The sequence below is a fragment of the Triturus cristatus genome, chromosome 3_2 (assembly GCF_964204655.1).
Source record: "Triturus cristatus chromosome 3_2, aTriCri1.1, whole genome shotgun sequence".
In the NCBI taxonomy this organism is placed as follows: domain Eukaryota; kingdom Metazoa; phylum Chordata; class Amphibia; order Caudata; family Salamandridae; genus Triturus; species Triturus cristatus.
This window is the reverse complement of record NC_140584.1, coordinates 580198777-580487134: the sequence shown is the minus strand read 5'-3', so window position 1 is coordinate 580487134 and position 288358 is coordinate 580198777. Positions and strand designations below refer to the sequence as shown.

The window sequence follows — 288358 nt, the reverse complement described above, 5'->3', positions numbered from 1 at the left end:
GGAGTGAGGCAGCAGGGGTGGAAACCAGTGCTTGGAGTGGGGTCCAGAAATGCACCCTTGATGCTAGTCCCTACTGACCAAGCCCAGCCTAGTGCCCTGTGTGGAATAAAGACCAGAAAATTATCTTAAGGACCTGAACAGCCGGAACAGGCCTTAAAGGAGAAGAACAGCAAGTTCCTGACCTGTTTGGTGGAATCCTCCTGGAGACCCGACGTCGAGAAGCCTGGAGACCTGGAGCCCGAGGTGGAGAAGCGGCGCTGACAGAAGGCAGACGTCGTACCCGGAGCCGCTAGAGGTCGAGTGAGGGCGCCGACGGAGGTCGTGGAGAGACACCGGAGGTCGAGTAGAAGTCACCTGAGGTCGAGGTGAGGCGTCGACGGGGGAGTGAAGTCCGCCCTCCGGAGTCGCCGGAAACCAAGGTGAAGCGCGCAGGAGGTCGGGAGTGGAGATCGCACTCCGGAGTCGCCTGAGGTCGAGGTGAAGCGCGCAGGAGGCCGGGAGTGGAGATCGCACTCCGGAGTCGCCGGAACCCGAGGTGGAGCCGACGGAGGTCGGGAGTGGAGGTCGCACTCCGGAGACACCCGGAAGCGGGGAGACCGTGACCCTGTGACGCCGGAACACGACATCGAGCCAAGGCCGCCCAGCGACATCGATCCGGAGCCGCCTCACGGCACCGACCAGGCGTCAAGTAAAGCAGATCGACGCGACATCGAACCGAGGCCGCCCAGCGAAATCGAACCGGAACCGCCAGACGGCATCGACACGGCGTCAAGTGGAACAGATCGACACGACATCGAACCGGAGCCGTCCAGCGACGTCGACCCGGCGCCGAGCGGAGCCGATCATCGTGAAAAGGGCAGTAAGTGGTAGAAAGGGCATCTGAGGCCCTGTGGAGCCCTAAAAGACCATTCTAGGGGCTAGAGGGGTGTTAGAACCAGCCTGGGAGTGCCAGGGGTGAACTGAGACTGGTGTAGTGACCTCTGTGAGGGGTTGTGTATTGTGGGGGAGCCAGATCCATAGGTTACCCTTATTCTACCTCAGTTCAGGCCAGCCTTGACCAATCTAGGTGGGACACCCCCCATGTCATCCAAATGACCACAAGCTGACCAGACTACCTCATAAATGTGATCTGATTTGCAATTGTTATTGATTGCTTATATTATTTATTGAAGGCGTTTTATTTATGGTCTGACTGTATTTATTCCTGCAAAGTATTTATTGTCTGACAGTATTTAATTGCCCTCTGTATTTATTGCACCTATATTTATTCCGTGTTTATTTATGACCTGATCCTATTTATTGAAACCCCACCGTGGTATTATTTATTTGACCTGCTCTTTTAAGGAAAATCTTATTGTATTGTATTGTATTTATTTTCATGAAACCTGCAACTAAAAGAAAAAGATAAAGACAAGCTACTTTCTTTCATAATTTTTACGGTGTAGTGTCGTTTTTGGAACGGATGAACGCATGGTTAATGTGAGGGTGTGACGTACGCTTAGCACGGTGCCTGACCCCTGACCGCTCGAGCCAAGCTACCCTTGTGCTGGGAACCTGGTGACTGCTAACCCGGTTGCCCGGTTTCCAACAAAGGTTATATCTAACTTTAGCCTCTGCCAAACCTCTGGGGACTGTGGACTCTGTACACACTGTACCTATTTGGGAACAGTATATACAGAGCCACTTTCTCACAACCCCCGAAATTCAACTTCCTTTAAACCGATAACCTGATTTTCTCCCATTAAGTGCATTGACTGTTTTTCTGTGAAAAGTGTATGAAAATCCAAGAAACTGTGTTTTGAGAAAAAACTGTTTTACTTAACTCTAATCCAGGAAATTTCCCAGTGTGATATCTAGGCATATCACACTCAGTAGAAAAAGTAATCCTGAAAAAGTAATCCTGAAAAGTAATCAAAAATAATCCAAAAGTAATTACAACTGTATGTGCACATTTTTACAAACCTGTAAGAAAAGTCATTATTCATTTGGGCTTGCTTTTTAACAATCTGTCAAAAGTACAAACATGTTTACCTGTACCAAGTCCTGCTTGGTTCTATAAATAAAAATGCAACAAAGAAATATTTTTGATACAAACAGTTGGTCTGAGTACAGTCTTTGAGTGTTTGACATCATTTCTTGCCTGAGTGTGTACGAGTGTGTACAATAAATGCTTAACACTACCCTCTGATAAAGCCTTACTGCTCGCCCACACTCGAGAGTAAGGTGTTATCTACTTTTACCTATGTAAGCCTTTTGAGATCTACTGGACTCTGTGCACTCTATTCCTTACTTTGTTATAGTATATACAGAGCCAGCTTCCTACAAAGAGGATTCTTGAAAGCTCTGTAATTGATGCAAACCAGTTTGTAAAGGATTGTATGAACCTAACTTCTGTAACAGAATGGATTAGATTTGTGACCTTTTTCTGTTGCAGTTAATTTTTCAGCCATCCAGAGACCTGAACGACTGCCCTTGGAAAAGGCCTTCATGTTTGGCAAAATGTATCCTTGGGGACATTGCATCCGAGGCGGTGAGAATAAAACATGTAAAAGTATGACTCGCTGAAAAGTTATGTGGGACTCGGACTCACATGTTTGAAATAAAGACAAACTTCTGTTTTTTATCGCCCGTCTTTCTTAGTCTTCTTGTCATTTCATGAAAGCGCACCTTCACTCTGGAGATGGATGATCCATTTCTCCCAATAGAAAAAACGACCAAAGATTAATACAAAGACTAACTTGGAGCTATTCTTTTTTCCCCTGTTCCTTTTTCCTCAAACAAATTCGCTTTGATGTTGAAGAGTAAAAAAAATCATCGAGCTTTTGTGTCAAGTATTTTCAATTGTACTAAGGATGTTTCGCTCTCTTATACTGAAAATTATCAGCAGCCAATCAAAACCCATGAAACTGTAAAACTAGATGCCCATTGTAGGAAGCTGGCTCTGTATATATAAAGTGAGGTATAGTGTGCACAGAGTCCAGTGGAACCCCAAAGGTAGGCAGAGGTAAAATTAGATAGAACCTTACTCTCTATTTGTGGCAGTATCAGAGGACACTGTTAAGCATTTGTTGTACACACTCAGTCAGCAAATTAATTCACACACTCAAAGACTGAACTTCAGACCAATTGTTTTTGTATAAAAATATTCTTTTAGTTATTTTATTTCTAGAACCAAGCAAGCCTGGCACAGGTAAGCAATAAATACTTTACAGCAATAAATGCTGATTGTAAAACAGTTACATTGCAATTGTAAATGTACTATGGTTTGACTTACAGTATTGTTTCAGAGAAATGCAATCACTTGTAAATACAGTACATAGACTTGAATGGGATTTTCAGTAAAATAGCAGGTACGTTACTTTTGGATTACTTTTCTTACTCAGTGCTGTATGCCTGGATGCAGCACTGGGACATTTCCTGTAAACAGGTGAGTAAAAGCGTTTTTGTTAAATCGTACAATTTTAAGGAATTTCTTTAGGTTTCTAAACTCCACACAAAAACTTTTGAAGAAAAAGTGTCAATGTTATCCTATGGAGGAAAATATGGTTATTGGTTTTTAGGTAAGTATTTGGTAGTGGGAGTTGAGGTTCTTGGGTTGGACTCAGGGGTCCCCCAGGGTCAGTGATGCACTCTTGTTCCACCCTCATCTGCACTAGGGCAGCTGGGTGCAGAGTGTGGAGGCCCAATGTTATACAAGGGGGGATAGGGGGCCTCTGGTTGGTGGCTGCTGGCAAGCAGGCCACTGGGTTGTGAGAGCAAAGCTCCTGGACTTTAGCTCAGGGAAAATGGGGAAACAAATTAGCACCAAAGGTGCACCCTCAGCGGCACTAGGGCGGTCTGGTGCAGGGTTCTGTTTCGACCTCGGATGCCCTGTTGTTTCTAATGGAGATCCTCTGGTTTGCAAAAGCACTGCAGGCAGGGAGACGAAGGACTTCTGGGTGCGATCACCACTTCGAGAGGTAAGTTGGGAAGTTAGGGGTTGGTTAGGCACTGTCGGTTTGGGCACACAAGGCCGTCGGACGTTGGGTGCAGGGGTGCCTTTTGGGGTCGGATCTTCTTACCAGCTCCTGGTCGCGGTTAGGGGGGGGCCTTCTGGATTTAGGCTGCAGGCGTTGGCTGGAGGCTTGAGGCAAGTCAGGGGTCGCCAGATCTCGGTTCAGGATCGTCGGGGTGACCTCCTAGGGTGTTTGCCCACTCAAGCTGGGGCCGTGGACGGCGGGTGCAGAGTGGGGCAGATTCGGTGTCTCCGGCTGCTGCCAGAGGTTGCAGTTGAACATATCCGGTGTTCATGGGAGAAGCAGTCTTTCGAAGTGACGGCAGGCAGGTCCTCCAGAGTTTTTGAGGTTGCTGGCTGCAGGACACACCGGGATTTTGCAGGAGCAGGTTCGAGGGGGAGACAGGCCGGTAGGGCTGGGGCCAAGTTAGTGGGCGTCTACCTCTTGTTAGCTGCTGCACGGCTGTTCGGTCCTTCTTCTTCTTTGCTTCTCGTTTCTTGTCTGGATCTGAGGAAGCAAGGTTCAAGGGTGCCCCTAAATACTAGATTTAGGGGTGTTACAAGTAGTTAGAAGGCAGGGACCAATGGGTCCCTTCCCTGGGGTGGGTGCTCCCCTATTATGCCACTCTCCAGTGGGAGGGGGGCATGTGCCTGTCCCTGGTTGGCTGAGTCCCCCCATCTTCAAGATGGCGTGGACTGAGAGTTGTGCTTCACCTCGCCTCCCCCAACTGAGGGGTGGAGTTGGCAGAGGTGGGCACACCTCTCTTCCTCACTTGTTTTTCCCGTCCGTTCTCCAGCCCAAAGTGGGGGTCAGAAGCAGTGGAGACCAGCTGCTGAAAGTAGCAATTGGCCTGGGGAATCTCACAAAGGTGACAAGCCTTTGAAGCTTCCCCTTCGTGAATCCTGCCCATCCTGGGGGAGGAGGCTTAGCACCTCGTCCCAGGATGTGCATTGTTTCAGGCCCCAGAGAGCAGCAGGCTCTCAACCCAGGGGTCCAGAAACATATCTGGTGGTGGCAGCTGAAAGCAGCCACTCAGCCTGGACACTAGTGGTGGGTTAGTTTTCGGGGGGCACCTCTAAGATGCCCTCTGTGTGCATTTTTCATTAAATCTCACACTGGTATCAGTGTGGATTTAATGTACTGAGAAGTTTGATACCAAACTTCTCAGTTTTCAGTGTAGCTATTATGGTGCTTTGGAGTTTGTAATGACAAACTCCCAGCACCATATACTCTTAATGGCAGCACTGCACTTACAATGTCTAAGAATGGACTTAGACACTGTAGGGGTACAGGGCTCATGCACCTGAACCCTCACCACTGGTATAGTGCACCCAGCTAGAGGGGTGACTGATCTATGCCAGGGCAGTGAGTTGTAGGCATGGCAGACAGGGATGTGTGCCATGTCGACTCTTCACTTTGTTCTGCACCAAGACACGCAGCCTGCAAAGGCAGGGTGTGAGTGTCAGGGTACAGGACCTCTAAGGGTGGCACAATAAGTGCTGCAGTCCTTAGAGGCCTTCTCTGGACACAGTGCGCTGGGTACCTGTGGTACAATTTACCAGGGGCTGACCTGCGGCCAGAGATGCCAATTGGGTTTAGGCTTCGATGCAGTTTTATGAAAAGAACATAGGCCCTGGGTACCTGATTAGCAGGAGCCCAGGGCACACTCAGTCAAAGTACATCAGCAATTCAGGAAAAAGTGGGGGCGACCATGCAGAAAGAGGGCACTTTCTCACATCCATGTTTTGGCCCCCAGTCTTCCACCAATCACAGCCATTTCTGCACCTTCAATATGATCAGCACCATCTTGACTGCTGCTTTCTTCACCCATATGTAGTCCCAACCAGTCAAACTATGATCAACAGAGCTGCCGGCTGAATCTTGCCATTCATGACCAACTTGAAAACGCTGCAATGATGGCACCAATTTCACGTGCTTAAGTGTCGATCTCCCAAATCCAGCATACACCAGTTATGAGATCGCTCAATCCTGCTTCTAATCTGCTACAATGAAAAAAAATAGTATGTTAACACTCTCTTCAGAAGACCTATTATCACAGATAGAACATAATGCAATCACATTATCTTGTTTATAATTCTCATATTGGTAGGTAGCAGAAGAACCAAACATTAACAAAATGCATATTCTATATATATCTCAGCATGTGGGATAATGCTCACCTCTTTGTCCTTAGTAAAATTGAAAATTCTTGATGCAGCAGCTAGAATTTTATTTTTATTCTATGTCATGACCGAAGGCTCGGTTATGCTTGTTTAAAGCTTTCCCACAACAACAGAAGCCACGTCAACAATAGGTTTGTGATTAAATATATGAAAAGTAGATTCTGCTGACCAGTCAGCTGTCTTCATGATATCTCCCAATCATGAACCTAAAGAACATGTTTTGTACGCCATAGCACTTCTAACCGCATGGACTCCAAAAACAGTAACATCAATCCCAGCATCCGCCAGTAGCCATCTCAGCCACCTAGTCAAAGTGGTGGCTGACACTGGATGAAACAGCTTCTGCAGTTCATTCAACAACTGTCCTGAAAAATCCTGTCTATGACTCCTAGTAACATCTTCATATTCTTTCAGACATTGGACAACACACAGTTTGTCATTATTGGTAAAGCTAGATAATGAACAGTTTTAATATTCATTTTGGTACTTTGTGAAACACAGAATACCACTCTGTCAGGTGAAAATACCCTACCTGTAATGTCCAATGCTCTAATGTTAAAAACTCTCTTGCACAAAATCAGGCACAATAACATAGTCAATTTACCTGACAATTATAAGTCAGAAAGATCTGAATTATCAGGTAAACTATCCAACATTTTTAAAATAACATTTAGATCCTATATTTAAGAATAATGCAGCTGCAAACGATTCGAAAATCTAATCCTTCTCAACAACTTACTGACCAGCTGATGTTCACCTATCGTATGATCATCTATCTGAACTAGTCCGGCTGAGATCACAGACCAGAAATTACTAATCGTTCTTTAAGTGAGGCCGCCAGGCCCAGATCTAGAGGGTGAGCCTGGTGGGCCAGGCCCACCCAAGGAAGATCCTGGCCCACCCAAGGCCATTCAGCAGTTGAAAAGCAGGTCCACGAACCTGGGCCGACTTTCTTGCTGATGCACAGCCCGAAAGGCTGCTACAGCTTGAGTGTGACTTTTAGCAAGCCACAGAGTCAGGCTGGTCCATTGTCATGGGCAGAATGACAATGGGCTGGCAGAGGAGGCGCAGCATGGTGCATCTCCTCCCATCCCAGACCTCAGGAGGGGACTTTGAGTCCGCAGGGAGCTTCTGATGCTTTTGAGCAGCACAATTAACAAGTCTTAGGAAGGGGACATTGGCTTTAGTCCCTCGCAGCAGGCCTCAACGATCGCATAAAAAACTACAGGGGGCCTAGTGTCAGCATTCTTGGTTTAAAAACTGTGCAGTGACATACCAGATTGAGATTGGAAGTTTCATTCTAATGAAATTCCATCCGTATATGCAATGGGGGGAGTGCTGTGCACAGCGATGATCAATGGAACTTCAGAAAAAACAATAAGGATTATAATAACTTTACATGAAAGAAAATTGTGAGTGGAAATTGGTAAAAGGAAAATTCGATATTGACAATGTTGCAGTGAAAACATTAATTCACTCCCTGTAATGGAACAAAAGGAGAGGTGAGAAAGAGAGAGACAGAGACAAAAGGAAATCAGAGATAGAGAGGGGAATAGAGACACACACAGAGGGGAAGAGGAAAGAGGGAGAAATGATTGAGAGAAGAGAGGGAAAAAGGGTAAAGGGGAGGGAAATTATTATAGATTAGCACAATGAGGGAGTGAGGGGGGAAAGGAGAGTGGGAAAAAGCCACAGAAAGGGGAGAGAAGGGTAGAACAAGAGATTGGTAAAGGTAGGATAGGAAAAACAAGTAGAGAGAAGAGCAATGGCAAAGGGAGAAAAAGAATAGTGAATGACAAAACGAAGGATGGATTCAGAAGAGGGTGTTAGAAGTATTCTAGTCAATAATAATAAGGAAAGGATGAATCGAGGCCTAACACACACGTCTTAGTTCTGACGTTCCAGCCGTCTACTGCTTGATTTAGAGGTTGGCAATACTTACAGGAAGTGCCAAATCAGGAGTAGAACCTAAGAAAGGTCTAATGTGGTTCTATCCCTTCAAGAAAGGGATAGTATGGTACAGGGCTTTAAGTGGGCCGGGTCTCACCTGTGCTGAGCACCGGCAGTTTTTTAAAGGGGACCTCGAAATGGGTCTCTATCGGGCTCTGTTTTGTGCCCTGGCACAGGTGGTCCGTGTTTTTTCCGGACAGCAGGTACATCCATGGGCAGCATGCTCACACTGCTCACTTCTCGTTTGTGGGGAGGTTACAGCATAACGTCATGCCAGGTGAGAGTTGTAGGGGAAGAGAAATCCTTTAAAGAGAGTTATCTTCTCTCTGGATTTCCCTTCTCTTTTTGAAACACAGGAGCAGCAACATTGTCGTGTGTAACCAGGTCTTTAAGTGGAAGATTCTTCAATATTATATACAAGCCATAGTTGCTGCTTATTTATCTTATGCAACTAACAACTATTGAAAAAGCCAATAGTCTTGACTTGTTGTAGGTATGATGTTACTTGTTATATCACATATCTGGATGCAATGACAGAAACAGTAAAATACAAGTCGGGCGGCACACTATGCTAAGCACAGATTTTTAGCTTATGTGTGTTTAAGCCACACCCTTAATTATATTGGCCGCGCCCCGTTAAGAGACCCCCCCAGTTTTTTTATCCCACTTAAAGCCCTGGTATGGTAAAATAAATACTACCTGTGGATACTCCACTCTATCTAACAATTCCTCCAGAAATAGGTGGATTTTCCTTTACCACTCAACAATAAAACATATTTTTGATCTAATCGCTACTAAAGGTAGAACAAGCCCCCTCCACTTTTCTGAATAACCTTTGAAAGCATGCTGAACTGGAAGCACATACAAGGACAGGAATCTATTTAATGTCTACAGAGAATGTAAATATCAAAGTTTGATAAAGCAGGTAGCTGCTGACAGCAGCAACTTAGTAAATGGGACAAAACGAAATATAACATTAGATGTAGGACACAAACAAGTTCAAGGGCTAGAGGGAAATGAGGGTGACTGACATGAGAAAACACAATTGAAGAAAGGGAGAATTTTCAAGACAGGGAAAAGAACTTAAGTCAAACGCAAAGAGGCAATAGGAATTGAGAGAGTGGGGGATAAAGACATTGGAGATAGAAAAAGAACAATGTATAGAGTGTATGTGGGAGACAGGAGTGAGAAAGAGGGGAAAATTATAGACTAAGACAGAGGGAAGGAAATAAAGCAGGGGCAATGGAAATGGGGAAAATCAGGGCAACTACAGAGAGAGAGAGAGAGACAGGAAAAAAGACGGATAATGAGAGAGACTGAATAATGGGAAGGAGATAGATAATGAACGGCGTTAAAAAAGAAATAGGGGTTTGTAGAATGAGAGGAATTAGAGGAAGGGAGAGAGAATGAAGAGTTGGTATGATATATGGACAGACATACAGGAACTTAGAAAATCTAATAGATGTGGTCGGTGAGCATGTGAGAGTGCAGGTGAAATGAGAGAGTTAAAAAAGGGAGAGAGGGATAAACACTAGCATGAGGGGTGATTGGCTGTTCATGCTTGTTGGGGAATGAACGAGAGAGCAAGGGCACAGATAATATACATAAAATGAAAAGAATGGCTGTAGTTGAAGTGATTTCCTCCAGCATGTCAAGCAGATTCAGATCATGTCTATTCCCTCAGTATAAAAGTCACCAAGTACCATGCTGTGTTATACCCCCTAAGACATCACACACACAGAGTCTGTGTGGCAACCAAAAGGGTCCACTTTGGACTTGGAGGTGTACAGCCACTGAAGCCTGAAATTTAGAAGCGTGTTTCCTGATCTATGAATGGTGGGCAGAGATACTAGGAGACCTCAGGTTGATAAGGAAAGTAAGTGATCTGAAGTTAAACAATATCTTCTGGTATGTGAAATTGAGAAGAAGATTCAGCAACTTGAGGATGACATGCCCCAGGGGTCTAAGGTAGCCCGGATCTTCAATGATTAATGTCCCTGAGTAGGAACCTTTGGGCACTTGAGCGTGGCCAGGCACCACAAGTAAATGACACTGAGCAGGAACTTTATCACCCTCTGGTGAGCCAGAGCCATTGGGACAGGCAGGAGCCTTGAAGGCTTTGGAGTGAGCAGGGCTTCGGGCAACTTGGAGTAAGCCTAAACCTCAAGACCCTGAGGGTGAGCTGGAGGCTCAGGGACCTAAACTCAGCTATGCTTCTGAAGCGTATGTTCACCCCCAATGCCAACTGCAAGGATTGAGGGTGAGGGTGAGCAGGAGCTTCAGCCATCTGGTGGTGACGGTACACCTCACACATCATGCCCTTAGGATGAGCAAAGCATCAAGGAAGCTATACTGACATATAAGTTATGTGGAATCTCATGGTAAACATGATCCTCAGGGAAATGAGTATGTCCTGAATCTTCCAAGTAAGAGGGAGCAAGAGCTGCAGAGTCTGACAGGGAAGTCAGGTGACCAGATGATGAGCTGGAATCCAAAGGCACCTGAGAGAGAGCTGGAACCTTAAGGATCTGAGTCTGAGCAGGAGTCTCAGGGGGCCAGAGAGGGGAAATGAGCTTCTGGGTCCTTTTAATAAGTGGGTAGTTTAGGGACCAACTGATGGTGAGAAAGAGTCTGAAGGCCTTAGGATGAGCAGCATCTTTGGATTCTTAAGTGTGAACAGAATCCTATAGACAAGAGGATCCCCATGAACTTCTAGGGTGGTCATGTTGGTCAGGTCTAAGCAAGGATCCACAAAAATGACCAGGAGTTCTAGGACCTGATTGCAGCGAGATGATTCAGAGATTGGAGGGCGAGTAAGAGCTTAGAGGATCTAAGAGTGAGCAACTGATTCAGGGACAGATTAGTTGAAAGACGTGCGAGTGAGCTGCAGAGAAATAATCGTGTTTCCAGAAGGTGGATAATGCCAACGGTCCTAAAACATTTGAAAAGTATAATTTATCACAAATGTCTTCCCAGATTAGCTCCCTGATACTATCCAAGCAATGTTTCATAAAAGGTTGCAATCTGCAAAGGTGAGCTTTTTGCTTTTTGGCACCCGTGCCAATTTCTGGTCCTGATTCAACCCAGGGCAAAGGCTACTTTCAGACCTGGGGACAAGAGTGATGTCAGAAGGGATAGTAGCTGCTGCATGCACAAATGTACAGCATAGATATCCTGATAATCTCACTCTCTCTCTCATAGGCTCCATTTGCAACCATTTTACATCATAACACTATGAAAGCACCTTATCCGATATATTTCAGTGCCTTAAAGATAGGTTTTTTAAGGTTCATCATGCACACCCATTGTGCCCTTAACTTCTTTTTTTTTTTTACGTAAATCAAAAACATAACACAGAAATAAGATGCAAATGCATCAAAGAACAAAAAGAAACAAGCATTGGCATAGCCAATAGGTCTCGCCTTTGGGACCTTATAAGTGTTTAGCCATAGCTATTGGCACATGTGGAGGATGGTTGCACTTGAGGCAAAAGCGCACGTAAAGCATCAGGCACGCTCGTGGGTTTGTGCTATATTGATGCATGCCTCGAAGCGCTAAGCAGGTACCCTTCACAAGAGCAGCAGGGTCTGCGTGAAAAGTAAACAACTGAGGTTGGATGTCATGAGGTAATTGAGGGGGTGGGAGTGGATGACCCCAGCACTGCAGGTTGTGCTACACTGACATAGTGAGACTGCCTAATGCTCATTGTCACCAAAATATTTAGTGCCTGAGCGGTTTGTACTTATTAGCATCTTTTTAGCGCGTTAATGTATCATTCGTTAATGTATCATTTGTGGGAACTTTTAACGGATCCTCAAGCGGACAGTAAACTTGCAGAAACCCACACGCATCCCCCAGTACAGCGTGGCCTGTTGGGAGCCAAATTATTTATGTCACACTTCGTACTACATCTGTCTCTTTATGCGCACTACATATAATACGTGTGACTGTAAGCAAAATCAGTGTATCAACCTTGGAAGGATGGATGACTGGTTTGGCCTTGCCCAGATTTGAACTTGCAGCAGGTGTCAGCTGAGAGCGGTTAACTCGCTGATCCCTCTTGCCTTCTGTATGGTTTAAAGAAATGAATTAGAAGCCTTGTCAGGGGTAGTAAGCTCTATATAAATGCAAATACACTACAATACAATTAACCGCTCCCTATATGGAAAGCAGTGACTGCACCAGTGAGCCTGGTGTAGTTTTCAGGAGTGGCTGGTGATGGTGCACTCTGATTAGACCGGTGCCAGGGCGGCTATTGAACCCCCCTTCAATCCTCAGGTTTCAACACGGAAGCCGAACGGGGGATGGGTGGGGGGGTAAACTAACTCGTGGTTACTACTATCAGTAAGATGGCATTAGCCTGTAATTACCTGTGGCTGTTGGCGGGGTTCCCTGCTGGGAGAGGCAGATGTAGCGCTTACAGAAGGCACGCTGGTGACATTGCGCTATATTGATGCATCCCTCGAGGCGCTAAGGAGGTACCCATCCCAAGAGCAGCAGGGTCTGCGTGAAAAGTAAACAACTGAGGTTGGATGTCATGAGGTAATTGAGGGGGTGGGCGTGGATGACCCCAGCACTGCAGGTTGTGCTACACTGACATAGTGAGACTGCCTAATGGCAAGCAACTCCCACGAACAAACAAGCAGGAAGTGGGATAAGGGAGGGGGGTAGGGCACGTCGCGCACACTAAGGCAGAGAGAGGCACGCAGGCTGGCAAATGGTGTGCACTTTCGCGGCTGCTTTGATGTTCTCAGTGGCCGCGCGGCTCACTGAGAACATCAAAGTGGCCGCGAAAGTGATCACAAAGTGTGACAGTGCCAGGCTTTATCTTTGTGCAAGAGGCTGCCACCAAGTATTTAGAGGATGTGAACGGGTAAAGGATGCCTGAGGTCGAGGTAGGAATCCCTTGCTTAAGGACTGGTAGAGACGATATCAAAGTGAACGCTCAGAGGGACTGTGACCACATATAATTGAGATGGTGCAGAGGGAATAGGATTTGCCCACACAAGGGACATGGTTTAAGTAGTAGAGCTAACAAGAGAGGAACAGATATTGGGTAAAACGTGGCAGGGAGAGAGACAGAAATGGAAAGAGAGAGGGGAATACCAACAAAGGGAAGAAAGTGACAGTCAGTAAAGTGAAACAAGCAGGAAGTGGGATAAGGGAGGGGGGTAGGGCACGTTACGCGCACTGAGGCGGAGAGAGGCACGCAGGCTGGCAAATGGTGTGTACTTTCACGGCCGCTTTGATGTTCTCAGTGGCTCCACGGCTCACTGAGAACATCAAAGCGGCCGCGAAAGTGATCAGCAGGCTGACAAATGGTGCGCGCCTGAGCAGCGCTAAACGCGCTTGCTCAGGCGAGACCTAAAAAACGAATAAATACAGTTCAGAGATACCATATTTCCCTTACATCAATCATAACTATGAAATTAATAACAATTCATTTATTCAATTCATCTGCCCCCACAATGCTGAGGGAAGGCACATGTAGCTAGGTCTGTCAGTTCAGGTTTAAAACTGAAAAAAGTCTTCATTTGCCTGATCAATCTTGATGTACAAAGTTCCACTTTGCAAGCACCCCATCAGAGATTGAGCTGTTGGAAAATGTGTGCATCCAGTTTCCAATCGCTGAAGTCCATCAGATACCTGGAATGCCAATCTGCCACCTTATTCTGATGGGCATTAAAATATTACCGAAATGCAGTGCTGAAGGCAGAAATACCAAAATCCTTGGCAATCTCCACTAACATTCACAATTTTGTGCCACCAAACTTGTTGATATAATGGACAGCAGGAATGTTGTCCATCCTCAACAGAATACAACAGCTCTTTCTGCTTCAGGATAACGTTTTTATTGCAAAAGAGCCCTCTAGGAGCTAAAGACAATTTATGTGCAACGCTAGTTTGGCATCCTTCAAATTCAAAGTGACCATCCAGTCTCCAGCCTGAAAAAGATCTCATTACCCGTGCTTAATTTTAGCCATGCGGATTCCGGTGCTCGGCACAGGCACATCACTGTCAACACCGGCACTTATGACAGTTTACCACCCGGCATGTTAACGACGATGAGTGACACTTTCTTGCAAGCAAAATCAAGCAATGAAGACGAGGGAAACATATAGGGGCATGGCAGACAGCTCAGGATGAAGCAAATTTTAGCAGCCATAGCAAGTGAGCAACTACTATATGCCAGACTCTGAGTCAGGCACACTCACTTATTTCTGCGGCCAGCAAGCGAGCTGGAGCCACGGCAATTGGCGGGCCCCGTGGCCGCATTCACTCATGCCATGGACCAACTGACTCCTGCGGCATTTCTGGCTCAGACATGAGTTCTCAGCTGCACATACATTGCCTCAGCCACCGGCACTGCCTGGGGTCTGCTCCTCCGTTGGCAGCCCAGGTTCATAACGAGCCACGGGAAGCCAGCGGTCACGGTGGCGGGTCAGGTACTTCAGTGTTGTGGGAATCACTGGGATCAGGGTACCGCTACCCACGGTGCGATTGGCGAACTGAGCTGACATTTACCCAGCAGCTGCACTGTGCAGCAACAGCCAAAACTTTAGAAACTGTTGCCGCGGCCCACCCACTCACACCGCAGCAGGAGTGGACGGACCGGCCTATTATTAATCATGTGTCTCACAAATAACTCTCTGTGTTGCCATTGGGCACTGACACTCCATCCATCCTGACATCCGTGATTGGCATTGCTAATGCTGTGCCGGTGTCGGATGCAGAGAGTGTTACATTGTAGCAGTGTGCAGGCTGAGCTCTAATAGCTCAGCCTGAGCCCCTAAGCCTGCAGAGAGCAGCATGACCCACGTGCTGCCACTGCAGGTACAGTATGGTGCATTATAGCTGCCTCAGGCGCTTGACAGGTGAGGCGCTATATTGCGTGACTCTGCGGACCAAAACACCTAAATGCGTTAGTCTAATGCCTGGTACTTGGCAGGGCTGTGTCTCCCGCCTTAATCTGGAGGGTTAGCATGTATATTATCTTGATTGCTGAGCAGCAAAGAAAGAGGCAGTCAAGATGGTGCTGATCATGGTTGAGGGCAGAAAGGGATTGATGTAAGACTGTAGACCAAAACATGGGAAATGTGAGCACCTCTTTGTTCAGTAACACACTTACTGTTCTATATTTTCTCTTCATTCATATTAGCCCTGTAGTAGCGGGCGTTCAAGTGCCCCATTTCCATGATGAGCTGGAGTGGGGTGCTTGGGGACAAGAAGATTCCTGGCTTTGCAGAGCTGACAGAGTAAGTGAAACAATTTGTGAGCGATGGATAAAAGCTGTGTCTTGCTTCAGCACTGAAAAGCAGCAAGTGCTTGTAGATCTAAATCAGCCCTTTGAACTGGATGGGAAGAGGCCCAAGACCGACAATAGAGAGGAAGAGCAACCCTTCTCTGAACTTCGTTGGTGAAGGAAATATAGCCATGGCCACTGGAATTATTCGGCAGGAGATGGCCAAATTATGAGGCGAGACTGACTAAATTATGCTTCAAGAAAAGGCAAATAATGCGGCGTATTGTGCCACATTTCCAGATAGTATTACTTCATTATTTTGTCTGTCTACACTGTCTGGGCATAGGTTGCACCTTATTAGTACCAGTTTAACACCCAGGTATGGCAATAAGAAAAAGAAAGGTACCCAGTCAACCTTTGCAGAGGGCCCTTCACTGCACAGCAACGTGTCTCTTCACTTTTGCTAAATTTTGAACCGATTTAGCTAGAATTTGTTTTTGTTAACATCTGCAGATTATGCAGCACAAGCTGAATTATGTGGCAAATGAGGCAGATCCAGAATTATGCGAAAAACACAGTAGGTGCGCAATCGCATAATTCCAGTGGCCGTGGATGTAGCTCACAGAAGATGTCTAGCAGTCCAGGTTCATGCAGTGGTTTCCAGCATCCAAAGAGGTGGCAGAACCTGATCAGCCAGTGCACTGCTCTGTAGTCTGGTGATTTTGAGCTGCTTCTGTTGTAGCCATATAATAAGCACACACTCATTATACCTGTAGCTGTGCTGCATGACAATAGTTTTATCAAGAGAGATAAAATATAGAGGTTAGGGTGCTCTTTTTTCTGTCCGCACTAAGATACATGTGAAAAGAACAATTGATGGACTAAATTCTGAAACAACAAACTGGGGTGGTGCAGTGAGCAAAAGAACGATGGATTAAACCCAGATCTCATGACTGGGGGTGAGTGTTTGAAAAGTTTCAGCACTCCGTCTATCATCTTGTTGTGTTTGCTATGTTTGCCCTAAGTGGCCAAGGGTATGCCCAGACATGGGTCCCTTGCTCGCTGCATCACTTGATTCAAGCTAGCCTGACTGATGAGGGGTGATGCCCAAAACCAGTACCAGGATGTTTGTTTCTGGTCCAGAGAGGACCTGGCCTGGCAGTTTGGTCTGGACTGTTCCGATGAGGAGCAGGGTCAAGACTGATTTGCATATGGCTGGGTCCAAATTGGGGTGGTGTAGTGAGCAAAAGAACAATAGATTAAACCCAGATCTTTTACTGGGGATGAGTGGTTGAAACATTTCAGCACTCTGGCCATCATCTTGTTGTGTTCACACTAAGATACACTTATGCTGTTTTGAATAGGGGATCAGACTTGTATTCTTTTCAGCACGTGAGGACTACATTCTAAAGTAACATAAGCAATGTGAAACTCTTATTGCACTGAGTATTTCAATTGTCTTTATTTATGAACAGTATTTTTATAGCGTGGGTCTAGCCTCAAGGGCAGCAGAGCGCTTTGTAGAGAACAATTGAAGCAGAGAACATGTGAAATCCAGTATGTAGAGAGGATGGGAGAGAATATCGAACAATATCAACATTGCTGATCTCATCCTAGCTCAGGATCTTGACATCCTCATACTTATGGAAACTTGGCTAAAGGACTCCTCTGGTCCGATCCTTGACACACTAGTGCCCCCGAATCATAACATCATTAGGCTGGACAGAGCTGACAGACTTGGTGGTGGGGTAGCTTGTATATACCAGAATAGTCTCATTGTTAAACATCCCCACTCTGAGGCTCTCTCCACCTGTGAATACCTCTGCATTGACATCACCAGCAACAGCAGGCCAGTATGCAAGTTGCACATGTTTTACCATCCGCCGGGAGACAACCTCCCCTTTATTGAAGATGTCATGGAAATCATTTCTTCTAATGTGGGACAACATCATCCCCAAATCTTCCTAGGAGACTTCAACCTTCACTGGAATGACAGTGATCACTCTCAAAACCTTCCTTGCTGACCTCAACCTGGTTCAAATATGTGATATTCCTACACACACAGTCTTGGCTCGATCCTAGACCTTATTATAGCTAAACCAAATGCTATTCAATTGGTTTCGATTGCCCCATGTGACTGGTCTGATCATCACTATATCTCCTTCCACATCATGGAACCCTTGTCCAAGAAAAGATCACAAGACAAGAATCTGAGGCTCTGGAAACGATCTCTTCGAAACTCAAACATGGATGACCTGATTTCCTTCAGCAAGAACACCTTGTTGCCTCCTACTGATATGTCCGAAGTACAGGACATCATGGAACGTTACAACAGCTCTATATTGAGTATCTTAGACTCCGTTGTCCCCCTACAACTGAAAAGACAGTCCTCCAAAGATTCCAAACCTTGGTGCAACGATAGCTTAAATACAGAGAGACGCAATCTTAGACTTGCCGAACGTTCCTGGAGAGGATCCCCATCCACGGAACTCCTCATGCTCCTGAGAACTAGAAGAAGCTCTTACAATAAACATATAAAGAGAGCAAAATTTAACTTTTTCAGAAGCCAACTAGATAATGCCAGAAACAGAACTATCTTCCCACCCTTCCGCCATTGCAAGCGCCTTCGCAGCCAAACTGTGAAGTGTTTGCATCTTTCTTCTTTGAAAAAACTATTAAGATTGAACATGATCTACAAGCTCTACAAAGCAAACTACCTTCCCTCCTTTGCCCGACTAGCCCTACTTCCCCTCCTCCACCTCAACCTCTGCCTGCCATTGTTCCCTCATCCAAAAATATCTCCTGCTGGAGCCAACCCACTCCACTCCAGCCTCTACCTGACATAGGACTTTCATAAAAAAATAATGCCTGCTGGAGCCCATTCACTCCCTGTGATGAATGCTCTATTCTCAACTTGCTTACAACTCTTAAACCCTCTAACCACTTCAATGACCCTCTACCCTCATGCTTCTTCAAAGAGATGAAAGGGTCCTTAGTCCCCCTCTGGACCAAAATAGTTAATGCCTCCATACATCATGGTATGATTCCTGACTGTCTGAAGGCAGGACAGGTTTCGCCCATTCTCAAAAAACCCACGGCTGACCAAGAGGACCTTAACTTAATAACTTTCGTCCTATCTCTAGCATCCCCTCTCTAGCATCCCCACTCTAGCGAAGCTCCTTGAGAAATTTGTTCTTGCCCAACTATGTAACCACATTGATCAATTCCAGCTCTTAGATCAATTCCAATCGGGTTTTCGCCAGGGCCACAGTACTGAAACGGCTATTACTCATATAGTAGATGACGCCCTAAAAATGCTTGATCGAAATAAAACCTGCCTTCTAATCCTCCTGGACTTATCTTTAGCGTTTGATACAGTCAAGCATGATAACCTCCTTGACTTACTGGGACAAGGGATGGGTCTCTCTGGCCATGTTTTAAACTGGTTTGCTTCCTTCCTCAACAACAGAACGCAAAGATTTAAAGTCAATCTTATTGCCATCACCTGGGGGAAGCCTGCCGACCACGGGTGAAGCGCTGCCTGCTCGCCCTAACGCGTTAAACTTCTCGAGCCACAGAACTGCTCCTGTGCGAAAGGAGCCATTACGGGTGACACCGCCTCATCAACAACGTCAGAGACAAGTCCCAGAAGCCCTTGCGCACCACCCACACATCTTAAGGCGTTCTACACTCCCGTAGCACGGGACGGGCCCGGGCTCAGCGCGGGTCAAGGGCGGGCCCATCCTTGCCAGGAAGAGGCAGGGCAGGGCCACCCCACTTGCCTTCGCATCTAGGACTAAGTCGGCCACCGAAAGTCGCTTTGAGAGATACTGTGTACATTGGCTCATCTCATCTATTGTTTGGTTCTTTCTATTTCTTTTTAACTTTTTTTACTTTTTGTCTGGGCCTACACACGAGGTTGCCTTACTGACTCTGTGGATTTTGTTCTTACTTGACTGCTGAGGATCTTTCATTTGCTCCTGCCTCGACAGCACCATTCTTGTCTTGTTGTTGAAGGCCACAGATTCAGAGATGCATTTTGTGAAAGTACTTTAACCATTTTTGGCACTAGTGGTTACTATCTATTGAGGGAGCACTATGGGGAAAAGGAAACTATGGAGGGCGGGAGAGGTAATGGGGGACCTCGAGCAGTTAAAGGGAAGAGGGTGAAGAGGCCACCTAAACATCAGGGCAGCAATTGTGTACTCGACCAGATAGATACCCTGATTAATGAGTGCTAGGTCATTCCAGAGGGGACCCAGACCTATAGATGGACCCTTGTTAAGCCCTAGACCACACTGCCCCCCAGTTATTCCAACAATGTTTCAAAAGCAATCCCTCAAGAGGGCCCCCACAGTATCCAACAAGTCTTTATCAATTAATAAGGATACACCTCAACCTCATATTACCTCCACTGATAGTACCGGTTAAAAAATATACCTTTAGAACCAGTAATCCACTGCGTGAATAGATTTTCACCCCTTGAGGTCTTTAGTGCCGATTAAAAACGAAACTGAGGCTATACCATCCGTCCCTGGGTTGATGGGTGATCTTGTGACAAATTAAAGTCAATCACTCCCTTTCCAACTCCTTGCCATCCACTATTGGGGTTCCTCAGGGATCTGCTCTCTCCCATGCTCTTCAACCTGTTCATGGAGCCTCTAACGGTTTTACTCAATTCTGCCAACATTCATTTTCACATGTATGCCGATGACACCCTATTTTACTTGAAAATCTCTTCCCCAGATGACATCAAATCACTCAATTCTACCCTACTCAAAACTCATCACTGGCTGACTACCCAACATCTTATGCTCAACTCCTCCAAAACCGAATTCCTCTTGATAGCACCAATCAAAAAGACGGCCATCATCGCTGAGTACTTGAAACACTTAACAGCTCTCAACTGTACCCCTCACATCATTGACTCTGCTAGGTCTTTTGGAATTATACTTGACAAGTCTTTGAGCATGCAGGAACACATTAGCTCATCCACCAAAGGGGCCAACTTCCACATGAGTATTCTAAGAAAGATAAAACCCTTTCTCCCCCCGGACGACTTCAAGTCTACTGTGCAAGCTCTAGTAACCTATAGGCTAGATTATGGCTGCGCAACTTTATGTGGGCTACCCAGGTACAAGTTGGCTCTGCTCAGGGCTTCCCTGAATTCTGCGGCAAGGCTCATCACAGGTTCCAGAAGAAATAGCCACACCACGCCGGCACTGAAATACTTAAACTGGCTACCTTTGGAGCCTAGGATTCATCTCATGATTGCGTGCATGACGCACAAGGCCCTTCACTTTAACACCCCTTTGTACCTAGCCCAAAAACTGGAGCTCTCTGGCAGGAGACGATATTCTAGAAGTTCCAGCACTCTGCTTCTGAAAACTCAAAAATTCCGGAAAAAGAAAACTTATAACCAGGCGTTCTCGGGTATTGCCCCGTGAATTTGGAACTCCTTTCCTCCGCACATCAGACTGATTCCCTCTTTGGCATCTTTCAAAAAAGAAGTGAAAGCCCTTTGGATGAATGCACAAGTTTGATGGTGCTGCAGCGTGGAACATCAAATTCCCCTTCGTCACAGACCAACTACCTCAGCATCAAATTCACTCATATACATTCATTGGTGGGGCCCATAACACCAATACTTACACTCCGTTGGTCTGCTTTCCTCGGGAAATAAGCTTCCAAACGCTGACATGAAAGGAATACTTTTACCTTAGCCTAAACACATTGACTTCAAACCTAAGATATCCCTCTCATAAGGAGATGGATCATTTAGTTGTTATCTATTTTAGTGACTAAACTCATCTATCTACACATTACTTCTTTATCCTAATACTCTTCTTCAAATAATCGACACAACACATTTGTCAATTAATCAAGTATTCTTTATCTAAGAAATATTGCAAGAAACGTTAGAAATCATCATCAGCATTTCAGAGCATCATATTTACCTATTCTGGCTAAAGTCGTCCTCTAAGTCAGTCAGGTCAGGGAAGAATTTTATTCAGCAAAGTTCGGCCGCAATTCAGTCTCTCAAAGATTCAGGATAACAGCTGTCCAGCAGTGTCACGGTCCTCTCCGTCAGCATAACGTCAGGAAATCGAGTTCGTCAAAGAAGAGCAAGCCTTCGTCAGCATCAGCATAAGCATAAACATTTGTCCAATTCCCTACCTACTTTTATAATGAAAATAATGTCAAAAAGTATCAAGATCGGGGTTTAGAAAGTCCTGATTGGTCGACTTGGGGTTGTGAGGTGAAGTTCTCAGGGTGTCCAAGCAATGAACTCATCGTACTTGCTGGTTCCGGTTTTTAAATCAAGCATTGTCTTTGGTATTGGCTACGTTCCCGGAGAGTCCTTAAAGGGTACATGTTCTCCCGGGGTCAGGTCCAGGCCACTGCTGCTAGCGGTAATGCATGCGCACTTCACCCAGAACCTTGTGTTGTCAGGCCAGTCACGTTCAACGTCTCGTTCAGCCATTTTGTTTAGGCCAAAATGGTCAACTTAAGCAAAAGAAACACAAAAACGTAATTAAAACATAGAAATGGCTAATAAAATGTTATCCCCTTGCTAATACCCATCTGTGTGTGTATTTATCTAGCAGAAGCAACACTCAGAGCGGTTTATACTCACGCATTTAAAGCACAAATCACAAATACATCACCAAAGCAACATATAACATGCAATATTCTAATTTTCCTACTATTAATATGCGTACTTAAGTTAGTTTACAATTAATATAGCCATGCAAAGTGCAATTCCCACGTGTAATTCTTTTGTTAGTATAATTGATAAATGTTTCACTGCAAACCAATTAATATGATTACTATTATTCAAATTAATATAAACATGCAGAATGGGGGGGGTATACAAAATGGTGTATTACCCGCTCCAGCAATCCCTCCTTTGGTGATTATATCACCACAATTAACCAAAAAACAATTGTATCCCCTTTTACGGAGATTTTAAATTGACTTCTTGTTTCGTTCATATTTCAGTTTCCCCTGTTTCTTCTCTTTTTGCTGTTTTATACATGCTATCCTTTAACTCTTCTAGTTCTATTTCTGCGAATTCTCTTTCTTGTTTCTTATCCCTTTTCCTTAAGTTTTCTCTTTTTATTCTTTTCTGATTTTTATTCTTTCTACAACAAATACAACCTAATTTTATTATTAATACTAAGGTAATCACACATGTTAATGGAAATAATATCTTACCTATAAATGTACTACCTAATTTTACCACAAAGTCTTTACTAGCTGATATTTTCTTACCAATCTTCTCCCAGAGACCTTCACCCTCCAGTGGTACAATTTCGTCATGCAATTCTGTAATATTCTTAATATAAATTTTCAAATCTCTACTTTCATCAGGAATGTAAGTACAACAATGTTGAACTTTCAGCATTCCACAGACTCCACCCTCTTTTGCCAATAAAATATCAAGGGCAAGTCGATTTTGCATTACCATAGCACGCATGGCAACCATTTCAGTATTTACCAATAAGACTCCTCCAGCGGTGCTTGTTGACAAGCGATCCACTACTGTTGAAAGTTTTCTAATTTTGTTCGCATTCAGAGAAATTCCCACTGCTGGTATCAGTGCTCCAAAAATGTCACCCACAATCTCAGTCCAAGATTCTTCCTTACTACGTGCTAAATATTTACCTAAACTATGTACACCATCTTCTCCTCTATCCATGTGAAAAATCTTTGGAAAAACCAGGTCAACAAAACATGTGCCATACCAATGGTCTGGCAAACAATAATATGCCCTGTTCCCACAAATGAAATACAGTCCTGGAAAGACTGGATCTCTTTCACCTTTAAATCCCCATCCTCCCATGATTCGTTATGTATCATTACACTCACTATTTCCGAGAAAATAATTGTCATACGCCGTCTGATTCCTTCTTATACACAATTTCCCTTTTCTGAGGCCAATCTAAAGCCATAGTTGGACTCGTTTCTCCTTTCAAGTGTTTCTCCATTTCTACGTCCCAAACTGTTTTCTCAATTTTCCCTTCTGAAGCCTTTCTTTGCATTTTCAATCTTCTTTCTTCAACCATATCTAAAAATGTCTTCTCTTCTTTCTTTAAACTGCAAGTCAAGTTATTTCTAAATATATATTCTAAGGTTAGTTCTTTAGTCTCTAAGAAAAATTCACCTAATACCTTTGCAGGTTTTACCTTGTTTAGTTTGTTAATTGCTGGTACTTGTGAAAATATAGTATCTACATCTGAAAAATAATACTCTAATTTACCTGTTTGATAAAATAAACTAGCTATGACACTACATGTTATTCCATATGTTACAGGAAGGTGATGATAAGTCACTCCTTCAGATACAGATGCAGGTAATTGCATACATACGTAGCAATCCCTTATGTCCATTGTTTTTACATATTCATACAACAAATCTGTTATTGACCTGTCTTTATGTAAATAGTTTTTATCTATTCTAGTTGGAACTACCTTTTGAATTCTCCCTATATTAGTTATGTTATCACTATGTTCTTCTAATGTATCTACAGTAACTTTAAATGAAATTAGTAGAGCAAGAATACTCCAAAGAAGCATTAATACTCCTGTACAACAACAACACATTTTGCACCATCTTCTAAGGAAGGTACACCTACTTTTGCTACTTTCTATGTTTGCCATCTTTTCTAAAATGAGCCGTGTCTTTTGACTCAGCCTCTTCTACTTCACAACTAGTTTCTAACCCAAGGCTTCTAGGCACCTACGTGGTTCTAACAGTTTTTGTCTTTTTCAGTATTTTATTGTCTTTCCATCAGGTATAACCACCTCTGGATTTCCTTCCCTATCCGCCTCTTCTTTCACTTCAGGCAAAGCCACATATGTCCATTCCGGTGATTTATACTTCTGGTTAGGTTTTCTTGTTCTTTTGTTTTCTTTGACTACTGTTTGTTCTTCTTCTTTCGATTTCTCCTGACTCGTTACTTCATTCACCTGTTCAGCTCTTGGCGAATTTACACGTGTCAATCGATATCTCAATCTTTTTATTTTGTTTGGCCATACCTCGTCTATTGCCGCTCTTTTCAATTTACTCCCTTTATCATTCTTTTCAGTTCTCCAAGCTCTCTTTCTCAGAACTCGGCCTTCTGGTATTTCATCTTCGCTTTCCTCAGACTCTGTTCCAACTTGCTTTTTACCTTCAACGAGATCTTTTCCCACCTCTTCTTTTGTTTTCCCTACTTTTGTCCCTCCTCGAATCTCCGTCACGCAATCTTCCTGCTGACTACTTGTCCCTGCTTCTAACTGGATGTTGGAGTTCCCTACACCTCCTCGGGTGTCTTCCGCAATAATCTTTTCCTCTCTCTCTGTATCTGGCACCTGTCCATCTAAAGGTGTTATTTCGGGTGGAATTTCTCTCAATCTTTCATCTGGCACTTCCTTTTCACAGATTTCTTTTATTGTCTCTCCCCTGTCCCGTTCTTTGTTCTTTCCTTGTTCTTTCTTGGAAGAGTGTGCTCTTTGTTCTGTCTCTGAGTCTGAACTGGTATCAGAAATCTGTAACCTTCTCCTCAGGGAATTACTTCTGGGGACCAAAGTTAACCTTGGCTCTGTCGCCCTCCTTTCAGGGTTTTCTCTTTCTTTGTCTTTTGGCTCTCCGTCATCTGACTCAGTACTGGATTCTGACTCATCAAAGTACTCTTTTTCTTTACAGTCAACTGGATTTGGATTTCTCAAAGTATGACTTGCATGGATCCAGTTCTTCAATCCAGCACACTTCACAGCTGTTGTTGTAGTCAAGATGACTTGCCTTGTTTTTCCCCACCTGGGAACCAAACAGTTTCTTCTTCTGTGTAAATTTATCCTTACCCAGTCCCCTGGGCTTAGAGTATGAGCTGGCTTCTTTTCAAGAGTGGTGGCATCCGTTCCAACCTGATGAAACACAGAATGAACTGCGTCAGCCAGGCTTTTACAGTATTCCAATACCATGTCATCAGTTATTGTCATCAGCTTGTTGACTGGTATAAATACATGTCTCATGGCTCGTCCCATAAGGATCTCATGCGGACTCAAACCAGTAGTTCTGTTTGGAATTGATCTAATAGTCATGAGTACTAGAGCAAGACATCGGGCCATTTCATACCTGTGGCTAAACACATTTTCCCTATTCTGTTTTTGATAGTACCATTCATTTGTTCTACTACACCAGAAGCCTCTGGTCGGTAGGCACAATGCAGTTTTTGTCGTACATTCAATGCTTCACAAATCAGTTTTATAATCTCATTATGAAAATGTCCTCCTCCGTTTGATTCAATTGTTACTGGGAATCCAAATCTAGTTATAAATTCCTTCAACAGTAATTTTGCCACTGTCATTCCATCATTTCTTCTTGTTGGGAACGCCTCTACCCATCTAGAGAATAGGCAAACCATCACCAAAACATACCTCAACCTGTTACAAGGAGGCATCTCAATGAAATCCACTTGCATTCTAGTAAAATGTCCTCCCTCTCGACCTGTTGTTCCTAGACTCACCACTGTCTATCTTCCTGGATTGTATTGCTGACAAATTAGACATCTTTGACAAATACTTTCTGCTACAAGCCTGAACTTGGCATATATATACCAAGTTTGTTTAAAAGACCTAATCATGGCGTCTTTCCCTATATGTCCCTGTCCATGATACATCCGTGCCATGGCAGACATCATGCTATCAGGCATAACTGGTCTTCCATCTCGATAGACCCACACATGATCTTTCTCTCTTGGTGCACATCCTGCTTTTACCCACTGTTTTATTTCTTCCTCTCCTGCTTCTTCCTGCAATTGTCTTACCTCTTCCCAGGTTCCCACAGTTTTAGTAAACATTGGGAAACAAGAAATCAACTCCCTTTCCTTTGCCCGATTAATTGAATTCTGATTTCGTACACAATATTGCACCATATCATTGGCAAATTTGTTTCCAGTGGCAATATAATCACCACTGCGACTATGAGCAGCACATTTTACCACAGCCAATTGCCTAGGCAGCTGTATTGCCTCAAGCAACTTTCCAACCACTTCAGCATTCTTAATGGGAGTTCCACTTGAGGTTAGGAAACCTCTTTGCAGCCAAATTTGGCCAAAATCATGGACCACCCCGTATCCATACTGGCTATCAGTTATCACAGTCACTCTCACACTTTTCCCAATCTTACATGCTCTGGTCAGGGCAACAAGTTCAGCTACTTGGGCCGACCTTACTCCTTTCAAATAGGATGCTTCCATCACTGCTGCAACTGTACATACCGGATATGCTGCACTCAGCACTCCTTCATCTGTTCTCAAACAAGATCCATCAACAAACATGACATAATCACTTTCTGGCAAAGGTTCATCTTTTATGTCAGGTCTTGGTTTTGTACAGAAATCAAGTACATCCAAACAATCATGATCTGCTTCATCTCTTACCTCCACATGCTCTGCATCTGGCAACAATGTTGAAGGATTCACATTCACACATCTCACAAGACTCACATTTGTTGCACCCAAGATGACCTTTTCATACTTAGTCAGTCAGCTGTGCGTCGTATACTGAATACAACTCCTTGTTAAAGGAATCGCCACATCATGAGGCACAAACACTTTCACAGGATATCCCATCACAATTCCCTCACTCTGTTCCAAACTTTGACATGTAGCAGCTACTGCTTTCAGACACCCAGGTAGGGCTACAGCTACTGGGTCCAACATGGATGAAAAATACGCAATTGGTTTCCTCAGTTTTCCATGCTTCTGTACTAGAACAGAGAGTGCACATCCACTTCTCTCACTGCAATACAACTCAAACTCCTTGTCATAGTCAGGCATCCCTAATGCAGGCGCTTCACACAATCCTTCTTTCAACTTCTTGAATGCTGCCAACTCCTCTTTGTTCAAATCGATTGGATCTCTCACATCACTTCTTGTCAAACGTACCAAAGGTTTTGCAATCAATGAAAAATGTCCTATCCACTGACGACAATATCCAACCATTCCCAGAAACATTCTCACTTCTCTTTGGGTCATTGGTGGACTCATTCTTTATATCATCCTGATTCTGTCTGTGGTTATTTTCCTGTGTCCTTTCTCAATGCTGTGTCCTAAATATTGGACTTCTTTCTTACAAAATTGTAATTTCGATGGTGACACTTTTAATCCTCCATCTGCCAAATGATTCAGCAAGGCTACCGTGTCTACCTCACAAGCTTCACGAGTTTTCAATGCCACAAGTAGGTCATCGATATACTGGACTAGTACTGAATTTTCAGGCATTTATAAACTCTCCAAAGACTTTTTCAATAGCTGATTAAATATTGAGGGGCTTTCTGTAAACCCCTGTGGAATTCGGCACCACATCAAAATACGCTCGCCGAAACTAAATGCAAAAATTTGCTGACTGTCATGGTGCAATGGTGTAGGAGAGTAGGGTCTGCTATCCTATGGTCACCCCAAATTTTTGCTTTTTGCTTCACTGGTTTTTGACATATTGAGGCTGTGGGCCTGCCAATCAGACCCCCAGCCTGCTGTTCTCTCTACTAAATTAAAACTATGCACCCTAGGTGCATAACCAATTGGAAGTGGATCACCCTGTCAGCCCCTGTACCAGTGTACACTAGGTACCCAGGGCATTGGTGTACCCAAGGCCTACCAGGGGCTGCAGCATGTATTATGCCACCCCAGGCTTGGCCTAACAATTTGACACAACTGGCTGATCACTCAGCTGGGGTAAGTTGGTGTAATCACCTCTTACTTAGGTGTAGTATACCTATACCTAACCTTAAATGGGACACCTGGTAACCTATAAGTCACTCCTATGGCAGGCCTTAACAATCCTGAAGGCAGAGTGCTTGGTTCCATGTGAGATGGTGCTCTGGCATGAGCTGAGCCTGTCTGCAGTGGTCGGAACAACTTCCTTCTACTGTTTCCAGATATCGTCATACAATATACTCTTAAGTGCATTATGAACCTCGCGGTTAAATGCTATCTTTGGTTTGGCTTTATCAAAACATGTCGAGTAAGGTGTCATACGAATTGGAATACTAACCCCTCGCCAATTCTGGCGACGGGGTTAGCATTCCACCCTTCTAGAGGGACACGACATGTACAGTACCTGAAACCCGGGTAAAATCAGACATAGCCTCAGCTCCACAAAATGGATGCTGCCACCACAGACACAAGTCTGCCCTCCTGCTGCTGGGAGTCCTTCCAGCTTGGGAGGTGTGGACAAAGGGTTTCCTGCCAGGGGAGGTGCGTGCACCACCCCAGACAGGATTTTGTGTATTGGTCAGGTAGGGCTTGAAAGAAACCAGACATGCCTGTGGCTCACAAGGAGCCTCGGTGCATATGCCAGTTCAAACCGGTCCTGGGGCACACCAGTCCCGGGCCTGGGGCGAGCTGGACAAAGGATTGGGGGTGTAACCACCCCCCTTCCTGGTCCCACCCATAGGGAGGGACCTAGCAGGTAGTCCGGCCCCTAGAATCCGCTTAAAGGTAGGAGCTGTGTCCTAAGACTTCAGACATCCTGGAATCAACTTAACACTAAGAAGAAGACGGGAACTTCGACGCTCTGCTGCACAGAGGACTGAAGCCAATCTCCCCTGTGGTCAGGGAGTGACCACCTTGCTAACGCAAGCACCATCCAGCGAATCAACGTCTGCTTTGCCGCCGCCTCCCGCCGGAGCCCGAGCCCAGAGACTGACAAGACCTGGACCTCCAGACCTCTCACCGCCCGATCCACAGTCCCTGAAAAGAGGAGACCCGTGGAGGCACCGAGACACGTGGAGCCAGCCATCTTGGAACGACTACAACAAGCTGACAAGTGCAACAACCGAGGCTCCCTCCAAGTTGTGCTTTGGGATCTGAGAAGCCCAACACCCGAGCAGCATCTGCACCAAAGGTGAGCCCTCCAGCATCTCCACGATCTGCGTGGGGCCCTTCTGCATTTTGCCACTCGACGCGCCTAACCGGTTGCTGGCCCGCTGGCTAGTAGCCATCTTGGCGACGAACTCTACAAAATACACCACTGGTCTGGTTGCTCCAGACTGGCCCTTGCTCCCCTCCAAAGGAGCAGTCCTTCTGACCTTGCTGGTCAGGACCATCAGCTTATTTCATCTCCTACAACAATTGCTTTTGCCAAGGCTTGTTTGCTTCGATCAAGTCGCCGACACCGCCGACAGCGAGAGCCTGCGTGGGACAGCTCGTGAACCGACTCCTGGACGTCGTCGACCTCCAGGGACCACGTGGCTGCAGAGACAAGCTACACCTTTCTTCCTGTTTGCACCCGACATTGCCTGGTACCCACCGGGTGCCACGCTGGTCACTGGCTAGTGACTGTGAACACTGTCCCCTCTGCTTACAGGTCTTCAACATCTCCGATCCACTCTTGGATCCACTGCATCTCTCCCGGACCGACCGCCTGCAGCATCTTTGTCTTCAGGCTCCACGGAACAGATAGAAGAAACCCGACGCACTTCGAGGCCTATGCACCCGCTTCCTGTGGGTAAGGTAAAGCTGGCACACCTGTGCCCAAGTGTAGTATTACATCTCTAGTGCCTGTGTTCCAAATCTTGAGTTCCTAGTCCATCCGGAAGATCCTCTTTGCAGTAACTTTGTACTTTTTACGCACCCATTGAAACCTATGGGAGCACGCGTGTGACTATTTGCTCTGCACACGCCACCCGTGGACCTCCTGGTCACTAACTGACGTTAGCTCCTTGTAGGCCCAGCGATTCTAGAGGCCCTAGGCCTTTTCCCTTTTCTGTTCGTGGTACTTATACCACTATTTTAGTATATGGTTTGAGTGGCCACCAGGGCCTATCCATAAAGTGCAACTTCTGTGTATTCTGTGATAATCTTGTTTGACGATTTGTGCTCCTGTGCTCATAAAGAGACTAGGGGTTACTTTGAGAAATAAATACATATATATTTTGAATATATATCTGTGTGGTGTCCTTTCATTGGTATAAAAGGGGGTTGCATTTGGTAAAACAGCTGGCTTAACACGTTTCAAGAGTTTAGCCTCAAAGACTGCTTAGCCTACGCTACCACTAGGGCAGCTAGTCCGAAAAGGTTGACTTACAACCACACCATAAGGGTTGCTTGGCATGGTACAAGGTGATCACTTTAACTAGTGAGCATCATATACCAGGCCAACTTCTCACAAATGGGATGGAAAAGAAAGCATGACACAAATCAATCACTGTGTACCATTCTGCGTCGTGAGGGATCTGATATCAAATCACAGATGGATTCGGTACAATGGGACAACACGGTACAACAATTTTGTTTATCTTTCTCAGATCTTGCACTATCCTGAACTTCCCACTAGGCTTTTTCAGTCGCATTATTGGTGAATTACATGGGCTACTCATTATTTCTCTCAAAATTCCTTGTTTTATCATTTTCTCAATCACAGGAGTAACTCCTTCGATTATTTCAGGTGTCAATTTATATTGTGGGGCATTTGGGTAACATACTCCTTCTTTTACAGTTATTTTTACTGGATCTACATTCCTCATCAATCCTACGTCTTCTCCTGTAAAGTCCCAAACTTCTGCTTTTACTGATTGTTTTAATTCTTTTGGTAATTCGTCAGGGTTAAATACAGCATAGGTTCCTGTAATCTCTTTCTCTCTGTTTGCCATTGTCATTTTATACAACACATCATCATCTGGTGTTTCAAAGGCTATTCCATCTGGAGTACAAAATATAGTGCAATTCATCTTGCACAAAAAATCTCTACCTAACAGGTTCACAGGACTGGTATCGCACACTACGAATCTGTGCATTTCAGAAAATGTCCCTATACTAACTTTCACTGGTTCTGTAAGGTAAGTTTTAATCTGTCTGTTGGACACGCCAACTACTTGGATCGTTTCATCCGAGAGTGGAAGATTCTTGACATCAGCTGATCTAACTGTTGATCGAGTAGCACCAGTGTCAACTAGGAAAGTAATATTTTCATTATTAACCTTTCCATCTACAAATGGGCCTGTCTGGTCTACCTCTAGAGTTGCGCCAAGTACGCACTCTTCTTCCTCCCTTCGGCACCGTCAATATCCCTCTTCTGAGTCGCTTTCATCGCGTTGCAGCCAATACTGCGAAGCAGCGCTAGCGCGTTGCAGCTTATTTACCTGTTCTTCGTTGTGGAATCTGTTCTCCTTACTATACTTCTGGCAATTTTTGTTCTGTGGAAAAGGTGGTTTTGGCACCTGATTCTGTTGTGTTACACCCTGCTGTTGTCGTTGCTGTTGACCACTCACCTCATTCTGCACCTGTGGATTCAAGGATGGATTTTCATCGTTAGTACTTGGTGGATTCTTACACTCGGATTTCCAATGCCCTATCCTACTGCAATTTTGACACTGAAATTTCTTCTTAGCTTCCTCAATATTCCCTTTATTTTTCCCAGGATTAAATCTTTGTTTTGACCCAGCTTGTTCTGGTGATTGTGCTTCCTGTCTCTCTGCTACTTTTACTTGTGCCCATATAGCCTTCTCTTTTAGTTTTCGCTGTTTTGCTTCAATTTCATCACTGAAATATTTAGCATGCCTCAATACTTCGTCTATTTTCTTATTTTGCCAATCTACCGTATGCTGTTTTATCATTTCACTAATTTCTGGACGAAGACCATATACAAATCTGTATACGAAATGACTCAAATCCTTGTCATTCAAATTTTCATCTCCACTAAATTGTTTAAAGGATAAAATTAACCTCTCATAATAGGCATGTACTGATTCTTTGCTTTCCTGATGTGTTCTGTCAATTTTCACCCAATCTGTCTCTTTAGGGGGTACCTTGTTCTTCAAGAATGCCATAACCTGTTCATATTTCTTCATTACCTCTGGGTCTGGAGCTCCTGTCTTTGGATCCCTTGGGTATTCCTGTGTCGGCCAATCTATTACTATTTTGCATTCTGTTCATAGATCTGCTGGTACTATTATGTCAAACAAGCTATTCAGATCAATCCACAATACTTTGGATAGTTTCACAAATCTATCCACCTGTCTATACCACTCGACGGGTTTTTCACGCAGTCGAGGGAAGTCATTCGTAAATGACAAAATATCCTGTCTGGTCCATGGGACATGTACATATCCTCCTCCCGGAATCTCTCTCATAGGGCATTCTGTCACAACCTTCTCTTTTTCTCTCATAGGATAGGCTGAAAACGTTTTGTCTGAAATTTAATCTCGTTTACGATACCATCTGCTTTTCCATTTGTCCACATCTCCCCATTTTCTCAACAAAATAATCATCTCTTTAATCTGTCCTATTCATCCTGTGGTATTCATGTTTTCAATATCTTTTTCGGTGAAATCTACTCGATAGGGTTTCTGTAGGGCTTTTACCTTTTCAATATCAATACCCATTTCATTTGCCACTTCTTCTAATCTTTCATGAAGACTCTTCGCTCTCCATGTTACGCTTTTGCACAGAAATAACAACTCCTCATCTTGGTACGTTTTTAACTTCTCTGTCGGGATAGTTCCTACTATTAATTCTTCCAGTACCATTCGTAATTTAGCTACATCTATTAACTGAGATTCCTTGTCTTTCTTTTGCAAGCTTCTCAACCATTCACTCAACTCTTCTGTTGATGGTTCTACTGGCTTTTCTACATTTCCTTGTCCAAAATCTTTTTGAGTTTCTGACATTGGCTCTATCATTGTCATACGCTTTTCTGCACAGTTTTGACCTACAAATGGGTTATTTGAAAAATTTGGTTCAATCATACTCATAGTCTGTCTCCATGGATTCTCACTCTGACTCATTCTTGGTTGTTCAACCGGTTTATTACTTTTATAAGGGACTGTCAAACAATGTTCGCTGTCCTTCTGCTTGTCAAAAATAGGCATTACTGGACCTATCGTTACTGGAACAGTTACCGCTTCCAAATTCTAAGTCAATTCTCTTATTTTCTCGGTTAATTCTAGGGTCGTTTTTGCTAATTCTGCTGAATTTTCTCCATCCAATTTTCCTCCAGACTTCTTTTCTACCTCTCTAATGGAATTTTTTCTTCCCAAATCTTGGAACTCTGGTTCCGATTTTATGATTCGTACTGTTTCTTTCATTGGGGTACTTGGAGTTAATATTTCTGGTTCTGGTCGGTATGGTGGTGGATTCTTATAGAACATATCATCAAGAATATCATCCTCTGACTCATTCATTCCATACCCTCTCGATTCCACATTATGCCTCTTTTCTACACACTTTCGTCCTTCATTCTCTCCTGCAGTTCTTACGGGAAACAAACCCTCAGTCATACTCGCATTCCGCCACCTTCTCATTCAATCATCATGCGTCTCATGTCCGTATGATCTGCCAAACAGGTACCTATATCCTCTACCATTTCTCTGTCTTTCTTGATCATGCATCTCGTCTTCCCACTCTGTCAAAGCCTCGAATTGAGTCGGTCTAGGTCTCGGTTCTAAATTCATCATTTTCTCTCTCAAATTTCTCAAAACAGCCAAATTAAATGAACCATGCTCTGGAAAAGCCAACACTTCGTCCTTCTCAGTATATTTTACCCAGTTATCTAACCAAATACAAGTGTGATATCCATATTTCGTAACCATGAAGGATGCAGGGGTTTTCAGTGGAGGAAGTAACTGTCCTTCCCTAGTTTGTCCTTCTTAAACCACTTCTTAATTCTACCAAACCAAGACTTTGTCTCCTTTTCTGGTGGATCATAATACATTTTCCCTTCTTTCGTGTTTCACTAGTCTCCTTTACAACTGTACCGCTTCTCTGTCCAATCGTAGTGCGACGCACACTAATGCACCAATCCGGAACAGTTATGTCACGTTTACAATTCTCCAATCCCAGCGCGACTCTTACTAACGCACCAATCCGGAGCGTTTACGTCACCCTGTATTTCTCCACTCCTAGCGCGGCGCACACTAACGCACCAATCCGGAGCGTTTTACGTTTCTGACCGACTGTCCAATCCCAGCGCGGTCGTTCTGACGTCAGCAGCCGCTGCGGCAGCTCCTGCTCCTGTCTACCCCTCCTTTACAAATCTGCTCAGTAAGTTTTTGTTTCAATTTCTACAATTCTGTTAGTAACAACATAAAAACGCCACCATTGTCCGCTTCGCTAACCAAGGAATAGCAATAGACCTTTCTCACGAGAATTCCGTCTTTCCCGAGAGCAGTGCTTACCTACTACGGAATCTTTACTTCCGTTGATAAAGTAGCACATCCCTTTACTTCACCCTTCTAACAAGCATTAGTCAACCGTTTCTCCAGAATTAAGACACATAGTTGGAGACCCAATGCTCCTGAGAAATAAAACTAGAGTTTCACAATTAACCCGAATGCCTTTTCGTTCACGCACTTTCACACAAGAAAAGTAGTACATTCACACAGAATCCTGTCTTTCCCGAGAACAGCGAACAGTCTGTTCTACTACAGAATTATGACATACGTTAACAAAGCAGCGCTTACCTCTCCTTTGTCCTTCTAGCAAGCTCAGAGAGTACCTATTACCTTTCCAGTGATAAGCATTATCGGAATGCCAGTTGGATCCATGGTACCTAAGACCAGAATTTCACAGGTAACCTTCGCTATCATACACACTTCTCTCACACAGAAAATATCTCTAACGGCAACATATGTCTATGTCACCGAATCGAACCCAGACAATGCGTCGTGCAACTTCAGTCGTCACACGTTTCTCCTGTGTACCTACAGGATAACAACAATTCCGTCTTTCCCAAGAACAGCGCTTACCTCTGCTCTACTACGGAACCGTTACAAACTTCCGACTTCCTACATCCCAGAAGCCGTGCAAACAACATAAAACTCAACACGACTCAACATAGAGTGTTAGTACATAAACCAATATCAATAACCAATAATCAATAAGCTATTTACAAGCAATAATCACCAAACCAAAACAATTAAAACCATCATACTGCTACCAGAAAAACTGCTGCAGCGTGGAACATCAAATTCCCCTTCGTCACAGACCAAATACCTCAGCATCAAATTCACTCATATACATTCATTGGTGGGGCCCATAACACCAATACTTACACTCCGTTGGTCTGCTTTCCTAGGGAAATAAGCTTCCAAACGCTGACATGAAAGGAATACCTTTATTTTACCCTAAACATATTGACTTCAAACCTAAGATATCCGTCTCATAAGGAGATGGATCATTTAGTTGTTATCTATGATTTTAGTGACTAAACTCATCTATCTACACATTACTTCTTTATCCTAATACTCTTCTTCAAATAATCGGCACAACACATTTGTCAATTAATCAAGTATTCTTTATCTAAGAAATATTGCAAGAAACGTTAGAAATCATCATCAGCATTTCAGAGCATCATATTTACCTATTCTGGCTAAAGTCGTCCACTAAGTCAGTCAGGTCAGGGAAGAATTTTATTCAGTAAAGTTAGGCCGCAATTCAGTCTCTCAAAGATTCAGGATAACAGCTGTCCAGCAGTGTCACGGTCCTCTCCGTCAGCATAACGTCAGGAAATCGAGTTCGTCAAAGAAGAGCAAGCCTTCGTCAGCATCAGCATAAGCATAAACATTTGTCCAATTCCCTACCTACTTTTATAATGAAAATAATGTCAAAATGTATCAAGATCGGGGTTTAGAAAGTCCTGATTGGTCGACTTGGGGTTGTGAGGTGAAGTTCTCAGGGTGTCCAAGCAATGAACTCATCGTACTTGCTGGTTCCGGTTTTTAAATCAAGCATTGTCTTTGGTATTGGCTACGTTCCCGGAGCGTCCTTGAAGGGTACATGTTCTCCCGGGGTCAGGTCCAGGCCACTGCTGCTAGCGTTGACGCATGCGCACTTCACCCAGAACCTCGTGTTGTCAAGGCAGTCTCGGTCAACGTCTCGTTCAGCCATTTTGTTTAGGCCGAAATGGTCAACTTAAGCAAAAGAAACTCAAAAAAGTAATTAAAACATAGAAATGGCTAATAAAATGTTATCCCCTTGCTAATACCCATCTGTGTGTGTATTTATCTAGCAGAAGCAACACTCAGAGCGGTTTATACTCACGAAATAAAGCACAAATCACAAATACATCACCAAAGCAACATATAACATGCAATATTCTAATTTTCCTACTATTAATATGAGTACTTAAGTTAGTTTACAATTAATATAGCCATGCAAAGTGCAATTCCCATGTGTAATTCTTTTGTTGGTATAATTGATGAATGTTTCACTGTAAACCAATTAATATGATTACTATTAGTTAATTATTCAAATTAATATAAACATGCAGAATGGGGGGGGGTATACAAAATTTTGTATTACCCGCTATAGCAATGGCACCTACCTCCATTGACCATGCCCACTCCGCTGGTTTGTGCTCAACCCCGCTTTGTGTTTGTTCCATTTATATGCTACACTATTTCCGCCTGCATATTTTATTGCTCTTTTACCTTGCTTATCATTGTTGTTGTTGTTTTACCTGCAACTCTGTTTGTACTTCTGCACATCTGTAAAGCGCTGTGATACCTGCTTGGGTCACGTTCGCGCTATATAAAACTTTATAAATGAAATCAATTAATTATTTAATAATTCAATAAGGCACAGTCCTAATTGGAGCCTTTTCACTTCTTTTTGGAAGACGAAGATCTGAATTTAATCTAATTTCATCTAGGATTGAGTTCTATAATCTGGAATCTAGGCTAGAGAAATACTGTTTAGATGTTTTCAGGGATTTCCAGAATTAGATGGCATTTCTATCTCATACTCCTCCCTTCAGTCCCCTGTCAGTCGCAGTGTGTTGTGCAGGTAGGATAGTTATACAAGCAAACTTTAAATTAGTTTTTGCTTCTGTGAGTGCCAGTGAAGGTGTCTTAACATGGGAGTGATATGATCGATTTTCTGGCTTTCGTAACCATGCGCGGTTGGATGGATTTTGTGCATGGAATGTCTTTTATTACTGCCATAATAGATGGTAGGCCCCCCAAGACTGCACTCCCTGCATCACGGTGAGTTAGAACAAGGCTCGAAGCAGTTGCTCTAAAGTTCGAGTGAGGGATACATGATTTTAGCTTTCTGAGCAGGTGGAGTTAATAGGAGGAAGATTTTGTTATATTGACAAATGTGATCCTTTAGTTTGTTTTGTTGGTCTTTGATAACAGTGAGAGACATGGTATAAGGACCCATAGAGGGGAAATGCCTAGATGGGGTTGTGTTACAAACAATGTATGTACTGGGGGTGGGATACATTGCTGCTGGTGGAGAGGAGTACACATTCTGTTTTTTGGGGTTCATTTTCTGAAAGAGAGAAGAAATCCATTTGTTAATTTTTTTCTGATAAGTGTTTTTAAGTTGTCCATGCTGGCTGGATTTGAGACCCTTCCGAAAAGGTGCACGTTGTCTATATATTGTGTATGGAAATATTTCTGCCGTGCAATTATTGTGGCTAGAGGTTCCATATATATGTTAAAAAGGTAAGGTGAGGGGACAGAGAATTGTGGAGTACCACATTTAACTAGGAGTGTGGGTGATTTGAAAGAATCTAATTTCCTAAACTGAGATTTTGAGAAGAATGAGTGAAACCAGTTCAAAACCGTTTCATCTATTCCCATTCTTCATGCCGGGGCGTGAAGAAGTGGCCAGTTCTTTAGCATGTGTCAGCGACTGCTAGAGACCTAGCAGAACCAGCAGGAAAGTATGCCCTTTATCCAGGATTCTCGGAGCATCATCTAGTACCTGAATTGTGGTGCTCTCACTTCTCTGTATTTAGAACGAAATCCAGCCTGGAAGTGATAAGGAGGGTGTTGTTCCAAATATGGAATAAGAGCCTGGAGGCAGCTGCTTTCTGTATAATTTTATCCAGAAACAGAAGTCTGGTGTGTAGTCTGTGATTCTCAAGGGTGCCCTAATTAAAGATTCAACTTCATGATAAAAAGAAAAGAGCTCCATGTCAGCTTTTTAGATTTGAGGTGCCTACTTGGAGTGATGTGTTAACAATTTTAAGCACAAGAGGGGTGATGCCATTCAATCACGTTTTTAGTAGAAACACTGGTATCAGATATTTTGAGTAGAAAGAAGAGGTTGTAAAAGAAACAATTTGTGATGGTCATTTATCACTTGCAGGCATATCACAGATTGGGCACCATTTTCAGTTGTCAGAAAGTTCCTAGTGAATGGAGATTATTACCAGTAAGAAGAAGATAGCTATGTTATTTACAATGGTTGAGAACTTGGAATTTTTGTTTGAGACGTTGGACTGGCACAAGTAAATGCGAATATAAAAGCAGCACTGCTTGCTGTGTTCCATTTTGAATTCAGCCTAGAAGAGTTTGATGGAAGAGAAAGTTAGGGAGTCAATTGTGGGACAATGCCGGATGTTGTTATAAATTATTGCATTGCCTCCACCCTTTATATGGCGAATCGCAAATTAATATCTACATAAACTTGAATTAGTTGTCTTCTGGCACATAAATAGGCTAGATGAAGTCATTGGTCAAAGGCTAATGTGAAATGAATATGAATTGTGATGAACTACAAGATATGTATCTTGAACAGTGTTTACATAATAATTTACAACAATGCTGAGTTTGTCACAACTAATCACAAAAATAAGTCGTTAAGTTGAAAAACCATAAGTACATTTTTTGTGCAAGCCGTGTTTGGGTAAGTAATTCGATTGTCTATATTAAAAATGCAGTGGGGAATGAATGTTTGTTTAAAATATGTGTGTTTCTTTTGTACCTGTGGGGACCTGATGATAGTCTAATTCTTTTTGAGTTAAGGAGGGTGTGAAATGTCAACTGTGTTGTGCGGCGAGGTAATTCTTCTCAATTCATTAGGATTACTAAAGCTAACCAATCCATTATGGCTATATTTCTTGTTTTTTGATCACTTCCTTTTTCTCTATCTTAATTTCCTGTTTGTTCAGTGCATAAAGGGGCCTGCAACCGCCACTCACTCTGTCACAATCACTCCAGTAACTCTGGTTGTAGTTTCTCCCTCCTGGCTAATTGCTCCTGGAATCTTGCTTCAGTTACTGGAATCCTGCTCCATTTCTTAATTTCCAGTTCCATCTCCTAAATTCTGCTCCTGGAACCTTGCTTCATGTCTTGGAGGCCAGCTCCTGTATGTTCCATCTGGATCCAGTCTTTTATCTACTCAGGTCCAAGATTTGTGAGATTTGGGTTCCTTCACACTCATCTTCTTGGATTGTTCTACCTGCTTGGAGGTGTTTATGTCATTGGCTTTTTCCTTCAAACTATAACTTCTTGGAGGTACCACTGAGCCATGAAATAAACCATCTGCAATGTGACAGTATAACTATAGGAAGGAGTCGACCCTACCTTTGGCACATAGAAGCTTTAAGAAGGCATACAAATTGCATTCAGCTATTGACAGGTGGTGATGGCAACATCATCTTAAACCTAGTCCCATCATGGATCCTACCTGGGATTTGACTGGGACACTCCAATACGAGCACAAGAGCTCCAACAATCGGCTCAAAACAGCTGGAAAATGTTGGCCTTAGACAAACTTTGGCAACTTGGGATGTTTCAGCAATAAGTTCCTTTGTTCTTTATTTGTCTGGCGACTACACCAAGTAAAGGAGCATGTGGATTGTATATTGGTAACTTTTGCTTTTCGTCCTACTTAGTATTCTTCTAATCATTCAAAGGTCAATCCTAATTGGATGCCGGTGAAGAGCTGCCTTGGCCTGGGCTACTCCTGTAGTCGCTGCTGCCAATAATTGATTGGATGACGATGAAGCCTTTTAATTGCTTTCAAAAAGAAGTTTGAAAAGCCTGCCTGACTGTGAGTACTCTTCCAAAGAAGCACAAAGTGATGTACAACAAGGCAATCTGAATGTTCTGACCCATCTCAGAAATTTAATCACCTGGCAGCTGAAACTACCTGAGTGGAAAGAACCCAAATTCAGGCGAGGGTTAAAATAGGAGATAAAAGATGAATTAATGCTTTCTCTTTGTCCTACTTCTTTTTCTGAACTAGTGGAGATGGTACCTCTTATTGGGCATCACTTGTGAAAGCAGAGAAGTGTAAGAAGACGGTCCTGAGGGCCAGGAACTGTGATGATGGCTATTACTTTTTCACAAACAAATGAGTCCTCTTCATCTGAGGATACCGCCAACCAGCCACGGCTCGTGCAAATGATAGGTGGGGCAGTGGGGCCGGAGGGAGGGGGGGGGGGGAGTTTCGACAGACGTCGATGAAGGAGAATTGATTATTGAATTTTTTTTCCCGCGTGGTCATCTGTCGAATTTTCCCCACCGCCCTACACCTCTTACCTGAACGGGCCACGGCTGCCTCCAACAAAGAAGAGCCTATGAGAATTGGGGTGACAGCAGTGTTTTACCAGAGGAAGAAAAGGCCAAGAAAAGAAAACCAGACCTGTGTTTAGATTGGTTAGATTCTGGCCAACTGAATGCCCAATATGCTCACAGAAACCCGTGGGAAACGCAACTGCCCATGCTTTGTAAAGGGAGAAGGAATGGGTTCAATGGTTCTCCCTTATGGAGGTCTATCTTCCAAAGACTCAAGCATAACATCAGGAAACAGTAATAACTTATTCAAATTTCACTTCAAATTGAAATCAAACCTGAGATTCGTGCGTAAGTCATGTTGGACTGTGGGGCTTCTGGGATGTAATTCGGCAATGAGTGGGCCAATACGCATAATAGATTGAGGATACCAAAAAGGGTTCCTTAAGGCATGCAAATAGTAAACATTACTCCTTTTATTGGTGGCTCTGCAAAGGAAAACACTGTGCCCATACTTGTCTCTTTCGGTAACTTAAGGAAATGCTTTCCAACATAATTATCAAATACAATCTATTCATAAACTGGAATACCTATGCCATTTTCGTGTTACCCCAGTTTTGCCACGAACACAATCCAAATAATTAACTAACCTATCCGCCACTTAAATCACTTTCATATTTCACTATTCTAATTCAACACTAATACTTTATGGGTTCCAGAGTAGCGTGCTACTCACGAAAAAAGCGCTTTGACGGCTCGTCAGGGGTAGTAAGCGCTATATAAATGCAATTACAATACAATACAATTGTTTTACATCTGGGGATTACTCCCCACCTGTAGAGTTTGATTCTAATGAGAAATCTTCAATTCCAACTTGATTCCTATTCCAACTTGTTACTGATAATATTCTGATGTTTTGTCAAGCATTCTACATTCTCTTTGGCACCACATAAGACTTTTGACTGCACCATTCCTATGGGATCCCAGGCAATAATTTTAAGAACATACTCATTCCCTGAGAAGAAACAGGAAATACTGAAGGAGTACCTACAGGAAAATGTACAAAATGGACTGTTTGTCCACTTCAGTTCCCTGACTGGCGCCTCTATGTTCTTTCATCCAAGAACTTAGACCTTTCATCTTGCATTATGAAATTAACAGGGTAAACTTTAAGGATCGTTATCTATTTCCACTAATAAAGGATTTCCTTGAAAGTGTCTGTATGGCTAACAGTGTCACAAAACTTGACTTATACAGTATGTACCACTTCTTGCATATTTGGCAAAAAATGGAAGACAACATTCAACATTCCTTTCTGATATTTTGAATACAAAGTTATGCCTTTGGATCTGTGTTTTGCCGTGCATGCTTCCAGAGATGCATGGATCATGCCAGCAGAGGCTCCTCCGCTAAGGTGGAGGTGCGTCACCCCACTGCTCTGTGAACACTAGTTAAAGAAAACTAAAATAATAATAACTGCTGTTATTATCATTTTAGTTTTCCTTTCCTGGTGCGGGCGGGCTGGACTTCCAGAGCAGGGCAGTGGAGCAGTGGTTTGCCCACTACAAGGTGTGCAATGACGCTTTGGTTGGCCCTCTCGGGACCAGGGCTGGACTGGCCGTAGAGGGCACCGGGCGTTTCCCTGGTGGGCTGCCAGGGTGGGGGCCGTTTTGGCCCCTTGGGAGGCCATTTTTGTTACAGGGACGTTTTTGCAGAATAGCTGCAATATCAGCCCTGTAACAAAATCTGCCGAAACCGGCCCTGGCAAACAGTTCTGCCATCCCCCCAACCCCTCGGGGGGGGAGGGGGGGACGAGCACTTTCCCAGTGCCGTTTTTGGTTCCCAGTCCGGCCCTGCTCAGGACGGCCAAACCGTCATACGCACTTTGAATGTTCTGCGCCCAGGCGGCATTACATCCTGGGTGCAGAACATGCCCCAGGCTCCCATTCCTTACCTGAGTGCCGATCCCCGGCGCTCAGACCAATCACAGCACAGCATTGCAGCATTGTGATTGGCTAAGGGAGTCAGGAGCCTGGGTGCTTCTGTTCCTACTTCCAGGAGCGAGAGGCGGCAGCGGAGAGCGGGCCGAGAGGGGGCGGTCAGGTGGTCGGCCTGTATGTAAGCACTTTTTTGTTGTTTTTTTGTTTCATTTACAACCCTTCCCATCCCCCCTCCACTTGATCATGCCTTTGCCAATAATCTTATTTCATTATGTTGTAGGTCTGTAGGATATCTGAACAGCAAACGTCTCTTCTCAAAGTCTGTGGAAGAACATTGATCTGATGTGTCATCAGTTTTGTGAAAAAAACATGCAATAGTCAACTTTGTTTGCAAGGATATCTATAAACTCTTAAAAATATCTGCGCAATCCTGGACCAGCCAACCTCCCCTAATAAAAAACTTCCCAGTGTTTCTTGAGGCCTTTCTCCTTTCTTCCATCAGTTTATTGTCACTTTTTCTCAATTCACATACAAAATCACTTGAATAATTAGAAAACACAATTTTGAAAAGGGTTTTTTCTACGACTCAATGGCTGAACAAGCCTTTTAAGGCCTCGGGAAAGTGTTTACTCGAGCTCCAAATCTTCGCCACTTTGGTCCTCTTAAACATTTATGTTGGAAGCTGATGCTTCAGAAATGGCAATATGAGCTATATGGCCTCAAAAACCAGAGGATGATGGACTACAACATTCAATTACCTATTTATCCTAAACCCTAAAGCCCTGTGAAAGGAATTGCTCATTTATAGAAAGTGTATTGTTGGCAGTAAAGACATCTTCTGCAGAGTGGAGCCATTTACTAGTAGGAACTTTTGAACCTTTTAAAGTACAACAATTAATCGAAATAGGCATGGACTTTAAAATGTACTTTGTTGCAGTAGTTGTCAAACCCACTGGGCATATTTCTTTTCACAATACTACTTCTACATCATACATTTACCAGTGGGCAAAAGCACTCTTGCAGATGCCTCGTTCCCCTGACATCCAGAGCCTTCCAAACCTGTAGTGCAGCATTTAATTGACTGTCGCTGGTATTCTTGAAGTGAGGGAAAGGTCTCAATCTCAGCATTGTCATCAATGTGAAGACCAGAACCTGAACTATGACTGATCCCACACCATCCCCAAACTTCATGCACACAGAGGGAAACCCCCTTCAAGGAGAGCACCCTCAGTTCACTTGATGGCTTGGCCTGCAGGGAGGCAGTCTCCTATAGAAAATGTATCAGAGTAATGGGAAGAAACAAACTCAGCAGCAAAAAAAGGAACTTAAATATCCACACCAATTCACCGTAAAATGTAATCGTTTTATAAGACAAATACAATTTAAATTGTGATCAGAAGATACATAAAAATACAAATAGTCCACTTAGGGAATCATTAGCTAAAAATGGATTCCCTCACACTGGCATCATCCAAAACAAGCATTGGCAAAGAAGAAAAGTCCTGCCTTTGAAAGGCATAAGCCACATTTTTTATTTTACCAATGCTTTTTGCCGATGCTGACTAGCATAAAAAATAATAAAAGTCAAAATAGCCAGCCCAGCACAATGACATATACACATGTATGCATCATGATGCGTTGGATATTTTTTTTTACCGCATGGAAAAAGAAAAAGATAGATCTGTTCCATTCTGTTGGCTGTAGAATGAAACAAGCCGCGGCGGCTCCTGCGCTAAGGTGGAGGAGCGTCGCCGCTCTGCGAGCAGTTTAAAAATGATAATAACTAATGTTATTATCATTTTAGTTTTACTTCCTGCCTAGGTGTGGGGTGGATTGAGCTGGGCTGGCCAGAGCAGGGGCCCGGTGGAGGAGTGTGAAGCACAGTTTAAAGTGAGCAGGACGGTTTGGCCGCCCCTCCTAGGCCCGCCAAACCGTCCTACGCACTTTGCATGTTCCCCACTAGGCTGCATTACACAGCCTGGTTGGGAACCTGCAAAGCCTCCCTTTTCTCATCTGAGCGCCGAACCTTGATGCTCAGACCAATCACAACGCGCAATTGCAGTGTTGTTACTGGCCAGGGGATTCTGGGAAGCTATGTGCTACCTGTTGTGGCGTGGAGAAGACGACGGAGGAAAGGCGAGGGCACCAAGGTAAGTCATTTTATTTTATTTTGTATCCCCCCCTCCGTACCCCCCTTTTCCCCCGCCCCAACAACCCCGTTCAGTAGCAGCCCCTACTGCATACAAGTCTTCTGATCAAAAAGGTAATAGAAAAGCTATGTTCCCGGGGAGGAACAAACAGAAACAGAGAAAAGCAAGCCACTGAATATAAAGAAAATAATTGCGACTGAGAAAAAAGCTAACCAATGAAAGCAAGGGGTTGTCCCAAAGCCTCCTCTGTTCTACTAAACCCAATATGGATTTCGACAGTGAACCAATAAAAATGTCTGTTGGTGAAGCTTGAAAAGTCTACTATCACGTGTCCAGCAGAAAGCAGCAGTGCACCAAGAATGTTTACCAGCAGTAGCAGCTGCTACTGAACAGGGGTGGTGGGGCGGTGTGTGGGTAGGGGAATAATAAAAAAAAAAACCCAGCTTGCAGTTGAAGCAGTGGGGCGACGCTCCTCTGCCTTATCTGAGGAGCCACCTCTGTTTACCAGGTGATCTCAGCCTGTCTTCACAATAGCCCACTCAGCTGGAGATTAGCTGGGCATTATAGATGCCTCTATTTTGACACTTAGCATACACAGTGGTTAATTTGTAAATATAAAAATAAGTGCCAGGGCCATTGTCAGTAGGCGACTGCTGCTTGCACCACACTTTACCCCTGCCAGTGCTGCCAATGACGGAAAACATCCTCAAAAACGACTGCGGAACAATGAGTTCTGGAGTCACACAGGCCGAACAACGACTTGCACAACAACGACTTAGCCTGAACCACGCATTTGCGTGGTTCAGGCTAAGATGGTCTAGTGTTCGTGCAGGGCGGAGTTCAGAGGAGAGTCTGAGGGGAACAGGTAAGAGGGGTTCGTGGGTGAAGGGGGGTGTTTGGGTTAGTTTTTTGGGGGTAGGGGTTTGTGTAAGACTTTGGGGCGTGGGGGTGGTTCGGGTTAGTATTTGGGGGGGTTCGAGTTAGATTTTAGGGGATGGGAGGGGTTCAGGTTAGTATTTAGAGGGCGGGAGGGGTTCAAGTTAGTTTTAAGGGGTGGGGGTGTTTTAGTTAGTCTTTAGGGGATGGAAGGAGTTTGAGTTAGTTTTTAGGGGGAGGGAGGGGCTCGAGTTAGGTTTTAGGGGGTGGGGGTTCTTGTTAGTATTTAGGGGGAGGGAGGGGTCATGTTAGTTTTTAGGGGCTGGGAGGGTTCATGTTAGTTTTCAGGGGGTGGGTGTGGTTCGGGTTGGTATTTAGGGGGAGTTTGATTTAGTTTTTAGGGGGTGGGGGGTTCAAATTAGTTTTTAGGGGGTGGGAGGGGTTCAGGTTAGTATTTAGGGGGCGGGAGGGGTTCAAGTTAGTTTTAAGGGGTGGGGGTGTTTTAGTTAGTCTTTAGGGGATGGAAGGAGTTCGAGTTAGTTTTTAGGGGGTGGAAAGGTTCGGTTTTGTATTTAGGGGGTGGGATGGGTTCGAATTAGTTTTTAGGGGGTGGCGGGGGTTCGAGTCAGTATTTAGGGGTGGGAGGGGTTCGAGTTAATTTTTAGGGGTGGGGTGTTCAGAGTAGTTTGTAAGGGGTGGGGGGATTTGATGTAGTTTGTAGGGGTAGTTTAAAGGGGTAGTTTTTAGAGGGTGGGAAGAGGTTGATTTGAATGAAGTGGTTGATTCGTTTTATATGTTAATTGCATATTTTTCGTGGTACAGTAAGTCGTGGTAAAATAATTTGTGGTTTGGCTTTGGTCATTGTTTAGCCTTCGTGGTTCAGGCACTCGTGATTTAGGAGGTAGTTGTTTAGTCACACATCCGCCAATAACAGTACCAACACAGCTAATAGCCATTGTACTGTAACAAGTGTGAAAATTCACACTGTAGCAGGCTCCTAAAGGTATAAGAATGACTTGGATGGCATATATTAGTCATTTTTGTTGTAAATTGAATTTTGTTTTTTATTTTTTTTATCTGTTTATTAAACATGCTCATCATATAGTACAGAATCCGAAAGCACAAAGTAGGAACATGAATATGAAATGATGTGACTAATACATCCGTAGTTTGTCATGCCTCGCTCTCATGGTACAGTTGATAAATACAAAACAGTAGAACTGGACATATCAGTATATAACAGTGTCATATTTCCCATTCACTCCCATAGCACCCCAGCTAAGACTGTGCTTCTTGAAGCTCTCCCCTATATTTCGGCCATAGACCCCACATCCTCTCCCACTTCTTAGGGCAACATCTGCTGTGGTAGATCACCTCCTCTGGCCTCTGAGACCAATATAAGTCCTTCTCCCACTCCACAACCGACGGTGGGAGCAGGGCTCCCCCACCGCCTCGCGATATTGCGCTTAGCCACTCCTACTGCCAGGGGCAACCACAATTTGCTATGTCTGGGCCAGTCCTCCTCCCCCTGGATCAGCAGGAGCAGCCACCGCATATCCATCAGCACGTTGACCGAGAGGGTTCCTGACATCACAGCAATCTCTCCCTGCCAAAACTCCTGAATAATCGAGCATTCCTATAGAATATGATAGAACGAGCCCCTCTGCTCGCATCCTTTGTGCACTGTTGCATGTCTATTGCCCCAATTATATACAGCTGTGTACGCGGGTAGTATGCCCGATGTAAGACCTTAAGTAAGCTATATCATTAGTGGGCGGGACCAGCGACCATGATGGCTGCTTGGAGCTGAAGCTTCGTGGTGAACCTGTGTGCACATATCCGGAGCGGCGATCCGCCGCATTCAATACTCACTTGCAGAACGGATCCTGAAACCGGAATGCCTGCAGCCACCATAGGAGTTGTTTCCGCTGTTCTGGGCCATCGGAGGACCGAGTAATGTGCCGAGAAGTTCTCGAGCACCTGCGACTCAAACTGGCGCCCGCAGTGCGCTGAGCCTGCACCCAGAGGATGTGAGACGGGAGATGTAGCACCGTTGGAACCTGCGCTGGACATCTGTTGCGCCCCCCCCCGCTCTTATCCTGTAGCATAGCCCTGCCGCTCAGCTCCCTCTGAGTAGGAGAACTGCTTTCGCGGAAGACCTGCTTCCCTCAGCAACGGTACGGAGCGGCCGGAGGGGAGGGGCCTGCGTACTATGATTGTTGCCGAGGCTGCCTGAGGGACAGGGACATCGGTGGGATACCCGGGGGCCCCCAGAGTGGGTCGCGTTTCCTGCGAACTTCCCCTTCACCCGGCAGCTGCTCTATGAATAACAGCTGAGAGAGTCCAAAGGGCATGCAGCTCGCGGACGAGTGCGCAACAGGGACTGAGACGGAAGAGCCCCCGGTCTGGGAGACCCTTCTACAGTGAGTGCCTTTCTCTTCCAGCCTGACTCCCTAAAATGGCCCCCATAAGTATGCCCTTCTCCAAAGCACTCCTACTCCCCTTGTTGGGGATGGATCCAGCTTTTTTGCCCTGGAGTCTCAGAGATCCTTCTGAGAGAGTCCACAGTGACAATGGGAGTCACACATATTGGAGGACTGAGATTGATCCCCTTACCACTGGGAACTATCCCCTACCCTGCTGGACGTCGGACACTGTGTTCACGCTGGATTTTCTACCCCCTCCCCCACCTCTTCGCCTCCTTCATTCTTCTGAGTGTGCCCGTGAACAAAGCACTCCTCTCCCCTTGTTGGGGAGGGATCCAGCATCTATGCGACCCCGCTGAGAGATTCCACCGCGACAAGGGAATCACACAAAATGGAGGACTGGGAATGATCCCTTTACCGCGGGAAGCCGTCTCCCACCCAGCCGGACGTCAGACACAGTTACTTCCTCGTCTCCACGCTGTGTCTCCTACACCCTCCCCCACCTCTTCCCTTCTTCATTCTTTGCCTACCTCCCCAATTCCTTTCCACTCTACCCTGAATTTCTCTCCTCCTACCTGCTTTGTATATCCTTATGCCTATGCTCCGCTTAATCTCCCTCCCCGTTACCCTTTTACAATACCCCCTTACCCTTCTACACGCCTTGAACCAACGGATGTAACCTGTTACTGATGCACCTTCTGTAACAATGTTCAACTTGTAACCTAAGTAACTCTCCTCATGTAAAGCGCTCTGATATCTCTGGGTCTAGCCAGCGCTATATAAAACTCAAGTAAATAAATAAATAAATAAATATCAGTTGAAATCGGGCTCAGATTGCAATGTCTCGAGGACCCTGAAGTGCCTCCACCCCATCCTCAGCCTCCAAGCCACCCAGATCGTCTTTCCAGGCTGTCCGCAAGGCATCCAGTGGATCTGTGGAGTTGTTCAGCAACGTTTGGTAAATCATTGACACTCCTGTATGTGGGATGGGATCAGCAAGAAAACAATCCTCCAAGGAGGAGGAATCTGGTAACGTTGTCCCCTCCTGAAATTGCACTCGGAGAGCATGCCCAAGTTCGTAGTATTGAAGTGTTTGGGTGGCTGCTAGATAATATTCTTGCCCCAATGTGTCATGGGTAATAAAAGCCCCATCTCTCCACACATCTCCCAGATGTTCAATTTCTATCATTGCCCAGCATGAGAACCCTTGCAGGTTGGATACCTCTTCCAAGCGATCAATATGCCAGAGGGTGGGTCATGGCCATCAGTCTATTCCGCCCTCCCAGATAGGTCTCGGCCCCAGACCAGCACTCAACAACAATGGCCGTGTGTATTGGGAGGCCTTTTCTCTTCAGACGGGGATAGAGGATAGTGTCATAATTAGTCAAATGCATCGCATCTCTGTCAACCCTGTAGGCCTGTTCCTCCCACTTTGAGTAGATTCAGTCATTGATCACTACCAATTACGAGCCACAATCATATTTTTTAACATCTGGGATTGCCAAGCCCCCGTCATATACTCCCCTCTGTATTTTGTGCACCGTAATACGCGGCGTAACACCCTGCACAATAACATTTGGAGAACTTGTTCAATTTGCTTAGGAAACCTGGTGGAATGGAGTAGGGTGTATTCTGTAGGACGTATAAAAAGTGTGGCAAGGACATCATTGTATACAGGGCCGTCCTACCCATCAGGGATAAGGGGAGGGTGCACCAGTGCGCCATGCCAGTCCGCAGCCAGTCCAATCAAGGGCTACGATTACGCCTCAGGAACAGCTGCTGGTCCCGGGTCACAAAGATCTTAAGGTATTTAAAGCCTACCTTTTCAAATGGGGCCGCACAACTCGTTGGGAGTTTCAGGGGAGGACCTTATAGGGTAAACACCACCGACTTAGCCCAATTAATTCTATAACCTGAATAGCTGCTGAAGAGTTAAAACATGTAAAGAATTCCAGCTATCGAAGGATAGGGCCTAGAGAAGTGTAACAGTATATCATCGGCGTAGCTGGATATTCGTTCCTCCAAGAAGCCCGATGATGGGATCCCTGATATTAGTGGATCCTCCCGGATCCAGGATGCAAACGGTTGCAGCGCCAGGGGAATATCAGGGGTGACAGTGAGCATCCCTGCCGGGTGCCCCTTCCTAACAGGAAAGACCTAAACGTATTTTGGATTGTTCAAGGACTGTTGCTGTGCTCATTTGAAAATTAGACAGAGAGAGCCAACATGTTGTGGACTGTTGTAAGTGCCGGTGTTGACATTTAAGTGCCGGTGTCAATCACTGGTAACCACCAGCTCAAATTAAACACTGCTTAACGTCAGTGAAAACTAGCAACAATGTCTCAACCGGATTCAATAAAGAAGGCAAATACACATGTATGTACACGACATTACAGAAAGGAAAAAAGGAGACTCCTGGTAGTTTGTTCAAAAGTGCTCATGGCATCATATATTTGAAATAGCAGTTCATACAAACCAGTTATATCAGCACTGTGAGCATAAATTGCAAAGGCAACCCAAAGAAACTTGGTGCACGTTGTGCTCATGGCACAATAAGTGACTGTGCAAGTGACAAGTGAAAAAAACAGTGAGAGGGCAGGGTGACAAAGTGATAAAAAAATGTATCTACAAGAATAATTGGTTCAACACGAAAGGTTATTTTCAGTGATTGATCATGGTTTAAAACAATTTTAGGAACGAAAGTTGAATGTGCGCCGTGAGTTGCGCTGGTAAATTCGTCGACGGCGTTTTGATCCTATTTATTCAGGATTAACTTCAGAAACGGGTTGCCAATTTAAAGGTGCTGTGGGTCTAGAGTAGGGGTGGGCGGAATTTGTGAAATTAACTTTCGCAAATTATCGCGAAAATGTTTAAAATTATCGCAAACAAGCAGAAATATCGCGAAAATGCGGAAGTTTTTTTCCCGCATGTTCGCGAGATTTTTTGCATGGTTGCGGGTTGCCAACTTACCCATGTGGTTGCTTGCGGGCGCGGCCATCTTGTTTTGAGTTGTCTCGCGGTGCATGATCGCGCGACGCATGACGTCACTGCGGGCGCGAACTGTCGCGAGACAGCGCAAATGGCTAAAAACAATACATCTCATGGAGAACGCGACCGGATCAAGACAACTTGTCAGCGAACGCAGGGATTCAGGTAAGGCGATCGCGCGCGCGCGAGAATGTATTATTTTACAGCGCGAGCAAGAAACAAATTATCGCCAAGCTGCGGAAACCGGAAATTTTGACATTTTCGCGCTCTCCGCGGAATGCGAAAATGTCAAATTATTGCAATTTCCGCGAACTGAACGAAATTTTCGCCCAGGCCTAGTCTAGAGGCGCGGTGGACAAAGGTTTGACCAGAGGTGGGTCAAGATACCGGCGTCAATGATAGGATCCGTGGGTATGGTGCACCGTAGAGAAGCGTCTGCGTGAGACCAAGGATAGGGTAGGAGTGTCCCAATGACCTCCCAGTGTAGTACTGAAGAAGGCGAGTTGCAGGGTCGGGTCCCCGATCCACTGTGGCGGTCAGGAGTACAAAACGGTAATGAAGAATGATTTGAGGAGTGGAATCAATCCGGTGTAGAAAATGTGCTGGTATTAGCGCCGGGCCGCCACGTTTGTGTGCGGTTTCCACCGGTGTAACAGAGTCAGTGGCACTCTAATAGTGCCTTTGGTTCTTGAGACGTTGCACCCATTGATTGCTTCTGGACTAATCTTACAATGTTAGTCCTTTTAAGAAGAATTGTAAGATTGAGAAAAGTTAATCTTTCCCATGTGTCACGTTGCCTCACTTTGTGACGGTGCAAAGCATTATTACAACTGGACCTAATGGTCCACATTCACACAATAAAAGTACAGGATTTCAAACGGACCAAAAAAGATAGCCACACTGTTTGGTCCAGGCTGGTGATAGGATAAAAGGTAACTATCTGAGTTCTTGGATATGTCACATCTGAGAAACTGCTCATGACATTGCAGCACCATGAGCAGCAAAAGTTTGTTATCTGCTTGCAGCTTTAGCAAAGGTAGAGAACATCCAGGCACAAACATGCTAATGTGACTTTCAGGCACATAAACAGAACACAAGGGTTGCACAGGTATGTATAACAGAGGGAAAATAAGAATGAGCTACCCCAGGCAGTAGGCTAGTGCAGCCTTATGAGAAAGTGTATGATAAAACTAAACACACAGCAGTATGAGCCCAAACGAGTGACACTTTAGCACTATGCACAAATACATGCCAACACACCTAATTCAGGTGGGTGTGGTAAATAATTTAATTACCGGGACTTAATTTGATACAGAAACATAATAAAAATAGCTCAGTAAATAAGAGGCAGAATCCGTGATATTAGAGGTTCGGAATGGGCTTTATTCCAATGGACGATTCGAATCGGTTGCTCCAAGTTCCATCACCACGAAGGTTCAGGAAGTGAAGTACATACTTTATTGATAATTAATTACTTTTATACAATAGGCATTACAGTGAAGCAAATGCAAGAGGCGTAACAATTGATAGTGTAGATAAAAGATACATACGTAGCAAAAAGTAGGCGTAACTGGGTGTGACTAAAGAACGTCATCAGGTGTGATGTCATAATAGGGTGGTTCCATGAAAGAATTTCGCAATGTCAGCAGAAATACTTGGCAGAAATGCGCGCGCAGCAGCATGACGTGTAATTGACGTGCAACTAGGGGATGAAGGGGACTTGACATTTAGCTCTACATGTGGCGACAGAAGTCTGGAGAGTCAAGTCAACCTAATCCCAAATCATATCTAACATCCTATGTTTAAAGAACTATGTTATCCAAAAGAGAGGTCTTCTTAGAGTCGAATCTTATTCTATACTGACTATACTGACTATTAGTGCGTGTACAAGCGTCTAAGTGTCTACACTAGATGCGAGGGCAGAAGTCTTCCATAATAATAGGGCTATGAATTACTTGCATAAAGACAGAGAAGCCGGGCCTTTGCTCGGTAGCTGGAAGAATGTTTACTTAAACTACTAGACAGGAATGCATTGGGCAGGGAGCGGAGCAGATAATTTCGAAGGTGAAATACAGTTTTTTGGCAGGCAACAGGCTGATGTCAGGCTTCGTGAGCCGCGCAGGGAATGAGACAAAGTTCATGGTCACAGATGCAGGCTCAGACTGGAGCTTTCAGAGGCAGAAGGCAAGTAAAGCTTGATGACAGAATCAGGGCCTACTTGCCTGGACTGTAAAATGGCATAAGTGAACCATATGAAGCCGGTGGCCTTTCATACTTAGGAATGGAATATCCGGCCTATTCATGGCGGATCTGAAAGAGGACATGTTGACGGTGGACGCACATGTGTTTGCGTCTTCATAACTGGAACTGGAGGGAACATACATGTACTTGTGATTCATACATGAAACCGTTGGGGTCCAAGATAGGGGACATAACTGATCGGAAAAATCCACATTTCCACATTCCCTCCTTGTCCCCTACTTGCCCGTTAAGAGATATCAATCTTCATCAATCCGTTGATCTGTTCATATAGCATCATTTGTTCTTCTTTCTTCTTCCGGGATGAATGAAATCTTGGTGCTGGAATACACGATGTGGCACACAGACCACAGATCGCTGGTCCACATTGTAGACATAAACAGCAACTGAATAGTATGAGAAGGCCAATACCTAGGAAGGATAGGACCTTCCATCCAAAGGTAGATAATACACTCCAAAACCAACCGGACCAAGTCCAGGTGCCTGGATCCTGGTGTATCTGGCTTACAATCTTATGAAGGCGAGTTATGGCTTTATATACAGATGGCGAATTTTCTGGTATGAAAATGCAACAACTTGATCCGATGACCCTACAAGCTCCGCCCCTATCGGCCAGGATGACGTCAAGGACAAGACGATTTTGAAGCACAACAATCCGCATAGCAGACTGCTCTTCTGTTAAATTGCCTAAGGCGGAAATAGTTTCGTTCACTACTGCTTCAAGGGTTCTAGTTAATCTACGTATCAGCTTACTATTAGTAACGGTACCTATATAAGGAAAGAGACCTTTATTGAAATCCGTGTATTTTTCCCATGCTGTTTCAGTGTAATCGACTATTGGGAGATCTCTCCTTTCTCTATTGTGTACTAAATGAGTATTTCTGTGATAGTCAGGAGGAGCTAGGAAAACAGGTGGCAAAAGGAATCCGATGTAGCAGGTACCATCCCAATCTAGAGGCAAACGTACATATGCCGTCTGATCACATATGAAATAGGAATGGCGGGAAGCTCTAAATGTAGACTTGCCTTGATCACTAAATTCTACTACAATGGTGCATCTACTATGGCCCATATGTATGGAACCATTCTTTCTTACACATAATTCACCCTTTACTGGAAATATTGACATAGCGGGCAAAATTGGAGTAGCTTCGGATTCGACATTTAGGATCATAAGATTAAGCGTAAAATTACCTAATCCATACACTTCATTTTCTAGATCAGTTCCTGTTCTTTTGGATAGTCCCTCCTTGTTAGGGTAACAGACTTTAAGTAAAACTAAGTTCAAATTTCCCCCTACCCAGTTGTCTTGATAAACTGCAGAATTCGAATCTAGGGAATTAATTAAACTAAACCATGCTCCACAGGAGCCGTTGTGTGTGAACGGGTATGGAAAGAGAGGTAGAATTCCTTTATAATTCTGATAGGGAGGGAGTCGGCCACATATCCAACAATTTGTAGCATTGCTAACCTGATGGGAATGATGTAACATACTAATAAACGTGTTATTGCGCAGCGCAAATCTATAAGACAACTCAAGCGGAGGTAATTCACTAAAAGAATGTTCAGCAGTAACATTATAAACATGTCTAGAAATAGGATAATATATGTGCAACAATATACTTGCAGTAATTATTAAAAGACTTAAGAAAAACAAAATCAATAACGTCACTATACAATGACTACGCAGTGATTTACAGTACGCATGTTGTTTCAACATTTTTCGGGTTTGTTCTCTATTCAGGTCTAAGGGATACATGTCAGAGACAAATTCAACCGCTTCACCTTGGAGAGGACTTAAACAATCAAATTGCCTGACTGATTAGATCTGAGTTTTAGTTTATATTGTTCGTGATTACTCATTTCAACCAAAGGAAGTTTTGAGTCAATGGGTGAAGACACACGAGGTGTGGTATTTACATCCGATGGTAGTCCATGAAATTTCTTGATATGACTTGAATGTATCCAGCCTTTCCTGCCCTCGATCTTCACGGCTGTCCTTGTGGTGAGCAAGACCAGTTGCGGCGACTTCCACCTAGGATCCAGCTGAGTCTTTCGATCAAAATTCCTCACTAGGACCAGGTCCCCCGGAACTACGTCATGGGGTTTCACCTCAGTGTTGTCGGGAAAAGCTGCAGCTACCTGTGAACGACAAGATTGTAGTGCAGACATCAAGGAAGCCAAGTAATCTGTCAGCATATTACAGTCAATATCAGTTATTTTGCGTGGTATAGGCGTCCCCCACATATTTGGTGGTCTGCCAAAGATCACCTCATACGGGGATAGCCCTGTTCGAGAGTGTGCTACCATTCTTATGTAAAAGAGTGCAACTGGTAAGGCTACTACCCAGTCGACACCTTTCTCTCTGCATATTTTGGACAATCTGATTTTCAGGATCTGATTATGTCTTTCTACGAGACCTGCTGCCTCGGGGTGTCGGACACAGTGGAATTTCCACTGATAGCCTAACAGAAGTGAAACGTGTTTCATTCGTTCGGATGAGAACGGCTGGCCGTTATCTGAGTAGACAACACGTGGTAAACCGTACCGTGGGAAGAATTCTCGAACCAACTGTTTGGCAGTAGTCGGGGCAGTGTAATCTGAAACCGGGTATGCCTCTGTCCAACGGGAAAGAGCACAGACAACTACGAGAACATATTTGAATCCTCGACATCGTTCCATCTGGATATAATCCATCTGGAGGACTTCAAAAGGGTGATCAGGAGGCTGAAATCCACCCTGTTCTACGGGAACGCTTTTTCCTGGGTTGAACTGACAACAGATCATACAGGTACGAACTTTTTGTTTGGCTGCTGCTCGTAAATGTTTGTTGAACCAAATGTGTTGAATGCTGTCTAGCATAGCTTTTTCTCCTAGATGCGCTGGACTATGTATAGTGTTAATAATGACTTGGACCATTGAATCAGGAAGGAACCACACAGATTTTTCCTTCGTCATCCATCCTTGATCCGTTTGAATCCCTCCTAATTCAGTCCATTTCCTTATTTCGTCTGGTGTAGCATGTGTCTGTATGTCAATTACGTCAAGAGTAGGATCTTTAATCGTCATACAATGTGTTGGCGTCGGGACTATTGTCTTTGTCATGTCGGATGTTTGAGTTTGAGCAGTCTGTTTAGCTGTTCTGTCAGCTAGATCATTGCCTTGAGAAATGATATCAGTAATTTTCGTATGAGCTTTACATTTCATAATTGATATTGCAGTGGGTAGATGTATTGCATCTAATAAGGCATGAATGAGGGGTCCGTGCTGAATGTGGGCACCGTGAGAAGTTAAATAACCTCTCTCTCGCCACAGCACGCCGAAGTCATGTACAACTCCGAATGCATAACGTGAATCAGTGTATATGTTGACTTTTTTATTTGTGGCTTGAATACAGGCTTGTGTCAGAGCGATGAGCTCTGCGGCTTGAGCTGACAAGGTATTTATGCAATTTGTTTCAATGATTTCAGTGTCTGTTGTGACTGCGTAAGCGGCCACTAACTCTCCTGTACTTGTTCTCATACATGAACCATCTACATACAACGTCAGGTCTGGGTCTGACAATGGGACATCTGTCAAGTCTTGTCTGGGTTTCGTCGTGATTGTAATAACTTCAATACAATCATGAGCTAGTGGGTCTGTTCCGATTACAGGTAAAAGTGTGGCAGGATTCAATGTGTTACAACGTCTGATTTCTATATGTGGCTGAAACAATGTTAATTCATACCCTGTAAGTCGCGCTATAGTCAAGTGTTGTGTTTGCGTTCGATTCACAAGAACCTCTACTGCATGTGGTACTTGAACTGTCAATGCATGTCCTAACACTATGGCATCGCTTTGTCTGATTGCTAAAGCTGTTGCTGCCACTGATTTTAGGCATGCAGGCAAAGCCTGAGCTACGGGATCTAATGTACTAGAAAAATAAGCACATGGTTTGTGTGATCCTGCTTGTTCCTGTGTGAGTACTGACAAGGCAGTACCTTCGCGCTCCGTAACAAAGAGTGTAAACTGTTTATTGTAACATGGTGTTGCTAAAACAGGTGCTTGGCATAAGGCTTTCTTTAGGCTCTCAAAAGCTTGTGTATGTTCCTGAGTCCAAGGGAGAACAGTCGATGTGGCTGCCTCCTGTGTTGTCAATTGAATGAGTGGTTTTGCTAGAAATGCATACTGAGGGATCCACTGCCTACAATATGAAGTGAGGCCTATGAAAGCCCGCACCTCCTTTTGTGTCTTGGGTATTGGCATGTTAGCTATTAACTGAATGCGGTCGGGTGTAAGCTGCCTTCCCTCCTTGGACAGCGAGTGTCCAAGATAAACAACTCGCTGGACACAGAATTGCAGCTTAGAAGGGGACACCTTGTGCCCCTTTTCGGCCAAAAATTGTAAAACCGTCAGTGAGGCTTTTTCACATTCAGGTTCGCTTCTAGCGGTGATCAGCAGATCATCGACATATTGAAGCAAGGCAGTGTTAACTGGCATGTGGATACTGTCGAGTTCTCTTTTCAGTGCTTGGCTATAGATGCTGGGGCTTTCTGTAAATCCTTGAGGCGCGCGTGTGAATTTAAAGCTACGTCCATTTAAACTAAATCCGAACAAGTATTGGCTTTCCGGATCTATTGGGACGCTGAAAAAGGCATTCTTGAGATCAATTACAGTAAAGAATGTTGCTTCGGAGTCAATAGCTGTCAGTAATGACGAGATATCTGGGACCACAGGGAATTGTGGCACAATGCATTTGTTTAATTCGCGCAGGTCAATAACCAATCGATATACTGGCGGGGCCTTTGGATCTGTTCGTTTAAGAATCGGAATTATCGGGGAATTACATACATTGGAGTCTGTTTCCGCAACCACTCCTTGGGCAATAAGCTCGTCAATGATTTGCAGTAAAGCCACTACAGCATCTGGTGGTAACTTGTATTGTCGCATTCGTGGTAGTACCACTCCTGCCTTTAGTGTAACTCGATATGGTGTAATATTCATGCAACCAACATCAGTAGGGCCTTGTGCCCATAGATGTGTAGGTAAAGTCTGTAGTCGGGGATCCATGTCTCGAGACACATAATGACCTTTAAAATCACGTAAAAACAATCTTACTCCTTCCGGAGAACAACATATTATAGCTCCTAGAGCTTTCAGTGTCTTTATACCTAACAAGTTTTCTGGACATGATTTAGTAAGCAATAAATCTGTAGTTCGGGTCAAAGGTCCTATCGTAAGTGGAAGAGGCTGTGATACTTCATTAACAATAGGTTTTCCTGAAAAACCAAGGGAAATATTCTGTGAGCCTGAGAGGGGTGCCCCTGGAACTTCACTACGTTTTATGGTTGTTCGACTTGCCCCTGTATCAAGTAAAAATTTTCTATCTTGGCCTAATAATTCACTATGTACATAAGGTCCTTCTTGGTCTACTGGGACCTCGATAAGGGGTAAGTCAACTTCCCTCTCTAGGCTGGTTCATGCGTATCGTTGATAATCAGGATAGTCATACTGTGCGGTCTGGTACAGCTGTCGCGTCGTGGTTTGTGTGGCAGCAACAGGCAGCGCTGGTGCAGCTGGCACAAACTGTATAGACTGTTGTGGAGCTGGCATGGACTGTGCATGCTGCGGGGCTCCTTGTTCATTCTGATCCTGTCTAGGTGGCCGTGGTCTTTCTTTTGTAATACCTGTGGCGATATTACGCTTCAGAACTGGGCAATCGTGTATATAATGACCTGGTTGTTTACAATAGTTGCATGTCCCTTTTACAGGTCCTGCTGAATCACCGGAATGTGTCGTACCCTTTTTATGTCCGTCAGCTGGAACTGTCTGGGAGACTAGCATTTTCATTTTCGTGTCCTTCATGCGTCTTTGTTCATGTTCTTGTTCCTCTCTAATTCTATTGTGATGATACTGTAACATTTGTAACATTTGTGATGGGGTGTTACCTTGCCAAGTACTCTCGAATTTTAATACTCTATTCTTCACTTGGGGTAAGGAGTTTTCAACTAATTTTGTCACAAACAGATGTGGGTATGATTCGCTACTTGCTTTTATGCCACTATTTATACCAAAACATTTTTCAAATCGGGCATAGAAATCACTAGTGTCTTCATCTTGCTTTTGTTTACAGGCTGAAATTGTACCCCAGTCTTCCTTTTTCGTAGTTAATAAACGTGGCAGTACCTGTACTAGTAAACCTGGTAGTGCTTTAGTTTTATCCCCAAGCCCTGCTCCTGCAGTTCGGGCCTTTTCTTCTGCTTCTAATGCTGACCAGTCTATCTTTTGGTCTCCCACCTCCCACTCTTTTTCCTTGAGTTTTTCATAAATGCCAGCAGGCATTAATACCTTTAATATTGTCATAATGTCGGGATAGGTGTACTCTCCCATGAGTAACATGTCTTTAATTTCTCGGTGGAAACCCGCTGGGTCTTTGTCATGACTGGGTACCACTTTCTTCATTTGTAACAATTCTATTTTCGATATGGGCGTATATACAAATACACGTTTAAACTCATTGTCCTCGCCTTTTATTGGGTGTACCTCTCGTAAGGGATTCTGTCTGTCCATGTAATACGTGGTTCTTTCCTTGATGGGCAATGAGACATGTTCTGGGCATACAAAAAGAATATACTGCTTTCTTGATTCTAGTATTTCTCTAATTAACTTAGTACCTGAACCTCTCCATCTATTCGTGAGTAATTCAGTCAATATATCAGGTAAGGGACCAGGATCTGAATGTTGACTTTTATATAGTATAAGGAGTTGTTGAATCATATAAATCCCAGCCAAACGCTGTTCATCTGGGGTGAGATTCAAAAATGTGTGTGCTACTGTATCATCACCATATTTTCCGGGACTGTCAACCCAATGAACGGCTGACCTGGCTAATTCTTGTTCATCCATAGAATCGAGGAAATGATAACCCCTTCGTTCTTGGAGTAATTTGTCAGCGGCTTGGAACGAATGCTCGGGGGACCTTATATTTATTATAGGTGTTTGGAAACTCCTGTTATTATCTGGACATATCGAACGTATCGGGTCAATAAAACATCTAGTACTATTACAAGATCTTCCTCTACCTACATAGGCTATGGTGTCTGACTGTCCTGTGGGCAGTCCTGATCCTTCCTCCTCGCTTTGTTCGAACTGGTCTACCGCTAATCTCTCTTCGTGTAGGCGTTCTATTTCTTTACGGATCTTTCGGCACATGGCTATTATACAATTTTGCTTATCATGTCTCCCTTCTGATATATTCTGGCTCCATCTGGTAAGAGTTTGCATTGCTTCCGGGTCTACCCCCGGTCGGTCTTGATTTCTGATCACACAATTTATGAGGAAACGTAACAGTTGCCCCTGTATCTCCACTTTCTGGTATTCCATAGCTCTGTTAACACATTCAGAATCTCGCCCTGTTTGGACAAAATGGTATATATTATCTAGATGCACAGTCATTCCTGGTAACTTCCCTAAATACACCGTGGCTCGTCTGATACGTAATGATGCCATGATCATTTCGTCCTCTTTGCCGGGCACAGGGTCATATCTACAATCTATAAGAAGTTCCTTAAGCGTGCGGGCATTTATAAGTTTGGGGGTACGTGGATGTGCTGATTCTTGAAAGGTAAGTTTATTTACTCTGGGTGGCGTAGAAAAAATGTTGGTAGCACCTCCAGTAGCCCCATCTGGGGTATCGGGCATGAAAGGATTCGTTGAACGCGATACAGCAACTATAGGTGTGGACACAGCTATAGAAGTAGCTGTAGGAACAGATGTGGAAACAGATGTGCTTGCCGGAACTTGTGTCAGGATTTGTTGCTGTAGAGATACAGGATCTTGGCGTTGAACCTCCCTGGCGGGCGGTCTATGTGGGGCGGGGTTAGCATACTCGGGAGCTGCGTCATCTAAATATGAGGAAAGGAAAACATCTCCTGCTGTTCTAGGATGCCCTTTAGGATGCATTTTTATTGGAAACAATGGGGGTGGCAAGTCTTTTGGTATCTCCGGAGTAGCCTTAGGTAATCCCTCGGCCAGGAGGGGATACATACCATTCATAAGGGCATTTCTTTGTCTGTCTATTTGTTCTGATTTCACTCGTGTACCTTCTTCAATTAATAGATTTTCTCGGACTTTATTTGAATTCTCCTTATTTTTCTCTTCCTGTCGGAGTGCTTTTTCTGTACGTCTATGAGATTCTTTACGCCATAACTCAACGGCGTCTTTCTGTGACTGTCTGACTTTCCTTTTCCATAACTCTTCTTCTACTTTCATGATGCACTCTGCATCCCAGGTCCCAGCTGCGGGCCACCTCTGCCTTTCTGGTAATTCCTTGGTGTAGTCTACCCATAAATCAAGAAATAATATAGCGTCTAAGCCGTGTTTATGATACATGAAGTACCCTGGAGTGTCCCTAGGAGGAATGGGAACAGCTTCTTCGAGTACCCCTTTTCTAGTTGTGATCTGTCTTAATTTCGAAAAGAGCGGCATATTGAGAACTGATCTGATACTTGATTTTGAACAAACTTAATACAATAAACACAACAATGAACAGTCATTCATACCACAATATGCAGAACGTATTTAAAACATTTTAACATTTAACATTTAACTGAGCAACTATGATGATGACGATCTAAGGAAAACTTAATCACTAAACATAATACTCGGCATTAACTGAATTATTCTGAATTTATATACTTGATATACTAGATATACTGCTAAACAGTACAGATACACTGCTAAAACAGTGCAGACCGGATTTGTGTACCCAAACCCGTCTTGACCGGCACAACCTATGTGCACGTCAGAACGCCTCCCCAGTAATGGTACTCACCGGGTAGCTCGGAACGGAAGGCCTCGGAGCGGAACTGAACTGGACCGGACTGGACTCGACTCGAAAACTTCGGACACTTCGGAACTTCGGAAACCTGGTGGGCCTCTGTATACCTCGGATCTTGCTCTCTCAGCTAGGCTCTGGTCGGGATACTTCGCACTTCTCACCGCCTCGTCTGGGTGTTGATCGCAGCCTCAGTCGCCCCCGCTTGACCGGAGGGAGATACAGGAAATCCTGCTGGTACGCGTTGTTGTCCGTCCAGCTGTGGCAGGAGACCGGGCCTGCAACGCACCGCCGGCGCGTGAGATGAGAAAGTGTCCCTGTTCGGGCGCCATTCATGTGGTAAATAATTTAATTACCGGGACTTAATTTGATACAGAAACATAATAAAAATAGCTCAGTAAATAAGAGGCAGAATCCGTGATATTAGAGGTTCGGAATGGGCTTTATTCCAATGGACGATTCGAATCGGTTGCTCCAAGTTCCATCACCACGAAGGTTCAGGAAGTGAAGTACATACTTTATTGATAATTAATTACTTTTATACAATAGGCATTACAGTGAAGCAAATGCAAGAGGCGTAACAATTGATAGTGTAGATAAAAGATACATACGTAGCAAAAAGTAGGCGTAACTGGGTGTGACTAAAGAACGTCATCAGGTGTGATGTCATAATAGGGTGGTTCCATGAAAGAATTTCGCAATGTCAGCAGAAATACTTGGCAGAAATGCGCGCGCAGCAGCATGACGTGTAATTGACGTGCAACTAGGGGATGAAGGGGACTTGACATTTAGCTCTACATGTGGCGACAGAAGTCTGGAGAGTCAAGTCAACCTAATCCCAAATCATATCTAACATCCTATGTTTAAAGAACTATGTTATCCAAAAGAGAGGTCTTCTTAGAGTCGAATCTTATTCTATACTGACTATACTGACTATTAGTGCGTGTACAAGCGTCTAAGTGTCTACACTAGATGCGAGGGCAGAAGTCTTCCATAATAATAGGGCTATGAATTACTTGCATAAAGACAGAGAAGCCGGGCCTTTGCTCGGTAGCTGGAAGAATGTTTACTTAAACTACTAGACAGGAATGCATTGGGCAGGGAGCGGAGCAGATAATTTCGAAGGTGAAATACAGTTTTTTGGCAGGCAACAGGCTGATGTCAGGCTTCGTGAGCCGCGCAGGGAATGAGACAAAGTTCATGGTCACAGATGCAGGCTCAGACTGGAGCTTTCAGAGGCAGAAGGCAAGTAAAGCTTGATGACAGAATCAGGGCCTACTTGCCTGGACTGTAAAATGGCATAAGTGAACCATATGAAGCCGGTGGCCTTTCATACTTAGGAATGGAATATCCGGCCTATTCATGGCGGATCTGAAAGAGGACATGTTGACGGTGGACGCACATGTGTTTGCGTCTTCATAACTGGAACTGGAGGGAACATACATGTACTTGTGATTCATACATGAAACCGTTGGGGTCCAAGATAGGGGACATAACTGATCGGAAAAATCCACATTTCCACATGGGAGACGTGCGATTTTTAAAGAAAAGACCCCCCCTCCCCCCAAAAAAATGTATACAATTAGCTGTCTCTGCTTCCATATCAATGTAAGTCAATAGGGAAAAAAAATCCTCAATGTTTTTGTTTTAAAATATCCCTCCTTCCCTTCCTGCTTCCAAATGTTGGCATTATTGTATGCAAAAAAATCAAAAGTAGAGTGGGGCATCTGGGCCAAGAGTGATCTTTGTTCAAAAATCTGTGGGATCCTCAACAGCCATTTTCCCCCATTGGTATGTGTTTAGCCATCTGCGTAGTCATAGTTGATGGCATCATCATTGGGTCTTTTTTTTGTGATCCCAAGAGGTTTGCTGAGATCTACTAATAGTGATTTAAAATGGCCTCTTATCGTAGAATTGTTTAATAAAGGAAACAATAAGGGTAAGGTTTAAAAACAAAAGTGGATGTGAAAGTAGAACATGTAATGTATACTTAACATCATAGAAAACAATGGTCTACATGTTTCAGCCCACCTGCGCCCTTGCTGGGTTGATGGCTTTCGTCATGACCAAATCTATGGGGGAAGTAGTACCCCTTTCTTTCTTTTTATTCACATCAGGTGGAACACTGTCTCCTCGATCAAATTTGTAAACCGGTCATATTCATTCTGGCACAGTAAAAAACAATGTTCTCGGTTGTTAGTGATGCCTGTTGTCTGTGGTCCATTCTCTCCCGTCCTGAATGTTGAATTAATGTACGCAAAGCACACAGGTAAAGCTTTTCCAGACTACAGATCCACAGAGGCACAGTGATGGCACACAGAGGCAAAACAGCGATCATCAGAGCGCAGAAACACATTTAAGCACAGTAATAGAGAACAAAGACACAAAGGTGACCAGGGGCATAGCTTTGTAGGTGTGACTCAAATTTCCCAAGTAAAAAGGCAGTGGGCCACAGGGTGAATGTGTGAGGTGATCAGGTTAAGAATGGAATTTCCATGAGAAACAGAGTCAGTACTGATTTGTAATAGGTAGGCCTCTGGGTCTGATTTAGACTTAGGCAGACAGGTAGTCTGTTGCAGGGTACCCTGTCTGCCTAACTCAAGGGTCCATCTGCCTGATGTTGAGTCAAGCGGACTGCAAGTTTTACATCAATGGAGTTAAATTACTAGGGGGTTGCCAGTGGGTAGACTATTTGCAAGTATCTGTCCCATCACTTTTGGGGTATTTGAGTTGCAATAGTAAGCCTGGAAACCTGAAACCGGCACAGCTTTCCAAGCCTAATACTGTCGATGTCTGTCAGTTCTACAAAGTAGAACAATTACATCCATGCAGGGAGTACTTCTATAGTTGCTGGGTTGCTACTTTTATGGTAAACCGATCACTGATAGGCATTTTTGAAAAGAAGTGATACAACACAGTGCAGCAAGCAAAGTTGCTGCACTACATTGCATGACCTGAAGTGAGAAGAACTGTGCCATATATTCACAGAAATTGTGCAATTCTGCTCTCTCCAAATGCCGGTGCGCTGTGGGCAGGCCTAGTGCCAATGAAGACACCCATGCGCCATAGTTCAATGGTGTCTGCGTTATGGTCAGGATAGTATTTGTGCAGGAGGGTGTGCCTTCCCGCACAAAAACTTTCCTTGGAGGCGTCTTCCTCTTTGTAACACACATGCAAAAAGGAAATAATGAGGAGAAATTAAGATATTTCTCGTTGATACATCACCCTTAGGCAGGCAGGCCGTTTTGGCACACACCCATGTTTACACCTCTTTGTAAACATGAATTTGCATTAAAATCTGTGGGTGGGTGCATGGGAACGCCCAAGCACCACCCACGGAACACCTACCTGATGGAAAGTAACGGAAGGCAACCCAATGCTCTGCATTATGTTACTTTTTCTTACCAAGTCACTAAACTGACATTTGTGTGGCTTTGTAAACACAAAAAAGGATTTTGTGTCAGGACTGTGTCAAAAAAGTGAGGCAAATCTGACATAAAATCTTTGTAACTCTGGTTCTAAGTATATTTACATTCCTGACCCATAACATGGACAAGTTAAACCTCATATTCAGGACGACAGACATAGACCCGACTCGGGCCTCCAGACCTAATTACCAAGCCTAGAATGTCTTTATTTCGGGGGTGTCACGCCCCAAACAACCCCAAGGTACCAACATAAGCACTGTGATGGCTCACAGGCTTAGTGTCTCAAGGGCACATTGATGCAAACAGAGGGACGATGATGTTGCAGGCAGTCACCCTGAAGCACTGAACGTTACACATCCACCCGGTGACCGAGTACAAGGATGGTATATTTAGGCCCAGCGACAGCACACTGTGACAGTGACACCGGAGCACAGAGGAGGCACAGAAAGCACAACGACTGCACAGGGTGCCCGAGACACCATGATGGGGAAAAAAGACTATCGGGCACAATCCGCTCACACAAATCTTTGACCTTGCTGAAAGATTATGTTGCCCTCCTCCAATCCTGGCCCTTGAAGAGGAGGATGATGGATATTTCCAACGCATGGGGTAGGGGTATCCCAGAGCTGAGCAAGGCTGAAGGGCACAGTGCACTAAACTAATGGGCAAGTAAAATGCCAAGTATTTAAAAACGTGTTGAGTTTTTGAATTCATGATGATTTTCTTCACTTCAATCTGCAGCAGAAGATTCTTTCAAGCCGCAGATGTACAAAAGGCCAACTGCGATTCCCTGCGCTCGAATTTTTGGAAACTTCAAAAGATGTGCAGATAACAGAGGTGATGAGATGGGGCATGTCTATGAAAGAGTTGTTGTAAAATGGCGGTCCAGTCGAAAAAAATACACTATGACAAATGGGTGCATAATAAGTACTAGTTTACAAGCAAGGAAACAGTGTTGCTGATATCACCTTTATTGTTCGGCCCAATGATCAGTCCGGTGCTGTTCACATATCTGTAAAGCAAAAATCCAAAGGCCAGATCAATGCAACATAAACGTTAAACAATGATGGTGCAAGTGAAGGACCCTGAGGGACCTCACATGTAAGATTCTTCTGATCATATTGGTAAGGTCCATGAGAAACTTCCTCCATTTCCTGGGTAAGGAGGAGGTGCTCCCCCGCCCCCTACCCCAACCACATAGAGTCGCTGAATGAGGATGTTGTGGGAGAGAGTCGAAGTGGCATCTGGGTCTAAAAGGATCTTAGGAGATGGCCATCCTCCATACTCGGTCACCTCGCAGTCCCCAAGAGGTGCAGGTACAACAGGCACAGTTATATGAACTAGATTAAAGTAAGCGTTGGCTGGATTCAGTATAGGGTGACCAACTGGCATGGGTGCAATTTCAGGGCAGTGAGTGTAAAAATTCAAGACAAAGGGTCAAAATTCAGGACAAAAATTCAGGACAAAAGGTCAAAATTCAGGACAAAAATTTGGGACAAAACATATGTTTTACAGACATATCAGAGGAGGTCACACAATTGTACATAAGTAAGTATATAGACAACCAAAATAAGTACAAGTCAAAATAAGTTTATATTAGGTTGAGACAATCGTGCACTTCACAGTCTTTCAGTATGCGCACAGCTTTGCAAAGCGACATCAGACCCATCCTGCAATCAAGATTTGTACTAATGTAACAATCAACATTAAATCATGTTTTTTTATTCTTATCTTTAAATCTTACTTTTAAATGTACAGTGAAAACGATGTTCCAGTCCCATGACATTAAGAAGTACTCCGCTGAATAACACATTGTATTCATGTTTACTCAGAATTCTTTTACCTAGCACCTTATATTTATCAAGGGATAATATTTTCAGGGACATCAGAAACTGAACTGAATACTATTGTTAAAGTGGTTATCACTTCTACCCTTCACAAGTACCCACCTTGACAGTGTGGTAAATCACCTATAGATGGAGGCCTTGTACAAATGACTGCTCTGCCTCCACCCATTGTTTTATTTTTATTTTCTCCAGCATGGCTCCAAGACAAAAGCAGAATGCCTTGCCCTAGTCTGATGCAGAAGCAGGAACACCACATGCTGTCACTACAATAGGGCCCATTGTCATTCTATATGTGATAATCGGCCGCAGTCTACGAATGACCATGGGCCAGTCCAGAGTCTTTGCAAGGTCCGGGAGGGGTTGCTGACGGCAGCCTCAGTCTGCAGATTAAAGTGCGAGAGGCGACGAGTGAAAACTTTTGAACTCATTGGGCCTTTCACAGGGGAACAGTCAACCTTCATGAAATGCCCCAAATTACGGACGCCTTACAGACATCATACTAAAATAACGGACAGCCTGTGAAATTTACGGACGGTTGGTCACCCTAATTCAGTATGTTATTGCTTTCAAAACGGTGGAAAGCTGTAAATTCACAGCTCTTTCTCCTGCTTTGGTGGTAAAAGGGAGCAAGGATGTAGGCCGGAAGCCAGGATGAGGGGTCCTATGCTAGGTTTCTGTAAGAGGGGAAGTGCAGTGGCTTCCTTCCGCACCGAAGCATAGCGCCTCAAGCTAAGGATGGGTCGCATCATACTTGCTAGCCCTGGGATAGCCGCCCTCTCGCAGGTTTAGTTAGAGGGTCAGGTTGCAGGCAGGAATGTCAAGCAAGCAGCAGAGCACATGCTGGTGGTGCCTTGGGTGGGAATGTGTCACTGCTGCGCATGACAAGAATGAGTCTGGGGTGGGGGACGCCCTTTCAAACAAGTCTTTATTACAGATAAATACACAGAAAGGCATTTCCAATATTAATCACTTTCCAAATACAATGTAAACATCAGAAGACAAATCTAATGTGTAGGCGAGCAGCAGACTCCTGAAGGAGAGGAACAGGAACTAGGGGCGAGAGCAGCGCGTTTGCAGGTGAATTGCAGAAGGGGTCAGGGGTCAAGGGTTAGAATGGCAAGGGATAGGTGGACAGGTAGAGAGAAAGAAGGACATAGGCTATTCAGACAAGAATAGAGGAGGTGGTGAGGCGGGTAGGGGTTGAAGGGCCGGGGTTAGATGGAAGGGCTGGGGAAGGGGTAAGGTTGAGGGTGCTGCATAGAGATGTAGAGCAGAAGGGCAGAGGGTTTAGCAGGCAGGCAGGTGGGGGAGTGGGCATGCAGGAGGAAGAGGGGGACAGTTTTGGCGTACAGGAGAAGACCGAACATTCAATCTCTGTGTGTCACTGATTTACAGCAGAGAAGCTGATATGTTAAAACAGCTCTGATACGCACACAAATACTCGCCACAAACACACGTTTGATAAACGAACTTCAAAGTACTTCAAAAAGGCAAAAAATGTGATTAGGACCGGTCCTTGCAGTGCACTCGAACTTCATAAAAAAAGGTTCCGTCAGAGTTTAACATCACTATGAAGATCTGTCCAGTCACCATAGTGTGGGTAAAACACATACATTAGGCATGTACACTTGCAGGCTTGCACACATACGGGTGTGAATACAGTCTTGCCGGTGTGCACACACATATGCACATACTCGTACCTGAGTCACAGGTGTATGCCTGACCATAAACAAAGACATGAACGTTCACCTGCAGGCAGCGGCGGCTCCTCCGCTATGGCGGATGGCGTCGCACTCCCTGCCAGCTGCCTCAAAATGCCAGGAAAGGAAAATTAAAACGATAATAAACATGTTTTATTATCGTTTTTTTCCTTTCCGGACGTATCTTTGGGGGCGGGCCATGGGGATGACAGGATGCAGGAGTAGTGATAAGTGCACTGTAATCTGTGTGCATGACAGTTTGGCCGGTGGTCTCATACCGGCCAAACCGTCACGCGCACTGAAGCTGTCTCCTACCCGAGCTGCGTTGCGGCTTGGAGACAGCAGGCACAGGCTTCCAGTCTCACTGGGAGCATAATTTCAGAGCGCTCAGGCCAATCCCGACGCTGCTTCCAGCAGCATGAGAGCAGTGTCAGGATTGGCTGCAGTCGAGACTGGGAGCTGTGCCTGGAGCAGAAGAGGGGGAGCGGCCAGCTGCAGATAAGTTATTTTTTTCATTTTGTAGTTTGTCGTCCGTCGTCGATTGTCCCTCTCCCCCACCACTCTTTGACAACACCAGCCGCTACTGCCTTCAGGTCTACATATACGCACACATAATGGCATGCTCTCTTCCCGCACACACATATAGCCATGTTAACCAAGAAAAACACCAGCAGGAAACCCTTACAGACAGGCAAAAATACAAGGAAAGATACCCACTTGACAGACATAACATATAAATACCCACAGGCATACTTACAACTTTGAATAATACCCCTGTACATGAAGCCAGAACATCCTTTTTGGATGGACCTGCCATTTCAAAAGGATTAATCGATCCTGAAGCTGCACACAGCACAGAGATGAGACATGCTGTGAGAGCGCATCACACACTTCGCTCATGGCACAAAGCTCCTTGCACTCTGTTCATGGGCTCCAAGCTCATCGCACTCTCAGTGAATGCCTGGCTTCACACTTGTTTGCTCCTTTGCCTCAAAGTTCTTCTCACTGTATCAGAGGGCTCAAATCTCCTCCCACCATCTGACCATGAGCTCTGGGTTCTCAGATTATCCTTATCTGGGACCCAAGCTCCTCATACTGCTAATGGGCCTCGAAGGACCTCACATCGCATGCTCTCCCAGCACCTTGAGACCCTCACAGGTGATACAGCAGCGCTATACAAATCCTGATTGATTGATATTGTCTTTCCATGGGCCCGAGCTCTATACACTCACTGTTCATGGGCCTCTAGCTCCTTTCCATATCTGCCCATTGGAACACATCTTTGCACTCTCCCTGTCCACAGAGCCAAAGCTCCCTTATTCTTTGTGCAAGGACCACAGGCTCACCACATTGTCTCTCGGTGTCCCCAGAGCTCCTTTTTGTTTCTGCCGAAGGCTCTGAGGTTCTTAATATTACTGTTTGCCCATGGTCTCAGAATTCCTTTTAGTCTCTGCCCATAGGGCTGAGGCTCCTTAGTCTGCCCATCCCTAGATCCACAGCTCCATTCCTCTAGGGCCCTGGGCTTATCACACTGAGGCCATGGTTTCCGAGCTCCCTCCCTCTCTGTGCAAGGGCTACATGCAGGGCCGGCCCAAAATCAGATTGACTGGGAAAGAGCTCTGGGCAGCACAAAAATGTTGTATTTGTTGGGGGGGGCAGGGTGGGTCATTGCAATGTGACGGCAGGAGGTGTGACAAAGATGGAAAGACGGCAGGGGTTGATGGGGTGCCAGCAATTATGCTGAGGTAAATTAAGGGCTGATTACAAAGTCTTTAACGGGACCCGATTGAGACCAAGTAGGAGAGATGAGCTGCTGTTTGCATGACATTAAGTTAAGCAGCTTCCTGCTGTGCCCCTCTGAATAGTGACGCCCCGGGCCTAGGCCAAGCTCGCCCATGCCTAATGGCGGACCTGGCCACAGGCTGAACACATCGTCTGCCAATGGTGTGAGAGCTCCTTTCAGTCTCTGCTCATGGGACCGAGGATTCTCATTCTGCCTGTGTGTCCTTGGGTCCAAAACTCCTGTCCCCTCTGTCCAAGGGCCCCAGGCTTGTCACACCATCTTATCATGGGCCTCAAGCTCCTCTGACCGCCTGCCCCTGGGCCTCAGGCTCCCCACACTGTCTGTCCTTGCACCCTGGCTTTTCACATTCTCGGTCCACGAGCCCTACACTTTTATGCACTTCTGACAAAAATATAGTACGAAGAATAAATGATGGTAGAGTGAGGACAATAAAACTGCAGGGAGAGGACTTAATTCCACTGCATGCTCATTATATGCATAGTCCGTGTTGGCTATAAGTAATTTTGAGCCCTTCAGCATCCACTGCACATACACACAGTGCTTGTCTGTGGCTTTTACCCTGACAGACAGATATTGATCAATCTATTGTGGCCACTGCGTGACACTGCTTTGAAGGAATGGTTGAGAGTGAGACCTCCCACATAGGAACTTGGTGACTATCACAGTGCGACCTGGCCTTTTTTAAGCTTCACTGTATTAATATGTAAATAATTCATAGGTTGAGGAGTGTTGGGCATTTCTCGAACAATGCACATAGTTCAGATGTTATGTATGTCCCATCTTAATTGCCTCATCCCTCCGAAATGAAAAAGTAAATACGTTTCTCATCTGCATTATTAGTAGGGAGGCTCTTCGCATATAATGAAAGTGCAGGAGCCTTTCTCCTTTGGAATAATAAAGCGGTGCTTTTTTTTTGTTGTTGCATATTTATATAGCGCGAACTCGACCCGAAGGTATTGGAGCGCTTTACACAGCACCGTATATTACATTACACATTCAGGCACCGGGAGATTAAGTGATTTGCCCAAAACCACAGGATGTGGACGCAACCTCGAGGCTCGAACTCTGGTTCCCAGCATCAAAGTCGGCAGCGTAGCCGATGGACCACATCCTCTCCTCAAGAAATTGCCGAGTCATGCTACCCTTCTTAACCACCCTCTTAGTGAAAGACTATGGGCTGTTCTCCTCTGGGATAGTGTGGGTGGCTTCACATGTAATTTCCCCGTAGGGAAAGTGCAAAGAGTGTCCAGTGAAATAAAAGTGCGTGTGCTTTTGTCCTCTGTGTGGGGGCTCCCCGCCGATAATTAAAGTGCTTGGTTTTTTTTCACTCCGAAATAAAAAAAAATTGAGAACTCGGAATGTCACCGCCCCAATGAACATTCGGTATTTCCTATTAGAGTGCATGTGCAGTTTTTTGCCGTTTTTGTAAGGGTCCAAGTGCTTTTCGCCTCCGTAAATACAGTGGGGGTGCCTTTACTATCAAAAGCTTCGCCCTTGCAACAAAGAGCATGGTACTACTAACCTACGACCACCTCATTATGAAAGTTTGGGCACTCTTCTGCTGTAATAAAAAATCTAGCGCTCTTCCATGCCCCGCTCTTCCTTCTATAAGGAAGGTGCAGCTGCCAGAATCCCGCTGCGACCCAATTACAAGGAATCCAAAAGAGGTGAAGGACTCTTACAAATATAACAGACAGTTTCCCATCAAGTGTGTGTTTGACGCCGCAGGCGGCAGAGCACGGCATGGGGTTATAGGCTGGTGCACAGGGATAACAAAAAGTGAGCGCGAGCCGCTTTCATACCCCTGGTGTAGTCACTGTGCGCAGTCGGCCTGGTATGCTTGCCCAATGACAAACTCTCGCGGGTCGACACTGCCCTCTCGTTTCACTGAAGGGAACTGCAATCCTGATTTTTTTTCACAGGTATAAATCTCTCCACGTCGCTAGGACGTCCTGGATGAGACTGAGTTCTTTGAAACAGGGCCCTTCAGTTCCTTTGGATGCACTGGACTGCTGGGTGCTGAACTATTAACTCTACTGAAAGGAAAAGAGTAAGCGGTGTCTACCCTTTGGTAATGCACATTTATGTGAACGTAATTGTAGTGATTGTCCGATCAGCAGTCTAGTGTTCCAGCATGTTGTAAGACACACTGAACACCCACCCAACACAGGTGTCACCAGTCAGGGGACCCTGGAAATAAAAGGGGCCAAGCGCACGTGCTCTGGGCCAGTTATCCAACTATACTACCTGTGTCTGCGTCCAACATATATCTAGTATGCGGGCCTAAGGCCCAAATACTACATTAGCGACGAGCGGGCGAATCCCGGGTGTGCAACCGCCTTTTGGAAGGTGGTGAGGGGGAGAGCTGCCCGTGCGAGGGGCACCCCCTGTGAATCAGCGAGAGATGGCTAATCCCCTGCGGGGCATGTGTAGAGCCCAGGCGTGAAGACAGTGACCGGGAGCCAACCCCGCACCGCTGCGAAGACCCGCGGGGCGTGCAACATGCCCCGGGGTGAAGGCGAGAAAGTTGGGTGCCCACCCCGACCCCGTAGTACCTGCCGCTGACTGCACCAACGACCAAGCACCGGATGCGCCGCGCTGTCTGGGGGCTTGCAAAAGTGCCCTCGGGGTGTGAAGAAAGCCGAGCGGGTGCACACCCCGTGTCAGAAGAGCCGCAGACTGCCACGGCAGGCGAAGAGGACCGCGGGGCGTGTGAGGTGCCCGAGGGGAAGGTGAGGCGATCGGGAGCCCACGCCGCTCCTGACGTGCCTGCGTTAAATGCGGCCCCCCTGCAAAGAAACGCTGTGGGCGTGTGAAGAGCCCAGGGGGTCAAAGAGCCAAGCGGAGCCCACCCGCGTCGAAGAGAGGCCCAGCCAGGCCGACGGTGAGCGACTGTGGGGCGTGGAAAGGAAGCCAATGAGCAGTAGCAGGCATCTGCCATTGACCCGCCGAGGCCCCTATTGAAGTGTAACCTACCTGCAACTAAAAGGGGAACAGTGTCCCGCAACCACGCTGTCCAGTGATTGCTCCTGCCCCCCCACCCTGCGCAGCATGTGAACAATAGGAGGCCGCTTCGGCGGGGGTGAGAAGGGGAAAGAAAGACAGGTTGTGTCCGCCAGAGAGCCTGCAGTCTCCGGCGCCTAACCCCCGCGCAGCCCGTGCTGAGAGAGGACCTGCGGCGAGGGGCGGAGTGGACGAAATGGCGGTAGACGACCAGCGCCGCCGGGAATAAGCGAGGAAAGGCGGAGTGGCCATGAAAGTTCAGAGAAAGGCCCGCAGCGTGTGTAGAGCTGCGGAGGCCTGTCGGAGCAGTGCCGAAATGAAATCAGCCCAGGCGGCCCTCAATGACATTGGCTGTCAGCCATAAGTAAATAAAGCGGAGCCCACCCGCAGCGACACGAGTCCCCCACACAGCCTGGAAGGGGAGAAAGGACTGTGGCCGAGAAGCGCACGCAGGAGACCTAGGCGGACTGTGAAAAAAAAATTCAACAGAGGAAAAGGACAGCAAGGTGAGGCCTGCAGCGTGAGTGAAACTGCTCTGGCCGACCGGAACACTGCAGGCAGGGAAAATAGTAGCAGCGGTGAAGCGCCCCAGACGTGGGTGTGCACAAGCGCAAGACTTTGGCAACCGGTCAGCATAAGAAGGAAAGTCAAATACAAGCACTCACCACGAGTTTGACTGCCCTCCTTCCCTCTGCTCCAACGATGATCGTACACAGGGCAAAGGAAGAACACCATGGAACCGAGTGAGGTTCCAGGAAACGAAAGGAACCATCGTAGACTGCCTCAGAAACCCTGCAGTGCCATCTAGTGGCCATCTAGCGCCACTGCGCCCACACACATAAAAGATGTTAGCAACACTGGGATTGTGTGGCAACATGAGACAAACAGACAGTCAGTGAATAGGGGACTGCACTTAACTAGATTCGACCCCCATAGTGCTCACTAGGAGTCTACCCTTTTTAACAGTGTACAGTGCTGAGTAACAGAGGCAGCATGACCTGCCACGTAGAGGAAGTGGACCTGCAGCCCAGTTAGGCTGTTGGTGACCCACGGAGAGGGGTTTAACCAGCGGAAAGCCACCCTGCTGGCAGGTGGCTGCTTCCAAAGAAAGTGACAAAGCACAAGAGAGCACCAGGAGTGTGAGGCCACAGCACAGGGGCAACTGTGGCTAGCCAAAGCAGATGAGGACAGCGACCTGAGACCCCAAGAAGAAAAGAAGGGCGCAGTCACTAGCGCGCACAAGGAGTGACCAGGAGCAGGTCGACGGAGCGGTGGCGCAGACCACCAGAAGCACGGAACGGAGCCGAGGCCGAGAGAGAGCGCAGCGGTACCTAGTGGCCACAGGTTGTCGCTGCAGCAGTAGGAAGGTGAAGGAGCACCACCAGACAAACGAACGGGGGATGTAAGAACTCAGCACCAGACAAATGCGAAGACGCCGACCAGCCAGATGGTCGCAAGGAAGACGCCGACCAGCCAGATGGTTGCAAGGAAGACGCCGACTTGCCAGTTGGTCGCAAAGGGAGAAGCTGACCAACCAGATGGTCGCAAGGAAGAAGCCGACCAACCAGATGGTCGCAAGGAAGATGCCGACCAGCCAGATGGTCGCAAGGAAGAAGCAGACCAGCCAGATGGTCGCAAGGAGGATGCCGACCTACAAGAGGTCAGAGAGCACACTGACCTGTCAAGAGGTCAGAGTGGGAGTGAAGAGGAAGACCGAGGGGACGTCGATGAAGAGGACCCCAGGAGAGGTCCGCGAAGAGGACCAGAAACAGACGGACGAGAGGTCCAACAACATCACTTTGAAACCAGAAGTAATCATGAGAAAGAAGGTCGCGACGAACGGTCCAGTCACAGAGTGAAAGGAAGACAGTGTCCTAGTGCTGGGACAAGACCAGAGGGAAACGTGTAGAGTGCACGCTACACGGAGAAGCCTGGTGAGGACGAGCAAGAAGGCGAGAAGACCGGACCGCGTCGCAAAGGAAGGAAAAGAAAGACAGATCCTGAGTGGCAAGACGCCATGACGAAGGAAGAAAAGGAGAGGAGAAGAGTAAAGAGGTGTGTGTGACAGACCAACACAACACACACCGGAAGGGGAACACCCGAAGAGGAAAGGAGAAGAGCAAAGAGGTGTGCGTGACAGATCAACACAACACCCACCGGAAGGAGAACACCCGAAGAGGAAAGTGAGAAGGTGCATGGACATCCGAACACAGTACCTGGAAAACATCAGCACCACTGGGAGTACACGTCTATGTGCAAACCCGAAGGTCACCCGGGGACGACAGAGGCGAGCAGGCCGGTCCGTTGGTAACAACCACCTCTGGGATGGAACGGACATAGGACCGTGGATATCCAAGGGGCAGAGGCCTCAGGGACACCGGTGGCACCATCATTCCATCTACACTTTTCACTGACGGCAGTACAGGAAGAAGGAGACTGTAAAGCACACTTCCATGGCGCAAGTCCAAACGAGCACATCCACAGAGCACCCGGGCATCGTGCCAAGGAGACAGAGTGGTCCCGGCTGCAAGGATACCATTGCCGGCAGTTGACCATCAGCGAAGAGACTACGTGGAAGTCATCATCACTGACTTATATTTTGTTTGTAATTTGTGTTCTCTCCCACAGGTTCGGACTTCTTTGTTTTTTACCTTTATTTAAGTTTGGGAGGGATGTAGTGATCGTCCGATCAGCAGTCTAGTGTTCCAGCATGTTGTAAGACACACTGAACACCCACCCACCACAGGTGTCACCAGTCAGGTGACCCTGTCAATAAAAGGGGCCGAGCGCACGTGCTCTGGGCCAGTTATCCAACTATACTACCTGTGTCTGCGTCCATCATTTATCTAGTATGCGGGCCTAGGGCCCAAATACTACAGTAATCTATTTTAATTAGCTTCTATGTGTCTTAGGATTTTTCAATTAAAGAAATATCATATACGTATGTACACGCACACAACATACATACATGCATATATTACCACTTGCCCCTTTTTAACCTCCTAGTCCATTGCTTGTTTTCAACCGGAATATGCCCCCCGCTCTAATTCCATATCACCTGAAAGACCCATAGGCCTTTATGGCGGGAACTACTGTTTACATTTCAGGGGAGAGTGGGGCTGCAGCTGAAGCCGTGGATCAGAAGGAAACCGGAAACAGCTGAAGCCAGCACACGTGAGGGGCGCACAGAGAGGCTTCTCGAGTGACCCCTGGAGTGAGAAGAAGGAGAAAGCGAGGGAGTCAGAGAAAGCGAGGTAGCGAGAGACATGGGGAGAGAGACCGGTGGGGTGGGCGTAGAAAGGCAGCGGCATATGGAGAAGGGGACAAGCAGACGAGGCAGAGGAAGGGGAGCGTGACAGAGAAAGGGGTGCGAAGGAGCAGAGGAAGAGAAGAGAAAATACCATGTAACTAAAGTGCCACCCAGGACCCTCCGTCAGATGACGTCCACAGGAGACACTTCAGTGCTAGAATCACATTTCTGTGGGCGACGTAATCGTCAGGAACACAGTCAGGAAACATATAACAACGACAGAGCCACATTTCGAGGGCGACGTTTTTGTCAGGAACACATTATCATGACAAGCTGCAATAGGAGGTGCCCAGTCCTATGAGACACACCTGTGACAGGATCACATGATTCTATGAGACACACCTGTGACAGGATCACATGATTCTATGAGACACACCTGTGACAGGATCACATGATTCTATGAGACACACCAGTGACAGGAGCACATGATTCTATGAGACACGCCAGTGACAGGAGCACATTCCTATGAGACACACCTGTGACAGGATCACATGATTCTATGAGACACACCAGTGACAGGAGCACATGATTGTATGAGACACACCAGTGACAGGAGAACATTCCTATGAGACAACCCATTGACAGGATCACATCCCGATGAGACACACCGGTGACAGGGTCACACCTCCATGCTGCACATGCAACAGGACCGTATTGCTCTGAACTGCGCCGATGGCAGGGTCACATTGCGATTGCCGCAAGGCACCCTTTTCATGTAACAACCTCTTAGCCTAAATTGTAGGATTTCGGTACGATAAAGTTAGAGATACATTCAGCAGCATGTTCTAATCTAGTCAGGAGACAGGCCCGGGTCTATCAGCAGAGGACGGTTTACAGACCGTCGGCTAAGCACACTGCACTCAGACTCGAGACAGGTCTAGAGACAGTCCCTGTCTTGCCAGATAAGCACACTGCCCCCAACCCGAGACAGGCCCAGTCCAACCAGTCAAGCGTTGTTGCAGACTACGACAGGCTGTCTGGCCGTTTCAGGACGGTGATCCAGACAGAAACAGAATCAGTACAGCTGAGAAGGGTCTCTCAAACTGGGTCACACTGGCTTTAGAAGGGAGCCCAGGCTAGAGACACACCCTCTCAACTGACCGGTGAAAGTGCCAACACACTACAGCTTCACAGGGGCAGAGTCCCTCCGGCTGAGGAAGGTGTCTTAGACTGGACACCCTCCCAGTCTGGCCATGTGTGACTACTGTCAGGAACTAGAGACATTCCTGGACCCGATGCCTGGAGGAAGGGTCAACCCTTCATGGGCTGAGGAAGACACCCCTGGTTGAAGGTAGGCCCATTCTTGCTGGGTGAGGAGCAGGTCTCCAAAAATAGGGGTAGCCACACGAGCTCAGCAGAGGAACACAGTTTAGAGACAGGCCCAGTCCATCCACCCGAGAAAGATCGGAAGATATCACCGCTCAGTCGGCCAGCTGAGGGCGGTGTCCGAGACCGTAAACAGGCCCATTCACGCTGGCTGAGGGTGGCCTCATTTCTCAGTCTTTGGGGCCTGGTCTTCAGTAGGACGCTTGTGTTTCTGGGCGATGCCATATGGGACATGGGCTGCAATGGTGCCCATTTGCTGCGCCCCTTCCACGTGAAACATCTGGTCATCAAAGAAGATGTGCGGACGGATCTTCTTCAGGAGAGGCCCTTTTGGGGCTCCTGCCAAGAAAAGCGCCTCGTCAGTCTCCAGTCCCCAGCTTCGGAGGGTCTTCAGCGCTCGGGCTCCGGAGCTGGCAGCGCTACGGGCAGTGACGAGATAGGTCCGGATGGGGCAGTCCAGTCTCTGCCCCTTGGCATAGAACTTCTTCTGCAACTTTCCCAGCGATTCCAGGAATCCTTTCAAAGGCCCCTAAAAGTAAAAAAAAAAATAGAGTGAGAGCAACACATTCAACAACTACCGCAAACCACTCCAATCAATGCAATTTTCTTGGGAAAAACCCCTTGCAAGCAGCGTGCTTTATTATATCAGAGAGCGATTGTATTTTGTTTGCGCCATTTAGCACTCTAGTGTTAGGAGTCCAAGGCTAGGTGGAGTGTCCTAGGTGGTTTTAATACAGCTCCTGGCTATGTATTCACCAGGCAGCCTTTTCATTCTGTCCTCCATTTCTTATCTCACCTTCTTTTAACTGCTGCCATTTTCGGCCTATTCTGTGTCATGTGTCTCCTGCCCAGGCGGAGAGAGTCTGGCAGTTGTGATTGATGCTAGAGTCAAGTATCTACTTGACCGACGGCTGAGGCACCGTAGCCACAAATAGCCTCTGAGAAATGTGCTAACCGAGAAAGAATCCGCTCCTTCCCAGGCCTGGGCCTCTGCCAGAAGTGAATGGTTTAGTTGACATAGAGGGAACTGTGAGGAAAACTTTAAGGAAACGACAAAAGGTGATAGCCAATCAGAATAGCAATAATGAAAATGATTATAGTTTCATGATTCCTCCACCTGTTTAGCAATATACCTACAGTGCTCCCTAAGTCCCTTTTTAGGTCTCGCCTACGCAGCGCGCAAACACTGGATTGGAGTGACCTCTTGCAATCACTCCGTACTTTTTGGGAAACTCGTGCATGTACTGCACTGTTTCCAATGAGCACTCGTGCATGTACGGCGTTTACATTGCGGGAGCGAGAAGCGGCGCCATCTGTTTGCAATTATCGCGGCCGCCACTGCTCGCTACCACAAGGTAAGCGCTGTACATGGACTGAACCTCAAAGCCACGCCCCGTTCCCAACTTTGGCGTTTCCGGCCCGCTCCACTCAAACCCCCTTGAGTGGTGCCATTAGCGTCTAGAGGCATCTAGACCCCTCCACTCCTTTTGTTACTGTGGCCACAGTGCCCTCCTTATCCACGTGGCAAAGCAAACTTCTGTGAGTATCTCCGTGTTGTGACAACAAGCTCACCTTGGCCCGAGGCTCCCGTAGTGTACAGCGCTTTGGTGCCCCGAGGGACCTGGTTTGCGCTATACAAAAATGAGATTAACAGACTTGCTCTCTTTTTACCAAGATTTCCATAATTTATGATAATAATATTCCCCCGTAGCTTCACTGTTGTGATAAACCGTCTCATTTATTCGGCTTTATTAATCTGTGGTTGAGAAAACAACAAGCTGTAAAACCTTCTGCCGTAAAGCGGCCGCAGAACACTTCAGCAGTGAGCTCTGCCCTCCGTGTACATCTGACCCACAACGTCAGGCAGAGGCCCCACCCACATGCGCCTCTAGACACTCAGCTGGGATGAACTGGAAAGCCGAATTCGAGGGGACAATAACTGACGTCAGAAACAATGGCCCGGCGACCACTGCATGGTTCGATAAGGCACCAGATCCTGGGAGCTTTCTGGAGGCGCCCCCAGCTCCGCCTCTCATAATTAAGATTACTGAGGCTGGGAGGTGAGACAGTGCACCAGCGCCAACTTCTCACCCCAAAACTACCAGTAGAAGAAGCAGTGCACCCCCACGTCGCTTTTACAGCATTCTTCAAACCACGCCTTTTACCTAATAGGTCTACAACGACGTGAAACACTGTTCTGAAAAGACACTTTGGATTAACGTTTTTAGGGGGTTGTGGGGTGAACTGAGTGTTTTGGCCCCCTTTTTTCTCAATTATGTGCTGGGAAAGCTTAAGGTAGACCACCTCTCCTGTTTCTCACACCATTATACTTTAAGTCTCACAAACCAACACTTTTCTTTGAATTCCATGCACAACTACACCGTTCCCCACAGAAACACACAAAGACATGGATAATACTTCACCCACTCCACCTACCCAGAATCACCCCTAACTCCCACAAAACCGCCCTAACACCCAGCCCAGAGCGGGTAGCCTACAGTTTCCCCCTACTGCCCTACATTCTGCTTTGAAGCACGGGCCTGTTTTAGTGGGACGCAAGTGTACCGGGGAACGCCTGCCAAAACACATGGTGCAAAACTGCACAGATGATACAGAGATGTTGCACACTGCAACTCTATGGAAAACATCTGCGAATGGGCAGGAAGCCCCAGAGGACAGGGTAAAAACAGGCAGCAAACTATTTGTTGTCCCACCCACAGTTCTGCCTCATTTCCCCATTGGCTGAGCCTCTCCTGCCGATGCAATGACAGGAGGCCGCAGGAGAACTGAGAGCTTGTCGTTTCTCAGGATACATTACTTAGCTGGCAGGATTAGTGCCCAAACTTCTGAAAGTTAGCCCCAAGCAAGGAAGAATTAGAAAGCAAGAAACAGAAAGTGAGTGTGTGTCTTAAGTAACCCCACGTTTTTATGTCTCGCCTACAGAGCGCATGCACTGTGCTATGAGACCTAATGTTTACAAATCAGTGGGCTTACAATCAACCCACAGCCTACCATTAGTTGTTTCGGTTGTCACTCATTTGAAATCTTTAAATTGATTAGCTCCTGTGGACTTCCCTTCCTTTCTAGTGTTAGCTCCTCTCTGGACCACCTGTGTTCTTACTCAACTGCTCTATCTCGTCCTTTTGCAAGACACTATTTTTTACATTTTTTTATAAGAGTTTGGGTATTATTCCTAGGCGTGCAATGTGCTTTCTCACTTTTAACATTGGTATACAGCTCCTTTTTAGATCGAGCCTGGGCAGCGCATGCGCTGCTCTGCGAGGCATGCTGTATTCAGGTAGGGACATGAAGCTCCACCCGATCTCCGGCCATATTATTTTATTGGCTTGTGTCATTGTCCACTGTAAACTATGGCTGTTCATTGGTCAAAAGGCTTAGTAGTCTCTCCTTAGTACAGTCTTGTCTCATTTTGAAACCTCCCATGGAGACACCGCCTGTTAAGTGTGTTGTTACCCGGCAGGCTTTAATTACAGCCTCCAAGAACTATTTTCTTAAATAGCTTTGTCCTGCCTGCTCAAGACATGCTCTCTCCATACGCTTTTTAAAACAAGCATTGGCATAGCCAATAGGTCTCGCTTTTGGGACCTTATAAGTGTTTAGTTATCCAGCACAATATCCTTGGTGCAACAACATCAACTGCTGCATGGCTAAACACTCCCAAAGGCGAGACCTATTGGCCATGCCAATGCTGGTTTAAAATGCTGCGAACACAAATGACCATGCTGGAATGGGCGGGCAAACAGCTTGGCATTGGGTGGGACACTATGGTTAGGCCATATGCGCAGGGAGGTTTCGGAGCAGCAGATTTGTATCTCTACTACCTGTGTGCCCAAGTGCAATGTGTGCACATTTGGTACTATACCCAGGTACACACGCCACATTTAGCAGTAGAAGCAGGGGACGCACATCCCACTGCATTTAGATATATCCTGACATATAAGTGTACGGATGTCCCCCAAACAGAAATTAACACCATCCATTGTACAACATTGGGCTGGAGAGCTCTAGGGGGTAGAGACCACAAACTCCCACTCTATGCTCCTATGCTTCCACTAGGGCATCACCCAACCCTTTCTGTGACACAAGAGGCCGGGGTGTTCACTCTATTCAAACAAGTGGGGATCAAGACGATGGGGATATATACCCAAGGGGGAAGTTCCTGGACCCGACAGACCTGACCTATATAAAAAACGCAACACCACTTTTCACATTCGGATACCATTGGCTATGATCCGCCATTAAGGATCTCTTTTCTATGTTGCCGGAGGAACCCGCTGCACTTAATGCTCTGCAGACACTACTTGCTAGTACCTCCCACAGACACCTGGTCACTAGACTATGTGACGCAGCACAGGGGGACAGACCGACACAACCAAACCAGGTGCTGGAGCACTGGAACTCTTCACTGGATTCACCTTTGATGTAGGAGGGATGGGGTTTCTGCTGCACACTAATGCAAATGTCTAATTGAAATCCCTGCACCATCCATTCAAGGGGCATATTATCAAGCCAGGCGATAAAATTATCGCCGCTTTAGCGGCAGAAAACTGCCGCTAAAACGGCGATAATGGGCTTGATAATATGCTTTATGGAATTCCAAACGAAGCTCAGGTTAGATGTCCTTCACATCTAACATGGGCTTCAAGTGGAATTCCATAGAGCATATTATCAAGCCCATTATTGCCGTTTTAGCGGCAGTTTTCTGCCGCTAAAGCGGCGATAAATTTATCGCCTGGCTTGATAATATGCCCCTAAGTACCTACAACAAATGTACTATGCTCCGTCCCGACTGCTCAGGTATGGGCTAAGGGATGATGCGAGGTGCATCAGATGTGGGAGGGCATATGTGGATTTCCTGCACCTGGCTTGGGACTGTAGTCCGATTCAGGAGTACTGGCAAAGGGTGGTGCGGGACCAGCACTCCGTGGTATCATACTTAACAGACTGCACTCCCCAGATGTGCTTATTGTTTGGTTACAAAAAAAACAGCCATCAGATCGCAAGTTCACTGTGGTGGCACTACTACTAGCCAAAAGGAGAGTAGCCATGCACCAGGGAAAGCACTCTGCACCCAAACACAAACACTGGCTGCTGGATATGGTGCGGAACTAACTTGGGAGATATACGCAGAGGAGATGCCAATGTCCTCGCTGGAAAACCCTAGTATTCTGCCTCCTGATGAGTAGCCTGATGGCGTGGTTGAGAAGGTGGGAGCCTCGAATATGTATGTGATATAGGGTACTTGAGTCATATATGTATGTGATATGCGGCACTTGAGTCATATATGTATGTGATATGCGGTACTTGAGTCATAATGTGTGTACTAGATATGCAGATATGTGTGTCTGGGAGAGGCCAATCAAATAGAGGCTGGGAAGTATTTTGCAACTTTGGTTTCTACTGAACTCCCACTGCCTCCTCTACAGTATAGAATCCCAGTAGCAGAGAGCTCCACACTCAGTGAACCAAGGCAGGTACCTGAGCCAAAGGTTTGTTCTCGTACGCCTTCTCATGTTCAAAAAACACGTCCAGCCCATGCTCCTTCACTATCTTTTCAGACTCGTCCGAGAAGAGCACAGCATCTCCGTCGAAGGCGACGCGCAGCTGGTTCTCGAACACTGCCACGTCTTGGTTGGGACTAAAGATGGTCGCAGCTGCAATTCCTGTAACATAAATACTAGCATTACTATTCATGATTTATGTTGTGTGTAGGAGACCTCACAGCTCTGTGACCACCCTCCACTCCTAATAGAAGCAATGAATTCTTTAACATTTAGAAAGGTGTAATTGCTGTGCCCAGAGACAGAAATCTTCGAACCCCAGGAGAACATCTGCCTTCCAGTGATACAAGAAAATCCCAACCCGAACTTCCACCTCAGACATACCTCCCCTTAAGCAGTATTCTCTCCCTGAACGCCCGCTCAATCCCCGCAGTATCCTGGAGTTCCCAATCCTTGTCAGTCACTTCACCTCACATATAACTTTACTGCAGCAGTAACCCCCGTGAGAATGATTCCCAAACTCACCACTACCTCTGCGAATCATACCTCCACCCCAGCAGAACCCACTATGAAGATGGCCTCCAAGAGTGGCTGAATGAGCTCTACCTCCACCATTCCAGTGCACACTCTGATAATGGGCACCAATCCCAGCCGTGCCTCCATGAGTTATACCTTCATTCCACCAGCACACACTGTGAAAATTACCTCCAAAGCCACCTGTACCTCCATGACCACAACAGCACCCTGCCAGCACACACAATAAAAATAAGCCCCAAACCCAGCGATAGCCCCAAGATGTATACACCCATACTACCAAAATAGTGACACTGGCCCCAAATCCCAGCCGTGCCTCCATGAGTTATACCTTCACCCCACGGGCACACACTGTGGAAATTACCTTCAAAGCCACCTGTACCTCCATGAGCCACAACAGCACCCTGTCAGCTCACACAATAAAAATGAGCCCCAAACCCAGCGATAGCCCCAAGATGTATACACCCATGCTGCCAAAATAGTGACACTGGCCCCAAATCCCAGCCGTGCCTCCATGAGTTATACCTTCACCCCACGGGCACACACTGTGGAAATTACCTTCAAAGCCACCTGTACCTCCATGAGCCACAACAGCACCCTGTCAGCTCACACAATAAAAATGAGCCCCAAACCCAGCGATAGCCCCAAGATGTATACACCCATGCTGCCAAAATAGTGACACTGGCCCCAAATCCCAGCCGTGCCTCCATGAGTTATACCTTCACCCCACGGGCACACACTGTGGAAATTACCTTCAAAGCCACCTGTACCTCCATGAGCCACAACACCACCCTGTCAGCACACACAATAAAGATGAGCTCCAAACCCAGCGATAGCCCCAAGATTTATACACCCATACTTCCAAAATAGTGAAACTGGCCCCCAATCCAAGCCGTGCCTCCATGAGTTATACCTTCACCCCTCGGGCACATACTGTGGAAATTACCTTCAAAGCCACCTGTATCTCCATGAGCCACAACAGCACCCTGTCAGCTCACACACTAAAAATGAGCCCCAAACCCAGCGATAGCCCCAAGATTTATACAGCCATACTACCAAAATAATGAAACTGGCCCCAAATCCCAGCCGTGCCTCCATGAGTTATACCTTCACCCCACGGGCACACAGAGTGGAAATTACCTTCAAAGCCACCTGTACCTTCATGAGCCACAACACCACCCTGTCAGCACACACAATAAAAATGAGCCCCAAACCCAGCGATAGCCCCAAGATGTATGCACCCATGCTGCCAAAATAATGAAACTGGCCCCAAATCCCAGCCGTGCCTCCATGAGTTTTACCTTCACCCCATGGGCACACAGAGTGGAAATTACCTTCAAAGCCACCTGTACCTCCATGAGCCACAACACCACCCTGTCAGCACACACAATAAAAATGAGCCCCAAACCCAGCGATAGCCCCAAGATGTATACACCCATGCTGCCAAAATAGTGACACTGGCCCCAAATCCCAGCCGTGCCTCCATGAGTTATACCTTCACCCCACGGGCACACAGAGTGGAAATTACCTTCAAAGCCACCTGTACCTCCATGAGCCAAAACACCACCCTGTCAGCACACACAATAAAAATGAGCCCCAAACCCAGCGATAGACCCAAGATGTATACACCCATACTACCAAAATAATGAAACTGGCCCCAAATCCCAGCCGTGCCTCCATGAGTTATATGCTCACCACAGAAATCTGAATGCTAAAGATTAAAGTCAATCACAGTGGTGCCTCAATGTTCACACCTCAACACCAGCAGTGTCCACTGAGGTGAATGACAACACTACCTCCTAAACATAATCAAAGCAGAAAGTGCAGTGGGATAAAGAGAATGCCATCCCAGCAAGGCCTCCTTCAAGGCCCCCATTCTCTCATTCCCTTCAGGGACCCCAAGCATACCTCCTTTGGTTCAAGCAGTGGCTCTAGAATCCCTTTCATTCCAATAATGCAGTCACATATGGGCACCACAGGGTCATGTACACTGTTATTGTTCTTTGATATTTATACCGCATGTAGTCAGCCATTATTATAGTATTACAATAGATTCGGTAGTTAGGGGAAGTGAATTAATAGGAACCCCAGCATTACTGACTTAGAAACACACCAAACTCCTCTCCAATGAAGTATTAGGCGCTGGGCTATAAGCCACCGAAAACTGATCTTTGGGAAATAAGGAAACCCATGACCAAAATCCATGTCCTTCACCCCTTACCAAAAGGACTATTACCATCATTTTGCATTATGTTTGTCACCATTGGTGCTCTTATTCTGATGTGACACCCTCCACCTGCTCTCTCTGACCGTGCTAACACACTTGGGAGGTTCACATTTGTTTTTTTCCACCTTCTAAAATTCATGGTTAGGATTCTCTTTGCATTATTTACATTTATGGTTTCTTGGTTGTAATGTGGGGATTTCGACCTAATGCCCCTTCATATCAGTCTGCACTTACCGGTGGATCAACCATGCCATGCCTCATTCCCAGGCTGAATATCCATGTTCCCCACACGCCCTAATAAGAGTCTCCGTCAGCCCCACACACCTAGGAGGACCCTCCATGCCTCTCTTGACCCCAGTGGAATTTCCATGTACACCCCACTCCCAAACGTCTCTATGATCTATACTCCGAAGCAGATCTTTCGAGCACCTCTCCCCTCCCGGGTAGACCCTGGCTGTGCCCATTACTCCCTGGACATCTTCGGCGGCACCTTCTCATGCCCAGAAGGCAGCCAACGCCTCGTGCGGGCTTACCTTGTTCGATGGCTTCCTGCACTTTCTCAGAGTCGGAGGAGAGGTAGAGGTCGGTGTGGTAGGCTTTCAGATAGTCAGTTGGACTGTTCCCGCCTGTCATGCAGAAGCGCTCAATGAACAGATCTGCAGAGGAAGAGGGGTGCACATACTTGGTTAACAGAACATTCAGGGGGATTCTGGAAGAAACAATCTAATTTGGCTTTGAGGGACACATTCATGCAACCACAGTCTGCGCTCAAGAGAGCGGCACTCCACTGGCAGCCAGGGGTGGGCTCGCCAGATACTCTCAGAGGGGGCAGGGTTGAAAAATTCTGTCAGGGGGTGGGGGAGACTTCAGGGCACTATAATCTCAGGATGGGCTCCAGGCCATTGTCAGCCTGGGGGCTGCAGGGCATGGTTAGCTGGGGGGGACCAACGGGCACTGTAAGCAGGGTACACCAGGACAATAATGTACCAAGCACTGTCCTATTTCTGGTAAGTGTTCCCCTTTTGTTACACAACCGTATGTATGCCATATAGACTTCCTTTATGTCCCACATTCTTATATCTTATAAGCAACGACTCTTTTAATGTCTGCAATAAACAAAACATTTGTTCTCACAATCAACATGCTTTATTTGTGTTCCAATATATTGAATTTCCTTCCGCGTGGCTATTCTAAATTAAATCTTTCATTTTAAAACAAGATACATCAATTCCCCCAACCCCCAATGCATTTTGGTCGTGCCAGATGCTCATCTTCAGGTGGCAATCTCTTTATCTCCTGAAACTAGGAAAAACATTGTGCTTTATGACACCAGGCATTCTACAATGAGAAGTGACATGTCCATAAGCAGGCAGCCAGTCACATGCCCCTAATGCAATCAAGATAACACGTTTACTGCGCTGAAATATCATAGAATCTTATAAAGGCAGTTAATCACACAAAAACATATAATCAAATTACAATTTGTTTAAAGACAAGAGAAGACACCCTCTGACAAAGATCAAAGAGGCGAGAGTCGAGGGGCCCTCCCCGTGGATGAAAGCCCTATCGTGCGTGCTCGGTTAAAGTTAAGATAACGGAGACAGTGGGTGGGTGTCATCCTAAAGGGACTAAGATTAGTTATTTTACGTTAATAGAGTTACTTGAACAGGCTTTGAGTGCATTCGGTGCATAGCTGTTAATGGTTGTCTTGCTATGGACATGTTACTTCTAGTTGTAAAATATGTTGCTTAATAGAGCACATTATTTTTTATGGTTTCAGGAGATTAAAAGATTTACCCCTGATGAAGGGCACATGGCACGCCCGAAATTCATTTGGAATCAGGTAAATTAATGCATTTTATTTTAAAGTGAAAGATTTAGCTTGTAATACTGCAACAAATGAATTTTAACTTATCAGGACACAAATAAACCATACTAATTGACAGAGAAAAGGACTGATTAATTGCAAATACTGAAAGAGTAATTGTTCATAAGGATGTGGGATATGAAGGAAGTCTGCATGAAATACAGACAGTAAAGCAACACAAGAATTGGCAAAGCCAAAAGGTCTCATCTATGCAAGAGCTATTGCCTTTGCCTCTGTGTTTTAGCCATGTTGCACACCAGCGTAGCTGCTGTTCGCCATGGCTAAAAGTTAGTGGCATACAAGAGAGTGGTGTGGAGTCGACTGGCATAGAGTGGCATATAGTGGAGGGGTGGTGGAGTGGAGTGCCTTCGAGTGGCGTAGAGTGTCAAAGAGTGTCGTAGAGTTGAGTGTTGTAGAGTAGAGTAGAGAGGAGTGGCCTAGAGCGGAGTGGTTTGAAGAACAGTGGTCCAGAGAGGAGTCGAGTGAAGAGACATACAGTAGAGGGGCATAGAGTGGAGTAAAGTGTCGTAGAGAGGACGGGGTACAGAGTGGAATAGAGTGTGGTGGCACAGAATGGAGCAGAGTGTCAAAGACTGGAGGGGAGTAGAGTGGAAGGGAGTAGAGTGGAAGGGAGTAGAGTGGAGTGGTATAGAGTGGAGTAAAGCGAAGTGGCATATAGCGGAGTAGATTTTGTATAGTGGAGTACATTGGCGTAGAGTGAAGTGGAGTGTTGTAGAGTGGAGTGTCGTAGAGGGGATTGTTGTAGAGTGGATTATTGTAGAGTTGCATGGCATGGAGTGGAGTGGCGTAGAGTGCTGTGGAAGGTCGTAGAGTGAAGGGTTGCAGAGTGGAGGGTCGTAGAGTGTCATGGAGTGGAGTGGTATAGAGTAAAGTGGAGTGGCATTAAGTGGCTTAGAGCGGATGGGTATGGAGAGATGTGGAGTGGCGTAGAGCTGCATAGAGAGGAGGGCACAGAGTGAAGTGTCGTAGAGTGAAGTGGCTACAATGGAGTTTCGTAGAGTGAAGTGACATAGACTGTCACAGGGGAGAGGATGTAGCCATACGGCTACCGCGGTCCACCTCAAAGCTGGAGAACCGGGTTCGAGTCTCGGCAACGAGGCTCAACATCCTGTGATTCTGGCCAAATCACTTAATATTCCTGTTCCTAACAAAAATGAATGTGTCCTTCTGTAATGAAACTGGTGCTCATGTAAATCGCTCTGATACCCGATATCTCGGGTATAGTTTGCGCTATATAAAACTCTTAAAAAAAGAGTGGAGTAGAGTTATGTAGAGTAGAGTGGATTGGAGTAGAGTGTCATAGAGTGGGGTACCATGAAGTGAAGTAGAATAGAGTAGAGTGTAGTAGAGTGTTGTGGCGTGGAGAGTAGTAGGATGGAGTGGTGTAGAGTGGAATAGATTGACCTAGAGTGAATTGGCATACAATGGCTTAGAGTCGTGTAGAGTGGCATGGCATAGAGTGGAATAGAGTGGCGTAGAGTGTCGAAGAGTGGTGTGTCATAGAGAGGAGTGCCATAGAGTGGACTGGCGTAGAGTGGAGTGGGATAGAGTGGAGTGGCATGGAGTGGCACAGAGTGGAGAGGAGTGGAGTAGCATGGCGTAGAGTGGAATGGAGTAGAGTAGTGTAGAGTGGCATAGAGTGGAATGGAGGAGAGTGGTGTAGAGTGGAGTAGAGTAGAGTGGCGTAGAGTGGATTGGTGTGGTGTAGTGTAGATGGGGGTAGAGTGTCGTAAAGTGTCATAGAGTACAGCTTTGTAGAGTGGAGGGGCGTAGAGTGGAGTATAGTGTCTTAGAATGGAGTATGCATGGTGGAGTAGCGCACTGCCATTACAGACAACACATTTTCAATTGAAATGACCATTACATTTGCACAGACATACAGTTTTACTGATAAAACTATACAGCACTGAAACGATAATGTGTGGAAATGGAATCACCACTTGTACTGATTTGTTTTCATTGGATTAACATTTTTATTTCCACAACACTTCAGAATTGCCAAAAAAGGTGCTTCATTTGTGCTTTCCTAATTCTGATATACTCTGAAATATATGTATAGTTTATTTACTGCCATCTAAATGTTGTTGTTTGCTATAACAAAATAACACCCTACAGCCTTTTCTACAGCACCCCCCCAGTACATATCAAGATTGTCACATATATACTCTCACAGTGAAGTCAGAGAAAAATAAATAAACACCAAGCTCCCTCAGAGGACATAGCCTGACATTTGACCTCATTCTTTGAATGCACAGAAAATGTGACAAGATAAGAACAAAATGTAAAGACCTGCTTACAGAAAGCGACCACATGTGGAAGAATACAATGAGTGAGTCAGAGAGATGGTAAACAGGCTATATTCCACGGAAGGGACATAGACATTCTGGACAGCCTAAAACAAATAAAGCCAGCAAATAGAAAGCAAGCAAATGTGAGTTACAAACCACAAAGCCAATGGTAAGAAATGGGTGGAATGCATTCCAAGGAATCTTTCTAAATGTCCCAAGGAAGTCTTTGAAAAACAGACGACTGTGCTATCTGGTAGGTTTCTACCTAAAATGGGAGACACTTACCAGAACTGGGACAGTGTTTTTTGTATTTCTGTTTGTGCCCAGTGATCAGTGGGACTCACCCTCAGTTCCAGACACTTATCCCACAAACATTGAAGCAAATTACAAAGCGATATGGGCTTTGGAAAGAGGAAAAGAGAGAGTGCTGACGGGCCAACACTTACTCTTTAGACAACAGGACAGAGTCAGCGGGGGAACTAGGAACAGACAGATAGTGGCTGCAGGGCACTTTAATGTGGAGGCAGGAGCTGAAAGTCCCCACAGGACTCTGTTGGGGAGGGGAGCTTGGAGGGAGGCACAGGACACTGTCATTTGGGAACCCTGCAGGCATCTCACTGTCAGTGAGGGAATGCTGCGGACAGTGCCATTTACCAGACTGCATGACGCAGACAGCAGGGTTGCTGTGGAAAAAACAAAGATTGGCAAAGCTAATAGGTCTCGGCTATGGGTGTGCAACTGACTTTGTCAATCAGGTGGGGGTGGTGAACTGGAGGGCGGTTGTGGGTGGAGAGCAGGACGGTAAATAATAAGCGATATGAAGTGGCCAGCGCCAGCAGCATCATAGTGCTTTTTTTTTTGTCTGTAGGGAGTTGGGGGAAGAAACAGATGGGGATGGGTGGGGTTGTGGAGAGGAAACAATGACAGGGTGGGTGGGGAGGAGAAGAAACAGTGATGGGGTAGGGGGGAGCAGAAACAGGGACAGGGTGGGTAGATGGAGAAGAAACAAGGACCATAGATGAAACAGGGACGTGATAAAATGGATGGGGTGGGGGTGTAAGTGAAAAGAAGCAAGATGAACAGGGGCTGGAGGGAGGGAAAGGAAGCAACATGGACGGTGGAGGGGTATTAGTCAAAAGAAGCAACATGGAAGCGGTGGGTGGGAGGTTAAAGAAGCAACATGAACGGGGTCAGGGGGAAGTGGCAACAAGGACGAGGGCTGTGGGGATGTAAAAGAAGCAACATAAAAAGGGGTGGGAGGAGGGAAAAGTAGCAAAATGGGGAGGTGTGAGCAAAAAGCACATGCAGTGGTGTTTGAGAAGCAGCTATGAGAGATCGCCTGAAAACACAAGCACTTATATGGAGTGCATGAACACAAAAAAAGTTGCTACAAAAACGAGCTGAAGAAAGAAACAAGTACTTGGTCCATGTTCCATGGGGGGGCAAGCACAAGAAGGACATGGCGCAGGCATGCCGTGACAAACAGGAATGAAGCAAATGAGAGCGACTCAAAAGCTGACCAATGGTAAGCTATGGGCAGGATATAAAGGCAAGGTATGTAAACAAAATGTCTTGCAGAGACCCTGAAATGTTAAGCTTCTGAGCATTACATACATCTACACTAAGCAACGTGATAGCTTACAAGATACACACTTGTTTTCAAAGTCAGATAAGCAACAACCTCCCCCCCACACTTGTGGTGTTCGAGCTTTAAAATATACACACCACTGATCATTTACTCCTACCCTTCCTTGAAGGCCTGGGAGGAAGTCTGCTGCAAGCTTCCAGTTTCTGTTGGCTGTGCAATCTGAATATCAATGCGAGGCATCCTCTGATTGGTTACTGATTTTCCTCGAGCACTGAGTCTTTGGAGCTGGTGCCTCCTAATATCTTGGAACTCACGAGGAGGCTGAACAGCACCAACGGATGTGCCAGGGAAAGGACAATTTGCCACTTTTCTCCGCGAGGCGACCAAGACTAAGCCAAGAACTGGAAGACAGGGCTGAAGCTACTGGTCCATCACTTTTAGGAAGAGGTGCTGGGCTGCTTAGAGAGCAGAAGATTTCCTCTGACTGTGAGAAGGCCAAGTTGAGATCCATTTGGCATAGATCGACCTGAAAAGAGCGCCTGTCCTGGAGTCCCAGCGTCTGCAGCCAGTCTATACAAACCCGCAAGTGAAGCATCCTCATGACAAGATGTTGGGATTGTGCCACAGAAACAGAAGGACTGCGCCTGCTGCTGAGCCTGCTATGTCCCGTGACTATCCTTCCTTTATACCTATGTTGTAGCCCACTAATGTACACAAAGGCATGTGACCTAATGGAAAACCTTCTGAGGTCACTTAACCTTTTGGACACGCGTGTCCATCATTCTCGATGGGGATGCTGAGGTTTCCACCTTGTACATTATGTTTTAACTTTCTGTGTAAGAAATGTCTAAGGCCTCAAAGTCTGGATACATCCCTAGGTGTCATCCATAAGTTATTGCCCTGTTTTCCACCGCCACTAGGGACCCTGAATTGCAACCAGGACCAGATGTAGCCTCTTCTGATCCTCGGAACTACTGCATGTATCCCCATCACTGGCACCCAAAACCACAATCGTCAATAAGATGCAATCTAAAGTCGGCTCAGTAATACTGGAAATCTTCTCACGATTGTGAAATTCTCAAGTAATTTTCAACAATCTTTCCAGTCCAAATGCTGCTCAGCAAGTGCTAGAAATCCTTGAATGCACGTTTTATGCTTTTTGGCAAATTTCATAAGGGAGTATTCATACCTTTTCTGGGCCAAGGTGCCAGTTTGCTGCTGCTTTAGCCAATTATGATTTAACTCGTCAAGGGTATATAGCCATGTGCCATTTATTTAGCCCAGCTGCTAGCCCGAAAGAATTCCGGCACTTTTAAAGTTACATATTTTCAGCCTAATACCGTTAAGGTATGGAGAGAGGAGCATTGCTTCACACAGTTCTTGTGAACGCCTCAAGTAATTTTCAATATTTTTAGCAGTCAAATTACTTCTAAATTAGTCCGGCAAATTATGCACATGGTGTTCTTCTTGACATTATTCAGAGAAGACAATTCATATATTTTCGGAGTGAGGGTGCCAGTGTCCTTTTCCATCGAGTACCCAGATATTATAGCCACCCACCCCCTCCCCGTGTCTTGTACTGATGGGAGATGTGGAATATGATTACCCCGAACTGAGTGCGCCGTGCCCAATTACCAAACCTGCTGCAACCTCCCGCTCGCCATTTTACCTCCGGAGAGTCACTGGTGCATAGAGAGTAGCTGCGGGCAGGAGCGCCCTCTCTACTAGTGACAGCAACCAGCACATCTACTGCCAGTAACCTCTGACTGCCCAAGCGCGGGGAAACTCTCACACAGTCTCACGGCCACAATCATGTGTTGCTCCCCAGGACTCTTCAGTGGAGCCTGCAAAATAAATGACTTGCACCGGACAAATATTTTGCATGTGTGTACGTCGAGTGCAGGAACAGCGGGAACTTTGTTGTGCTGCCTGCAAGGGATTAGCTAGAAAAATAGAATATGCCCCTCTTTAAACAACGCCCCAAATATCTCTGAGCCAAGAGGTGAGGCAAACAAGTCCAGCAGTGTTCAGGAGATTGCTCCTCCTGAGGGAATTCTGAATATCTTCAATGTCTTCCTTCTCTCCATCCCTATTTCAATCTTTTGTTCTTCCTTCCCTCATCTTTCTTTTGGTCTTTTTCTCATCTTCCTTTTAATCCTTTTTTCATACTTTCTGTACTTTTTCCCATCGATCCACTCAGTCATCCACCCATCTATCTGTCGTCCATCTATCCTTCTTTCTTTTCCAGTGATCCATCCAGCCTTTCTTCTCTCCATCTTTATTTCATCCATCATTCCTTCTGTCCATCCTCTTTGTCCTTTTGCTTCTTTCCCTTCCCATCCATCCCTCCGTCCGCCCATCCATCCATCTTAGCTTCCTACTTTTCAACCATCACTCTTTTCTTTCTATCCATCTCTCCCTTCACACAGCTGCGACCCCTGGCTTGTTCCGTGCGCCCCCGGGCCTCAAAATCAGTGCCAGGAACACACGAGCAACTCCTCCTTATACATTTTTTTGTCAACGGTTTTTATTATACTAATACTGAATAACGTTATATTATTCACTGTTAGTGTAATAAAAAAAATTAGAGTACAGTTAGCCGGAATATGACCCTCCCTGACAGAGATAAGTAAAACATGCTTTAGAATGTATGTTGTATGTATGTGTGCAGGTGACGGTGTGCTTATGTGAGAGAGAGCGTGCGTATGCGTGATTGTGTGTGTTTGTGTAAGCATGTATGCGTGAGTGAATATAAAGGTCAAATGGCAAATGATGTCACTTCCCCTGACCGTTTGCTGAACTGACGTTCATGTGTAAGCTGTAGGGAACTGTAACCTCAGGCCCCAATGAGCACTGTCATCTGCAGAACGGCTTTAGGACGCTGCCAATTAAGGTGGAACTTGTCACCTATGGGCAGGAGGACGGCCATGGGTCAAGACGCTTGCAATGGGGGTCAGTACTGATTCAGAGAGGGCTGCAGGCTGCCTAAGGGCAGCACAGCACTGTGCAGAGGTTATAGGACACTCTCATCCGCGAAGGGTTGGTGAATACAGAAAGCTGGGGAGTTTCATGACATTGCTAGAAGTTACTGGGAGACACCGCTCTCCAGGGCCTGCAGCACAGCGTCAGTGTCGGCAGGACACATTTAACTAGGGTTGTAGGACACTGTAAATTCACAGATTTTGAGCATTTTGGGTATTTTTTCTTAGGGCTGTACCCAGAGTTATGTGGCTGGTGTGAACATCACAACCAAGCACGATAACACATAGCATAGTTCAGAAGAGTGCCTGAATGCCAGTGTTCTCTCTGATACTGCCGGGAACCCCAAAAACAGCCGCGGTCCGTGCAGGTAACAGCGGTGGGGCCGCGTTGGAGGGGATTTCGAGGGACGATGCAGAGGGAAAACTAATTATTTATTTAATTTTCCCTTGGCATCGTCCCTCGAAATACCCCCCAACGCGGCCCCTCTGCCCCACTGCTGTTACCTGCATGGACCACGGCTGCCTAAAAACCTGTGTCTCTCAAAACCACACCAAACCCGGTTTAACTCTACCTCGAGGGAGGGGCCATACCACATCCGGGAGAGGATTGATTCCATTATCAAGCAGGGGCGGCTGGTGACATTTGAAAATGGTGAGGCGTAAAATGATTGGCATACTGCACCGTTGCAAGCGAGCGTAGCGAGCGTGCCAGAACCTCCATAAATGGTGCATTTTCAAGCAAATTTGAGAAAGCAGGAAGGTTAATAAAGCAATTGTGAAAGTGCAGTTATTACATTAATAAAGCGATGTCATATAACATAGATAGCTGCTTATTCAGTATAACCACAGAGCTCCATAACAGACTTCGAGATACAATGCATTTCTGAGTACCTCACTCACAGATGTTTTTTATTTAACAAACAACTAAACATTGAATCATACATGTGTAAATAGGTCTATAGTAAATCTTGAGACAAAATAAGAATTACAAGGTGTAGGAATCAAGTCTGCCATCCTACTAGAACGTAAACTGAGGGATTTTATACATACTGATACTGTAGTGGTTGGCTTTCATAATTAGGTTCTTCCCAAACGACCTCTATTACCAACATTAAGATAATGGCGGACTGGGGAAGAACATTTTGATCTATACCGTTCAACTCTCGTTTCACAGGTCTCTGAGACTAGGATTGTTACTTATAAACAAAGGATCTGAAACCATAACCCACTGACCTAGTTATGATCTGCAAGGTACTTCTTTACAGCGGGCATATTCACCCTCTGCACTGTGATGAGTCAAACTGTCTCTAGAGAGGTCCTCTCCAGTAAACATGAATCACCAGTTATCTTGTCATTTGTATTGTCACTAAAACGGCTGGAAACGGGAGGAATGCTACAGCCGGTGCTTCTGAACCACACCCCCAGGTCTGTGCCAGGTGAAGCTACACCAGTTTCGCTGCCCTAAAGCTGGCTCTGCTAAAAAGCAACACAATTAAATCTCGATTTGGAGCAAACTATTGTGCCTACGTTCTCTTATAAAGTCACATGTACTTATATCTTTTAAACATTTTACATTGTTCTAATTGGAGGGTGACTTCTTACCCACCATAAGCAATCGCCGCCACCGTTGTCCGGGTGGATCCCCAGTCGCTAAGTTAACCTGAGCTCAACTCCCCCCTGGTAGCTGGGGTAAAGACCCGACCGGCTTAACTTGGGAGAGGGGGAAGGAGAGGGGGAAGGGGTGAGGGAGAGGTAGAGGGGAAGCTGAAATGGAGAGGTGAAGCAGAAAGGCAGAGGGGAAGGAAAAGGGGGTTCAGAGGGAGAGAGGTGGAGGGAGAGGGGAAAGGGCGAGGGCGAGGAAAAGGAAGAGGGAGGGTGAGAGGGAGAGGGGAAGAGAGAGGGTGAGGGAATGGAAGAGGGTGAGGGTGAGGCAGAGGGGAAGGGAAGGGAGAGGGAAAAGGTGAGGGTGAGGGAAAGGGAAGGGAGAGGGGAAGGGAGAGGGTGAGGATGAAGGGGAGGGAGAGTAAGAGGGCAAGGGTGAGGATGAGGGAGTTAGAGGGGAAGGTGGAGGGGGATGGGAGATTGCAAGGTGGTGGGTCGAGGGAGAGGGGAACGAGGAGGGTGAGGGTACATGGTGGGGGTAGAGAGGGAAGGGGAAGAGAGGGTAGGGGAAGGGTGAGGGTAAGGGAAGGGCGAGGGGGAAAAAGGGAGGAGGGAGGAGGGGGTGAGGGGAAGAAGGGAGAGGGAAGAGAAGGGAAGGGGAGATAGAGCATGGAGGCGAGAAGGGATGGAAGATGAGGAGGGAGAGGTGAGAAGGGAAGGGTAGGGGAGAAGATCGGGAAGAAAAGGAAGAGGGATGGAAGCGAAGGGAACGGAACGGATGTTGGTCAGAAGTGAAGGAAGAGAAGGGAAGGAAAATTGAGTTTGAAGCCAGTTTCAAGTCAATTTCAAGTTTGGTTTCAGTTTGGTTTCAAGTTCGTGTAGTGTCGCGGTCTAGTTGACGCGCGCACTACGTAAGGACGGCGATGTGCGTAGCGGCCATACTGGACGCTACTGCGCATGCGCGGGAATAGCGTGTTGTGAGAGACGGCGTTCGGAGCGTGTTGCCCGGCGCTCTCTCGGGAAAGAGATCCAAATGTTAATAAAGGCATCTACCTACCTACCAGAGCCTCCAGCAAGTTATTGGGGAATAGCAGCTAGTAGCCAGAGCACCTAGCATCATTACAGTGGCGACGAGACTGGGCTGGTGAGAACCCTGCGTGGAACAGGAGGAAGGTGCCCCCAACTTGCTTCAGAGAGGAGTGTCCACTAAGAGGGACGTCACCCCACGCGGTAAGAGGACCGAGGGGGTCGAGGACAGACGCCTACGCACCGGGAGAGCGCGGCAGAGGCAGATAGACACCAGAAATTGGCACGTGGGCAGTAAAGGAGCCGGCCACGAGGTAGAGGAACAGCGCAGGCAGACCGCGGAACGACAGAGGAGACCCTGGCGGAATCGGGGGACGACGGCGCAGCCAGCTCGAACGCAGTCCCAGGTACCCGAAGAAGGGGAGCGAGAACAGACGCGCCAGGTAGCCCAAGGAAACAAGCGGAAGCCAAAATGAGCGCACAGTCGTCAACTTTAACAACGCCGATCCCGTTCCTACCACGCCCGGGAGAACCCCTAATGAAGTGGGAAGACTGGAGGGAGTACTTCAAAAACTACCTAGAAGCGCTGGAAGATGAGAACGAGGAGGCATTCTCCAGTGCCAGGAGGAAGAGGATACTCCTACACAACCTGGGACCAGAAGGAATACGGGTGTTTCAAAACCTCACAACGGGCGTCAGACAGGTAGGGGACACAGACGTATTCTCCCACGCCATAGAAGACTTGGACAACCACTATCGGCCTGCAGTGTGCACCTCTATTGACCGCTATAACTTCCAGCAGAGGAAGCAAGAAGCGGGGGAATCCATTGATGAATACGTGGCGGCGCTGCGTAAACTTGCGATGACGTGCAAGTATGGAGGGTTACAGGACGAATTCATCAAGGACCAGATCGTGATGCATACGACAAGCAAGTCGGTGCAAGATAAACTGTGGGCGAGTGGGGATGCGACGCTGAATGAGGTGATCGCCATAGTGAAACGAGCGGAACTGACCAAACGCTGCGCGGAGGCGGCAAAGAGAGACCCGGCCCCCAGACTCACGGTCAGTAAGGTGGATGATGCGGACCAGCACGGACAGGGTAAAACAGCGACGGGGGAGTACAGAGGAGCGCCCAAAGGGAAGGCAAAACCTGGACAGACATGGAAGCAAGAAAAGAGTGAAGCAATGAGGTGCTACAGATGCGGAAGCTCGAGCCACGCAGCGCACGACAAACGGTGCCCCGCATTCAGAGCCAAGTGTGCGTTCTGCGGCCTAGTAGGCCATTACGAGAAAGTATGCCGAAGGAAAGGGAGACAGCATGCGGTGAAATTTGTGGCGCAGGACGCGGGGGAAGAAGCAGAAGGCCGGGAAGATGACGATGAAGTCCTGTGTGTAGAGGACCAGGTGCTGGGCATCGATGGGAGAAGAACGCGCAAACCCCAGTGCGACATGATCATTGGAGGAGTAAGCATCACCATCGTGGCGGATTCAGGGTCTCCCTACACGATTGTTCAAAGATCGGTGTGGAACGAGAGGTTCAGACCCAAGTGGGGTGCACAGCTAGAACCCCCCGACATTCGACCGGTCACCTACACAGGGGATCCGATCCCGATGGTGGGGTTCAAGAAGCTGTTGTTCCAGTTCAAAGAGCGGAGCGCCCTCTGCAAACTGTACGTCGCTGAGAAGGGACCGTCAGTCCTGGGCTGGATGGACCAAGGAGAGTTGGGCGTTCAGCTGAACCCAGGAGGGGACACCCAGGTGATGGTGACCCTGGACGGAGAGGAGTCGACGGCGGAGAAATGGCGGAGTGGACACCCGAAGGTTTTCGGCGGGAAGATCGGGAAACTAGAGAAGTTCTCCCACAAAATCGTCCTTAAAGAAAACGCCCGTCCGGTAGCGCACAAAGTAAGGAATATACCAATTGCGGTGAGAGAGGCGGTCCAACAGGAACTCCACCGACTGGAAGACGGGGGAATCATCGAGCCCATCGACAGCGCGGAGTGGTTGGCGCCTCTGGTAGTGGCCATGAAACCGTCAGGCAAGGTGCGTCTATGTGTGGACCTCAGAGAGTTAAACAAGTGCATTGTGGTAGAAAAGTTCCCCTTACCACGCATAGAGGAAATGTTGGCCCGCACGAAAGGCGTAAAATGGTTCTCCACCATCGACCTGCAATCGGCATACCACCAGGTAGTGCTGCATTCGACAAGCAAAAAACTGACATCGTTCATCACGCCGTTTGGCTGCTACCAATTCTGCCGCATGCCCTTCGGTCTTGCCTCGGCAGCTGCGGTGTTCCAGAAGCTGATGGCCCGCCTATTCAAGGACATCGAGGGTGTGCAGTACTTCCAGGATGACATCCTAGTGATGGGGACAGAGCTGGAAGACCATGATGAGAAGCTGTCGGCGGTATTGAAGATCCTGGAGGAGAACGGCCTGACGGCAGAGTGGGAGAAATGTCACTTCGGGATGACATCAGTCACGTACCTGGGGCATGAGATAGGAGCGCAGGGGATAACACCGAAGAAAGGGAACGTGAAGGCCATCTGCGAAGCACCTCCGCCCACCTCCAAGGAAGAAGTACGGTCATTTCTAGGGATGGCGGAGTACTATAGCAAGTTCGTCCACCACTTCGCCACAAAAACCCACCACATGAGGCAACTCACGAGGGACAAGACGGCGTTTGTATGGACTGAAGAGACGCAGGAGGAGTTTGACAAGGTGAAACAGGAAATCAGTGGAGCGATCCCGCTGCAGGGGTACGATCCCCAGGGACGGTCCATATTGATGACGGACGCGAGTGAAAAAGGGCTAGGAGCGGTGCTCATGCAAGAAAGACCAGAAGGAGGGACGGAGACGATCAGCTTCGCGTCCAGGACGTTGACGGCGGCGGAACAAAAGTTCAGTGTGATCGAGAAAGAGATGCTGGCGGTGGTATGGGCCATGGCGAAGTACCGTCAGTTCCTGTGGGGTACTAGATTTCAAGTGAAGACGGATCACAAGCCCCTAGTGAAGGTGTTGACATCGGATGGTCATGCCAGCGCCACACCCCGGATCGCGAAAATGACGCTGAAACTCCTGGAGTACCGGTACAACGTGGAGTACATCCCGGGCTCAAGAAACAAGATAGCGGACTACCTCAGCAGGGCGTCCGCGATGGACAGTGCCTCCAGTGGCATGGAAGACGACGACGAGATGGTAGCCCTGACAGACGACCCGGAAAAAGCCATCAGCAGGCAGGAGTGGAAAAACGCGTATGAGGCGGATGACGATATGGACGACATCAAGTTGTACATTGTACGAGGGTGGCCAGAAAGGAGAAGACAAAGACCCAAAGTCCGGCAGTTCTACGAGGTCAGAGAAGAGCTGTCGGTGGGAAACGACGGGGTGTTTGTCTACAGAGGCGACAGAGTGGTACCACCGGAGAACATAGTACCTGCCCTGCTAGCCATACTACATGAGGGTCACCTGGGAATCGTGAAGACAAAGGCCAGGACTAAACAAACGTACTGGTGGCCAGGAATGGAAATGCACGTAGAGAGGCACGTGAGAGACTGTGTGCAGTGCCAGGGTGCGGACAAGATACTGAAGCCTATGAGACCACCCTTAGGGAAGTTCACGAACCCCAGTAACCCATGGGAAGAGGTAGCAGTGGACATATTAGGGCCGATACTAGACGATCAGGGGATCCCCAAATACCTCTGTGCGTTAGTAGACAAGTACTCGAAATGGCCAGAAGTAAGTACTCGAAATGGCCAGAAGTGCACATCAGCGAGATCATGGACACGGAGGAGATACTGCGCTTCCTCAAGGCGGTGTTCCTCAGGGAAGGCATACCCAGGATCATAATCAGCGACAATGGCCCCCAGTTCACCTCTGACAAGTGGGTCACGTTTGCAAACAGGAATGGCATACTACTTAGACACACTTCGATATATCACCCGACCAGCAATGGACAAGTAGAAAGGTTCAACAGGGTGCTTATGGGCTCCATACAAGCGGCCATCACGAGGGGCAAAGACTGGGAGAAAGAAGTGCAAAGCACGATATGGGCGTACCGTATCACCCCCACCGGTACGGGGTACAGCCCCTTCCAGATCTTACGATGAAGACAACCCTTCACCAGAGACAATGTTGCGTGGCAGGAGAAGACCATCACCAGCAAATGGTCTCCGGCGGTGGTGCAACACAACCTGGAGAAGGCACAACGCATCTATACGGAACACTACAACCGCCACAAGAGGGTGAAGGAGACGGCGTTGGAAAAAGGGGAGTGGGTCAGAGTGAAGCTGGCAGTCCTGAAGCGGAAGGGAGAAAGCAAGTACTCCCCACCCCTAAGAGTAGAAGAAGTGTACGACCGGGCAGCGTTGCTCAGTGACGGAAACGTGTGGTCACATGATCGCATGGCCAAGTGCAACAAAATCATACAATGGCCCCGAGAGGACGCGGAGGGGGAAACCCCGACGGAAGGGCCGACAAGGGACACAGACACGTCCGAAAGAGAGCGCGGAGAGAACATGAGCGGAGAGCAGGAGAGAGAGAGAGACACACCAGGCGGATGGTCCCTGGGGGAAACGACCCAGGAAGATGGTGAGAAAAAAGAGAGAGAGGGCCAGGGCACTCCGAAAGGAACCGACGGAGGCCCGGTCGCAGAGGGAGGCCGAGAAGGACATTCCACTCCGGTAAGACACACCCGGGTGGGGAGAGCAGTGGGAGACCATCCAGGTTTAGAGACTATGAAATGGACTGACCACATGGTCGGGGATATTGTGTTGTGTGGTATGAAAAGGGGGAGATATGTAGTGTCGCGGTCTAGTTGACGCGCGCACTACGTAAGGACGGCGATGTGCGTAGCGGCCATACTGGACACTACTGCGCATGCGCGGGAGTAGCGTGTTGTGAGAGACGGCGTTCGGAGCGTGTTGCCCGGCGCTCTCTCGGGAAAGAGATCCAAATGTTAATAAAGGCATCTACCTACCTACCAGAGCCTCCAGCAAGTTATTGGGGAATAGCAGCTAGTAGCCAGAGCACCTAGCATCATTACAGTTCGGTTTTCAGTTCAGTTTTCGTTTGGTTTATATACTCGCCGTGTCCCTGTAGACTCATCCCCACCCACTTCTTTTTTGGAGCCTGATAGGCCCCTGCTGCTTCCGCCTCTCGCGGGCCTCCGCTCCAGCCGCCAGCAGTGGTCCTCTCTGTCCGGTGCTCATGAGTGCAGTCCTGCGGCTGCCTGGTTACCAGCCTTTTATATCAAGGACACGTCACAATAGAGACTTTTCAACATGCAATCATACATCACCGGTTTATGGGCGATGACAGGTGCTGCATTGTAAGGGGGGGCAGGCGAGACATGGTTTTAATTCAATGTCTTGTAAAAAAGCAAAAACCTATTTAGTCACAACAATTATCCTGCGAAAAGCTCAAAAAGACGACCCCTATCCTACTCGACATTCTTCCCCATCAGTGGCCTCTGCTTGTCTCTGCTGCGGCGGAGGCCTCCCCTCTGCACTTGGCGCGGACCTCGTGACATCACATTGGAGGGCCCGGCCTGTCACAGGTGTTCCATTCACAGGATTCTGCAGCTGGTGCCAGCGCGAACCTCGTGACATCAAATTGGAGGCCCTGGCCTGTCATAGGTGTTCCATTCACAGGATTCGGCAGCTGGTGCTAGCGCGGACTTCGTGACATCACATTGGAGGGCCTGGCTGGCCCAGTCGCTAAGTTAACCTGAGCTCAACTCCCCCCTGGTAGCTGGGGTAAAGACTCGACCGGCTGAACTTGGGGAAGACTGGGGAACAACATGAACTTTATAAAAAGTTTGCGGGACTCGGTCGGGAGTTAAAGCAAAAACACAGCAACAATACATAGATTACCTGCTACATGAGCGGAGGAGACACAATCGCCAGTCAGTCACAATTAGATAACAGCAGAGCTGGGCATCCGATTCCGAGGTAACAAGTAGGGCTTCAATCACTCACTACTGGCGGCAAAAACGTGAGGGAGTCATCGACGTCGAGTCGGCCTGCTGCTGCGCTGCGAGCCTCAGCCTGGACGTCACGTCACCACCCGAAAATGACCAATCACTGCATGGCTTCACATGAAGTCACACAGTGATTGGCCATACGTAAGTGCGGCTGCGGCAGTGCCACCACCCCGCGGCACCCAATAAATGGATTGCCTCATTTTGCCTGCCCTTCTGTGCGGTGGACCAGCCAATCCTGGCGCTGCATGCAGCGCCAGGATTGGCTAGGGGGGCACAGTTACTCTTCGCCCATAATGAGACCCAGGGGCTGCTGTATGAAGCAGCACCCCCTTGGGTCCCTGACTCCCTCATAATGGGAAGATTGTTGCGCGCATGTTCGGGCTGGTCCTAGCCCAAAAATGCACATGCGCACTGTCTCTACTGCTGCAGGCAGCTGAGTCTGGACTGTCACTCAGCTGCTGCAGCCCATCCCCTGCCCCGCCCCCTGGCTTCAGCAGCACATTTTCAGTCGGGCGTGTCCCGGTACTACTAGGTACCGGGACACGCGTATAATAATTTATTCAGCGAGATTGCGGGTCATTGCGCTTGAGTGACGGTGCGTCCATGTGGCTTAGTGGGGCTACGCCCCAACACCCCAATGGACGCACTGCGCCTGTTATCAAGCCACAGTTTTGCACCTCCCAGCGATGCACCCCTCCCACAAGCCCTAGCAGGGGATGTACATAGTCACCAATTTCCCTTCGAGTCCACATCTGCAATCCTCACCTCCTTATCCCAGACCCAGCTGTACACAGATTTCTACACTCAATCACTATCATGGCCACCTACTCTGACCTACTCTTAGGATAGTGACAGTAATCTCAGCGATTAAAACCGGCCCCTTGTCCTATCATGCCTTTGAAACTCCCCCAGCTGTCGGTCACTGTCTCTTAGTGGGTTTGCTATTATTTTTCAGGCGGTTGTAAGTTTGGAGGTCGAGCACCAAAATGCCAGGGGCAGCGGAAGTAACATCACACCCTCGGACCCCCAGATGACTGTAGGGTTCAGCCCCAACACCCTCAGCCCCACACCCGCCTTCTATTTCTGGCTGAGGGACGGGCAGGAAGTGAAACCTACAGAGTGTAAACATGGCTGTTAGTCCTCTGGTTACCTTCTGTTAGTGCGCTCACAACATGCAACTTGCGGCATCCCCACTGAAACAACTCCCAAGGAGATAGACAACTTCACTGAGGTTTAACCAAGGGCGTTGCCTTTTCTTCCTCTAGTCACATCGCATTAGCGAGAAATGATAACCATAGTTAAGAATACATTACTGTTATGAGAATACAGTAAGATCGGACAAAGACATTATTATGAGAATACAGGACATAAAAATCAGCAAAACAGCTCAACAATTGTGCGAGCAATAAAACAGTTGTCTCCACCCATTACAGCCAACACTTCAGAATGCACTTGTAAGATCAGACCAAGTGGGTGGGTGGGTGGGTGGTTGTTAACTGTAGTATGCTGGCTGAGACGCAGTGGAGTGAAAAAGAGGCCGATTACTTGCCTCGTGATCCTTTAAATGGTGTCCGGGCTCTCCCAGATGACGTCACTGGCAACCCTTTCCACTTCCTAGTGAAACAGACAAGGGACTCCTGTTTTGGCTCCTGCCCGTGGAGTGACTATTTGGGGGGGGGGGGGGGGCTTTGTGCCTGGTCATTCTCTCGCTGAGTGTAGAAAATAAACTGCAGGAGGTCTCAGAGAGAAAGACAAGGGTAGTACCTACTACTTACCTTTGGAAGCTTGAGGCTGATGCCAACCATTTCACAGAATGCTCTCAATGGGCTAATACCACAATGGCCTCAGCCGTCAGCCACAGCCAGGTGGAGAGTCTGGGAGCAGTTTTAATACTTTGGACGCCTAGGGAAGTCACCTTCTGCTGGAGGAGTTAAAAGGCCTGGCATGTCCATCCCAGTGGAAAGCTGCTCCCTCGAACACTTATGTCATGTGGATGTGGTTGTGTGTGCACCTGGCAACCCCAGCTCTCTCTCCATACAGTCCTCTAATACTCCAGGCGCAGTGCTGTTTGGAGAGGAAGAGGGGGAGCAGGATTAATATGCATGCAGGCAATAGGAGAGAATAGAGGGGGGCACATTTACCGTTTCCCATTGTCTCTCTCCGACAGGCCCTGATGTTTTTATTGGTCGCTCCTTTAATCCACTGATCTCTCATTCTCTCTCCTGATGCCTTTTCCCTATACCATGTCCACTTCGTACCTCTGTCCGATTCCATGATCCCCTTTTCTTCCTTCCTTTCCTTCTCTCTCTCCTGCCCCCTTCTTTGTTCTCTTTTGCCCCATCCTTCCCTCCCTCCAGTTTGTTTTCCCATGTACGCTCCTTACCTCCCTGTTTCCCTCTCCAATGTAACCTACCTTCCTTAGCACTGCTCCCTCCTTCCGTCTCGCCAGGTCCCACCTTCCTTCTCACCTGCTCCATCCTTTCCTCAATTCTACACCCCCTACATCTCCTCTTCTGCTCTACTCTTCCCTCTAACCTACGCGCTCCATCTCCTTCGCCGTCTCCTGTTCCCTTATTCCCTCTTTCATCTTACCCTCGCCACTGGCCTTCCTCCCATCTCCCTTAATCGCTCATTCAGTTGTGCCTGCTTCAGCCTTCTCTCTCCCCAGCTCTCCTGTGTACCCTCTTTTACTCCCACTTTTACTCTCTATGGCACCATCTTTCACTGGCTACAGTTCCCTCCTTCCATCTCCTGATGCCTCCTTCCCACTTTCCTTCTTCCCTCTCCCTTACTCTCTCCTCCATTCTCTTCTGCTCCTTTCTTTTAGGTAGGTGGAGAGGCATTCGCCACGCCAATACGAGTGAGTACAGAACCCTAAGGACACATCTGGCATCTACCGGGGTAAGACTTTTTAACGCTATCGGTTTACTATTTACCCTCCAGGTCGTGATCGAGCGCCACGCTCTGTAACATTTCCGAATGACCTAGACCAACGTAAAACAAGTGAGTGATTAATTTGGGAATTATAAAAAGGATCTGTTTGTGTGGACACAATTCAACAAGCAGACTTCGCTGTCCAAATAAGTGGTACATTGTCACACCCTAGCACGGGTATAACAATATGGGCACTTTAGGTATGAATGGTAAATGAAATATTTCCTAGCGAAAAGTAACAGAGCTCTTTGGGTATTCACGCACTGTTTCGTTAGCACTTTAATGAAAGTACCCACGTTTACATATTAAGTGTTGGGTGTTTTGGTGGTGTCACTCATGCGTTTCTAGCGCGCATAACTTGAATTACACGAGGGTGAATGTGGAAATATGAAGAGAAAATTAAATAACTATAACTCGCTAATACTGAACGATGTTTTACCAATTTAAAAAAAAACAAAAAAACATGTGTTTGTCCTATGTTTTGTTCTGTCTCCCCCTTTCTTTCAGGTCGGTCCAACAAACAAGGTAGAATCTTGCCTTGTGGAGTACAGCAGGACTGGTTACGTGAACTATATGCACTCATTGAAGAACCAGTCTCTCAGTAGTGTAAGATACAATTTGCTACCTGTCCTGATGAATTTAAAATAGACCCCTTGTGGGGCTGTATGAGGCAAGAAACATGTTGACCACACAACTTTACAACACAAATGCTCTATAGGACAATTGCATCTCACATGAGCTACACGGATTTTATGTAGGTTAGTGAGCCCCACCGATAAAGTTTGGTAAACCCCAGCATCACTAAACCTATTTTAACCACCCCTTTCCTTACACTACTTATCACAGCCCACATACCCTCATTCACCTAACAGCTTTATTATAAAAAGATCTCTGGCAAAGAGCCCCTTCGCAGGTGCCCGTCTAACATTGCAGCGCCGCCCGGACGAGAAGCACGCCTGGATGATGAAGCATGATACCTCTCGGGGTGTGTGAGGGTACTTACTTCAATTGGAGGCTATTCCAATGACCTGACATCCTTTCCCTGTCATAGGAACTGCAAAGCCTTGCATTCAAATACAACATGGAGGGCAGGTGATCCCAACCCCTACTGCATTGTGGGGCACAGTTGGAAATGCTACCTTACTCCACTCTGCTCTGCTGTGGCAGTGATTGTTCACTGCTGGATAAGATGGCAGTCACAAGTTGAACACCGACGAGGGGTGGAAGCCTAATGATGGGGGAAGCAACAATAAAAAGAAGGGGGAGGGGTGGGTATATGTGGGAGCAAGGTCAGTGCGGAGGGAGGGGGATGGCAGAAACAAGAAACACGACACAAGGAAGAATTTAAACAAGCACAGACAAACACAAGCAGGATCGAAGAAAAAAATTGTCCCCCAAAACAACACACAAACACAGAAGCATTAAGATCCAAGTAATTGGGTGGTGCTCTGTGGGAGGAAACAAAAAACAAAAAGAAGGGACATAAAGGAAGGACTAACCACTCGCAAGCAAGCATTTTTGAACAACAATCAAAGGGACTAATAAAGGCAATGGGCGGGGTGTGAGCTCACAGAGTGTATACAGCATGTCTCAAAGAGACAGAGCATGCGCTGCCTAGGCTTAATCTGAAAATCCATTGTAGGACAACACACAGGATCTCCTTCTGAACAGGAGTACCATCCATATTTCACAAATTGAAGCTCCTACATCAATCCCACATTTTTTAGACGGTCATTAAATACCCACTTTTTCTCCATGCCCAGCTGAACCAGGCTCTGCTTACAATGGAACTGTGGATTTGAAAGAAGCAAGGAAATTCATCAGATACATTGAAAGGCCACAGGCAAGCAAAGGTCTACGTAGCCATGTTGAGAACACTACTTCCTAATCAGATGAGGTGCAATGCATATCTCACTGTTAAACCCTACATTTAGCCACTAATCCCATCACCAAAATAAAAAAGGTTTGTTGGAAACAATCCTATTGGACTTTTCGTTTTCATGATCCGGCAGCCTGGTACTTACTGTGGTGGTTAATGGTGTTTATCAGCCGAACGCCCACCTGGGCGTGGTTGTTGGTCATGAGCACAATGTCGAAGAGATCCTCACTGGTTGGGTAGAGCTCCCTCAGACGAGCATTGACCGTTTCCAAAGCCTGAAACAAAGAGAAAGAATTGTTACTTCCATTGCTGACCAATGTATGCGGCTTCCACTAACCCAGATATAGCCACATGGAAGACACCTGAGCCAAGCTTGCAGCAGCTGTTAATGAAAGTGCTCAGGTGCCAGCAGAAGAGTCTAATGGGGCCGGTCAGCAATGGATGGTGAGTAATGTGCTGGAGAAGGACACCCTTATTGTAGTGTGCCACTGCCAGGCTGAAGGAGGTGGAGATTGTGGGTGGGAGGGGGATCCTGGGATATAGAAGTAGTGGAGGTGCCCTACTTGAAACAGTTGGCACAATGTTGTTTTATTGCCAGATCTGATAAAACTGAATTGCGTGGGGTGCTGTAAAGTGTGAGAGGTGGTGGGTGGCCAGGTGACAGATTGATATTGCATAGTCTCACTATCAGGCCTGATCAAGCAACAGGAGGGAAACCTTCCAAATAATGATAGGTGAATGATGCCCAGCTGGCACAGCCCATTTCACATTTTTTCACTACTGTAGCATCCTCACCAGCCCCGAGAGCGTGCAAACGAATACACCACACATGGCGCGCTGGATTGTATGTCTTTATTCCTCAGCATACAATCACACACTGCACTCTCATTACATCATAACCATTAATACCCACACCCTAACACCTCTAACCAAGTTATGTAATTCCTTGTTGAGTCCACCCAGAACCGCAAGGGTCCTAGCGCACTTAGGGCCAGATGTACGACCATTCACTTTAGCAAGTTGCAAATTGCGCCGAATTGCGAGTCTCAATTTGCAACTCGCTAAAGTGAATGTACAACAGTGTCTCAGACACTGTTTGTAATTCCCAATGGGGTCGCAAATTGCATGCCTCATCAATATTCATGAGGCAAGCGAAATTTGCGACCCCATTGGGAATGGCTAGCACTCCCAGGGAGGATGGCCTGCTGGGGTCAGCAGACCACCGTGTCTGTGACTGCTTTTTAAATAAAGCAGTTTTTTAGGTCTCGCCTGAGACAGCGCTTTAGCGCTGCTCTGGCGAGACTTATAGTAAGCGAGTTTTGGAAGTGCAAACAGTGGCTTTCAGGCCTCCAAATACAGTGCATGTGCGCCGTCCGGGCGCGCGCACCATTTGGAGGCCTGAAAGCACTCGTTTGCTTTCACTTTCGCGGCCCCTTTGATGTCCTCAGTGAGCCGCACGGCCACTGAGGACATCAAAGTGCACACCATTTGCCACCCCTTCCTGCTTGTTATTGTTTCCTTTGATCCCTATCTTTCCCTTTCTCAATCTCACCCTCTCCCTGCCTTTTACAACTGCGGCCGCACCACTGTGCCCGCCCCCATTCCCCCCTCCCACTCCCTCCTCGTCAACTTCAGTGCGCGCTTGTCTTCCATACCTGCCCTTCCATTCTCCACTTCCTATTTTCGGTTTTCTCCTCTCCCTCCCCATTGGCCTCGCAAGCTCACCTTTACTTCCAAACCTCCCACATAACTTTCATTCCGCCCCTTTCGCTGGCCTGCCTAGCTTTGATTTCCAGTGGAGAATGCTCTAGCAACTGAGGAGCCTGCCGGGGGTCACTCACTCCACCTCCAGCCAGTGGTTTGCGTCCTCCCTGGGCTCGCTTTCTCTCTGTGTCAGCCTGGGCCGCTCCCTCCCTCCAGCCTCCTCCCCCTTCGTCTCGCCGTGCTTCCACCCCCCCTTTCCCCCCCTTTCTGAATGAAAGGAAATTCAAGGCGTGTACAAGTCTGTGATGACAAGCGAGTGTGAAACTTTGGTGGAGATTAATTTAAAAACTGAACGGAGATTGGGTGGGGGGAGGAGTGGGTTTATTTACTGAACTGACATGAAACCGAGGTCGGTTATGGGCGACTTGCTGTGTGTCACTAAAAGCGTCACGGCGCCTTGATTGTTGAACGAAACAGATGGGAGCCATAGAAATCCTGTCACCTCAAACCCTAATTAATCGGAGGCAACGGTTCGACCTAAAGGTGAAAAGATGACGTATGCCACACACAGGAGTCGTTCGCGATTTGTATTGTCAGACTGAGAAGGAGCGCGAAAGCGCAACGATTTCTCCTTCTCCTAAGCAGCCGGTGCTTCCTGAAGTGGTACAGGTAATTGCAAGACAGCCATCGAAGGGCATTTCGTTGTGGCAATACACAATATAATGATGAACGCTTACCATTAGCAAAGAAGAGGCTGGAAATGAGGACAAAATAAAACAAGCATTTGCAATGCATTAGGTCTCGCATTTACGCGAGTTTGAGTTATTGACATTGCAAATAACAATGCCTATTGGCATTGTCATTTACAATGCCAATAGCTTTAACTCGTGTAACTGCGAGACCTATTGCATTGCAAATGCTTGTTTACAATGCAGCCCGTTTTCCTTAAAGGAAAATAGGATGCATTTAAAAAAGAAAAATGAAACTTTTCAGTTTCATTTTTTAAGGGCAGGCAATGGTCTCTGGGAGCACTGCCTGCTCTTAAAAATATTTTCGCACTCTCTCACAAGGGGGAAGGAGGCCCCAGTCCCGTTTGTGAATGGTTTACCACCTACTTGAATTGAACCTATGGTAAGAGCAAGCCTCATAGGTAGCGAAAAAACACACAGGTATTCTTCATTACCTGGGAGCAATTGCGCTAGTGTGCCTGCAAATGGCAGGTTGGACATAGTCTGTAGCACCAGGGGTGTAAGTGCACCTGCCCAAGTCTGCAACGGCAGACTGGACACGGGTTTAACTAAACAGGTGTCAGTGCACACGCATCAGCCTGCGACTGCAGGCGGTACCCGCGATCACGGGTGCCATCGTTGCGGGTGAGGACTTATGGCGGCCTGCAATGGAAGGCTGCTCATGAGTTTAATCATGACAGATGCCAGTGCGCACACACTGGTCGGCAATGAAGGACCGGCCCATGTGTCAGAACATTGAGTTAGTGCCAGTTCCCAATGCAGGTAGGAAGGGCGCTCGCACTTTCCCACTGTATTTACAGTGGAAAAGTGCCTGGAGGCCACACAAGAGAATCAGCAAAATGAAGTTAGAAATAGCAAAAGATTTAGGGATATGCTACCTGACTAGTATCAGGCCCAACAGCCTGGTTTAACTTGATTCCCTGCATCGATGCTCATTAAATAACCCATTTGATGGTACTCATGAATCGTTCTACATCACCAATAGCTTTGGGCCACAGAGGTGTGCTCTTTTGATGCTTGACATTTAGTCTGACTAGAAATTCATTTAATTCTTTGCTATTAAATGGTAAACCATTGTCAGATTTGAGAATGGCAGGGATACCCCACGCTGCAAAGATGTTATCCAGCTGCTCGATGACCTTGTCATGTGTAGTGGACTATAACTCCTCTACTAAAGGAAAACGTGAATACTCATCGATGACTACCATGAGATGATGTCCATTTTCTAAAGGCCCAAAGAAATCAACTACAATTCCTTCCCACACATGTGTAGGAAGGTCAGACATTGTCAATGGATGCTGTGTTACTTTGGTAGGAAGACAGTTGCAGAGATGGTACTACGCTCTCACATCTAGGTGCGGGAACCAAACTCGGTCTCTTAATGCTCTTTTGGTGGCTACAATGCCATGATGTCTTTTATGGGATAGTTCAATGACTTGCTGTCTTAGGCGCTCATGTATGATGATTTGTGAGCCTCTCAATACAACACCTTCCTTATTAACGGATAGCTCATCCTGTACATTTTTGGAATTTTTGAAATTCAACTTCATCAGCAAACTGTTGAGCATGCATCTTCCACGACTGAGCTGAAACTATACCTTTAAGGATAAGCATGTTCTTATCAGCAGTAGCAGCGATTATCTCTTCAATGGATAGGGCTGCTGGCATGCTGGACCTCACAATGAAGTTAATGTACTCCTCAGCCATTTTGGATGTCGAACGGTGCAAAAGTAATCAGCCTTGTTCTGATATTTACCTGGATTTTGTACAATTGCATAGTCATACTCTTGCAGTCACAATCCCCACCTCTCAATACGAGGGGGCATCTTGGCTTTCGGGTTTCCAAAAATAGTGAGCTGCACTTGGTGATCTGTAATGATAGTGAAATGCTTTCTGTATAGAAATACATGAAAATGTTCCCAGGCCCACACTACAGTCCACACTACACTACAGCCAGACTCTCCTTCTCCGACTGAGACTCTCATTCTCCGAATGCACGTTCTTAGAATGGCATAGACCACAATGTGTCTCTGAGCATTCGCAGACCAATATGTTGAGCAAGGATTGCACCCAGCCCCACCAGGCTCACATCAACTGTGATCTCAGTATGCAAACTGAGGTCAAAATAGGCCGCCTCAGTTGTATTTTCAATCAGGTTTTAGTCTTCTGAAGCTTTGATCATATTCAGTAGACCACTGGAATGGAGCATCTCATTTTGTCAAGTCTCTCAATGTGACAATCTCAGTAGCAAAGTCACAAATGTACCTTGAGCAATAACTGGCCATGCCTACGAAGGATTGCAGCATGGTGACATCTTGTGGGGGGCAGGAAGCTGATAGTGCTTGAACTTTATTTGGGTCAGGATTCATTCCCTCATCACAGAATATGTGCCCAAATAATTTGAGTTTGGTCTTGTGAAACTCACACTTTGCTGCATCAGCAAGTAACTGCCACACTTGCATAAGAGCCTTGTCATGCACATTTTTTGTTGCCCCAAATACCAGTGTCATCACAGTAATTAAAAGCATGCATGACAGGTTGAAATATTCACTTTATAACATTCTAAAATATTTCCGCAGCTAAAGACAATCCAAAGCTCAACTTTTTGTATCTGAACAAACCAACATGAGTAGAAAAAGTAGTGATGTACCTGCAGTTCTCTACCAACTCGAGTTGAAGATATCCCTTGTTCAGGGCAAAATGGAAGAAGATTTTGGCACCGTTTAGTTGCATAATCATGTCTGCTATGTGTGGACCAGGATGCCTTTCTCTCCCGATTTCTTTGTTAGCCTGGCGCATGTCAACACAGATGCGCACTGCACCTCCAATGTCCTTTTTTGGCACCACCACTTTGAGTGAAACCGATGGCGTAGGATCAGTGGAGCGCTCAATGTTGTCATGTTTCAACAGCATTGCTAGTTCTTTCTCAACAGCTTCTTGCAAGTGTAAAATGACTCTGCGGTTCCGCTGGGCAACATGGCGAATGTCCTCATTGATGTGAAGTCGCACTTTCATTGTCTTGAGCATGCCTAGGCCATGAAATAAATACAGAAACTGACTCACAACTTCAGATTGAGTGTGGAGGTTGTAATTAAGAGATATCAATCCCATGTCAGAAGCAATGGCAAAACTGAGTAGACATGCACTGGACAAGGCTCCTTGAAGAAGGTGAATTAGCACCTGCACTGATACTGTTTTGTGTCTCATTGTTGCTATGAATAATCCTCGACTCTACAACTGTTTAGAAGCAGCCCACGTGTATACTTTTGGGTTTGATGAATTGAGGCATGGCACAGAAGATAGGCTGTTGGACTTTTCAACCGGCATGATGTTAATCGTCTTACTACTGTCTATCATAAAGGTATTGGTGCAACCGTTGACCTTTATTGTAATCTTGGGGCAATGTCTAAATGAATTCTGTTGGTTTGTGTGGTGGTTCCCCCTTTTTAGTAATTTTTTTTATTTTATAGTTTTATATAGTGCAAACTAGACCCGAAGGTATCAGAGTGCTTTACATTAATTTGTGTTAGGCACAGGGAGTTTAAGTGATTTGCCCAGAATCACAGGATGTTGAGCGTCCCTGCCGAGGCTCGAACCTGGTTCCCCAGATTCGAGGTTGACTGGTCTAGCCATTGGGCCACATCCCTCGCCCTATCCTTTGTTCTTCTTTGCAAGTAGCCAAACCTACAGGTGCCTGTTGTTTCTTGATCGATGGCAACATTACACATCCTTCTTCTTCACTGACGCTCAATAATGACGTTGACGAGCCTTTGTAGGAGGAACTTGACGACGATCGACTTTGTCTGGTTTCTAGTTGCCATAACTGATGTTGCTTTTTGGCTTTACGGGCTTGGTGAGAATGCTTCTGGAACCTTCTAGCATCCATTTTCTCTTCTTACTGTGACATAGATCATTTCTCTTTTGCTTTGCAAACCATTATGAAGTGGTTTTCTTTACCGCAGCCTTTGCACATTTGTCCTATGGCGGACCTTTGCCTTCACGAGAAAATGAAAACCCACATTGGAAAGACAATTTTTTCTTCTTTGTAGACGTCGACTTGCATGCATCTACCTTCTACTTGTGTTTGCTTTTCATGACCAATGCTGATTCATTTCTTGCTGTTCCAGCTTCAACATCAGCGACTCGTTGATCTGCTCTTTCCTTGGCTCCTACAGCCATTAGTAATTTCTCTAAGCTGAGCATCTCTCTCAACATGCATCTTCTGAAAGAGTCTGAAAGTCAGCCATCGATGACTCTGAGACGTATAGCTTCTTCATCAATAAATGCACTAAACTTGTAGTGTTTGATAAGCCCATCAAGTCTTTCAACAAACTCATCCATCGTTTCTCTAGCTTGCAGTCTTTGATTGAAAATGTACCTTCCTTAGTCGACATTTGGCATTGGATTGAACTTAGCTTTGAACGCTTCCTTGATTTGTCATTATGATACTGCATTAGCTTGTGATAGTTTCCTTATCACTTCTTTCACTCATTCACCAGCAAGGTTCTTTACACATTTTTTTTTTTTTGTCCTCATCTGCCACACAGGTTTCAATATGCAATCTTGTGGGTTTACACACATTGTGCTGCCTCAGTTACTATAACTGGTTGGGGCAGTAATGGAACGAGAAGCTCACCCCTCAGCAACAATGTTTCAACTAGCAATGATCACTAATATATAACCAAACAAGGATTGCTAGAATCCAGCCAAGGTACTAATCATAGCACCAAGAAAAAGGTTCTTTACACATTTAATTATGTTCTTATCAGCTATTTTTTCTGGGGCATCTATTAAGTCATCAAACTTCTCAATCCATGCAGTCTACCAGGCGCCAATATTCTGGTTCTTAGCTGAGGCTAATAGCGGCGATAATTTCAGAAACACAGCTGCATTGTAGTTTGCGCTCTTTTTTGCAGCTACTGAAAAATGTCACTATTCTGAAGGCCTTTCGGTGCACTGGATGCCACTTACTGCTGTGTAAGTATTAGAGGCTCAACCGGGCCCGGTCATAATGCCCAATTTAAGGTCATGTGGTACTTCCCTCGCTCTTGCTGGTAATGTTAACATTATGATGTGCCGCAATATCTCTTCTTTTGGCCTTACCAGGGGTTTTCTACCAAGCTTTTCGAATGTGCTGCTCCTCAGGGCCTTCAAATTATTTGAGGGCCGTATATGGGCTAGAGCGGGGCTTTGACTCCACATACACCAATGTCAGACTGCTTCTCATCAACTTTGGCGGATGTGGCATGCTCAAGCATGTAAATTCTTTCGGGTCACAGATCCCATCCTCGTTGCCAGTTGTAGCATCCTCCCCAGCCCTGGGAGCATACAGTGGTGTAACACAGGCCCCCGCAACCCCTGCTGTGTGGGGGAACCCGAAGCTCCAGGGGGGCCCCTCAGCACAATACCCTTGCTGGAGAACTCCTGATTGAGTCTGGAGGGGGCCCCTTCCTGTACATTGCAGAGGGGCCCCCTCAAGTTTCGTTACACCAGCGGGAGCAAGACAAGGAATACACCACACACAGAGCTCTGTACATCTTTATTTTTCAGCATACAATCACACACTGTACACTTATTACATCATTACCGTTAATAACCTGACCTTAACACCTGCCAGCAAGTTACGTAATTTATTGTTGAGTCTGCACTTAATCTCTCTACTCCATAACTACCTGGTGCTTGAGATTGTTGAAAGAAACCAGTTCTTACTCCAGTCTCAATGTCAAGTCTGGTGGAAGTGGAGTGCGGGGAAACTGGGAGGTGCGGGTAATGAATCAAGAGTATACATTTGGCAGAGCGTCGCACTGGCAAGTTTAGAGGAAAAACAGAACAGGGACTCCTGTGAGGTGTGATGGGATAAATTAAATTAAACAGAGCTATTCTGGGGAGCAACCTTCTCACATGGATGGGGAGGGATCTGAACAGTTTTACCTATGAGTGGATGTGTCTTAGACGCATGCCTCTGGGTAAAGAAGGCCTGCTTATGCAAGACGTGTGTGCATTGCATCCATGTGCAGGTTCTGCACAGAGACTGCATGTACAGGGTATTATGTGCAGATCCGATACATGCTGCCTCTGGATAGTTGTGTGCAGAGCCTACGGGTGTGTGGCGTGGGTGAAATGCCTGTGTGCAGGTTCAAGGACAGTGTGCGTTTCTACAGTGCATACAGTATGTGTGTGCGGGGCCGCGAGTCTTCATTTGCAATATTAATTGTTTAGCCTACATAGGCAGGGTGTGGATGCAGAGTCTGTGTGTGTGTGTGTGTGTGTTGGCCAAGAGCCTATTTGTTCAGGGTGTGAGAGCAGAAAATGTACACATATATTATGGGTGAAGAGCATGCACATAAGTGTGTGAGTGCAGAGCAGGGCAGTGCAGTGCATACTGAGTAGGCTACTTGAACAGGACATTGGAGAGAACCTATAAATGTAGACCATTTTCCTGCAGTTTATGGGTGCACAGTCTTAATAAACATTGAATACAACAATTTGCTTGGTGTGAATACAGAGACTTAGTGTGGGAGCATAGCCTTTGTAAACTGTATGTGAGTGCAGAGTCTATTTTAAGGGGTAGGTGCAAACTTGCAAGTGCAGTTTTTGGGTGCTTTGCATGCACATGCAAAGTGTATGTGGGGCCTTCATGTGCAGCTTGGAAGTGCAAAGTCTGCAAGGTGTAATTTCTAGGCCTGCATGTGCTAAGAGCGGTTTGAGAACATGTATGTGCACGATGCTAGTGCAGAGCCTATGAGTGTGCATTGGGTGGGTTCAAGGCATGTGTGCACAGTGTAAATAAATGGTATGAGTGTGAATGTAGAGTTTGCACTTGTGCATAATGAGTGCAGACCTGCATGTGTATGGTGATGGTTTAGAATCTGAATGTGTTGGGCGTGGGCAAAGAATCTTTGTGTGCTTGGCTTGTCTGTTTGCAGATTTTGCATGTACAGGAAATAGCGCAGAGCTTGCCTTTGCAAGGTGTGGTCCACATCTGGCATCTAAGATATGTGGGTGGAGCATTTGTGTGCCACATGTGCTTGCAAAGCCTGTGCACACAGGGTGCACATGCTGTGTGTTCAGGACATGGTGCAAACCCTATTTGTGGAAGGTGTAGGTGCAGATCCCTTGTGAGCAAGGTCTGGGTGCAGAGTATGTGTGGGTCAGTTGTAGGTGCAGAACCTTCATTGTAAGGTGCGTGGAAAGGACATGTACATATGAGGTGGCACATGGTACACCAGGCACTGGTGCAGAGTTGGTATGTGTGAAGTGTCGCGTCAGAGTCTACGTGAGCATGGTGTGGGTACAGCATCTGTTTGTGTTCTCTGGGTGCAGAGCCTTCATGTGCAATGTTTGAGGACATATCCTATTTGTGCAAGGTGGGGGCGTACAGCCTCTGGGTGCAGCTCCAGCGAGTGTGTGGTGTGAGTGCAGAGACAATGTGCACAGTACGTAGACACAGAGCTTGCACATGTATGAAGTGAGATGCGTGCCTGCACATGAAGGATGTGAAAGCAGAGTCTGAGCCTTCAGGGTGTAGAGCCTTTGCATGCAGGATGTGTGTACAGAGGCAGCAGTTGAAGAATATGGGCATGAACTGGTTTGCAACCTCTGTCTGATATCTCATGATCTGCGGAGACATTCCCCCCCATTCGTACTACCTCCTCACTGCCCTCTATTCTCAAATTGTCTGGCCTTAGAGACCACAGTCCAAGGATCATCATCCAAAGACACTGCATGCAGAATCTATTGTACATCTCCATATCTCAAGATCAAGCTGTTGCTCTAAGTTATCTTATATCCAAGCGTTTTAAGTCTTGTGGCTCATCTACTTCCATGACAAAGACGGCTTCACAGTTCCTTATGCCCAAGGAACCTGTATCTACATGTTTCCTAAATCCTAATGACATGCATAAATGAATGGATTCCACATATTTATGACTCACATATTTTATATTTCTAGAAGTCCAGTGTTGTCCATATTGACTACGTCATTGACTCTTATGAAGCAATAGTTTATATCTCCAAGGCCCCTATATGCTTCTTGGCTCTTATACAACTATAGTTTATATACTCTAGAACTTCACGACTTTCTGTCTCAATGGGTTCTATATCCCTGTGTTGTCTGCGGTGCATCCCTATGTCACAATATCCATGAGTGAAATATCTAGGGCTTTAATATTTGCAAGTTTCTGATATCCTTGCGAAAGTTCCCTCTGGGTTCAAGTCAGTCATGAGTGAGCTGGTCTGGACAGCCACACAGTGCAAAGAACAGACCATGTACATATTTTGAGAGTAACATAGGGTCACTCTTATTACTTCGAATTAAAGAAATAAGTGAAGCAATGAAGTCACAGTTTTTCCTCACTACTCCCAGGCTGGCCGTCTGCTTCATAGCTAGCTCTTTCTATATATCCATGTAAGACATCCAGAGCTCTTTCGGATTTGTTCTCTTTCCAAATATATTTTTGTTAATCACTGGACCACTCAACTAGTTGTTTTGTGCTGCATCTTGGCTCCAAAATCTAGTACTCAGTTCCTTTTTTAAAATATTTTTTATTTTTTATTATATCAATATAAATTGGTCATGGCAAATATGACATCAAATAATACCTTCACATTCTGAGACAACTTAACAAATGTTTCAAAAACAAAGGAGCAAAAAAGGAAGTAGGTAAACAGACGCAATAATAAAAAAGGAGAGAGAAAAAAACATCATGCAGATAAGAGAGCCAGATAAGCATTAAACAGGGGAAGCCTGGATAATATGCGAAAACCAGGTACCAGAGCAGTTTAGGTATGTAGAGTGAGGGAAAGAAGCCTAATGTACGTGGTGGAAGGGCAAAAACTCCGAAGACGTGGTCATACAATCACCCTGGGTAACTAACCCCATCACATGGGATTTTCATCCCAAAGAAAATCTCAAACTCCCAAGGGGCAACAGGACCCTCAGCGAGAGGTGAGAGCTTTATGCTATTGGTATTATGCACTGAGAAGTGGAATGAATCCACATATGAACGTGATGTGAGTGGGGGTTGCAGTGCTAGTGAAATAATAGTGCAAAAAGGAGTGTATTAAAACTAGTGACGGGACGGCCAGGAGAACTCTGTTAGACAGCGCCGTACCGATGCTAGATTAAAAGGAGTGAAGGCACCACTAATCCGATGTAATCAGTGGAGCAATGTATGAGGTAATGGTCGACATGTTTCAGCCGTGGCGCCTAACTAGGCTCGGCTTTCATCAGGACCTAGTAAGCTACTGCAAGAAAGAACGTGACAAAGGATATAGGGGACGCCCTCAAGTTGCTTGTAGGGTGCACGACTCCTCAATGATACATACATCACCTAGACAAAAAAAGGGAGACTCAGTGTGAGAATGTGGGACAATGTTGCTCAGTAAAAACAAGTGTGAAAGTATAAACTTAAAGCAAACTCCACTCACCCGTATAAACTGGGTGGAAAAAGGACCTCCACCTGGCAACCGCTCAGGAAGGAACACCGCTCTGAAAAAAAGATGTAAGACTGCTGAAGGGATAGTGGCTTACATGTCATGAGCGAGTGTAAAATATGTGAGTAGGTCATCTAAAAACGAGGGAGACTGACAAAAGCAGTATTTGCACAGAAAGCTAAACTAAGCAAAGATCATCGTTTGTCAATCGAAAGAAGCGGAGTTGGAAACGTGACCTGTGCATGGGTAATGGGTCAGAGCAAAATGAAATTGTACAAGTCTGTACAATAGTAAATCAAAGTCAACAGATATACTTTAAAAACATCGCTCGAAGGTGGAGGAGTAGTCACCTTCATAGTAATGTGAACGAAAAATGAAGCAGGGGCAGTGGGGCCCAGCGAGCAAGCGTCCTACCTCTCCGTCGGGGAACCGGGCTGGAATGAGCCTGCAGCCGGAGGTCCCGCGGGGTTGGACGGAGGCGGATAAAGTAAGAATGTGTCAGCAAAAAACGGACTAATCGCGGGACAGGTAGTTCATGCTCTCAAGAGCGAGAGCCAATGCGGAGCGCTGAGTCACCCGTATGGCAGTAACCTGGGAGATAGGAATGCAGCTGACAAGTAGAGGGTGACGCTGTCAGAAGTTCAAAGGTAGGAGCGCCACATTCAATTAGGGAGATGACGTGGTAGCGCAATAGCGCAAAGAATGCGGAAACGCACGTCTTATAGCAAAGCTAGCTGTCAAAGCGCGTGTCGCTCCGTGTTGCACAAAACGCTGAGGAGGGTGCGAACTGATGCGAGAGATCGGCTCCAACAGCGCAGGAGGTGAAAACTGCCCTGTGTTCGCCGGGAAATAAATGGCGAATAGAAGATGAAGCTGCAGGGAATAGTACATCAGCAGGGGGTGTATGTGCCGGTGTACAGAAGCCGTGCAGAGCAGATGCAAACAAAAGTATATCATGACGATAGATTTGTATAAAGGCTGGATCGAAGGTGCCCATGAAAACGGTGTGAGGAATGGGTCAGTTGGTGAGGAGGTACGAACGAGCCAAGTGTGTTATAAAGATAGCCAAGGAATATCATCGTTCAGACCCTGAACGTGTGTTTTCAACTTGAGGGCGTCCCCTATATCCTTTGTCACGTTCTTTCTTGCAGTAGCTTACTAGGTCCTGATGAAAGCCGAGCCTAGTTAGGCGCCACGGCTGAAACATGTCGACCATTACCTCATACATTGCTCCACTGATTACATCGGATTAGTGGTGCCTTCACTCCTTTTAATCTAGCATCGGTACGGCGTTGTCTAACAGAGTTCTCCTGGCCGTCCCGTCACTAGTTTTAATACACTCCTTTTTGCACTATTATTTCACTAGCACTGCAACCCCCACTCACATCACGTTCATATGTGGATTCATTCCACTTCTCAGTGCATAATACCAATAGCATAAAGCTCTCACCTCTCGCTGAGGGTCCTGTTGCCCCTTGGGAGTTTGAGATTTTCTTTGGGATGAAAATCCCATGTGATGGGGTTAGTTACCCAGGGTGATTGTATGACCACGTCTTCGGAGTTTTTGCCCTTCCACCACGTACATTAGGCTTCTTTCCCTCACTCTACATACCACCTTTTCTCTTTGCCTTTATAGACCTCAGGATTTTTCTGTGTTATAAGTACTTTGTTGGGGGATCCAATCCTGTGCGGTCTCTAAACTTGCTCCCTCTGACCCTCCGGTATCCAACCGTTTTGTAACTAGACCAGAGCAGTTTACCCTATCCAGCTAGTAATTGGAGCCCATATTTTCCTCCCCATTTTTCGTCTCCTACGCCGTTTCAGCCTATATACAGCCAATTCCATATTATATGTGACTAACAACCTAGCCCGCCAATTTATGAATGTAGGAGGATCAGGGCTAATCCACTGGGAGGTGATGCATAATCTTGCAATGGCCATTGCAATGAATACCAATCCGACCTCAGAGCTAGTCCGGGTCTTACTGCCCTGACTCCCTTCTACCCCCAGAATGATTAAATCAAATGTTAGTAATATCGGCGTGACGAGGATCTGGTTCAAGAAAAATTCGATATCCTGTAGGTATTTAGCAAGATTGGGACAAGCAAAAAACATGTGAATCGTATCAGCAGCCCATGCCCCACACCTACTGCATGAGTTACTCCGTGGGCCAGCCCATTTAGAAACCTTCCCAGGAGTATAGTATAAATCAAAAGCTGACATAAAATGTTGAGTCCTCAGCCTACCAGTTGTTAGAATCTGGTTGGCTAATTCCAAAGACGCCTCTAAGTCAATACCTTCCTTGCCAAACTTCCTCTCTCATCTGTCATTCTGAATACTCAAATCATCAGGGAGACCAGCCAGCAATGTTTGGTATATTTTCCCAATCCGGGATCTATTCCCTATTATATCGACCAGAGGTATTTTTCCCAAGTTTGCGCCCGCTCGTAGCATAATTTTACCCAAGAAACTCCTAATCTGCAAAAACTTTAAAAAGTGTCTCGTAGAGAGCCCAAACTTCTCTTGTAAATTAGTAAGCAAAGCGATTTGGCCATCGCAGCAGACATCCTCCAGAACGTTGATTCCTAACTCCCCCAGCTAAAAGTAATTTGATCTTGAAAAATTGGCGGTAGAAGCCCATGAGCCGAAAAAGGGGTATAAGCATTGATATTCAAAATACCGAACCTCCAACGTATCTTTCTCCAGATAGAATAAGCTGACTGAATGATTTTAAATTTGGTCTTTTTATAATAACTCAGCTGAAAAATAAGTAAACCCCGGCTCTGCCTGCCTGTGTCTGTACCAGATATCAGCCAATCCATGTAGTGCCCTAAAGGTCTTGCCCTTTCTTCCCTGATACGGAGAGTTGCTAAGAAGGTTGAAACTGCTATTCAGATGAATATTAAAATCGCCGCAAAGGACTAACGGAGAAGGCCGTAAAGCCAGTTCTATATTTAAAAAATTCAGGACTTCTGGATCGTCCAGGTTTGATCCATACAAAGAACAGATAGTAAACGAGATACCCTTAATTACTGCTTCCACTATTGCCCATCGTCCTAGATTGTCCTCCTTGTTTCGTTTACTAATTAATACACCATGCCTGGCCAAGATAGCTACCCCCGTGTAGTCGTACCCTGGCGGGAGCTTACAAGGATATCAGGACCCAGATCCTTTAACCGGCCACGATTGTTCCAGGGGATATGAGTTTCTTGCAGGCACAACACATCTATCTGCATATACCTAAAATAGTTTGGCTAGTAAGCCTCATTTTTCCTATCATTAACACCACAGCTATTCAGGGAGCAAATTCAGATTTTACTCTTCCTATCCGTCATCCTAATGGAATGCCAGTATTTTAGAACAATTCACACAATAATACAAAGATTTCGAGAGAATTCCCCAAGAAATTATGCTAATAAATGCTTTCCTTTCTCGATAATGACAATTGCCATGACTGTACATATAAAGTAATGATTGTGCACCCCCGCACCTCATCCCCACCCCACACCCCCAAACCCCACACCACTTCTACTAGAAGCCCTCCCACCTCCCTCCCCCGGGCCTCCCACTAAATGAGGCATGGGGACCAACGGTCCCTGGTGATGCTGAGCTAAACCTCCACCCCTTCCACTGAACTAAACCCCCCCCCCCTTAAAGTATGCACCATACTGTAAACCGAATCAGAAACTGAAAACGAAAAAGAAAGAAAAAGGCTATAGCCAGGTTATTAAACAAGAGAGGCCGTCCTCAGGGTTCAAAATGAACTGCTTAACCATCCCTGGCAGATAAAATGCAGAGCACATTCGAATCACATATCCCTTGGATGACTACAATGAGAGCATAAATTCTTTTGCTTGAATTTCAGACTGAAAATAATGCGTTTGCCCCTGAGAAACCACCTTCAATTTGGCAGGGTTAAACAAAACAACCTGAGCCCCCTTTGCCTGGAATAACGGAATTAATTGACGAAATAGCCATCTCTTTTCAATTGTCATCTGACAGAAGTCAGGCCTCACAAAGAAATCGCAACCCTTACCCGCCCTTTTCCGATCTGGTCTAGCTAGGTCATAAAGGGCCTTCCTGGCCAGAAAATTATTGAGACAGATAAGGACAGTGCTTGGTTGACTATCAGCTTGACCCCCTTTTTTGCGCTGATTGGAGGCGAATCGGTGGGCCCTCTGCAATTGCATTTTCCAGTCCCAATGTTGAAGTTCTGGGAACGCCTCCTCAAAAAGTTTGATCAAGAACTGGCGGACATGTGCGCCCTCCTTACCCTCGGGGATACCCAGAATTCACAAATTGTTCCTCCTTGACCGATTTTCAAGGTCAGTCAGTTCCCACAATGTGTCATCCTTCATGGATTTCATAGACTCAGTCAGATTTTTCTGTACGGTCAACTCGTCTTCCAGTTGAGAAATTCTGGTCTCTGCTTCCCCAATTCTTACTGCGAAATCGGAGCACGTCTTTGCAATCCTGCTTATAGAGTTGTGAAGTTTACAACACGCACCTTGAGTCCGGGAGCTCTCGGCTCTTGTCTCCTCACGATGGGCCATAATGATCTGATATATTGTAGAGAGTGTGTTTTCTTCAGGGTCATTAGAGTTGACGCTAGCCATTCCTGACAGTGTGGCCCCTTCCGGAGCCTCTTTCCTTCCAGATTTGGGGAGAAAGAGTAGTCCCAAGTCATTGAGCTAGCCGCACCCTCGGCCTGCACAGGAAGGGTAGCTTGATCTTTCAGTTTACGAACTGTTCCAGGATTTAGCAGGGACTTGTCACTCTCCTCTTCCCAATGTAAGCTGCTAGTATCCCTTTCTTCCCCAGCCCAGCCTTTACCGCAGCTGTCATCACCTGAGGAGTTAGAGTGGTCTGACAAAGAGTAAAATTTGCCAGCTACATCCTTATACCTAGATGTTGGTAGATTAGCTTCCATGCGGCCAGCCTCCCTGTCTGAGTAAATCTGATCCAATGCCACTTTTACCTGGCCATTGCTTGAAAGAACTCCATCTCCCAAAATGCACTGGCCTTGTTGTTCAATCGTTGTACCGTCTGTCACCTCCGGGGAGCCGGCTGTAGTGAGCAAACCAATTAGGTTACCAACTTCCCTGCTGCCACCAGGGAGATTGTCTGCACCCACACGATCAAGCCCTCGGTCCAATAACCCCCCAATAGTTTCTTTGCCTGCAGTCTCACCCCGGGGTAGCTCCGTCAGTTGTGCTGCAGCTTCTTGAGATATGGGGGCAGTTACAGGGGTAAGCAGAGGGGCGCCGGTTTTACAAGTAACTTTAGATCCTGCTACCGATTTGTTCTTTCCAGTTTGTGCTTTAAACAAAGCAGGAACCGTCTGCTTTCCACAGACGGAAGTGCTATTTTTTCCCTTGAGTTGTTCCCCGGAGCCCGGCAATCTGACTGGCATCTCCATGGCAGAACGACGTCCTCTGCCATCAGGATTACCTCCATCTCGGTCCGGGGTAGATTTCCCAGGATTACCAGAGCCGGCCGGCAGCTCCCGTACCTTAATGCTCTTGGTGGCTCTCTTCGGCGGCATTAGTGAAGTTGCGCCGGTGAACAGAGTGGGGGAAGCTGTCGGAGTGGAAGTCTTACAAGTCGCCAACCTACAAGGCAGCGGCACCCCCCAGAGACAGAACCACGATCGCCAGATCATCTAAGGGCGCCAAGAGTGGTAAGTTTTACAGCCCCATTCTGCTACTTGCGCCAACAATTGGAAAAGGAGAGGTTTTAGCAGGTAAGGAGTTTAGTGGTCAGCTCACTCGGCCGCTGATGCAGCTGCCATCTTGCCCCGACAAGAGAAATCAGTTCCTGGGATTCCCAAGATTTGGCATGGTATTTAATGATGCATGGCATTCTCTCCTTGCTTCAGAGTGTCTCATGCCAACTCTTAGATGCAATGCCACCGATGTTAACTCTGAATCAATCAAGGTCTCCACCTTGGCTGGATTGTGTTACTCTTATACCTTAAGCAAATCTTAGATGTACATTGTGAAGTCACTTTCACAAATTCTTGTGTCCCACTCAGTCATTATTGCAAGTTGTTCCTGAATGCGAACGTCCTCCTTCTCCCCCAAGAGTGTTGGAATTTCTTGAGCCATGTTGTGGAGATTCACTGTGCCTCCCCGGACCAGCTCATTATTCTCTTAGGATGAGCTTCTCAAGCTTCTTTGCTCTGAGATCTCACACTTTTCCCTGGAGATCCAGTACCATCTTCCTGTGAGTTGCTTAACTCAATGGCCTCTGATCCTCCTTGGAAACCCTCATTGTGGTCAGTTGTCCTCTTGGGATCATTAATCTTTGTTACTATATGATTTTCCCTCTTTTTTGGGAATTTCTTCCTTCCTGTTTGAAAATTTAGCTCCTCATCTCTCCAGGTCAACTATACCTTGCCTCCCAGCACCTCAATTTCTTTTTCCTCTGAATCCTGACTTATGTGCAGCCAGTAAGTCAGCATGATGCTGGCAACTGAACGTATGGGCTCTGTGATTTAGGGCCTTATTTATATCTCGGCGGATGGAATACTCAGTCACAAATGTAACAGATTTCCCGTCCGCCGTATTATGATCTTCATAGGATAGAAGGGGATCGTAATACGGCGGATGGGATATCCGCCTCGTTTGTGATGGAGTATTCCCCTCCATCAAGATCTAAATCAGGCCCTAAGTCCTTTGTCTGTGTGTAGGCCTCTGGGTGCCTTCCCTCTCAGCTCACCAATTAATAGGTCACGCTTCAATTTCTGCCTGCAGGAGAGCTTCCTCGTTGGACTCTTCTGGGTTTTCTGTAATGTTCCTGACCCGCATCTCCTTCTGCCCCATCACATTTTGTCTTTCTGTGCATTTCCATGCACATCACTGCTTTCCTAATGCCCGAGTTACAAAACTTTCAATAGAAAAAGTTGTTTCTTTTCCATGTTTAGACGCGCATGGTTGGATTATTTACTGTTCATGTTCATTGTCATGTCATTCCCCGTAACAGCACTTATTCCACGAGGAAGGGCACGCCTATCCAAGAGTTTTAATTTCTTATTCATACCTTACTTGTGTTCTTATGGGAATATACTTTGCTTGTGTACATATTATAGATGTATGTGGTATTTCTGAAGAGCAAACCTAGTCAAAAGGCATGAAGCACTGTACAGGGTCAAAGACAAGCAATAACATCCAGGAATGATAGCAGAGGTAGCTTGTTTGCTGGCGAATATTACATTTTAAAGAAGTGCCTCTTCAACTTTTTCCCAAATTGGAGCAACATTGGAGCAGTCCTGATGGACACACAGATGTTTTTCCATATGTGTATATATGGAAAAGACCTCTTGCCTTTCCTTTTCTCTTAGACACTTCTTAGTCTGCAGTCTGATGGTGTGCTGGGTGCAGGTGTGCCGAGAGCCACCAGAGACAGTGAGTTTGACTGAAATGTAAGTGTAGCTACTGGTCACAAGGTGTTTGTAATTGCTGCAACTGGTTTTGAAGATGGTGCAGGCAGGCAAGAGGGGGCCAACAGAATTCCATATGATATGTTCATATTTCATCTGACCCTGGATGAGTTGTAGTTCAGGATGCGGGATGCCTTAAGGAGCGCTTGTGTAGAGTATGAGAGGCCATGGAGGGGGGCATTACCACCATGCTAATGCTAAAGTACAAGGGCTTAAACACCAGTTCTGAAGTCACTTTTTTTTATTTTTATTTCTTTTTATTAAACATATACAACTTATTCAACATAGGTACAGTTCCGTCGAATCAATGACAGGGAACACAGCGATACCAAGGTGCACAAGCTTGGGAGGATGATAAGTGTTATGGTGATGGGGGACTGTCACATTCGAGGTCACCTGGTGGGGCACATATATGGCCGCGATATACATTCCAAGGAGACCAGATCTTGGATCACTTTTGGGGACAGCCCCTCGCTGCATAAACCGTCTTCTCCCTCAGCATGCAGCAGTCGAGGTCCGTCTCCCAATCCACAACTCTCGGGGACCGCGTTGCCCCCCAGTGTTGAGCGATGTTTCTTTTGGCAATCATGCAGCCCAGTGTAACCCATTGTATGGCATGTGTGTTAGGTCAGTGGGTTCCCAGATATTAAGGAGGCACCTGGGAGCTTCAGGCCTTATAGTAAGCTCCAGCACTTGGCTCATAATTTTATGAATGTCTTGCCAGTAGGCCTGTATTGGGTCGCAATGCCATATTATATGGATAAACGTACCCATCTGGGTGCATCCCCTTCTACAATATCCATCTGCTGAGCCACCCATGTGTATCAGTTGGGGCCCCGTGATGTAGATTCTGTGTAGTATTTTTAGTTGCACGAGTCGGAGGCGCGCCGGGATGGCGACAGTTTTGGGGGAGGAGACTGCAGTCTGCCAATTTTCGTCGTTCAGCTCAATACCGTCCTTCACCCATTTCTCTTGCAGAAGCGTCAGTGGGTCATCCATATTAATTATTAATAAGTTTCCTATATGTTAGGGAGATGGCTCTCTCGGGCAGATATCCGTCTAGCAGTCTGTCCTCCAGTGGTGAGTAGTCAGGTGGGGAGGTGTCTCGAGGTAGTGCTGTCTGCAATGCGTGGCGAATTTGCAAGTAGCGAAAACGCTCTGATTCCGCCATGGAGTATTGAAGTTGGAGAGAGTCAAAAGACTTGATACCATTTTTGTCCCATAGGTCTCTAATGTGTGAAATGCCAATTAGGTCCCACTTGTCAAAGCCCTTGAATTGCCCAAGTCTCCGAGTTTCTGGGAGTCCCATAGGGGCGTGGACAGGGTCAATTTGTTGGTCCAACCCAGCGAGGCAGTCGCCGTGTGCCAAATAAGGACGGAGTGCTTGGTGGGGCCAGTGAGGGGGTATCTGTTTGGCTTAGAATAAAGGGCCCTGGCAAAGGAGCCGTTAGAAAGGAGCAGTTTGTCCATACCAACCCCGGGGTCGTCAGGCCTCCCATAAGTGCTGTGGTTTATTGCCGTTAGGTGTGAGGCCCAATAGTATTTCTTTATGTCAGGTAATCCAATCCCCCCGTCGAACCAGTTGAGGGTGAGTTTTTTTAGAGCGATACGGGGTCTCCCATTCCAGAGGAGGTCTCTTTGAAGGCCCTCTATTTGTTGGAAGTAAGAATTTGGTACTGGGTCTGCCGAATTTTGTAGGACATAGAGGAGGCGGGGTAAGGAAATCATTTTGAAGAGGGCCGCTTTGCGCAGTAAGGAGAGGGGGAGCGATTTCCAGTTTGCGATGTCCTGTTTTAGGCGTTGTATCGGGGGAGCCAGATTTCGAGTGAAACGGAGAGATTGATCTAGCGAAATAAAAATGCCCAGATATTTGAAACCGTCTCAGACTATTGGTATGGGGCAATTTCAGGGTATTGGGGGGGCCTTCCCGTGTAAGACGTAAAGGAGAGATTTCTGCCAATTGATGCCAAATCCGGAGTATCTACCAAAAACTGAGAGGATGTCGAATAATGCAATAAGGGATCTTTTAGGGGATGCGAGGTATAACAGAATATCGTCTGCGTACAGGAATATTCGGTCTTCCCAGTCGGTCGACCACCGCAACCCACGGATCATTACATCCCTGCGGATCCAGGCCGCGAGGGGCTCAAGGGCTAGGGCAAACAGTAGTGGAGAGAGGGGGCACTCCTGGCGGGTCCCTCGGCTGAGTAGAAAGGAGTCGGATTTTCTATTGTTTACAACTACCTGAGCCATTGGGGCGCTGTACAGCAATCGTACCCATTGACTAAAGCCCGGCCCAAATCCTAATTTCGCGAGCACCGCGAAGAGATAGGGCCATTCAAGCGTATCAAAGGCCATTGTGGCGTCCAAAGAGACCAAAATGGCGTCCTCGCGCAAGGTCGACGCCCTGCCCAAGACCCCGTGCAGTCTGCGAAGGTTAAGGGCAGTATTTCGCCGCTGCATAATCCCTGATTGGTCAGGGAGCACCAGGCCCCCTATTACTTTGATCAGTCTATTAGCGAGCACCTTAGCCAGTATTTTGGGCTCAGCATTCAACAGAGAGATAGGCCTATAGGAGGCACAATCAGTTTTGGGATTCCCTTCTTTATGAATCGTGACGATAGTCGCGATTCGCTGGTCCAGGGGAAGCTGTCCCTGCTCAAGACTGGTTTCGAACATTGATTTCAGGTGTGGTGCAAGTCTGTCCGGGCGGAGTTTGTAGAGTTCGATCGGGATGCCATTGGGGCCTAGGGCCTTGCCCGGGCGAAGTGTTCTGATTGCGGTTGCAATCTCATCCGCTATAAGGGCGCTGTCCATAAATGCGCGGTCACTGTCAGATAGTACCGGTAAAGAAATGTCTCGTAGAAGTTCAGAGGAATCCGCTTCAGCGTATGGCGCTGCAGAGCGGTAGACTGCACGGAAGTGGACCGCGAAGTGGTCAACTATTTCTTGGAGATCCACTATGGCGGAACCTCCGGGGTTCCTTAGTTCGGGGACCAGTCGGCTAGCTTGCTCCTTTTTGTCTAGCCAGGCAATTCATTTACCGGCTTTGTCACCCCAGTCATACACCCGTCCCAGTTTACACTGTCCTAAGATCTTAGCGCGGTCGGTGACCAGCACTCTGTACTCCTCCTGCCGGAGTTGCAGAGCGTGGAGGGCCTCCGGCGAGGGGTCGGGACCGAGATCATTTTCCAGGCGATAAATGTCTTGTTCTATATCAGAGACCGCCGCTGGCTTGTCTTTTTTGGACCCCGCTATTAAGGAGAGGGCTTCACCCCGTACTACTACATTGAAGGCTTCCCACAATGTCTGCGGGGAGTCAACCGAGTGTTCATTATCCAGGAAATAATTGTCAATGGATTTAATTAGACCGGTCTGTATTTTAGGGCACTTAAGGTGCCAGGGATTGATTGGGGCTATACGTCCCACCGGGGAGTCGTCGTGGACGATGTGGGCCCAAAGAAGGGAATGGTCAGAGATGCCTCTAGCCAAGTGCTGTATCTCGTGTACGTTCGTCACCTGTGGGGCGGGGACAATGATATAGTCTAGCCGCGAATGGCTGTTATGGGCGCCTGAGTGGAAGGTGTGTTGGATCTTGTTGGGGTGGTAAGCCCTCCAGCAGTCCTCAAGTCCCATCGCTCCCAGAAAACTAGAGAAAGAGTGAGTGGTGGGTGGCAACATATGTGGGGGGTATCTGTCCAATGTACCTGATACCACTGAGTTGAAATCGCCCCCGATCACTAGATGTCCCTCTGGCAACGTCAACAGCACAGCGCTGAGGTTGGAGAATGTGGTGGCCTGCAGTCCCGGGGGGGCATAGACCGACATGAAGGTGATGGTTGTTCCCTCCCATGTGCCCGTGACACCCGCGTATCTACCTCGGTCGTCAATATGAGTGGAAGCAGGCAAAAAGGGGAATGATTTCTTTTGCATGATTCCCACCCCTCTAGAATTAGACGCAAACCCCGAGTGAGTGTGCATGGAATTTCCCCATCTGTGCATGGCTTTACATGTGTGTCCGATAAGGTGAGTTTCCTGGAGTAGGACAATATCCGGCGACAACCTCCGAATTTGTTGTAATACTATACTACGCTTGATCTTGTCCCCCAGCCCATTCACATTCCAGCTTAGGATTCTGACTTCCTTGTTACGCCGTACACCCATCTATGCTTTTACGGAGAGTGGGATTGAGACCCATTAGGAAAAGGAACTGTACCACCGTCATTGCGACAAATTCAACAAACAAAAATCGAACAAACAAAAAACCCCCTGCCCAACAACCCCCCGCCCTGCTCCCCTGCCCTTTGGGTTTAAAACTGCCCATTAACAATTTGCAGAGTGCCAGTCGCCCTAGAAAGTTCAAAGTAAGAAGGAAAAAACAATCCAGGGGGGAAAAGCAGGGAGCTCCGTGCCCACGCCCTTAGTCTATATCTATGTCACACCATAATTGTTACTTTAACGTATGTCCAACATTATGCCAATAGTCCTGTATTAGGTTGGAAACCATGGATCCCACCATTCGTCCCCCAACCCCCCGCCCCCTCACCACCCAAGTCACAAAGCAACCTGTCCTCTTCGAGGCACCCTCTCAGGTCGACGCGTTGTCATCAGGGCCACCGGCTCTCCCCGCCCCAGAGTTCTTGGTGTCCCGATACTCGATCCAGTCAGCCACGTCCTCAGGCCGATCAAAAAACCAGGCTCTCCCCTCCGCCTCGACCCGGAGGCGGGCGGGGAACAGCATCGAGTACTTTAGGCCTTTCTCTCTGAGGACTCGCTTGATAGAGAAGAATAGTCTTCGTTGTTTCTGTACTCTTTGCGTGAAGTCCGGGAAGAAAGAGATTTCTGCGTTTTCATAATGGAGGGGGGCGCCGGCCCTGGAGTTTTGGAGAATCACATCGCGGTCTCGGTAGTTGAGGACGCGGGCCAACATGGGCCGCGGGGGAGCGCCCGGTTTGGGTTGGCCGCCCGGGACCCTGTGGGCCCGCTCGATCACAAAGAATTTACTGAGTCCCTTGGGTCGCAGGTGCTTAAGGATGAGGTCCATGATAAATAGGTCGGGGGTCTGCCCTTTTGCCTTCTCTGGAACACCTATGATGCGGTGGTTGTTGCGACGGAGACGGCCTTCGTAATCGTCCAATTTAAGGTCTGTGTCATTCCGGGAGTCTTGCAGTTCTCGGACTTCCCTCTTCAGCTGAGCCACGTCGCTCACCAGGCCCGCGGTCGTGACCTCTACCTGCTTCACCTTTTCGTTAAGTTTACCCAGGTCGGCCCTGATAAGATTAACGTCGACAGCCACCGAGTCCAAAGAGGTCTTAACCCCCGTTATTGCCTCCTTGACGTCTTTAAGAGAGAGTTCCTGTTCCTCCGGTCCAGGTCCATTCCGCTCGCCACCCTCCTGTTGGTGCCCTCGCTGTGGGTCCCGAGAGACCGTGTATTTATCAAGCTCATTCGTTTGGACCATCTTTGCCGTCTTGGCGCCGGATCCCCTGGCGCGGTCCGCCATGGCGTCAGATGTCAACCAGCTTCAGGCAAGCAGCAGAGGGGGGGGGGGAGGGAGGGGGCGAGCGGACAAAACGGTGTCTACCTCTCTCCGGTTGGGGCGTCGGGACTTCGTCCGGGCTCCGCTACACCCGCGGCCCACTCAGTCAAGGCACCGCCTGCTAGGCTCACTTTGCCACTGGATTCAAGCAAGCCTGGCTGAAGACGGCTGAAATGCCAGAAACCGGTCCTAGGAAGCTTGCTCCGGTCCAGGGAAGACATGGCTTGGCAGTTCGGGCTGGACTGTTCCCATGAGGCACAGGGTCAGACTGATTTGCATATGGCCATGTCTGAACTGGGGTGGCAGAGTGGGCTAAAGAACGGTGATGGATTAAACCCAGATCAGTTGACTGGGGGTGAGCGCTTGCAATGTTCAACACTCCGTCCATCATTTCCTTTGGTTTTGCTTTGTTCGCCATAAGTTGGCAGGGTATGCTCAGACGTGAGTCCCTTGCTGACTTTGCCACTGGATTCAAGCAAGCCTGGCTGAAGACGGCTGAAATGCCAGAAACCGGTCCTAGGAAGCTTGTTTCCGGTCCAGGGAAGACATGGCTTGGCAGTTCGGGCTGGACTGTTCCCATGAGGCACAGGGTCAGACTGATTTGCATATGGCCATGTCTGAACTGGGGTGGCAGAGTGGGCTAAAGAACGGTGATGGATTAAACCCAGATCAGTTGACTGGGGGCGAGTGCTTGCAATGTTCAACACTCCGTCCATCATTTCCTTTGGTTTTGCTTTGTTCACCGCCTGCTAGGCACCAGATAGCGATCCACGCCAAGGCCGGATTCAGCACCAAAAAGGGGCTCTTCAACAAGGCCACCGTCCACTCTGGATGGGCAGGCACCAGAGATGTCACACCAGGGCCCACAGCGCCATCGCGTCCGGCTACAGTCCACTACGGTAGTCCAGGCCACTTGGCGCCATCCACTCTCCGTCCGACAAAGCGCACCCCCGATGTTCGGCCGTCCCCACGGCACACTGCGCGACCGGAGCAAGAAAGTCCCCACCGCAGGCCGCCAGGATCAAGAGTAAGTCACCTGATATAGTGCCACATTCAGGTCTGGCCCTGTCTTGAGACTGTGCTTGGTGCGGCATTACAGGACCAGGCTGCTCCTCATACTACGCATCACACGGTCTCTCCCCAGGCAGGATCGCAACCGCTCCAGCCGTCCCACAGGCCAAGATACTTCAACTGTTCCTCATGTAGGTGGGTTGTACAGCGGTGCTATATTCCGCTACTGTGACGGCACAAAACGGGTCTCTTGATCTCAGCGCTGCGCCGCGGCCGCCGTTTCAGGCCCCACGGCCGGCGCCTTCCAGGCCGATCGCGTCAGGGAGTGTTAGCAGTTCACTCAGGCTCCTCACTGGGTCGGGGGCATTACAGTCCCTCCGGGGCGGCCCGGGACTCGGCGGCACCATCCGCAGTCGTTAAGGGGGGGTGAGGGGGACCTCCCACGTCGCCGCCCGGACCGCAGCCTCAGCGGCAGGGAGGGGGATCTGTACGGATCTTCGCGCCGGTTGCAGCCGCAAATACAGGACCCGGCCCTTGGGGTATGAGCAGGCCACGATCTCGTGGAAGCCCCCACCGTCTCGCCGTCACTCCTCCACACACCGTGTCGCAGCAGAGGGGTTCCGCCGGCGATCCGACACACGGGATCGTTTCCAGGTGTTTCGGATATGCAATCAGGATAGTTAGGGGCTGAGTTGGGCTACGGAGCTCGCGCGCTACGCGGCCATCTCCAGTCCCTGCTTGGCCACGCCCCCCCTGAAGTCACTTTTTGGAAGACACGGGTTCACTTCCTTTAGAAGAGAGGGCTGGTACAAGACTGCCTTTGTATTTTTTAGCAATATGTTCCTTGAGGGTGAGGTTGGTGTTTAGGGTGAATTCAAGTGACTTGGAATTCAACTAATGTTTGAATTCGAAGCCGCCAAGAGTCATTTCATTGAGGCAGATTTGTACTGATTCTTGTTTGTCGTTCTTAACAAATACGAGCAATTCTGTTTTGGCTGGCTTCCCTTCTGTCAGACTGCGTTCATGAGGCCAAGGGGCAGGCAGGGTTTATTGGGCCACAACCGTGGGGCTTGCGGCCTTTTACCACCGCTGTCCTGGGGTCTGTCCTAGTATACCTCTGTAAACTAGGCCTTGACTTGACTCTTGACTCTCAGTAGTAGGGAGGGCAAGCAGTCACAGGCTTCTCAGGGAGGTTAGTGTGAGTGTTCATGAGGCTCAAGAATCAATACTAACTCCAAGCAGTGCAATAAGATCATTGTCCAGCCCAATACGTCTCTTTGTAGAAAAAGACAAGAACTTTATTACAGAGAAAACATCCACCTGCCTCTCATGGGTCTCACTCTCCCTGGGGTCCCCCCTGAGGTTGAGTGTTTGGGGTAGATCATGGAGTGCAGCTTGTACTCTCCCCCCCTTTGATCTTGTCTTACTACTCAGTCTTTTGTCACGTTCCTGGGGGGCAGGATCTCAAGTGAAACAGAAGCCTCAACACACTGCAGACATCTCAGGAGCTGCGTGGTATCCGGTTGAGCAGTACATCACTCAGAGAGTCCGAGCAAGAGCTGAGGCTTCTGACGGAGGCCCTCTTCTGAGTAGAAGGCTGCAGATTGCGGCTCACAGCGATGCTCCATTGGGTGCTTGGCACTTCTTCCTAAATGCAACAGCCACATGCCTGCAGATTACACTTCAACACAGCAGATGCCAGGCGCTATCTTTGGTACACAGTGCCTCACAGAGACGACCTTCCTCCTTCACGAGGTGACCCCAGAGCATCTTTTGGGTCACTTAATCTTTGGGACTGGCTCCTGCCCAAAAACACACAAAGCAGAACAGCAGACACGCAGTCCACTTGTGGGGCACATAGACCATGAGCAGGCCTTTATCTCATCTTCAGTCGGGCCTACCACATGGTCACATCATTCCAGGTGCATGGCGGCTGGGACAGGGATAAATTATTACGTTCGCACTGCCCGATCTGGCAGTACTACAGGTTCTTAAGCTCACTTGCTTAGTGAGTCACTATTGGATGGACTTTATGCCTGGGTACATTTCTGCAGTTCCATCCATCATCCGCTCCTCCTGCAGGGTTGGCACTTCATTCCCTTGCTCACAAGTAGAATATCTTGGCACCCAGGACAGTCTAGTAATTCCTCCTTCAGATCGGATTCCAGGCAATGCTCCCTCACATCTGGGGAATTGGCTGTCAGTGCGACATCAACCCATGGCTGCATAGTAATCCTGAGTACTCTGGGGTATTCCCCCCTCTGTACAATGAATAATGATGGGTCTTGAGCTCCCATCTTTCTACCGATTGTGCAGGTGCAGTATGTGTATTCCAGGTCTGCTGACTTGGTCCTAGTTTGGGTCATTTCCCCTTTTATGTATCCTGCCCAGGCTACCTTCCGTACTTGGCTTTTGTCTGCAAGAATGCTCCAAACAGCAGGACTGTCTCTAGGTTGACTGCACACCACAGAAGGACAAAGAGGTTTGAGCAAGCTACACTCAGCTACTTAGGACACTTTCTCGCAGAGATCAGAAAGAGAGATAAGAACTTGTGTCTCTTGAAATGGCTCCTTTCCCTAACAACAGATACTGCAGGGCTCACTCTGTACCCCCTGCCATATACGTAACAGCAGCTGCTGTCACAGTCATTTGTTGCCCAATGTGTCAGGAAGAGTCCTGGCATTTCTAAGAAAAGCTTGTCTCCTCTTTCCTCTCCGTAGTGTCTTCGCTCCCCCTCCCATCCGGGACATGGCAGCAATCCACATATGCTGCCTGGAGAAAGCAACAACTTCCCCATCTTGTACTCAGGTCCAGGCTGTAGGTTTTCAAAGAGGAACCCAGAGATCTGTGTCACTCGTGCACAGCACACTATCACGTTTAGCATACATGCACCCATGCAACACACAGGATGTCATGTTCAGGATTCTGGGTTCATCGTGAGCAGTGAAACTTTATAGGAATGGACCTTTAAGCCAGTATTCGTTTCTCACAGGTGAAAGCCTGTCACAATAATTTACCAACCACGGTGCACCCACGGCGTTCTACACATGAAACGCGCGACAGGGACAGTAGTCAGCTGTCACTTTGAGGGTGCAACCCTCCCAGTTCAGGACTAGGTACAGAACATATCAATAGACCATTTCCTCCTCAATGCGCACACACGATTAGTCTGCGACATGACCAATTAAAAAAAAAAATACAGTATCACAGGAATTCAGTTTAGGAGCTCAGGGCAAGGGGCAGGAATATACATCATGCAGGGAACACTCGCGTACCAATACCTTTACACTTCCTGAAAAAATCTCTGCACTGCTGGAAGGTTCCTCAAGTTGGATGCATGTCCTAGTTCACGAGAGGCTCAACATCCCTGAACTGAAGCTGGCCCCAGTGTTATTCCCCATCCTAGGCTGCTGGCCTCTTTGGAGAGGATGGCAGGAGTTGGAGGGTGAATGCCCATGGTCAGATGGAGGGTCAAGGATGAGAGTGCCAATGTCACCTGAAGCACCTTCCAATGGAGCAGGATATGATGTATCCGCAGACTCAGAAGACCAATAAGGTACTCACTGCCTAGGAAGACCAACACAGTAACTAATCAGACCCCAAATAGCTTTCTAAGAAGGACAAAATCATGATGGAATTCCAACCATGAGCCATCCCCTTGGTTGAACCCAGAACTATTGCCTGTTTCACAAGCAATGAGGAATGTTGTCCTCAAGGCCCATTTTTCAGAGGCTCACTGGTAATGCAGTGTGAACGATGCAGGAATCGAGCAGGACGGATACAAATTCAGTTGCATATCCGGACACAATAGTCTGTTGCACTTATTGGTCAGATATGAACATATGACATTGATAGAGAAAGTAGGCCAGACAATCTCCCAAAGACCCTCCATAACTGGAAACCACCATAGTCATGTCCACTATTGAAGTTTGCCAGAGGGGTGCCACTGATATTTCAAAAGGAGACCCCGAGGACCTCTTGATTGGAAAGGAGAGCAGTTAAAAAGGCAGAGTAGACATTTGCTGCTGCTGATGGAGTCCTCTCTTTCACTAAAGGAAAAGGCTACACAAAGTTTTGATTTATGAACGAGTGATGAAGTGAAGAGTGTAAATGCTCACCAAGCAACCTCTGACCAACTATGGGCATTTTCAACAGATAAGAATCCTGTGCACCAACGACATGCCATCCACACACGTAAAGATGTCTGCAGCCGTCACTTAAGCGCTAGCAGCTATTGCAAAGGCTGTCAGGTTATCCAAAGTTACATCAAAAAGAAAGTTAGCCGTAGTTTCCACATGGGCTAGTGGTTCAGAGGACTTTTCTCCCTCCTGCATTGCCAAACACAGAGATTGAGCGAGTACATCAGGAATCAAGAAACACAAGACAAAACTCACATCACCATTGGAGCTCTCCAAGCCTCGGCTTTCTTATCCACTACACCTGTGAGTGGCACTTCCTCTGTCAGAGCTGCAGTATGACCCGACAGGATCACCAAGCTGCCTTATATCCCTGCCCAAAACCCCCCCCACACACTTTTAACCTTGTTTTGTAAGGAGTCCATTCAACTACATGAGTTGCTAGGAAAACAGTGAATCTGCGATTTATTTCAGATATACTTGAAAACACCTTGAAATTGAACAGCAGAGCTTGCACCTTTGCCTTTAGAGTGTAAATCAAAACCCTGAACCCAGATCCATCTGGCAGGGTTAAGCAGGTCCAAACATAACTAACAAGGAGGAGCGCCAGGATCCAATTGTGGCCATCAACCTCTCAGAAGTGGAACAAGAAACACCTATCTGTGATGCTCCCCTTTGCCACTTTGCCATTCTTGCTGCAGTATAGCCAGCAGATAGTGGGCTGGGCACTGTGCCTGTGATATGAAGCACAAAGTCTGGTGCCCAACACCTGACCCCAGCATCACCAGGCGTCCCTGCCTTTATGGTGAGCTGCAGAGGAAGCCGAGGAGGGGGTTGCAGTTTGACACCTTCTGATGCCCTCTGCAATGTTTGCATTCTCCAGCCTTCCCCCCTCTGTAAAATGCATGTGAAGGGCTTCACCATGGGATACCTCAGATGGTGGCACAATAAACACACAGAGGCACATGTGTCATTTACCCCAATAACAAGCAGGGTCATGGGAATCAAAATATTTTTGGGACGCGGAAAGCTTTTTTCCTGAGTGCAAGCGTGCCTTGCTCTTGGAAGTTCATAAGTCGTAATTATGCTTGGAGCAAGACACACCTACTCATAGAAGATGATGCTCTGTGAATCAGGCCTGGATATTCAGTTGCAATTCAGATCTAAGACTGGAGTAAAGCACAACAACTCATACAAGCTTTGCGAATCAGGCTCTGAGAAGCTCTGTCTGTCTGCCAGCTTCCTTTCAGGCACAGCATCTTTTTTCTGCAAATGTTTATTTTGATAATGTTTTCCCTGGAGTTCTGGAATGTGTTTTGTAGCTTTGAAGGGTTTCCATTCTCTACAGCTGTAAATACAGCTCCAACTCGGATTACATTCTTCTCTCCGCAGAACACTTTGTTGTTTTCAGTGGTAATCTTACTGCAGTGTGATAGCTGGGGACCGTAACCCATCACCATCATATATACTGACCGCTCCTATAGCTCATCTCCACATATTTCTATGTATCTATATACTTACTGCCATATATTTCACAGAGGCGATAGATACTGCATAATTCTATTTAGATTGGAGTTTCCATGAGAAAAGAGTTTTTTGTTTTGCTACTAACTTTGGCACCATTGTACGAATCTTTATAAACTTTCCCGAAAATATTCCTCTATCTCAGCTTCTCCATAGAAAGTTTCGGGGTGGTGCATCAAGAAAGTGCAGGGAAAATGGGTGAGGGGCAAAATTTTGTTTTTCAAAGTCAATTCCAGTAGCAACTATAGGAAGCGATGTTGAAGAAACAGAGGAACAGAATTATACTGAATTTGGCAGAAAGTTAGAGTGTTACTCAGAAAGCCTGCTCTTTTTTATTTGCTGTAAATACATTAAGCTATTTTCGAGAAATGTGCATTTAAAGTGGTGCTTGGTGTGGACAGGAAGAGTTTAAAATTATAATGAAATCTGGGAGGGCTTTTTTCCCATCAGTCATTTCAATCCCATGTTACTGAGCAGTCTGGTTGACTAGCTGCAACATGAAGAAACTTGGGGACTGGCTCCCCGTGTCCTGAACTAAAAGTTTTGAAAACACATAAGGAGGCAGATTAGGGGGTACCAGGACCTCCTGGTTTCTTCTGGGAGGGTCCCTGAAGGACTTACCCCAGGCTGGGCAAAAAGTTAAAAAAATGTTTTCATACTGTGGGTCTTGCTGTACTTATGCGAGGCCAAGAGTGGTCTCCGTGTAGAAGAGCAGGACTCCCGCGGGATGCCATAAAGCGTGTGAAGGGAAGCTTGTGCAGTCTTGCAGTACCACGGGTGGCGCTTCAACTATGGTACGCTGGTAGTACCACGATACCACACATACATGAAATAAATACATAAATACACAAGGAAAATGTGGGATGGGAGTCAAGAATGGTTGGCCTCCCCCGGGAGGGGGAGTTTGGCCTTAAAGGGGGGGGTTGACCGCCTGCAGGGCCCGGCCTGCAGCCAACCCCCTGCGACATACACAGTAAAAATCTATGCTCAGTGGAGAAGTTGGGTAAATATGATTAAAAACTTGAAAAATTCACAGAGAAATACAAAGGTTTAAGCAATATTATAGTTAGGTATGAAAATACGATCTTACTTTATGTTAAAAAAAAGTTAGGAATTCCCTCAAGAAACCAAAGGTTAAAATGACATTGTAGTTAGATATGGCAATAATATCTTAGTTATAGTTGGGAAAGGTACCAGGATTTTAGCCTAGGTTAAAAACTAATATAAAAACTAACATCAGAAAAACAAATACATTCTAAAATTCACCAGTTATAATTGAATAGACTAACTATAACTTGCCCGCCCCGGCCATGCACTGCTTATAACCTCCCATATTACATCACTTATGACATGTTAAATTACATCATTGATGACATTACACTGATGACGCCTCAAATAACATCATTGTCATTGCCTTTTGGATCCCTCTAACTGTAGAGCAGTGCTTCCCAAACGTTTTAGAACCACAACCCAATTTTTCAAACAAACTTTTGAGACCCCACCCCCCCAGCTTTAATGGAAATGAGGCAGATACCATTTTTTAATGTCATTATTTTTTAACACAGTTTTTTTTACATTTAATATTCAAGAAAGGAATCTGCTGCCTGCAATAACGACACCTGCAGACTGGCACACGGGGTAGCTCTGTGCATTACCAAGGGAGTTGCGCTATGGCACGGTCAAGCACAGTCTGGTAGAACATAATCAGAATTTAAAGGGGCTTGTGTCACAGACAATAAAATATGGGTATAGTTTGCTTCTGACCCCTTTTTTTCGCAGAAGCTGAAATTGAGCTCCTTCAAGGGATGATACATGGATATTCCTGACCCTGAAAAACGTTATTTTTGCAGATCAATAGCCTCAGCCTGAGTTTGGGGCAGCAGCCTGAAGTCTTTATCTTGTCTGATGCAAGCACCTCTCTTCAGGGACAGGATAAAAAGACAATTTAATGTCATCACTTGCAGGCCAGTTCTGCTGGAAGGCCAGTGTTGGACCTGGCCCTTTCTGTAGGGTTATCCCCAAACTTTTTGCCTTCTTTATCCTATTTTTCTGACCCTCTTTTTGTTGGCTTTAGTATTCTGGGCACTTTACCACAGCTACCCACTGCTAAAATGCATGCATATGCTCTGTACTCTAAACTTGGTAACATTGGCTAATCCACAATTGGCTTATTTAATTTGCTTTTAAATCCCTAGTAAAGTGCATTATAGGTGCCCAGGGCTGTAAATTAAATGCTACTAGTGGGACTGCAGCACTGATTGTGCCACCCACTTAGTAACCCTTCAAACATGGCTCAGGCCTGCCATTGCAGAGCCTGCATGTGCAGTTTTAAACTGTCATTTCGACCTGGCAAGCTAAACTACTTGCAAGGCTCAAACCTCCCCTTTAATTACATATACGTCACTCCTAAAGTAGGCCCTAGGCAGCCCCAAGGGCAGGGTGCAGTGTATTTAAAATGTAGGTCATGTAAGTTGGAGTTTTAGATGTCCTAATAGTAAAAAACTGCTGAATTCATTTGTCACTACTGCAAGGCCTATCACGGCCATAGGTTAAAATGGGGATGGCCTTAAAACATCTTTTCAGTGCAACTTCCCATTGGGAGCAGATAGAAATTTGGAGTTTTGGTTTTCTCAGGACTCAGAATTTAAAAACACATATTTTGGTAAAGTTGGTTTTTAACTTGCAGGTCTGAAAATGCCACTTTTAGAAAGCTGACTTTTTCTTACTTTAACAATTCTGTGCCTCTGCCTATCTCTGAATACATGTCCGGGTTAGGGTGACAGCTGGGCTTTGTGCATTCCTCGTAGACAGTTACACAGTGGGGGCTGAGGTGTGACATTTGCATCCTGATGGCCAAACACCAAGCTGATGGGTCTTCCTGCGGTTGATCAGGAGGGAAGGCTGACACGTCCAACTGAATAGGGCTGTGCCTATCTCCAAACAAAGAGATGAATACTTCCCTGTAGTGAGTCTGGAGCCAGGGAGGGCAGGGACCTTGTGAGGATCAAAGGCCTCTTTTGTTGTTTCCCCCACGAAAGACCCATTTTGCTGTAAGTACTGGACCTCTGCTGCCCCCAAACTGGTTCACTTTGGGGTCTTGAGGAGACTCTGCAACTAAGAGGAGTTGTGCTGCCAGGTGGGACTGCCACTCTGCCACTGTTCTGCTTTGTTGGCCTGCTACAAGCTGATTGCTGTGTTGTCAGGAGGGGCTGGCACTTTGCACTGTGCACTACTGTGTTGGCATGCTGCCTCTGCAGTGAGGGAGAGGAAGGATCCTACCCTCTACATCCACTTGCACCCAAGGAACTCCAAGGGCTTGGTTTTTTTCCTGAGAGGTCTCCAGGACATCAAAGACCTTGAGCTTCAGCTCATTGTAATCTTTGCACTCCAAGTTACAGAAGTGTGCCAGGTCATCGCCAAAGAATGAGGTGTGATGCTTCATTTGAGCCCTGCACCGCCCTATCTACATAGAGCCTGCCTCCTTGTCTGCTGATGGCCCTCAACAGTGCCAGGGAGGAGCACCGTGGACTGTTGGCTCTTGCTGCCAACACCGCTGGGAGTCCTGAGCGGCGTAGGGTCCTCGCCCAGTTACCTAGCAACCTTAAGTGCTGGGCACGCACTTGCTGAAGAACAGTTTCCCCTGACAGTGCCATGCCCCAGCTCCACCTTCCCCCATCCGTCGCACAGAAGTGGGGCTCCCTGGGTTCCCATTTTTCAAAGGGTGCGAGGCCCTCCGACATTGCCATAACGGGCCATCAATCCACGTCATCACGGGAGCTGTGCCCCACCTCCAGCACCGTAAGCTCTGTGCTTAAGACTTACCGATGACCGGAGGTGCTGGCTGCAACTCAGGTTCTATGCCTGCAGCGTCCTGGGGGTCTGCACTCGTTCACAGGTGCAGCTGGGGGGGGGGAGGGGGGTGGAGTCTCTTGTGGCATTCTGGCCTCTGCTTTGCTAGTCAGGACTCTAGGGCTGAGACGGCATTGGGGAGGAACAGTCAAAGTGCCGTAAAGGCTCGAGAAGGAGCCCGATTGAATTTCATCATTGTTCAGGGACACGCTGAGTCCCGTGTTCACCCTGAACATTGTATTTTGCTGGAAAGATTACCTTGAAGCTCCATGTAGAAGTGCACAGACGCTTCCAACGCTGTAGCTAATTGTTTTTTTACACCTTGCAAGACCCCGGCCCGAGCATGCCACATTGAACCATGGCCTCAGTGCCTAAGCTGGTGACCTGTATGATTCATTTCCATATTACCGCGTGTCATGTCCTCCTGGAAAGGACATTGTTATATAAGTAGGTCAGCGGATGTGTGGAGAGTAGCTCCACATCAGTAGGCCATGTATAAAAGCTGAGAAATTAATAAAGATGAGTTAATAGCCTGATGCCTGGTGCTGTCTTTTATGCAGAGTGTTATGCTTGCCAGTGCTGTGAAGAGAAACCAATCCAGAACAGGACAACTGGCGACGAGGGTGGGATCGAAGATCACGCCTGCAGATAACGAAGGCAGGTAATATAAGAAAGTACCAGCGCTGAGGAAGCACAAATTACCTGCAGCTAGTATTATATTCTTGTCTTCTCCTTCTCCCTGCTGCTCAGCCTGTGTGTGTGATGTAATCGGAATGTTCGTGAATGCATGGTTTGAAGTGTGGTCAGTTTGAGTGAGATGGGCTGAGCAGCTGGATGCTGCTCCCGGTGGGGCCTTCTTTACCATCTATCTTATTACTAATAAACCTTCTAAATTATACCTACGGCTACTGGATTACTTACCTGCAAGAGTACTTTCTTCAATGTAACAGTGGCGACGATTCGCAAAGAACTACGCGTGCAGGAACAAGACATGAAACTAAGAACTACCATGAAGATTGCCAAATAAGTTTGAAGTTAAGACTGAAGGTCAGCTTGATACGCCCTCGATGCCCCACCGGTGTCTTTTTCAGCAGACAGCCCACAGAGGTATGTTTTGGGCGTTGGACAGTGTATGACTCGTATAGCTTTAAATCTACCTGTCTACAAACGGTTATTTTGAGTATTTTGTGAGATGGATGTTGAGGCCTGAAACCTGCTACTACGACCAATTTTCCTGATACTTTGGGAATGTTTTGAACATTGCTTCTGTCAACCGTTAAATCTGCTTTCATTTTGGATGAGCGACCTGCTTTTGACACTTTTACCTGCAAAAATGTGCTGTGTCAACTTTAAGGACATGGATTGATGATGTTACGTACTGTTTTTTCACGTAGCTTTAAATCTCTTCACTGTGATAGCAAACGTTCAGCGGTTTCGGTGACCATCTGTGCATGTTTCCTGTTTCAAGATTTTTAAAACAGTAAAGTTCGTGCCTTGAAGACATTTTTGTGTCTTGCTCAAAATGGGATCACATTTTACTGCATGTGAGTGCTACCTATGCGACGATTGGACTAAGTTGCTAATCGTGTTAGTAGTCTGTGAGTGGCTCCAGTGTCTGTGAACTCGTGTTGTACTTCTAACTGCACAAGAAGGTATCCGCCGTTGTTCAAAATAGTTTTTAACACGTGTTGAGCCATGTGTGATCCTCGGCAACAGCAACCGTATTTTCCCCATGTTATGTTTTTTTTTTTTTAAAAGGAATACCTGTGACGTTGCCGCAACTGATCTTCCGTATGCGTGCCTGCCTGCCAGCTAAAGGAACATTTCTGCTCTGTTACGTCAGGTTCTGGTTTCCCACGTTCCTGAGCACGGCTTGAGCGGATCGGGGATGGTGATTCATCGCACCGTCATCGCAGAAGAATCAGAGAACGCCTGGAGGTACACGCAACGGAAGTACACGCAACGTGATTAGGTTTCCCCTTACTTGTCCGGAAGTTACTGTGACGTGCCTCAATTTTCAAAAGAACGCTTCTAATAGAGGTTGAACTGCACGGAATCAACGGTGATTTCTCCGTGTCAAATTCTAAACAACGCTTTTGACGAGGTGGAGCTGCGCGTAATTCTATGTCAGGACAGGAGGCTCCGATTATGCTTTCTCATTTCTTTACTAGAAATGCTCAGCAGCCAATAAAACACAGTATAAGAAAAAACTACAATACCCATGAACACCAGGGTATGACGTATAACCATAGAGTCCACTGTATATATAAGGCAATATGGCAAGCACAACATCCTCTTTCTTTGCTGCTCCGCAGCCAGTTAAGTGCTTTTGTCATTATTACTGCATTCACTGTTACTTTGTTGCAGCTTTGTTTCTATGCTCTAACGCTGCCACGCTTTCATGTTTTAGCGCGCATTGTTAGGTATCACCATGGTTACCCTGTTTATGCTTCGCGCGCTGTTGTCTTGAACTTCGCTCGCCGCGCGAGTCTGTTCTGGTGCGGGGAGCGTGTGGTTCACCTCCCGTTGCCGGGCGCCTTGCGCCCGCGCCTTTAATACGTTGTGGAGAGGGAGACAGGGGCTCGGAGACTCGCGCTAGTGCAGCGAGTGCTCCGCTTTTGAAAATACTGGGCGGCCGTTACCGCGCATGCGCGGCGGCCATTTTTATTGATACCAACAGGTGTTTCTTGCCTGTCAGAACGGTCGCTACGCGCCGAGAGCCCACAGCTACAGTATTTTCCCCCTTTCACGCCCATTTTGCTAGTTTAAAGGTTTGGGCTGTATAATTATGCATAGGCTTTGCCTAGAGTGCTAGTTTTTTGGTTACAGCAAGCCCTCCCTCCACATTTGAATTTTAGTTACTTGAAGTGTTCAGTTTTACTACACTTCGGCTTGCTGTGACGTTTTTCACTCCCCCCTTGCATTGTGCCTTTGGCCATTATTGATTATTTATTTACTGTGGGCTTTGAATTCTGTTACACTTTGTGTCAGCATGGCAGAATATTATGACGAGGATGAGTATTACTATGAGGAAGATCCTTCTGGCTCTTTTGAGCAGGACTTGGTGGAAGCTCTTGATCAAGGGGTGCAGCACTCCGTGAATAAGGCGCTTGTGCGCGCAATAAATCCTCTGAAGCGACATTTGTCTCAGTATGCACAGCAACAGGGTTGGTTACCGTCCCGTGCGTCAAAGTCCCCTGTCAATCCTCACAAGTCTGATTTTCAGAGGTTGGCTAAGACGCTGTCTTCGGACACGTCCTCTCTTAAAGGGTCGGCTGGTGCCTCTTTTTCATCCTCCCATGATCCTGACGCTGATGATGCACATTCCTCTTCGTCTGAATTTGAACCTCCTCCTCGGAAAAGGGCTCGCAAAGAGCATTTTGTTGACGCTCCTTCAACTCCGCCCATTCTTACATTTGAACCTTCGGAGATTATGCATCCCCATTCCACTTCCTGGCTACCTTCACCAGCGGTGGCGGATTATGTCCAATCCCATATTCGCCAACCTTTTCCTCAAGATGCCCGAGCACGTATGAGATCTGAATGTCCCCGTCCTGATCTGGCAGACCATTTGGCCGATGCTCCGGAGGTTGATCCTACCATGGTCACCTACCTGAAGAAGTATGCAAGAGACCCTAAAAAGGGTTTGGATAGATCCTGGCGCTCCTGCCAGGATAAATTATTAGATTTATTGGGCCCACTGACAAAAATGTTAGATTTGGGTGTTCTGGCTAAAGAATCATCTGCTCTTGTTAACCCGGATGAACTCATACAATGGGCTCAGAGAGCCATATGTCAATTGGGTAATGCCAATTGTGCGCTTTCATGCGAAAGACGCCGCTCCATCCTTCTTCGCCTGGACCCCAGGCTAGCGGAGCTCTCCTCTTCTGAGGCCGGTCCCTTGGCTCAAGGGCTTTTATTTGGACAACCATTCCTCAAAGAACTTTCTAGTTTTGTGGCCACTTTCAGTGGCCTTGACAAAGCCCAGGCCTCGCTGAAGCGGGCGTTTCGGCCGGTTTTTGCAAAGGCCGGACGTCTTAGGGGACGTTCGTTCGGCCGCGGTTCCCAGCAAAATTCTCAACGAGGATTTCAGTCCCACAGTGGCGGTGGACAGTATCCTGGTTTCTCCACCCGTTCAAACTTCTATCCCTCCCGCAGGGGAAGGGGACAATTCCGGAAGGGTCGCTTCGGAGGACAGCAAGGAGGTCATCACGACTCCAATACTTCAGGTGAGAGTGATTCCTTTTTCCGATGTGGTTTTGGGGGGAAGGCTCCAGTTTTTTCTACACAATTGGCAACTAATCTCCAGCGATGCCTGGATTCTCGAAACTGTTCAGGGCTACAAAATAGAATTTTATCAGCCCATGCCTCAAACTCTCCTTCCTACCCCGTTGACCTTTTCTCTTCAGGATCAGGAGATCATCTCATCGGAGATCGTCTCTCTTCTCGCGAAAGGGGCTATTCTTCTAACTACCCGCCATCCCAGAGGGTTTGTAAATTCGGTGTTTCTAGTTCCGAAACGAGGGGGCGGTTCCCGCCTCGTTCTCAATCTAAAGGAGTTCAACGGCGGAGTGGTTTACCGACATTTCAAGATGGAAGGAATCCATCTTTTGCGAGATCTTCTCCGAGCGGGAGATTGGCTGGTTCGTCTCGATCTCAAAGACGCCTATCTGTCAGTCCCAATCTTCAAGCCTCACCGGCGTTTTTTCTTCAGTTCCAGTGGCAAGGGAACTGGTTCGAATACCAGGTTCTTCCGTTCGGCCTCTCGTCGGCCCCATGGTGCTTCACGAAGCTTCTGAAGCCTGTGGTAGAACACTTACGCGCGCGGGGTCTCCGCATGATTGTCTATCTGGACGACATCCTGATCATGGCGGATTGTCCTCACAAATTGATCCTGCATCTCGATTGGACGATCGATCTTCTCCAATCCCTAGGGTTTCTTGTGAATCCTCAGAAATCTGTCCTCATTCCTTCTCAGGTGATGGAGTTTCTAGGTTTCCAGGTCAATTCTCTAACCTGTCAACTTCTGTTGCCCTCTCAGAAGATTCGTTATATCAAACGAGAGTTGGTGTCGATTATCTCCAAACGGATTGTGTCATTGAGATCTATAGCTCGTGTAGTCGGGCTATTAGCGTCCTCAATTCAGGCGATTTTTCCAGGTCCTCTACATTACAGGGCATTACAGCGGTTGAAGATTCGTCATCTTCAGCAGGGTCTTCGCTATTCCGATCAGATTCCTCTGTCAGACGAGGCGAGATGCGAGATGCAGTGGTGGCTGGACCACATGGAGGCCTGGAATGGTCGAGCCCTGTTCGGTTCCTCTCCGGAGGTAGTGATAGAGTCAGATGCCAGCCGGTGGGGCTGGGGAGCCCGGTGCGGTCCGATTTCGACGGGGGGTCGTTGGTCCCCGCAGGAGTTGTCTCTTCACATCAATTGTCTGGAACTCCTGGCGGGTTCCTTTGCGATTCGTTGTTTCACGCCTCTTCAGGCCAATTGTTGCATTCTTCTCCGCATGGACAATGTGTCTGCGGTTCGTTATGTCAACAAGTTGGGCGGCACGAGGTCCAAACTGTTAGCGGAGATCGCCAAAGATTTTTGGCATTATTGTCTGCAAAGGAAGATCACTGTTATTGCAGAATATCTTCCGGGCCGCAACAATCTGATTGCGGATTGGCATTCACGTCACCTTCGGGATTTCAGCGATTGGAGACTTCATCCCCGCATCTTTCGTTCCCTCAGTCGGTTTTGGGGGCAGAGTCACATAGATCTCTTTGCCTCTCGCCTCAACGCGCAACTTCCCCGATTCTTCAGTTGGAGACCGGATCCGGAGGCTCTGGCCACGGACGCATTTCTCCAGACCTGGCCTGCCCAGCTGTGCTATGCCTTTCCTCCATTCATGATGATTCCGAGAGTCCTAGCTCGAACAAAGCGATTTCAATCAGAGCTGATTCTGATTGCTCCTCTGTGGAGGGCTCAGGCTTGGTTCCCAGTTCTTCTGGAAATGTGTTGTGCGGTGCCGATCCTTCTTCCCCAGAAGTGGAATCTGTTGCTGGACCCTCTAGGGAATCCGCATCCCCTAATCCAGTCAGGCTCTCTCCGTCTTCTGGCTTGGCGACTTTCGGGGACCGTTGGTCGGTCCCAGGCCTTTCAAGCGACGCTTGCAAATTTATCAGCGAGTCTTGGGCGCCCAACACTCACAAACGCTACGCAGGTTCTTGGAAACGATGGTGTGATTGGTGTGTTCAACGGGAAGCTGATCCCGCTACAGCGGATGTCTCTCTAATTATTAATTTTTTGGCGTCTCTTGCCTCTTCAGGCTTAGCTTATCGGACCGTTAACAACTTCCGTTCTGCCATTTCGGCAGGCCATTCTCCTCTTGACGGTAAACCTGCTGGGGAGCACCCTTTGATTACTAAATTGCTCAAGGGTATTCGCCTAACGACTCCCCCTTGTCCTAAATATTCTTCTTTATGGGATGTTTCCATTGTCTTGAATTTTTTGGACGCCTGGCCTTCCAACTCTTTGCTTTCCCGCAAACAGCTGTCAGCCAAACTGACCATGTTACTTTGCCTTGTCTCGTGCAGACGAGTCTCTGATGTTCGGGCCTTAGATTTGGCTGGTCGTTGTTTTACCCCTGAGGGTGTCACTTTTCGAATTTCTCGTCGTACCAAGACGAATACTTCATTGATATCCTATCCTTCTTTTCCTCTCCGTCCCAATCTTTGTGTGGTCCAATGTCTCAAAGATTATGAGGTAAGTACTGCTTCTTTACGTTCTGATTTACAGGGTCAACTGTTGATTGCTTTGCAGAAACCCTTTCGTCCTGTTACCCCGGCTACTTTAGCTCGTTGGGTGCGCTGCCTTATGTCAGAAGCAGGCATTGATGTATCTATTTTTGGGGCTCATTCTGCACGAGGAGCTATGGCTTCTAAAGCTTTTTCCTTGGGTGTGACTTTGTCTGACATTATGAAGGCCGCAGATTGGTCTTCTGATTCCATGTTTAAGGCTTTTTATTATAAACCTATTGATCATGTTGCTTCAGTAGTGGTGGATAAGCTTTGAACAAGCATAATCGGAGCCTCCTGTCCTGACATAGAATTAAAAATTTGCTAACATTCGTGACAAGAATTTTCAATTCTATTAAGGACAAGGAGGCGAGGATTATCCCACCCATTATGTTCCTTCTCATGTATTAATTTGCATTTATACAGATGTTTGCATAGGTATTATGTATCTTTTGCTGTTATATTGTTCTCTGATATTTTTTTCCCCACCCTTGTTACATTTTTTCTTAAATTGGATGTATTTTACGGCAGTCTGTCTCTTTTCAGGTTCTGACCCGAAGTGACAATTTTACTGCATCCTTTGGTTTCATCTGCATCCGATGGCGTGTGGCTACCAGAGTCCTGTCGCCCTCCAGTGATGTGCGTTCTGCCTTACAGACTCCTGCGGCCTCTGCTGGTGGTCCCTCCTGTTGGTCGTTGTGACTCTTCATCTGTTTCTTCTACTATTGGAACTGTTCTCCTCACCAAAGAAAGAGGATGTTGTGCTTGCCATATTGCCTTATATATACAGTGGACTCTATGGTTATACGTCATACCCTGGTGTTCATGGGTATTGTAGTTTTTTCTTATACTGTGTTTTATTGGCTGCTGAGCATTTCTAGTAAAGAAATGAGAAAGCATAATCCTCGCCTCCTTGTCCTTAATAGAATTGAAAATTCTTGTCACGAATGTTAGCAAATTTTTAATTGACGGTGACTTCTTTAATTATTTCAAAATTTGTGTTGCCATGTGTGAATTTTGCTGAGTCAATGGTGACTACATTTATTATTTCGATTTATTATGTTGCCAAGCTCAAGTCTATCAGCATTATCGTGACAACGGTGTCTACTTTAATTATTTTAATTCATTGTGTTGCCTTCCCTTGACATTGTTTATTGTACTGTTACCTTGGATTTGCCATTATAATTGCCTATGCATACAATTTCTACTGTCATGGGTTTTGCCATACTTAATGTGCTGTTGTCTGCAGTAGTGTACATTGCATTTTCATTTTAGCTGGTATTTGTTTTGGCATTCTGTGATTTCATTTGCTGTCCATTTCCTGCCTATTAGCTTATTTACTTATTCTTTTTGGGCATTTGAAATGTTATTATCTTTTTACATTTACTATGTGCCATGAACTCATGTGTTTTATTCAATTTGTTTGCATGCATTTTGGGGGTCTTTAAGGTGTGATATGTGTTTTGCCTAGGCGTGCGTTTAGGGGAGTCATGTACCCCGTGCGTTGGAGGTCAGATACCCTTTAAGGTGTGATATGTGTTTTGCCTAGGCGTGCGTTTCGGGGAGTCATGTACCCCGTGCGTTGGGGGTCAGATACCCTTTAAGGTGTGATATGTGTTTTGCCTAGGCATGCGTTTCGGGGAGTCATGTACCCCGTGCGTTGGGGGTCAGATACCCTTTAAGGTATGATATGTTTTGCCTAGGCGTGCGTTTCGGGGAGTCATGTACCCCGAGCGCTGGGGAGTCATCTACCCTTTAAAGTGTGTTTTGCCTTAGTATATGTTTGAAAAGTCATTTAACTTGATATGTGTTTTACCTAGGCGTGCGTTTTGGGGAGTCATGTGTCCGGTGCGTTGGGGGTCAGATACCCTTTAAAGTGTGTTATGTGTCTTGTCTAGGCGTGCGTTTCGGGGAGTCAATTCAATTTCAATTCAGCTTTATTCGGTACAAATTAATGACCATAAAAGCATACACAATCACAAAATCAAAATATACAAAATATGAACGACTTATAGCAGACATAATCATACATTTAAAAAACACTATGATTAGTTAAAACAATGATTTCATTTACACATTTAAATTTACATTTCAACAGCTAAAAACACATGCTTTTCCTAGAATTGATGCATTTGTTTAAAAAAGTAGCAGTATAAAAACAGATATCCGCAGATTGTAAGTTAAAAATCAATTTCATTGCGTGCTCAACCGTGCGTGTTCCGTATTTAACAAACATGGGTTTAAGCAGGACAATACGAAAATTAGAGTACAGCTTACAGAATAATAAAAAGTGCATTGTGCTCTGCTTGGAAATCCCGTCACATCTACAAGTTCCTAATGGATGTTTTTTCATTATCGGATGGGCCACCAAGTAGTGCACTATTCCAAATCTCAGTCTGGTTAGCACAAATTTGTGTGTCGGCCTGGTGACAAGGGTTAAATAGACAGGAAATCCATCCATAGACAAATAGCTGTTATAAAACATAACAGTGGACAAAGTACCAGCAATAACAGTTCTCTTCCTCTCAGCAAAAGCTAGGAAGACCCTTTTTAACTCAACCTTGGGGATCAATAAAACAGCGTTCGGATCAGTTACAATATTCAGGTTAAAAATATCTGAGAAACACACAATAATGTATTTAATCCAGGGTATTGCTATGGCTTTATCTAATCGCAAACAATCCTGGATAATAGACCTGGTAAAGGACTTCTCCTCATTCAACCAAATAGACCGCCAAATCATCAGAGGTCTAAGTGACAAAAGGTCAAGTAGGTAGTTCACAGATAGTTCCTGATGACATAGAGCATTAGAGGCCGATGTGGGTAAACATAAAAGTTTTTTAAGGAAAAAATTCTCTTCCAGTTGCAATTCATATGCGCAGCAATAACTCCAAATTCCTGCCCCATACAATGCAATTGATACACATCTAGCCTGATAAATTTTTATCATATCTCTGGTCCTACGATCCCCAATTTTCTGAGCAAATCTAAAAATTCCATGTGCATTTCTAGCCATTTTATTGCGTATGTTATTAAATTCATGTGTCCACTTTTTGTCACTAGAAAAAGTTATACCTAAATAACAGAATTTGTCCACTTGCTGTACTTTTGCCTTGTCAATAAAAAACCCTTTCATTGCATGTTTAGATTTTTTTGGGCCACAGATCGTAGTGTACGTTTTACTTTTATTAATAACTAATTTTTTGTCGTCAATAAAGGAGGCAAAGCTATCCATCAGTCGTTGCAACCCTATCGGAGTTCTTGACAACAACACAGCATCATCGGCGTATAATAACACCGGTACTGAAACACCATTGATCATGGGAGCATCTGCGTGTACTTCCTTTAAAATTGCATCAATACCATTTATAAATAAAATAAATAAAAGAGGAGCTAAAACACAACCCTGCCTTATACCTCGTTTTACGCTAAAGTTCGGGGTACATTCTCCCTTCCTACCAAAACGTACACATGTTTTTAATCTCTCATACATCCTGGCAAGAAAATAAATTATGCCCTCTGGCGCACCCAATTTCAACAGGGTTGACCACAAAATTGAGTGGTCAACCAGGTCGAAAGCGCTGCTTAGATCAGCAAAGCACAAGTATATAAGGCCAGGTTTGGCTTCACTATACTTCCCGACCAATAATTCTAAATTAATGCATTGATCGAGCGTACCCCTGCCTTTCCTAAAACCATATTGGCTATCTGCCAAAATACCATCCTGTTCTGCCCATTCTTCCAATCTTACCAGCATAATCCTGCTCATAACTTTTACGGAAGAATCCAGTAATGAAACTGGTCGGTAATTTTTAGCATCAGATCTGGATCCTTTTTTGTATATTGGTACAATAATAGACTCCTCCCAGGTCGGCGGAGGTTCTGTACAAACCGCGGCATTGAAAACAGCAGCCAACAAGGGGCCCCATACTTCCGGTGCTTCCTTGTACACATCACTTGGAACCCCATCCGGGCCTTGGGCCTTTCCTCCCTTACTTGCCCTAATCCCCCTTTCAACTTCTTCCACAGTGATTTCAAGTGGTAATATAGGCCATCTATATGAGCCAACATTAATATTTCTACCTGAATCAAAGATAGTTGAAAAATGGGTAATTCAACCTTCACAGGAGACATTTGCTGTTAACTCAGGTGTATTTGTCTCCTTAAGGAATGGGGAGTTGACTGTTGCCCAAAATAACGTGGCATTAGAGAGTTCCGCCGCTTGGTTAAGAGAATCCCAGGCCTGATGCTGTAGAACCATCTTCCTAGCTTTAATGGCATTTTTATATTCTAGCCTCAGATTTATTACTAGTTTTTTATCCCTAGGCCTTATTGCTAGGGCCTGCTTAAGGTTAGTCAGAGCAGCAGAACAGGTTTTATCAAACCAAACAAATCCAGGTTTTGTACCACCCCTGTTACCACTTGTGAACTTTGCGTTAATGGCATTGTTGATTCCTATAAAACTAGATAAGACCCGCTCATGATCCAATCTATTTTCTAAAATAAAAACAATGTCTGCTAAATTCTTCATAATAATGGATGCAGTCAGTTCGGATGCTTTTGCGCCTATCCACCTAAGCCTTACCCCATTAGCCCGGTGGGCTTCTAAATTTCCAACTGTGGTCCCTGTCTCTCTATCATTTTCCTCCCACAAAGTCATGGTCACAATAATACAGTTATGATCACTAGTGTCCATTATTTCCATTTCCAGTGGGGCAAAACAGTCGACAATACTAGAGGATACCAATACATGATCAATCACAGAATTAGAGCGCCAATTCCTGAATGTGGGGACAGGTGAACCATTACTGTCCCTACAGCAATCCAAAATTTCCAGGTCAAGGCACCCCATTAATGTATTCACATTTTCCCCATACATATCGTGACCAAAGTGTGGGACCTCCCATCCGGCATTATTCGTAACCCCACAGGCCTTTGTAGATAATATGGTATTATCTACATAATGAGGTATTAAAATCCCCACACCAAATAATATCAAATATTATTCAATTTATGGAATCCAAACTTAGGGTATCAATAGCATTGGCCAAATCGGTTATTATTCTGCCCCTGGTGCTATCAAAAATATTGTTATAATAATTGATCAGAAGGATGTTACGGCTTTTGCCTTCACGAATCCAGAGCATCTGTACTAGATCACCCACCGGTACATATTTTATCACCAGCATTTGTCGGTGGACCGATACAAGGGTGAGTAAGCCCCCCTTAGCTCTTCCCGGACCCTCTCCATATGCTGGTAAATTATATGAAACAAATCCCTCATAGTCAATATTACTTTTGCACCAGGTTTCCTGGAAACATAAAATATCGTACCTATTAATAAAAGTTTCCCAACCAGGGTCTCTGCTCTTAGATTTCAGACCAGCTACATTCCAGCACACCAGTCTGGAACATGTACCTATTCTGGCGGTAGTCCCAATGGCAGAACCTCGGACATTTCCCTCAACGTTGCCAACCCCACTTGTTTGGCCCATATTGCATGTATTCTCACTTCCCTCGTGAATATTCTCTGCCTCATTCTGATTAGGCGCATATCCTGAGCCCCTAGATGTTATTTCAGGTACACAGTCATACATATGCTCATCCCTATCGGGACCCTCTTCCCTTGCTAAACATATCTCCGTCTCTTGTATGCGTCAATCATTAGAGTCCAGGGAACTAAGTGCATGAAATCTATTCTGTGTGGGAATATCAAAATAAGGTTTAGAGGTGGGCGGGTAAGTAGAGATTCTAGTATTGTCCCTTCGGTTGGCATTAAGGTGATTATAAAAGTAACCTAGTGCTCGGGCGCATACATTGCCATCGGAAATTGGGAGAGATGCAGCTCTTAGGAGGACAGTAGTAACATGCTGTGGATGTTTGAAATTTATGATTACACAGTCCCGCTTTGAGCTTTTCCTAGCACTCCCTATCCAATTAACTCTCCTGGTAGTCAAAACATTATCAGAGAAATTCAATGGGAAACCACACTGTCTATTTAGCCAAGATAGACATTTATTTTTTAAGGAATCGTGGGTTTCTTGATGACCCCTATTATCAAGCGGCAGTACATTTGTTAGTACCACCACATAAGGAGCACACTCAGGTGGGAGATTAATAGCATACTTTTTGTTAGTTTCCTCCCATCCATTTATATTTTCTATGGCAGGCATAGCCTTGCTGCCTAAGTGCATGCTCCTTTGAGGTGTTATGGGGTTAACACTACCATTCCCTTTATTTCCTATGGCTTCCTTAGAAGGGTCTCCCTGTACATACTGCTTACATTGATTGCTAGTTGTGTCAGTTGCAACAGTTGTGACAGTGGATACCTCTCCTGGTTTGTCCAAGGCCTTGCTAAGCAAACCACCCAATCTAACAACCTCTTTCGTTAATTCCTCAATTTTTGATACCAGCGGATCTATAATGCCTCTAATCTTTAAACCAATAATCTCCTCTAGGTTAGTTACTATATCATCCTCTACACCAACCTTGTTAGATTTACTCATTACATTCGTTTCAAGGACTTTATCTGGTGAGGCTGCTCGTTTCCGCACACTACGCAATCCCCCCTTCTTGATAGGAAATTTCCTACATGTTCTAACTGCCCGTGCTTTCGGAGTCGGTAAACATTGTTCCACCATATCAGGACAGTCTCCTGTTCCTAACTCATTGGGGGTGGTTTGTTCAGAATCGAGCTGTCCCATCTCTACCACATCCGGAATAATAATGTTAGAATGATTGTTCGCATCCTCTATACTAGAAGCTGATGAACCCCTTACAGGGCTCTCTGATTGCGGGGTACTAATTTTCCCTAGCGACTGTCACCTTTCAGAGTTTATCTTGCTGACCTTCTGGACCAAATAATTATCCAAAGTGCGTGGCCCAGAAGGGGGCTTAGATCTCGACATATTATAAACAGGCACAGCCCCCTCTAAAGCTTACTGAATTGTTATAACGTTTACCCCGTCTACTATTTATACTATATTAAAATAAGAACACTTTAAAACAATAGCCAAGTCTTGGCAACCTACTAAATGTCACACCCGGTGCTTTATGTACCATGTATGTTCATGAACAGCGTCTCTGGCCCAGCCCAGTCTCTTCTGGCCTCTGAGGGCCACAGAGGGCCCGCCCTTTGCCCGGGCTTAGCCCGGCGCCGCCCGCGCGCGTCCCGCGACGCGGAGGGAGCCTCGCAGTTTTAAGCGCCTCCGGGCGCGCAGGAAAGCGGAAGCGGGAAGTGCCGCTAGGAACTCTGGGGGCTGTAGTCCCCCCACACGGCGGCCAGCAAGGGAGATGGCGGCGAGGGAGACCACAGCGCTTCCAATCCCCAGGTAATGCAGAGGTGCGCAGCAGAGCGTCCGCCAGCCAGGTAGGCTCCTCCGATATGCCCCCCGCTCCACCGAGGGAGCCTCGCAGTTTTAAGCGCCTCCGGGCGCGCAGGAAAGCGGAAGCGGGAAGTGCCGCTAGGAACTCTGGGGGCTGTAGTCCCCCCACACGGCGGCCAGCAAGGGAGATGGCGGCGAGGGAGACCACAGCGCTTCCAATCCCCAGGTAATGCAGAGGTGCGCAGCAGAGCGTCCGCCAGCCAGGTAGGCTCCTCCGATATGCCCCCCGCTCCACCGAGGGAGCCTCGCAGTTTTAAGCGCCTCCGGGCGCGCAGGAAAGCGGAAGCGGGAAGTGCCGCTAGGAACTCTGGGGGCTGTAGTCCCCCCACACGGCGGCCAGCAAGGGAGATGGCGGCGAGGGAGACCACAGCGCTTCCAATCCCCAGGTAATGCAGAGGTGCGCAGCAGAGCGTCCGCCAGCCAGATAGGCTCCTCCGATATGCCCCCCCTTTCGGGGAGTCATGTATGCCGTGCGTTGGGGTCAGATACCCTTAAAAGTGTGTTATGTGTTTTGTCTAGGCGTGCGTTTCAGGGAGTCGCGTACCCCGTGCGTTGGGTGTCAAGTACCCTTTAAAGTTGTGTTTTGCCTTGGCATATGTTTGAATAGTCATTTAACCTACGTGTTTTGAGGAGTCTTATACCCCATGCTGTGTGTTGCTTAGTTTAGAAATGCTGCGTTCCTGTCTTTGTTATTCTTTGGGGCACCATTTTTTTTTGTTTCGGTTTCCAGTTTATCGCTTTTTGTGCTGGTCTGGCCAACTGGCATGATTTGTGATATTTTGGGTATTGTTGGTTTGTGATGAGGGATGGTGGTTATGTGTGGTTGTGTGTGTCAGATTGAACTGTTTAATTGTATTGTCATATGATGCTTTTGCATTGGTTATTGTCGGATAAGTCGTCATGTGGGGTTTCTGCATTGAATTGTTGGATTGTATTGTCATGTGATGTTTTTGCATTGGTTATTGTCGGATGAGTTGTCATGTGAGGTTTCTGCATTGAATTGTTGGATTGTATTGTCATGTATTGTTTTTGCATTGGTTTCGTGCTAGGTGATATTGTGCCTCTTTTCATGTTTTGTGCGAGATGTGACGTCCTATCTTTCTTTTGAATTTAGTGTGAGTGGTGTTTTGTTATTTGGGCGTGATGCTATTAATCATACCATTGTTACTTATTCTCCACTGTTTGAGTTCTTACATTGTGATGTATTGCTATTTCAAAATTTTATTTATAGTCATTCATACATTCTTGTTTATGCTTATTTGAAATCCTGGCCTTGTCATCGTCAGGGCTTACTGTGTAAATTTTCTCTTGTATTCTTTTGTTTTCATTGTTTTAAAGGAGGGAGATGTGTTATATTCTTGTCTTCTCCTTCTCCCTGCTGCTCAGCCTGTGTGTGTGATGTCAACGGAATGTTCGTGAATGCATGGTTTGAAGTGTGGTCACTTTGAGTGAGATGGGCTGAGCAGCTGGATGCTGCTCCCGGTGGAGCCTTTTTTACCATCTATCTTATTACTAATAAACCTTCTAAATTATACCTACGGCTACTGGATTACTTACCTGCAAGAGTACTTTCTTCAATGTAACAGCTAGCATGCAGCATTAAAGAAAAGCAGGAATTCTCTGAACTACAAGCCATGCATGCTGCAGCTGAGTGGTGGCCATTTTGAAGTCAGGCAAGTTTAGAGACAGTCCATTGAAGTCTATGGGGTGGCCATTTTGAAGTCAGGCACCCTGAGAAAAATCCACTAAAATCAATGAGGCGGCCATATTGGAATCAGGCAATCCAAGCCTAACTCACTGAAGCCTACTGAGACAGCCATACTAAGGGCAGACACCAATCCAGGTTGGCTTTTGAAAGGAATACACATAGCTGGGGGCATCAAAACTGGAACAGCTCTACAAAGAAAATGTGATGCTGCCAGAAAGAATACAGTGATCACCTTTGAGTGAGCTTTGCCAAAATCAAAGAAAAACAACTATACGCAAGACCTCTACCGAAGAGGGCCAACAAATAATACATAAAGTATAGTAAGCAGTCCTGTGGCATTATCATACTAGCACATTCCACCATCATGTTGGAGGGAAAAGAAACACAAAAATCTAACCCCTGCATTGAAGTGCCACCCCCAGTGAGACAGACGGGCACCCAAGGTTTGGGTCCCAAATGGAACCGGTGGCTGGAGTCACTGGATGAATTTCTTGCAACAACCGGTGAGCGAAGAGACGAAAAACGTCTGCTACTACTACTTCAGCTGGTGGGGCAAGAAGGCCGACGCCTAATCAGAAAGTTTTCAACAAAGGACACAGAGACATATGAACAACTCAAAAAGACACTACGTTCCCGTTTCAACACAAAGAAAGAGGTGGATCAAGAATGCCTCATCTTCAACGCAGCACGGCAGGAACCAGGTGAATCATTAACAAATTTCATTACAAGGTTACAAAGTCTGGTACAATACTGCAATTTCAATACATTCACAAATGAGGAAGCAATTTGACTCATGGTAATTGAGGGCTGTTCAATACCAGACACGAGGCGCAAGATCCTTCAAAAGCAGCTCTCGCTAAAGGAAATCATTAGGAGGGCCAAAGCTGGAGAGCGGGCCAAAGCAAGAGAATTGCACCTCAATGCAAGAAAGGAAGACAAGAAAAATTAGATGTTTCTAATGTCAGTGAGTAAAGCCCAAGAAACCAGTAGAGCCAGAAAGAGTGAGGGCAAAGACAGACCAGAGGCAAGATATCACGATAGACAAAGTGAAATGAAATACTCAGATTCAAAAATACAAAAGGCAGTGGAGGATGGCAAACAAAAGACCGGGACATTTCGGGATTGTGACAGCCAAACTGAAATAACTTCAAGGAGTCATTCTTCCAACTTTCCAGAATATTCTGAAGAAGCATTAAGCAGGGGGACAGATCACACAAATGGAACAGACGACACCATACCCAACAAGCGTGAAGAAAAAACAAACTACAGAAGATTGGGCAATTCACACCAACTCTGGAAACCGGTATACAAACACACCGGAGCCACCCACTGTTCATCAAACTTCTTAGACTTTTCTGAAGAAGCATCAAGCAGTGGGATATATCACACACATGGCACAGACGACAGTGCGTCTAACAAGCGAGAAGAAGAACCAAACCACATAAGACTGGGCAATTCACTCAGACACCGGAAACAGGTATGCAAACGCACTCAAGACACCCATGACAATAAGAAGAAAATTGAGAGGAGACAATTAGCATCACATGAGAGGAGCAGAGACAAAATGCACTGGGGCCAAACAAAAGAAATAAACACTCAGCTATCAAATTATCCCACCGTTGCAAGAGTACATAAGACACTTGTACAGATGTACCCAAAGAAACGTCCCAAAGACAGCTCCAACTCAAGGAGCAGTTCAGCACAGGCCATCAGCTCAAGAGATACACTAGTGAGAACACACCCAAAAAATCCTTCCTCAAAAGAAATCAGCAGAAGATTCATCTGATTGAGAAAGCATGTCTGCACAATCACTCAAGTCAACAGAGACAAGATCAAGAAAACGCCAATGACGTCAATCACCCAAATGCACATTGGAATCAGAGAACGTTCTCCCCGTTCAGAGCAAAACATCACATGCCGATGACTCAGAACAATCACTTACCCCACAACGCAACAGGTCATGTCAGTTATATTCACATCAAGACATGAATAATATAACTTCTCCTCTGATGGGGACAGCTCGGCTGACTCAAAGAGCTTGCAGAATAAGAACGAATGTATGGGACATTACCCAAAAATGTTGGGAAAAGGCTATCTCATCACTCTGTAAGAAAGGCAGAAATATGTTGACAGAGACATGTCATTCTCAAGGAAAGGGGGATGAGAAAGGAACATGTCTATGCCCGGATGGTCAAAGACTTCAACATTCCCAAACGCAACTGGGAGTGTTATGTTATGTTATAAAGGATTTTATAGCACGCTCAATTACTCGAGAGTGTCCTGGCGTGTCCTCGGAGTGGGTGAGGCAAACAGAACAAGTAAATGGGTCCCAGAGCCGACCCTTGTTCTCGTGAAGCATCGAAACAACAAACACCTTTCTCAACAGAAACCCCACTCAACATCCACAGAGCTCACAAACCAATCAAGGAGCCCAAAAGATGCTCACCTCACCAACGAACACTCCCCGCAACAGACATCACCCGCAACATCTGCAGAACCACTCTCAACATTCGCAGAGCAAAGAAACCAACTATAGAGCCCAAATGATGTACTGAAGAGATTGACTGAATTTCTTTGTAATTGGGGGGGGGGGGGGGGGGGGAAGTCATGTCTTCTAAGAAAGGACGTTACTTTATAAGTAGGTCAGCAGAGCTAACAAACCAATCAAGGAGCCGAAAGGATGCTCACCTCATTAACGAACACTCCCCGCAACAGACGTCACCCTCAACATCCGCAGAACCACTCTCAACATTTGCGGAGCAACGAAACCAACTACAAAGCCCAAAGAATGCACTGAAGAGATTGACTGAATTTCTTTGTAAGTGGGAGGGAGATATCATGTCCTCCAGGAAAGGACATCGTTATATAAGTAGGTCAGCGGTCTAGCTGATCCAGACAGAAGTGAGATGCCAGGAACTTCCTGGGTGGAGACAGGAAGTTCTAGTCTTTCCCTCTCAGTACATTGAGGGAAGCAGAGAGAATAGGACTTGTGGAGAGTAGCTCCACATCAGTAGGCCATGTATAAAAGCTGAGAAATTAATAACGATGAGTTAATAGCATGATGCCAGGTGCTGTCTTTTATGCAGAGTGTTATGCTTGCCAGTGCTGGGAAGAGAAACCAATCCAGAACAGGACACTATGGAAAGAGTTGGGGGCTGAAACCTCCCAGTAAACCGTAATTTGGAAACTACTCTTGTATTTTGGCCTCTCGATTGCTGCAATGGAGACGGGTGGCGTGTCGACTACAAGGCAAAAAAAGATGAGTGCTCCTCCCCTTTCATATACAGTATTAATTAATGTGTTCATTTCGGAGTTTTCCACAATATAATAAACTCAGAAGTAGCTTGTAGTACATTTGTACAATTGTGAGTTTTATTCATAATGGAAAATTTCCTTAGTCCATTATTGTTGGAATATTCAACATAATAATAAGTGCCAGGACGTTCCACAGCTACTTCTGGAGTTATTATATTGTGGAAAACTCTGAAACGAACACATTAATTTACACAGTATATGAAAGGGTAGGAGCACTCATGTTTTCTCTACAAATCTTCACAGTGAGGCAAAGTAAGGTCCAAACCTCGAGAATGACCTTTCTGCAACTAAATGGGTGTTGCACATAACAGGAAGGGAGAGCTGGACTTTGCACCACTTCGACTCAACATTTAAAGCTTGTGCTTGATTTGCTACTCACTCCTCTCCCGCCCGAATGGTCAACATACTCGCTTTACAAAATAAATGCAACATGACACCAATGGATAGGAGAGCTCGTGTTCCCAATAATGTATGCATTATCATTATTGTCCACATGTCAGCATGATTTAAATAATGTTACAACAGATTAATATTTCCATGTCTTCACATCTCCCCATCTTAAACAAGAACATTCTCTTATAAGAATATTCTTGTTGAAGATGGGGAGATGTGAAGACATGGAAAATGTCAGTGGTTAATCTGCTGTAAAATGATTTAAATAGGACAACACATAAATCACTGGGACCTGCCAAAATCGCCTTGTGACCCATCAGTGGGTCACAACCTACAGTTTGGGAAATGCTGATGTAGAGTGCATGAGTGTGGAGAATAGTCATTGCTTGCCCATGATCACACCACATATCATGGGCAGTGTGTGATTTTCTACTGTGCAACATTCTCCCAAGGAGTTAGGATATAGACCACTCTGCGCCTGTCAGGGCAATTCCTGAACAGAGGGAGGTATCAACTTTATTCTACTAAGATGCTGTAGGAAACTGCCTTCTAATTCTCCTACGTGTCTGAAATGTTAGTCCCTTTCTCCGACTCCTCAGGCATTAAGAGGTTACAGGGCCTAGTTTACTACCAGTGCCCCAGAGGCTTGGGCTCTGTTTCATTGCTCAGTGGATGCCAAGAATTCCTATTTGGCTTTTGGCTTTCCAAGGGTTGGAGTGGTCTAGTAGCGAGCTTTTTATCAGCAGGTGATGAGGATTAGAATCTCTAGTACAGTATGTCTGTAATTGCACTCTATAAAGCCAATTTGCTAGTCACTATTATCCTATTTAAAAACTTTGAGTATGTCGAGTTGCAGCCATATGACTGGAGCTGATGTTTGCCCATGGGGCCCACCGGCACTCTTGTTTGACCACTGGTACTTATTTTTCCTCAAGAAACATTGACCACAAGCAAGAAAGGGTATAACACACAAAAGGGAAAGAAGTAGGAAGAGAAACACAGAAAAAAAGTCACAGAGGGAGAAAGTAAGAACCTGCACGAGCGAGATAGAGGGGCAGAGAGTGTCTGATATTGGATTCAAGAGGCAGGAGGTTAAATCAAGACTATGCAGCCTTGGTATTCTGTGCGCCAACATTTAACTGCACTGGCCGAGGGATTCTGAGCAGATTTTTCGGGCACCAGCATTCATTCTATTACAAACTATTCACTGGGAGCCAAGGAAGGAGAGCCCCTGCCATTCCAGCTGTTGCTAGAATGTCACAGCTGGAGTTGTCGGCCTCTTTATCCCCCTGAAATGGCTTGCTGGAATTTATCCCCAGAAAGTCTATGGTGGGGGCTGCTTTGGCAGAAAAAGAAAAGTGGAAGCTGGTCCAACAGACCATACCGGCATGACAGACTTGTCTGAACCTATGCCATTTCCGAAAACAGGCTCTCAACGTGTCGGATCATCTTTGGAAATGACAGAATTAGTGTCCTCTCCATACCCACTGCGTCAGTCAGTGGAAATGGCAATGGTTTTAGAGATGGCGGAGTTGGTAGCAGCTCTGCCATCTGGAAAATCTTGTTACCTCACACTTTTGATAGAGTTGAGAAGAACAAAGAGGTGGGTGGATGGGACACCCATCATTTTATGGCAGCTTTACCCTTACCGCTTCCCTTTAATTGTGATGCTGGGCCTTTGTTTCCAAATGAAACTGTAGAACAGTTAAAACTAAGACCTATGCAAAAAACAAGATTTTTATCAATTTTCAAGGTTGAGCTATGATAACAATCATATTTGTAGTGTTTACTCAGCCAGGAGTCGTAATGCAATTAACTTAAGTACGGTGTCATTATTGACAATGGTGGAAATGCTGTGGTGGTCCTTTTGGACTTATCCGCAACCTTTGACACTGTGAGCCACACTGTTTTGAAACAGCGCTTAGTCGAGATAGGGATTGGAGGCACAGCTCTTAATCTTTTAGGTTCCTTTCTTAGTGAGAGAGTGCAATCAGTCTCCTTTGGAGACTTTACCTCCAAATCTTTTTCCCTACCTTATGGGGTCCGAAAGGGATCCCCGTTGAGCCCCACATTGTTCAACATTTATGTGGCCCCACTTGCTAAACTGATCAGATCCTTCAGATTTACTACAATCTCCTACATGAATGACACAAAAATAGTAGTGTCAATTTCCAGTAACATAGAGGAGGTAGCTCTCCGTTTTAACAATTGCATGAGAGCTATTGTTAAATGGATGAATAGCTAGTGTCTGAAATTAAACTCTGACAAAACAGAGATGCTCCTTTTTAAGTCAGATACTTCTTTTTGGAATGCTTCTTGCTGGCCCTTGTCTCTTGGCCACGTACCCACACCGATCACAAAAGTAAAACCCTAGGAGTGTTTTTTGATTCAAAGCTCATGTTCTCTGACCAGACAAATCAGCTCACTTCCTCCTGTTTTTACCTCCTAAAGATATTGAAAAAAACATTGCCCTACATATTACAAGATCTTCAGACAACAGTTGTTGTCTCTAGTTTTGTCGAGGTTGGACTACTGCAATGCCCTATATTTGGGCATGCAGCAGGGCCTCTTGAAGAAACTCCAAGGCTACAGTTTGCGCAGTTCGTCTTCTTAAAATCAGTTCAAAGATTTAATTTGCTACTAATAGTCTGGAAGAGCTAAGAGTGGCCTTTAAAGTGCTCAGTATTGCACAGAAGGCTCTCAACTAGACAGGTCCAGAATACCTGAAGAAACATTGTTGTTGGTATTCGCTCAGAAGATGCCTCCGGTCAGCCACATCTAAAACGCTGTTGGTTCCTGAAATCAATAAAACTTCTTGGGGCGGCAGAAGTTTTGTTCATGCCACTTCTTTGATACGGAATCAAATGCATATGCACCTAAGATGCCAACCTAACCTGTGGATATTTAGAACACATCTAAAAACATGACTCTGTTCTCTACCTATGGAAAGGTCCCTTTCAGCAGTTTAGTCCTTGTAAATGTTAGCGCCAAGACGCCCTTGGGCATTGGTCGAGCTTTACAAAATTAAAATCAAATCGGTATGGCAATCTTAGACTAATAAGGATGATTGCTAAGGACTGTATGCCTTAGATCATATTCTACTATTAGCAGCTTTATAAATTCACTTGCCCCCACACCTTAGACAACAAAATTACACTGCAAGACAATATATAACAAATGTACCTCTTTGGGAAATAATATATGTGCCATTTGACCTATTTTTGTCACAGTCTTTGTTTGGTTCAACGAGTATTGCTCATTAGATATCAGCTGATACTTCTGCAATTATGTTGAACCCAACAAACCCACCATCCAACAGTGAACAAGAAATCTCAACCCAATAGAAGCTGACGTGTTGCTGTGGATATTGGATATGAAGCAATACCTTATTTGGGGAGTCTGATTTACATGCGGTACAGCATCTTGTTATGGTTACATGGATGTTACACCATATTGTTAGGGAACTATTGAAAGTTCTCTACCGGTCTCAGTTGCCATTGGTCGACATTCCAATACCTAAATGTTGGCACAAAATAAGCAGTGGTATGAACTGGTTATAGTCTGAATATTTAATTGGGGAGGTTACCTGAACGTCTGGCTGACAAGTGGGCACCTTGTTTTTGGGTTATTATTGCAGTTTTTTATTTATTGCATATATATGTATTATAGTACAAACTTAGAGTGCTCTACATGAGCAGCAGATTACATTACACAGTATTATGTTTTTTAGGCACAGGCAGAATGAGTGATATGCCTAGAAGCACAGGGTGTTCAGCCGAGGCTAGGACTCAAACATAGTTCCCCAGATCCAAAGTTGGCAGCTCTTGTGAGTTTGATCACTAAAGGCTCCTCAAATGTATGCTTCACATAAAGATATATTCAATCAAACACATCACAGAGATAGCTGACATCACATTTCCAACTGAAACATGATTAAATGACCTTGCTACTCCAATGATTGACTTACTCCTCCTGCCAGACTTCTCAATGAAATGCCTAAATGGAGAGGGGCGCAATGGAGACGTAGTAGCGATCAATCACAAACCACACAATACAAATCAACATCTTCAAGACTGAGACCTTCTCATCTTTTGAAAATATATGTGTGGATCTATCTACAATAGGCTCAAAACGAACCACATTCAATGTCTCCCCCGGGGGACCAACAACACTTCTCAGAACAAATAATAGCCCCTATAACACAAAATTTACTACTCAATACCAATAACATATTTCTCAGAGACTTCAACATACTCTGGGACGACACCAACAGCATCCTGATAAAAAAAACCTTAAAGTCTTCCTAGAAAATGACCACTTAAAATCAGTGCTTGATTTGAGACCGTAGTTTCCGGTGCTTGGCACCAGCACTTATTTGTCAACACCCACACTTATTATACCAGCCACATGGTGGTGCTGCTTGTGTGATTTATAAAAAAGCAGAACAGCAGTTGTTTTATTAACTCAATATACATTAAAGACAACTAGTACCTGCTGCCCAAGCCATTCTCATAGCTTTGGGGCCTCAATCATTCTGAATTGTCACACTTGTAGCAGTGTGATGATTAGTAGTTGTGTACGTACTGTGATGGCAGTGCTGACGGGGGCAATGGGTGGTGCAAGCTGTAGTGGCCTCCTGACTAGGGCCCTGGAACGTATGTGTTTTTACAAATTAAGCTCTGCCTAAAACAACACTGCAACAAACAGACTTACACAAAAGCAGTCACTCTAGACCTACTCATAGCAAATGGTGACTGGTTGGACCTACACATCATCCTCTTCCACTTAAACAAACACCCAATGATAAGATCTGCAGACCTAAACATTGAGTAAGAAACTCTGAAGAAATTGACACCAACAAACTAGTGAACATGAACAGCACTCATATACAACCATGAAATGACCCCCATACAGTTACCGATTTAATGGCACTCCACAACGAAACAATGTCTGACATACTCAACTAAATAGCCCGTCTATAACTCAAAAGACTGAAGAACAACGCATCATGCTCTTGGTTCAACAAAGAGATAAATGCAGATAGAAGACAGCTCAGACTGGCTGACAACAAATAGAGGCAAAATCTGTCACCGGAACATCTGACCTTCCTATGCTGTTAAAGAAACAAATATAGACAACATATATTTGGGGCAAAAGCCTTCTTCTTCTGAACACAGCTAGACAAGGCAAAAAGTGTCCTAAAGAACTCTACAAAACTATCAGACAACAAGCACCCCCCTCCATGGTCCTGATTGCAACTGCCACAGTGGTTAGCTGCAAAGACTTCCAAAAGTTTTTTGCAGACAAGAATGTGAATATTGAACTCACTCTAAGCAATTACCCCTACAATGGCTGCACCCTCAGACACTCAACCAAAGACATAAAAAACAGTGAATCCAAAATACATCTGAGCCCCCAGCCCGCAAAGTTCAACTTGCGTCTCAGCCTTCGACCTGTGAAGAACAATGCAGCATGGCAGGTATTCAAAAGCTTCACAGAAGTTGATCTCATCAATGTAATTTCAGGCCTAAACCTGAGGTCCCACACTTCTTACCCCCTACCTTCAACTCGAGTCAACAAATTCAGCTTCTCCTCACACTCCTTATTTTTAAGATGAAAATAAGCAACACCTTACTCACCCAAGGAACAATACAGACTGCCTTAAACTAGCACAAGTCACTCCGATCCTCAAAAATCAAGGAGCTGATCCTGAAGAACTGACCAACTATTGTCCACTGACCAACATATCCTTCCTATCAAAGACACTTGAGAAAGGTGTACTGTCCCAACTCACCAAGGACATAGAAGACCATGAACTTCTCAACACCTTTGCCTGGGCACACGAGACACAGTTTTTAACTGGTTTACCTGATAACTCAAACATAGATTGCATCTAGTTAAACCAAAGACTCGCAATCTAACCCATCACACATATATCCCCCAAGGATCAATTCTCTCTCTCTCACACCCTTTTTAATCTTTTCATGGATTCCCTGATATGATCCCACAACAAGCTAACCTTGCATATCACCTGTACGCAGACAAAACACAACTCTACCTAAAAATCTCTTCGCTCAGTGATATCCTTGTGGTAATGTGTAAGTTGGAAGGCTGAACATGGAATGCTGTGAAGTCACTGGGGCTCTGTGTTTCTATGTGTCAATTGCTCTAGTGCCCTTTCGTAGGAAGATGTACACTTGTTGATTAAAAACCTATTATCTCTACAACCAACTTGGCGTCATCTCTACATATCTGGCGACGATTCGGGACCACATCATCATTCTTCCTTCAAACTATAACCTACTTAGAACAGGGGCCAGGGAGCAATTCACTGTTTTCAGAAGCGCAATCTGACGATTTAATTCACTTGTAAATGAATGTACAAGGTGAGAACTTCTTTTCTCTCTCTCCACTGTGAAAGATATTCAGAGGAGACCCAATGCGAATCTGGAAAAGACTTTCTTTGATTCACATTTAAACTTAATTTTATCGTCATTTGTGCTAGTTGCCTAGCAACTGATCAAGCTTCACATCTTTCTAGCTGCCTTTCCTTTTGAAAGACAACATGCCACGTGCAGCCATTTTATGAGCTCAAGCTCCCAAAGCTTGTCAACAAAGACAAAACATACTTTAAACTCGAGTGTGAGTCTCTTCAAAAGTATGACGCACCGAGCAGTTGCTATTAGTGAACAAATCGCAAACAAAACTTTCATTGTTAAGCATAAATATCTCTAGCAGCTTCTTCCTTACCCGTTCATATGTTCAATGACATTTTGCACTCATCGTGAACACTGCGCCAGCCCTACGCGCTTCTCCGGTGAGAGATATCAGAGCTACTGCTATTCCTCAGCTCTGCTTCTTCATTCTGCACAGTGCCGTCCCGCTCTTTCCCAAGTGCAACGATAGAGAGTTGTTCTGCAACACTGCCCCCAGCGGTCCTCTACAGTACGACATATCTTGGTTCCTTTCACATGAAGCCAGTCTTAAACTTTGTCTACTCAAGTCTACACTTCAGAGATTTGCACGCTTGGTGCAAGTCTACGTTCCAGGGATTTGCATGCTTGGTTCAAGTCTATATCTGAGCAATTTGCACCCTTGGTGCAAGTTTACATTTCAGCGATTTGCACGCTTGGTGCAAAATCCACATTTCAGCCATTTGCACGCTTGGGGCAAACTCATATTTCAATGATTGGCACATTTATTCTTTCAAGTTATGTAAATGTAAATTGATACTTGTATAGCGCACTACTCACCCGCAAGGGTCTCAAGTCGCGTGTACAAATACCGCTGTGGAACCCATCCTGGCTTTCCCTGTGAGGCGTCCACTCCTGAGCACCCCCAAGGTGGAGGCCAGGCATCCTTAGCGTTGTGGGGTCCGTTGTGGAGATTAAGCAAGCTATTGCCCAGAGTTGCAGAGTGGGACTCCATGATTGGAATAGGCACCGAGGCGAGAATTATTTGGTCCGTGGAATTTTTGAGCCCAAGACCCGCCGAGGCGGGGAATTGAACCCTGGTCACGGGCTAGACCTCTGCATCAGGGTCTGCCGCTCTAATTATTGAGCCACACTTCTCAGCACTTTTCTAATTTCTTATAAAATAAGAAATTATGCAAAGCATTTCTCCACCTGCACCGTTCTTGCAAGAACCTGGTAAACCACCTCTAGAAAGGGAATTATGGATTTGTTCCCTCAAGGCCTATTTGGTAGCAATTGATGTGACAAAATTCAAACCAGAAACAAAAAAAGGCTTAATGTATTATCACGTGGGATTGAGAGTCAAAACATATTTGATCACTTAACGGAATTTGAAGATCTGGATGGGACAGAACTTGATGAATTTGACACTGCCATTGCTCAGCTTGATAAATACTTTTCCAAGACTAAAATTTTAGTAGTTTACTGGAGTGCAAAAGCCTTCAGAAAGTATAGATACATAAGTTACTGCCTTGAAAGTGTTAGCTGCAACTTGTGAATTTGAGGACTTTACATCACAACTAATCAGAGATCAATTAGTGGTAAGATGCAGCTCAAGGAAAATTCAGGAACGGCTGCTGATGTGCAAAATTTTGGGGGAAGAATCTCTTAGTAAAATGTCCATTTCAGGTGCAGTTATAAACAAGCCAGCAACTACTTAGGATAGGAAGAGAAAGAGTGTAACTAAACCTAATTTACAAACTTCCAGTCATGGAGAGTTAGTTGCTTCAGATGTGGGTCACCCAACCATGTTTTGACATTCAAATATTGCCTTGGACATGGGCAGATGTGCAAGAAATTTGGTAAATGTGGTAAAATAAGTCACTTCTTAAAGGTATGCAGACAAGGATGGTGTGTAGTTAGTGAAGAGCATGAAGTTGATGACAATGACAATGATAAGGCACACAGAGAATTGCTATTAGAAGTGAGATGTGTGAAGCAAGACAACGCATCCCTGGAAGCTGATCCAGAAATTGAGGTGTGGGTTAACGGGGATCCAGTTAAACGTTTAGTAGACACAGGAGCCCTCATCACCATTATAGATCATAGTAAATATACTAAGTTGAGGAGCAAACAACTTTTATTACCTCCAGACCTAATGACAGTAGCTTTTGAAGGCAGCAAGGTAGATTTGATAGGCTACTTTTGGTCAACTATCAAACTATTACATTCCTCCATCAAGGGGAAGGTGTATGTTGCACGTAAAGGTATTAATGTTTTAGGTTTAATTCACCAAGCAGAATTCAACCTGACTATCAGACCTGGTTCCAGTAATCCTATCACCATTGAAAAGCATAATATTAAGTGTGTCACTAATGTTGAAAATAACTGGCAGAACAAATTTCAAAAAGTTTTTAAAGAAAAGGTGGGGAAAATAACTGACTTTGTTTACTCTGTAAAAGTTATGCAAGATGTTTTACCTGTAAAACACAAATTACGCAATTTCCCTTAAGTGTTAAAAAAGAATGATCAGCTATGCTAATCAGGATGTGCGAGCAAGGTATCCTGGAGAAGGTTGAGGGCACGTTGTGGTTATCTCCTATTGTTTTGGCTAGGAAAGAAGTCAGGTGATTTCAGAATCTGTGTGGATTTGAGGAGTTTCAATGAGGCCATTTGGGTGGACAACTTTCCCCTACCCAGAATAGAAGACCTTATCACAAAGATTGAACATTCAGGTTGGTTTACCAAGTTAGATCTTAGGTCTGCCTATCACCAGGTCCAGTTAGACAAGGACTCTCGTCATCTTACTGATTTTGTCACTCCAGAGAGTACTTTCCAGTTTTGAAGGGTGTCATTTGGCATAGCGTCTGCAGCAGCAGTTATTCAGAGACTGATGTCTGAAATGTTTCATGGTTTTACACAAGTAGCAATATTTCAAGATGATATTTTAGTGTTTACAAAAAGTGAATCAGAACATGACATTGTGCTAACTAAAGCCCTGAGCATGCTTGAGTCCAGAGGTGCAACTCTGCGGAAGGATAAATGTATTTTTGAGACCAGTGAAATTGAGTATTTAGTTCGTCTTTTCTGATCAAGGAGTAAAACCAAAACCATGTCTTGTAAAAAGCATATTGGATGCGCCTGCTCCCAGAAACAAGGAACAAATGCTTTCATTTTTTAGGCCTATGTGAATTTTATGCTAAGTTTTTAAAGAATTTTGCAAACTTGACAGAGAGCTCCAGGACACTTAAAAAAATGCTGTGTTTGTGTGGTTAGACACGTGTGAACATATATTTAAAATTATCAAAAATAAAATAGTGAATGCCCCTGCTTTACAACGATTCTTTGAAGGCATAACTACTGTTGAAAAGGGTCATGAGTTCACTGTAGGTTTTGCCTCTAGAACTTTAAGACCAGCAGAAAGCAAATACTCAGTGATTGAAAAGTAACTTTTAGCATGTATATGGAGTGTGGAGAAATTCAAAGCTTATGTGTGAGGCAGACCTTTTGTATTAAAAACTGACCACTGTCCTTTAGTGAATATACTTTCCGGTAAAAGGGTTAAACGCACCATGGCTAGAATTTCCAGATTGGCAGCCAAATTACACATACCAGGTGGGAAAAACTCTTGAGCAGACTGCTTATGTAGACTTCCCATCGAGGAATCTGAGTATTTAGAATGGGAATCAGAAATCGAGGAATGTTTCATGGCGTATGTAGGAGATGTCAGCATTTGTGTGAAAAATTAGGATTGGATCATAGCCATTGAGAATGATCGTATCTTAAGTGAAGTGATTGCCTTAGTAAAATCTGGTTGACCAAAAGAGACACAGTTGTCATATGAGTTACAAATGTTCTGGAAGGTCTTAGAAGAGTTGTCCATAGCAAATGATGTTTCAGTACGTGGAGACAAGCTTGTTGCACCTTCTTGCTTTCAGCAACGAATAATAGAACTGGCACATTGCGGTCACCTGGGTTCCACCTTAACTAAAAGAAAAATCAGGGAAAGGTTCTGGTGGCCACGGATGGATGCTGAGATTGAAGAGTTTGTGTCCAATTATGTAAAGTGCAAATTGAGTGACAAAGGCCTAGTAACAAAATGACAGGTAGAGTCAGTAACGTTTTGTCCTGGAAGAGCTTAGCAGCATATTGGTGTAGACGTTTTGGGACCATATCAAATTTTACCCAATTGTATGAGATATTTCATATTAATGGTGAACCATCTCTCAAGGTGGGTTGAGCCAGTTTCTGAACCTAGCAGCAAGAAGGTGATTGAATGTTTTCAAAAAGTATTCTCCAGAGAAGGGTTACCTGAAGAGATTCTCACTGACAATGGAGTTCAGTTTACGTCCACAGAAATGTCCTCATTTCTAAATAATTGTCACATAAGACATTTGAGAACACCCCTATATCATCCTCAAAGAAACAGGAAGGTAGAACGCTTTAGCAAGGTATTAGTGGAGTGTATACAAGCCAATATTAGAAGCAACATGAATGTTGCTAAATCTATACAAGAACTAGTCTGTTCCCACCTCACTACACCTCATTCTGTGACGGGGAAGTCCCGGTTTGAGTAGATGAGGGGAAGGGAAGCTGCCACGGAATTGTGTCTCTACTGGGTTACCAAAGTAACACCAAAGCAAGGGTGTGTTGAAAGTTGGTGGAAATCTGATGAAACCAAATCCAATTTGGTCAAACTTGAAAGAGCAGTTAAAGTAAGTCCAGGCTTAAAGAAAGAGTGTAAATTGAAAGCGAGAGACTGGGTATGTGTCAAGAATCCAATTCTAGTGGGGAAATGCCTATCGAAATTTAAAGACCCTGTTCAAGTGTGTGAATTAAGAAAAAACTCTGTGAAACTGTCTGATGGGAATTGGTGGAGTATCACTCGTGTAGCTTTAATTCCTCATAATCTTGTCATGCATTGAAAAGTACAATGGGTGGCAAGATGGTCAAAGCAATGAGAAAGAATGTTCGCGCTAAAGTGGTGCCAAAGAAATGGGACTATTTTGTCACAAATTAAGTTGTTTTTAGTGCTTGATATTTCACAAGGGTTTGCCATGTTGTACACCATATTTCTTTTTTTTTATTTATTCAAGATTTTGTTTTGCTTTTCTCTTGCTTCTTTATTTTTTCTTAGGAGGGGGTTGGGATGATGGTGAAACGTGAAACAGTGAAACGTTTTGTAATTGGTTAAAAGAGCTTTTTGTTCTTTTCCTCTTTGTGTTGGATTATTCTTTGTTTTATTAAAAAGGGAGATGTGTGGTAAAGTTTAAGTTGGAAGGCTGAACCTGGAATGCTGTGAGGTCACTGGAGCTCTGTGATTCTATGTGTCAGTTGCTCCAGTGCCCTTTTGTAGTAGGATGTACTCTTGTTGATTAAATACCTATTATCCCTACAACCTGCTTAGCATCATCTCTACAATCCTTCACCTCAAAAAAACTCTTAATGAGATACTAAACTGGCTGCTTTAAAACAACTGAAACTAAACCCTATAAAGACAGAGTTCCTCCTAATTATCCAACAAGGTAACTTCCCCACCAATCCAAGAATGGATAACTCACCTTGATGCCCTCAGCTGCAGTCCCACAATCATCAATTGCACCCAATCACTCAGGATCATGTTAGACAAAAGTTTGAGCATGACAACTCACATAAACTCCACACCAAGAAATGGCATGTATAACCTTAAGGTCCGAATAGATGTCAAACTTTTCATTCCGGGGGAAGTCCTCAAAAATGCTGTACAATGCTTAGTGATTCCCAGACTAGACAATCTCTATGCAACTCTAACTGGGAGACAGAAATCCCACTTAGCCCGCATGAGCGGCACGCTGAACGCAGCATTCAGGGTCATAACAGGGGAAGGTCGATCCAAATACATCACCCCACATTAGCTACATTTGAATGGCTCCCAACTGAAGGAAGAAGCAACTTAAAGGCAGCCTGCATCACACACAAAACTCTAAACAGGTGTACATTGAAATACCTCTTAGAAAGCGTTCACGATCATTGAGGAATTGCTCCCTAAGATGATCGGACTCACTGCTACTGGAGCCACCCAGATTAAAAACAATAAAGGTCCCAAGCAGGATCCTTCTTGGGTAAGGCAGTCAGAATCTGGAACTCCCTGCTACCAAAGATAAAGACAAACCCATCTATAAAAAAAGTTTTAAAAAAAGTCAAACCACTACTTTTAAAAAGAAATCTTGGCTGCAATTGAAACGGTGTCCTCTTCTAGAATCTCATGTAAACACCAACATAACTGTACCATACCAACAGTCAACTAGACAAATACACAACCACACAAGCTAACAGTGCAATAACCATCCCAGCTGTGCATCACGTGTTCATCTCATTCACGCTACCAAATGACTTAACTACCACGGACTACAGTCTCTCTCATATCCACATGACACAACCTTCAACTGTTGGAATGTATTCACAGAACAATGTAACATGCCTATAACATGGTTTGTAACCTATCAGGCTATGTAATCCACCATTATAGGTAGAAACTATTGTTGTGTATGTAAAGCACTCTAATATCCTCGAGTCATGTTTGTGTTATTTAAGACTCTCAAAATAAATAAATTAGCAGATCCACACTTTCTCCCCTCTTTTTGGTGATACAGAGATGTTCGCCTTCATGGATTCCATCCAAGGCAACTGCAATGCAGTTCTCCGTGTCTCTTGGGCAGGCTCTCTTTCTTGATTCATCATCCATGCAAGACCTAGCTGACTGGGCTCAGGGGCTCCCCTCTCTCAATGCATAGCAGCAGCTTGTCCTCTAAGCAGAGCACAGAAGCAGGACTTCTCTGGTTTCTTATGCATGGTTCTAGCACTGAGTGAAACTGTAATAAGACGTTTAGTCAGACTCCTTCTCTAAGCAGGTACTACACAGCTCCTTACGAATTCCAAAGTGAATTCAAGGAAGTAGATCGTATCTTGTTCGGAGGGAACTTTCAGAAAACCATGAAAAGGCAAAAGTTAGGCCACTTTTCTAAGTCCTATCTGAAGCCAGGTATTGAAAGGGTGCCTCTTACCGGACACTTTTAAATTGCAGGAGAGGAGTAAGCAACAATTAGTTAGAGGGATATTCCCATTGCTGGACAATCAAAAAAGATAACGGAAACAAAGTGTGAAAAGAATGTGTACTAGGGCAACCAAAGACCAGCTATCCAGAATGGAGCTAAGCAGATGATGAGCAGACAGGTGAGGGGGCTACGCTGGCTGCCTAATCACATTAGGAGCGTACATTATTCCAGGACAAGTCTATGAAGCTAACATGAATTTCTGCATAGAAACCAAGGCAACGCTGAAACAACTATATCATCTCTGAGGTGAAGCTGGAATGGTGTTAATTTGATCTAATTATCAATGGGTTGACTTGCTTGGAAATATTTGTGAGCCATACAGTTAAATAGCTATATTTTTATGAACATCTGGAGTGTGCTTGATTTCTATTTGTGTGATAACTGTTTAGTAACTGATTCTGACACAGGTAAGAAAGTGGCCACCCAAGTTCCGGGGTCTATGGTTTGAAAAGATTGCACACTGAGAGGTCACTCACGCCACTAGAAGACTCCTATGGAAAGCCTGCTATTACTGTAAGGGCAGGGGCCGGTCTTGGGCCCTGTCGTGGGTTTGAACCCTATGATGGGTTGTGCCCTAGCGTGACCTTCTGGTCTAACTGGAAGAAAGAAACAGTTCTCACCTTGACGAAAGGGAAGGCAGCACCTGGTTTGAATGGCTCATTTTCATGCTCCAGTTGGTACTTGACATATTCCTCTAGTCCCTGCTCCCGATAAATCTTCTGCTCTTCCTCCATGCGAAAGAGGGCTCGTGAAGACACAGCGATGGTGATGGCATTCTGTGGCTTTGGCTGCAAGAGAAAAACTCAGTGAGAGACAGCGATGGTGGGGAAGAGTGGAAATAAAATGACCATGGTCGGGGTGAGGTGAAGGTCAGAGGCTCTAGAAGGAGTAAAGGGGAAGCTTGTGATCTATGCGGGTTACAGTGGAGGATGAGTGAGTTTAACAGCCATAGAGTGAGTAAGTGACAGCAGAGGTCCTCAGTTCAAAGATGGTTGAGATGGAGGCCAAATGTTCTAGGAGGGAAAGGTGGGTGTCAACTGCCCTAGGATAGGATGGGTGGCAAAGGATAATGTCTGCCCCAGGATTTGAGGACAACAACCATAAACACTTTGAGGGTAAACGTTGAAGGCCTAAGAAGTGAAGCTGTGGGCACCAACACTCATCCTATCCATACTGGGCCACATCAGAAATCTCAGTGTATCCCAGTAGCTCATCCCATGCTGCTTTTAGTTTTGTTGTAGAGAAGCTTATAGCCTCCTGTGCAAAAAGTACATTTTCGATTCCTGAATAGGGAATAATATAGTTTCTCTATTTAGAAATTGCTAAATGTTATTTGCTATGAGTCAAGTGATTTAGATAACACTTTCTCTGGATATGCCATTTAAGAATACCATGCCTCATGTATGAAGAATGCATTTGTAAAAAGGGGTCACAGTTTGTGCACAGACATTTAACAAATGCATTCATATTTTGTGAACCAACCTATGTACTGAAATATTACAGATTTTGGCTCACTACGATTGGCTCGAATCACAGTGATGATGAATTTCTCTGGTCTGAAGACCACCATTTCTGTGATTGCTTTTTATTTTTTAATGCAGCCCATTTTCCTGAGAGGAAAGTTTTACAAACATTTTTAATAAGTAAGCAGTGGTCCTGCCTACTCTTGAAAAATGTTTTTGTAAATTTTCACAAAGGTACTGGTCTCTTGAGCACTCCATACGGTTTGCAAATGTGTTACCAGCTCCTTTTGAGTTGGTGGTAAAATAAGGTTTTCCAACCAAAATCCGTTCGCAAAACATTAGTACATACCATAAAGAATCAGCATTTGGAAGTTATGCCCTTAACATGCCCCTAACTAACAACGATTTCTAATGGTTTCCTAAATCCATTAACAGATTCAGAAAACCCTTTCCGAAACGTTAAATGGGTTTAGTACATTTAAAAAAGTGTTTCAGCTTTCCCAAACCCTGTGATTTACTGAATCAGAGTGCTGGAAAGTGCCAACCCTTTGTACATGAGGCCCCAGTGCCCAATGTGGGAAAATGTGCATTGCTGGCAGAACTTCAGAGAGAAAGACATTTGGACTTGGTGAAAGCTTATGGACGGTAAACGACGTTTACAACGAAACTTTTTTTCCGCAGGCAATCACAACACGGTCGTTACAACGACTGCGTTTTGATTCCACATACCATTACTCCGCAAGTAAGAACAACGACTTGCAGAGGGGGGGGGAAGATGTTGGATTTAAAATCCAACACCTTCCCTACTGTCTGCACAGACTGGAGTTGGAATAGTAAATTGTACTATTCCAACATCCAGTGCCCCCCCACCGCAAGTCGTTGTTCCGACTTGCGGAGTAATGGTCTGCGGAATCGCAACGTGGTCGTTGTAACGACCGCTTTTTGATTCCCTGTGAAAAAAAAAGAATGCGGGATAAGGAGGCATATTCCTTATGGACAGTTGAACAGTGGAGTCAATGGATTTTAAAGAATCATTTTACACTTGACTCCTCCAAATCCAGAATACTCACCTGGTAGTCTAGACAAAAGCCTTACTCTAAATCGAATCTGGGCAGCTGCCAACCAAATCAAATGAGGTGAAGTACCTCAGTGTAATCATAGACTTTATTCTTTCACTTTAGGTTTCAATACAATGTCATTATTTTGTACATGCAAACATAGATTGGAGTAACTAAACTGCCACCTTTGGCTTTAATTCCATGTCTCCAAAGTGACAAGAGATTAATTCCACACGATTAGAATACTATGGTTAATCTTCCCATACCTAGGTCTCTATCAAAGCATACAGGCATTACTCACACTACACAGGCTGGTAATGATGCAGGTTGGTTTACAGCGACAACTAACCACATTGCATGCTTACAATGTTGAAAACAATCTGCAGTTCCAACTACAACATGACTGATATCATTCGGACGACAGAGGGCAATAGTCACGTGGACAACAGGCTCCACCGACACGGAGTATGTGCAGCACTATACATACATTAGAGTCAAGATGGATGAAGACTTAAATTAGAGCATTCATACTGGACACCACCGGTCTAGAGCTTAAATGTCACCGGTGCAATAAAAGGGTTGCAATAAAATATGGTGGATCATCCTGACCCTTAGTAGTCAAAACAAAGATAGTCCAGGTCTTGACGTATGGCTTTTCAAATTGGAATCCTGGTAAACTAGAAACACTAGAAAGTATTTTAATGAATTGTGTCAGGAAACTGTTTAACTTAAGACGTTTGTCGCTGGAATGTCGCATAAGACTCGAGTTCGGTGTCAACCCCCCCCCCCGAATACATTGGTTCACATCAATCAAATCAATTAATATATTGAGTGTACGTCGATGGGTGTAAATATACTAAAATCTATTATCAAAACTGAACTCGTTAAACAACAATTTGAGATACAATTGTCTGAACATTGCATCTCTAAGCTCCTGACTATTTACAATTTGCAGACAATTAATGAATTAACAACTATGACTAGAGCGTCACTGTAGTTGTTAATATTGCACAAATAAAATCACTATCTCGTGGACATAGAACTGTCTACAAAATAAAAATAATGATTACATCGCCAGATCATATTCTCTCAATACCGAACCTTGATAGTAATATGAACACTGGTTGCAAGAAGTCTCATCTGCGTTTCAGACTTGTATACTTTCCTCATAGGCAATTTGATGGCTCGTGGAAATCTGAGGTAAATGAATATGTAACTTGTTTTGCATTTTGATTTGCATACTTGTTGTATCTACGTGTATTGCTGCTTAGCCAGTCTGCTTGGGTATGTGAGTGGAATGATGGAATGCCTGATGACTATTGGAATGTTGGTGTGCCTGGCTGACTGGGAGGTATGACAGTTGGAGAGAGTGGGCTGAGCAGCAGAGATGCAGTTGGGCTGAGCAGCAGAGATGCAGTTCCTGGTGGGACCATATATGGACTGTACATCAACCATATACCAACCTGATCTAACTTATCTACTATGTAACTACCATCTTATAATCAACCAATAAACATCTACTTGGATCTACCACATGGATAACTTCTTTTCATTGCAACAATACTGAACAAGGAAACAATTGAATATATGTTTACCTATGTTCTGGTTTGATTGAGGCAGGAAGGAAATATTTAAAATCCATTTTACGGCGGAAGGTACGAGAACAATCTCTGAAGCATTTCTCTTCTGCTTGAAGGGCACCACACCAAAACCTGTTGAGGTTGTATTGTAAAATATTTAGACCTGGCCACTAACTTATTGGGGAGTATAAAATAGAATATTTTAAAATGGGAACAGACTTGCAATGAGGCTTTTACTGAATAAAGTGATATGATATTAGAAAATATTTCTGGAATGGTAATACAAAGCATGTAGATCACAGTATAGATTTTTAGACTTTTCATATATCGACATTATTGCATATTTATTGTGTATATTTATTGTATATGGTTTTAAAGAAAACTTAAACAATAAAAGGTATTAGGCTGGAGTCTGAGCAACTGGCCACCACCGATCATGATCGGTCAATTCCAATTATTCCGGTTTTGACTGGACCTAACCCTCAGCTTAATGATCACTCCCCTTTCCTAATGCTCGAACCTCCCTATTAAAAGCACATGGAACTCAGCTAGTCCCAAATTACCAAATTCCTCCCCAGGATCTACCCTCCACCACCGCGGACCCCACAGGCTTACACCGAGTCTCCCCAAAACCGTTCGCTTTCCTTACACACCCTCCACCTCTCGCCCAACACTCAGACTTGGCTGCGCGCCTAGATGATATTTCTCTAAAGTTGCACCTTCTCATTTCTGAGTTACAGGACCTGAAAGCTCTCGCAAATGATCTTTTCCCCGTCATCAGCTCTTTCCTCACCTCTGCAAATGTGTCCAAAGCTTCAACTAGTGATAGAAATCCCATGGACAAGCCTTTAGCCTCCTCCATCTTGAAATCCATTCCCCTGCCCAACGACCCCTGCCGCCCTAGAAGATTTGAGACCTTGCGTCCACAGATCTCCAGGACCTGCACAAATCTTACCCTACTTGGTCCAACCCCAACATGATCCCGCCGAGACAAATACAATCCATCCTTTCTAACCCGAACAGAGAACCTCCTCGCAATCTTAGAGGCAGCAATAAGGTCAACCTCACTTGTGTGAACGTCACCCAGAATCCTTCCCCCCCAATCCTCTACAACTTAAATGTGTACTTATAAATTGCAGGTCAGCCAGTAAACACGCCTCTGATGTCTTCGACCTCATCCAACACAAGGAATTAGACATTATCATCCTCACTGAAACTTGGCTAAATCCGGGTACCACTTCTATTTTAGACCTCCTAGTACCTACCACTCATGATATAATTAGGTTAGACAGAGCTCGGAAATTGGGTGGTGGCCTAGCCTGTATTCACAGGAACACACTTGATTTCTCACGTGGAGTCCTCTATGCCCTCTTCCTGTGAATATTTTTGTCTCAGCATCTCAAGTAAGAACCTTCTGATTTGCAAACTTCACCCCTTCTAACACCCCCCGGGAGACAATCTCCCCTTCATTGAGCAATTAATGGAAATCATTTCTGGCAATGTCGACTCAGCCGTGTCCCAAATCTTCCTTGGTAACTTCAACCTTCACTGGGCAAACCCCAAAGACCTTGCTGTATCTTGCCTTAAAGCTTTCTTAAATGATCAAGATCTGATTCAGCACTGTGACCAACAAATCCATAATTCTGTGTTTTATGTGAAGTACGCTTGCTCTGCTACTGTCAGTTCTGTATCTGTGATGTGTGTGTATAATCTTTATATGAGGAAAGTTTGCCCTGCTCTACCAGTGCTTTACCTGTGCAGTCTGTGTATGCAAAAAAAGCTTACGCAGGTGCTACTGGCGCGGCGTATGAGAGGCCTGCTGCAATTTGTGGTTTACACATTAAGGTAGCTTGCATTGCTGCTGTAGATGATAAGTCCATGTGCTCTATGTGAGAGATGTACACTGATACTGCCTAGATGTACCACATGAGTGCTAGGGAAACATGCACTGATGCAGTCCATGTGTCCTATGGAAGAGACGTGCACTGATACTGTCTGGATGTACCCCTTGAGTGTGAGGGAAGATTGCACTGATGCATGTCAATGTCCTCTATTTAAGAACCATGTGCTGATAGTGCCTAGCTGCACCCCTTGAGTGTAAGGGAAGCTTGCACTGATGCATGTCAATGTGCTCTATGTACGAACCGTGTGCTGATAGTGCCTAGCTGCACCCCTTGAGTGTAAGGGAAGCTTGCACTGATGCATGTCAATGTGCTCTATGTAAGAACCGTGTGCTGATAGTGCCTAGCTGTACCCCTTGAGTGTGAAGGAAGCTTACACTGATGCTCTTCAGGTGCTCTATGTAAGAGACGTGCACTGATACTGCCTAGTTGTACCCCTTGAGTGTGAGGGAAGTTTGCAGTGATGCTGTCCAGCATGTCTATGTAAGAGACATGCACTGATACTGCCTAGCTGTGCCCCTTGGGTGTGAGGGAAGCTTGTAATGATGTTGCACTGATGCTGTCCATGTGATCTGTGTAAAAGACGTGCACCGATACTGCCTAGCTGTACCCCTTGAGTGTGAGGGAAGCTTGCAGTGATGCTGTCCAGCATGTCTATGTAAGAGACATGCACTGATACTGCCTAGCTGCACCCCTTGAGTGTGAGGGAAGCTTGCACTGATGCATGTCAATGTGCTCTATGTACGAACCGTGTGCTGATAGTACCTAGCTGCACCCCTTGAGTGTAAGGGAAGCTTGCAATGATGCATGTCAATGTGCTCTATGTAAGAACCGTGTGCTGATAGTGCCTAGCTGTACCCCTTGAGTGTGAAGGAAGCTTACACTGATGCTCTTCAGGTGCTCTATGTAAGAGACGTGCACTGCTACTGCCTAGCTGTACCCCTTGAGTGTGAGGGAAGCTTGCAGTGATGCTGTCCAGCATGTCTATGTAAGAGACGTGCACCGATACTGCCTAGCTGTACCCCTTGAGTGTGAGGGAAGCTTGCGCTGATGCTGTTCATGGGCTCTATGTAAGAGACATGCACTGATACTGCCGAGATGTACCCCTTGAGTGCGGGGTAAGCTTGCACTGATACTGTTCAGGTGCTCTATATAAGAGACATGCACTGATACTGCCTAGCTGTACCACTTGAGTGTGGGGGAAGCTTGCACTGATACTGTTCAGGTGCTCTATATAAGAGACATGCACTGATACTGCCTAGCTGTTCCATTTGAGTGAGGGGGAAGCTTGCACTGATACTGTCCAGGTGCTCTATGTAAGACACATGCACTGATACTGCCTAGCTGTACCACTTGAGTGTGAGGGAAGCAGTAATACTGTCCTCGTTGAACCAGTTATGTGTGCCTGAAGGTTTCCACTGCTGTTGTCCAAGCAGTGAGCTTGTGTGTGTAAGAGGATAGGGAGTGGGGTCAGGGGCGTCACTGCTGCTTCCGTACTGCACCCATTTTGTAAGGGGGCTGGGGCTGACAGTGCAAAATTGTGCTGCGTGGATTAGGGAAGCTTGAAGGCCAGCTGCGTTTTCTGCAAATGTTCTGAGTGGAAAGAAAATGAAGCTTGCACAGCTGCGCTCAACCTATCCTGAGTGTGTGTGTGAGGGGATATTGGACTGCTGACCTCCCTACTATACTTGGTCTATCATGGGGCAGCAAACCTATACTGCAGCTACCTCTGCTGTATATGCGGTTGAGGCTTGCACTGCTGCCTCCGGTCTGTGTGCACAGGTCGCTTTCACTGCTGGTGTTCAAGATGGACCTGTTATGTGTGTGTTTGCTGGGGTTTGCATGGCAGTTGCCTTGTAGTATTTCTTCTGTCAGTATTTAAAGTTTACACTGCTGCTGCCAATGCTATACCTGTTATGTGAGGGGGAGGGTCACTGCACTCCTCATGCTAATGCTTGAAAAACCCTTGACCTTTTTCAGAAAACAAAAGCCAAAAATAACCGCTTCATCAATGCTTGTATTATGGTACATATGCTGGGTTTACGATGGAAAAATATAAAACCACAAATGCCATCATGCAATGAAAACAACAAGAAGAACAAGTTACTTGCCTCCAGTAACGCATTTTCTGGTGGATACAGTATCCACCTGTGGATTCCTCACCTTTTGAATATACCCCATGCGCAACATTCCACAGAAACATTTCTCAATAGCTCTCCAACACCAACGAGGACGTCATAATGCCATGGATCCACATGCGACTCAACGTGACATCATCGGAGCCATAAGAAGACCTCACCGGCGTACTGACATCAGTTCCCTTTATTCCGTGCCTGACGGTTTTTCCAAGCTCTCCATTTCTGGGAGATTTCTTCTACATCTGTAGGTGCAACTTTGTTCCTTATGAGAATGTCTCCAACAAGGAAGTCGGGCTTTAAACCATGTAGGGAATGTAGCGGTCAGATGTTCATCACTGACCTGCATGAAGATTCTCTCTTGTGTTCGTCATTGGACCATGACTTTGAAAGCTTGCTCGTCATGTCACCACATGAATCTGATAGCCTTGAAGGAAAAGGACGCAAAGTTGTTTAGGGCGAAAGCTAAGGGGCAGAAGAGAGGTTGTCGAAGATTGCAACCTTGTTCGGGGTCACCATCTCCTCACACTTCGAGGTCATCAAAAAGAAAACATAAGAAGAACGAGCACCGTGGGTCTCGAAATCATTCTTCTAAAGGTGGTTCACTGAGGTCAGCGTCCCAATATCCGAAGCCTCTGGAACACAGAGAGAAGTTGTCACTAATTCCATCTTCTATGATGTCTCTGGTTTCGCACCCAGCTCCAAGGCCCATGACTCCAACGGAACCGACTCTACTGGAGACGGATTTGGAGGTCCCTTCACAACATCGGGTGCCAGTGCCCTCAAACCAACCAGAGTATCCGGCGTTCATGGCTCCTGGATCTGATTCTTCCTCATTTCTGAATGCTGTGCATGGGGTATGTTCAAAAGGCAAGAATCCACAGGCCGATGTATCCATCAGAAAATATTAATTACTAACACCGGACCTGGAACAGCTTAAACCCTGTAGTTACAAAGACGATGAAGAAAGCCATCATTGTTATCATGAACAGTGTTGCATTTTATCCCACGCTTGGATTTCTGAGCCTGCTCTAATAGGAATTGTGTTTCCTTTGGCTGCCTTTGGACCTTCCTCACTGTCCATTATCCCTTTGCAGCAGTTGTTAGGGCTATTATTTCCAATTTATATAGTGCTCAGTGTGACATTGCAGCGCTTTCCGTGGCCTGAGGATAATTCGCTAAATGGTCCCGCTGTTCCTCTGATAGTTCTGTGTCCAAACAGGTTTGTTAGAAGCTGCCAATGCATGCATACTGAACCTCTGTTAGTGAGTGCTTCACATTTTAGTGCCATGTGCATCTGAAGGGTAGGCAGGAGGGCTGTACCAGGGCAGTTCACGTAGCTTTTCACTCAGTACACGTGCCCATTGCCTGACAGAGTGTGTGTATGTGAGGTGGCTAGTTCAGGCATGCTCGGTTGGGGTTCCTAGAGCCCTCTTAGTTACACATCTTTGCAGAGATGTATGTGTGATCAGAATTCTGTAAGTTCTCTGTTGTCACCTTCCCATAGAACCCTATACCATAAAAGAAACTTCAATAACCGGACGCAATATATTCCAGGTGTGGCCTTCTGGAGGAATCACGGTATTTCAGATAGTTCCTTCAGAGATGGCCTTGATCAGTGAATGCAACACTTAGACTTAAGCCCTCATCACGAGTTGAGGTATTTCAACCGGAGCCATAACTCTAGGTGAATTTCTACAAAAGTTCTGAGCGTCTGCAAGTCTGGAATTATCCAGTCCTCAGACTTAGGCTATCATTGGGGGCCCTGAGATGCCAAAGCTGTTCAGATGCTGCAGGGACATGGGCTGTAAGCAGCAGCAGTGCTGTGACACCCACCTAGCCCTGCAGCAGTTTGGGAGGAGCAAACTGTGCTCTCACTACACTGCCTCACCCCCGCCCTCCACAGGCCCTGCCTGCTTTCTCCCTAGAATCAGGGAAAACATACGGAAAGGACCCGACATCTCAGGTCTATGTGGTCAATTTCCATTCTGGAGAAAAACTCAGATTAGCCAGAATACCAGATGGGATTGGGGTTTCTGACTCGTATTCCCACCCTAAATTCTGGCCAATTCACAATGAGGACCTTAAAGGTGGACACAATGTCTCAGATGTGGCCTTCCCTTATGAGTGCTATACTTCCAGAACTACAATACTGCGGGTGCATCCTCTACCACTGGACACAATACTCCAGACATGGCCTCCATAAGTGGACACAAACCAGCACAAACCACAATAGTACGGAGGTGGCCTCAATAAGTGAACACAATAATCCATATTTCGCCTCCAGAAGTAAACAGAATGCTCCAGCTGTGGCCTTGACCAGTGAACACAATGCGTACCCCGACATTCCCTCTGTCCTTTCCAAGACCTCACTCCTGCTTCGAGGACGAAGGCGATGACCCACAGACGGTTCTTCTTGTTCGAGGTCTTTATCACCTCACTTCCAGGGGAAACATCCTTTACCACGCAACCATTACAACGCGGTATGGTTACATCGTGGTTTTGACAACGCAAGTCGTTACACCGGCTTGCACTGGAGGACGCTCTAGACTAAGGAATAGTGTGAATTACTATTCCAACACCTTTCCTACTGTACGTAGACTGGAGTTGGAATAGTAATTCACACTATTCCTAAATCCAGTGCCCTCCAACGCAAGTCGATGTAATGACTTGCGTTGTCAAGACCGCGATGTAACATACCGCGTTGTGATGGTACGCGTTGTATCATCATACATCCATTTCCAGGTATCGCCTCTCCTTTCATCAGAGCCCAGATCCGGCTAGCGTGCATTTTGGGAAGTGCGTTTTTTTGAAGTTAGCTGTGCTTCAACAAAGCTTTGCTACCTCACTAATTATACCCTTTATGTTTGCAAGGGATGTAACTAAAAAAGCATTAGTAATACCAATCTTTGTAAGAGGGATGCGAGAGTGCTGTCAGAGGTATCACAGTCCTCCTCGGTGAGGCACATGAGAACTGTCATTTTGCCCATGAGTCTGCAAGGGCTGTCAGTAGACTGAGACCGCTGGGTTATAACGAGTTTATAAATGCCTCTTGTATGTGTGACTGATACTCTGTGATGGGCCTGGGAGTGCTTCTGGTACTATGTGAAACCTAGTCGTAATAGGAATTGTTTGTCATTGGCTAAAAGCTTATCATGTTCTTTTAAAAGTGCTATAAATATATGTGAGATCTTGGTCTGTGAATTATCTTGAGTAATGGAACGGAGACATTTTAATGCTTATATGTTTGTAACTGTGTAAATTATAACTATATGTGGTTGAAAGATATGAATTGTTGTTTTAGGCTATTTAGCAAAAATGTGTCTATTTTTTATGAATTGTGTGTATATTTCTATAAGAATTCATTTCTTGGAAATAAAGTATTTTGACTTGACTATGTGAAGACCAGCCCATGAGGGGCCTGAGCATGCTGGCGCTATTGAGCATATTCCCCTTGGGTTTTCATCGAGGCCATTGCTCAAGACATGCGATCTGCTGATTTAGTGATGGACAAGTCTTAGGACCTTATTGGGAGTTTTGTTAATAAAGGACATCTGCCCTGTCTGCCACGCTTAGAGTGACCAGAGCCCGTTGGCGGGACATCAGCCCTGTTCTAGTCCATGTCCTGCATCCACCAAACTCCAAATAAGGCCCTTCTTCTTGAAACAACGCCACTGCGATAAATCATTCCTAAACTGAGCACACTTTTGAGCGTGGACAACCCTTCCCTAATGAGGCTGCTCAAAGACTGGGTGGGCATTAAAGACCAGGTTGCCATTTTTTTTTACTTTTGTGAATCCTATGACCCTTGACCTTGACCACTGGCATGCACCCCCACCTAGAACTAATACTACCATCAGTTGTCACCCAGCATCAGTTTTGCCAGTAAACAAAATCTCAGCCCCTGGACTTTGTAATGCTCTCAGGCACTGACCCTCTCCTCTGGGACTCTACCTCAGCCTTCTGATAAACAGCACTGTAACGACTGCTGCAGGTCCTCTCCCCAACTCCAAAGCCATTCCAGCTCCTCTCTGTGCGCGCAGATACTGAGCATGTGCAGCATGGTACACTTCATTCTCAGGGCACATGTGTGTTGACATCACAGACTCTCTGAACACTGGAAACTCAGACTGACATTCCCCCAGGTTTTAAAATACTATGCAACAATAGAGGACGGAAGCAGGGTGGAGGAGCTGGGATCAGATCCACTCTTAATCTATTCATACTTTCCAACCTCAAATGCACTCCCCCTGAAAGGCTTGTATGGCTCTGTTTACTCACTGCGCCTCTGGGACTACTTTCTTAACCTGCTTCTCCTACAGAAGTAGAATGGCTAAAAGAATTTCTGGACCTGGTTTGGGAAGTGGTCACACCGTCATCAAACTTCAAGGTCTTAGGACAAAAAGTGTCACTGGAAGATAAAGGAGCTGCCTGAAATTAATTCAGGACTTGGAAATTGGAAAGAAAGGACAAATAATAATGCTAGTTCCTCTCCTTCTTATCCCCAACTCCTGATTTGTTTCTTCCTTTGGTAAAGTGACAGGTAGTAGGAAGAGGATAGAAGGAGCTGGGTTGTTCCTCCCGCTCTGCAGCTGACCTAGGCAGGGGGGCACAGGGTGGAGGTCCTGCCATAGATAATGCAATAAAAATGTAGCCTGGTTTAAAGGCCACTGTCACACACCACGCATGTGTGTATATGTGAAAATATATATATATATATATATATGTGTGTGTGTGTGTGTATATGTGTATATATATATATGTGTGTGTGTATATATATATATAAATATATATATATTTATGTGTGTATATATATACAGGGCCGGACTGGCCGTAGCAGGCACCGGGCGTTTCCCCGGTGGGCCGCCAGGGTGGGGGCCGGTTTGGGCCCCCTGAGGGGCCATTTTGTTACAGGGTCGTTTTTAGCTGCAATATCGCCCCTGTAACATAATCAGCCGAAACCAGCCCTGACAAACAGCTTGGCCGCACCCTCAACCCCCCCGAGGGGCCGGCCGAGCACTTTGCCAGGGCCGTTTTTGGTTCCCAGTCCGACTATATGTATGTATATATATATATATATATATATATATATATATATATATATATTATCTACTGGCAGTCGCCAGTCGATAGTTATAGTTAGGACCGTGTTTCCATAGGAAATCTGAAAATTCTATTTTGAATAACTTTGGCGCCGGTTAACGAATCCTCGCGAAATTTTCAAAACGAATGGGGCGCTCCGCTCAGCTCCTACCCTGAAAGTCTCGGGGTGATTCGTCAAGCGGGGGTCGATAAAAAAGGGGGGTCCCAAAATGCGTTTTCCCCATGCATTTTCCCATAGGACCTTTAGTCGAAGGTACAGCCCGAACGGCTGAACAGAATTACTTGAAATTTGGCAGAGAGGTAGTCCTCAGGTCAGGGAAGTGCCTTTTGCATATATGGAGTCAATCTGTTCAGTAGTTCCTGAGAAAATTGCATTTAAAAGCACATACATATCTATAGCCGCGCACCGTGCGCGCACCCTAACGTGCGCGAGTGTAATTCTGATTGGTGGTTACATGTCAGTCAACGTTCGAATCGGTCGAAATCAGGAAGTGTCGGCCGCCATTTTGTTTGTTGTGGGTGCGAGAGTGAAAAAGAGAGGTGGCGAATGTGAAAAGGGGGCAGGGTAGAGAGTTCCTGACCCCCTAGCCTTTGTCAGGGAGTCCCTAAAGGACCCCGAAGGGTGAAAAAACATTTTTTTTTTTTTAAATCGCGGGGTGCGCGCACGGTGCGTGCACAGTGCGCGCACCGCGCGCGCACGGTGAAAAACCATTAAAAAAAAAAAAAATTAAAAAAATTTGCATTTAAAAAAACCATACAAATTCACTTAAAAAACCATAGGTTTCAGGCACGTTATAGTTAGGAATTAGCATTTAAAAAACCTTGCAAATTCACTTAAAAAACCATAGGTTTCACACATGTTATAGTTAGGTGGACATTTCACTCGTAAAAAACCAATGAAATTCCACCGTTATAGTTAGTTAAGATAGCTATAACTCACGCGACCGCCACTCTATCACAAGGATGATGTCATCAGTGATGTCATGAGTGATGCCACTGACCATGTCATGAGTGATGACATATGTGACGTCATGAGCACTGGATTGCGGGCGCGCGAGTTATAGTAATCTGAACTAACTATAACGGTGGAATTTCATTGGTTTTTTACGAGTGAAATGTCCACCTGACTATAACATGTGTGAAACCTATGGTTTTTTATGTGAATATATATATATATATATATATAAACCTGCGCACTATTATTAGCACAAAGTCAAGCCACTCCAATAAAATGAATTTATTTCAGGGAGAAAAGTGGTTGGAGTGGCTTGACTCTGCGCTATTAATAGTGCACGAGTGTCTTTTGGAATATATGATGGTGACGTCGTCTACAAGCCCCGACTCGCCTGGCAGTGGCTCCCTTCGTCACACTGCATTTGGAATATATATATATATATATATATATATATATATATATATATATATATATATATATATTTTTTTTTTATTATCTACTGGCGGTCGCCAGTAGATAGTTATAGTTACAACCTAGTTTCCATAGAAAATCTCAAAATTCTATTTTGAATAACTTTGGCGCCGGTTGACGAATCCTCGCGAAATTTTCAAAACAAATGGGGCGCTCCATTCAGCTCCTACCCTGAATGTCTCGGGGTGATTCGTCAAGCGGGTGCCGAGAAAAAGGGGGGGTCCCAAAACGCGTTTTCCCCATGCATTTTTCCATAGGACCTTTAGTCGCAGCTACAGCCCGAACGGCTGAACAGAATTACGTGAAATTTGGCAGAGAGGTAGCCATAAGGTCAAGGAAGTGCCTTTTGCAGGTCTGGTGTAAATCTGTTCAGTATTTCCTGAGAAAATAGCATTTAAAAGCATATCAATATCTATACGCGCGCACCGTGCGCGCACTGTGCGCGCACCCTGCCGTGCGCGAGCGCAATTCTGATTGGTTGTTAGATGTCGGTAAACATTCGAATCGGTCGAAACCAGGAAGTGTCGGCCGCCATTTTGTCTCTCGCAGTCTGAGGGGGTGAAAAAAAAAGGTGGAGAACGTGAAAAGGGGGCAGAGTGGACAGTTCCTGACCCCCTAGCCTTGGTCAGGGGGTCACAGAAGGACCCCCAAGGGAGATAATTTTTTTTTTTTTTTTTTAAATTGCGAGGTGCGCGCACCGAGCGCGCACGTCACGCACTGCGAACCGTGGGTGCTCGGTGCGCGAAGCGCAACGAGCGCCCACAGCGCGCGCACGGTGAAAAACCTGAAAAATATTTTTTTTATAACTTAGCATTTAAAAAACCGTACAAATTCACTCAAAAAACCATAGGTTTCACACGCGTTATAGTTACGAATTAGCATTTAAAAAACCTTGCAAATTCACTTAAAAAACCATAGGTTTCACACATGTTATAGTTAGCTGGACATTTCACTCGTAAAAAACCAATGAAATTCCCCCGTTATAGTTAGTGCAGGCAACTATAACTCACGCGACCGCAATCCTCTGCTGATGACGTCAGATATTACATCACTGATGACATATGTGTCTTTATGAAAAATAAATATTTGTAATATATGTATAGCTAAAGATTAATGGAAGAAGACATGGGTAAATAAGTGTCCAAATACAGTGATGTAATATCTGACGTCATCAGCAGAGGATTGCGGTCGCGTGAGTTATAGTTGCCTGCACTAACTATAACGGGGGAATTTCATTGGTTTTTTACGAGTGAAATGTCCAGCTAACTATAACATGTGTGAAACCTATGGTTTTTTAAGTGAATATATATATATATATGTACATATATATATATATATATATATAGCTCCTTACCCTCATCTGCATCCTCTAGACACCCTTTCATGACGTGAGTATATATGTCAACAATAGGGTACTGTAAAGGTTAAAGTACTGTGCCTGGTGCAGCAACCCTGCTATCAGACAAAGTTTCTGTCTAACCTGCCGTTGCTAGACATCTCTTCCAGCTGAAGCCCTTACATTAAAAGAAAGCCTGCTCCGTGGAAATAACATTTGGGATTTAGGATCCAAAGGGATGAAACATCCCCCAATGATTTTCTGCAGATCTCTAACTCCATGCTTTTTTAAAACAACCTTAAAAAGCGCCCTTGTTCTGCTAATTTTTTGGTATATCAATGTTGATAGTTCTAGTGCCTTGATGTTCTTGGGTGCCAGTCCACGCTATAAAGCTGAATAAAATAAATAAATAACATCTCTTTCTATTGCATTTGTTAGAGTTTACAATGTAAAAATGCTTTCTATTGAATTTATCAAAGTTCACAATGTAAAACTCCTTACAGCTGTATTTACCATTGAATTGCACAATATAAAGTCTATTTATTTGACAACGGGTCTGCATTACCAGTACTTCTATCAGTTGTAGGTAACGGAACTACTACTTACGAAGGCTATTTCTTTTCTTGGTTGACTATGAGCTCTGAAGCTGTCTGTAGCCAGCCCTAAAATTGATCACTTCTGCAGTGATTTCAGGAATCTTCTTAATTAACTTTTAGCTACATATTTGGAAAGGTGCCTTCTAATGAGGAGGTGGCAGCTAATCCAAGATTCCAAGTCTGGAATGGAAGCCGGCCTTCCTCTGCCTGAATTCCTGCCCTTATGCAGGAGGGAGAGCAGCATTACCTGGGATTTCTGTTGCATTTTATGCTTCTTGTACCCTGGATGCAACTCCCTTCATAGCACAGTCCTGCAAATATTCAGATGCACTTAGTACTGTATGCCATACACAAAATTGTAAACTGAAGTCAAATAGCATAAATTAAAGAACACAAACACATGGTCACAACCAAAAAGACAAATAAATGATCAACCTGATAATTAGGCTAAGAATTGATTAACAAAGAAAGCTAGCAATGCAAAGATACCACCAAAACACCTAAATAACTGGCATCCTGTGGTCGAAGTGCATTAAGTATGGGAACTGCAATGCTGTGCACAATGAGGGTGGAGTGAGCGCGGCGGTGTGGTCAAAGGCGGGGCAAACAAAAATATTCTTTAATTTTTTTTGTTCTTTCACCTTCAGGCGCCTACATATAAAATAAGGCACAGCCTAAATTAAAAATGAATGCAAGTTAAGTTAATCAGTGGGAAATGCACTGTTGTACATTATGAAACCTTTATTTGTTAATGCACTGCAGAGATCTGTGTCTGCAACCATAGAGCCATAGAATTGAATTCCGGTTGATACAGCGGAGAATAGGGACTGGTGTATGTTTAATGCTATGAGTTCCCAGTCACAGACAGAAAGCATTGTGGATAAGGAAGTCATTATTTTAAACTTGCATTACACACAGTATAAGATAAGGTAATACAAAATGGGCAAAAAGGTTTTGGATTTAAGAAAAGTGCTTCCAAAATATAGACTTTAGTAATACCTAGACTGTACATAGTGTATTATTTTATAACTGTGCATTAAAAATACACATTTCACAACTCACCTGGTAACTCTCTTGCAATACCGCTCAAAAAGAATATATCTGTCATCAGGAAGCTTCAAGTGATTGCATCAATTAAAGCCTCTACCGGCTCCCAAGCACCCTTTATGTTTGCAGATTGACCAGTTGTGTACATTTGTGTTTCTTTCAGGCAGGCAAGAATGATGCTGGATTAAACCCAGATCAGTTGGCTGGGGGTGAGTGCTCGCAATGTTCAACACTCCGTCCATCATCCCCTTTGGTTTTGCTTCTTTCAGGCAGGCAGGCCCCCTGTAAGGAAGGCTTGTTTAGCTGTCTGCCCCTTCCTCGGTTTCACAGCACAGGGGACTCCCTTTCAACTCTTGGAATTGGCTGTCCCGGGACGGTTGTCTTTTCACAATAAGTAGGGGAACTGTTTTCCTTCAATTAAAAAAGTATGGGCATGTCGTGCCTCTCAGACCCCGTCCACTTCGACCACTGCTGACACCTACATAAGCTGATCACTAACTTCCTGAACATTATAGTACACGGACATTCATGTGAATAGATTTCAAAAACAAACTATTAAAAACCTAATGAGACAAAATATGTCCAGTGCCGGCCTTTGCTTGGATGCCTGGTTTGGTTGGCCTGAGAGTAATCAGGGCGCACTGGGTTCCAATTGTGATAGCAGGGGCCTTTTACCACTAGTGTCCTGGTCCCAGTGTATTATTGATATTCATACTGGATTACATAGTACTCGCGTTTAGCACTTGACTCTCAGGATAGTGAGGAGGAGCATTTTCAAGGTTTTCTCAAGGAGGTGATGAGCATTAAACATACAGAAAACACTCATATCACTCAAAAACGCTACTACTTCAGTCCGCTTTACTTAGTATAAAGAAAAATACTTTAGTACACATATAAAAATACTACACATAAAACGAGAACGAAAAAAAGAAGAAGTCTCTAGCTCCTTCCTAGCCAGAGATCTGACCCAAACAATAATAAAATGGCGCCTACGCGTAACAAGCTAGATTTTCCTTTAATTTTGACGTCTATGGCTAATGTTACTCTCTAGAAACGTTTGCGATCAGTTACTGACTTTGCAATCATAGACCCAACGGACTTAAATTCTGGACTAGTTTAACCATGTGCATAATTGTGGACAATTCTTACCATGTGCTCACGAGCATACTCAGCGGCAGTCAAAGAACAGTGCACAACCCCAGCCTCCACCTAACTGCAGCTCAATGTGTCCTCCAGTCAGCAACTGGTCAGGTTGCTACACCTCAGATGGGCATGTCACTTGTGCTTACTTTTCTGAGATTTGTGCTACTTGCCACACTTGCAATATGTTTACAAGGTTTCAATGGAACTCTCGTGAGTTCCACAAACCTGTCCAAAATGGCCAGAAGATCCCTCACCATACCTGTTACACTGAGCAGAGGCAAGGGGGCCGAAAGACCAACATCAGTGCACGGAGCCTAGACACTGGCAAAGGGAGTCCACAAGCCCACAGCTTCTGGTTGGCAGCTACATCTGGCTCCGGTACTCATACACCAGCATCTCAGTCAGGATGAGTGATACTTATAGTAAGAGCCGAAGAGGCGGTGGGATCGATGGTGGTAATGGCACTACAGTAGAGCAATGATTACAAATTGGGCCAGAGGAGTGGAAGAGAGTTAAAAGCAGGAGATAGAACTAGGGAGAGACAGAAAGGATGGAGGTGCAGAAATGGAAAAAAGTGGATATGAAAGAAAACATAGAAAAGGGGAATGAAGTAAGCCCTTTAATACCTCGGATGTAGGTGAACCTCAGCACATTATAGTACTTTATTATTATTTTTATTTCATGAGAGCCCCGTCAGAAACACCTTACAGACCTTTTAGTTTTTAGGCAAATTCTTTTTTTTTTAAACAGTGCTGTAAAATGTACTGTCTGGTCCTTTAAAAAAAGAAATCCTATGAGGGGAACACCTCCTCAGCACCATCAACCACCTCCTGAAAAATTATAAAAATTATACTGATGGTTGGACTCAGTTGCTTGAATTGCTTGGTGTCTTATAGGTTTTGTCAACGACTGGGGTGGGGGGTGACGGACGGGGGAATTTTTCTTTTCTTCCATTGTAAGAGGTACTGAAACCATCACCCACAGGACACTATCTCCAAGCCCAACCTAATCTGTGGATGGGGGAGACACAAGGGGCATCCTCGCACAAACCCCATCACATACAATTCATGGATTCGGCATTTCTCTGCTTTTCTTGACTCTGTCAAACCTGATTTATTGGCCGCGTTATACCATCATGGGCAGGAAAGCCAAGGAGCCTAAGGCTGTAGGGATGGGGCTGACGAAGAAAGAGTCCAAACAGCAGCTTCTTTCAAGGGGATCAGGTGAAGACCTCTCTAAAATGAGATTGAGGAGAGGCTGATGAATTAGCAGCTCTCTTTGTAATATACTTCATATGTATTTATATGTGTAATGAGCTCGTGTTGCTTTTAGAGCTCGTGATTTGTAACTTGCATGTGCGTGGTGAGGTTATGGGATTTGTTTCCTGATTTAATTCAAGGATATACGCTTTACACTCTTTAAGGAGCCTGAAGCAGGAACTATCCTAGCAATAGCTCTCCTACTCGCTTCAAAAAAGGAAAACAAGACGATTTGCTTGCTGAAGCCAGCGTGACTCTCACTGGCAGCAGGGAATTAAATGTGCATTTCCTTTTGAAGTCACTTTGTTCAACCGGAAATGACTTAGACCAATCACAATAAAGGCGCAAAGCTTGTAAATGATTAAAAATATTTTTTTTTACTGTCTAGCATAACAAGACAGCCAACTTCAAGCTTTGTAAAAAAAAACATTATTATAATAATGCATAAAAAAAAATTCATGGAGAGACCTTGAAGTCTGCCCTTTTCATCCATTGGTCTGCCCAAGTGTCATTCACATTTCGCCCACCAGGGCTTACAGCATGAGGTCTGGGTCAGCCAAATTAAAACCATTACCTCTACGTCCCTCGTCCTCGACCCAGTCATCACTAATGAGGTATTCCACAAGACAGGAAACAAAACAGGAAACGCTTTTGTAGGCTCCACCCACCCTCCCGTCAGGGGCTATAAGAACCCAGCCAACCAAAAGCACATCCTGTTTTGTTTCCTGTCAGTGGACCTGACGGGGACGCTGGGGTAGGTGCCGGGCACTTACCTGCTACAAGTTGCTGTTGTCCTGTGGTCTCCTCCTCTGCTGGGCTTTGGGGGCGCTGCTGGACCTCCGTGGGACTTCTTGAGTCGGGCTGCTGGGCTTCCTGGACTCTTCAGGTTCCTGGTTGCTGATCCTGCTGGGCTGTGTTGGCTTCCTTTGGTTCCTGCTCCTGCTGCACCGGATTTGCCTCCAGGTTGGTTGTCCAGGGCGGGTCCTTTTGTTGCCTTGGGCCCGCCTTCTGTTTTGAGCGCCCGGGTTGGGGTCCGTGCGCTCGTGTCTCTCTGGCCGCTTCCAGTCTCGGGCGCCCGGGTTGGGATCCGGGCGCTCGTGTATGTCCAGGACCGGCTTCTGTTGGGCGCCCGGGTTGGCTCCGGGCGCTCGTGTTCTCCTATGCCTGCTTTTGGATGCGAGCGCCCGGGATGGGGTCCGGGCGCTCGTTTATTCTTGCACCTGCTTCTGTTGCGAGCGCCCGGGATGGGGTCCGGACGCTCGTGCTTTCTGGGCCCGCCTTTCCGTGTTGAGCGCCCGGGATGGGGTCCGGGCGCTCGGTGCTCTTCCGGGCTTGTTTTTCTTTGGAGCGCCCCGGTTGGGGTCCGGGCGCTCGCTTTTCCTGGGTCCGAGTTCCCGTTTCTTGGATGACGACGGGTGGGCTCCGGTTGAGTTGCTGGCTTGTTCTGCCTTCGGCGGCCGAACTCAGCGTTGTTTTCTGTTCTCCTGTGCTAGCCACGCCCCCTTTTACCTCTCTTTCGGTTCTGCTGGGGGGGGCGGGGTTTGTCTTGGATTCTTCAAAAGGAGTCCTTTCTCAATGTCTATACTGCGTGTTGGTCTTACCTTCGGTTACTGCTCCTGGTTTGCTGCTGTTTGTAATGGGGAAACATCATAGAAAGCGGAGGCATGTGTCTCCTATGTCCTCTTCTTCTTCTCCTCCGGATAGTGAGGATCCTGCGCCTGCGGTGAAGCGTCCCAGGTTGGATGAGGACCGGTTGAAGCTTCTGATACTGAAGACTTTGTCTGACATCCAATCCTCCAAACACTCTGCTGCCGGTCGTTCTGGTGGGGGTGTGGCCATTTATTCTGACATTTCATCTTCTGGGTCCTCTGATGATGCTTCTTTGAGTGCGGTGGATCTTAAGGGGAAGTATGTCTCCAGGGAGTTGTTGCCGGACCTGCTTTCTCATGTTCGTGAGAACATGGGGTTTCCAGAGGACGCTGTGGCCAGTACTTCGTCGGATGCTGTTCTGCCGCAGTTTCGGAAACCTGTTGCGACTTCACTTCCTATTCATCCGTTTGTGATGGATGTGCTCTTGAATGAGTGGAAGGACCCTGATCATATTATGTTGCCGCGCTTCATGTCAAAGCTTTACCCGTTGCAGGGCATGGAGGATTCTTTTCCTGAGTCTGTGCAGGTGGACTCCATTGTCGCTAGTTTGGTTGGCCGTCCTTCCATGGCTGATGATAACATTCTTCGCGATGGGGTGGATAAGAAGATTGACTCTGCTTTGCGTAAATCCTATGCTGGTTCTCACCTTGCCATACGTTCCGGTATCTACGGTGCTTATGTGGCTCAATCACTCCTGACTGACTTTAAGACTTTGTTTTCAACTATGCAGGAGGGTGGCTGCTGTCCTGATTTGCTGGAATCTATGGAGCGTCAGACTGAATTCCTTTCGGATATTGCTTTTGATTCTGTGCGTGCTTCTGCTCTGTCTTGTGGTTCCTCTATCGCTGCCCGTAGGAATCTACTGTTGAAGGGTTGGAATACTGATGCCGCCCAGAGGTCCATGGCCTTACGTTTACCTTTTACTGGCCCTCGTCTCTTTGGGGATGCCTTGGAAGACAAACTGCATAAAGTGTTTAAAGAACGTAAACATTCCTTTTCCTTCCGGAGGCAACCTTCCCGTAAAGATTTTTCCTCTTCGCAGGCCAAGTCTTTTCGTCAACCTTCCCGGTTTCAGCAATCCTCCTTTAAAGGTTCTCGTGGAGCCGGTCGTGGTTTCCCTCGGAAGTTCCAGAAGAAGCCTCACCGAGATGCTGGTCCTGGGCCGCAGCGTTCCTGACTATGCCCCTCCGTTCGTGGATCCCACTGGAGTGACGCCCGTGGTTGGTGGGAGATTGAGGTTGTTCCTTCCAGCCTGGCGTCTGTCGACCTCGGATCAGTGGGTGCTGGATGTCCTGGACCGGGGGTATCGGATCGAGTTTCTGTCCCCTCCGCCTCCCTCGGGTGTGGTGCGGACTCCGACTCCCTTGTGCCACTCCCGTCGCCAATCCTTGAGGGACGGTGTTCAGGCCCTGTTTTTCAAGAACGCTATTGTTCCCGTTCCCAGGTTGGAGTGGGGTCTGGGGACCTATTCGATTGTTTTCCTGGTGCCGAAGGTCACGGGGGGGTTCCGGCTTGTCATCAATCTCCGGAGTCTGAACCTATTTGTGAAGAAGATCCCGTTCAAAATGGAGACCTTGCAGCGAGTGGTCCCGCTGATTCAGGCCGGATGGGTGTTTACTACTCTGGATCTCCAGGACGCCTACCTTCATGTGCCGGTGGCCCGGGAGGATCAGATGTTCCTGCGTTTCTGCCTGGAGGGTCATCATTGGCAGTTCTGTGTCCTTCCGTTTGGTCTCCGGTCCGCTCCCCGGGTGTTCACCAAGGTGGTTGCTCCTTTGGTGGCCCTTCTTCACAGCCGGGGGGTGTCTGTGTTCCCCTACCTGGACGATTGGCTGCTCCAGGCTCCCTCCCCAGAGGTCATGTCTCAGCACCTTTCATTGACCATCCTTACGCTAGAAAGTCATGGTTTTCTGGTGAACTTTCCAAAGTGCCAGCTTCTTCCTGCCACTCGACGGACTTTCATTGGGGCCATCTTCGACTCCGTCCTGGGCAAGGTGTTCCTGCCGGATTCTCGGATTCAGCGTCTTCAGTCCCTGTTGCGGATCTTGTTGTCCCAGGCTGCGGCCCCCCTTCTTCAGTGGCTCGAGGTTCAGGGTCATATGGCCGCTACTGTCTTCACGGTGCCCTGGGCCAGGGTTCATCTGCGGCCTCTGCTGTGGCATGTTCAGCGTTGGGTGCCGTTTCCAGTTCGGGACTATGCTCTGTCTGTGCCTGTGTCCTTGGGGGTGGTGTCGGATCTCCAGTGGTGGCTGGATTCCGCGAATCTCTCGAAGGGGATGTGGATTCACCTGCCGCCCCCTTTGGTGTTGACGACGGATGCCAGTGCGGCCGGTTGGGGGGCCACGTTGGGACAGTGGTCTGTTCAGGCTCGCTGGCTCCGGATGGAGTCCTGTCGCTCGTCCAATTGGAGGGAACTGTCTGCTGTGGCCAGGGCTCTTCGTTTTTTCCATTCCCGTCTGCTGGGGTGCAATGTCCTGGTGAGGTCGGACAACACCGTGACTGTGGCTTACATCAACCACCAGGGCAGTACTCGCAGCCCTTCCTTGAATTTGGTGGCTTGTGCGATTGCGGGTTGGGCGGAGCGTCATCTTCTGGCTCTCTCGGCTCAGCATATCCGGGGGGTGGACAATGTGGTGGCGGACGCCTTGAGTCGCAGGTTTCCATCTTCCCTCTCCCTGTGTCTCTCCCCCAGGGTGTTCCGGTTGATCTGTCGGAGGTTCGGGACTCCCCTGCTGGACTTGTTTGCCTCCCGGGCGAATGCTCAACTCCCCCTGTTTTGTTCTCGGGCCCCGGAGTTGGGTGCTTGGGGGGTGGAGGCGTTGTCTCTTCAGTGGCCCCCTTGGTTGCTGTACGCCTTCCCCCCCTTCCCCCTGATTCCTGCCTTCTTGCTGAAGGTCCAGCGGTTGGGTGCCCAGGTGGTGGCGGTCTTGCCTCACTGGCCGCGGAGGTCCTGGTTCCCTTTGTTGTTGAGCCTGGCGGTGGGCCCTCCTTGGATTCTGCCACGTTATCCGTCTCCCCTGAGGTCCCCCTCCCCTTCCCTCCTGGTCCCTCTCTCCTTGGCGGTTTGGAGGTTGAACGGCTGTCGCTTGGAGTCCGGGGTTTGCCTGATCACCTCATCACTGTGATGCAAGGGTCTCGTAGGGGTTCCACTTTGTCCTCCTACTCTAAACATTGGGCTTCTTTCTCCTCTTGGTGTGCGGGGCTTGGTCTCTCTCCTGTCTCTTGTCCTATCGCTTCAGTTCTGCAGATTTTCTTGGATGGTTTTCAGAAGAAATATGCCTTATCTACTCTGAGGGGCCAGTGGGCTGCTCTTCAGGCTTTCCGGGATCCGGCTTCTCTTCCTCTTGCGGATGGTTTGTTGGTTTCCCGTTTGTTCCGGAGTTTCTCTCTGTCATCTCCTTCTTCACGCTCTCCGGTTCCTCCTTGGGATCTCTCTTTGGTCTTGGGTGCTCTGCGGTCTGCTCCTTTTGAGCCGTTGGAGTCGGTGGACCTTAAGTTTCTCTCTTTTAAAGTGGCGTTTTTGGTTGCTGTGACTTCTGCCAGACGGTTGGGTGAACTCACTGCTTTGCGTTGTTCTCCTCCCTTTTTGCGTTTCTTGGATGACGCGGTGATCCTTTCTTTGGATCCTGGTTTTGTTCCCAAGATTCGTTCTAAGTTTCATTGCTCTCAGGAGTTGATTCTTCCTTCTTTCTGTCCTTCTCCTTCTTCCCCTGCTGAGTTGTTGCTTCACTCTTTGGATGTGCGGCGTGCTTTGTCCCTTTATGTTGCACGGTCTGCGGGGTTCCGTTCCTCGGACTCCCTTTTTGTGACTTTTGGTTTGGCTGGTCAGGGTAAAGCTGCGTCTCGGCTTACTCTTGGTCGCTGGATTAAGTCTGTTATTTCTTTGGCTTATCAGGGATCTGGTTTGCCTTGCCCTTCTGGTGTTCAGGCCCGTTCCACTAGGGGTGTTTCTGCTTCCTGGGCTGCTTTTCATGGGGTTTCCCTTGATGAAATCTGTCGGGCTGGGACGTGGGCCTCTGAGTCTACTTTTGTGAGGCACTATCGCTTGAATTGTGCTCTGTCTGACCGACCCAATTTCGGTAGTGGTGTGTTGCGTGCTGTGGAGGTTGTTCCGCCTCCCTGATTCTGTGTTTTTTCATTAAACTATTTTTGCTGCACGCCTCTTTGTGTTCGGTCTCTGTTTTCTGTGTGGTTTGCCAAAGGCCTGTTGTTGGGGGTGCTTTGGTATGCCTCATTAGTGATGACTGGGTCGAGGACGAGGGACGTAGAGGTAATGCTATGATTACTTACCGGTAATCCCCATTACTCTTAGTCCTACTCGTCCTCGACCCAGTCATACTTCCCGCCCGCCCTCCCTATCCAGGCCTTTGTTGCTTGGTATGTCAGGATGTGCTTTTGGTTGGCTGGGTTCTTATAGCCCCTGACGGGAGGGTGGGTGGAGCCTACAAAAGCGTTTCCTGTTTTGTTTCCTGTCTTGTGGAATACCTCATTAGTGATGACTGGGTCGAGGACGAGTAGGACTAAGAGTAATGGGGATTACCGGTAAGTAATCATAGCATTACCTCTCTTTGCTCACGTATACAATTGGCTCTCTTCACAGAGAGTGATGGCATTTTGCTCTTGTGCATATGCCTATTTGCTTAGAAAGTGGTCCACTTTAGCGTCAGACTAAGTCCAGACCCTGCTTTCACTTCTGCTTCCATTTCATGTTTTTAGGAACTTCTCCTTTTGTGATGGGTTATTATTTACGTATTTTTTTGCACCCATATGCACATCACGTTCACGCAGCTTCTTTTTTTCTGCTTTTACACTTTTATTGTCAATTACAAACATCTGCAAATAAAATTAGTAAAATATTGCAGGCTTGTATTGGCTATGCCAAGGCTTGATTCAACTTGGTCAGGTAGAAAAAGGGAAGATGTTTTCGCTCTAGGTATGGTCCTAGGAATCAGGATGGAAGGAGAAATCAAGCTGAGAACTAGACATTTCATTTCAAAGCCACCCGGTGATGTATTATGGATGGCCCGTGTCCTCCTAGGGACACTCTGCACTTCATAAAAGGTATTTTGTGCCACAGGGACTCGCACAGATAAAACAATTTAGTAGCTGTCTGCGTCGCTGCGGGCGAAATGCTTCTTTCAAGGAACAGGAAAAAGGAAACTGTGGCATTAATGGTTTTATTACAATTAAGAGGGCACAGTGTACAGGCTCACAGAGGGCAGATCAGCGCAGATCATCCCAGAGAACACAGTGGGGAGTGCTGCAGAGGAACCAGTTCTCTGGAAGGATCTCATTCCAGAGAGTTTGTGGGTGAAATGAAGGGGATTTTATTGGAAACTGCACCTTTGAACTCTTCTTCTCTACAAAAAACACCCTCAACATTTCTTCTCTATGTTCACAACCGAAATCCCACAGTATGTTTTTTATGTTCCCACATACAATCATAGCCTGCAATCACAGCTTTTACAAAACATATACTTCAAAAAATAGACTACCACACTCTGTCTACCATAAATATCTCTGGACAAAAACGCCGTCCTGCTGCTAATATCCCGATCAAGCACTTGCCCCCAAAAATGCTATGGTGCAGCTGCAATCCTAAAGTAACCCATTGTAGTCATAGTCAAACAAGCTTTATTCGGTTAAAAACCATATAATCATAAAAAAACAAAGACATTCAGTGCCATATATCTCGATAAAAACAACATTCATGCAATAAGCCATGTAAAAAGATTCTCTTGAAACTTGATAAAAACTAAAACGTCCTGGAAACATCTGCAAAGTCCGCGTTACAGTCACACAACACCCCTCGAGTATCGGGGGATTAACTGAATTGTGCAAATGTGGCCAATATTATAACAAGTCAACATGCTTACAATATCACAGTATACACCATTGAAAACATTACTTCCCCGCCAATTTCCTCAATCTGACAGCAGCAGAGATGAAGTTATAGACCATAATGGAAGTATGTTCTGATTGCAATAAATGTAGTTGCAGCAAAGCAGGTCTGCATCTTCTGATGTTCAAGGTTCTCAACAGTGGAAGGAAAACATGTTTCCTGGGTACAGCATATCATTTACAGGAAAAAAATGAAGAAGTGTGGACTGGGCCGAACTCGAATCACAAGGACAGGGTGTAAGGTCAGATTCATGTAATACATCACTGGAGTATGAAACCAGGAAATGAACTATGTTGAATCTGGACCATATCAAATAAAACGTCCGGGAGTGCTGAAAAGGGAAGGGTAAATAGGGTTCCATATGATCCATGGGCACCAACGGAATATAGGCAGACACTGTTTTTTTCCATGCCTCTTTCCCTTCCCTTCGTTGCCGGCAGACAGGCAAAAAATCTATCTGTAGTTGCTTTTTGGAAATGGGTGTGGTGTCACTTTTCGCCAAACAACCTGTGGGGGAGGAGCAAGATGGCGGACTGACACCGCCGCAGAGCATCACCGCACGGATGAGTCTCCCTACACCCTGCCACTTTCATGAGACAAGACCGCTAACAACGCTCAAACTTTTACTTTTACTGCATAATAGCGGAGCAGCTACCTACCGGACGGCGTCTGTCGGAACTCTCGGAGTCTGAAGGTTGAGAGCCTATGTGGACGATCGGCGTGGCAGGGGTCAGATGCTGGCTGTCAGCGTTTCGGTTGGTGTCGTGGAGCTGACCAGCGCGCTACTGGTCGAGACGGCTCCTATCAGTAACGCCGACGCTGGTTTCTAACAGAGACATGGCGCCACCAAAGAATGCCCCAAGAGGCCCACGGGTCGGACGAGCTCTTGCAGCCGCTACAGGGGGCGATACAGACATCACGGCTCCCAGCAGCAACGAGGATAAGACTAACACTTCAGTAGTGGGTAAGCCGATTTTACGACTTTTTCAAACGGGAAAGGCAGCGGAACTTCTTGCTACTGGGGCCGCTAATCAAACAATGACTGGCAGTGAGTTATCTGATACATTATTGAAGGCTATTCCGGATTGCTACAATGTCTCCAAAGAGCCTTCCCTGCCTGTGATAGTAAGTTGCAACGAGGGTGCCAGTGCTGAGAAGACTGCTCAAACGGAGACAGAGACGCTTACAGATCATAGACAAGTTATCTCTATACCGGCAGATTTAGTGGATCTCTGTGAATCATTGAGCCAGTTTTCTGTAGTTGATAACTCAGCATCTTTAACAGAACTTGGTGGCAGGTTACCTGCAGGTATTACCCCATGCTGCCCAGATGCTACAGAGGGCACGGGAGAGGCTCAGTTGATTGTGTGTAGCGACGGCATGGAATCTGCTCTAGAGGAGTGGGAAGAGCTGGCGTCCCCCACTGATAATGAGGCAGTAGTAGAGACTAGTACCAAACTCTCCAAAACACCCCCGGGGAAAAAAAAAAAAGCCAAAACTAAAAAGAAAACACGCCAAGGGCCCGATTATACACGGCAGAATATGGCACAGCAAAGCTTGGCACTTACACGTGGGAGAGGTAACTCGGAAAACAGCCCTCTTAGCAAATGGGTCCAAGCAAAAGGGGGGGGTCAAGAGCATGGTATCCCGAATAACTGGCAAAAGCCCAACGAGAGCTGCACTGCAAGCGGATACCCTAGAGAAAGCAGAGAAAACCGAGTGGCGAGTGGGGGTAGCTCCCAGCAGGTGCCCTTCTTAACAGGGGAACAGTCTCGGACGCCCGTATCACATCCTGTTGACATAAGGGACCCGCCAATAAAGCCTCCAGTAGCGAACTCTCTAACAAGTACTGAGCCTTCATTAGCCCTGATATTGCAGTTTCTGAAGGACCAAAGATCTGAAGCTCAAGGCCACTATGCACAGGTCAGATCAGATAATAACATGATGCAATAGACACTGCAAGAAATTACTGCAAAAATTGGGGGTCTCACCAGAGATATATCAGAGTTGCAACAGAGAGTCGTGGACACTGAGCAACTGGTCACTCACACAGATACCCTGGTACAGAAACAGGCTACTCAGATCTCAACCATTCAGCTTAAATTAAAATATTTGGAAAACCGTCAACGCCGACATAACCTACGGTTATTCGGCAATCCAGAAGGAGCAGAAGGGGCAGATCCCAGGACATATCTTGTACGGCTGCTACAGAAAGCATTCCTGGACTTATCTGACTGGGATTGAGACTCCCAGCTACAAAGAGTGCATAGATTGCCAATGGGTCAGCATAATCAGGGGCCTGATATCCTGCCCACTCTTGATCTTTTTTGGTAACTTTTTGCTCAGACCGGCGGTCGCCTTGAAAGCCCATCCTAATACTCCTGTAACAGTAGAATCAGTTACCTTTTTTGTCAGGTCAGATTTTTGCAAAATAACAATGGACAGGCGCTGGCAACTCCGCCAATTAATTGGTCCGTTAAAGACTCTTGGGGCGTAAATCTACCTCCAAGAACCAGCACGTTTAAAGGTTTTCAAAGATGGACGCACTCATCTTTTCACTGACGACCAAGAAGCTAAATTAGCAATTGCTAAATGGCAAACTGAAGCAGCTCAGAAGTCTTAGTATAAAAGGTTGCAAGGTTGCATTGCTCCACTAGCTTAACTCTAAGGACAAACGTAGAACTGGTTCTGAACTTGGATTCTGGTTCTGATCTTGGATTCTGACTTGGCTAGTAGCTACTAAAGCCACTAAAGATAACTTAGTATAATGTATCAGGATAAGCTTCATTAGTTTAAACCTCAAAAGAGAGCGTATAGCCCTTTTTCCCCTATTCTTACTGACTAAAAACTGCTAGGCTTTTTTTCTTTTTCTTTTCATACTTGGTCTTTTCACTCAGGGTGGGTGTTGGGGGTGTGGGGGTGGCCACCATAGCGGATGTGGCTCTGATGTGCTGCCCAGCCAGCGGCAGCAGGTTAAGGGGAGGAATTCCTCCTTCAAGAGACAGGGAGGGGTTGGGTTCTCAGGGGTCCTTCGGGACAGAGCGGGGTATGGGAGGTTTGAGAGGTATGTAGAGGGGCAAAAAAAAGGTAATCATTGGGAAAATCAGGGTTATGGTAAGGGGACAGTTACTAGATTACGTTTCTTAGAATATTTTGCAAGAGCTCAAATGTCAATTTTTGGTAAAAAGGGATTTGATGATAAGGAATTATGGCAAGGGTTAAATGTATGACATGGAACGTGGCTGGTCTCAATAGTGCTAATAAGCGGCAATTAGTGCGGGAGGAACTAAGGCTGTACCAACCACATATAGTTTTAATCACCGAAACTCATTTGGCCTATAAGGATCGGCATTTGCTAAAACATCCGGGGTATGAGACAATAGTTTGTACTATACAAACAATATCAATGAAAGGAACCGCTTTACTAAAAGACAAGAGTTTTATTTGCAGAATAGTTAAGACACTGGCCGATCAGAGAGGGCGCTGGGCACTGGCTCAGATAGAAATTTGTGGTAAAAAATATGTATTATGCTCGGTATATGGGCCAAATATAGATGCTCCTGCCATATTTGATTTTCTCAATCGTGAACTGCTGAATTGGGATGGGGAGCGGTTGCTAATGGGGGACTTCAACTGTCCCATGGATTATAATATCGATTCCACAAGAAAGGGGGGTACTCGTAGAATGTGCAGGGCCCGGGCAGCAATAAGGAAAATAGCGAGACTACAATCCTTAAAAGATGCCTGGAGGCAAAAATATCCAGCCATTCCGGGATACACGTACTATTCAGCCCCTCACAAGTCATGTTCTAGAATTGACATGGCTTGGCTTTCTGATAGTTTAATCCTAGATTTAGATATTGCAATATGTCCCCGGGTGACATCTGATCACAATCCCATTCTATTAACTTTTATGGCTACAGCTGAGGATACAAATTTTAGACCATTTTCCTTTCCTAGGTACCTGCTTACTGACAATGAATTTATATCTAACACCGTGCAACAACTAGAGGTATTTTTTAGGGAAAATACCAGCACAGCATCTTCGCTAATTGTCTGGGACACGATGAAAGCTTTTGTTAGAGGCATTACACAGCAATATATATGGCAGCAAAATAAACAACAGAAGAGTGATATGGAGACACTACTTGCTGCCTTACGTGACATTGGAAAACAACATGTCGATGCTGTAGCACGAGACTAGAGAGCTCGGGACCATCTATTTCTTACCTTGATAGATGCAAGAGCGGCAGTAAAAAAGTCTTTTAGGGAAAAAATAGCGGCCAGATACAATAAGCACCGTATGGAGCAATATGAATACGGAGAACATGTCGATAAGATTCTGGCTTATCAGGTGGCAGAGGCAAGGGCTCAAACTAAGATCAAAGCTATAAAGGGTGCAGACGGTACCCTACATACTCACACTTCAGCTATTTTGGAACAATTTTCATCTTTTTGTCAGAAACTTTATTCATCTACTTTCAGTTCTGAATGAGGCAGATGCAGCCTCATTAGACAGCGTAGTATTGTTGGAAGAGATGTTATGTTATGTTATCCGGATTTATAAAGCGCACAGCTGCCCCAGCAAAGGGGCGTCCCGGCGCTATAAAGGACAAAATACCGGACACAAGTAATACCAAAGACAAGAACACAACAGCACATAGGGCCCGATTCACAGAACTAACTTAAGATAAAATCCTAAACTTACTACCATTTTGGTATTCACAGAAGGCACTTACTCATTTCGGTATTCACAGAAGGCACTTACTCATTTCGGTATTCACAGAAGTTAGGAGTCCTAAGTTTAGGACTCCTAAATGCCTTCTGTGAATACGAAAGTCTTAAAATTAGGATTTTTCTCAGTTTAGTAGTAGTATAGTTAGGACTCCTAACTTTAGGACTCCTAAATGCCTTCTGTGAATGCCGAAAGTCTTAAAATAAGGATTTTTCTCAATTTAGTAGTAGTATAGTTAGGACTCCTAAGTTTAGGACTCCTAAACTGAGAAAAATCCTAATTTTAAGACTTTCGGTATTCACAGAAGGCATTTAGGAGTCCTAAACTTAGGACTCCTAACTTCTGTGAATACCGAAATGAGTAAGTGTCTTCTGTGAATACCAAAATGAGTAAGTGCCTTCTGTGAATACCAAAATGGTAGTAAGTTTAGGATTTTGTCTTAAGTTAGTTCTGTGAATCGGGCCCTAAGAATCCAGAGGAAAAAGGAAGGTTTTAACAGCCTTCCTAAAGGTAAAAAGTTCGTTAATAGCACAGACATGGACAGGAAGAGAGTTCCAGAGCCCGGCAGCAAGTACTCTAAAGGAGCGGCCGCCGGACCTAGCTCTCTTAAAGCGCGGGACTGTGACCAAGTGAAGACCCGAGGATCTTAGAGAGCGCGAGGGAACATAAGGCAGAATAAAGTGCTCCAGAATAGGATCGGCCATATCGGCATTGCCCTCAGGGAAAGCGGCAGGGGCAGACTCAATACCCATAGAATTCTACAAGGTCTTTAAAAGTACACTGCTCATCCCATTCAGTATGGTTATCCATTATATTGGTACTACTGGGAGGACGCCTGAGTTGTGGAACATGACCCAGATTGTATTCTTTCTTAAGAAAAGCAAGTCACCCACAGACTGCGGATCATACCGACCCATCTCTCTTATAAATACGGATGCCAAGATCTTTTCGAAAATTCTGGCAAATCGTCTTGCCCCAATGATGCCAGGATTAGTGTCTGAAAACCAACATGGGTTTATACCTGGCAGAGACACTACTGCCCACGTCAACATGGCCATTGGGGCTTTCGATTATGCTGAGAAGGAGAAGATGGGTCTCGGTATGATTCTTTTAGATGCCGAAAAGGCCTTCAACAAGGTCGGGTGGGAATTTCTGTGGGCTACATTAAGTACACTGGGCCTTGGTGGGCAGTTTAGACAATGGGTGCACGCCTTATACTAAAAACCTCAAGCTAAGCTGCCATACTCCATTTTATATTTGTTGCGGAACAAGGCAGGGTTGCCCCCTCTCCCCATTATTATTCTCTCTCTACATCGAGCCATTTATTCGTACTTTGCAAGCCTGCATACATATAACACCGCTAGAGACTGCGACAAGTAGGCTCAAGATTATGGCATACGCTGATGATCTTGCGATCTTTTCTAGTAATCCAGCTGAAGCAGTTCCAGCTGTTGAGATAGCAGCAACTAAGTTCGGATCTGTCTCTGGCTATAAATTAAATATTAATAAAACACAGGTGCTTATCAATTTCAAACCTGAATCTCCAATTTCGGGGGTATGCACAACAGCTACGTACCTTGGGGTCAGGATCTCAGCCAAAGTTGGTCAAATTGTTACTTTAAATTACATCCCATTATTGAATGAAACTACTATAGCCTTATAGCGGGCTATACCAGCTATTAAAGGCCCGCTGCAGCGTTAAAGGCCCGAGCCGAAGGCGAGGGACTTTAACAAAAGCAGCGGGACTTTAATAGCGGTATAGCCCTGCTACGAAGGGCTATAAGGCTATTAGAACATTCTGCCACTAGAGGGCAGAATTTTCTAACAAATTAAACAAAGGCTTCTCGAAGCTCGAGGGGATTTAAATCCCCTCGAACTTCGAGAGGCTTTTGTAAAACATTGGAATGTTGCTCTGCGGGCCTTTACCGGCCCGTAGAAGCATGGAGCACTCCATTGTCTACAATGGAGTGCTCCACATTCCAATGTTCTAATAAACTATTAAAGAACTGGCATAAGCTTCCCATAGGGCTTTTAGGGAGATGTAATTTAATTAAAATTAAAATACTCCCCAAGTTTTTATATTTGTTTAGGTCTATTCCTTTATGTGTTTCTAATACATTCTTTAAAAAACTAGATGGGGTACTTAGTAGCTTCATATGGGGTTTTAAGAAGCCTAGATGGGCGATCGACCTGCTCAGATCTCCTTATAATCAAGCTGGCCTAGGGCTACCAGACTTTAAAACCTATTTTTGGGCTGCGTTTGCCGGGCGTTTTCGCTGCCTTCTTGGGATTGATCAGAAAGATTCCCTTTATCGGCTGATTCTAGGAGACGATAGTCAATTATTTTTATATCGCACCAATGACCCAAATTATTTCAAGCGTGTTAGATTTAAGAAAGTTAGGGACAGTATTTATATATGGCGGGCCATGGCTGCCAGAAATAAATTATCGCTAATACACAATAAGCTCCCATTTTTGGGGAACCCTATGTTTCCCGATGTGTTCCACGACCATGCGGGTAAATCCTGGTCCAAGTATGGGATTACAAGTTTAGAGGATCTGTATGATGTGAGTGAAATTAAGTCATTTGAAGTTCTACATCTTTATTACAAACTACCCGCTCATTTTTTCTTTAAATACCTGCAGATCAGGGTCTACCTGGGAAAAAATTTGGGGCCTAACGTTATAACTCACTCTACGATCTGGGACTGTCTATACGGGGAAACAACTAAGTCTCTAATTAGTACTATGTGCAAACATCTGTCCAATCTTAAATTGGATGGATGTGAAAAATTAGCAACACGTTGGAGTCAAGCATTGAGTATAGATGTAACACCTGGCACGATCAAACAGGCCCTGGGTAACATAGGTGATTCAGTCCACTCTGTGAGCTTACACTTACAGCAATTCCATACAATTTGTCTGCTTTATTATACGCCTGAAAGGATAGCTAAATGGGCTGAAGGGAATAACTTTGGGGAAAAGACAAAATGCCCCAAATGTGGGATTTACGCTGCTAATCTAATCCATATGTTTATAGAGTGCCCGGAATTGAAGACTTACTGGCAGAAGATAGGCCAGGTGCTCCATTTTAAATTAGGAGTGGGTCCCTCATTAACTGTTTTAGAGATTATGCTAGGCTATAAGGCAGATAAACCAGCTTTGGCACGACTTTTTTCAATTATGATGGTCGCCGCTAGATCAGCTATTGCCCGGGCTTGGGTTTCCCCGATGCGGCCATCTATTGGCGAATGGTGGACTATTATGAGGGAAACATTTTGTCTGGAAACTGCTCTGGCTAAAGCTAGGGGTATTCGCTCCATGGCCAAAATCGGAGCAATCTGGGGGGGGGGGGGCATGGTTATGGCGGCATCATAATAATCAAACAAGGCGGTTTATTTAGCTTTTTATGATATACATTTTTATGCTATGTTATTATTTTGAAACATTTGGGTCATAGGCATAGGTTTTTCTTTTTGTAAATACTCTTGTCTCTTTTTAGAATCTTATCTTTTGATTAATCTAACTGCCAAGACGATATGTACTACTTATATTAATTTATCCAATGTATGTTATGTATTTGTTGCCCCATTTGATGAAAATAAAAAAAAATAAAAAATTAAAAAAGGAAATGGTGTGGTGTCTTGTGGGCTATTGTATATATCTGATCTCTCTAGCATGGCAAATTTATAATTCGGGTATCCTAATCACAGGATGCTGTAAGCATTGTCTAGGTGTACGCAGTAATTTATAATTTCCTGGTTTAAAACTGTTTCATCTTTGGCCCACACCAAATGCCACAACTTAAGAGGAGCTAGCTTAATATGATCTTCCATAATTAATAAGCCTAGTTCTGTGAGTCACAGAAATGAACACGGAGTATTAGGGACAGACAAAAGCCCAAAGGTGGCTCCTCTGCTAAGGTGGAGGAGAGTCACCCCATCAGTTAAAATGCCCCTAGTGAAAAATAAAATTCTAATAAACATTATTACCATTTTATTTTTCATTGACTTTGCAAACCCCTGTCCCGAGCTGAGTCTCAGGACAGGGGCGGGGCTGCTACTGACTAGAAGAAGCAGAGAGGAGTGATGGGCTGGGCACTTTAAAGCGCGCATGTCTCTTTGGCCGACCGTCTCATGCACACTTTAAACCTCTCAACCCAGCTGTCTTAGGCTGCTGAGTTGAGACCAAGCAAAGGCCTCCAGTGCTCTTTGGAGCGCTGAGAGAGCCTAATCCATCCAATCCTGGCACTTCTCTCACAGCATGAGAGCAGCGCCAGGATTGGTTAGGGGACTTCTCTGGGGCTTGCTGGAGGAAAGAAGAACACTGGGACCGGAGCAAGGACGGTGGTAAATGACTTTTATTTCCTATTTAAAAATATATATATTTTATGTCTGTATGTATCCCTAAATTGCCGACATGCATTACATTACCGTTTTAAAGTTAAGCATTTTAACTTCAAAACGATAATGTAATGCATGTCATGCATCATGATGGGAGCAACAATGCCTTTCATTGAGGTGGAATGCCCACCACCACCATCAAAATATCCATTTGGAGAGTGTGAGATTATGCAGCCACTGGTGCATTTGCCCAAATTTTAACATGAAATCAAAAGAGGTACCAAGGCCAACAGAACTTACTAATACTTTTATTTGTTTATGTCTCCGGTTAGACGTAGCTAAGGCATGTATCAAGCAATACGTTTGCGATGCTAAAATAGCGAATTTTACCAATTCGCTATTTTGAAATCGATTCCTTATCATTCCCTAATAGTGAATCGTAAATTGCGATTCGCGATTAGGGAATGCATTCCCATTCATTCCTATGGGCCTATAGGCCCATTGGAATGAATGGGAATGCATTTGCAATTTGCGATTACCAAATGCATTTATTTATTTATTTAGTTGGTGTTTTGTATAGTGCGGACATGACCCGTTAGGGTATCAGATCGCTTTACAGTAGCAAATAATTACAAGAATTAGCAAAAACAAAGTTAGATACAATTTGGAGCATGCAAACATGAGAAAAGGGTGCAGGGAGAAACAGGCTATACACAGGGAACAGGGGAGGTGAACAGGCGAACAGTTGGGGAGATTGAAGGAGGACGATGGCAAGAGGAGAGGAGACTGCAGGCAATCACTGCTGGATCACCACACAAAGACCTTGTAGAGAAAATCTTTAATCAGAATATTAGAGAGGATATAATTGAACACGTGTTGCGGCTGAGACAATTATGAGTAAGACAACCGCAGAAAAAGATCACTGTTGCTGATAAGAGTTTAGCTACGGAATTGGCTCTTCAGCTAAATTAAAAAAGAGTCATTTAAAGTTTGGTGGTGCAGGAGCCTCACCATGCATTACCCACCATATCCATGATTCCCCCGCCTCATTAAGAAGTGGCGGAACCACCAAGTTTCTGACTACAAAGCCTCGTCAAATTGGTAATCGCAATTTGTGAATGCAAATCCAAGGGTGCTAGGGGGCCTAAGGCCTCCCTGATGCACCCCCAAAAAAGGTAAGTGTGCACATGTGGCGCACACACATGCCCACCGGCCACACGCTTGACCCCATCTCTCCGCAAGCTCCCACGTCACCGTCAGCCACACCCCCGAACTCCACTGGACCGACCATTGCTGCATCCACTTCACCTTCCGGAAACCCACCACACACCACCGCACCCAACAGATCCCCCGCCGCTGCTGGAGCAATGTCACCGAAGACCAGCTAACCACCACCCTTGCCTGGAGCCCACCCGCCGACCCCACCGACCCCGACACCGCCGCCCGCAACCTCAGACAGTGGATCGACGACTGCGCCAACACCCTCACCCTGCTCAAGAAACCCTCCAACAGCCACACCAGAAAGAAAGCCAGCTGGTTCACTGAAGACCTCCAGGCCTCCAAGCAAACCTGCCAAAAGCTAGAGAAGAACTGGCACCGTGAACGAACACCGGACAGCTACGCAGCCCACAAGAACGCCGCCCGCAGACACCATCACCTCATCAGATCCGCCAAAAGGGCCTCCTTCAAAGACAGCCTAGACAACAACGCACACAACAGCAAAGAGCTCTTCAACATCGTGAAGGAACTCTTCAACCCCAGCTCCAACACCTACGACATCCCACCTTCGCAAGACCTGTGCAACTCGCTGGCCACCTTCTTCCATCGCAAGATAACAGACATCCATGACAGCTTCAACGCCACAACAGCCCCGACAACCACTGAGACCTCCGCCCCCACGACCACCATCCGCACCAACCACCTGCTCTCCTGGACCAACATAAATGACGACGACACCATCAAGATCATGAACACCATCCACTCCGGTTCCGCGTCAGACCCATGCCCACACCACATCTTCAACAAAGCCAGCACTGCCATCGCACCCCATCTCTGGAAAGCCATCAACATTTCCTTCGAGACAGCAACCTTTCCGGAAAGCTGGAAGCACGCCGAGATCAACGCCTTACTCAAGAAGCCAAAGGCGGACCCCAAGGACCTCAAGAAATTCCGGCCCATCTCCCTGCTCCCGTTCCCGGCGAAGGTTATCAAGAAGACCGTCAACAAACAACTGACCCGCTACCTCGAGGAGAATAGCATCCTGGACCCGTTCTAGTCCGGGTTCCGCAGCAACCACAGCACCGAAACTGCCCTCATCGCCGCCACCGATGACATCAGGACCCTGCTAGACAACGAAGAGACTGCGGCCCTCATCCTCCTGGACCTGTCAGCCGCCTTCGACACGGTCTGCCACCACACACTACACACACGCCTCCACGACGCCGGGATCCAAGAGAAGGCCCTGGACTGGACCACCTCCTTCCTCTCCAGCAGAACACAGAGCCTCCGCCTCCCCCCCCTTCCTCTCCGAAGCCACCGAGATCATCTGCGGCGTACCCCAGGGCTCATCCCTCAGCCCAACGCCGTCTCTTCCTCCTGCTTCAACACCCTCTGCATGCTCCGCAAGATCTACAAGTGGATCCCCACCGAAACGAGAAGAACAGTCACCCAGGCCCTCGTCAGCAGCAGGTTGGACTACGGAAACGCCCTCTACACTGGAGCCTCTGCCAAACTCCTGAAACGGCTTCAACGCATCCAGAACGCCTCTGCACGCCTGATCCTCGACATTCCTCGCCGCAGCCACATCACACCCTACCTGAGAGACCTGCACTGGCACCCCGTCAACAAGAGGATAACCTTCAAGCTCCTCACCCATGCACACAAGGCACTCCACAACACTGGACCAGCGTACCTCAACGAACGACTCAGCTTCTACACCCCCACCCGCCAGCTACACTCCACCGACCTCACCCTCGCCACAGTCCCCCGCATCCGAAGAGTGACCTCCGGCAGCAGATCTTTCTCCCACCTCGCCGCCAAGACCTGGAACACCCTCTCCATTCACCTACAGCAGACCTGCAGACCTTCAGAAGACTCAAGACCTGGCTCTTCGAGCAGTAGCAACACTCCCTTCCCCCCTCCAGCGCCTTGAGAACCTCACGGGTAAGTAGTGCGCTTTACAAATTCTATGATTGATTGATTGATTGATGTGTGTGTGCCACATGGCACTTTGAAAAATGCACTTTTTAGCATTTTCCAAAGGATTCGCAAATTACCATCAACTTGAATTTGATAGTAATTTGCGATTCCTAAATGCAAAGTCGCATTTAGTGAATGCTACATACATTGCATTAAGGGAATCGCACATTGCGATTCCCTACATGCATTCGCAAATTAGGTAATCGCAAAAAATTGCGATTACTTTTATTGCGAATGCAAAAAGTTACATACATAGCAAAAGGCCTTTTTGCGTTCGCAAAGGGGCCGATTCTGTGAATCAGCCCGTTTGCGAATGCAAAAAGCCTTGATACATCTGGCCCTATATTTATTTGCCTTTAAAAAGGACGTGAAACAGTCACACACTCTAGGCGTCACGCTTCATCATGGGGCCATTCTACAAGCGCTTTTTTGTTTCTTTGGGATTGAGGCTAAAGAGTAACTTTGATTTTTACATTCAATATTGAGTCTTCTTGGATCGTCATGCTGTTAACATTGTGTGTAGTCTGGACCAAAATACATGTCATATTAATGGTTCCTTTAGTACCGCGAGATCAAAATAAATGTATAGCCCTGAGTTATTATGACCTTTTCAGCCGATACTGAGTTGTCAATATTATATACATTTGATTCATGGAAGGCCCCCCATCACATGGGGACCCTGGTAATATGGTCCTAAAATAGAGGTGCATCCATAGTGCAAACATATCTGGTCTCTCTACTGTGATAGGGGATTTCCCCTCTCACATTTCTGTGAAAATCCACCACTGTTTCCAGGGCAGCTTTTCTGAGAATTTAAATTATATGGTTGCGGATTAGTCGCTTTACATTGGGTGGCAGACTCACCACTATGTCGGGCAGAGTTAACTCAGAACTTTGAGGGAGCTGAAGCTGAAGCCACCTCCAGGCAGCATGCCCACCACTTGCAGGACCTTGGGCGGGAATCTGCCAATTTGTATTCAATTCTCCCATTCTAGATGAGTCCCTTTCTGAGAACTATCTTTTTCCTACAGTGACTCACTAAATTTGCTCTGGCCTTGTCCCCCCACGAAATTTGCCACAGAACCACGACTTGTTATATGACCCAAAGTACCCCTGCTCTGGCCTTTTCCCCCACGGCGACATTTACCACAGAACCACGACTTGTTATATGACCCAAAGTACCCCGGACAGAAAGCTATTTATTCCGTATCTGTATCTAGCTGGGTTTGGGCCCTACGCTAAGCACGCCTTCGGCGCCTAGTTCATTTTTTTGATATGATAATTAACTTTTTAGAGTTCAAGGAATCCGCCTAGTTCGCCCATATGTACGTACCCGTCTGCGAGGCGAGATAGCAGTTAAGTTTGGCAGACACCAGGCAGCGGGAGGGGCTGGTGTGACTGATGGCCGCATGGCTGTCGCAGTAATAAATTACTGCTGCGTCACTGCCAGAGCTCTCCAGCACACGGAGCCAGGGATCGGGTGGAAGCGAGGCTGTCAAAGCCTCCCTTCACGAGTTTATAAAAAGAACATTAAAATAATATTGTGCCCGGGGATTCTTTTCCAGGTGTTGTTTCCTGACAGCAGCGAAAGCGGTCTGGCCGAGTGCCCTGAGCAGCGGGTCTGAGGAGACCTGTGACGTATATAGAAATGATTTTTTTATTAGGGAGCAAAGAGGCCACAGATAAAACCACCTACGGTGGGCAATCAATGTCAAAGAAGGCATTTGAGTAAGCGTGCATGTAATAAAAGAATACAAATGTTTAACGTGCTTCTTTTTCTTTATAAAATATATAAAACATGTATTATTGGAAATAAGTAATCATTTTCTTCACTTGTTGCAGTGTATGGTATTTTCTGTTACTGTTTGTATTCACTGCTGTGGGTGGCTGGAGATAGTTTCCAACCACATTGAAGTCTGAGTAACAACAGACAACAGGCCAATGGTAGTGGGCAGGTCACTGTGCACTGTCCTAAACTACAAATGCCCCACCCATGTGCTTTCTCAGTCATTAAATTAAACAAGCACTGGCAATGCCAATATGTCTCGTCTTTGAGACTATTCCCTCTGGCGCTGCCTTTTGTTCCTGCTGTACGGCATGGGCATTGCCATTTTGGAAATGATTTGTAGCCTTGCTGTATAGCAGCATGACTAAAATAATAAAACCAAACTATAATGTATGCAGATGCTAATGCACTTCTAATTTAAAAAGGGCATTAGCCCTAACTGCATCATATTCCTTTTTAAAATTAGTTTTAGCCACACTCCAAAGCATCTGTGTTGCTATACAGAATGGCTACGAAACATTGCCAAAGTCAAAGGCCCTCCCATGCGAGACCTATTGGCAATCACCTTTGCGAGATTTATTGGCCTTGTTGTCGAGGAGTGGCATTGTGTGGTGTGGAGTGGCATTGTGTGGTGTGGAGTGGCATTGTGTGGAGTGGAGTGGCTTTGTGTGGTGTGGAGTGGCTTTGTGTGGAGTGGAGTGGCATTGTGTGGTGTGGAGTGGCTTTGTGTGGAGTGGAGTGACACAATGAGGAGTTCACAACTCTCTTACACCCTCTTCTTGCACTTCTAAAAAATTGCTTGAGGGTACAGGAGGTGGTGCATAGGGGAGTCGTTTTCTATAGCAGAATAATAAACACAGAAGAAATTTAAGTTAAAAAAAGACCTTTGGTCCAAGTGTGGTGAAACTCTCTGTCGGGGCGGGACGCCTAGACTGTAAGAAATGGGATAAGGAGGACTGTAAATCGGGATAATGACGATTACCGGCAAGTAACTGAATCATTACTGAAGCATGACGTGGTAGCGCACTGTCATTTTCCATTGACATGGGCATAAAATTCGCACCATCATGCAGTTTTACTGATATATTGCACACAAAAAATAATGTGTCAAATTTGCGTTTTAGCAAATATTTATCATTCGAACATGATCAATAAAAGTGTATTGATTGGTTTTGATCCTATAAAATGTTTGTTTCCATCATATTTCTGAATTACAAAGAAGTGCTTTATTTGGGCTTCCCTAACTGTTGATATAATTAGTAATATTTGAACAGTTCATCTGTAGGTATTGAAATGTTATTATGTGTTAGAAAAAACTGACATAGTACAATCTTTTCTTTCACACGCCGTGAAGTCCAGCAAGATTGTCAAATTGTTCACTTTAAAAAAAAATCCTTTCACATAGCTGTAAGATAAATAAAAAAGAAAATTGTAATGTACATGTTAAAAAAACCATGAGCTGCAGTTGCAGCCCAACATTTGACCTGTCTGTGAACGCTCAGCAAATGTGACAAGACAAGATAAAAACATAATTTAAAGGCATCTTTATTGCTCATTCACTTTCTGAACACCAGTGCTGAAGCGCCCCCGAACCCCTACTTCCAGCGCCTATAGCGAGATTGCCAGAATGTGGTGTAGGACTGGGGTCGGAGGGAGGGAGGGGTGCACAGTGGCATAAACTCCATTTCCATTGGTATCACCAGACCACATTTATCCACTCATGCGTTTTTCCCTCAGAATGAGGACTAACTACATGGACCAGCAAGTACCTGGTCCTTTTAGATATTTTTCTCCCTATTCAAGGGGAAACCCGCTGACATTTTCTGCCTGGCTGGAGCAGGCTGAAAGCGTCAGTGGTGTAGCGGTCTAATTGTCGCAAGGAACGTAAGGTTGCAGGAAGCACATGCACACATTGTAACACTCTCTGGCCAGGCGTGGCCAGAGAGACTATAAATAAATGGGCGGAGGTCGCTCGGGACTTCCGGCCCAGACCACTACCATGATTGTTGTGTCCCTCATTCATTGATGCACTCACCGCCACGTGGCCCCTGTCCAATGGGCCTGTCGGAGCCTCCACACTGGCGACGAGGGTGGGCACCACCTGTCCTGCGTGGCCCCGTGAGCGTGTGCCTCGGTGTGGGCGTTGGTCGGCTGCTGCAGCGATCGCTGCCCTGGTGATGCGGGTGCTGCCCCGCGACGGACCGAGTCTGTTGTCCGGGCTCCATGGGCTGCCTGCCCGGTAATGCGGAGCGGCTGTATGCCGGTGGTGTGGTCCCACGTCTCTCTTTGACGCCAGCAGCGCGAGTCGCGCGCAACGGGAGCAGCACCTGCCTGACGGTGAGACGCGACGCGGGAGCACGCTCTGAGGCCTGTTGGTGCGCACGTGTTGTCCTGCCTGTGCTGCTCTGCACGCGTCCCGCGTATGATCTCCCTGGCCTCCAGAGCGGCTGTGTACCTCCCTGGAGCACAGAAAGAGAGTGCAATCAAGCATTGGCTCATGCAGCAGTTATCATCATCACCATCAAGTATTGGCGCATGCAATAGTGGGATAGACTTTGAGACTGTATTTTGCACCTGATTGAGAGGCATATTTTGGGTTGCACTGCTCGCCAGCGGAGGTGGTCTTGTGCATTGGTGTGACAGCAGGCTGGACTGAGTCTGCTCTGTCTCGCCGTAGCGCAGCACGGGGCGACCGCGCATACTTCAAGACACACCCAGAAGCGGGTCTATCTATCCACGGCTGTTGGTGTTGGGAAGCTGCTTGTCATATAGCGGCGATGGTGGACCAGGTGGCAAGCACGAGCAGACAACAGGTGACACCTGCGCCTGTCGCGACACCGACACACACCCAAGTAAGCGCCCTGCCTCCCTTCAGTGAGCTGATCGACCCTGCGACGGCGTCCCCAAGATGGAAAGTGTGGCTGGGTCGCCTCGACAACTATTTCATTGCCACTAGAGAAACGGATGATAAGGTAAAACGGTCGTTGTTGCTACACTTTGCAGGGGACGAGATCTACAAACTATTTGCGCACTTACCAAACACTGGACCGGCAACCGACTATGACGCTGCGGTCAGGGCCCTAAACGCACATTTTGATCCCCACCCTGACTATGAGAGGTTCAAATTGCGTCAAGCGAAGCAGAGGGAAGGGGAGTCAATGGACGCTTTTCATGCCCGCCTGAGAGAGTTGGCTAGCACGTGTACTGAGGATGACCCCATGAAGGAAGCCCGAGCTCAATTGATCCAGGGGTGTCGCAACAAAACACTAAGGACACTCATACTCCGTCAACCGCGCATTGCGCTAGAAGACATACTCATTCTAGCCAGGTCACATGAACTGTCTGATGTCCGCGCGTCTGCGATGGAGGCGGCCCTCCACACTGCGGCGGAAAGACGGTCACCGTCAAGACGGAGAGAGCGGACGCACTTCGTACGGTGGCACGTGGTACTCGAGGGAGGTGGCCCACCCGAACACCCAGGAGACCTCAGTGCGGATACTGTGGGAAGGAAGACCACCCTCCAGAGAGCTGTCCAGCAAGGGGGAAAACGTGCACCAAATGCGGCACCCTCAACCACTTTGCAAGCGTATGCAGAGGAGGCCCACGTCTGAGAGGCTGGACAGGACGAAAGGCACCATACAGGCAAGTGAAGCAGTTAACGCTGGAAGAGACAGCGCAGGCAACGTCACAACGAACCGGATCAGGGCATCCATGGTATGTCGAAGCCTCCTCGTCCGAAGAAGTAGACGAAGAATGCCATTTTGTGTCGTTCGTGTGTGACCTGAAGAGACAACGTCGTCCTCAACCAACATGCGAAGTCTCAATCGCAGGGACACGAGTCACAGCACTAATAGACACTGGGGCCTCTGTGAATGTGATGGGGTCTCAACACTACGGAGCGCTCAAGGCAAAACCTCAGTTAATGCCGTTCAAAGTAAGAATCCTCACGTATGGAAGCCAGGTACCACTCCCGCTAAAGGGGAAAATGACAGTGACCGTGCAGGCAGAAGACCAAGAAGTCACTACCACGTTCCACGTGGTGGACAAAGAAGCAGACATTTTGATTGGAAGCCACACGGCAAAAGACCTGTCGTTAGTCACGTTCGCCAACGCGGTCAAGACAACACAAACGGAAGAAATCCTAACACAGTTCCCACAGTTGTTTCAAGATCTAGGTACGATCAAAAGACCTCCTATTAAGTTACACATTGACACGGCGATAAAACCAATAGCCCTACGTCACAGAAGAATACCGTTTCACCTGCGCCCACTGGTCGAGCAAGAACTGACAAAGCTGGAACAGCAAGGTGTAATTGAGAAGGTGTCCGGTCCGACCCCGTGGGTGTCCCCAATGGTGATTGCGGAAAAACCTCGTCAACCAGGGAAAATCCGCATATGCATTGATATGAGAATGCCTAATCGAGCCATTAAGAGAGAACGACATTTGACACCCACAGTCGATGACATTCTAGCCGATCTCAACGGTGCACAATGGTTTTCAAAACTAGATTTGAATGCTGGGTATCATCAGCTAAAGCTGGATAAGGACAGTCGGTACATCACCACCTTCTCAACACATCTAGGACTACGAAGATACCGCAGGTTGAATTTTGGAATCTCATCCGCCGCGGAAATATTCCAAAATGCAGTGAAGGAAGTGCTAACAGGGCTGCAAGGAGTCATGAATGTGAGTGATGACATCCTGATACATTCTGCCACACTCGAGGAGCACCACCGCCGACTAAAGGCAACGCTGAAGCGGCTAGCAGAACATGGAGTGACATTACATAAGGAAAAATGCCAATTTTTCCAGCGGTCCATTGAGTTCTTCGGGTACGTGTTTGGTCCTGAGGGAGTAAAAGTTGACCCAAAAAAGTCGGAAGCGATCCAACTGGCACCAGCACCGAACACTGCATCAGAGGTACGGAGCTTCATGGGCATGGCGACGTACTGCGGGAGGTTCATCCCGAACCTGGCGACAATAGCTGAGCCGTTGCGCCAGCTCACGAAAAAGGATGCCGGGTGGCAATGGTCCAAGAGAGAGGAAGACGCTTTCCAGAAAATCAAGACAGCGTTGCTAGCCAGCACGACAATGGCGTACTTTGACACCAATCGGCAAACAGAGTTGATCGTGGACGCCAGTCCGGTGGGACTGGGAGCAGTCCTGACCCAAGAGACGGAACCAGGAACATGGGTGCCGCTAGCGTTCGCCAGCAAAGCTCTAACCGCAACAGAATCCAGGTATTCGCAAATTGAGCGAGAGGCCCTCGCTATCAAGTGGGCATGCAACCATTTTCACTTATACGTCAGCGGGCACCCGTTCCGAGTAGTGACCGACCACCAACCACTGCTCCCTTTATTTCGAGGGACAGCCCCACACCCACCACCGAGGATTGAAAGGTGGGCGATACAACTTCAACAATACCAGATGGAACTGGCATACCGGCCAGGTGCTAAAAACCCAGCAGACTTTCTGTCGCGCCACCCGAGCCGGCAAGAAGAAGGGGACACGTCACAGGAACGGAGGACCGAAGACTTTGTGAACATGGTGTCCAAATGGGCGTGCCCTCAAGCAGTGTCGTGTGAAGAAGTGAGTGCAAACATGGCTTCAGACATGGTCCTCAAGAAGACAGTAGACACTATAAGGACAGGAGCGTGGGACGGTTTTCTCAACAATGTGCAAGGGTGGAATGAGGCAGAGAGAACGCGTCTCGGGAAAATATGGAGAGTGCGAGACGAACTCAGCACAACAGAGAGCGGCGTTCTACTGCGAGGGTCAAAAATCGTCATTCCACAAAGCTTGCAGGATAGGATCACTAGCCTGGCACACGAAGGCCATCAAGGGGCCAACAGAATGAAGTCCCGTCTGCGAGAAAAGCTGTGGTTCCCCGGACTAGAGGAGGCTGTGGAGCAGGTAGTCAGGAACTGCCGAGCGTGCCAATTGACTGGGACTGCCGAGGCACCGGCCCCAGTGATCACGGAGGACCCCGCACCTGCCCCGTGGGCAAGTGTGAGCTTAGACTTTGGGAGTTTCCCAGATGGGAGGGTCACTGCAGTGCTGGTGGATAGCTACTCAAAATACCCGTGTGTAGAAGTACTACCATCCACAGCGTTCAATCACCTCGCTCCAGCGCTCATAAAAATATTCGCACTTTTCGGACTGCCTGGATCCCTCAAGACTGACAATGGGCCCCCCTTTCAAGGAGGGGAGTTCAAGGAGCTCCTGGCGCGGTTGGGAATAAAACACCATCGCATAACTCCCCAATGGCCCCAAGCCAATGGCACAGCAGAGCGGTTCATGAGAACTCTGAATAAGATCCTGCGCATCGCCATGGCAGAACAATCTGACCCCGAAGTAGTGCTGCAGAAATTTCTGCGAGAATATCGCAGCACACCACACTGCACGACTCAGAGGACCCCGTGGTCGCTAATGTTGGCTGGACCTCGGCGAGACAGTTTCCCGGTGTCGGAAACGTGGGAACAAGAACCGTACGATGCGTCTGCAACCCAGCACAGGAGAACCATGACCAATATCAGAGCCAGTCAACGGAGAAGAGCGAAGAGTCGGACTCTGAGGCCAGGGTGCCATGTGCTGATAAGAAATCGTAGACCAGGAGGAAAGTTCCGAACACCCTATGAGGCAGGATCATGGTTGGTGCAGGAGGTCAGAGGTACCGCTGTGACAGCAGAAAGGAACGGTGAAGTAGTAACCAGAAATATATCCTGGTTCAAAGAAGTTCCGGAGGCAGAGGAAGATCGCCCTGGGGCAGAAAGAACCCCTTGTACCGGCATAGCGGACATAGATCCGAGCATCGATCACCCTATCAGTCCGCGACCGAGGTCCCCGACCATGATAAGAACGGAGGCGAGCAACCCAACAGAAACACCATGTGGGTCCGGAACGGGTAGCCCGACCAGAGGCACAGAGACAGTGCGACACAGGTACAATCTACGTCCTAATCCACAGCCGAACAGCCAGCTATCGGAGTTTGCATGGAGTGCACAGCTAGGTCGGAAAGAAAAGAACTGATTTGGGATGGGATGAAGCGGTCTAGTTGTCGCAAGGAACGTAAGGTTGCAGGAAGCACATGCACACATTGTAACACTCTCTGGCCAGGCGTGGCCAGAGAGACTATAAATAAATGGGCGGAGGTCGCTCGGGACTTCCGGCCCAGACCACTACCATGATTGTTGTGTCCCTCATTCATTGATGCACTCACCGCCACGTGGCCCCTGTCCAATGGGCCTGTCGGAGCCTCCACAAGTGGGGCGACCAGTGACAGGTCGGGGTGGAGTGCGGGGGAGTTTAGGGAAGCCTTCGGCCGGTCCAGAGGGTGCACTGGCTACCCCTGCGCTGCTGCAGGTGTTGCTGGGGCCGACCTCTGCTGCTGTCCGCATTCCCAGCCCCTGCAGCCGTGAAGGCTGGTCCAGTGCCTCTGGGCTGCAATTATGAGTTCGGGAGTTTGTGGACCCGATAATCGGTAACTCCAGGCCCAGAGACACTTGTGATCAGGGCCAGTTATATGGCAGTGCGCATGGTGCCACTGCACTGGGCACTGACTTGTGGAGGGGGGCACTGACTTCAGGTGGAGGTGCTGTGTTTAATAATGAGTTGTGATAGGAGAGATGAGGGAAACTTTTGCCCGGTGGTAGTGAGAGAATTTGAGAAGGCGGTCATGGGGTGTGGGGGCGCCAAATATGGTTGTCGCACTGGGCGCCACAAGCGCTAAAGTCGGCCCTGCTCGTCATAGCGGATGACAGAATCCAACCCGGGGTTATCACTGCTAGTCCAAACCTCCATCTCGCAACGAGGTCTTAGAAATCAAATTGAAAAGCTAGGCAAAAGCATGCAAGGACTCTATTTACCAACAGTGTGGTGGTGCGGCAGGAGGAATGCAACTTGGTAGAATCTGATCCCTCCACCCTGTCCCTCTCACCCCCCTTGACCCCCCTCCCCCCCCCCTCCCCCAGTGACCCGTGGTGACTTTGCAGAATGTGCTGCCTTCTCTCCAACGCTGCAGGGTCAAAGCAGAGCCTGTCAGGATATATTTGCTGCTCTATGTAAAGGAGGGCACTCCGAGATGAAACAAAAATAGATATTCTAGCACTGCAGTGTTTTGTAAGCAAGAACTCACAGAAGTGACGGTCTAAGGTGGGCTTAGATTTCTTTAACGCCACTCAGCACTTCACAAGGGGAGGACGCACCCTTGGGGCACTTCTGCCATCTCTTGAGTACAGAACCCGGCAGTGAGGGAATGTCTATTTGTGTTTGACCCCACCGTGCTCCCCGCACATAGAACAGCGAGTGCACCCTGAGGGCCCGGCTCTGACACTGCAGCCGTTGGAAAGAAGACCGCATATTCTGCACGGCTGGCATTCCCACAGCGCCCTGCGGCGGAGCGGTGGGGGTGAGTGGCGTGCATTACCAAAGCCTGCAGAGGGAACGTGCAGACTGAGGGGTGCAGCTTACTGAGGTTCCCTGGGTGCGAATGGGGCGCTGATGAAGCCTCCCTGTCGTGGACGGGTGGTGAGCATTCTCAAGTCGGCCCAGAGGAAGGTACTTCATCAAACACCCTTGAGTGGGGTCTGAAAGAGGTGATGTACCACAGCACCCTGCGCCGAATCACCCAGAGACGTTTTAAGGCATGGGCACAGTAGGCCCTGGCCCAGGGCCCAACCCTTCAGGGGGTCCCGATAGAGCCGGCTCAGATCTGTAGAGGCTCGCCCTGATCACCTTGAGCAGTTCTTGTTTTGAGTACTGTTTTCCTTTAATTTATTTTTAAGGTGAGTGATATGACCATGCAATATCCATAAACACAACTAGTTTTAGAACAAAACAGGACCTTTTGAAAAATAGAAGGGGGGGGGGGTCACAAGATTTTGTGCAATAATATTATAGAGATGCTACTGCATTATAATAATGAAAAAACACACGTCACTTCCCCTGAATATCAGATGCAAACAGATTTAGAATTGGACTAGTGTGCCTGTGCACTGGCCAAAGAGGGCATGGGAGAGCTGAAACTGGATCATAAATTCAAAGCTGTTCCAAACAGGGGCACCCGAAATAGCTTTGGCCCAGGGCCCCCGAAATCCTTCAGATGTCCCTGGAATCACCAAAATTCCCAAGGGCCTGTGGGGGGGGTGGGCGGGGCTCTATGTCATTCTTACATCTTGTATGAAGGGATGCAAGAGGAGGATCTCTTTATATGCTGAGGACTGTTTGTTCCTAGCATCTCCAGTCAATAAACATTAAATGCCTTTAATGGATTTAGTACATACATATAGAACGCTCTCCAACAAGCCCCCACACATCGACAAAGCACAGATGCTAAGACTTAAAGAAGGCCCTCCCCATAAAAGCATCCCGCATATTTAATAGAATCTATACCGTATTCGGTAGTAATCGTTTCCAACTGATATATATAAGTTACTAAAAGTTTTTTTACGATGTACTTCATAATTTCCTTAGGTATGAAATCTTCCTGATTGCAAAAATCGAGATCTTGAAACTGAACATTCTTCAGAAATTGTTGCCTAATTATTGGGTGTAGGAAAACACCAAGGTTAGTTATCTAGAGTCTACAGCTTCAAGTGTTTTAATGTTAGCCCACAAAATATAGGCCTAATGCAGTATGTTTTTATGGACATAGAATCGAATATGTGATTTACCCAGAGATAGAACAGGCCCGTCTTCGTAACTATGATTTGGGAAGTAAAGAAGATAACAAAAGTACATTCCATAATGCATATTCTATCCACGTCCATCTCTCTCAGGAATCAACAAAGATGTTACTAAATAAACAAAGATTTTAACAACCAGGCCAACCACAGCCAAAGAAAAACACATGGAAATACTCATGATAATCAAATTATATACCATAACAATTTGTAGTTAATTAAAAGCATTACAAACAAAAGTGAAAATAATTTAATAGATGTACTAATGATAAGCATTGGTGATAAATTTGGTATATTCCCAAAAGAAATAGATTGTTAAATCACGTACATTTGTCATTTATAATTCAACATGTCATTTCCACTGCACACAAGGGAGATTACATCAGTTCCAGCCAGCATGTTCTGAGTGGTATGTTAAATATAAGCAAGCCTCAGGAATGTATGTGCATCTAATTTAAAGATGTCAGAAAGAAAAGCAATATTGCCATGGGAAGGCAATCTCTGTAAAACACTTTCACATAAAGAAATTAATTTCGAACCAATGATGTTTAATTGCACAAAATAAAAGATATCATCCTGTTATCGTTCAACAATATGGACTTAAATTGATTTTCCTTATCACCGGTCATCATCCACCAGATGCCCGGAATTTCTCATAAATGCCTATTTGTCCTTCAAAGGTCCGATCAAGAAAACAATGCTCTTCCTTTCCTCTATGAACCTCTAATTCTAAGTCCCCAGTTTTGACACACATTGATGGAGACAACAAAGTGGTCGTGGGTATCTCATAATTCCCATCCACCTTCCGGCACCATGGAAAATAGTTTTTCACTAGGTGACTCAATTTATTAATGATCAACCAGAAAATGTTTTAGCACATTGTTCACAGCTTGAAAGAGTTGCATTGGCTCCTTCTCCCTGCCAAAACCCAGTTTAAAGTTTGCTTTGTAATTCAGAAAGCACTTCACTTGAGAAATCCTGAACATAGCCTCTGAACTCCACACATCTGCAGGCGTACACACTACGAGGAACACCTCCATTGCCAGACTGGAAATCTAGAAGAGCTACAAAGAACGGCAAGACAACATGCTTTTTCAGCAGCAGACCCTGGAACAGCCTCCTTTGTACCTTAGACTCTTTTCTTGATTGGGTCAATTCAGAAAAAGACCTCAAAGTCCACCTCTTCACAATCTTCCAGCCATCCTTGACAGTTTTTCCTTCCCCACTAATATACTCTATTTTCTGACTTGTTCGGTTACATTAAGTGAACCACGCTTTGCAAACATATCTGTATGCCTTTCTTGCCTTACATGTATCCTGGTGCCTTGTACAGTGCTCCACTGCCCTCTGTGCCTAGCTTCCTGCTTTATAACTCACCCTATAAAATAAATACATTTGTGAGAATGTCAAATGCATCAAACTGTGAAGCATATCAGACTTTACAAAGCATGCCTTTACCCTGCAGGCATTACACGCTTTGACCTTTACAACATGTTGTAGTATAATACCCAGTGAGGATTGCCACTGAGTAGTTATAGTGAGGACCACGTTTCCATAGAAATTTGATTTTTTGGTTTGCTAATAACTTTGGCACAGTTTGATGAATCTTCACAAAACTTCCCTCAAACAAATCCCACCCATATCAGCTCCTTCTTGGAAAGTTTCAGGATGATGCATTTTGCCCATACAATTTTTCATAGGAAAATCGAACAGTGATACAGAAAAAATAGCTGAACAGAACTAAACCAAATTTAGTAGAAAACAAAATCTTTACCCGGAAAGCGTGCTTTTGTGATTTGGTGTAAATCTGTTCAGTAGTATTTGAAAAAATAAGGTTCAATATATATGTATATATTTAGAGACACTGGGGCACCTCTGCTTGTTTTTAATAAAATCCTTTGTGGGCCAGGACCTGTGGGGGAAGAGTTGTTAGGTGTTTCATTTTTTATTTAATGGGGTCATGGCATGCATGTAGTGCCCCCTCCCCGGAGTTAAATAAGTCCATGAGGGCCACAATGTACTTCGGGGCAGTGCAGATGATAAGGACCCCATTCCCAGGACCCGAGGGTATATGTAGGGGGTCGCTGTTGCACCCCCCACATATTGACACTTGCCCCCGTGGGAACCCCTTGCCCCCCATCAGCCTTGGGGCAGATGTCCATGAGGTACTAGGACTCACTCCCTGGGACCCCAAGCAAAAAAAGGGAGGGGTATGCTGCAACGCACCACCGTTTTGTGGTGTGCGCTCCTGCTCCCAGACAGGCAGAGCTGAGTGCACACCGCATCTGAACTCCCTGCACACATAAAGAAGGTAGGGCGCACAAAGCTGCTGGCTCTCACCACCAGCAAAGTGTGTGCTGGAGGTTGGAGCCGGCTTGGCAGCACAGGAGTGAGCTCACCGAACAGCCAAAAAACGAATAAAACAAAGGATCTGAGTGCCCTTGGTAGGACTGCGCACTCAATATATAAAACTATAAAAGGTGGAGCGGGTTTCCTGCACTGCCTTTAAAAATAACGACAAAGGCTCTGGGTGCTCCAGGTGGCACTGGGGCACCTAGTAGATAGAAAAGGAGGATGGCAGCACGGGAGTGGGCTCTCGGCGCTGCCCCTTTATTAAATGTTTTAAATAAATATATATATGTATATATATATATATATATATATATATATATATATATATGTATTTCAATGGGCTCTTGCAGCAGAAAAAGCACTCACAGCAGGTAGGTAATTCCCTTAATTTATGCATATCAGAGGGTAATACAACATCCGTTATTTTCTCTGCAAGCCAACGCGTTTCCATGCTGTCCGCATCTTCTTCCTGGGCTGAAGCGGAAAAGCGGCATGATGAAACAATCATAACAAGTAGCATGTGACTATTTCGTAAGGGTTTCTGGGACTGGTAGTGATTATATTAGTCTTGATTTGCTCTCAATGAGCTCCGCTTAGTCCCCTCATTTCGGCAGAGTCACAGCGGTGATCGCGAGTCCACCATGACATTTAAAGCACTGTTTCATCATGCCGCTTTTTAAAAATGTAATTCTTTTATTATTTTGAGGGGGGCTGCGTGGGCCCCCTCCTCAGGCCAATTATGGCCCCGGGAACCCCATCCCCCGGGGCTGGCCTTTCCGTTTTGTTTTAAAATTATTTTTTAATTAGAAGGGAGGGGGGCCGTGTGCCCCACTCCCAGGCCACTTCTGTCCCCGGGACCCCAGCCCCCGGGGCCTGGCCTCTCAGTTGGGGACCATGGTGGGAGCCCCAATGCCCCCACGGTCCCGTCAGCTCCCCACCTCCTGTGGGAGCCGGCACTGCTTTTGCAAAAGGGGAGCCCTGAATTTGAATATTTAGTGCCCTGGGGAATTGGTGGTCCCTGGGATGTGTGGGGGGCTCAAACGCCCCCACACACATGTTTAAAAAATAAACAGAGCCCCGGGGAAGTGGCGGTCCCCGGGGCTGCGGGGGACTGACTGCCCCCTGTAAATCATCAATGAAGCCCTGGGGAGGTGGCGGTCCCTGGGGCTGCGGGCCCCCGCTATATAATTTGGGATTGCCCCTGGGACCTGGTCCACCCAGGGGCTTAACAATAACGAAGCACGGAAGTCTGGGCTTCATTTGTTTTTTATTTTCTCATCGGGATTCGTGCACCCAGCGCAAATTCTACCATTTTAAAAAAAGATATACTTTTTTTTGGCCCTGGGGCTCCCTGTGGGTCCCCCTCAGCAGGCCTAGGAGTGCAGGGTGTTTCTACCCTGCCCCCTTTTCTTGGTTTTCATCCTTTTTTCACCCTTTTTCTTGTGACTCGGTTACCGAGTCACAAGATGGCTGCCAACACTTTCTGGTTTGGAGTGTTGGCAGCCAATCAGAGTGAAGCTCGTGCCCGGGAGGGTTCGCACCCCTCCTCAGTTCTCAGATATCAATATATATATTTTTTTTATTTCCCAGGAACTACTGAACAGATTTACACCATTTAAAAAAAAGGTTGCTTTCTGAACCAAGGACTACCTTTTTGCCAAATTTGGTGTAATTCCGTTCAGCAGTTCGGGCTGTAGCTTGTTTAAATTTTTCCTATGGAAATTAACATGGGGAAAATGCGTTTTGGGACCCCCCTTTTTTCTCGGCCCCCGCTTAACAAATCACCTTGAAACTTTCAAGACAGGAGCTGACCGGAGCACCCCATTAGTTTTGAAAATTTCGCGAAGATTCTTCAAACGGCGCCAATGATATTGGCAAAAGAAAAAACGCTTTTTGAATAGAAACAAGGTCCTAACTATAACTACCTAGTAGGTTTTATATATATATATATATATATATATATATATATATATATTATCTACTGGCGGTCGCCAGTAGATAGTTATAGTTACAACCTAGTTTCCATAGGAAATCTCAAAATTCTATTTTGAATAACTTTGGCGCCAGTTGACGAATCCTCGCGAAATTTTCAAAACAAATGGGGCGCTACGTTCAGCTCCTTCCCTGAAAGTCTCGGGGTGATTCGTCAAGCGGGGGCCAAGAAAAAGGGGGGGTCCCAAAACGCGTTTTCCCCATGCATTTTTCCATAGGACCTTTAGTCGCAGTTACAGCCCGAACGGCTGAACAGAATTATGTGAAATTTGGCAGAGAGGTAGCCATAAGGTCAAGGAAGTGCCTTTTGCAGGTCTGGTGTAAATCTGTTCAGTTTTTCCTGAGAAAATAGCATTTAAAAGCATATCAATATCTATACGCGCGCACCGTGCGCACACTGTGCGCGCACCCTGCCGTGCGCGAGCGCAATTCTGATTGGTTGTTAGATGTCGGTAAACATTCGAATCGGTCTAAACCAGGAAGTGTCGGCCGCCATTTTGTCTCTCGCAGTCTGAGGGGGTGAAAAAAAAGGTGGAGAACGTGAAAAGGGGGCAGAGTGGACAGTTCCTGACTCCCTAGCCTTGGTCAGGCGGTCACAGAAGGACCCCCAAGGGAGAAAAAAACAATTTAGTTTTTTTTTTAAATCGCGAGGTGAGCGCACGGCACGCACTGCGAACCGTGGGTGCTCGGTGCGCGAAGCGCTCCGAGTGCCTACAGTGCGCGCACGGTGCGCGCACGGTGAAAAACCTGAAAAAAAAATAATTAATAAATACATAATTTAGCATTTAAAAAACCGTACAAATTCACTGAAAAAACCATAGGTTTCACACACGTTATAGTTACGAATCAGCATTTAAAAAACCTTGCAAATTCACTTAAAAAACCATAGGTTTCACACATGTTATAGTTAGCTGGACATTTCACTCGTAAAAAACCAATGAAATTCCCCCGTTATAGTTAGTGCAGGCAACTATAACTCACGCGACCGCAATCCTCTGCTGATGACGTCAGATATTACATCACTGATGACATATGTGTCTTTATGAAAAATACATATTTGTAATATATGTATAGCTAAAGATTAATGGAAGAAGACATGGGTAAATAAGTGTCTAAATACAGTGATGTAATATCTGACGTCATCAGCAGAGGATTGCTGGTGGGCAGAAGTAGCCTTCTTGTCTTTGTACATGGTGTCACTATCCCTTAGTCACTTCAATCATAACTAAAGAGGCCTTGCAGTGATGGATCTACTGGTACTGTAACACCAACCCGTGAAACACCATGATAGTGTGGGGTATGGCTGAGGCAGAGACCCAACTGCCTGAGTTTGGGAATCCACAATTCACTACGACAATCATTTTACGCCCTACCACTTTCAAATGTCACCAGCCGCCACTGGACAACCCCCTTCAGCATAGCATACATCCATTCCTCGTCCCCACTCGGGACCCCCCCCCCCCCCGTCACTGAAGCCACTCACGAGACTCCCTCCTCAGGAGAGCACACGTTCCCTTTTCATCCCTACACGGGGTCCCATCCGTGCCAGTGTAAGAGACACACACATTTGCAGGCCCCTTCATCCACGCGTTCCCTCTTCACGTCTACACGGGGTGCCTGCCCCCACCTGTGTGCTGGTGCACAAGATCCACCCAGGAATGTGCAAAACCCGTCAGTAGATCGCACATTCCCAGTTCACATGACATTTACTCCTAACTAAAAAATCTCTATGATTAGAAGCCATCTTGATCTGGATTGTCACACCTTGTTCCTTGGCCTTAGATTTTCTGTAGCGTCAGAGATCTCGCAACTACTACTGTCTTGCTTGGGTGTCTCACACGTTTTCATGGTTAGAACCAAGGCTCAATTTGCCTGCAAATAGTTCACCAATTCGATCAGGCAAAAGCCTTAATAATTTGTGAAAAATAAATTATTCTAGTATTAAGAAATAGTGATTCGTTTTACTGTGTCCTCCGCTTTATGGAAGATAGGATTATACTAATCCACCACATTAGTAGTAGTGATAGCAATGTTTGAGCAGTAAGTGAAGCCCCATGGCCCAATTAATCACCTATGCATGTTTGAACTCTCAGGAAACCCAAGCTGACTGGTCCTACACAACACAACAGTAGCTTTGCTGTTGAAACTTCTGTGAAGGATGCTGCTAAGAGCTACTGCAGCAGCTACTCTCCCAAGCAGCGCTCCCAATGCCGGCTGCACGTGTGTGAGCACATTGACCAACCACTACTGAGGATCAGCCCAGTGACAGCAAAAGCGCTTTCACTTTGCACAGATCAGAGATCTAGACGTTCTATTAAGGTAGACAAGTAGTTGAACCCGTACTTCCACCTTTTACCCTAATTCTATTATTTTAGGTAAAGCAGTACTTAGAATGCGCCCGCTAGCATACTCGCATGACTTACCTGCCGTCAGCAGACAGGCTGTTTGATTCTGTGCATAAAAATGAACAAGCATTTGCATTGCAATAGGTCTCGCATTTGCGAGAGTTTAAGCTATTGGCATTGTAAATGACGATGCCTTTTATTTTATTTTTTTTGATAATTAACACATAAATAAAAGACATTGTCATGTACAATGCCAATAGCTCATACTCTTGAAAATGCGAGAACTATGCAAAGAAGCGTCCGCCATTGTCCCGGGCTGCTTAGAAAGTGAAAGCGTGCATGGCACGCTGAATGTTGCAAGAAAGCATGTCGTGCCTGCAGTAGTAGAAACTACTTAAAGAAATAGTGCTTACTGACTAAAAAAGACTCCCCGTGTTACAACCGAAGTAAAAGGTCCAGTCCTCATGGAAGGTTACGAATGAAGACAACGCTGTACTAAGGAGGGACTAACACGCCTATTAACGAATCTAAAGCCAGCATTTATGAAGGACAATGACACAAGACAATGACAAATATAGGTGGAGAGTGGGTGGGGCTTCTATGCCATACTCCAATACAGCATGACTCGCAGAGCAGCACCTGCGCTGCCCAGGCTCAACCTGAAAATGAAACACCTTCACCCTCACCTATAAAACTGACTGTTCACCTAGTCAAGATTTCTCCCTCAAAAAAAGACTGAACATTTATTAACTGGTGACTTCAAAATTGCATGGTTTAGTTAAATCTGTTATGCTATTCTTCAATTGCAGAATTATTTTTTGTGTGTTTGTTTCGTTAGGCCTTTATGACAGTTGCATTATATCTCTTCGGCAACCCCTTGCTTCTCCACCCTCCAACACCCCAGGGGAGGCAATGTTGGTGCAACTTTTTTAGCATAACATTTTTCTTTTCATCAACAAACCCCCAAAGCAGAGGGGTTTGTTTCTGAAAAGCAAAATGACATTGGCTCTGACGTGCAGGTAGCTTTCGCCTTGTTGTGCTTCCCAATGTCCACAATGCCTTGCATATGGAACCCATGCAGGAAAATTTGCACTGATGACAACACTAAGTTTGACAGACCTCCCAGCACATAAAAGATGTCAGCCCAGTGTTTGACCAACCACCTTCTTTGGTTGACTGCAACCACGGGGCTCCATCAGCTAGTGGCTCCTCCACATCTACAGAAGGCGGTGGGGGAACAGCGAATTTGTCTTGGCGCCCTATGCGCACATTATAGTAAACTGTCATTGAAGAAGATATGCCTGGCTCTCTTCACAACATCTGTCGGCATGTGCCAAGAAACGCATTTATGAGATGTAGACGCATTCCGACCTAGGATATAGCAGGATCATGACCACATACCCACAAGCCCAGCAGAAAAGTAGTTTAACATGAAACTATGCTGAACCTTGATCTATATCTTGTTCTTTGGGATAGATTGACAGGGGAGCTGGAGATGTTCCTTTGATAAACCGCCCTCAAAAGCCTATCAGAATCATTCAAATATCCCTGTTTACAGACAGAATTTGAAGAAAAATCATTTTTAAACCCTCAATACTTAGGCATTTATTTAGTGAGTGTTTTGTATAGTGCTGATCGTGTTACCTCTAGGGCACTTTAGCCAGCTCCTGAAATGCCTCGATGCCTGGCGTGTTGTGTGGTTTCCTGCCTGGGACTTCTCAGTTCTTGAGAGATGAGTAGGAGTTTCATGGTCCATCATAAATTGGATCTCGACCTGTGAAAAGAGCGCTCTGAGGTGAATATTTGCTTGATGAATGCTGCGAGTGGTCAGAGGGGCAGCTGGGGGTTGGTCTGCTTTGCCTTCTGTGCCTAGGCATCCCCTGAGGATGCACAAAGGCGGTTGGTTCACCATTAGAATTTTTGAACAATTTCCTGAAGATAATACGCCTAAGTTGTTCCTGAATCTCAAATAGTTGACTTGGAAGTTGAGTAGCTGGCTAGGATCCAGATCTGTGCACCAAATATTTCCAGTGTCCCTCTGCAGAGTTTTTTCCATCTCATCATCCACTGGGGAGCGAGGTGGATTGGCTGGATCTGTGGGCACTGAGCACGATTTAGAGGGACATCAGTTTCAGAAAGTAGTTACGGCATTTCTCCCTGAATGCCTTGTACATGATTTACAGGACTGTTTGGGCAGAAATTACAAGAGCAGTAGGCATTTTCCACCCTACTCCTCATTTCAAATTTCTGACATTCTCTATATCATCATCAAAATACTTTATTCGGGCTGTCCAAAATGGACACAATACATATAAATATAAATGCACAATTAAAAGAGTAAAAACACATCTTAAAACACATCATAAACGTTTTGTGAGACCTCCATAACAATTGATGTCGAATGTGGTAATAATTTGATCTAATTAGTCCCCTGTTAATTGTAGTTAGTCTTATTAAAACAAAGCATTAGCTTAAAAAAAAATGAAAGTGCAAATGGACAAGGGATCACTCAATATAGTTTACTGCACTGGTGGCCTGTGTCACAAGATCCCTGCTAGGTCACTATGAAATTTCCTTTTCTTTTTGCTCTGAGAAGATTTCTCAACTCTATTGGACTTTAAGGGTCCACAAATTAAAAAAAACTACTATGCCCCATATTTAGGCCATGCCACAGCTAATTGCAATATTCGGTATTACCACATTTCAAGGTGCAAAGATAACCTGGTAAATATGTTTAGTGGCCACGGCTAGAACACTCATCCTCCCTGAATTTGAGTTTGAGGTGTGTGCGTGTGAGCAGTGCCTGTGTGCATGGGGCAGGGATACTTCAGTATGGGGTTGCTCCAGTATGTGTGTAACCTGCGTCTTCTGGGGTGTTGCTTAGTAATAGCTTAATTCATTAGGTTTGCTTCTACACTTCTTTCATACCCTTCTGCACTGCCCTCTCATTTCCCTACAACAACCATTGCAAGCCAGGTTTGCTGAATCTGGATTTCATTTTACATCCACCTCAATGAAGCAGGAAAATGTATTTGTGTTTAGCTTCCATAGACAAATCATGTGCAGCAGGCCAGTCTGTGGCCTTAGATAGGGAAAAGGAAAGTCATATGGTCGAATAAGTAGCTACTACCATACATCTTAATATATAGGACAAAGGCTGGCTGTTCATTTCCCTCATTCTTTGTTCAGTTTAGGCTAGGGAGCCAAGCCCAGCAATGAGAACTGAGGGGTTGCAAGAGTGCTTTTGGGACAGTTACACATACTGAGTGGACAATAAGTGATGTTAGCCATCATGAAAATGCTTTTGTGCATTTAAATAAGAGCTGATGCATTTGCGTTTTACTATTTTTGTATTGTACCTTTTGAATTTTGTAATACGCCTTCATGGTTTTCCAAAAATTCTGCTCTAGAACTCACTTTATGATTTAGTCCTTTTTTATTTTTTATTGTAATTTGAAGTGCAGTTTGAACCTCGTCTCTGGGATACATTGCCCAGTGATTCGAGGTTAACACCGTCCCCAATCCATCCAGCTTCTATGCGTGCCACTGAACTGTAACATTTTAGGTTCAGTGCGCTCAAAGTTTTTGGGTAGCAGAGAATGGTTTGAGAGATTAGGGGTGGATTCAGAGATTCTTTTTGTCCCTATCCATAGAGTGGATTTATGTCTGCATTTCTGATTGGGATTAATTGCTTAGTCAGGACAGTGTGGTTCTTGAGCAAAAGGATTGTGAGCATTAATAGGGCAGAATGATTCTTGATATTGAGTGCGTTAGTGTGCTAGTGATGCATTTTGGGATGTTTAGTTGCGAGTGAGGCATGTATTGAGTAATAAATAGGTACAATGTTTGTGAGTTACTGTGATTTTGATATATTTGTGAACTGTGTCGAAAAATATGTTTTGATTTTATTTGTTAGTTAAGATAATTAGATTAGTAGTAATCGAAGATTTTGAGATACTGTTGAACTTGCCTGCAAAGTGGTTTTGTCATTGTGATTTGCGAGGGCCTCATTCGTACAACTCAGAGATTTTCAGAATTAATAATTTTTCTTTCAGGTTCTGCGTGCTTAATCTGGGTTGGCATACACTAATTAGAGGTGGATTTCCACTGGATGGCAGTCTGCTTTAGTGAGAATTTGTGATTTACAGGTGCCGCGAGGTAAATAATAGACCATGGGCATAGGCCATAGCTTCCTCGCCTGTAGAAGGAACATACTCCAGGATTTAGGAAGAAAGCCCTACTTTTGCACCTTTCTGAGGAAAATGAGGTGAGCTAACGTGAGCTTAGAATCTGCCATCATGTTGACACTCAATAGAAGAAAAATAGGAAAAAATACCCTTGGCCCAGTTGCCACAACCTGCTGTCACATGGACACAATTTTTCAACGAGAGAACCTGCCCATAACTGGAGAGACGCTCGTGCTGCCCAGCCAAACCTTGGAGGTTGCATTGTGATGGAGACAGTCAGGATTTCTAAGACACCCTGTGAACACCAAGCAGCCTGTATCCAGTCATGGGCTTTTCTTTACCAAATCACTGTTGTCGTCTATGATAGGTTGAGTGGTTCAGTTGAAGAAATTAATGACTATGGCCATCATTTAGTTCAAGCAGGAGGGCTCCCAAGCTGCTGAAGTTGCAGAGGCCAAACCAAACCTTCACAGGCCTAGCAGAGGGCTACCAAGAACATTTTCAGCTCCCCGTTCTGCTGCTGGGGAATTGTTGCAGAAAGTGTTCCCTCGATACAGCGGGAGCCCTCTAGTGTAAATGTAATGCCAGGTAATGGTGGCCGAGTTCACAAAATGGACAAAAAAACGAATGTCCCTGAAGTGCAGGAAGCTTTTTCCTTGTCTCATCTCGTGCACTCGGGCAAGAAAAATGAGCATCACTAGAGTCAGTCCTATGGCAGAGGGGGCCATCGGCAGGTTGTTTTGAATGCCACTGCCACAAATAGCTTTAAACAAACTTAAACACAGTGGCCATATTATTTTACTGTGTGCAATGTTGTTGATGGTTACCTAAGCAACGAATTAAAGCTGCGCAGCTCAGATTAGAGCTATAGAAAATCCCTGCCTGTAATAGACATATGAAGGAATGTCACGTAGAGAAACATAAGGAGATGCAAAGTGAAATGTGAAACGGGGGGAAATATGGAGATGCAGAGACTGGGAGAAAGAGTTAGCCAGAGAGAAATTGAGAGAGAGAGAAAGTGAGAGGGCTGTGAGATGAGAAGACGAGAGAGAGCAGAAAAGGGGGAACAGGAGGGTCAGAAAGAGAGAGAGAAAGAGGGAGAGAGAAAGATGGAGCGAGAAACAGTGCGAGTGGGCAGAGGGATGAGAGGCACTGAGAGAGAGACAGAGATTGATGGGGCAGAGTGATGAGAGAGATAGAGATGAAAATGTAACTACCACAGCGCAGTACCCTGTGCCCACAGACCGTGCCAGTGCACCTCATCAGAGGTTTTTTACAATCATTCATAGCACTCAGTGCCACAGTTACAGTTTCAATGACAAAGCTTTGCACTTTTCAAACGGCCAAGGTCTGGAAAATATGGTCTTCCTAGGTCATGGCTCCCAAAGGCTAACTTCTATGTGGATCTATGTAAAATGTAGGTAAAATCTTGAAATCCGAGTCAACTATAATGTGTGCTGGGAATGGTAGAGCGTTCGTGTGTTCTGGTTTTTGGTTGTTGTTATGATATGCTCCACGCGTTGCTGCTGCTGGCCTTTAGCATGTTCTTCTGTCTGGCTTAGCCGGCACCACTGAAGGCGGAGCAGGCTTCTGATCCTCGAACAACAGCATCTCAGCCAGGACTCACTCTGGTCCATGGTGATGGAAGCCTCCCAGCCCCACCCATGTCTTCAGTGACTGCACCCAGCCAGGCCCTCGGAAAGGGTGCACGAATTTTGGGACCTTCAAGCAAATGGCATTTTTGAGGTCTTTTATTGTAATTTGGATCCGCCTAGAAGCTGCTGCCTTAGCATGCTTTATGGAAGCGCTGGCCCTACTAACTGGAATCACCTCACTGTTACCGCAGGAAGACCTGGCTGAAGAGGTGTGCCGAAGGGCGTGTTCAGTGATTTTGGGATTTTGTATTAGGGACAGTGCCCAGTGGGTGGAGCAGATGAGGTTTAGATGGGAAGCTATAAGGAGCATCTTAGATCGAGCTCTGACTAAGTGAATGAACTTCTTAGGAGGTCTTCACTTCTGACACCTTTTTTCTTGATTCTCTTGCCTGGGATGGGAATGCTAAGTAGGGATGCCACCTTAGAGTTAATGTAGGGATAGAAATGTTTTCTTTTGACTAATGATTCCCAAAATTGAGATAAGTAGAACGATCCTCTTCTTAACATTTGTTAAAATGTATTAACATTTTTGGTGAACATTGCCAAGTCCACGTTCAAAGGTGGCCGCTTCCCCCTTGATCAGTGGCCCGGCCTTGGTCGAGGGCTGTCTATGAGTTGTGCTGTTGTCTGGGTGTGTTGATGGTGTGTTTGAGTGTTCTTGGGGTCTGATCTGTGATAGTTCTTTAGGAATCTGGTGCTCCCAGATGTTACGTCAGCAACTACCGAGAACCACGGGCTTCTGCTGTACACAGAAGACTTGCGGATTTCCTGCCATTCCAACACCAACATCTAGTCTGAAATACTCATAGTTTTCCAAAAGGCAAGTTTCTCTAAACACCTGAAAGCAGTGGCGACTGGCATGTACCGAGGGTGGTAAGGTGGGTGACAACTAAGTTTCGGAGGCCAGATTAATCAGTTAACATCGTCCTGCTTTTTTCAACTAAAAATCCTATGTAAAATTTTCCCTTTTATTCCCCTGGACCTCCGGAAATCGGTTGACAGATTGTGCGTCTAAGTTATAGAATGAATTACCAGACGATATCTGACTACAGCCTTCCAAACCTCTGTTCAGGAAATTGCTGAAGACAAGGCTATTCACCGTGCAGAAATAAGGCACGCCTCTTTTGCTAACCTGTTTCCTGCTATGGTGCTAAGACGCCTCGGCATTCGTGAACTCTATAAGCTTGTTTCTTACTTAGGGGCAAATTATCAAGGGCAGCGTTCAAAATTATCGCCGGTTTAGTGGCAGAAAACTGCCGCTAAAGTGGCGATAATGGGCTCGATAATATGCCCTAAAGAATTCTAATAGAAGTCCATGTTCACACCAGAACATGGGCTTCTATTGGAAGTCTCCAGGGCATATTATCAAGCCCATTATCGCCGCTTTAACGGCAGTTTTCTGCCGCTAAACCAGCGATAATCTTTAACGCTGTCCTTGATAATATGCCCCTTACTTACTTACACACACACCCAAAAAAAAATACACTTACCTTCCTGCGTGACACAACTTCCTCCTCCTTCGGTCTTCTTTCAAGGCAGGCTCCAGAGTGGGGCCAAGCCAACACCCCTAACCAATCCTGCCGCTGCTCTCACCAGTATGAGAGCAGCGTTAGGATTGGACGAAGCGGCCTCACTCAGCGCTCTAAAGAGCACTAGAGGCCTTCGTATTCTCTAACCCAGATGCCTAAGACAATTAAGTTAAGTTAGAGAAGTTTAAAATGCGCATGCCTGGATGGCTGTTGTAAGACTGCAGGCCAAAGAGACATGTACATTTTAAACTTTAGCTCAAAGCTACCTGCTGCCACTTGGCAGCACTGGCCCCGCCCCATCCTGTCACTCAATTCGCGATGGGTTGGTTGCTGAAAAATAAAATGGTAATAAATAAAGTTTATTACCATTTTCTTTTTCAGCTCCAGCCTGGTGCTTTTCTTTGTGGTGCGATGGTCCTCCACTCAAACGGAGGAGCTGCCCACAATCAAAAGGGCTGGAGCAGTCAGACATATTTCAGGCAAGTCCTGCCACGATATGAACTCGGTCCAGTCTTCCCAGTGGTGTAACGCAATATGGCGTCCCTCTACCCCCACTACCTCTTAGAATCTTGTGAAAAGACCCTGCGACTCACATATATTTTTAGGGTTTTGTTTGAGGGGTTGGCAGGGGCCTGCACTCCGTTCCTGAGTCTTCCATGGCTTCCAGACACAATCCCGGACATGACGCTTATGGGCATATCACTGAATGAACCTTGAGTAGTACTCACTCATGCCTAGCAATTACCTCAAGGTGTCTTTGTCTCTAGGTGGAGTTACATCCTATATTGCACTACACTGACATATTACTGACTCTTAGACAGCTGTGCCTGCCTTTCAGAGATGAGCGTTATATGGGACGGCCTCTACCCATACACAAAGTGGCCTCTCAGAAGTGAGCCTGACCTTACTCGCTCTGCTCCAGCCCTATCACGCTCTCAATTGTGAGCTTGACACGACTGATCCTCCCAGATAGAAGGGATTCTACGTGGCTTACTGCACCCTGCCCATACAGGCCTTGCAGATGTAGCCTTGACAAATGACTCTCCTCCAGCCCTGCTGGCCTTTCGGGGTCTATACCAGACATGTGACCAACTCCGTCTCTATGTTACTAGTCTTCCAGGGTCATCCCAGGCCTGTTACAGGCCCTCATACTTCGTCTATAAACGTACCAGCTCTGTTAGTGGCTGAAAAGTGACAAATACACTTTATCTTCAAGTTACGTAGCAGCGTGTACACGTAGTAGCGTGTACGATCAGAGCTCGAGGGCAGCTGCTCACAGAGAGTCCCATGCGCCCGTAAATATCCCAAGGACATGACCAGGCAGAAGGTAGCTTAGGACAGCTGCAAGTGATGGATGCGCTTTTAAGAGCACAGGCACGCCTCATATATATGCATCAAATCCGTAGTACGTGCAGAGGTCGACAAATGAATACAACTGGAGAAATGCCAACTGACAGAGCGCATGCACAATCACAACAGCTCAGCAAAGATGTACACACCTGTTTGTCACTGATAGAGCGCCATGAGATTCTGAAATTTGTTGAAAGAGCTCTTAGAGCGAATGAGAGGCGAATGGCGAAACTGCAGGACAGTCAATATCAGAATCTTAAGCGAATGGAGAGGTTCAGACAGAATAGAATGGCAACGAGCACTGTTTAGGTCGGTTCTTTCTCCAAGGGAATAAGGTTGTGATGGTGTGATGACTTTTGTCATCAAAGGGGGGAACTGATAGAGCACCATGAGATTCTGAAATTCGTAGGGGTGCATCATATTCACCGTTAGTCAGCACCTACATATTAATCAATGTATGTTAGAAGTGCGATAGAAATGTATTGACGTAATCGTTCAACTTAGAAGTGATTAGAAGGGTAATAACGCTTTGGTGAAGATCAATGTTGCAAGCTGTTATGAACGTATTTAGTAATAAGCACAATGATTAGTTTTCGTATAATGCAATGTATTAGATTACATGTGTGCTATGTTAGAGTTAAATGTGTAGGCTGCTTATTTGCTTAAATGAGAAAGATGAATCATTACTTAGGGTGTGATTTAGTAGTGTGTTTAATTTTGTAAAGGCCCAATCGCATACACGTTAGAAGAGAAGGCCTATTTATTTCTTATGTTAGCTAACGTTGTTGGCCAAAAAAGATTCCCTTGGTAAAGGCTTGGGTTGTAGAAAAATGTAAAATCTTAGGATGCGAAGAGTCTCTTCTCTCGTTCCCATGTTTCTGTTGCAGGTGCAAGGACATTTAGCTCGTTAGAGAGAATGAGTCTTTGTTTTAGGAGTTGAGATGCTGTGAGGAGCCAACAGGGGAGTGCTATGGAATGTGCAAATGTTACTCCGAGCAAGCAGAGGTGCCTGGGACCCAAGGTCAAGCTAACCATTGTTGGATGCAAGACAACTCTGTGGAAAGTTGCTGAAAGAAGACCTGGCTGAAGAGGTGTGCCGAAGGGCGTGTTCAGTGATTTGGGGATTTTGTATTAGGGACAGTGATCCGTGGGTGGAGCAGATGAGGTTTAGATGGGAAGCTAGAAGGAGCATCTTAGATCGAGCTCTGACTAAGTGAATGAACTTCTTAGGAGGTCTTCACTTCTGACACCTTTTTTCTCGATTCTCTTGCCTGGGATGGGAATGCTAAGTAGGGATGCCACCTTAGAGTTAATGTAGGGACAGAAATATTTTCTTTTAACTAATGATTCCCAAAATTGAGATAAGTATAACGATCCTCTTCTTGATGCTATTAGAATCTGTAATTCTTTTCATTTTTAGCCGAATGAGAATTTTGCGTAGGCTTGCCTTTGTGCTAGTGCCTATTTACCTTTTGTGCCTTGTATTGAGGTGTCTGTATGTTCAGATGTTTTTGCTTATAATAAAATCTCATAAATTTTAGATTTGGAGTACGTGGTCCTTCCCAAATGAAGTCTAACTGTGGTAGATATATTTTGATAATTGTGTTTATCCCCTCTACGCTATATGGCAGATAAAAAGATCCTGGCGACCTGTGAGGGTTCTTGTGGATAATCAGGTAGACAAGAATCCGGCCTTATCAGTTGGTAGCAGAGTAGGATGGTTGTTTCCGATAGCGAGGGGAGATCTAGATTAGGATAAGAGATCCTTGAGGCCCATAGAAGTTAAATGATGGTGAGCAGCGGACGACGGCGGCTGATGGAGATTGACGGAGAGTAGCGGTGCAGCGGAAAGAAGCAGTTCGAGGAGGAGTGAGTATGAATAGGGTGAGATGTTTGTAGATTCCGGTGTTGATTTGTTGTGTGATGTCTTGCGGAGTTGGAGTGAATGTTGAGTGATTGTGAGATCAGGCTGTGAGCGCGCGCAGCCCGGGAAAGTCTTAGGCTCGATGAGTAGCTTAAGCGATTGTGGTGTAGAAGACACCCAAGGTAGATTTTGTTGACCACCGAAAGGGGATCGTGAGACGTCATCGATCACCCTGACCGAGATAGGGGGTGCGAATGTGTGAGTGTGTGAGAAACCGACGCTGGTCGTGGGTTGTTGGATGTGGAATTTGAGTACTTGTAACCTATCAGAGGTGATTGTCTGGTTGGCCAGACAGTTGCCAATCGAGGTCGACAATTTCGAGAGACTGTGGACGGACAGTCAGAGAAGTAACTTGTTTGGGACAACCGGTTATTTCAGCGTATGAATGGGACGAATGCACGGGTGAGACGTGAGTTGTGAAGGAGGGGAACTGCTGCAAGCGGAGGACAGGTGACGTCAGAAGGTGTTGCGCTGCGATAGGTCGGTTGGTGTGAATGGCGCTGCGATTGGAGGGTTCGATATCAGGAAGTAAACGAAAATATTGTGTGCGATCAAAATTTGTTCATCATGAAATGTTTTAAAGTTTTCCGAGAATTGTGTAGAGGCGACAAACATGTGGTTACTCGTGGGGGAGAAGACGCCCCTCCCGAGGATACTCCGGCACATTATATGGCAAGAAATGTGGGGTTGCATACCATAATTTGGCTTGAAGATTGGCATAAGATTACCCAGGGTGAAGGAGAATTAGCTTTCCCGCGATATGGCTCATTTAGATTGGAAGTGTTGTATCAGTTGAAATCTGTGATGGCAGCTTTACGACCTATGCTGAGACCAACTCAGTTTGAAGCATTGCATGCATGGATCGGAGCAGCACATGACAGGAAAAGAGATCGAAGTCAGGAGAGGGTGAAAAAGTCGATTAAGGCATTTCAGAATGCAAGATGGGATGCAGAAGAGAAAAGGTGGAGAGTACAAACAATAGAAGGAGACAGGTTGTATCCCTTATTGGTAAAGACTGATGGTTCGAAGGTAAAAAGTGTGGATGATGATGATGACAGTGATACAGATGATAGCCTATTAGAGAGGTTGTTATTCGAGAGACCACCTCCATACAATCCAGATCCCTATGAAGGCAAGTCGGCTCAAGTAGAAGAGACTAGTGGAGTACCAACTCAGTCCGAAGTGAGAGTAGAAGGGAAGATCTCGACAGGAACTGAGGGTACTAGAAATCAGCCTCTAGCTAGCGCAGATGTTGGGAGAGGTGTGAGGTTACCGGATGCACTAAAGGTACCGGTTACCATTGGACCCATTGTTTCTGTTTATGACCCAGATCAAGAGAAGGTTGGAAGCTCAGTACAGTCGGTTGTAGGAGCGAGGAGTGTAGTCGAGGGAAATGGATCAGTGAGTGGAATGGAGCAGACTCCAAAGCCTATAGAATAGAGTATGCCATTACCAGCCACAGCAGACTACTCTAGGGGACAGGGAGAGTCGAGACCAGTATTGGCGGAGTCGAGATCAGATTTGCGGATGTGGGCACCGCCAGTGAGGAATCAGAATCAGAGTGTGAGAACAACAGAAAGCGAACGAGGCACAATAGTGAATCGTTCCGTTCCTATGAGTATGTCAGAAGAGAGTAGGTCTCAAGAACGGGAATGTGAGTACGATGAAAGGGATGGTGCAGCTTGTCGAGAAGTACTGAAGGGAGCCCTGAAAGGGAGAATGTTAGATGTTGTAAGGTTGAAGGCAGAAGTAGATGAGATAATAAGTTGAAATTTGCCCCTGGAAAGGACATTAATGTACGAACAAGATGAGTTACTCTACGTAGCGAAAGATGTGACTCGCAAAGCACGAACTGCATATGAGAAGTTGTCAGAATTGGCCAAAAGGTATGATGTAGATTTGTCTAAAACAAAATCATTGCAAGGAAGTCATAGATTGCAGTATAGCGATCAGGAATTGGAAGAGAAAAGGGTCATGGAATTGAGAGCCCATATCAAAGATTTGATCATAGCAATGCGTGCATGGATCATGCTTGATAAGTGGGAAGAAAGATGGTCCAAAAAGAAAAGCTCTAGGAGGACAATGGGAGAGACACCACCACCGGGTGGGGGGATGACGGAGGTAGGGAATTATCCTTTACGAGAGGTACAAAACGGAGGATACGTGCATGTGCCTTGGAGTAGGGGTGACTCGGCTGCCTTTACAAATGATTTCCCCCGGTTAAGGGAGAAGCCCGTGGAGTGGTACAAGCAAGTTGATCGCTTTGTCAAAATCTCGAAAGTGTTGTGGGTTGATTTGAACACATTGTTTGACATTGTGGTTCCGAGTGACTTGTGGTCGGCATGTAAAATTGCTGTCGGACTAGATGTATTAGATACAAAGGATATGGGACAGTTTGTTTCGAAGTTTGTGTTGGGATTGAGACCAGAGATTAGTCTTGTGATACAGCAGCATTTGATTTGTTGGCAGAATAAGCCTGTGGATGAAATTTTACGGTATGCTAGGTACTGTAGTGATGAGATAGAATCGAAGCACAGGAAGTTGAAAGACAAATTGATGCTTGTTCAGATGCAAACAGCTCAGGGACAGTCTAATGGAGGGACTTTAGGAAGGAAACAGGGAAATAACCAAGGAGGAAACCAGAATGCCCAGGGTCAGGGAAGACCAAAGTCAATTGATCCCAAGACAGGAGTGGATGTGGCGAGATTGAAAAAGACCACAGCGTGTCATCTTTGTCACCAAGTCGGACACTGGAAAGAGCGAGTGTTCTTTGAACCCTTTGAATCAAATGCAGCAGGAAGGTGAGATAGTTCAGGTTCTGTGGCTGACATGGTCCCTACAGTGACTCGACCTAAGATGGTCAAAGGGGGGACGGGTGCTCTGCAGGTGCAGGTTCCTCAACCACTCAGAATACAGAATATGCAACAGGGAGCCCGAGCTTACTTACAGATGCCTGTGTTTGAAGGGAGTGAGGAATATGGTCCAGACCCGTTGGTGCGACCATGCTCGAGAGGGGAAGAGGACTGCGCGCTTGGAGCAGTCTTAGAGGTAGATCAGAGGGGACCATTTGTGGAAGCAGACATTGATGGTCATCCTACAATCTTTTTGGTTGACACTGGCGCTACTCGGTCTACTGTACGATCTGCAGTAGTCCCTGGCTTACCCCTTTCGGGACATTCAATCCAAGTTGTTGGGGTAGCGAATAAGAAACTGACTAGCCCACTGACAGAGCCAATTCCGGTATGGATAGGGAATTTCAGAGATGGACATCTGTTTGTGGTGTGCGATTCCAGTCCAGTTTGCCTGTTAGGTAGAGATCTGTTGTGCAAGCTCAACTGTACCATTTATTGTACCCCGAAGGGAGTAGAGGTACAGACGAGGGATGATGACGCGACCTTTAAGGTTGCGAATCAGCGTGTGTGCATAGAAATGTATCCAGCTTTGACAGTGGAAGAACTTCCACTTGATCTGAGAGATTCTGTGTCAATTGATGTTTGGGATCTTAGTGGAGAAGAGATTGGATTGGTCAAAAGCGTAGACCCAGTGAAAATTCAGATTAAGTCGAATGTAGAGTTCCGTAGGACGCCCCAGTATAATCTGTCACCTGAAACGATTGCAGGGATTAAGCCTGTAATTGAGTCTATGATTAAGCAGGGAATTTTGAAGGAAATAATGGGTAGCCCATGCAATTCACCTATAATGGGACTACAGAAACCAAGTGGGAAGTTCAGGAACGTACAAGACCTGCGAAAAAATTAATGAGATAGTTGTTCCATGTTGTCCAGTGGTACCGAATCCGTCTGTGATCCTGTTCCAGATCCCATGTGAAGCTGAATGGTTCACAGTGATTGACCTGTGTCAAGCCTTCTTCTCAATTCCCCTGCATGAGGAGAGCCAATTTCTTTTTGCTTTTCGGCTGGAGAATCGTGTGTTAACGTGGTGTCGTATCCCACAGAGGTATATGGAAAGCCTGTCTATCTTCAATCAGATCTTGAAGAAGAATCTTGAAGGTCTTGTGTTGCCGCAGAACTCTGTTCTGGTGCATTACATTGACGATCTGCTGGTTGCGTCAGAAACTGAAGACGCTTGCAGGATCAACACCATTGCCTTACTGAATTATCTAGCAGAGAATGGACACAAGGTGTCTCCGAACAAACTGCAGTACTGTCTGAGTGAAGTGCAGTATTTGGGTCACAGAATTGAGAAAGGCAGGAGAAAGGTGTCACCAGATCGCATAGAGGCCATTATGAATATGCCTGTGCCTACCACTCAGAGAGAAGTTAGAATGTTCTTGGGAATGGTTGGCTATTGTCGCCAATGGATCCCAAACTTCTCCTTTGAAGCGAAGCCTTTACAGCGGCTGACGCGTAAGGATGTGAGTGATCCGGTTCCATGGGACGAAGACTGTTTAAGGTCATTTTTGAGGCTGAGAGAAGCCTTGTGTTGCGTTCCAGCTTTGGGAATGCCTGATTACAACAAGGCGTTTGCATTATTTTGCTGCGAAAGGGAAGGTTGTGCATTGGCAGTCTTGACTCAGAGTCATGGAGGTGTCCGTAGACCAGTTGCCTACTTCTCAGCTACTTTAGATCCAGTAGCTTCTGCGTTGCCCGGATGTCTCAAATCCGTTGCTGCAACAGGTGTCCGTATCGAAAGATGTGAGAGCATTGTTATGGGTCACCCGCTTACTGTTTATGTACCGCACTCTGTTGAATTGTTGATGACCAGGACTAAAACACAGCACCTCACCAACAACAGGTTGACGCGTTATGAGCAAGTTATACTTGCTGCAGAGAATGTGACTTTGAAGAGGTGTTCTGTTTTAAATCCTGCGACCCTATTGCCGATCCCAAATGTAGATGATGAAGATTGTCAGGACCATGATTGTCTCGATGTGACTGAATTGTGCACCAAACCGAGACCAGACATTGTTGATGAGCTGCTCCCAGACTCTGATGAAGTTTTCTTTGTGGACGGTTCATGTTTAAGAGACGGTGCTGGTCGATTGAGAGCAGCGTTTGCTGTATGTACCATCACAAGAGTGGTTGAAGCCGCTTGTTTAGAAGGAGTATACTCCGCACAGGTGGCTGAACTTATTGCTTTGACTCGTGCCTGTTTGGCTGCTGACAATATTCTGGTAACAATCTATACCGATAGTCAGTACGGGTTTGGTGTCGTTCATGACTTTGAACAGCTATGGTCCCAGAGAGGGTTCATGACATCTTCTGGTTCACCCATCAGAAATGGGGAATATGTGAGACAATTGTTGGAAGCATTGCAATGTCCAGAGGAAATTGCAGTTGTCAAATGCTCTGTGCACAGCAAGGGGAATGACTTCGTGTCGCGGGGTAATAGCTACACGGATGAAGTTGCCCGGTTTTGTGCAGAATATGAATGCATATTTACCGAAGGGCATGTAGAAAAGAGCAAGAAAGAACCGATCTCAGCATGATGTTGACCATGGCTGATACGTGGGAGGAGCTAAAGCGGGTGCAGGATGAAGTTTTTGATCAAGAACGAGTTGGTTGGATATGAGCTGGATGTGAGAAGGGAGATGTGGATGTATGGATTTCGAACGATGGATGAGCTGTGTTGCCAGAATGTCTGTTGAACCCAATGGCACGATTGATACATGGTGCTGCACATCTCGGTAGAGACGCGATGATGCGAGTGTTTCGACAGACGTGGTACAATCGGAAGTTTCGTGCAGTAGCTGAAGCTGTGTGCCAGAGGTGTGTTACATGTCAGCAAATGAATGCAGGAAAGAGAACTGCTGTGACTTTGAGTCATATTGGGAGGTCAGGTGGGCCTTTCAATAGAATGCAGTTGGATTTCATTGAGATGCCAAAGTGCAATGGGTTGAGGTACATTTTAGTTGTGGTGTGTGTTTTTTCAAAATGGGTGGCGGCTTACCCAACACGTAGATGTGACACACTCACTGTAGCTAAACTGTTACTGAGAGAGCTTATCCCGAGGTTCGGTTTTCCGACCTCTTTGGAGTCAGATAGAGGGACACACTTCCATAGTGAGATCATGAAATTGCTCTGCGCTACCTTAAATATGGATCTACAATTGCATTGCAGTTATCGGCCAGAGGCTTCTGGGATTGTGGAACAAGTTAATGGGTCTTTGAAAGCACGGATGGCAAAAGTGTGTTCTTCGACATCTCTGAAATGGCCAGACGCACTACCCTTAGTTCTCATGAGCCTTCGTAGTGTTCCAGATAGGAAGACTGGGTTGTCGCCCCATGAGATACTCATGGGGAGGGCGATACGTTTGCCAGCGATACCTGCCACTGCTTTGATTAACATCACTGATGACTTGATTCTCGACTATAAGGGCCTGGCTGACGTAGTCCGTTCTGTGTCTCAGCAGGTGCAAGCAGCATTTGTTCCAGCTGTAAGTGACTTGTGCCACGACTTGTGCCCAGGGGATTGGGTACTTTTGCGTAAACACGTGAGGAAGAGTTGCCTGGATGCTCGTTGGCGTGGTCCGTACCAGGTAATACTGGTTACGAACACGGCAGTAAAGTGTGGGGGATTGCCAAACTGGGTGCATGCCTCCCATACCCGTAGAGTTCCAGCACCCTTGGAAGATACAGCCCCTCTCGTGAATGAAAATCCAGCTGAGGTGGCGGAGCCATCTGAGAGGGCAAGTCAAGCTGTGAGGGTTGCTGATGCAGTTGGTTGTGCACTAGATCAAGCTGAAAGGGGTTGTGCAAATCGAAGCCCCGAATTTGACTCAGGCGAAGAAAGTGTTGCTGTGGGTGGAGTAGAGTCAAATTTTGCTGAAGACTGAAGTAGTGCACAGGGTACTCACAGGGAGAGTAGAAGTGCCACAGAAGCAGACAGAGTTTGGCCCGTGAACCAGAGACGGGTAAACTTGAGATTGGCACCTGGAAGAGATCTTGCCCCAGTTTCTGAAACGTCCGAATCTGAGCAGAGTGACGAAGAGCAAGCTCAAGTGAATCTGAGAAGGTCAAGGAGAGCAAGAGTGCCGTGTCAAAGGTATGCCTCGTTGGAGTGGACATACGCTGTGACTGATGCCAGGCATACCGAGCACGGGGAGGCTGAGATACTTGACGTTGATCAGCAATTCTCCGAACTTGAAGATAGAAGCGCTACTGAGAGTTCCAGGATTGGAAATCGAAGGAATATTGACCCTCAATATTCCAAATCCACCGCTTCTGAGTAAAGTTCGTGAGCTGATTTTGGAGACGCTGGCTTTCCCGACTTTTGCTGTTATACCATCAGCTCAGGAGTTGGTGATACTTCGTCTTGAAATTCTGCAAGGAGTCTTTGAGCTTTTGGGAGCAAATATTGTTTTGGAATGAAGGTGAACTTTTGTTGTACATAAGTCCGAGAGAAGCTAACCTAGGCCAGAGTGGAAGAAAAATAAGTTTAGGGACTTTCCACTAGAGACAGTGAACAAGGGCTAGGGAAGTCGTTTTGTGGACTGTGTAAATAAGGAACTGAAAAACTGTTAGGGTATTTCCAGCTTCAAAGTGGCGATTGAACTGGTTGGACGAGCAATAATCGGACGAGAAAGAGACTTTTACCTGTTGCTGTTGAACTGAATTCTGAGAACTTTACAAAAATGGCAGATGCTGGAAATTCTCACCGTAGGGCTAAATTAGTGATAGGTACACTTTTAGGGGTAGTGATAGCTGCTATAGTTGCGAAAGTTGTAGTCTCATATATAGTTCCTCATGAGCAGGAGGGGGAGGTACAGGGGACACCTACGCCTACCACCTCTAGCCAAAAAGGGGTTACTATAGGACCTCAAAGGGCTTTGATACTTGAAGAGAGTCGCAGATTTCACATAGATCTGTCTAGAAGTGATTTTAAGCTTAATCCTTATGCAAGGCTGTTGTATGAGTATGTTGATGCAATGGATGCGAAAGATTGTTATGTATGCATGCAGCTACCTTCCTCTGTAGATGAGGGCATTCGATACCATCATCTTCCACTAACCTATGGGATTTCTTGCAGCTTATTGCTTAGCATCTTTTACGAGAGAAGACAGTTTGAGTATTTCTTTTCTAATTATGATGCAGTACTTCCTGAAGTGCCGGCCTATAAGCATTTGAACAAGTATGACTATTATAAGTCGGAGGACAGACTTCGGAAGTATTTCATACCAACTTTGAGTTTGGATACGGCTAAACCCACTGACATAATCTAACGTGTTTATTGTCGGAAACTGAAAAGAAGTTTATTGGTCAGATAGAGGATAGATATAGAAAACGAACCCAGACACAAAATACAGGAGAGAGTCCAGTAGATTGGACTGATGAGGAGAGATTACACAGATCTAAGGGGAGTTATGGACCCATAGCACTAGATCAGACGCAGAAGGGGAAGTTGTGTGTGAGACGTCCTCAGACCTATTATGAAAAGGTTTCAGTGGGACAGAGTACGTGTGATCATACCTTTACTATGGAGGACTCTGCTAAGAACTTTTTGCAAGGTCCGGTGCAAGTGATCCCAACTGTGTATTTTGTATGCGGAAGAAATGCCTACGTGAGGTTGCCTGCGAATTGGTATTCTACATGTTACTTGGCTATTATTTTCCTGAAGATTTACCATGCGGAGGATTTGAATTTGCTAGAGACAGGATACCATTCTAAAGTAGGGAGAGCTGCAAGTGCAGGAGTGGTGATTGGTGATATCTTTGGAGCAATGATACCAAGTTTGGGCGTGGTTTTGAATGATGTGAAGATAAGAAAGTTGGCGACTGTGGTTGATGAATTGTCGATGAACACTGCAAGGTCGCTGTTGTTGGTGGATGGAGAAATGTTGTTGATCAGGACTATGGTTTTGCAAAATTGTCTTGCTTTAGACGTATTGTTGGCAAAAGAGGGCGGAGTCTGTAAGTTGTTGAAAGTTCAGGAATGTTGTACGTATATTCCAGATAACAGCAAGGATCTGGAGAGATATATAGACAACATTACCACGATTCATCAGGAGATTGCAGATCTGACTGAAGTGGGTGTGTGGGAGAAGATTGGTAAAGGATTTGATCGTGTGGAAAGTTGGTTTGTGAGTTTGGGGAAAGGGTTGCTTGGATTTGTGCTGCAGCCACTCATTATTGTTGTTGTTTGTGTGGTGTGTTTGTGGGGTCTCATCAGAGCTTGTAAGTGGTACAGAGGAAATAGAGTTGAAAGAGCTCTTAGAGCGAATGAGAGGCGAATGGCAAAACTGCAGGACAGTCAATATCAGAATCTTAAGCGAATGGAGAGGTTCAGACAGAATAGAATGGCAACGAGCACTGTTTAGGTCGGTTCTTTCTCCAAGGGAATAAGGTTGTGATGGTGTGATGACTTTTGTCATCAAAGGGGGGAACTGATAGAGCACCATGAGATTCTGAAATTTGTAGGGGTGCATCATATTCACCGTTAGTCAGCACCTACATATTAATCAATGTATGTTAGAAGTGCGATAGAAATGTATTGACGTAATCGTTCAACTTAGAAGTGATTAGAAGGGTAATAACGCTTTGGTGAAGATCAATGTTGCAAGCTGTTATGAATGTATTTAGTAATAAGCACAATGATTAGTTTTCGTATAATGCAATGTATTAGATTACATGTGTGCTATGTTAGAGTTAAACGTGTAGGCTGCTTATTTGCTTAAATGAGAAAGATGAATCATTACTTAGGGTGTGATTTAGTAGTGTGTTTAATTTTGTAAAGGCCCGATCGCATATACGTTAGAAGAGAAGGCCTGTTTATTTTTTATGTTAGCTAACGTTGTAGGCCAAAAATGATTCCCTTGGTAAAGGTTTCGGTTGTAAAAAAATGTAAAATCTTAGGATGCGAAGAGTTTCTTCTCTCGTTCCCATGTTTCTGTTGCAGGTGCAAGGACATTTAGCTCGTTAGAGAGAATGAGTCTTTGTTTTAGGAGTTGAGATGCTGTGAGGAGCCAACAGGGGAGTGTATTGGAATGTGCAAATGTTACTCCGAGTGAGCAGAGGTGCCTGGGACCCAAGGTCAAGCTAACCATCGTTGGATGCAAGGCAACTCTGTGGAAAGTTGCTGAAAGAAGACCTGGCTGAAGAGGTGTGCCGAAGGCCTGTTCAGTGATTTTGGGATTTTGTATTAGGGACAGTGCCCCGTGGGTGGAGCAGATGAGGTTTAGATGGGAAGCTAGAAGGAGCATCTTAGATCGAGCTCTGACTAAGTGAATGAACTTCTTAGCAGGTCTTCACTTCTGACACCTTTTTTTCTCGATTCTCTTGCCTGGGATGGGAATGCTAAGTAGGGATGCCACCTTAGAGTTAGTGTAGGGATAGAAATGTTTTCTTTTGACTAATGATTCCCAAAATTGAGATAAGTATAACGATCCTCTTCTTGATGCTTTTAGAATCTGTAATTCTTTTCATTTTTAGCCGAATGAGAATTTTGCGTAGGCTTGCCTTTGTGCTAGTGCCTATTTACCTTTTGTGCCTTGTATTGAGGTGTCTGTATGTTCAGATGTTTTTGCTTATAATAAAATCTCATAAATTTTAGATTTGGAGTCCGTGGACCTTCCCAAATGAAGTCTAACTGTGGTAGATATATTTTGATAATTGTGTTTATCCCCTCTACGCTATCTGGCAGATAAAAAGATTCTGGCGACCTGTGAGGGTTCTTGTGGATAGTCAGGTAGACAAGAATCCGGCCTTATCATCACCTTCCAAAGCAGATCTATGCATGACTACTGTCTCTTTTAACACTTGGCAAATTGGACACAATGGCACAGGGCTCTCAAGTCCTAAACAAATAAGGGGGGGGACTCACCAAGTTAGGCAGGATGGGTGTGACACCACAGTATGTGACATCGCATACAGTGTGTATGCACAGGAAGTGACATCACGGCGTGTGACAGCGCATGTATCATCACAGGAAGTGGCATCACAACCCATGACCTCACAGGAAGTGACATCAGATCTTAAGACCCCACATATGTTTAGCAGGTGTATCATGTGTATGTTTGAGTGCATTACAATATTTAACAAATTAGTTTTTGTATTAGGGTTGAGCCAAAATATTGATGCAACCCAGACTCAAAATCTGGGCCTCAACTTATACATTTGTTGTTTGAAACCTTGCCACAAAGAAATTGGCTAAATTGAAAAATATGGCAGTTAATCTGTTGTGCGTAATTGGTGGCAATGTCTGTATTATATATCTTATAGGGTTAAGACAACTGCTGTGGAGATCTTTGTGTGACAGCTAAATCTCAGGGAATAATAATAATGATAAGATAAATCTAGAGGATGACATTTTTTCCCGGAGAGACCTGTGTTATGCCTAGTCCTAGTTTGAATCAAAGTAGCATAGAAGTTATTGGGTCTCCTGCGAAGCACATCATGTAACATGCAGATGACAGATTTTTATTTTGTGTAGATAAGTAAGCGGGCTACTACTTTTAAGACAAAGATCATTTTATTGCTTGCAGTTCATAAATTGTAACCCTTATAATATAGCACTGTGAGGTATGAAGGCCATATGGCTCCCACACCTTGCAACCCTAACTGACTTATGTAAAACATCCTTTATATTGACAGACACACATATGATTTACTGTCAATGTATAATCTGTACATGTGATGTAAGGCGTTCTGACACCCTGCATTGGGATGTGTAGTGGCACTACAGCACACATACACAAATAACAATTTAAATACCACTATCTTGTTGTATTTCTTTTATAGCTGTTTGGCAATATTGTAATGGTAAATACTGAGGCGACCAACACATCTGACATTCCTACAGTGCATGCATATATATCTGAACAAAGTCAAAAGCATTTCTCTCTTATGTACCTGTGAAGTATTCAGATGTGAGTCTTTGTTTCCCCTCCATTGCATCTAAGCGTGAGGCTTTCGATAGCTCCCAGCCAGGATACTCCAACAAAAAGAGGCCTAACAGCCTTTGTTATGGGCCCACTGGAATCTGATAAGCCCTTTTCCCGCCTGCACGTTACTGCTCAGAACAAAAGCAGACAGGGTGCAGGTTCTGGCCACTGAAAGTTACACCAGGAGAAGTTCAGTGCATTTCTGTGAATTCCGGGAGAAGTAAGAAAGGAACCTGGCACTCCACTGTAAGCGGCCAGCTTTGCAGCAGGGTAGATGGCGTCTATCTTCTGGAAATAGTGGGTAGACGGTGTCTACCCCCCTTTACCCTCGACTCAAGCCCTGCAATTGGACCAAGACCTACAGGCACTGGTTGATGTCATAAAAATGGGGTACGCGGGGAAGAGGGGACACTATTACAAATATCTGCCCGGAGTTTTCAGGCAAGAGCGAGACCTGAGCAGAACTAACGGAAAATAGGTTCTAGGGGGCTGAGGGGTGGTGCTATGTATGGATTTAGGGTTATTCTGGACTCACCTTTGGCCTCTTTCTTGCAAATCCTTTGATTCTGTGGAAGGCATAAGCCAGCAACGGCGGCGGAGGATCTCCCTGCCTGCTGCGCAGCAGGTAAACACAGAGTGATAAAATGGTTATTACCATTTTATTATTCAGTGTGCCGCTGGCCACGCTAGCGTGAGCGTGATGGTGGGGGCGTGGCAGATTCCCGCAGATTGCAGGATGACATCTGCAGGTGCTCAGTGAGCATGTCAGATTGGCCGGCTGCCTACAGCCGGCCTATATGACATGCGCACTTCAGATCCAGCAATTCCAGCACTGTAAAACAGCCGGAGATTACCGGCACAGGCCCCCAGCCTCAAAATGAGCACTGGGTTAGCCTGCTCCAACCAATCCTGGAGCTTCTCTCATGCTGAAAACAGCATGAAAATAGCTCCAGGATTGGTCGGATTTGCTCCTTCTTTCCCTTTATTGCTCGTCGTCCGAGAGAGGAGAGACACCAGCCAGCAGCATCTCAGTGAGTTTTTCGGCGCCACGCCCCAACAATTTTTTAAGTTACTAGCCGCCCATGGGGATAACTAGCATGGTCATCCACCCACTCATTCGATATTTATGGCCCTACATACGAGACGCACTGTGACACAGGACCTCATCAGCAGCCGAATGGACTACGGCAACGCCCTCTACGTAGAAATCGCTGCACACCTCCTACAGAGACTTCAGACCATACAGAAAGCCACAGCCAGCCTCGTCCTCTGCCTTCCCCAACGAACCCACATCACATTCCACCTATTCTGCATTAGTGAAGTGGGGTACTTATTGAAGTACATTCATTGTTTTTGACCTATTAACTGTCCTAATAAAGCCCCTTGTGCTTTACTTATATGGTATGTAGTTTATTGTGCCATCTTGCCAGAAGGATAGACTCGTGGAGAAGCTAACAAGTAGTGCAAGCAATAAAACCATGCAATGACAACAAATAATGCAGCTCCAGTCACAAATGAATAACAGTAGGGAGATCTGTCACAGAAACAATCTGCAGAAAAAAAAAACTTGTGGCAACTTGCTTCTCACTGTTTGTATGCACAGTGCACATTAAGGCACCACAACATATAGTTCAGTATTATATTGTGTATTCATATACTGGTGTTTATAATATGGTGTCACTAGATGAACTACTTTTCGAACTCCTGCCTACAAATGCTTGGTCAAAGTGATTGTCCCAGATCGAAGGTATTGTAGTCTTCAGATTACTGTGATGTTTAATACGGTATTATATTTATTAAGTAATAATTTTAAGGTCTGATATGCTTTCACTATAACGTGTTCTCTTTGAAACAGCTCTCAATTACATCGTTTTTTTAACCAAATGTTTTCTATCACTTTGGTTTTCTACCACTAGTTCCCAGCAATTCAATGTATTTATTAGCAACAGCTGATGCATGCCATTAAGATGAAATGCACAGTGTAGAACCTTAAAAGAGGAAAATATATTGTCCTAAAAATACACCATCTGTAACAAAATGAGTCATCATACTTTTCCATTTTATGTCAATAATTTATACACACAGTTTAAAAATGTTACAATGTGGGTGTAACTTTCATTTTGTAGATATAATTAACAGAATGTAAAAGCATCGTTTGTAGCTTCTATGTTATTATTATTGAACAGTTTCTAGAGTAAAGATTTTCCTTTTTTTTTCAAACCAGGCTAATGTCACCATTTTGTTTTCAGAAAACAGGACAGAAAAGCAGCCTCCGGAGTTAGTATTTTGGTTTTGTCTGGACAATGTTTTCACATAATCTGCTATGGGAGATATTCAAAGTTTAACTATAAAGAATCTTTGACAAACTTTAAGGTGAAGAAAACTAGATAGATATTGTGTAATTTCATGATGAAAGGAACTAGATAGATTTTGTTGAGGTTTAGAGTATGTATTCGAATTTTGTTTTGGGACATGGTTAGTTCGTTGCACTTTTTCTATAGCATCTTTAAAATTACACAATTTTATATTTTACCGGCAATATGGTGACCTTTTTTCTTTGTTAAACGAATATCATTTCGTTTGTAAAGGATTTTATGCTGGTTGTCTAAAGTCACAGTTCATTATTTACAATTAAACTTGACCTGCTATCTGTGCAAGATATAATGTAAATAATTAATTATTCAATGTAGATTCATGAAGTTGCTTAGCTACGGCCACGTGGCCAAATGCCAAATGTATCATAGCTTTAGACACGTATTACCCCAATCCAAATATGAAATAAAAAGACAGTTTTGTATTGAAACACTTTGATTATTATGACATAAATCAATATTACATTTAGTTATTAATAATCTGATGGTTTTAATATATTTTTTCTAAAAGTGTTTTCTCCTAAACAACGTTCAACTAAATAGTGTTTTTGGGCAAACGCTTTCAATCAGTTTGGCTTTCTAACACTAGTTTCGTACACAAAGACTTAGGTCATGATGAAATGTTGAATGACAATAGAAATTCTCTTGGTTTCTGGAGAAAATGTTAAAATCAGAGAAAATCTATTGGAGCAATTTTCCTTCACCATATTGTGTCAGCCATTACAGAGAGTCCCTTATTATTAGGGGTGGGCGGAATTTGCGGAATTAACCTTCGCAAATTATCGCGAGAATGTTTAAAATTATCGCAAACAAGCAGAAATATCGCAAAGATGCGGAAGTTTTTTTCCGGCATGTTCGCGAGATTTTCTGCATGGTTGCGGGTCGCCAACTTACCCATGTGGTTGCTTGCGGGCGCGGCCATCTTGTTTTGAGTTTTTCTCGCGGTGCATGATCGCGAGAAGAAAGACGTGATCGCGCGACGCATGACGTCACTGCGGGCGCGAACTGTCGCGAGACAGCGCAAATGGCTAAAAACAATACAACATCTCATGGAGAACGCGACCGGATCAAGAAAACTTGTCGGCGAACGCAGGGATTCAGGTAAGGCGATCGCGCGCGCGCGAGAATGTATCATTTTACAGCGCGAGCAAGAAACAAATTATCGCCAAGCTGCGGAAACCTGAATTTTTGACATTTTCGCGCTCTCCGCGGAACGCAAAAATGTCAAATTATCGCAATTTCCGCGAACGGAACAAAATTTTTGCCCAGGCCTACTTATTATTGTAACACACAACAAAAGCTACCCTATTCAGAAAACCGATTTCTAATACAAATAGAGGCACATTATGCCAATGATTAGGTGGTGTTGGCCATTACAAAAATTGTATGGACTGGCCTAACACACCACCAGGTGTCATGCTTCATCATTGGCTGTCCTCGCCCTTTATAAAGGGCGGGCCTGCACCTGGAGACAGGGAGGCACTTCTAGCACTAAGTGGGGGCCTGTGCTGAAAAAGTGAGTGAGTGAGTGATTCTAAAAACTGATGCGCAATACTGCGTAAAATATTTTATTAATGCAGTTTGTGCTCGATATTAAAAGGGGATTTTTTGGGGACTAGGGGGGTTAGTACCCCATCTCCATCTGTGTTGCCAACATGTTTCTGCCTAAACGGCCCGGGGGGTCCATGGCATTCATCAGGGTGTGACGAGAAAAGGGCTCCTGTCTTGTCTCAGAGAGACAGCGACAAATCCACTATTCGTAGGTTGGCACTCATCAAACTCTTACAACTATGTTTCAAGACACCCTATTTCAGGTGTGGGATTGTCCCATGGGAAGGGGGAAGAGGGACCCCTGTAGTCAAACTTTCGTCAAGGTGCGTCCCTCGCTTTGTCCCTATCGACCGCCCTCGCTGCTTTCCCGATTTCTGAATAGGGTAGCTTTTGTTGTGTGTTACATGTAGATTGGAGGCCAGCTTACCCTATTTACCCCATTGCCTCTTGTTCCCCCGCTCTTTTTTATTAAAAGGGTTTTTTGTGTTTTGAAGTCCCTTATTACTCCCTCTGCACATATGCAATGAGCCAGAGTCGAATTTCTAAATAGGAAATCAAGAAAGAGGGAAATATCGAGTGAGAAAGCAACAATCAGTTTCTTATCTCTTAGGAGAGCCATTATAAGCCAGAACTAAGAGAGAGACTAGCTGAGCAAGGACTATGGTAACCAACAAAAAGAAAGATGTGAGAAAAGTTATTCGCAGAAAATGGAGAGGAAGTATGTATAATGAATGTATGTCACCTGTACAAATAATACAAGGAAAAGGAGATGTACTGATCAGTTGGTATGTGGGAAATTTGTTGGTACACAGATAGACTGCTAAAGAGAATGCATAGTCTCATGAAGATCTAATCAGTATAGTATTGCCAACAATGGCAAGTCTCTGTAATGTTGTAGCTAGTTTGTCGATGGGCCTAAAAAACAGAACAGAGGTGCATTATCTACTCTGCAGGTCCTCCACTGATTTCGGGAGGGAAAGAGAATAAAATGTGGGCATAGTTAAATTCTCCATAATGATTTACAACAGACAGGACTTCATGTGCTTTAATTTCCTACCATATTCCGCCTTGAGGTCCTTGACATAATTGCCCGTCCCAAAAACATCTGAGGAAAGGTAGATGTAACCTCTTTTATCAAGCTGCCTTGCTCTGCTTTACACCTTAGAAAAATAGTTCTTCATCATGACTTCCACAAACCTCTGAATATAGGGCTAGTCAGTAACTAAGACCTTCCTGTGGACAGTGCAACATTCTGACTAAGCAACCATGTGTTCCTTAGGGTATGGAATGTCTCATTGGTGGGATGCTGTATACAACATTCACGTTTAAAAACAAGTGTTCTAGTAGTACCAGCAACAAAGTTCTAATCTTTAAAGTTTAGTGTGTTCTCATGTTGTTGACAATACCTTTGAAATCTATTTCACCCAATCAGCAAACTGAGGGTGACAGAATGAATGCACTTTATTATCAGAATTTATGTTTGTCTAATTACCAATGGCATAATTTCGATGTAGGTACTGAGTAGTTATTTCTCCCACAATAAATTGCAATCGTATAGCTCCTAAAGTAAAAAATACTAACCTACGGTAACGTGATATCTGGTAGAGACACAGTCTAGCCACAGATTCCTTAACTTTGAATTCTCGCCAGGTGCTAGTGTGGATCCGGAGATTTTTCAGCAGTACCTCTGCGGGTCAGGGGGGTGGCATCGTATGGCTCCGGGATGACGTTGACTACGGTCATGACGTCAGTGGAGCCATATAAGTCCCCTCCGGTGCGCGGATTTCAGTTTCTGCTGTGAAACCCTCTGTGACAGAACGCGGAACCACTATAGAAACTGGTTGTGGAAACAGTGTGCCACGAAGATCAAAAATCTTTGAAACATTAATAAAGAAGAAACATCAAATGGCATGTTAATATCAGACCTGGATTTTAAAGAAAACCCCCAAAAGAATCAACAAAGCACAGGGCCACGTGAAACCCTGCACCCTGATGAATACCCACTGTGTGAGAGACGAAAACCTTAAACTCTATAGACCAGTCATCAATGGTAATGAATGGCATGGTAATAGCAAAACAAAACCTATAAATAAAACAACACCAAACTGTTTGTTGAATCACACTAACACGTGAAATAGTGATATTGCCATTACAAGGTATGATGATACCAAACAAAGACTTCCCAAGGAAGAACAAATAAATCAATACTGCTCACTGGAGACTAATACAGTGTGAAAACATCCCCACCGTACTGACCACTCACATTTGGAAATGGATGGTTTGGCAACATCTAAACAAAACCTATGTGGCAAGGCCAAGTGGTCTGTTGAGCCCCAATCTTAGTTGAGACAGGGAACACCGGGATACAAAAACAGCACTGAAAAAAGTTATAACCTTTACCTCATAGGTCGTTCGCAGAGTGGGAAGGATGGGAAGGGCGTTAAGGAATCTGCAGCTAGACTGTGTCTCTACCAGATATTACGTTACCGAAGTTAAGTAACTTTTACATCTGATGGAGACATCTAGCCGTAGATTCCATAACTTTGAATTAAATACCATAGCTATACCCCCCTGGAAGAGGGTCTGCGAACTAACCTTACAAAGTTCTCACAGAGAACTAGTTGGCCTTGACTAACATCCAGGCAAACATGCGTAGGATTATCAGAAAAATAATTTAGCTCTTAACAAAACCCGTGGTCAGTACCACAAACCATATGAATAAAAAACAGTCATGTAGGCACAAGAGAATCGAGCCTCAATAGGCAGGGATAAAATCCCAAACCAACATCTAACCGCAGTTTGACAGCATTATTTAACCCCGAAAAGGGTAAAGAATTCCTGGACCATAGAGCCAAGGGCAAAACAAATGATATGTACCCGCATTCTTCACAACAGGAAACAAATATGAGAAAAGAACCGTCCTGAGAAAATCCAGAAAGAAGGAGTTCCAGATCTCACTACAATACAACCAAGATGAAAGAATCATCAATACAAGGTCTGGGAATACAACCCATGCGTCAACCAGAAGATGAACAATAGTCCATCACCAATACAAGAACCTTGATTGGACAAAATCATTATCCAAAGGATAGCCAAAGCATTGCAAAAGAAGACAAGACAAAACCAATACTGATTTGAACCCTGTCATAGCCAATGATGCTGCAATCCAGAACTATATAAACTCCTATATAGATCCCACTCAATAGTACAAACACATACACACCCCTTGTATTTAAGGAGATATATGTATAACACACCAGAGACTACAAGTGGGCTGAAAAGCAGGCCCTCGCAAGGTCTTCAGTGCTGTGGCCCTACAGTCGAAACACAAGTTTGAGCCATAGACACGCACAAAGCACCAAAAGCAAGCGTGAAAAAAGAAGTAACCACACCTTAGGATACTTAGAAAGTATTGGCACGTTTCAAACTCTTGGCCTTTGAAAATCTGTGCCAACAGAGCACAAGACTTATTATCGAGCTATAGCCCCTTCCATAACTAAGTATGTGAAACACAGCAGCACATTTTGTTATGTTTACTCTGTATACAAAAAGCCAATCTGCATACCATATATACCCTGCAAGAAACAACAGTCATGATTCGTCACAAACTGAGAAATGTAGAAAATAATTGGTACATCCTCTCCAGAAGACAGATAATGTCAATCAGATAGAACCCCGTATACCAAAAGCATCATAGGAACATAATAAGAGAAGCTTTCTGTAAGGCCAAAAATCCTCCCATTTTCTCACGGGGTATTAAAACCAGTTATAAATATGCATACTTTTATGGATGTTTGGCGGCCTTGTCGGAGACCCAAACGGATCGACGCCTAGGACTTATTGTCCGAGGCCAAGGACAACAAGCCTTCAACTTTATTTTGGCCTTGGGACAAGTTGGCCCAACCCGTGCAGCACAAACCCTTTGGCTGCCAATTTACAGCACCAGAATACGGAACAGGGATGGGAATTGCCTGCAGTTGAGGTAATATTTGTGCCTTTACTAGACACTGTTTCTTTGCCATAAAGAAAGAACTCACTAGAGCATGCATTTAAAAGAATTAAAGCATATACTCTGAGTCTACAAGCGCAATGCTTCAACTTGCTGAAGCATCCACTAATTACTCTAAAAGTGGTAACCAAAAAATTCCTATACACTAGCCTTACAACTGGCATAACAATATGTCTTTAAAAGAATCACTGAAGAATAAAGCCATGCAACTTGCATACTGAACTGCTTCGAAGAAGCATGCGACAGATCCGCTTCCATACCGGAAGTCACTTCTCTTAATGCTAGCCTCTTGAGCAGCAAGCTCATTCTCAGAGGCAAGGGAACAAAGGGAACCTCCCTCATTCATCTAAATCAACACCAAAAGACAAAAGAAAATTATACTGAGGTTATAACCACAGGAGCACATGTGGTAGAACTAAAACCGAAACTGGACATATACGATGTCCTAACAAGGCTACTCCTTGACCAATAAAAGCATATTTCCCAAGCTTAAGGACAAGCTAAGCAACACAGTAACAGAAAATGTAGAACTACGACTCTGTAGTTCTCTACCTACCATGGAAGCATCTTAACACCGCATCAGCTTGACTCCCAAAGTCGGCTGGACAGCCTCTGAAAAGCCTGAAGTTGCCTACCAAGTTTGACCCCTAAGCGACACTAGAGATGCCATGGACCCACAGAACCCATCGTATCCATGCCACATCTTATGGTAAGCCTAGTAGCCTGTTGACCATCTCTAATCAAGTTACTAACTGAGGACTGAGGTTATCCAGAAGAGATGGGAGCATGTTTTGTAAAGAATCACATAAAGCATGGAAAAAGCACCCCAGCACACAAGATGTGTTGGTGGCTCTCAATGCTGAGCTGGGTGAAGCAAATATGTTCTAGCCACAAACATCACAACCCCTAGAATCCTTACCCACCAGAGTCTTAGGAGTAGAACCTACATCCTGTGAAGTCGTTGCACCCGCAGTCACCAGGCCACGAATGGAAGGGTGTCTATGTAAACAAACTGGGTACCCAGAAGCCAGCAGTGCAATATCACAGTCCACTGAGTACCCTGACTAAGGCTTGGCCCAAGCACCTAACAAAATGTCAAATAGGACCTCACTATACGGGAGTACAGGCTCTTCTCCTGTCTGTTCCTGGTAAGGAATCTCAGTCAGAGGGTCTGTAGACCTCTGCACCATGGGCAATGACAAGTCTAATACTGCAGCCACTTTCCTTAGCATAACCGCAAAGGAGGAACGTGCCTCCTTAGCAAGACTAAGGGGAGAAAGCAACCCCGAGGCTGGTGAAGAATCCAGTCAACTAGCCTCACCAAGAGCTTTCAACCAGCTCTCCTCCACCTGAAACACATTTGAGTTGAAAATGGGCTGCAGAAGTCCTGCCCAGTTGACACAGGTGGACCTCTTAAACTCTCTTCCTGAAAAGGGACCAAAAACTGTACAATCCCCTTAGGTTGCATAGTCAACTCTGCATCCAATGCCGTACAATGCAGAAACTGTGTCGTCACGATGTCTACTGGGGGAGGAGAGGCACCTTCAACTGGCGTTGCCGACGTCAACGTCGGAGTTGGTTTGTCAAAGACCGGCGTCATAGTCAAAGATCCCGAAGGACTGTAAACGTGCACCAAAGTGGAGCCGGTAGGCATCGACCGGCACTGACTTGACGACTCCGAGGGCACAACCGTCACAGAAGAGAAACCCTCTGACAGCGCCCCACTCACCTCCTTAGGGCCTAAAGGCGCTCCAGAGGGAGATGGGGTCTCAAAGATGAGGTGCAAAGAATCATAATATTTCCTCATCTGGGACATCAATGCCCCAGCTCCTGGAAACACAGGGAGATGCGGTGCGGAGTCGCATACATTCTCCTCAACTGTTGAGTGGGAGGAGTCAAGGGAGACGGAGTCTCCACGCAGTGAAGTCCGAGAATGCTGCAACTTCATTCACTATTATCTTTAGACTTCACCGGAGAACGACGTCCCCCAGACCGGCTCCAGCTCCTAGATTGACCCAGCAAACGATCTTCCTGAGATGACAAAGAGCGAGGCCGGAATGCCTTCGAGGACCGTGACACCTGCGCTGTCATCAACTTCAAATGGTGCTCCTAAAGTGCCTTGGGCTTCAGCTTTTGGCAGGAGTCCCAATCCTCAGCGTCGTGGTGTTCGCCGAAACACCACATACAAATTGTATGCAGGTATGTCACCGACATCTGTCGACTACAAGACACACAAGGTTTGAAACCTGAAGACATAGACGAAGGGCACACTGTTTCACTGACATGTGTCAAAGCAGGTCTAAAAACTGAACCGAGGAACCGCTTCTCCGTATCCGCGTTACAGCGCAGCAAAGAAGAAACTGACGATCGCGCGCCGAAGGGGACTTATATGGTGCCACTGACGTCATGACCGGAGTCGACGTCATCACGGAGCTGTACACCTCTGTCGCCCCGGCGCGCAGAGGTACTGCTGAAAAATGTCCAGATTCAGACTGGCACCAGGGGAGAATTCAAAATTAAGGAATCTGCGGCTAGATGTCTCTATCAGATATCACTAAGCACCATGAAGTTTCAAGGATGTCCAACAATACTCAATAATATATACAGCAATGAAAACAGAGGATGCTCAACCTCAACTCGTGGCCAAGATCGTAAGCTAACCTTCATTTCATGGAATATTGCTGGGTTAAGTAACATCTTTAGAGATAAAGCCACACTAGACTATCTCGCAAAGGGGGACATATTGTGCTTTCAGGAGACCTGGGCCAAGTCAAGCACTCCAATTGGCGACTTCTATGAACATCACACACCAGCGACCAAAAGGACCATCTTTGGACGCCCGTCTGGGGGTTTATCCATTTTTCTAAGTCATGCTTGCAAATTTAAAACCAAAGAAATCAAAGTAGAATCATCTGACCTCCAAGCCTTTACAATTGAGGGGCTGAAAAAGGGTCAACAGCCTCAACCCCTGCTACTAATTAATTGTTACATTAACCCAACTAAACTTCAAATGCAACAGGTCATGGAATCCTTTACCAGCACTCTGGAGGACATACTAATTAGTTTTGAGCATCATAATGTGATAATTGCAGGAGACTTCAATATGAGAAGTCTGGATCAAATCCCTATTGCACCCAACAATGGGAAGAAGTCGGACCCATTGATCTCACTTCTCACCAACTTTGACCTACATTCCACTCATGGAAAAATAAATCAGCCGCCCCTCATGGATCCCTAAGTTGACCTTCAGGAATGTTTCCACCATAGACTATATTTTCGTCAAAGAAGGGCAGGCTCACAAACTATGTGACTTAATGATGGATGACAGAGATGAAAGCGATCACAGGCCTCTCTGTGCCTCCTTTAATATGGCCCGGGAACTGGAGGAAGCCCAGGAAACAATTGGCTCAACCAAAGGCGCTGAACGTCATCTAGCCCTCAAAAGAATAAAATGGACAGCCAACCTTAGTCATAGCCTGTTGGAGTATGTAGCCAAAAGGGAGGCAGAACTAAAGACACAAGATATAAAGAACATCATACATTTTTGGGAATCACTGATAACGGATTTACAGAAGAACTTGGGTAACACCAACGAATTGAGAAGCAACCCACACTCAAATGCCTTGCCGGAACGAAGAAAACCAAGGTGCCTGACACAAAGTAAACGAGCTCTTAATAAGGCAATTAAGGCAAAAAAGAAAGGTATCTACTCGTCACAGATGACCTCCATCTCTGCCTAGCGAGCCACATATAAGAAGAAAGTCTGGGAGTTGAAAAGACAGTGGACGGAAGAGAACTGGATTAAAGTGTTCTCACTAATTAAAGAAAAAGACAATAGCAAGCTATGGCGATGTATCAATAGACTGAGCTCTGGAAGCCAGCGCAAAGAAATTGGTGTTGCAGGCAACGTATGGGAACAGTACATGAAGGGTCTGTACGCTAGTGGAGCAAACGAGATGGGCTGTCTCAGCTCAGAGTGGTCGCAGGTGGCAGCTGTAACCATTAAAACTCAGAGCGCGCCGAAAGAAATTACAGTGCCCTGTCAGCCCGTCACTTATACAGTGGAGGAGACTGTAAGGTACATTAGGGCGATACGAACCGATGGGGCCTCTGGCCCAAATGGCATTCCCACCCAAGTCTTCAAAGACGCTCCAGCCTTTTTTGCATCCATTCTTACCCCGCTATACAATTATTCATTCTTCACAGTAATTTTACCAACATCCTGGAAAGGCTCGGTCTTATTTCCAATACACAAGAAGGGAGACCCCTCGAACCCTGCTAACTATAGGCTCATAGCCCTGCTTGACATCGAAGCAAAGGTTTATGCCCGCCTATTATTAAGGGACCTAGAGGCTTGGGAGGACAAGAACGGTATCCTCCCGCCTTTTCAGACTGGCTTCAGGGCAAATAGTTCCACCATGGACAACATCTTAGCGCTCTCTCACCTCTCGAAGCAAGCTGCATTGAGTAATAAGCTGCCCCTGTTTTGCTGCTTCATAGACTACACCACGACCTTCGACAGAGTCAATCTTAGATGGTTATGGGTAAAACTCGAATCTTGGGGGATCCCGGAAACCCTGCTAAAAGCAATAAAAGCCCTCTACGAGGGGACATGGGTCCGGGTCCAACTAAGTCCAACAGTCGTAACACCAAGAATCGAAACTAACACCGGACTAAAGCTGGGATGTGTTTTGGCCCCCCTACTATTCAACTTGTACACGGCAGACTTGGGGTCAGCCTTGACAGGCGCAAGTCTAGTACCACCGAGATTGGGAAAGTTGGCCTTGGGAACTCTCCAGTATGCGGACGATACAGTGGTCATGGACCGCACTGAGGTGGGGCTCCAAAGAACATTAAATAGTCTTGCAGTATATAACAAGGAAAATAGTCTACAAATCAATGAGAGCAAGACCAAGATAGTAATCTTTGGTAAATACCCACACAAAAAACAAGCAACATGGTCTTTGGGTGAGCACCGAATCAGGACAGCTACATCCTACAATTATTTGGGGGTATGGGTGACGGAGAGGGCCACAGCAGCCAAACACATAAAGGAGTGTACACCGAGAATTAACAAAATAATTCTGTCTCTCAGACGTCTAAGCCATCGCCTAGTAAGTCCATCTATAGAACCCATGCTGACTGTACTTAGGGCAAAACTAATTCCCGCAATCACTTACGGTCACTTAGTCTTCCCAGGAGCACTTGAGAAATCATCAATGCGGCCCAGATAAAAGCTTATAAGACCATGCTACAAGCTCCTAGACAAGCAAGAAACACCAGGCTAAGGCTAGAAATAGGATTCGCAACACACAAACATAAACTCTCGGGTCTGAGCAACTTTAGAACTAGAGCATGAAAGGAGAGATACTATAGTCAAGCTGTGTCTAAAATGACAGTGAACAAATCAGAAAGGAAAGGAATCCCTTTAAGGATGAATGCCCTCACTCACCCGAAGGTGACATGCTTCATCATTTAGGCTTTCTCCTCTCAGTGGGAAAACCTAGTCCCACTGAGGGCTACAACCACCGCACTGAGAAGTGGGAGCTCAGGGATGTTTTTGTTTAAGATTTTAGGATACTCAAATCCCAAAGATGAGCACTAATGTGAGAAGAGGGCGCAGCGCAAAGAAATTCAAAAGTGTGTGAAGTGTGAGCTAAAACTGGCTAGCGCTATTGAAAAAATGATTTTTATTGACTCATTAGCCCTGCCAGAGATAAAAAACAGTGCAAAGCAGTTACTATTGAAAACTGCTAGATGACAAGGGTCAACATGTTTCAGCCAATGACCATCTCAAAAGTATGTGTGGCTTTCATCAGGACCAAAAAACAAAGCTGCTGCTAGAAAGTGTTACACACGTGCAAATAAAGTTTGAAAAAAAGACCAAACCAGTTAATGCTTTAGCGGATACAATCTCGCTGGAACTTGTCCAATCTGTGGGACAAGTGAGCCCACCTCAACCTGGTTACAACTCAGGGAAGGGAGCCCCGCTCTCTCCGTCGGTACTCCGTCGATGTACAGAGATTCTCCTCCGGTTGCAATCTCTGTACATCGACGGAGTACCGACGGAGAGAGCGGGGCTCCCTTCCCTGAGTTGTAACCAGGTTGAGGTGGGCTCACTTGTCCCACAGATTGGACAAGTTCCAGCGAGATTGTATCCGCTAAAGCATTAACTGGTTTGGTCTTTTTTTCAAACTTTATTTGCACGTGTGATTTGAGTTTCCTAAAATCTTAAACAAAAACATCCCTGAGCTCCCACTTCTCAGTGCGGTGGTTGTAGCCCTCAGTGGGACTAGGTTTTCCCACTGAGAGGAGAAAGCCTAAATGATGAAGCATGTCACCTTCGGGTGAGTGAGGGCATTCATCCTTAAAGGGATTCCTTTCCTTTCTGATTTGTTCACTGTCATTTTAGACACAGCTTGACTATAGTATCTCTCCTTTCATGCTCTAGTTCTAAAGTTGCTCAGACCCGAGAGTTTATGTTTGTGTGTTGCATATTACGTATTAGGGGAATGAAACTTCTCGCAGGTCTTTAAATCTGTTCCCTTGGACCCCCCTTATCCATTTTGTGTGTTATATAGAAATAGGATTCAACAGACCGGGCTTGGCACTACAGGGGGACCTAATAAAATATTACATCAGAGTACTGAAAGCCCCTGAAAACAATCTTAAATATTTCCTAAAATTCATTTTCAGGGAAGCGGGTTCCCCATGGCGCTCCAAGTTGAAACAAGCAATAGACCAACTGAAAATGCCTCTTCACAAATTTCCTTATTCTGCCTGGGCCAAAGCTGTGAAGCGCCAGTCCAGACCATCTCGCCTGAACTGGATCGTTCATCACTCCGGTACAACTCCTTCACACTGGCCCTGGATAAGTCATATACTCCTGGGAAAGCTCAACCATATTTGCGAGACTCACTCTCAGCCCAAGCAAGAAAGAAAATTCTGTACTTGCGCCTCACGGCCCTCAAGATTTTGGGTTTGACCCCAAAATGGGCACGTACTGACAGCATCATCTCCTGCCGGTTATGCAATTACCATAGAGAATCCTGGCTACATCTCTTATGCTGCTGCCCAAGTTGGCCAGCGATCATCGTCGTTTGCTGCGCCCGGCCCTAAGGGACATGGGCCTCAGAACTTTCAGTGAGGCCTCGGACTGGTGCTTTTCAGAAACCACAACTTGCTTACTTGCCAGAGCTGGCAAGTTTATCCATCAAATAAGAATTGCACTTGATTCCCATCAAAAGGCACAGAATTCAGGGTCCCTGTCATTCTGTAATGAAAATGATCTGGTGCCCTAACCCTGTCAGTCGTCACCTAACCCAGGGGTTTTTCGCACGGTCACTGGAATAATAAATTAAACTTGGGGCCCATCAAGGGGGCAAGCTAAGAAATTTTATTAATGACAATTAACATCACGGAGGGATATACCCTGTTGGATTTTTATATAACCATTGATCCCTACAGGTGTAAAAATGCGAAAGGGTGGTAACCCAATATTTTAACTCATTTTTTAATTGAAGTTTTAAATGGAAATAAAGTAGTAAATAGAGCCCATGTAGCCACGGTGCTATTTTAAAGCTGAATACCGGGTTGTTCCTGGGGGAAGGGTGGTTGGGAGTGGGGCGCTGTTCATGTGTTTTATACTGTAAAGATTTTAAGTAATTGCACAGTTAATAAAAGAATCAGACTACTCAATAAGGCAACAGATAGTCACATCCACTGATCCAGAAACAAGAGACACGCCTGTGGATTTTGTGCTTGCAACCCTAAGTGACCCAAAACAACTGCTAGTCATGCATGTCTCTAGTTGTTGATATGTTAGGTGTTATTTTTACTCAACTTAATGGTACTATTCGCATTCATTTTGGAAGACAGACCACAACTTTAGCTCTTCCTAGATTCATATCCACAACCTGAGAATGATAGAGACAGGTCTTTGCGGCAAGCACTGAACCCTGTGAGCTACCTTACTTTATGGACATTGTGGCACATACAGACTCAGGCTGAATTCAAATATAACTCCCACGCTAGGTCTGATCGCCACATAAATTTGGGCACTAGAGGCGCTAATGAATGAGACAAGACTCCGTGAAGAGGTGTGAAGAGGAAGTAAAATCATGTACCTCAGTCATCAAATTGTGGGGTGTTACTAAATCGATAGTGTGGGAAAGTGACCCTTTTTGCATGGTTACCCCCTACTTTTTGCCTTATATCTGATGCACTTTGACTTAGTGTGCACTGGGTCCCTGCCAATCAGGTTTCAAGTGCCTGTGTTCTTTCCCAAAACTGTATTTTTGTTTCCAGAAATGGCACACCACTGGCCCACATGTCAGTGCATGGTAAAAGGTACCAGTGGTACCAAGAGCCTTGTGACCAGAGAGGGTCTCTAAGGGCTGCAGCATGTGTTGTGCCACCCTCAGAGGTCCCTCACTAAACACCTACACACTACCATTGCAGACTGTGTTTTGACAGAGCTTTTGGGTAAAAAGTGTGCACTATAGTAACCTCGGCTAGTTAGGCCCTCTTAACAAGAGTTATAGGTTGTTGTGCAAAATATAATTTTTTACATATTTTCCATTGTATGTCTATATACCCAAAAGTTGCTTTGTGCTGAGCTGATTACAGCGACGAGCCATTGATAAAGGCTATAGGCTTGATTGGATCATTGATAAAAGTTATGTAAGATGCCAGGGGTGATATCCATTTATTGTCAAATGTTGGAACAAAAAGGAGGCCTTGCACATTTATTGTGAAAAGGATATGCTAAACCATAGACCTTTAGGGAGGGCTTGTCCTTCACTCTTTTAAAACCTGCAGACAGATGTTCTGTTGCATGGACTCTCAGAGAGTTCCTTACTAGGCAAGGGTTTTGAGGTTGGCTATCCTCAGGGCACCGACTGGGAAACCAAAGCAGCCCTGGCAGTGTTGTCAGACCAGCACACAAAAGGTGCATGAAGTCATAGCTGAAACCAGCTTTGCATTACAGAGCTCCTTGTGCACAGATATTCAGCACAGTATTCTAGCATTCAAATATTAGAATTAAAATGGGAGCAGGAGGTTAGAAATGCAATAGTTTAAAAAAAATTAATTTTATAAATGAATATAATCAACTATGCTGTACAGCATGATATATGCAGAGTATGTACATGGAGCGCAGATGGCTTGTGCCGCATTGTATTTTATTTTTTATTTGTTTACAGTTTTATATAGCTCGAACCCGACCCGAAGGAATTGGGGCGCTTTACAAAAGCACCAGTTACGTTACACAAGATTACATTCAGTTTTTTTGGTAGGCTCGGGGAGATTAAGTGATTTGCTCAGAATCACAGGATGTTGAGCTGACGCAGGGACTCCAACCGGGTTCCCTAGTTCCAAAGTCGGCAGCTTTGACAGTTACAGACTCATGAAAGATGACAGGCTGGAGGCACTTATAGAGACATTTTGCAAGTGTCGTTAGCTACAACGTTGTGTCGTTTGAACAGCACGGAGTGAGGCGCCATTTTAAGGGTATGCGGTTGGGGTGCAGCCAAGGAAAAGAATAACAGCCGAAGTCCTCCATTGCTTTCCAGGGAGGCTCGTGCTGAACGGAGCCCGGAAGCTGCTCCCACAGAATTCTTTGTATTAAGAAATGTCTCTTCCCAAATCAAACAATGAGAGGAGAGTGACACTGCCCTTCCCCGGAACTACCCTCAGTCCACCTCTGAACTAACTCAGTCCTGCCCTGGCATTGCCCTGCCCTGAAGCCCCTCGGCGCACTCCTGAAATAACCCCGCCGCTCAAGTGTCTCTGTCCTACCCTTGACCTTTCTCTGAACTGTCCCGGCGCTGTCCCCGAGGTACTCCTGAAATACGCCTGCCCTGACTCTGCCCTATCCCTCACATGCCCCCGACCTACGATTCACTCAACCCGACCACCATCCACAGTAGCCCCGCCTCTGAAACACCTGCCCCGACCAACCGCTGCCCTAGCCCACGAGATTATCTGGCCCTGCCTTTGAATTATCTCTGTCCTGCCCCGGACCTACCTTTGAACTACACGAATCCTGTCCCAAAGTTACTCCTGTACTGCCGCCACCCTGGTACTACTCATACCGGCCCCTGCCCACCTGAGCACTGCCCAGACCTGCCGCTGCCATGCTCCTGAACTGACATCACTTGCGTTTAACTACCACTGACCCTGACCAATCCCTGCCCCAAAACTGTCCCTGCACGCTTTGGCGCCCCATTCCCCAGTGCCAATCTTCCCTGCTCTCCCATGCCCAATTACTGCCCAATCATCATTAGTGTCCTCCCCACTTCTGCTCAGTTACTGCCCTGCCCCTTTACAACCCCCATTTTGTAATTGCATTTGTAGTTGAACTGCATCGACATGTCTTTGTCAGGACCCCCATGTCAGTGGGGGTGCCGGCAGGGTGATCCTTGCCCATGGGGTCCTCTGTATCAGGCCCAGGAAGGTGCCTCGAGGCGTGGCTCGTTGGGTTAGGTTAAGAGGTTTTGTAGAGCGCACAGCTGCCCCAGCAAAGGGGCGTCCCAGCTCGCTGTCCAGCAGGATGCTTGGCACACGCAGAGCTTACTACCAGGATCAGAGGCGCTACAGCGTCGGCCGGTGGCATAATACCAAGTGCAGCAGAGGGCACAGCTTCAGGTTTAGCAGGGCGTGCAGTACCTACTACTAGGTCTACCAAGGATCACAGTACAAAGTTCACCAGGGAGCACAATTCTAGGTCAGGCAGAGGTCGCGGTACCCGGCTTAGCATGGGTCACAGTTCGAGGACCTGCAGGGACAAAACGCGATGAAACTCAAGATGTCCGGTAAAAGGACTAGAACACCTGGTCCAGCGTGGAAGGCAGTACCGAGCCAGTGCTAAATTTGTGCCGGTGTTTTCCGGTGCTCAGCATTGGCACTTATTTGTATACAACGAGAAGTATTTATGGGAGTACACCACATGATTGCGCTGTGTCTATTGTCAGCAGAATCTATCAATGCAATGTTTATTTAAAAATGATTAAGAAAAATAGCACTTAAGTAATACTGGTACTGACATTCGGCAACAGTGACAGAGAGTCTAGGAGCCTGTGCGACAGAATGGCCAGTAGCACCAGGAAGCCAGAGCATGAAAAGGACCCAGAATATTGTCTAGGACCAGGCCAGATTTGACCAGGCCTGCCCCCCATCATTGCCTGCCTAAGGACTGGGCTCCACTGCTGAAATGCGGAGTCTCAGGCAAAGCACCCGTGCTATGAGGGCCAGCGAGAGCCCCTTGAAACCTCGAGATATGCCCAGGCTCCCTGGGTCCACTGTCAAGGCCCATCAACCTGGGAATCCGTCCCATAGGTGCTCTGAGGACATGGTGAATACCCTGCAGTCTGAGACCAGGCCAGCACCCTCAGCTCTGAGGACAAGGTGAGCACCCTGCAGTATGAGACCAGACCAGCACCCTCAGCTCTGAGGACAAGGTGAGCACCCTGCAGTATGAGACCAGACCAGCACCCTCAGCTCTGAGGACAAGGTGAGCACCCTGCAGTATGAGACCAGACCAGCACCCTCCGCTCTGAGGACAAGGTGAGCACCCTGCAGTATGAGACCAGACCAGCACCCTCAGCTCTGAGGACAAGGTGAGCACCCTGCAGTATGAGACCAGACCAGCACCCTCAGCTCTGAGGACAAGGTGAGCACCCTGCAGTATGAGACCAGACCAGCACCCTCAGCTCTGAGGACAAGGTGAGCACCCTGCAGTATGAGACCAGACCAGCACCCTCAGCTCTGAGGACAAGGTGAGCACCCTGCAGTATGAGACCAGACCAGCACCCTCAGCTCTGAGGACAAGGTGAGCACCCTGCAGTCTGAGACCAGGCCAGCACCCTCAGCTCTGAGGACAAGGTGAGCACCCTGCAGTCTGAGACCAGGCCAGCACCCTCAGCTCTGAGGACAAGGTGAGCACCCTGCAGTATGAGACCAGACCAGCACCCTCAGCTCTGAGGACAAGGTGAGCACCCTGCAGTATGAGACCAGACCAGCACCCTCAGCTCTGAGGACAAGGTGAGCACCCTGCAGTCTGAGACCAGGCCAGCACCCTCAGCTCTGAGGACAAGGTGAGCACCCTGCAGTATGAGACCAGACCAGCACCCTCAGCTCTGAGGACAAGGTGAGCACCCTGCAGTATGAGACCAGACCAGCACCCTCAGCTCTGAGGACAAGGTGAGCACCCTGCAGTATGAGACCAGACCAGCACCCTCAGCTCTGAGGACAAGGTGAGCACCCTGCAGTATGAGACCAGACCAGCACCCTCAGCTCTGAGGACAAGGTGAGCACCCTGCAGTATGAGACCAGACCAGCACCCTCAGCTCTGAGGACAAGGTGAGCACCCTGCAGTATGAGACCAGACCAGCACCCTCAGCTCTGAGGACAAGGTGAGCACCCTGCAGTCTGAGACCAGGCCAGCACCCTCAGCTCTGAGGACAAGGTGAGCACCCTGCAGTATGAGACCAGGCCAGCACCCTCAGCTCTGAGGACAAGGTGAGCACCCTGCAGTATGAGACCAGACCAGCACCCTCAGCTCTGAGGACAAGGTGAGCACCCTGCAGTCTGAGACCAGGCCAGCACCCTCAGCTCTGAGGACAAGGTGAGCACCCTGCAGTATGAGACCAGACCAGCACCCTCAGCTCTGAGGACAAGGTGAGCACCCTGCAGTATGAGACCAGACCAGCACCCTCAGCTCTGAGGACACGGTGAGCACCCTGCAGTATGAGACCAGACCAGCACCCTCAGCTCTGAGGACAAGGTGAGCACCCTGCAGTATGAGACCAGACCAGCACCCTCAGCTCTGAGGACAAGGTGAGCACCCTGCAGTCTGAGACCAGGCCAGCACCCTCAGCTCTGAGGACAAGGTGAGCACCCTGCAGTCTGAGACCAGGCCAGCACCCTCAGCTCTGAGGACAAGGTGAGCACCCTGCAGTATGAGACCAGACCAGCACCCTCAGCTCTGAGGACAAGGTGAGCACCCTGCAGTATGAGACCAGACCAGCACCCTCAGCTCTGTCTGAGGACAAGGTGAGCACCCTGCAGTCTGAGACCAGGCCAGCACCCTCAGCTCTGAGGACAAGGTGAGCACCCTGCAGTATGAGACCAGGCCAGCACCCTCAGCTCTGAGGACAAGGTGAGCACCCTGCAGTATGAGACCAGACCAGCACCCTCAGCTCTGAGGACAAGGTGAGCACCCTGCAGTATGAGACCAGACCAGCACCCTCAGCTCTGTCTGAGGACAAGGTGAGCACCCTGCAGTCTGAGACCAGGCCAGCACCCTCAGCTCTGAGGACAAGGTGAGCACCCTGCAGTATGAGACCAGACCAGCACCCTCAGCTCTGAGGACAAGGTGAGCACCCTGCAGTATGAGACCAGACCAGCACCCTCAGCTCTGAGGACACGGTGAGCACCCTGCAGTATGAGACCAGACCAGCACCCTCAGCTCTGAGGACAAGGTGAGCACCCTGCAGTATGAGACCAGACCAGCACCCTCAGCTCTGAGGACAAGGTGAGCACCCTGCAGTCTGAGACCAGGCCAGCACCCTCAGCTCTGAGGACAAGGTGAGCACCCTGCAGTCTGAGACCAGGCCAGCACCCTCAGCTCTGAGGACAAGGTGAGCACCCTGCAGTATGAGACCAGACCAGCACCCTCAGCTCTGAGGACAAGGTGAGCACCCTGCAGTATGAGACCAGACCAGCACCCTCAGCTCTGTCTGAGGACAAGGTGAGCACCCTGCAGTCTGAGACCAGGCCAGCACCCTCAGCTCTGAGGACAAGGTGAGCACCCTGCAGTATGAGACCAGGCCAGCACCCTCAGCTCTGAGGACAAGGTGAGCACCCTGCAGTATGAGACCAGGCCAGCACCCTCAGCTCTGAGGACAAGGTGAGCACCCTGCAGTATGAGACCAGACCAGCACCCTCAGCTCTGAGGACAAGGTGAGCACCCTGCAGTATGAGACCAGACCAGCACCCTCAGCTCTGAGGACACGGTGAGCACCCTGCAGTATGAGACCAGACCAGCACCCTCAGCTCTGAGGACAAGGTGAGCACCCTGCAGTATGAGACCAGACCAGCACCCTCAGCTCTGAGGACAAGGTGAGCACCCTGCAGTCTGAGACCAGGCCAGCACCCTCAGCTCTGAGGACAAGGTGAGCACCCTGCAGTCTGAGACCAGGCCAGCACCCTCAGCTCTGAGGACAAGGTGAGCACCCTGCAGTATGAGACCAGACCAGCACCCTCAGCTCTGAGGACAAGGTGAGCACCCTGCAGTATGAGACCAGACCAGCACCCTCAGCTCTGTCTGAGGACAAGGTGAGCACCCTGCAGTCTGAGACCAGGCCAGCACCCTCAGCTCTGAGGACAAGGTGAGCACCCTGCAGTCTGAGACCAGGCCAGCACCCTCAGCTCTGAGGACAAGGTGAGCACCCTGCAGTATGAGACCAGACCAGCACCCTCAGCTCTGAGGACAAGGTGAGCACCCTGCAGTATGAGACCAGACCAGCACCCTCAGCTCTGTCTGAGGACAAGGTGAGCACCCTGCAGTCTGAGACCAGGCCAGCACCCTCAGCTCTGAGGACAAGGTGAGCACCCTGCAGTATGAGACCAGGCCAGCACCCTCAGCTCTGAGGACAAGGTGAGCACCCTGCAGTATGAGACCAGACCAGCACCCTCAGCTCTGAGGACAAGGTGAGCACCCTGCAGTATGAGACCAGACCAGCACCCTCAGCTCTGTCTGAGGACAAGGTGAGCACCCTGCAGTCTGAGACCAGGCCAGCACCCTCAGCTCTGAGGACAAGGTGAGCACCCTGCAGTATGAGACCAGACCAGCACCCTCAGCTCTGAGGACAAGGTGAGCACCCTGCAGTATGAGACCAGGCACGAGCTTGCACCCTGCAGTCTGTACTCTGTAGCCTGAACTCTGAGGCCCAGGCTAAACACAGTGCGTTCCATCACCCCATAGTATGAGGACCAAGCGCAGGACTGTCAGCTCAGAACTGAGGACAGAGGCTGGCAACCAGGCCCAGAAGTCTCTGCAGGGACTCCGGCTGAGGAGAGACAGGGATAAATGTAAATGTAAATGTATTTGTACTTATATAGCGCACTTCTACCCAGGGGTCTCGTAGCGCTGTATTCATACCGCTGTGGAACCCTTCCTGGTTTTCCTGTGAGATGTCCACTCCTGGGCACCCCGGCCAGGCATCCTAGCGCTGTGGGGGCCGTTGTGGAGATTAAGCAAGCTATTGCCCAGAGTTGCACAGTGGGACCCATGATTAGAATAGGCACCGAGGCGAGAATTATCAGGTCCGGGGAAATTGAATCCAAGAGCCACCAAGGCGGAATTGAACCCTGGTCCAGGGCCAGACCTCTGCATCAGGGTCTGCTGCTCTAACCATTGAGCCATTCAGAGATACCTGTGGAACTTCTACAGGTTGGGCCTTACACCAGCTGCTGTCCCACTGGCAGCCCACAAGAAACCCCTTCCATCCAGAGCGGAAAGCAGGCCTTTAACAGTGACGCACACCGAGCATGCGCAGTAAGTTTAGCTGTGTTTATGTTTACTTGTGATGTTTTAATCACGATGGCTGGATGTGGTTCGCTTACGCCCTGCGGGGATTCACAACGCAGCACTTTCTTAGCACACATAAAGCTAAATAATCTATTTCCAATAACTGCTTGTCACATATGCAGGCTCCCTCTAGTTTGCGCGGCGCACGGCATTGATTGCACATTTATAGCCGTGCACTTGTGAGATCACTCGCACCAGAGGGTGAACATCCAAGCACTGCCGGAGGGGAGGTCAGGGGTGACTGTCGTCATGCATTAGAGAATGAATGACCACTTCTTTACGAAAAATTGATATTTCATTTCACACCGGCGTATGAGAGGCCACGGATCTCTTTGTTATTTCCACAATATTGCAGCTATTAACGATCGGGTGTTTCATTCTATATAATACTAGTAAGAGTTGGACGGTGGTCCAGGACACAAGAGTCGTAGGGGTCACCTTGACGTACAGCTTCACCTAACATTTCCAGAATCCATAGTTACCTGCCGCTCTCCATCGTTTGGTCTCTCTTCTCTTCAACCTGCGCTCTCACACGTCAAGAAAACACTCATCCCTCTCTCGCTGCTTGTTCTAGCGCCTGGGTATCCATTCGGCCCCTGCTAGCACTATACTGAAGATACTATATAGATATATGTCATGTGTGAGAGAGAGAGAGACACGCACGCGCGCGCATTTCTTACCGATTTCGGCTTCTTGGTAGGGGTCAGGTTGTCATAGAAGGTTTTGGCTTCTTCCCAGGCCCGTGCGCCCCCGGGCCGTGTCCCTCCAGACTGCGTCTCCGCAGATTGGGGCCCGCCAGGCTGTGTCGCTCCAAGCTGGGGCCCGCCAGGCTGGGGCTTGCCTTGCTGTGCTCCTCCAGGCTGGGCCCCCCCAGTCTGCACAGTCCCTTTAGCACCACCGTCTTTGGGGTCTCTCGTTCCGGCTTGAATCATGTCCCTGGAACTCTCGATGTCCTCAGAGCATTGGTGGAGGGGCGGCAGTAATGCGGGTTCGCAGCAGCAGTCACTGTATCAATGGGAGCAGGTCCGCTGGTGCTGAAGCTTCACAGTGGGGGCAGGTCCAGTGGTGCAGAAGCGGTTGCACTGGGAGCAGGTTCACTGGTGGGTGCAGTGGTAGCAGGTCCAGTGGTGCACAGGCGGTTGCACTGGGAGTAGGTTCACTGGTGGGTGCAGGTCCAGTGGTGCGCAGGTGGTTGCACTGCGATCAGGTCCAGTGGTGCACAGGCGGTTGCACTGGTAGCAGGTCCAGTGGTGCAGAGCCGGTTGCACTGGTAGCAGGTCCAGTGGTGCACAGGCGGTTGCACTGGAAGCAGGTCCAGTGGTTCAGAGGCGGTTGCACTGGGAGCAGGTCCAGTGGTTCAGAGGCAGTTGCATTGGGACGAGTTCCAGTAGTGCAGAGGCGATTGCACTGGGATCAGGTCCAGTGGCGCAGAGGCGGTTGCACTGGGAGCAGGTCCAGCGGTCCACAGGCAATTGCACTGGGATCAGGTCCAGTGGCGCAGAGGCGGTTGCACTGGGAGCAGGTCCAGTGGCGCAGAGGCGGTTGCACTGGGATCAGGATCAGTGATGCAGAAGCGGTTGCAATGGTAGCAGGTCCAGTGGTGCACAGGAGGTTGCACTGGGAGCAGGTCCAGTGGTTCAGAGGCTGTTGCACTGGGATCAGGATCAGTGATGCAGAAGCGGTTGCACTGGTAGCCGGTCCAGTGGTGCACAGGAGGTTGCACTGGGAGCAGGTCCAGTGGTTCAGAGGCTGTTGCACTGGTAGTTGGTCCAGTGGTGCACAGGAGGTTGCACTGGGAGCAGGTCCAGTGGTTCAGAGGCTGTTGCACTGGTAGTTGGTCCAGTGGTGCACTGGGAGCAGGTCCAGTGGTACAGAGGGGGTTGCACTGGTAGCAGGTCCAGCGGTGCACAGGCGGTTGCACTGGGAGCAGTTCCAGTGGTGCAGAGGCGGTTGCACAGGGAGCAGGTTCTCAGGTACCCCGTGTGTTAATGTAGTGGGTGCAGGTTCATTAGTGGGGAGGGAGGTGCAGTTGGAGCAGGTAAGGCGGCGATAAGAACAGGTTCTCTGATGCCGTGGTTGTTGGTGCAGGAAGGACCGGTTCAAGGTGCACCGGAAGTGCTAAAGATGCTTCACTTAAGTAAGAAGAGGCTCACTTGATTAAGGCGCTAGTGCCCGGGGGCAAGAGGGGGGGGGGGGACAGATTCACTAGTGCAGTGGGAACAGGTGGATTCGTCAAGAGGCGCCTGTGCAGGAGGTCCGGATTCACTGACACAGAGGCTGGTGCGATAGGATCCGGTTCACTGGTGGTGCCGTAGGAGTTAATGTAGTAGGTGCCGGTTTGCTGGTGCAGTAGGAGCAGTCGCGTAGGAACACATTCACTGGCACCGTAAGTGTTGGTGTAGCAGGGGCCGGTTCACTGGTGCAGCAGGTGCACTGGCAGACTGATAACGGTTCACGAGCAGGTGCCCGGATGCGCGGGGGCAGGTGCACCGGTGCAGCAGAGGCTGGCCCGGGTCGGAGAAGCTGTGTAGTAGGTGTTCTAGGTGCAGTGGATGCTGTAAGCGCTGATCGGTGCAGTGGGAGTGGCATTTGATGATGCACCCGCCCTGTAAACAGACACACTGAGCCCCAGTCTCGGTGCACTAGGCGTTGGCAGTGCCTGGCCAGTGCAGTAGGCGCTGTGCGCTGCCGGTGCAACAGGCGCTGTAGGTGCAGCGGAAGTTGCAGCAGTCATCGCTGTATATGGGCAGAGGGGCTGACAGTGGCATCTCTTTATATGGTGTCTCGGGCCCTGGGCTCCTGGTTACTGGATCTGCCAGGACTGGAGGGGGTGGGGGGGGAGCTGAGAGCGTAGAGAGCTTAACTCTTTCCACGCTAAGATCCTGAGTGGAATCCAATATGCTGCAGGAAGCGGAGGGTGTGTGTGGGGGAGGGGCGTGGCTTCTGGTCGCTGGGAGATGTCTGTCTCTTCCTCCCAAGGTCAAGTGCAGCCGTCAGAGACTGTGACATTATTCGGAACTTTTTGCCTTGAGCCGATGGAAAGAGAACGGGCGGTTCTACGCGGAATACGGCACCCCCAGCTTCTACATTTTAATGGTGCGGCGAAATAGGGCGGGGGCGTTCCGGGGGGCCGTTCGTATGGTGGTAGCGGGTAACAGCAGGGGACTGAGGTGGCGTATGTGGCTGGTTAACGGTGTTTCCCCCTATTGCCCACCCCTAGGGATAGCTGTTATGGACGAGAATGCTGAGGAGGCGGGGTGGGGGCTGTGGGGAGGGAGCGGCGGACGTCTTGGCGCAATGCCAAAGACGCTGATAGCTGTACAGCGAGGGAGCTAGGGGCCACCATGGGAAACAAGGCGGAGGTGGACTGCGGCACCCATCAACACAAAAAACACACGAAGGGGGACAGACAAACACCGAGAAAATAGCGATCGTCCCGAGAAATACGATAAAGGAATTGGGGAAGGGGGAAAATCACAAACCAAACATGGGTGGGAGTATCAACGCAGTGAGTATGGGGGCGAGTATACAACAATTAGGAGAAATGCAGAAGAGAGGCAGTCACCAGCTATGTGCCAAAAACAGCACTTACCATCCGACTATGAGAACCGCACATAACACAGGGAGTGTGGGTATCACAGCCATGAGAAACACAGAAGAGAGGCAATCAATCACCAGCGATGGCAAGTACATGGTGCCAAATGCCAAGTATCACAAACCAACTACGAGAAGCACACAGGAAAGGAGCATAATAAGGGCAGGGAAAAAAACTCACCAATCATGCAACAAACATGGTGCCAAAAAACAACCATGGGCAAGTCAGGAGGAAGGGTTTGTCAACCAACTACGAGCAGCACAAGGGGGATAGACCAGCCATGGTGGTAGGGCATGGCATATAGACAGTGTACGTATAGTATATATGAGGTCCAAACACTATTTTGCAAATTAATTATTATAGTACACCATACAATACTTCTTCAGTGAGTCTTTGGTCATGTGCTCTTACTCCTTCCGTCCCTTGCAAACTTTTTTCAGTGAAAAGGCCCGCTCAACATTGGCACTTGAGACGGGCAACACCAAAACAGCCAGTACACAATTTGTTAACTCTGGCCATTGACATAGCTTTCCATGCCAATACTGGTGCACTTGAAGACTGCGATTCTCAGGGCAGGTTCTGCAACATTTGCGTTGAACTGGGCGCTTATGTCCTCTGAGTTATTGAAGCGGTCAAAAATGAAGCAGCACTTTTGAAACTACGGAGGAAATTCCCCTTTACGGAAGGGATCTAGAACTTGTACAGAGTACAACAGCGAGGTTTCATTGACTTCCAATGCCATGGTAGGGACATTTCTATGTATCATTGCAAGCCATTTCTCATTTATTGTAAAATAAAAGATCCTGAATTGCTCTTCAACATTGCTTTGCAGTGGCAAACACTCTAAAATGGAACGTGGGGGGGAGCCACCCGTCACGAGGACCTTTATGGAGGAACTGTTTAGCTCCCTCAGGGAGGACTTCCAGACACTGAAGCGGGAGGTGGCCACTGAGGTCCGGGAAGTGCGCAGGGAAGTGGAGGGCCTTGGCGAGCGAGTTGACACGGTGGAGACGGAGGCCCACCACCGAGCGGAGGAGATAGTCCATCTTCAACAGGATGTTCTCCGCCTCCGGGAGCAGTGTGTGGAGCTCCAGGCCCATTCTGAGGACCTGGAGAACAGATCTCGGAGGAACAACATTCGAGTGCGTGGTGTGCCGACTGCGGACGAGGGGTCCGATCTGGGGGGCTACCTGCGGGCCCTGTTCCGAGAGATCCTGGGGGAAGCTGCGGACTTCCCCATCAGCATTGATAGGGCGCATAGGGTCGGCCGGCAGCGCCAGTCATCGGCACCTCCACCGGACATTCTGGCCTTCCTGCCCGACTTCCCACTGAAGGAGCGCATCATGGCTGAGGCCCGCAGGAAACAGCCCCTGACTTTCCGGGATCGGCCGGTGGCGCTTTACCAGGACCTCTCCGCCATCACGCTGCAGAAACGCAGGTCCTTTAGGATTGCCACTGACTTTTTGCGTGAACACGAGACGCCGTACTCTTGGGGTCATCCCTTCCGCCTGATTTTTCGGTGGAACGGGGTGCTACACCAGCTACGCTCCTTGCAAGACATTTGTGGTGTCCTGGGGCTCACGGCGGCGGAGGAGGAAGGAGCTACACCGTCGTGGAGGTCTTCTGAGAGACGGAAGCGGCGGAGGTCGACGAGGCGGCGCTCAGCGGCCAGCGCTGGGCGTCCTGACTCCCCTACCATTAGGGCGGACATGGCCGACGCTCTGAGGGCGGCGGCCGGGGATTCGACCGGCTCCTCCGGCGTGGCCTTGACGGCCTAACACTCACTCCGGGGGGAGATGCCTTTAGCTTCTTTACATGCTTGGTACGGGGCGGGGGGGTCGGGGGGGAGCGGATGGAGGTGAGTGGCTGGACGTCCACTTCGTTTTTTTCTACGGACTTGCCCATCTTGGGGCTTGACTGGGACAATGGGGTGTTTAAGTTTGCGGGTGGCTAGTTGGCAGGGTTGTGTTTTGGGTGGGGGGGGGGTTGTTTTGGGGTTGGGGAGGTCCCGTCCGATGTTGTCCATGCCCACCTTATTCTGGCTTGTCCTGCGCGGCTGCCCTGCGCGCCCCGCCCGCTGATCCCCTGCCCATTGCACGGCGCTCCCGATCCCCGAGAGGAATGTCGGGCCTAAAGGTAGTGACCCTTAACGTTCAGGGTCTGAATAACCCCGTGAAGCGCAGAGCGATCTTGTCTTTGCTGGAGGGGATGCAGGCGGACATTTGCCTTTTGCAGGAGACCCACTTATTGCCCCGGGATTGCCATAGGCTGCGCTCTGCTAAGTTCCCTACCCAGTTCTTTTCCTCGGCAGCGAACAAGACGGCGGGGGTAGCCATTCTTTTAGCGAGCTCCTTTCGGGGGGAGGTTTTGTATAAGTGTGCTGAACAGAAGGGGAGGCTTCTTGCGTATCGCATGCGCTTAGGAGGCATTGCGTTTACGGTCGGCTCCGTTTATAGCCCTAACGACCACCAAGAGCGCTTCCTGGATTCCGTGTTGGTGGATGTCACTGCTTCTCCCGACCGCCACGTTATTTTGGGGGGAGACCTTAATATTGTCTTCGATTCTGTGATGGACAGATCGGCGCAGCGCTTCCCGCAGACGGGGGAACTGTCCCAGGCTGTAAAGGCCCGGATTGCGGACATGGACTTGCACGACCTCTGGCGCTCCATGCACCCCACGGATAGGGACTACTCTTACTTTTCGCACGCACACCGAACCTACTCACGGCTGGACTACCTTCTTGTGAGTGGACCGCTGCGTGCCGCTGCCACGGCGGCGGACATCGGGGTCCTGACCATGTCTGACCATTCCCCAGTCACCGGCGTTTTCCAGTGGCCGGCGGCCTCCTCCTCTCGGGGGGTGTGGCGCCTCCGGGATACCCTTTTACACAAAAAGTCGGTGGTGCAGCGCATTGGGGAGGTCATACAAGACTACCTCACTCACAATAGCAACACCGACACTTCACAGGCGACACAGTGGGCGGCATTGAAGGCAGTCCTCCGGGGGGAATTTATCTCTATCTCCGCAGCCGAAAACAGGGAGCGGCAACAGAAGAGGGACGAGCTGACAGCTCAGGTTCGGGAGCTTGAGCAGGTCCACCGCCGTCTGGGGGCGCCAAGGGTGTGGAGGCAGTTGAAGGCAGCGAGGAAGCTCCTGTCGGCACTGGATCTTGACAGGGCGGAGTATGCAGCCTTGCGCTTGAAACATGCCTACTACACTGGGGGGGACAAATGTGGCAGGCTCCTAGCACACCGGCTCCGGGTCACGCAACAGCGTAGCGTTGTGAGAGAACTGGTGGACACGGACGGGGGGGTCG

General features: G+C 46.3%; 1 protein-coding gene across 1 annotated transcript; it reads right to left on the bottom strand.

Annotated features, from left to right (window-relative positions):
• Positions 1-66437: 66437 nt before the first annotated feature.
• NT5C1A (5'-nucleotidase, cytosolic IA) lies at positions 66438-284317 on the bottom strand. Its single transcript, XM_085648352.1, has 6 exons — positions 282128-284317; positions 178031-178198; positions 109075-109204; positions 87296-87418; positions 83979-84163; positions 66438-79008 (listed from the first exon to the last, which is right to left on the bottom strand). The coding sequence occupies exons 1-6, from the start codon at positions 282377-282379 to the stop codon at positions 78643-78645; spliced, it is 1224 nt and encodes a 407-aa protein (XP_085504478.1). The 5' UTR covers positions 282380-284317; the 3' UTR covers positions 66438-78642.
• Between the last annotated feature and the right edge of the window lie 4041 nt (positions 284318-288358).

Bases quoted from the DNA above. Each gene is read 5' to 3' on its own strand.
- NT5C1A (XM_085648352.1), bottom strand. From the start codon at position 282,379: ATGATTCAAGCCGGAACGAGAGACCCCAAAGACGGTGGTGCTAAAGGG. The intron at 178,199-282,127 runs GTAAGAAATGCG...TTTCTCTTGCAG, and splicing joins CTACCAAGAAGCCGAAATCG to CCAAAGCCACAGAATGCCAT. The intron at 79,009-83,978 runs GTACCTGCCTTG...TTTTACTTTTAG, and splicing joins AGAACAAACCTTTGGCTCAG to GGGCCTTTGAAAGGATTCCT.